Source organism: Rana temporaria, chromosome 2 (genome assembly GCF_905171775.1).
Source record: "Rana temporaria chromosome 2, aRanTem1.1, whole genome shotgun sequence".
NCBI lineage: Eukaryota > Metazoa > Chordata > Amphibia > Anura > Ranidae > Rana > Rana temporaria.
The window spans coordinates 388,736,008-389,024,365 of record NC_053490.1 but is presented as its reverse complement, the minus strand read 5'-3'; the positions used below and the strand labels follow the sequence as shown (position 1 = coordinate 389,024,365).

At 45.4% G+C, this 288,358-nt stretch overlaps 1 protein-coding gene across 3 annotated transcripts; it reads right to left on the bottom strand.

Annotated features, from left to right (window-relative positions):
• Nucleotides 1-58,503: 58,503 nt before the first annotated feature.
• On the bottom strand, nucleotides 58,504-264,429 carry FGR (FGR proto-oncogene, Src family tyrosine kinase). Of its 3 annotated transcripts, none has more exons than XM_040337980.1 (13): nucleotides 264,327-264,429; nucleotides 189,487-189,545; nucleotides 185,321-185,528; nucleotides 180,986-181,085; nucleotides 143,827-143,925; nucleotides 139,318-139,421; nucleotides 123,909-124,058; nucleotides 117,484-117,639; nucleotides 107,539-107,718; nucleotides 89,380-89,456; nucleotides 70,438-70,591; nucleotides 59,066-59,197; nucleotides 58,504-58,811 (listed from the first exon to the last, which is right to left on the bottom strand). In XM_040337980.1, exons 3-13 carry the CDS (start codon nucleotides 185,523-185,525, stop codon nucleotides 58,603-58,605), a joined length of 1,566 nt encoding a protein of 521 aa, XP_040193914.1. In that variant the 5' UTR covers nucleotides 185,526-185,528; nucleotides 189,487-189,545; nucleotides 264,327-264,429; the 3' UTR covers nucleotides 58,504-58,602. The 3 variants fall into 3 exon arrangements, with proteins under 3 accessions (XP_040193914.1, XP_040193916.1, XP_040193917.1); XM_040337982.1 differs by lacking the exon at nucleotides 264,327-264,429 and adding an exon at nucleotides 231,760-231,831; XM_040337983.1 differs by lacking the exon at nucleotides 117,484-117,639.
• Between the last annotated feature and the right edge of the window lie 23,929 nt (nucleotides 264,430-288,358).

Genomic DNA, 288,358 nt, shown 5'->3' with positions numbered 1-288,358 from the left:
ACATACTGGTGTTGAGGTGGTTAAAGTGGGACGTTACGTCAGTCAGAAAATTAAGTCCCACTAGATCACTTCAAGCTGGCCCGTTTTGCAGGTATAGCATTAAAACATTAAAATTAAATGCCTATACAGTTTAAAATACAGTAATACACTGTCTGACTCTGCTGTACACATGCTCAGTTGCTCTCTATTTTTCACCACTGCGAAAAAAAAGGTCGGCTACATACAAGCCGCTACTTCAGGCTCCATAACTATAAACACCAGGCTCCTCGTTCTATCTTTAGCTTGACAAAGCAGTGCACATGTTCATACACAGCATGGCGCATGCTCCAAAATGCGTCACACAGCATCCTGGGACCTGTGATGCCAGCCCCCCTCGTACCATCTGCACTACGCTGCGATCCATGCTGCGGTCCATTCTGTATCCCAGGACAGCTAGAGGGCTTCAGAGGATTTCCTCCATTCACAAGCTCCATTTCCCTGCAGCATGTGACATCCAGTCTACTCAGCACACAAGGAGCACACAGGTAGACCCCCCAGCCATTACCATAATGAAGAGCCTGTATTATACCTATCTCTTGTGAGTAAACCAATATGGGAGCTACAATAAAGAGTACAGAGTGGGCTGAGCTCTCGATCAGTAGCTGACACAAGTGTGAGACTTTCTCAAAAACATTTAAACAAAACCTTTCTTTGATCTATGTTTGTGTGTTTGCCGTTGCGCCTACTACCCAGTTTAATTGTTATTTGCTGAGTTACCTGTACAATGTTCTCATGAGAGAGCTAACAGCGCAGAACCTGGTCAACAATGTGGCTCTTACTTTGCAAACATTAGTGGAGTTTGGTTGGAGTCTCGATCTGCAGAAATGCTCCCTCGCCCTATAGTGTCACCTGGGGTATCTGTGTGTAGCACCCTGGTAGCAGGCAGGGTTGCTAACAATGTTAGCTTGCTAGGTGGTAACTAGCCTGGCTGATTGATAGGGGATTCAGTGGCTTTTCCCTAACTATGGATTTGATGCACATCTCTGCTCTGTCACTAGGTGGCATTGTTGCCTGTGGCATTAGAACAACTAGGGCACAGTGAATTCAGACTAGGAGTGAAGGGCATAGTGAATTCAGACTAGACTTTTTATTCGGGAGGAGTCAGGTGTTCGCTGTTCTGTGCCATCCGGATGCCTGTTTGGGTGGATGTGTGTCACAAAGCTGATAGGCCAGAAGCCTAAGGCCTATCCGCAAGCACCTGGCTGCTAGGCTGTCTGAGGCCTATCCAGGTTTAAGAGAAACAGTGTGGGGTTAGGGCTTTCGGCCGGAAGCCCAAACAAGTTGCAGAGGTTTCACCCCATAGGGAATCGCATTGTTGCCAGTGGTGAGGGAGAAGCAGTTGCCACATGGGATGACCACTCCTGTCGCTAGGGACAAGTGATGATCAAGGGCAGAGGTAAAGGGAGGAATAGTCGCCAGCAAGGGACAACCATTCCTGTTATCAGAGGCCAGTTTATGGAAGTCTGAAGAAGTACCAGAGCAGCCATATCACCACCTGGGGTGACGGTGAAGAAGTGGGAAAGCTTCAGCAGAGTGCCAAGCCAGAGACCCAATGGGTTAGCAGGAGTGACGCTTGAGGAGAATACAGCGTGTTATCTGTGGAAGAGCTCAGGGGATCCAGTGACGACTAGGATCTTGAAGTCTAGTAAGAGACCGGGAGCTCTGTGAGTGAAGATCTACAGTAAGATACTGTGAGAGTAAGAAAAGATCTATAATGGGTTACTGTGAGTTACATGTATGGATTGACTGTTCAAAGTTCAGTTGCCATAGGCGACAGCAGTTACAAATACAGTTGTTGCATCCAGCTTAAAGGACCTCTACCCGTATAGCTGTCTGCCTATTTTTGTTTCAGAGTCCAATTCCTATTGCATCTGCCTAAGGTTGTCCTGGCCCTAAACTCTCTCTCCCTCAGTTCTTGTTAAAAGGCAATAATTCTCTTTTGGTTGCATCTAAAAAGTGACCGGCGCCCATGTTTTTAACTTGCATTACACCCACCATGCCTAGTAACCCATAATGTGAAGAAGGATGTCAGCTCTCCCTGACTCTGGAGGTCACCATTAGGCCTTTGGAGGTTGGGGATGCCGCTACATGTGGTTCATTATAGATACCTTGCTTGAGTTTTTCTGCCTCGGAAGTTGCAGCAGGGCCGGATTAACATAGGGGCTATTGGAGCTGCAGCTCCAGGCCTCTTCCTCAAGATAGGCCCATTTGCCCCACAAAAAAAAAGATCGACTTTGAGGGTTGTAGGTCGGCGACCAGGGGTCACATAGACATATTTGGGGGATATGTAGCTGAAGACATTCCCCCACCACTGTGAAAATATGTGGCTTCTATCATTTATCGGTTCTGGAGATACGGGGCTGCTGTCAGAAGCTACATACGGGCAGTTTAAATACAAGCTGACACATTGACCCGGATTCACAAAGCACTTACGCCGACGTATCTCGAGATACGCCGCGTAACTGCAAATATGCTCTGTCGTATCTGTGCGCCGTGCCCACAAAACTAGATACGCCTGAAAATAGGCTTCATCCGACCGACGTAACTTGCCTACGCTGGCGTATCGTGGGCGCATATTTACGCTGGACGCATGTGGCGCTCCCATTGATTTTGTATTAAAATATGCAAATGAGGGAGATACGGCGATTCACAAACGTATGTGCGCCTGGCGCAGGCTACGCCAGGCATGCACAGGTCAACTGGACAGCAGCTGCAGCAGCACTGTTACGGACGAGCTGAGCAACCACACTTACAGGACAACACATCTGTATGCCAACATGCCAGGCACGGCCGCCATCAGGAATTATGGGGCCCCTTACACAGCTTCAGGCAGGGGCCTGGGGGGGGGTGGGTGCTGCCGCGAATTGAGAAGAATTGAGAAAGAAGAAATAAAGAAAAATATATATAAAAAAAGGAACTAAAAAGAATAAAAAAATAAATCAAAAAATATCAAAAACATTTAATTTTTTAATTAAATAGTTTAGCCCAAGTCCACCACACAGGGACTTGGGAGCAGCAACGCCACGCCAAGGCCCCAATGATTTTGCTGTCCATTCATACCACATTCACACTGTCGTGGGGATAACCTCTCCCTGACGATCCAAGGTGACACGCCTTGCTGGCAGGAATGTCACCCACACTCACACACCAATCACACTGTAGCCTGCACTCCTGACCGTGTGCAGTGACTACAAAAAAAATCATGCCATTGTCCGCCATGGCATACCCTTACTGGAGGACGGCATACATCTGTGCACGACACTCCAAAAAAAAATAACGCTCATACTCTGAGCTGCCAACGTCCAGAGAGTCATTTGCCCTCTCGTGGGCCAGGCCTCGTGCCTAGGGGGACGACTTCGGTGGGGGGGGTGGGGCATCCCGAGGAGGGTCATCCCCAGGCTTGTCGCTCCTGGCAGATGTTGCCTGTATGCCCTCCAATGCCAAGGCAATGCGTGCTAGCACGCTATTATTCTCCGCCTGCATACGCAGCTGCCTGACGCTGGTCTGGCTCTGTAGGCGCCTGTTCAGGCGACCCTCCATCTGTACGGCGGAAGTATTGGCCTGTACAATCTCCCGCAGGCTCTTCACCTCCGCAAGGATCCCTGTGGCTGTGACCTGCAGCTCCCCCATAGCCGCGGAGTGCCGGTCCAGGGTGGCCTGAACGTCCCCAGATCCCTGGTCCCCAGATGGAGAGGGACCCCCTGCTACCATCTGGTGATGCATAGCATTGAGGGACTGGGTTTGGTCGCACAAACATGTGACCATGGCTGCGCAGTTGGCATTTACCTCCTGCATGCATTTCGAAATAGCCACGGTATGGGCAGCCTCTTGGCTGAGGCACTGCCCATGCCCATTTTTTTGCATTTTTATTTATTATTTTAACCAGTTGGTAACCGCCCTATAGCCAAAATACGGCTACAGAGCGGTTCCTGTACTCTAGGAGGGCGTCAATGTACGTCCTCCCAGAGACTGCGTTGTGCGCGCCCGAGCGGGCGCGCACACGCGATCGCCGGTGCTCGCCGGGTCTACGGGACCCGCAGCAACAGCACTCGCGGTAAGGAGCCAATGGAAGCGGCTCCTTACCACGTGATCGCGCCGTCCAATGACGGCGCGATCACTTGTAAACAAACCGGCGTCATGTAATGACGCCGGTTCCTCCCTCTCCTCTCTGTACCGTTCGGTACAGTGTGAGAGGAGAGGGAGGGGGGGGGGATCGGGCGGCAGCAGCAGCCGCCGCACTGTGGGCTGGATCTGTGACAATTGCAGTCACAGATCCAGCCATCCCTGCGCAATACTCTGCAAAATAAAAATGATGATGAGTGCAATACTCTGCAATACCCCACCCCATACTCTGCAATACCCCACCCCATACTCTGCAATACCCACCCTGGGGGGGTGGGTATTGCAGAGTATGGGGTGGGGTATTGCAGAGTATGGGGTGGGGTATTGCAGAGTATGGGGTGGGGTATTGCAGAGTATTGCACTCATCATTTTTTTTATTTTACTCTGCAATACCCACCCCCCCATACTCTGCAATACCCACCCACCCATACTCTGCAATACCCACCCACCCATACTCTGCAATACCCACCCCCCCATACTCTGCAATACCCACCCATACTCTGCAATACCCCCCCCCATACTCTGCAATACCCCCCCCCATACTCTGCAATACCCCCCCCCATCCTCTGCAATCCCCCCCCCCATACTCTGCAATACCCCCCCCATACTCTGCAATACCCCCCCCCATACTCTGCAATACCCCCCCATACTCTGCAATACCCCCCCCCCATACTCTGCAATACCCCCCCATACTCTGCAATACCCCCCCAATACTCCGCAATACCCTCAATACTCCAATACCTTGCAATACGTCGCCTATGGGGATTTTTAAGTAGCAACGTTTGGCGCAATTTCACGAGCGTGTGCAATTTTGAAGGGTGACATGTTGGGTATCTATTTACTCGGCGTAACTTCATCTTTCATATTATGCAAAAACATTGGGCTAACTTTACTGTTTTTTTTTTTTTTTAAGCACAAAACTGTTTTTTTTTTAAAAACACGCGTTCAAAAAATTGCTGCGAAAATACCGTGCAAGATAAAAAGTTGCAACAACCGCCATTGTATTCTCTAGGGTCTTTGAAAAAAAAGCATATATAATGTTTTGGGTTTCTATGTAATTTTTTTAGCAAATAAATGATGATTTTTACATGTAGGAGAGAAATGTCAGAATTGGCCTGGGTGCTCCAGAACGCCTGAAGGTGCTCCCTGCATGTTGGGCCTCTCTATGTGGCCACGCTGTGTAAAAGTCGCACACATGTGGTATCGCTATACTCGGGAGGAATAGCAGAATGTGTTTTGGGGTGTAATTTGTAGTATGCATATGCTGTGTGTGAGAAATAACCTGCTAATATGACAGAAACTAGATTTTTTTTTTTTTTTTTACAGAATTTTCAGTCTTTTTTCTTTTATAGCGCAAAAAATAAAAACCGCAGAGGTGATCAAATACCACCAAAAGAAAGCTCTATTTGTGGGAAAAAAAGGACAAAAATTTCAGATGGGTACAATGTTGTATGACTGAGTAATTGTCATTCAAATTGTGAGAGCACCGAAAGCTGAAAATTGGTCTGGTGATTAAGGGGGTTTTCGTGCCCAGTGGTCAAGTGGTTAAAAACGATTAAAAATAGATAAAAATCAATCATATAATGTGCCTCTTAGATGCAAAAACGAAACTGAAAGTAGTTTAGTCGTTGCATGTTATTTTATGCCTCTGTGCTGGACAGTGCCATAGAGAGTCATGGCTAGGAAAACAAAACTAAACTCTCCCATGACTTTTTTCATAAGGAGCCAGACAACCAGGAAGTGTCCAGAACAGAGCAGTATTACAGCAACATCAGAGCAAAAACGAGCAATGAGGACATGAAACCAGGACTGCAGTAAGGTAAAGGAAGCTATTTAGCTAAAAAAAAAAAAAAAATCCTTTAGTGACCCTTTAAGTTCACAGAGGAAAGAACAGGAGTCCCAAATAATTATCTATACATAAAGTTGTGTGGTTCAGTCGAAGATAAGAAAATTTAAAAACAAGCTTACTGGAAGTCCATCTTCAAGATTTCTCTACGCTGTTATACAAGCCATGTTATCAGGCCTCGTACACACGACAGAGTTTCTCGGCAGAATTCACAGAGAAACTCGGTCAAAACCCGGATTCTGCCGAGAAACTCTGTCGTCTGTACACTTTTGGCTCGATGGAGCCGCCGAGGAGCTCGTCGAGAAAATAGAGAACATGTTCTCTATTTTCTCGTTGTTCTATGGGAGAAGGCGGCCCGCCGAGCTCCTCGGCGGCTTCATCCCAGAACTCGACGAGGTACTCGACGAATTTGGCACGTCGAGTTCCTCGGCCGTGTGTACGGGGCCTAAGAGCTATGCCGAAGGGTCAATTCATCACAGCTGAACAGAACTGCTCTACCATTGAAAGTTTTGTAAAGGAGGCTGCTGTTATGAAGAGGAGATTCCTGGAGTGTGGATATGACCCGGGTGTAGTTAAGAAAGCATATTTGAATGCCAGGGGAACTCTTCAGGAAACTATATTAAGAACAAGAGACAATGGCACTCCAGGAATAAGTCACAGTCTACAATTTATTCCACATATTATTGTTTGGAATTTAAAAAGATACAACATATTATTCAGAGATATTTACCTATTTTGTATGGAGATAGGCACCCAAAGGAGGTTCTATCTTCAGGTGTACAGTTTTTGGTTAGACAAACACCTACAGTACGACGGGTAGTGTCTGTTCACTTACAAGACAGACACTAATGCCGCGTACACACAATCATTTTTTGGCATTAAAAAAACGTTGTTTTTCAAAAACGTCATTTAAAATGATCGTGTGTGGGCTACACATAATTTTTCAGGTTCTGAAAAACGTCAAAAAAAATTCGAACATGCTGCATTTATTAACGTCGTTTTAAACTATGTCGTTTAAAATTGTAGACTGTGACTTATTCCTGGAGTGGTTGTAAAAAATGATCGTGTGGGGGCTAAAACGACGTAAAAAACCAACGCATGCTCTGAAGCAAGTTATGAGATGGGAGCGCTCGTTCTGGTAAAACTACCGTTCATAATGGAGTAAGCACATTCATCACGCTGTAACAGACAGAAAAGCACGAATTGTCTTTTACTAACACGGACTCAGCTAAAGCAGCCCAAAGGCGAATGGAACTTCCCCGTTATAGTGCCGTCGTACGCGTGTTGTACGTCACCGCGCTTTGCTAGATAATTTTTTTTAAACGATGGTGTGTAGGCAATGTCATTTTAATGATGAAGTTGGGAAAACATCGTTTTTTGGACATGCTCAAAAAACAAAGTTTTTTTTTTTTCATGCTGAAAATTGATTGTGTGTACGTGGCATAAGTCCTCATACTTTCTCCTTGCAGCGTTAAAAGCGCTCCTAATGCCTTGTTTGCAAATGTGTTTTGTTGCATCATGCGTTTGGGTGTTCATTTATTTAATTGGCCAGAATAATCATTTATTCTGGTCACTGAAATGAATTACTGCTTAAGCACTAAATGCCTCTAGTGCTTAGACACATTTAGGTGCGTTTGGCGGGTTTTTCTGCTTAAACTCCCCTCTCCTGAACACACAAGTGATTTTTAATTTCTGTCTCTAATGATCCTGCCTCTAAATGCCTATGTATGCAAGGACACACATAGGTTAACATGGAGGGATGTTTAGATGCAGAAAAAAGACTCGGATCAAGTCCACCTAAAAAACAGACAAGCGGACCTGATCGGAATGTTTGTGTGGAAGGAGCCTTAAAAGTGGTGTTTTTGGCACCCAATGTACATGAGGCCTAATACTTGGTTGAGCACTACGGAGATATACAAATGTGAGCACTCCTGATGTTCTAGATGTGCTTACCTTGGAGATTCTCTTATATTTAGATCATATACCAATGGATCTTCCTACACTGAGGGAAAAAAGTATTTGATCCCCTGCTGATTTTGTACATTTGCCCAGTGACAAAAAAATGATCAGTCTATAATTTTAATGTTAGGTTTATTTTAACAGTGAGAGACAGAATAACAATATCCAGAAAAAGGCATTTCAAAAAGTAATAAATTGATTTGCATTTTAATGAGTGAAAGTGTTTGACCCCTTCGCAAAACATGACTTAGTACTTGGTGGCAAAACCCTTGTTGGCAATCAGAGGTCAGACGTTTCTTGTAGCTGGCCACCAGGTCTGCACACATCTCAGGAGGGATTTTGTCCCACTCCTCTTTACAGATGCTCTCCAAGTCATTAAGGTTTTGAGGCTGACGTTTGGTAACTCAAACCTTCAGCTTCCTCCACATATTTTCTATGGGGTTAAGGTCTAGAGACTGGCTAGGGCACTCCAGGACCTTAATGTCCTTCTTGTTGTACCACTCCTTTGTTGTCTTGGCTGTGTGTTTTGGGTCATTGTCATGCTGGAATACCCATCCACGACCCTTTTTAATGCCCTGGCTGAGTGAAGGAGGCTCTCACCCAAGATTTGACGGCGCATGGCCCTCCCAATCCATCGTCCCTTTGATGCAGTGAAGTTGTAGTGTCCCCTTAGCAGAAAAACCCCCCCAAAGCATAATGTTTCCACCTCCATGTTTGACGGTGGGGATGGTATTCTTGGGGTCATAGGCAGGGGAGGGCTGGCAGCCTTAGGCCTGGGGGGCAAGTCCAGTCAAGTGGCCCATTGAACCATCGAATGAGCTCACCATCCGGTCCCAGGGAGTTGTAGTTTCCTCTGCGCTGCTGTTTTCTACCCACCGGGAGCTTGAGCGTGGACTACAACTCCCAGAATGCAACAACTAATGGCGAGCTGCTGTGGCTGTGCCCCCGGCCCGACTTCCTAGTGCAGAATAAAAGATGGTAAAGGGCAGAGGCTGCTGACCATTTTGAACATAAGTTAGAGCGGCCTGGGAGGCAATTGCCACCCTGCCCCCCGGCCCAGCCCTCCCCTGGTCATAGGCAGCATTCCTCCTCCTCCAAACATGGTGAGTTGAGTTGATGCCAAAGAGCTCGATCCTGGTTTCATCTGACCACAACCCTTTCATCCAGTTCTCTGAATCATTCAGATGTTCATTGGCAAACTTCAGTCTAACCTGTACCAGTGCTTTCTTGAGTAGGGGGACCTTGTGGGCACTGCAGGATTTCAGTCCTTTACAGTGTAGTGTGTTACCAATTGTTTTCTTGGTGACTTTGGTCCTAGCTGCCTTGATATCCATGACAAGATTCTCCCGTGTAGTTCTGGGCTGATTCCTCACTGTTCTCATGAACATTGAAACTCCACAAGGTGAGATCTTGCATGCAGCCCCAGACCGAGGGAGATTGACAGTTATTTTGTGTTTCTTCCATTTGCAAGTAATCACACCAACTGTTATCACAGTACTTAGAACTGTATCAGAACTAATAAAAATACAAATTTAATGAGGCACTTTGTAGTGATAGTAGATAACTCCATTTAAGGGGGTGATTGTTTTCCCCTTCTGAGTATAAGAGAGGTAGATATTCAAATGAATATTTAATATTCTTAAAATATATTTAATATTCAGTTTATTCAGTCTAATATATCGGATAATCAGTTCACACTAGGATTCCTAGTAATGAGATGTTAGACACTTTTTATAAGTAAATTGTACACCATGGTGTGATAGTTTTTTAATGTACTTGTAGACATATTCATATACTGTATATACAGTGGTACCACATTTCACAAACGTAATTAGTAAAACGACTCTGGTTGCGAACCGAGGCAAATTTTCCATAGGGTTTCATGTAAATCAGGTTAATCCATTCTGTATATATATATACAGTAAAACAATGAATTGTATGTACAAAAAAAAGATTTTAAACATATATTACATACGGTCTTTTACATTAAGCTGACCTCTTTCATGTGTACATCTAAGAATAAAAAAAACTATAGCTCCTCTTTAACCTCCCTAGCGGTATGCTTAATTCAGATTTTAGGTGCTGAAAGCGGTACCATTTTTTGCAAGGAAATTTGGCGTTTTATACTGTAGGCCTGTAATTCTTAGGAATAACTCACTTAAATCTGACCAAACAAGAGTCTAGTAGGCATCCCGGGTATGAATTTTTTTTTAAAACAAAATTATAAATGATAATATAATAAATAATTATAACAAATAATAATATAATTATAATAAAAATTATTCAATAATGTTATCAACTCAAAATCACTGAAATTTGCTCAGTTGCAGAATTGTTGCTGTCATTACTTTTATTTTTTTATGACGAATTTCACCACTAATCGCTATCGCACAATTCTGCAAGTGATTATAATTTATTATCGCTGTTTTCTAGCTGCTCTAAAACCATTTTTGACATAAAGGGACGCTTTTGGTTGCTATGGACAATCTACAGTTTGCAGGCAGAAAGAACAGTTTTTATTATATAAAAGTACATGTAGGGCACTGGGCAGACCACTAGGGACAAGGGGTGTGTGTATTTTTTACATACAGTACTGTAATCTATAAGATTACAGTATACTGTATGTAATGTGTTTGTTTACCTTTTTGAATTTGGCGTCGTTCTCCACCCCTGTGCGTCGTAACGTCGCAGGGAACGGAGATCGGCGGCACACAGAGGCACTGTGTGAATTAAGCGAGCACCCGCTCGCTCACACAGCGCGGTGGCATTGCTGGATCCAGGGACAAGGTAAGTTAGGCTGCTTTCACATTGAGGCGTGCAGCCGCGGTGACGGTATAGGCGCGCTATTTGTAGCGCGGCTATACCGTCGTATTTACCGTGATATTCGGGCGCTAGCGGTGAGGTTTTAACCCCGCTAGCTGCCGAAAAAGGGTTAATACCGCGGTATTACCGCGCTTTCCCATTGATTTCAATGGGAAGGCGCGGTATAGGAGCGGTGAACACACCGCTCCTATACCGCGGTAAAGATGCGGCTAGCAGGACTTTTGGTGCGCTCCTGCTAGCGCACCGCTTCAATGTGAAAGCCTTCGGGCTTTCACATTGAACACTACAGGGCATGATTTTTCATGCGGTATAGCAGCGATATTTTTAGCGCTGTACCGCATGAAAAACGCCCCAGTGTGCAAGGGGCCTAAACCAAGCCTGTGGATTCAGAGAGGCTAGCCTGAGTCAGGGTTACCGATCGCAGCACAGAAATTTAACCCTGAGTCAGACTCTGGAACACCGCCAGGGGGGTTAATACTTGTTTGAAACAATCCCAACCTCTAATTTAAATGACTAATCTAGGTGCCATATGCATCCAGGAAAAGATCATCTGAGGGCATGATAAAGTTGTAGAATTCATATGAACTGTTTTTTCCATGGTTCAAGTGAACCTACCCTCATGGTAGTCAGGGGGCAGAAACCCCTATTTGAGTGGACAGGTTCTCCTAATGCTGCGTACACACGATCAGTCAAACCGATGAGAACTGTCTGATGGACCGTTTTCATCGGTTTACCGATAAAGCTAACTGATGGTCAGTCGTGCCTACACACCATCGGTTAAAAAGCCGATCGTGTCAAAACGCGGTGACATAAAACACAACGACGTGCTGAAAAAAACAAAGTTCAATGCTTCCAAGCATGCGTCGACTTGATTCTGAGCATGCCTGGATTTTTAACCGATGGACGTGCCTACAAACGATCGTTTTTTTCCCATCAGTTAAATTTAAAACAAGATTGCTTTCTTTTAACCTATGGATAAATAAACGATGGGGCCCACACAAGATCGGTTGGGTCCGATGAAAACGGTCCATCAGACCGTTCTCATCGGTTTGACCGATCGTGTGTACGCGGAATAAGACTCATCTTGCAATGCTCTTCTCAATATGAACGTGTCAGAGCAGGGAAGATGGCCGCGGCCCGTGTTCGTGAACTAAAGTGGAGTTTGTGAACGAAAGCAAATTTTTGTGAACTCTTCTGTTCGCGAACTGAGTTGTTCGTGAACAGAAGCATTCCTGAACCAAGGTATCACTGTACCTCTTAGGCCGGGTACTAACGAGCAAACATGTACGATGAAACCGGTCCGTCGGACCGTTTTCACCGTACATGTCTGCCCTAGGGCTTCTGTACGATGGCTGTACTAACCATCGTACAGAAGTCCGCGCGTAAACAATACGCGGGGCGTGGCCGCGTCGTCGCCGCAACGATGACGCGGCGATGACACGGCGACGTGGGCGGGCCTGCCATTTAAATGCTTCCACGCATGCGTCAAACTCATTCGACGCATGCGAGGGACGGCGGGCGCTCGGACATGTACGGTAGGTCTGTACTGACGACCGTACATGTCCGAGCGGGCAGGATTCCAGCGGACGGTTTTAAAACACGTCCAGGAATATTTGTCTGCTGGGAAAAGGCCCGGCGGGCAAATGTTTGCTGGAAATCTGCCCGCTCGCGCCTACACACGACCAAACATGTATGCTGAAACTGGTCCGCGGACCAGTTTCAGCATACATGTTTGGTCGTGTGTACGGGGCCTTAGTATTAAATGCTATGGGAGCACTCGGAGAAGAGGAGAAACCGAGTGCGCTGGTGGGGGGGACCCCAAAATGTTCGGGCAACTCTGTGCATTGTTATTGCAGACAGCAGGTAAGTATAACATGTGTTTTTTTTTATTTTTTTATTATTATTAAAAAATACATTTAAATTACAATCACAGGCTGGCCACCGAAGGGAAACTGTCTTGCTGAGAGTGTTTGCCTAGCCTCAAATGCATCACCAGGCCGTCTTGTTTTTTTTTTCTCCCAACGTGACGAGTAAATGTGGTGCACATGGAATGAATTACTTGTTCTCTGTCAGCGCACACTTGTACAGAATTTTCCAAGAAGCAGGAAAATCTCTGTTTGAAAATGAGAGTTTAGCACTGTCTCAAGACTCGTTATTGCCCCCTAGGGATATCCTGCACGACCCAATCTTTACACATCACTATAAGTAATGTTCCGATTGGGCAAAGATTGGGACATATATGGTCACCACCCCCCTTCTTTTTACCTGCTTCCTAAATCCTATATTGGTCCTTTTTTTCCCCTCCCCCACCCTTTAATTCTATGTCCTGTGTTCTTGTTTATGCAGATGATGCCAGCTGCATCTTCACTACCTCTTCCACCCGCTCTTCTTAATGCTTTTACAGCTCCCAGAGGTGGAGAAGGCGGCATGGGGCTGGCACTGTGTTAAGGGAAAGGGCTGGTTTAATGCCAATCTGTCTCTGCACACACAGCAGAAAAATCCAGTCTGGGAGTTAAAGGGAGGGGGAGAGAGGACTTTACACAAGAAGGGAGGTGTGAAAACATCTGAATCAGCTGAGAGGTGTCTGTAATATAACCCCGAGAGAGGGAGAAGAGGACAGAAAGAGATACTAGGGAAAGATACGGAAGGAGAGGAAAAAACAAATCATTGGGAAAAAGGCAGACATAGGGAGGATACAAAAGAAACAAAAAAAAAACAGGAAAGGGACACAAGTACGAAGAAGGAGACGTGTCTGCCCGTGTCTTAGCTCCTTCGTGACGTGTACACAGCAATCATATTGATTTTGGGAGTGAGAGAATATGATTCTTCAACATTTAGTCCAAAAAAAAAGATTTGCACATCTAAAATCCTAAAGTATAACCCACGCTGCCCTATTAAAGAAAGCAAAAAGGCAAAGTGCAGTATCCAATAGCAACCAAATATCTTTCATGTGAAATCTGGTTAATTGCTATAGATTACAGCATTACTGTACTGCGCTGATATTTTCTTTCTTAGCAAACCTTTAGAGGCTTCTGTAAGCCTGAAAATGGAAAGCTGCAAGGCACGTGTGCTTCCCAAGTCACTCATTGTGAATTACCATTTTAAACAATAGCAAACCTTTCTTATAACTGTACCCCATATCATAAAAAAAAAAAAAAAAAAACACAAAGGCCGCGTACACACAATCGAAAATCACGACAAGAAAGCCATGGATTTTTTTCCGACGGAATGTTGGCTCAACCTTGTGTTGCATACACACGGTCATACAAAACTCCGACCGCCAAGAAATCGGTGACGTACAACACTATGACGAGCCGAGAAAAATGAAGTTCAATGATTCCGAGCATGCATTTTTTTTTTGCACGTCGGAAATGCATACAGACAATCAGAATTTCTGACAAGAACTCCTACACAAGGTCGGAATTTCCCACCAAAAGCTAACATCAAACTTTTCTTGTCGGAATTTCCGATCGTGTGTACGCGGCATAAGGGTCTGTTGTTCAGCTTCTGATAATTGGGTCTATTTCTCCCCACTCCCGGCATGCACAGCCAGGCACACAGCATTTTCTGCATTCGTCAACTGGCTCAAGAACCAGTTTAGGGGGTTTCTTTTTTTGGGGGTTTTTATTGAACAGAAACTTGGATAGGGATGGGAACCATGGGAAACTCTGAACTGTAGAACTCAAGGACTGTTAAGCTTCCTGCTGCTCTGTACAAAATGCTGGCTGTATTGCACAACCCAAGGCTGTACTGTACTGTCTTTTGGCTGAACTTGTATAGCTCCTGGCTGTATTGCAGAGCTGCTGGGTGCACTAGGCACTCCTGAAGGATATGTAAATGTTTGTTTAAAAAAAGAAAGAAAACATCTTATACTTACCACCTCTGTGCAGTTGCTTTTTCACAGAGTGGCCCATGATCAGGGCTCAAGTCCTGCGGGAACGTGTGGGAACTGAGTTCCTGCACTTTTTTCACAGCAGGAACGCAGTTCCCTTTGCAGGACTACAGCAGCTGAGAGCAGCCGAGCTGCCCGTGCCAATCCTTTACTAAGCGGCGATGCCCAGCTCGAGTCACTGTCAGAGGCAGGCGAACCTTAGTAATCCTTTATGTTACTGGCCGCTTCCTGTATATGGATTCATCGGGTAGTGTGCGGGTATTCCGTCACTTCCTCGATGCCGCAATGTCTCCTGGCAGCTTTTGTCATTGTTCCCAGGAGACATTGCGGAGGTTATCGCGGGATTTAGAAAGAATATGCGGTTTAGTAATTATGCATATGAGCTATCATTTTTTTTTTTTTTGGTGGGGGAGTGGATCTTGGGTGGGAGTTTGTGTGTATGAGGCCTAAGATGTTAACATTCCTGTGGATGTGGGAGATGTTCAACAAACACGACACCCGGGAGAGTGACTCCAACACCAGGGAGGGGGAGAAATGAATACTCTTACCCCATGTAATGGACACACACGCCAGCGGCGTTGGGTCAAAAAGGCAGTGACAAATCCTCTCAGGCACACGTAAAGTTTGGAACTCCTGTGAAGTAAAACTTCCTGTGTCCGCGCCAGATCAGATAGATGTTGAAGGCTATGGTGTCACCAATTCTAGTATACTGGAACTCCGGAAGTCCAGACACCGATACAGACCATGGAAGAAAACCAGAAAGGCCTTTTCCAAAATAAAGGAGATGTCTTATCCATTGTCCACTTCAAGAAGTCAATATTGAAACGTGGGCATGTCCGTTCAAACTACCTCAAAGGTAGATTTAGTCAATGTCATTTTCTCACCTTGTCTTTCAGGACAGCACCTGGAGATAGCGCAGCTCTACCCATTTTCCCAGGAAACACTGCAGTCAGTTTTCTTTATAGACCGGACACTTCCACCATGGCCTCAGTTGTAGTGTTTCCTCCGCCATGGTGGAAGCGCTGCACGGAACCTAGGGTGTGCTACGCTTTCTCCAGGTGGGGTTAGTAGAGGCATACCTGTTTTGGTTTTGGTCTTTTGTTCATGCAGGCCAGCCCAGGATCTCCCCTTACAGGAGGGAGATACTCCGGTGTCTTCTCCGCTTCATACATAGTTACATAGTTGCATAGTTAGTCAGGTTGAAAAAAGACACAAGTCCATCCAGTCCGACCACAAAAAATAAACAAACAAAATAAAAAACACAGTACAATCCTATACACCCAACTCCATACCCACAGTTGATCCAGAGGAAGGCAAAAAACCCCAGCAGAGCATGATCCAATTTGCTACAGCAGGGGAAAAAATTCCTTCCTGATCCCCAGCAAGGGTTCAGGCTGCGGGAGTTTCCGCTCTCATCAGACCAGCGGCTGTAGGTTGGAAGGAGGGATGGCATGCTTCACAGTGGTGAGGCTGCATCTACCCCAAATTTCAGCTTCCATGCTTTTCCGGGTCGCGAGCGCATCATTTCCTGCCAGGGGTGGGTCTTCCTGCGGTGCATCGCGGCTCCCGGTCCGGCCGCTGGAACGCAAGGGGAGGAGGCGGCCTCATGCGACGTGCCAGAACCGCAGGGGGAACACGTGAGGTGCACGGTGGGCCGATGAGAGACAGCAATAATACAGTTCATCCGTTTACTCACAGTTAGCAGAAAGCCTCCCTGGGCCGGTCGCACAGTGAAGAGGAAGACAGCACGAAATCCTCCGGGGCACGCTCTGTGATAGGGAAACGCCAGCCGAGATGGTGGTTGAGGTGCCCGTGATGACAGGGGTGTTTAGAGTGCTTGTGGCGGCTGGGTCCCTTGTTGGTATCTGTCGTGACGCCAGTACCGTTAATGGTGGTGCAACCAGTTGTAGTAGCAATGTTGAAGAAGGAGGTAGACAGTGGTAGGATACAACTCACAACTTTTACTGTGACTGGTTTTGGTTGCAGTACAAACATCCAGTTAGAATACAGTCTCCGGGTAAATAGAGGAATTCTGCTGATCCACTGTTAATAGGCTTTAGTAATCCTGGACTCAGGCTGTGGTTTAGTATAATGCTTACTTGTTTCTGGTCCCTTTTGAATCCAGTGACATTGGTGAGGTCGCCGGTGGCTAAGAAATCCTTCACCTTTATTCTCAAAGGTCTTTGCTGCCGGTTAGTGGCTTTTACCCTTTGATTTGAGCAGTTCCAATTTGTCCCTTCTCTGGACTGACCTTCTCTCTCACCTTGACATTCTGCTTTCTCTCTGCACACTGACCTCCTGAACTGAACAACTGACCACAGATAAACCTGAGTTTGGATAGATATCCCAGAGTGATGCTATCCCCATCTTGTGGTGGGAAGTAAGAAGCACACTTGACCAGCCTATGAACAGGGATACCACAGGTGTAGCAATGCAAAATGACATGCAATATAGCAATGACAAAGAAGTAATACTTTTGCAGTTCCCACATGTCCTGAGTGGGACGCTGCACTCACAGTTGGTGTAATTTCTGGTCCTCGCAGCGGTGAAAGGACCGGGAAAATTAAATAAAAGCACAGCCGGACGCTGCTAAAGTACTCAGCAGTATGGAAGAGGACCAAGCGGCAGTGGCAGGAGCAGGAGCCACTAACACCAGCCAGGCTCAGGTAATCTTATCCTAGGGTCTTGTATTTGTTGTCCCTCCCTTACTCCCCTGTCAGGAATGAAGGGAGCCTGCACCACTCTCCTTGTTAAACTGTACCAGGGAGTGTTTTGTATATAGTATAGTGACTCAGTGGGGAGAGTCGCTAGGAGAGCTGTGCAAGAGCTAAAAGGGTTTAGCACTTCTTTTTTTGTCAGCTGGTTAGATTCATGCTAATGATTAATCATGTATTTTAAAATGTATTTATTTTTTTTTTTCTAAAAAAGGGTATTGTGTTGGTGTATTTCAGGCTAAAGCCAAAGGAAAAGGCAAACATATCTCCCCCTCCTCGTAAGAGGAAATGTCCGTCTTGCAAAAACTTGCTTAGGGAATCATGGCCCAAAGCATTTTGCAAGACCTGTATAGCAGATCTGCTTAAAGAGGAAACTTCCTCAATAAGTAGAGCTATTAAGCTCTTTCCGAAAGGAACTAGCGGACACATTTCAGTCGTTCCGTTCCTTTCTGGATAGACGTCTGGCGGCTCAGCCAATCAGTAGAGACAATTCGCTATCCTGTTCTCGTCCAAGTACTTCTGCACCCAGAGAGGTCAGTGAGTCAGAGGACTAAGAGAAAACTGCTTCCCCAGGTTCTGAGGAAGAGGAGGATAAGCTTGTTATAGATTGTCTTTAGACAAAAGTGGATGATTTATTAAAAACTATACACACAACTTTAAACATCAGAGAGGACAAAGCTCAACTGTCCTTGCACGACAAAATGTTCCAGGGCATGGGGGAAGTGAAACATCGAGTATTCCCAGTGCATAAGTTTATATCTGAAACAGTGAAAAGAGAATAGAAGGATCCAGAGAGGGCCCCTTTCTTCTCTAAATCTCTTAAACGAAGATACCCTTTCGAAGACGATAGCGATCAGGTCTGGAATAAAAAGGCGAAGCTTGACGCAACGTTTTCTCAGGTATCAAGGAACACAGACTTGGCCTTCGAAGACATGGGCGTATTAAAAGACGCCATGGACAAAATGGCAGACTCCTTATTGAAAAAGCTTGAGATTCAACTCTTGTCAATTTAAAACCAGCCATGGCATCAACTGTGGTAGCCAAGAATCTGGAACATTGGCTCTGGCAATTAAAAACGCATATCGAAGCAGGAACCTCTCGCAAGGACCTGCTAGACACTCTGCCCTTACTACAGAAGGCTGTAGGGAACATGGCAGATGCCTCTGCTGAATCTATCAAAATGTCTGCAAGATCTGCAGCCCTGGTCAACTCAGCTTGGAGAGCTTTATGTGTTAAAACATGGTCAGGGGATACAGCCTCAAAGGAAAAATTATGTGGGTTGCCTTTTGAGGGGAACTTGGTATTTGGCCCTGATCTGGAAGCCGTATAAAAACGAAGGTGATTTCTCAGGGCAAGAAGAGTTTTCCTGCTTTTCGGCAAGCTGAGGATAAGAAGGAGACAGGGTATAAAAGACCCTGGAGGTCCCCAAGAGGGAGGGGAAAGTCAAGGGTACTATTCTGCCCTCCAGGGAGGCCCGGAGTGGAAACAACAAAGGCAGAATAATGGAGGGCCGGGCATGACTGGGTGGAGGTAGGGCAACTAGGAGTTAAAATCAGGAAGGAAACTGGTTGGTTGGAAGGAAAATGTGTGGAAAGCAAGGAGGGGAGTTTAAGGAGGGGGAGTGGTCAGTGAGGTAAAGTGCGGGAAGGAAACTTGCAAGGAGACAGTTTTTTCCCACCCACCCTCCCTATGTGTTGTGCGTTTGGTGTCGTTCGTTTGTTTTCTTTTATTTCAGGTCTATGGTAAAGGTCGTCATGACAGCCGTGGCGGAGTGGTTGGCGGTGTTCGGTGGTCTTTGATGGTAGCAGTTACAGATGTGATGGAAATGGTGGTGGGCTCATCGGTGGGATGGGACCCTTATGGGGGATTATTCCAGTGGAACGGTGTCTGCTGGAATACGGTTATGGTTGCACTGCGGGGGGAAAAAGGTTCGTCTCCGAGCTGGGTCGGCTGGGGGGCGGTTATGGTTAATGTTCCCGCAGTGTAGTGTTTTAAAAGGAAGGTGAAGCCGGGTTGCCGTCAAAGACCAAGAAGCTGGGTTATTAAAGTTGTTTATAAAACTGTTAAGGAATAAAGTTTGGTGTAATTTAATTATTTAATTTAAAAATTATTTATGTGGTTAAAAATAAAAATTGGCTGTCGTGGCCATTTTTTACTCCAACAATTTTGTGTCTCTTGTTAATCTTAATAAGGGGGTAAGGTAATGTAAATGAAGGGGGTTGTTGGTTTTGGGGGAAGTTGGGCTATCCGAATTACACTGGTCATGGTCAAACCACAAAAAAACTGTGACAGTCCTCCCTCCTGTGGGAGGAAGGTTGCAGGCCTTTTTTCCAGAGGAAGACAGCAACCTCCAGTCTATTCGTCCTCAAGATAATAGCAGAGGGCTACAGACTGGTGTTCTCTCAACCCCCTCCAAACCGCTTTTATGTAACCGAGACTCCATGGGACCTAGAAAAATCTCTCTACTAGAAGAACTCATCCAACAGAAGGTTATTATAACTGTTCCCCCCCAAGAGGAAGGGAAAGGGTGCTATTCGCACATATTTCTATTAAGGAGACCATATGGGAAATTCTGTTTAATCCTGAACTTGAAAATACTAAACAAGTCCATCCGATACAAAACGTTCAGGATGGACACAATCTTCTCAGTAAAACATCTTCTGACGCCAGGTTGTTTTTTGGCGTCCATAGATCGGAGGGATGCGTACCTGCATGTGCCTAGTATCGCAGAAATACTTACGGCTAGCAGTGAAGATGGTAGACTCAATCTTACATCTGCAGTTCAGAGCCCTCCCTTTCGGGCTGTCATCCTCACCAAGGGTATTTACAAAAATTATAGCAGAGGCACTAGTACCCCTCAGATTAAAGGGGATATAAATAATACCATACCTGGACGACCTCTTGCTATTTGCCAGAACAAGGGATCTATTGGAGAAAGATCTAAAAGAAACGAGAGGACATTTAGAGAGTCTCGGATGGATCATAAACAAAGAGAAATCAAATATGATACCGTCCCAGAAAATAACGTTTCTGGGATATACCATCTCCCAGAGGAAAAGATAGAGAAGGTCCAAAAGGCAGTAAAAAGGACTCAGACAAACCTGCCAAATACAATTAGGGCAGCCATGTCAGTTCTAGTCCTCCTCACGTCTTCAATACCAGCAGTACAATGGGCACATCTCCATGCAAGAGATCTTCAGCAGACAATTCTCAGTGGCGGGTGCCCCCTATACCCCTTAAAGTGGCCGCCATAAGACTACAGCGATTCGCGCATGGGAGCCATTCAAACGGCGGGTGGTCGACATGTGGTTAAACTCTGTGGAGGCCCCTAGGCATTCAAAACTTTTGGGCTCCCTCGCAGATTTCTGGGGGGTTCATGTGCAAGCATCCTCGTGGAACAATGTTGAACTAAGTAATGTGCATGTCGGCCTCTAGATGGAGATGACATCAGTACTGTACATTACACAAATATAAGTCATGACAACATTTTCTACAAATTGACAGCTGAAAGATTAAAGCGGAGCTCCACCCTCCACTCCCGCTCATCGGAACCCTCCCCCCTTCCGGTGTCACATTTGACACCTTTCAGGGGGAGGGGGATGCAGATACCTGTCTAAAGACAGGTATTTGCACCCACTTCCAGCCACACAGTCTGCGGATAGACTGCAGGCAGGACATCAGATCCCATCCCCCCCGTTGTGTTCTGGGAAACACACAGCTCCCAGAACACAGCGGGAACCAGTCAGCACGGTGCATACGCAAGTCGGAACCGGGCAGTGAAGCCGAATAAAAACCCAGTGGTGATCACTAAATATCACCAAAAGAAAGCTTTGTGTAAAAAAAAAAATTATAGAAATTTCATTTGTGTACATACAGTGTTTCATGACTGCGCATTTGCCAGTTAACCATTTGCTGACTGCCTGTATATGTACATATACACCGGCAGAATTGCACAGGCAGGCAAAGCAAAGTATCTGTACGTTGCTTTAACTCTGCTGCCTAGTGGGTGCGCACGCGCCCGTCGCGAGCTCCGTGACCGGGCACGCGGAAACCTGCGGACTCGATGTCCGCCGGTGTCCCGTGATTGTGTCACGGAGCGACAGAATGGGGAGATGCCTATGTAAACAAGGAATTTCCCCGTTCTGCTTAGACACGGGACAGTGATCTACTGCTCCCTGTCATCGGGAGCATTGATCACTGTCATGTCACTTGTAGCCCAGCCCCCTCACAGTTAGAATCACTCCCTAGGACACATTTAACCCCTTCCTCTCCCCCTAGTGGTTAACCTCTTCCCTGCCAGTGTCATTTACACAGTAATCAGTGCATTTGTATAGCACTGATCGCTGTATAAATGACAATGGTCCTAAAATAGTGTCAAAAGTGTCCGATGTGTCCGCCATTATGTCGCAGTCAAGATAAAAATCGCAGATCGCTGAAGGCTGAAGTGGTTAAAATAGCACAGTGTTGAATAGTAAAAAATGCTCTGGTCATGAAGGGGGTAAAACCTTATCGGAACTCAAGTGGTTACGTTTTGGTTTCTTTGAGTTGATTAACTTTTTTTCTATCTTTTGTAAACAATTTTAAAAAACTTCATTGTAATTTTCTTACAAAATCAATATTATTTTGGTCCATTGTTGCGTTGCCCTTAAACGGGGTGGGGCCCATAGGCTTGTGCCTACTCTGGCTATTTGGTAATCCGGCACTACCTGTGTTTAAAGAGAAGTATAGCCAAAACCTGTTTGTTTTTTTAAATCCCACACTTCTCCATTAAATTAATGGAGATGTTTGGAGCTAGAATGTTCCAAGATTAGGTGTATTGGCAATGTTGCTTAGGTTTTCTTATCTGTTTGTTATTGCCTGGTATGGTCAAGTGTTGATCAGTCATACATGCAGCCTGCATCTATCTTTGTAAAACTCGCTGCCAGTAATGAACACACTGGATACGTCAGAGCAGAAGCTCAAGAGCATATGGACACGCATCTATAGAGCATCAGGTTGCCTAGGGCCTTTTAGATGCATCTGTAAAGACTCAGCTATTCATCCATGTACATTTTCTAGCTATGTGTAACATTTTTAAAAACACAGATTTTTGGTCTTTCCCTTTGGAATGCCCAGTAGAAATTATCCGAAAGCAGTTTCTACAAATAGTAATTTACTATTCTTGGAATTATTTGTCATCAATTCAATTTTCTCCATTCAATCCAAAGATTGAAAATAATTATTTTTTTTATCTCTGTATGGCTAGCTTTGTTGTGTTTTACCAAAGCAGGTATATTTCTCCACTATTTGGGTTGTGGTCCCTTTAAGAAAGGTGGTTTGAAGACATAGGGCTCCATTCACAAGGTGGTATGTTTCCCCTTAAAAAAATTGGTAAAATACTGCTTAGCGTTTTTCAAAACGTTTTTGGGCATTCTCAAAAAAGCTACTAAAATACTGCATGAGTTATTTTATAGTAGTTAAAGCATGGTATTGGCTGGCATACTTTTTAACATTAGTAAATAGGCGTTGTTGAGGAGTGGGTGGGCGGCCGCCCCTGCCCTTAAAAAACAGTAAACAACATGGTTCTTAAGAAGCAGGCGGCTGTCGCGTCCTTAACAAAACGATGAATCATCAGCTGAATGTAAAAAAAACAATTGCCGGCAATACATTTTTATTTTTTTTGAAAAAAATGGTGTCGGATTCCCATCCAGTGGGGTATGGAATTTAAGGGGGAACCCCAAGCCAAAAAGTAAAAAAAAATGGCGTGGGGTCCCCCGAAAATCCATACCAGACCCTTGTCCTGGCGGATCCTGACTTTCATTGTCGCGATGATGCGGTGCCTGGACTGATTCCTGTGATGTCAGCAGAGAGCAGACTTCAGCCCGCTTTCTGCTGAAAACGGGTCACAGCAATGCAAAACAATTTGCACTCCTGTGACCCATAGGAGAAGCCTAGCCAAACAAGCTTAGGCTGGACTTCTCCTTTAACCCCCCTGGCGGTATTCCCGAGTCTGACTCGGGGTTAGATTTTTGTGCTAGGATCGGTAACCCCGAGTCAGACTCGGGCTCGCCTCGCTGGATCCACAGGCAGTGTTTACTTACCTTGTCCCTGGATCCAGCGATGCCACCGCGCTGTGTGAGCGAGCGGGACCTCACTCGATTCACACAGCGTCCTCCTGTGCCGCCGATCTCCGTTCCCTGCAACGTTACGACGCACGGGAGCGGAGAACGGCGCCAAATTCAAAAACGTAAACAAACACAATACACACAGTATACTGTAATCTTATAGATTACAGTACTGCAGGGCTCAAAATTTCAAGTCCTGAGCTACTAGCCAGGCCTCAAGAGTTACTCACCACCAGTTGCCCCACCTAATTCATACACTGCCCTGCGCCTAATTGCACCCGTAAACCCCTTGTAGATTATCTCATGGAATGACACTGTTAAATGTTTTATGCAGAATCAAGTTACAAAATTAAATATTACCAACAACAACTTTAACAAAATGGGACAGGGCACTGGGGTCAGACCAGAGGGACAGGGCACTGGGGGCAGACCAGAGGGACAGGGCACTAGAACTGGGTCTCTTCCCCATTCTCTTGCTGTCTCCTCTGCAACTCCCATCCATCCTCTCTCTCTCTCTCCCATTATTCTCATCATCAGGAGCCTGTGTGTGCGGCTCCACGCTTGCATGTCCCCACTTCCCCCTTTTATTCAGGCTGGCAGAGAGGAGAGGAGCTGCAGCACAGCGGGAGGGAGTACAATCCAGCGCTGAGATCCACACAACTGCACAGCCATTGACACCATAGCACAGCGCACATTGACACCGCACAGCACACATTGAGACCAGTCTGTTCACAGTGCTCAGGCTAAACTGTTGGACACTTACATAGAGCACAAGGAGAAGAAAACTGCACAAACTAGAAGGCTGCCGCTGTCATGTCAGGGCAACTTTCAGTGAGCGCTGCACCGGAGTGGTAATTTTTGCAATCCTCCACCTCACTCATTACTCTCTGCTCTCCAGTAACATTGGTCGGGGGAGGGGGGGCAGGCTCAGAGAGGTCATACTGTTAGGTCCCATGGCTTAATGAGAATTGTAAGGAGAGCACCTGTGTACTGCTCTGCCTGTGCGCGGCTCACCAGACTACTTTTCCCGAGAATGCACCTTTCCTCTTCGGCCGCCAATCTCATCGGGACTCTAAGTGTAGGCACAGATTGGAGGGAGATTGGTCATGTAGCCCTGTCATCACTCGCCCCCAGCTTAAATCCACTCGCCAAATGCTAGTAGGCGAGTGGAAATTTTGAGGGCTGCAGTACTGTATGTAAAAAATACACACCCCCCTTGTCCCTAGTGGTCTGCCCAGTGCCCTACATGTACTTTTATATAATAAAAACTGTTCTTTCTCCCTGCAAACTGTAGATTGTCCATAGCAACCAAAAGTGTCCCTTTATGTCAAAAATGTTTTTAGAGCAGCTAGAAAACAGCGATAAAAAATTTGAATCACTTGCAGAATTGTGCGATAGCGATTTGTGGGGAAATTCGTCATAAAAAAATAAAAGTAATGACAGCGACAATTCTGCAACTGAGCAAATTTAAGTGATTTTCAGTTGATTACATTATTTAATAATTTTTATTATAATTATATTATTATTTGTTATAATTATTTATAGTTATTTATTAGATTATAATTTATAATTTTGTTTTTAAAAAAAATGTCATACCCGGGATGCCTACAAGACTCTTGTTTGGTCAGATTTAAGTGAGTTATTCCTAAGAATTACAGGCCTACAGTATAAAACGCCAAATTTCCTTGCAAATAATGGTACTGCTTTCAGCACCTTTTTTCTGAAAGAATCATACCGCCAGGGAGGTTAAAACTCAATTACATCTTTTGACATACTTTCAGCCAGCTTGGCCCAAACTATGTCCCTCACTAACACGTGAAGCCCCTGGATGTGTGGTAAAAACTATGGGGCAGATCCACAAAAGTATTACGCCGGCGTATTTCTTGATATGCCGCGTAATTTAAAATTTTGCTCATCGTATCTTTGTTTTGTATCTTCAAAACAAGATACGACGGCATCTCGGCTAGATCCGACAGGCGTACGTCTTAGTACGCTGTCGGATCTAAGCTGCAATTTTTCGGCGGCTGCTAGGTGGCGTTTCCGTCGAATTCGGCATCGAGTATACAAATTACCTAGTTACGGCGATCCACGAACCGTCCGGCGCATTTTTTTAGGTCATTTGCGTTCGGCTTTTTCCGGCGTATAGTTAAAGCTACTGTTATGAGGCGTACTCAATGTTAAGTATGGCCGTCGTTCCCACGTAGAAATTTGAAATTTTTACGTCGTTTGCGTAAGTCGTTCGCGAATAGGGATTTGCGTAGAATAACGTCACCGTCGGAAGCATTGGCTTGTTCCGGGTTAATTTCGGGCATGCGCACTGGGATACCCCCACGGACAGCGCATGCGCAGTTAAAAAAAAACGTTGTTTACGTCGGGTCACAACGTATTTACATAAAACACGCCCCCATCACAGAGATTTGAATGGCGCGCCATTATGCCGCCAAAGATACACTACGCCGCCGTAACTTACGGCGCAAATTCTTTGAGGATTAAAAAAAAATTAATAAGTTACGGCGGCGTAGTGTATCTTAGATACGCTGCGCCCGTCGTATTATTGCACTCATGTATGTGGATCTGCCCCTATATGTAGCTGTGTTTCAGGTTCAAGCCGGGAATTCCTGTCTCATACCCAGAACACAGTAGTGTCTACCACTGTGTTCTATCAAGGAATACAAAGCTTACTCTGAGTGGCTGAGCCTGAGGCAGACTGATGATGTCACAACCGCTGACTGATTAAAAGAAGTGATGTGTGCCCTTTTTCATTATGCCTTTGTATTTTTTTTTTTAGTCTGATGCATGGAAATCAATGGAAATACATCCAAAAGCACATCAACACACATAGGTGTCCGTTTAATAAACTGTGAAGTTTTTTCTCTGTTCAGTTCACAGCAGTTCACGGCAGTTCTCATGAGGAGAATTATCTCCTCTGCAGCCGGTTTAATAAACTGAGAACTTCAGTTCTCAGATGGTGAACAGAGGTGAAGTTTTTTCTCTGAAAACAGCCGAGATCTGTGTAAAAGTGGGTGGACTGCCTGTAATCTTGTGAGATATTGTGAGATTATGGTGCAGCCGAATTCAAAAAGTGAAACTAACGTTTAAAAGAACATGTAATTAATGTTTTCAGACATGTGATAACATATTATATATATATATATATATATATATATATATATATAAAATTACATATATATATAAAAATATACACACATATATACACATACACATATATACATATATACCGTATTTATCAGCCTATTGTGCGCACCCGCGTATAGCGTGCACCCCTACTCTGGACGTGAAATTCCTGAATTTTATTTATTTTTTATTACTTACAGTTTTGGTGTCTTGCCTGTCGTCCATCGGCGGCCTTGTCCGGTCCGGCGTCCGTCTGCGGCCTTCGTGGTGTCCTCCCCGCTGCTCCTGCGCTGTCTCTGAGCCGATCCCTGCTTCCCGCGCTGTGTTTGAACGCCGCCGCCGCCGACATATACCGAGCGCAGTACACTCGAGCACGCTCGGCTCCTCTCGCATAGCCTAGAAGGGAGCCGAGCCTGGCCGACTGTACCCGAATGTACTGCGCTCGGTATATGTCCGCGGCGGCGTTCAAACACAGCGCGGGAAGCAGGGATCGGCGGCAAAGTTCAAACACAGCGCGGGAAGCAAGTATCGGCGTATATCGCGCACCCACAATTTTGCCCTGATTTTAAGGGCAAAAAAGTGCGCGGTAAACGCCGATAAATACGGTATATATATGTGTGTGTGTGGGTATATATGTATGTATATATATATATATATACATATATATATACACACACACGTGTTATATAGATACTGTATGTATGTATATATATATATATATATATATATATATACATATATATACATATACACACACACGTGTTATATAGATACTGTATGTGTGTATATATATATATATATATATATATATACACACATACACGTGTATATTGTTGTTAATATTCATTTTTAACCCACTGGTGTTGAAATTAGGAAGAAATAAGCCTTCTTCCTCTTATCACACCAGCTTCTCTCCCAGATTCTCCACCTCTGAGCTGGTGAATCTGGAAGGGAGATATTTCAGGTGAAGAGCTGTGAAATCTTCATATCACGGTTTATTAAACTGGCCGTTTGTGACAAAACATCCATGTGATGTGATGTGAAGTGGAGAATGTGTTCTCTGCTCCTTATCACAGTTTATTAAACCGGCAATGCTCTGTGATAAGCAGTGATCAGCCGTGATCATCATGATCTCGTCTTATCACGGTTTATTAAACGTACACCATAGGGGGAGATTTACTAAACACGGAGAGTTCAAAATCTGGTGCAGCTGTGCATGGTGGTAGCCAATCAACTATCAACTTCAGCTTGTTCAATTACGCTTTAAAAAAAGCTGATTAGTTTCTATGCAGAGCTGGGGTAGATTTCGTGTGCTGTCACGCAGCTTTTACTGTCTAGCAGTTATTATATGTTATGTTATTATGTTATTTGGTATGATCCTTACCCCCTGCTGTTCTGGCTAGTTTGGTTGCTCCCACCCACCATTTCCTGCTCTAAACCCCATCTTTGCTTAGTTGCTTGAAAAGTCTGCAGAGTGTGGGAGCTGTGTATCTTCATTGGAAATTTACCTATGGAAAAGCCTCTATGTTTATATCCTTGTTACCTTGAAGCATAAAGAAGCATTGGAAAACACCTCTGGAGTCTTTATTCATTGAGTAAGCTGTCTGTTAAAGTCATCATTCAACCTGCTGCATACATCCTTACAGACTGGGTCTACAAGAAGCTTGTCACAGGTACAACCGATGCTTGAAACAGAACAGTAAATTTCCAGAAGAATCCATCACACAGCTATCTCTGCAGCTTCAGAAACGTGAGTAACCACATGTGTGTGTGAAGAACAAACATCCTAACACAGGATACCATCTGCAGGCTGTGCACTGAGAGTTAGGCCTGTGTGTGACTCCTGCAGCCACCAGAAGCATTACTCTGTGTATGAAGCCAGCCTCCTACTGAATGCTCCATAACTGTTCACTGCCAGGGACTTTTTCCTTTATTGGAGAGCAATAAGTACCTTTTGAACTGCTCAAAGACTGTATCATAGCTTCATCAAGTCCCTAGGATTTATCATTGTCAAGCTGTTTTTGGTTGTGAATCCAATACCTGAATCTACTGAAATAACTGTGTATTCCTGCCTGTATAAAGTGATAGTGAGCTGAGCCATCCAGTCTGAAACAGTTGCAGCACTAGATGTCACAAATATCCAGCTCCTCAGTTCAATCTGCCTAATATCAGAAGTCACTACAGAGCTCAGCTCTGGCAGATTTGTAACAAGACACCAAAACTACAGCACTTGTCATTATGTCTGATAGAGATCCCACAGAGTCACCTGCATTTAATCAAGATAAAGCAGACTCCTTACTTCATTCTGCTCATCCCGCTAGAGGCCCTCATCCATCCTTGAAGGCAAGAGAGGTTTATGAAGAAAGTAAGAAAGAAACATCTAGTAACCTGACTGCATTATGGCATAAGACTTTAAGTTGTATAAAAAACGCTAATGAAACTAGCAACAATCCTGAGCAATTGAACACTGCTCTCTCAAGGGTTAAGAAGGCATTTGAGAATTATAAAAGACTTTCTGAGAAGTTCTATTCCCTATTGTCACATTCCAGCATGGAGGAAGCCGCAGTGGAATTAAAGGACTTTACTTCTACTGACCAGCAGAGGCATAGCACATATCTTGAAGCAAAGGCACAGATAGAAGGTAGATTAGCACAGCTACATGAAACTACTTCCTGTAAATCTGCTTCTTCCAGACACTCAGGAAAATCTTCTAGATCTGCCCGCTCCTATCATAAATCCTCTTCTAAGTCACTGCGGTCCTGCTCTGTAAGGTCAACACTGAGTGACCAAATAGTCAAAGCTCGCCAGAAGGTCGCAGCAGCCCAGGTTCAAGCCGCCTGCTCTGAAAGAGAAGCAGCCATCAAAGCAGAAGCTAAACGCATTCAAGCAGAAACAGAGGCTCAGCTAGAGGCTCAGCTAGAAATCCTTCAGAAGAGTAAAGAAAAGGAAGTAGCATTGGCGGAATTATCTGTCTTGGAACAAGCCCTATTGGAAGAAGAAGGAGCAGCTTGTCCCAGCTTGGCTGCTTGTCAAGACCCCATTGAAAGGACCCTACAGTTCGTCTTAAGCCAGAACCACGACATCACAGTCCCACCTACAGTTGGAGATTTTTCTCATAATCATCCAGCATGTGGACCAGAAGGCAACGTGTCACAAAATCAAGCTGGTCAACTAGACACACCTGCTAACAGAGACACTCCGCAACTACCGCATGTCACAAAATCAAGTGAGTCAACCTACGCGGCTCACGTGCCACCCTATGCGAATAGAGATTACAAGGGTACAGCAAAAGACTATAAGATGAACTCTATGACCCCTGTGATACAGTTCTCTTCAACTTCAAATGCTCAGAGACCTTCAGACATCAGACCCTTACCTAGATTGAACCTATCTGCAACACTTTTCGCTCCACCAACCAGCCAACTTCAGATACCAACCATGGCTCAAGTCGGCGCACCATCAGTATCCCCGGTGGCTATAAAAACTGAAGGCATCAACGCTACGGAGCTCAGCAAGAGTATGGCTTTACAAGAATTGATCACAACTGGACTGTATAAATTTGATGACCGCCCAGAGAACTACAGGAGTTGGAGATCTACATTTAAGGCGGTAATCAAGAGCTTGCCCGTTGAACCTCAAGCAGAACTCGATTTACTAATAAAGTATTCGGGGCGACAATCTTCAGAACAAGTAAAGAGACTTAAATCTGTTTACATCTATAACTTTAACGCAGGCCTTGATGCTGCCTGGGAACGTCTAGATCAAGACTATGGGAGTCCCGAAGTCATTGAATCTGCCTTATTCCAGAGACTAAACGACTTTCCTAAGATCTCTGTTAAGGACAATCATAAGCTTAGAGAGTTAGGCGACCTCCTTCATGAACTTGAAATTGCTAAGCTAGATCCTAGTTTACCAGGTCTTAGCTATTTAGACACTGCTCAGGGCGTGAATCCTATTGTAGCAAGGTTGCCTAGTTATCTTCAGGGAAAGTGGACTAGTGTAGGATCAAAATATAAGTATGAACATCATGTTTCCTTCCCTCCCTTTTCTTATTTTGCAGAGTTCGTGCGGAAGGTTGCAAAATCCAAGAATGACCCAAGCTTCTTCTATCCAGATACAACCACCACTCCTTTAACCACCTCAAGGGGTATTGCCACCAACAGTAAGTTCAAGGATTTAAAGTATCCTATTGCCGTGAGGAAGACAGAGGTAGCATCCAACGTCTTGGCTACAGGCATTAAGGCAAGCAATCTCAATCAACAGTGTCCTATCCATAATGCGCCACATTCTCTCTCCAAATGCCGTGCATTTAAGGACAAGCCTATTGAAGAACGCAAGTCATTTCTCAAAGAGCATAATATCTGTTTCAAGTGTTGTGCATCCTCCGATCATTTAGCAAGAGACTGTAAGATCACCATCAGATGTTCTCTGTGCAACAGTGCCAAACATGTGGACGCTCTTCATTCAGACCTGTTCAAAAGGAAACCTTCACCCGGCAGCAACCCCAAGCCTACATCAGATGATGGCGGGGAGAGAACTGAGCAACACGCCAACCCCGTAACCACAAGGTGTACAGAGGTATGTGGAGAAGGGCTTCATAGCAAGTCTTGTAGCAAGATATGTCTTGTAAGGGTTTTTCCTGAAGGATGCCCACAAAATTCCATAAAAATGTATGCCATACTCGATGATCAGAGCAATCGCTCATTGGCCAGTCCAGAATTCTTTGACCTATTCAACATTGATGGAGAGGCCTGGTCCTATACCTTGCAGACATGTGCAGGAAAGATCAATACTTCTGGAAGAAGAGCCCATGGCTTCATAGTGGCATCAGAATATGAGGACATAGAGTTTCCTCTTCCAACTCTAATCGAATGTGATCAGCTACCGAACAACAGAGAAGAAATCCCCACACCAGAGGCTGCACGTCATCACCCCCATTTAAGCCACATTGCTGACTACATTCCACCACTTAACAAGGATGTTAAGATCTTGATTCTCCTAGGGAGAGACGTTCCTAGAGTCCATAAAATAAGAGAGTTATGTAACGGTCCAGACGATGCTCCTCAGGCCCAGAAACTTGATCTTGGATGGGTGATAATAGGAGAAGTCTGTTTAGACCAATCTCACAAGCTCTTGGATGTAGCTTCCTACAAAACCAATGTTGCCTACCGGTCGATGAAATGTCCATTGCATTATTATGCGAAGGAAAGACTTGATTTTAAAAACGAAGTTCCGTATCAAGCACTCCAAGGTATAAACTGCAAGCTCACTTCTCAGAAGGACCTTGGTGATTGTCATGAATATGCATCATGTCTGTCTGCCTACCTGATCTCCATGTGTTCATTAGAGGCAGATCCTGTTCTGGTTTCCCTTCTTATCACTTCCTCTTCCTGTATGGCTCCACCCTAGTCCATCCCAGGAAGCCTATATTAACCTTTGCTCTACAGGTCTGCAGTGCTGTTCAACAGTGTTCCAATGCTCAGTTCCTGTCTGCAGTGTATTGCTAGTTCCTGGTTGCAGAGTGCTACGATCATCTTCCGTGTACCGTTTTGGCTTGTCCCCGACTTCCCTGTCTGCCTGTGCCCCTGACTATTTGCATGTTCCACGGTTATCCTTGTCTGCCTGTTGCCCTGACCTCGGCCTGTCCATCACCACTGTTTGTTCAAACTGTCAGGTCACCTGTGGCCAGGTGACAAGTGCACCCTGTAGGGGTCAGGGATGCACCGCAGGGAAGTGAACCCTATAGCCGACTACTGCTGGCAGGGAGGAAGCGTGACCCAAGATCACCCAGGGCGCGGAGTCTAAGACCCAGTTTTGTATTCACCAGAGCCCTTGGTGGTAGGGATGGTCTTGGCCGCAACTGGGTCCAGGTCGCGTTCCCGGGATTCCTCAGGTCACACTCCGCAGGGAGAAGGAGGAAGCAGCCAGCAGAACAAACAGTGGTGATGGACAGGCCGAGGTCAGGGCAACAGGCAGACAAGGATAACCGTGGAACATGCAAATAGTCAGGGGCACAGGCAGACAGGGAAGTCGGGGACAAGCCAAAACGGTACACGGAAGATGATCGTAGCACTCTGCAACCAGGAACTAGCAATACACTGCAGACAGGAACTGAGCATTGGAACACTGTTGAACAGCACTGCAGACCTGTAGAGCAAAGGTTAATATAGGCTTCCTGGGATGGACTAGGGTGGAGCCATACAGGAAGAGGAAGTGATAAGAAGGGAAACCAGAACAGGATCTGCCTCTAATGAACACATGGAGATCAGGTAGGCAGACAGACATGATGCATATTCATGACAGTACCCTCCCTCTTACGAGGCCTCCCCCTTCCCTGCCTGGGTCCGGGTTTAGAGGGAAACTTCAGATGAAAATTCTTCAATAGACGAGGTGCAAAGACCTCTGATGCAGGAACCCAAGACCTCTCCTCAGGACCAAAGCCTTTCCAATGAACAAGGTACTGAAGAGCGCCTCTACAGAGTCGGGAATCCAGTACTTGACTGACCTCATATTCCTGATTCTCCTCAGAGACTGGTGCCGTGGTGGGGAGAGGACGAGAGAACCTATTAAGGACCCAGTTGCGGCCAAGGGAGAGGGTTAATCAGGAGTTAGAGGTTTTTCTTCGTACCTTAGTCTCCGCTCATCATGACGATTGGTCCTCTCTACTTCCATGGGCGGAATTTTCCCATAACAATCATGTGAATACCAGTTCGCAGAGAACACCCTTTTTCTCAGTTTATGGAAGACATCCTCAACTTCCACTTCCCATGACCTGTTCTCTGGATATCCCAGCTTTGGCTTCAGCTCAAGAGTCATTCAATTCCATCTGGAGCGACGTCCATGATTCCCTCCGGGCAGCTGCCGACAAATTCAAAGGCTTTGCTGACCGCCGCAGGCGTAAACCGCCTTCTCTTCAACCAGGGGACAAAGTCTGGCTCTCCACCAGAAACATCAAGCTCCGAGTTCCTTCTCTGAAGTTTGCTCCAAGATTCATTGGTCCATACACCATAATGGCTAAGCTGAATCCAGTTTGTTTCAAGCTTCAGATTCCCAAAAACCTCAAAATCTCTAACTCCTTCCATGTTTCCCTTCTGAAGCCTTTAGTCCTTAATAGGTTCTCTCGTCCTCTCCCCACCACGGCACCAGTCTCTGAGGAGAATCAGGAATATGAGGTCAGTCAAGTACTGGATTCCCGACTCTGTAGAGGCGCTCTTCAGTACCTTGTTCATTGGAAAGGCTTTGGTCCTGAGGAGAGGTCTTGGGTTCCTGCATCAGAGGTCTTTGCACCTCGTCTATTGAAGAATTTTCATCTGAAGTTTCCCTCTAAACCCGGACCCAGGCAGGGAAGGGGGAGGCCTCGTAAGAGGGAGGGTACTGTCATGAATATGCATCATGTCTGTCTGCCTACCTGATCTCCATGTGTTCATTAGAGGCAGATCCTGTTCTGGTTTCCCTTCTTATCACTTCCTCTTCCTGTATGGCTCCACCCTAGTCCATCCCAGGAAGCCTATATTAACCTTTGCTCTACAGGTCTGCAGTGCTGTTCAACAGTGTTCCAATGCTCAGTTCCTGTCTGCAGTGTATTGCTAGTTCCTGGTTGCAGAGTGCTACGATCATCTTCCGTGTACCGTTTTGGCTTGTCCCCGACTTCCCTGTCTGCCTGTGCCCCTGACTATTTGCATGTTCCACGGTTATCCTTGTCTGCCTGTTGCCCTGACCTCGGCCTGTCCATCACCACTGTTTGTTCTGCTGGCTGCTTCCTCTTCTCCCTGCGGAGTGTGACCTGAGGAATCCCGGGAACGCGACCTGGACCCAGTTGCGGCCAAGACCATCCCTACCACCAAGGGCTCTGGTGAATACAAAACTGGGTCTTAGACTCCGCGCCCTGGGTGATCTTGGGTCACGCTTCCTCCCTGCCAGCAGTAGTCGGCTATAGGGTTCACTTCCCTGCGGTGCATCCCTGACCCCTACAGGGTGCACTTGTCACCTGGCCACAGGTGACCTGACAGTGATTCAGTGTACCAAACTACTTGCGATGACAACAAGATTGCCCCTTCAGTAGAAGATAAGGAGTTCATCAAGATTATGGATGAAGAGTTCTTCAAGGACAATTCCAACAGTTGGGTAGCTCCATTACCCTTCCGAGTACCAAGGCTTACCCTCCCTAACAATCGAGGACAAGCTTTAACCAGATTTGCTGCACTTAAGAAGACTCTCTGTAACAAACCTGAGATGCAAGAGCATTTTCTAGCATTTATGCAGAAGATTTTAGATAACCTTTACGCTGAACCAGCACCAGACCTGCTGCCTAAATGGGAGAAATGGAGAAACTCCATGAAAGTACTGAAAGAACTTAATATCCCACGCTGCTATTCACCCACTTCAACTTCAAGAAGTCTGAGGAAAGAGATTCACGTCTTTTGTGATGCATCTACCGAGGCTATAGCGGCTGTGGCTTATCTCAAGATCATAGATCCCTCCGGGAGATCCAATGTCGGTTTTCTACTAGGAAGAGCCAAGTTAGCTCCAAAACCTGCTCACACTATTCCAAGATTAGAATTGTGTGGCGCAACCCTAGCTGTCGAAGTCGCAGAATTCCTGCAAAATGAAATGGACTCTGAAATTGATCAGGTTAAGTACTACACCGACAGCAAGGTCGTACTTGGCTACATATGCAACAGCGTAAGGAGGTTCTATGTGTATGTGGCTAACAGGGTAGAACGAATAAGAAAAGTCAGTAGACCTGAACAATGGAACTATGTCCCGACTTGTTTGAATCCCGCAGACATTGCAACGAGGTCAGTGCCAGCAGGTGTCCTCACGCAAACCATTTGGTTTTCAGGACCCAAGTTTTTATCGGACCAGTCTTCTACAAACTCAAAGGAAGATATCGATTTCCACCTGGTGGATCCAGATACTGATCCAGAAATCCGCCCTGAAGTGATTACATTGAGTTCCAACATTTGCTCAAGAAGAAACTTGGAAGCAAGACGCTTTGAACGTTTCTCTTCTTGGAAAAGATTGGTGAAGACTATAGCAAGATTGAGTCATATTGCCCAGACTTTCCGCAAGCCAAATCAGACATCGTCTTGTCATGGATGGCACACTTGCAAGGAGTCACTCAATGCGTTAGAGTATGAGAACGCAGAATTATTCATCATACGTCTTGTGCAAGAAGAAGTCTTTGCAGAAGAGATTAAATGCTTGAGAGGCAATAAACCAGTCTCAAGGAGTAGCCCACTATTCAAACTGAATCCAATAATCGACAATAAAGGCATGCTTCGAGTCGGTGGACGACTAAATAAGTCAAGCTTGCTAAAAAGAGAACAAAACCCTTTGATAGTACCAAGAAGCCACCATTTGGCAACCTTGATTATTCGGGACTACCACGAGAGAGTCAGACATCAAGGAAGACACTACACAGAAGGTGCTATTAGAGTTGCAGGGTTCTGGATAGTTGGAGTGAAAAGACAAATAGCCACCATCATTCACAACTGTGTCAAATGTCAGTGGAGATACGCTCAATACCTTGCAGATTGTTTCTGGGACAGATGGAGGAAAGAATACCTCACACTTCTTCAAGGACGTAAAAAGTGGCAAACTCAGAAGCCTAACTTAAAGGAAGGAGACCTGGTGCTGCTAAAAGACCAGCAAGTTCACCGAATTCAGTGGCCAGTTGGACTTATTACAAAGGCCATCACCAGTGATGATGGAAGAGTCCGAAGTGTGGAAGTCAGGATCGTTAAGGATGGGGCTTCAAAAACCTTCCTGAGACCAGTCACAGAGACAGTCCTAATAATGCCTGCTTCCAAAAATTCTGATTCAGTGTTATGTGAAGGAGTCACTTAAGACCTTTAATAAAGCTAGCTTATAGACTTGAGAAGGCTAGATAGCACGTTACTGTATGCAATGTTAATAATATGTAAAAGAAAACAGAGTATAGTGGTATCTCACGATACCAGGCGGGGAGTGTGCTGTCACACAGCTTTTACTGTCTAGCAGTTATTATATGTTATGTTATTATGTTATTTGGTATGATCCTTACCCCCTGCTGTTCTGGCTAGTTTGGTTGCTCCCACCCACCATTTCCTGCTCTAAACCCCATCTTTGCTTAGTTGCTTGAAAAGTCTGCAGAGTGTGGGAGCTGTGTATCTTCATTGGAAATTTACCTATGGAAAAGCCTCTATGTTTATATCCTTGTTACCTTGAAGCATAAAGAAGCATTGGAAAACACCTCTGGAGTCTTTATTCATTGAGTAAGCTGTCTGTTAAAGTCATCATTCAACCTGCTGCATACATCCTTACAGACTGGGTCTACAAGAAGCTTGTCACAGGTACAACCGATGCTTGAAACAGAACATTTCGCACTCTCCTGTTTTAGTAAATCAACCCCAAAGTAATGTGTTAAAATGTGAGTTGAAGCACATCAGCATTCACAAGTTTTAGTAAACACACTAATATGCACTGTAAAGAGCATGGCAACACATATCAACATGTGTTGTCATGAAGTCTTTTCATTGATTAAAAAAAAAAAAAGCATCAGGCAGCAAAGTCAGTCTGATATATACTATTTTAAAAAAAAACACACACACACACACACACACATTATACATATATACTTTTTATGACAACATTTTATCAACTTTATAAAATATAATATATAGTACAATATACCTGTCATGTGTCATCCACTCCCATCCCCTAAGCCTAGGACACCTTACCTTTCATCAAATCAAGCTTACAAATTATGTCACAATTATTTATTGATTATTAAAGAAAACATTTAAATCAAAATGTTAAATTTTGATGTCATCAACTTTATTATATACAGTGCTACCCCTGGATCATACAGTTCACCAATCAAGAGTCTGCTTGAAATAGATGGTGGTGTGGCTCAAATGCTAGAGAGCCTCATGCCTCCTCTCAGGTGTTCCTTCGTTCTCCAGCTCTGTCCTAAGAACACCTAAGGCTGCTTTCACACTGAAAGCGCCCAGGCGTCAGCAGTAAAGCGCCGCTATTTTTAGCAGCGCTTTGCCGTTGTTTTTGCATCCCTTTTCGGCTGCTAGCGGGGTGCTTTTAACCCCCGCCAGCGGCCAAAAAAGGGTTAAAAGCGCCCAGAAAGCACCACTGCAGCTGCGCTTTGCCGGCCGTTCGGCGGCGCTGCCCATTGATTTCAATGGGCAGGGGCGCTTTAGAAGCGGTGAGTGAGGAGCTGCAAGCGCTGGCTTTTCTTGATGCCCTGCCAGCACAGCGCCCCAGTGTGAAAGCACTCTGGCTTTCACACTGGGATTGAAGCTGAGGCTTTTTTCAGGCTCTTTACAGGCGCTATTTTTAGCGCTAAAGCGCCTTAAAAATGCCTCAAGTGTGAAAAGGGGTCTTAATGATAATTCTCTTTTGTACAATCTTAAGCCCTAATATGCTGCTATAATTTTTGTAAAAACGAACACAAGAATATGCCACTGAAAGCTACTTTTTAAATAAATGTTCTAGTCACAATATACACTTTTATAATTACAAAATCAGCATAGTAACAGCAAAAAAAAAAAAAAAACAACATTGTTTTTTCACAATGCAATATAAACTTATTGAAAAATCCCCTTTCATGTTGTGAGCTTTGCCTATCTGCTGGCCATCACTTTCCACATCTTCCTGGATTACCTGCATGCTTTGTAGCTTCTCCTCTCCTGTTTTCCTATACATGTCTAAGGATTACATATCCCATGGTACCTTGCTGCCTGCAAGCTGCAATAGCTGTAATGACTCCACCTCCTGAAACTCCTCATCTCACTCTGTAGCTGCTGGGGATTTGCTCTTTTGATGCTACTAAGATTGCACCAGAGACACGGCTCACTACCCCTTTTCTAAATTGTTGGGCCCCTTTACACCGGCAGCTGAGGAATGGATTGATACCTTTCATTGTCTCTTCTTGGTTTATTGTTATTTTGTCTTTTAAGCCTCTTTGTACCGCATCAAATACTTATGAAACAATGTGGAAACGATTATATGATTTGAAATTTTGACCATTAGTTCACATTTCCTGGACAGATCAACAAACAATTGATACACGGTTTTGGCTTTCTTAAAAGCAGTGGTGCCTGGTAGTCATGTTTTTGGCGGAGGCGGCAAACAATCCACCCGCCGCCACCCCCGGTCGGTCGGTCTGCCGGGTCATTGGCACCCCCCCCCCCCCCCGGGTTGGTCAGTCAGAAGTCTGGGCCAAGCATTTACCCCATCTCACGGGCAGCGATCCAAGTGGCGGCAGCTTCCCTCCGGGTGGCTGCTTCCTCGCTTCCCCTGCATCCCATCCCTCTTCTTCCTGGTGGCCAATCTCATCTAATCTCCTTTCGTCCAATCGGATGACGGTTCTCAGAACCTGCTTCCTGATTGGCCGGGAGGAGAATCAGTGTTTCAATAGTGAATATTAATTTGTTATTGTCACACAACTGGGTGGGCTTTTGGCAAAGTGCTCTACACCCCGAGCCAACCCTTTTTTTAAGCCTATTAGAGCCTCTGGCTCTAATCACGTGCTTCAAAAAGAAAAAATCCCCCATTGGAATCCATGCATCCGACCCCGCATGTAGATCAGGGGGCCGGACGCATGGATAGAGGGGGGGCGACGCCCGTGTGCCCCTAATGAATGGGCCGCAAATGCTTAAAAGAGAAGTATGGGATTTCCAAAAAAAACTTATACTCACCTAGGTGGATGCAGCATCGATCCGATGCTGCATCCACTCCGTCAATTCTCCCCTCCCTTCAGCGTGCAGAGAGACGGTAATTGTCCATCAACAGCTCTCTGCTCTGCCTCTCCAGCACTCACTGGAATGCTGGGCTGGGCTGGGGAGGGGAGGGAGTTGCGGGCTCAGTCTCCCAGCGGCTCACAAAGAGGCTGAGACAGCTACTGGTCCTGGCATCTGGGTGAATCCCAACTGTAAAGTCAGGATCTTTCCGCAGCCTGTAATGGCTGGGTGACATCAGCCAACAGCGGGGTTTAGCTCACCGTCAGCTGAAAACGGGTCATACAAGTGTGCAATGAACTACACTCCTGTGATCCATAGGCAAAGCAGAGCCAAAAAAGCTTTGCCCATTCTTTTTCTAAACGTTATGCTTTTGGTCAGGCCTGATCGTGCGTACGCATTAAGGTTTGACCTCATATTATATGGTTTTGGTAAATCTTAAGACAAAAAATCTGCAGAAAATCGAAAAATGTGTATGGGGTCTGAGGCCTGGTTCACACGAATGCATTTTTTGTGCTTTTTGCATTTTGTAGTTTTTCACTACAGAATGTGTTCCATAGGAAACCATGGTAAATGGACTGTAGTGTAAGGTGACCAGATTTTTAGAATGAAATCCGGGGACATTTTTTTTTCACTAGTAATGGCGGCAATCAACGACTCTCTGCCCGTCGCCACCCGCCTCACAGCCTGTTAAGTCTAAAGCAGGCCATACACGGTTGAATTTCGAACAAATTTTCTTTTCGAAATCAGAAAGTTTTTTTTTTCGTGATCCGATGGCGCCACTATTGATTTTCGAAAATCGGCCGATCAAGCCTTCATGTTGCTACAGAAAAAAAAAATTGTGGCCGGGAATCTTCTTTCCTCTCTGTGGATTTTCTTTTTTTGTACATGCGCATTTTTTTTCTATTACATTTCTCACACGATTCTCCCATCACTGATTGGAAAATCGCTTGTTTTTCGAAAAATTTCCAACATGTCCGATTTCTCAAATTTGATTGCCGCACAAAAATCGGCTGTTGCTGCAGCCCACTAGCGGTGCGAAATTCGAACGAAAATTCTTAGATACGATTTTCGAAAGAAAATTCATTTGAAATTCGAACCGTGTATGGCCGGCATTACTCTCTGAGCCCCGGCTACTACTGGGTGGGGAGCGGAGGAAGCTCACTCCGCCAGGGAAGGCAAGGAGATAAGCAGGCGGCTGGCCGGGACTTGAGCCAAGGCAAAAGAACAGCGAGCGAAGCTGAATGGGCACTCGAAACTGAAGAAATATTCCCTCCGCTCCGACCAGCACATGATCATCAGAAAGGAACACAGATAATGGAAAAAATACACCCCCCAAAGCTAGTAGGAGCGGCGGAGCGTAATTCAGATTTTTGTTTTTAATTCTGCACTTACTGTCTTTGAAATTGCCCCAGCCCCTGTTCAAATCCAATCTGGGGACAAAACTGGGGACAGACTTGGTCTAGGGACACTGGGCCATATTCTGAGTATAGTTACGACGGAGTATCTCAGGATACTCCGTTGTATCTCTCTTTTTTGGCCCGCGTATCTATGCGAGTGATTCTTAGAATCATTTTCGCATAGATACGCTTAAGATCCGACATGTGTAAGTCACTTACACTGTCAGATCTTAAATGTAATTAACCAGCCGGCCGCTAGCTGGCGTTTACGTTCAGGTCTCATTTGTTTATGCAAATGAGCCTGATACGCCGATTCCCGAACGAATTCGCGTTGCGTAACCGTCGCTAACGTCGTTTGCGTAAGCGTAAGGTTACCCCTGCTATATGAGGGGTAACCTTACGCCAGTCCCACGTACGCCATGTTAAGTATGGCGTCGGGTCCGCGACGTCTTTTCCCGTCGGGTACGTCGTTTCCCTAAGTCGTTCTTGAATACGACTTTACGTCAATGACGCACATGTCGGCGTCATTGACGTTTTACGCCGAGAACTGGAGCATGCACATTGGGCTATTTTAAGCCCGGCGCATGCGCAGTTCGTTCAAATCGGGGGCGCGCTTAATTTAAATACAAGCCGCCCCCTTGGATTTACGCGGGGATACGCCGGGCCAATTACACTACGCCGCCCCAAACTACGGAGCAAGTGTTTGGGGAATACAGCACTTGCTCCTGTAGGTTGGGGCGGCGTAGTGTAAATGGCTTACGCGCCGCCCGCCGAAAATGTACAAGAATATGGCCCAGTGTCCTCAATCCGGGGACTATCCCCTGAAACCGAGGATGTCTGGTCTCCCTACTGTAGTGCAAATCGGCAAAATGCAAAAAAGCACTAAAAATGCATAGGTGTGAATCAGGCCTACGGTAAAATAAACAAGCAACAAGTAAAACAAATTCTAAGTTCTGTGCGTTAGGGTTGCCCTTGCTGTTTTAGGTATTGTCTATTACAGTAACCTAAGATAATTATGGTTCTTTCCATTATCCATAAATAAAACTAGGAATATAATTGTTTTATTCTTATCCTGTTATATCAGCTCTGGAAAATGTATCAATTTCTAAATCTTGCCTCTTGCTTGGCAACATTATAATAAATGCTATCCTTTTTGGGAAAGGACAAAAATAATAGATAAGTACCAGAACTGGACTTATTGTGACATACAGCTGAATGGTTCTTTTCCAGAGGGTTGCCAGCTATAAGGTCACCTCTTCTATAATATTCTGCTTAGAGCAACTCAACCAATCTATTTTACTCAAGCAGCCCTTTACCTAAAGTGTAAAATATAGCTGTCTAACAGGGATTCCTTAGCGCAGTTTAATGTGACAATGCAATCAGTAAAACATGTACCTTTTAGCATTTAATTTCTAACTAAAAGCCCTAAAAGTACAAACTGTATGACAGAGCCCAGACATCCTCCATTCTTCTAGACTCACAGGTGCCTTTCAGAAATGTGTCATCATCGGCTGTCAGATCTCCTACCCACTCCTGCTTCTGATTGCATTGAGGGTGTCATCAAGTGGCCCAATCTAGGGACAAGAAGAACGGCTCAGTTATAGATGACACCTTTACTAAAATGGCTGCTGCCTTAGCACTGTGGAATGGATGAAAAAGTGTGCCTGGGCAATACAGCAGCATTGCCCACTAAGTACTGTAATATTCAAATCACCAACATCCCACAGTACTTGATACATAAGGTTCCCTGAGTTTATATACATGTTAACCACTTGCTTACTGGGCATATAAACCCCCTTCGTGCCCAGGCGAAATTTCAGCTTCCAGGACTGCGTCGCTTTAACTGACATTTGCGCGGTCGTGCGACGTGGCTCCCAAACAAAATTGACGTCCTTTTTTCACCACAAATAGAGCTTTATTTTGGTGGTATTTGATCACCTCTGCGGTTTTTATTTTTTGCGCTATAAACAAAAAAAGAGCGACAATTTAAAAAAAATATATAACTATTTTTTTTCTCAGATAAAGCCAATACATATTTTTCGACGTATTTTTGTAAAAAAAAAAAAAAAACGCAATAAGCGACTGGTTTGCGCAAAAGTTATAGCGCCTACAAAATAGGGGACAGAATTATGATTTTTTTTATTTTTTTTTTTTTACTAGTAATGGCGGCGATCTGTGATTTTTATTGGGACTGCGATATTGCCTCGGACGTATTGGACACTTTTGACACAAATTTGGGACCATTCACATTTATACAGCGATCAGTGCTATAAAAATGCACTAATTACTGTATAAATGTGACTGGCAGTGAAGGGGTTAACACTAGGGGGTGAGGAAGGGGTTAAATGTGTATCCTGGGTGTGTTCTAACTGTGTGGGGGGGAGGGGGGTGACTGGGGGAGGTGACCGATGCTGTGTCCCTATGTACAAGGGACACAGATCGGTCTCCTCTCCTCTGACAGGATGTGGAGCTCTGTGTTTACACACAGAGCTCCACGTCCCTGCTGTGTTCCCGACGATCGCGTGTACCTGGCGGACATCGCGGCCGCCAGGTACACTCATCGGCTTCCCAGCGATGCGCCGGAACAGAGACGTCCAGTTGGCACCTGAGAGCCGCGCTGTTGACGTCTTTTGTCAATAGCGCGGGTCTCAAGTGGTTAAGCACAGCTCCAGGTAGGGTTGCCACCTTTTCTTCAAGTCAAACTCGAACACTTTAGCTGCACACAGCAATTTTTTTTTTTTTTAATAGTATGAACTATACATATATTTTGCTATTAAAGCGGAGTTCCACCCTCAAAACAACGTTTTTATTAACAGCTTGCATTTAACCACTTAAGGACCGCCTCCTGCACATATACGTCGGCAGAATGGCACGGCTGGGCACAGGCACGTACCTGTACGTTGCCTTTAAATAGGATGACCAGACATCCCCGGTTTCAGGGGACAGTCCCCGGATTGAAGACATTGTCCCCAGGCCAAGTCTGTCCCCGGTTTTGTCCCCGGATTGGATTTGAACAGGGGCTGGGGCAATTTCAAAGACAGTCAGTGCAGAAAAAAAAAAAATCTGAATTACAAACCCCCACTCCACTGCGCCTACTAGCTTAGGGGGGTGTATTGTTTTCCATTATCTGTGCCCCTTTCTGATGATCATGTGCTGGTCCGAGTGGAGGGAATATTTCTTCATGACCATTCGGCTCCGCTCACATGTTCTTCTGGCTTGGCCCGGCCAGCCGCTTTCCTGCCTGTCTCCTTGCCTTCCCCAGTGGAGTGATCTTCCTCCGCTCCCCACCCAGTAGTACCAAGGGCCCGGAGGGCTAGGCCTCGTACACACGACCAAGGAACTCGTCGGAAAAGACACATCGTTTTCCTCGACGAGTTCCTTGTTAGGCTTGTCGAGAAACTCGACAAGCTTGCTTTGCGTACACACTGTCAAGACCAAATCTCCTCGTTCTCAAACGCGGTGACGTACAACACATACGACGGCAGGGGAAGTTCGATTCCACTGGCACAACCCTTGGGGCTGCTTTTGCTGATCTCATGTTACTGCGTGTTAAGTAAAAGTTTGGTGAGAGACAATTTGCACTTTTCAGACTGTTACAGCGTGACAAATGTGCTATCTCCATTACAAACGCTACTTTTACCGAAGGTGCGCTCCCGTCTCATACTTTATTCTGAGCATGCGCGGGTTTCTTAGCATACACACAAACGTGTTTCTCGTCGAAAACCAACGCGACGAGGAACACGACGAGGAAATTGAGACTCCCGTCGAGGAAAAAGAGAACTTGTTCTCTTTTTTTCTCGTCGAGTTCCTCGACAGTTTCCTCGATGAAAAACATACACACGACCGTTTTCCTCGGCAAGAAAGCTCTCCCACCAAGTTTCTTGATGAATTCTGTCGAGGAAAACGGTCGTGTGTACGAGACTTGAGAGGCTGTGAGGTGGGCGGCGGCGGTGATGGGCAGAGTTGCTGATTGCCGCCATTACTAGTAAAAATAATATATGTCCCCGGATTTCATTAAAAAAATCTGGTCACCTTACTTTAAGAGCCCAGCCGTGGGTCACGCGTGACCTGGTCCGAAGCACCGTGACCGCGCCCGCGGGACCCGATCGCCACCAGTGTCCCACGATCGGTCACAGGAGCTGAAGAATGGGGAGAGGTGTGTGTAAACACACCTTCCTCGTTCTTCTCTGTGGCAGTGACACTGATCGTCTGTTACCTGATATAGGGAACGACGATCAGTGACTTCACGCCTACAGCCACACCCCCCTACAGTAAGAATCACTCCCTTAGAGCACACTTAACCCCTTAGCGCCACCTAGTGGTTAATCCCTTCACTGCCATTGTCATTTTCACAGTAACAGTGCATTTTTATAGCACTTTTTTCTGTGAAAATGACAATGGTCCCAAAAATGTGTCAAAAGTGTCCGATGCGTCCACCTTAATGTCGCAGTCACGAAAAAATAGCTGATCGTCGGCATTACTAGTAAAAAAAAAAATATTAATAAAAATGCCATAAAACTATCCCCTATTTTGTAAACGCTATAACTTTTGCGCAAACCAATCAATAAACGCTTATTGCGATTTTTTTTAATGAAAAATAAGTAGAAGAATACATATTGACCTAAACTAAGGAAAAAATATGTTTTTTTTTATATATTTTTTGGAGATATTTATTATAGCAAAAAGTAAAAAATATTGAATTTTTTTCAAAATTGTCGCTCTATTTTTGTTTGTAGCACAAAAAATAAAAACCGAAGAGGTGATCAAATACCACCAAAATAAAGTTCTATTTGTGGGGAAAAAAGGACGCCAATTTTGTTTGAGAGCCATGTCGCACGACCGCGCAATTGTTAGTTAACGTGACGCAGTGCAGAATCGCAAAAAAGGGCAAGGTCCTTAACCTGCATAATGGTCCGGGTCTTAAGTGGTTAATGTAAAAAAAAAATTTAAATTTTTTTTTTTACTCACTTGTATATGGCTCTTACTAGGCAGATTTCGTAATCTGCCTAGTTCGCGGTGGTTCAACTTCCTGTCCTAAGACCCCATTGCCTCCTGGGAAATTATGACACTCATTTCCCAGGAGTCTCTGGGCATTACTGTGCCTAAAAATCCCAGCATGCACCTCTCTAGGGAAATCCAGGTAGACACAGGAACTGGGCTTCTCACGCCCACAACTAACATGGAAATGGCCACAAGATCGCTGAGCAGATATCAGGTAAGTGTTTACACTGTTTTATGTACCGATCGTGTTTTTTTGATAATTGTAAAAGAATATTAACTGTAATGGATTGTGGATTGCAAAAATAAAAAATTAAAAAACTATGCCCGGAATCCCGCTTTAAATAACATTTATAATCATATGAAGTTAATAACAAGAGTCCCCTTTTACATCTGAATCCATAGAGTTCCCTCTTTTACATCTGAACTTGCAGAGTTTCCTTTCACTGTAAGGCAGGACTCTGCAGACTCTGATATAAGGGAGAACTCTTTGGACTCTAATATAAGGGATGCTTTGGGAACCCTGATTTAAGGGGGAACACTGAGTACTCTGATGCATGGAAGGGATTCTGATGTAAGGGGGAACAGTGTGGCCTCTGGTGTAAAGGGGAACTCTGATGTAAGGGGTGCTAAGAGAACCCTGATTTGCCTTAGAATACTCACTCTAATGCTGCGTATACACGACCGTGTTTCGGGTTCTAAAAAATGTGTTTTTTTTTATGTCATTAAAAACGATCGTGTGTGTGCTCCAGAGCATTTTTGACGATGTAAAAAATGGGCATTAAAAATTTCGAACATGCTCTAATTTTTCACGTCGTTTTTAACTATGTCGTTTTTTACGTCGTAAAAAATAGCCATGTGTGGGCTTTAACAACGTGAAAAAAAAACGCGCATGCTCAGAAGCAAGTTATGAGACGGGAGCGCTCGTTCTGGTAAAACTAGCGTTCGTAATGGAGTAAGCACATTCATCACGCTGTAACAGACTAAAAAGCGCAAATCGTCTTTTACTAACACGGAATCAGCTAAAGCAGCCCCAAGGGTGGCGTCATCCGAATGGAACTTCCCCTTTATAGTGCCGTAATACGTCACCACGCTTTGCTAGAGCATTTTTTTTTCACTATGTTTTTTCTAGACCCTTAAAAATGTCACTTTTTACAACCCGAAAAACGGTCGTGTGTATGCGGCATAAGAGAAAGAGGAGACTTCAGTCAGACAGGGATGAATGGTGAGCTCACTCACCCCATTGGCAGTCAGTAGCTCTCATGTAGATGTATCTGGGGTTGCTGGACTTCAAATTTCTGGCCCCCAACTTTCCATTTCTGAGGCAAAGCACTTGGGATTGGAGTGTGGGCAGACAAAGAGGGGTAGGGGTGGGTGAGGGGAAGAGGTGCAGATCGAGCCCTCTCTCCTCTTCTGTCTGTGTGTTTCCGGGGGGAGGGGGGTGTTAGTACTGGTTTTGGGCAGTGTGAAGGAGTGTAACAGACACTCTCAGCTTAGACAACTGCAGCCAGCAACCCTGCTGGGAAGCCATAGTCCATTCTAAATAATGTGTCCGGGTCTCAGACAGTCTGAAACCCGGACACATGATTCCAAACCTTAACTGTCCGGGTGAATCCTGGACAGGTGGCAACCCTAGCTCCAGGCAACCAACTCTCTTATCCACAGCATCAAATCACAAAAATGTTCTTTGTGACAGATGCCAATGTATGATTGGCTGTCCCAAGGTGTTACTCAGAAGCTCAATGTGGGGACATAAGGTGCAATACAGTTTCTGATTGATTATTTTAATGACTGCAGTATGGAAACATTTGCAATTTGGCGAAATGGCAGCTGTATGGCTGTCTGATCATACATGAGCGCTATAATATCTGCATCACTGCAGTTTGGTAATATGTATGGCATCAGTTTAATAACAAGTTATGACAAGTGGTTTTGTAGCTCTGCTGCTAAATCTAATAAGGGCCCATTTATAATGAAAAAAAACGCATGTGGTTGTAAAATGTACGTTTATACACAGGGGTTGGACAAAATGATGGAAACAAGTAAGGTAAAAGAACAAAATGGTTACGTAATATGGTGTTGGGCTGCCTTTGGCACTCTCCTGGGAATTGACAAATAGAAATAGTCTTGGATGGTGGATAATGGAATCCGATGCCACTCTTCATGCACAAACCTGGGTCACAATTCTGCACAATGTCCTTTTGCCTATTTTGGTTAATTGACCATGTCAACAGCGCTTATGCTTATCAGACGTCGTTTTCCCGGAAACTATATACGCCGTCATAATCTTTGATACTGTACGCCATGACAACGCAAATGGATTGCCAACTTCAGTCACAGAGGCACCAGCTAAGCGGGCACCAACAATTTGCCATCTTTGAAACTCTGTAAGCTCTGGCATGACTCCGTACTACTAGCAGCGCACGCAGTGAATGACGAAAGTGAGGCTTCCCACCTGTTAGGTGTCTCATCACACAACTGAAGCAAAAGAACGTTACATCACTTAGGCCCCTTTCACATTGAGGATTTTTTCAGGCGGCACAACGCGAAAAATAGTGCTGCTATCCCGCCTGAAAAACTCCTTCACTGCAGACTCAATGTGAAAGCCCGAGGGCTTTCACACTGAGGCGATGCGCTGGCGGGAGACAAAAAAATCTCCTGTCAGCAGCATCTTTGGAGCGGTGAGAGGAGCGGCATGTATACCGCTCCTTCACCGCTCCTTCCCATTGAAAACAATGAGAAACCGCGGCAATACCGCCCGCAATGCGCCTCTATAGAGGTGCATTGCGGGCGGTATTAACCCTTTATCGGCCGCTAGCGGGGGTTAATACCGCACCGCTAGCGGCTGATTCCCGCGGCAATCCCGGCGGTATAGCGCCGCTATTTTTAGCGGCATTATACCGCCACCGCGGCTCCCGCCCCAGTCTGAAAGGGGCCTTACGCTTTCATAGCAAAACACGTTGTCACTTTCAAACCTGCAACTCATGCAGTGTTTCCATATTTTTGTCCAAGCCCTGTACAGTTTATCAGCTGTCTTGTATGATGTATAAGAACATTTCTTTTAACCACTTCCCTACCTGCCCATAGTCGTATGACGTCCACAAATGGGATCTCCCATCCTAGGTGAACGTCGTATGACGTCCTGGGCTTCCTGGCCGTCTAGGGGGGACCTGGTGCGCGTGCCCGGTGGCCGCGATGTCCGCCGGGCACCCACGATTGCCCGCAATCACAGCAGGACCGTGGATCTGTATGTGTAAACACACAGATCCACGTCCTTTCAGAGGTGAGGAGACCAATGGTGTGTTCCCAGTACAGAGGAACACAGATCGGTCTCCTCCCCTTGTGAGTCGCCTCCCCCTACAGTTAGAATCACACACTAGGGAACATATTTAACCCCTTCAGCGCCCCTAGTGTTAACCCCTTCCCTGCCCGTCACATTTATACAGTAATCAGTGCAGTTTTATAGCACTAATCGCTCTTTGGCATGACTGCGTCTGAGGTCATTGGCAACTTCAGATTTAACCAGGAAGCCATCCTGGACTTAACCAGGATCCTGCAGGATGATCTGAACACCCCAACCCAACGATCCCATGCCCTTCCAGCCCACATTAAAGTTATGGCCACCCTGCATTTTCTGGCCACTGGGTCTTTTCAAAGAACATGTGGAGGTCTGGCTGGGATGGTACAGTCCTCGATGAGCAGGTGTGTGCACCAGGTTGTCCCTGCAATACTGAGACGCATGGGCAGTCAATTTGAAAAGCCCACCCAGGAGGACCAGCGAATGAAGAGCATGGCCGACTTCTATCAGATTGCCCGATTCCCACGGACCATCGGGGCCATTGACTGACCCCATTCAGGAACCTAGGATGACTTCTCCCTGGTCCTGGGGATCCCTTCTCCACCAAAACTGAGGGTGACACCCTTATTTTGTCAGGAATGCCACCCCCCCCACATTCACACATCATTCACACACATAAACCAAATCATAAGTACAGTATAATAAACAAAATTATAAAACCAAAAAAAATAAAAAAAAAAGTACCCCTGGTATTTAAGTCCGGCGGCGAGTGCTCCGTCTGGGCTGCCCACGGGCAGGGGCACGGGCACGGCCACGGGCACCTGGAGGATCTTCACGGGGGGGGGGGAGCAGGGGAGGGAGTATCTTCATTGGGGGGGGAGCAGGGGAGGGAGTATCTTCATGGGGGGGAGCAGGGGAGGGAGTATCTTCATGGGGGGGGGAGCAGGGGAGGGAGGAGCCTCCCCTGGTGTCTGACCTCCGGCTGGCCTGCCCTCCAAGGCCACTGCTATCCTGTTCAGGCAGTCAGTGATGGCAGCCGTATTGGCCTGGCCAGCCCGTGTGTTGTCCTGCACAGCCCGGGTGTTGTCCTGCACAGCCCGGGTGAGGGCAGTCACCTCCTGGCCCACGCCTGTTGTGGCGGTATGCAGGGACCACAAACAGGTGATGACACCCAATGAATTGGTGGCCACATCACTGAGTGACTCCCTCATTACATCCAGGCTGTGCTCCATCTTGGCCATAGTTTTTTTGATGTCACCCAGACTGCGGGTCTGCTGGGCATTGTCCCTCAGCAGACTGGCCGGCATATGCTCAGACCCCCCCCTGGTCTCCTGGGTCGCCATCCTGCCTGCCCCTGAGGCTTGTGGCCAGGTAGGAGGGGATAGAGTGACCCTTGTGGGTTGCGGCATGTTGTGGGAGGAGTGGGAGGGGCTACCCCTGATGGTGGCCTGACTGGTGCCAGCCTCTGGGGTAGCCTCTGGGGGAGCCTCTGGGGTAGCCTCAAGGGGAGCCTCTGGGGTAGCCTCAAGGGGAGCCTCAAGGCTAGCCTCAAGGGTATCGCCAAATGTCATGAGATCTGTGGCAATAATGATTTCCCGACCAATCTGGAGATCTTCTTCCTCCTCCCCCTCATCCTCCTCCCCCTCATCCTCCTCCCCCTCAGCCTCCTCATGAAGGGAGGTTTGGCCACTCCCCTCCCCTGGGGACTCCTCAGCAGCCTCCTGTCTTTGGGGTGGTGCAGCAGCCTGGCCTGATGGCCCAGCAATCTCCTGGTCATCTGTGGAAGACACCAAACAATCACAGGTTTGAGGATCCACACACTTGGCACATGTTCCCTTCCCCCACCCACACATGCTAATCACCAAATAGAAAAACAAAAAGCTTACCTGGCCTCACAGGAACATCAGACTGATAACCAGGCAGGCCCACCACCTGCTCTGGCTCGAAACACCGGGCCACTGCCCATTCCTCCTCAGTCAGCCGGATGGGGCATGGTCCCCCTCCTCCAGTGCCCCTCCTATGCGCAGTGAGCTTGGCCACCTTATTGCGGACCCTGCTCCTCAGATCATTGATCTTTTTCTTAATGCCAGCGGGGGTCCTCGTCTCCCCTCCCCCCGCCGCATTTATGTGATCTGTTATTTTTGCATATATCCTCTTCCTTTGGGCCGGGGAGGTGTTCCGGCTATCAGGCCCATGTAAATATCTTCCATATTGGATGATATACCTGGCAAGGATTTGCTTTTCAACATGGGAAAAATTCAGCTTCCTGCGTTTGGGAGCCATCACAAACACCACACAGCAACAAGAAAACTCACAGGACAAACACACAAAAATACACACCAAACAAATACACAAAAATACACACAGAAGCAGACAGCTACTACAAAGTCAAATACAAACACACAAAAATACACACACAAGCAGACAGCTACTACAAAGTCAAATACAAACACACAAAAACCAAACACAAAATCCAAGCAGAAAAAAAACAAACAAAAAAATTAGCAGAAACAATCAAACAAAAATTACACTTATCACAAACAAACAAACAACAACTACTATCTACTACTCCTCCAACACTTCTCTATCACACACAACTTACCAACAAACACTGACAAACTAAGAGCAGAAGCAAATTGCTCATGGAAGGGAACACAGGGAAATACTTTTGCAAATGAAGTGTGTTTGACTGGAGCTAGTTAAGCACAGGGCGATCCTCAAACTAAGTACACTTGGCCTTTTACCTATCTCACTGATTGCGCCAAGCAAAGTTCTGCACATGCGCAGTGAGCAGCAGATTCCTGCGCGCATGCGCAGTACGGCCGGACCTTCATTTGCATGGGGTCACGGCTCATTACAATGAAGCACGCCCACTTCCTTCCCACTTGCCATAACCCCGCCTTACGCCTCCGAATTTAGGTTACGGCAGGCGCAATTTTGTGCGCAAATGCGCTGTGGATACGGCAATTACGACACCAACTTAGGGCGCCGTAACTTAAATGACATAAGTTTTAAAAAACTTATTTTGCGCCGCTGGCTGTGGATTTGGCCCCATAACTTTTGTGCAAACCAATCAATATATGCTTATTGCAATTTTTTTTTACCGAAAATATGTAGAAGAATACATATCGGCCTAAACTGAGGAAAACATTTTTTGTTTATAGATTTTTGGGGGATATTTATTATAGCAAAAAGTAAAAAGTATTGCATTTTTTTTCCAAATTGTCGCTCTATTTTTGTTTATAGCGCAAAAAATAAAAACTACAGAGGTGATCAAATACCAGCAAAAGAAAGCTCTATTTGTGGGAAAAAAAGGACGTCAATGTTGTTTGGGAGCCACGTCGCACGACCGCGCAATTGTCAGTTAAAGCGACGTAGTGCTGAATCACAAAAAGTGCTATGGTAAGGAAGGGGGTATATTCTTCCGGGGCTGAAGTGGTTAATTCTTTCTTTTCATTTTAAGCCCTGGTTCATATTGCAGTGATTTGACATGTCAGATTGCATGCCAAATCGGCGGCTATTTCCGGCAATGGCACCGCGACACCGCACCGATTCCCAAAAGTCGTTTCCGTACTACTTTTGGCAACTTTGGGCTGCGATTTCAATAGACATCTGTATAGAAACCCGCACAGATGTCTCTGAAATTGCCCCACAAAGTCGGGACTGATATGCGGGAATGAAATGGTGCGAGTTGAGCTGATTCATTGCCACTGTCAGTGTGAACCTAGGCTAAAGGGTACAAATATCGCACACATGGAAGACCAGAAGTATATCAGGTGTATATGTATGATGTGACATACCAATAGGAAGTTGGTGCTCTATAGTCCTATAAGCAATTATCAGCCACTAGAAAGGGGACTACATTCTGAAAGTCTTTAGGTTTGTATCTCATGGTGAATACGATCGAGAATACTAGAGCTGAAGGAATTTCTCACAGACCACTGATGCATTTCACTGTGGTCTGCCTTAGCCCCAGTTCACACTGGTGCAATGCCAGACATTGCAAGTTATTCGCACCGCATTGCTGTGAAGATCACATGCGATGCGATTTCAGCCATACAAACTGTATGGCTGAAATCGCATCGCAATTTGCGCCAAAATGATGCAGGACCCTTTTTTTGGTCTGCACTGAAATCGTATCTCATGGGTGTTCACACCTATGCAATCCGATCCCTGCACCATTTCACAGTTCGCACTTAGGGTTGCCACCTCATCCCTTTAAACCCAAACACATATGAAATACACAGGTTCTTAAACTAATTTAATGCAGATAAGGCACCAAGTGAGTTAAATTACTGCCTTAATCAGCTTCAGAACCTGTATAATTATAATGTGTTGGGTTTTAAAGGGATGAGGTGGCAACCCTATTCGCACTGCGATCTGCGAACTGTAGTTGCATGTCGCCAGAGACACTATGGGGTTGATTTACTAAAACTGGAGTGAAAAATCTGGTGCAGCTGTGTATGGTAACCAATCAGCTTCTAACTTCATCTTGCTTAAAGAGAAAGTAAACCCACTTAAAAAAAAAAAAACACCACCTGCAAGACAAAGACATAATGAGCTAGTATGCATAGCATACTAGCTTATTATGTAATACTCACCTCAGATCGAAGCCCCCGCAGTCATCCTCTTGCACTGCTGGGTGGCCGACATCTCTCCCGGGGGTTACTTCCGGGTATTGCGGCTCTGGCGCTGTGATTGGCCGGAGCCGCAATGACGTCACTTTTTTTTTACGTTTACAACCACTTTAGTTAAGCATTGACAAACAAACCTGGAAGCTGATTTTGCACAATTTCCAGTTTAATAAATCTACCCCTATACCTGCAAACGCTAAATTTCACAGTATTCTGAATCGCAAGTCAACTCATTCCAATTGAACCAAGTTCTGTGACAGTGATCTTCCCTAGAAATGGCAGGTGATAAGAGGTATTTTTAGAGCTGCACGATTAATCGCTGAGAGAATCGCGATCTCGATTCTCCCCGCCCGCGATCTCCCCGCGGGATGACCCGCGATTCTTTTGTGTCACCGCCGGTTCCACGTAACCGTGGAATGCAAATGGCGCCGATATCGGAACCGACGTCAGCAGCCTGCCCCGCTGGATGGCTGCCTGGGCTTCTCTCACAGTTCTGTACAACTGTAGTGTGTATCCATGCGCCACCCAGTGGTTGCCGGCGGTACTGCTTCTGATGTATAAAAAAGTTTGATTCTGCTTTTTTCACAGGAGTTATATGGTCTTTAACATATTATATATTCATATTTTCAGATAAATCACAGGTTTATTTATTTGGGGGGGGGGGGGGGGGGGGTTCTGGCATTCCGTTTTTGAGAATCGTGAGAGAATCGTGCTCTTTAGTCTAAGCAAAAGAATCGTGATTCTCATTTTGACCAGAATCGTGCAGCTCTAGGTATTATGTATACATTTTTCAAGGTACTTATAGTTTATGTGCAATTCCGTGCATTAAAACACCTGTGAATGTGCTTTGCATGCAGTAGTACCTTTTATTGCAATTAATCGCAAATATCTGCAGCGGCAGCATTTAAAAAAATAGGCTAAACACAAAGGCACTGCCTTGTATCAATGGTTCAGGCTGGTGGTGGTGTAATGGTGTGGGGAATATTTTCTTGGCACACTTTGGGCCCCTTAGTACCAATTGAGCATCGTTTAGTAGCATATCCATCCCTTTATGACTACAATGTACCCATCTTCTCTTGCAGCAGAATAATGTACCATGTCACAAAGCTCAAATCATCTCACCACTGGTTTCTTGAACATGACAATGGGGGTTATTTACGAAAGGCAAATCCACTTTGCACTACAAGTGAAAAGTGTACTTGGCATTGCACTGAAAGTGCACTTGGAAATGCAGTCACTGTAAATCTGAGGGGTAGATCTTAAATGAGGGGAAGCTCTGCTGATTTTATTATTCAATCATGTGTAAGCTAAAATGCTGTTTTTAATTTTCCTTGCATGTCCCCCTCAGATCTACAGCGACTGCACTTCCAAGTGCACTTTCAGTGCAATTTCAAGTGCACTTTGCACTTATAGTTTGCACTTGTAGTGCAAAGTGGATTTTACTTTTCGTAAATAACCCCCAATGAGTTCACTTTACTCCACCTAGCCTCCACAGTTACCAAATCTCAATCCAGTAGAGCTGTGGTTCTCAACCTCAGTCCTCAAGTACCCCCAACAGGCCATGTTTTGGAAATTTCTCTTATGCCTTGACCAGTCGGGAAAACTGCCATGTTTTCCTTTGGCCGGGAAAACCAGCCGTGTGTATGCTCCTTAACAGTTTTCCCGACAGGAAAACTGTGGTTAAAAAAATGAGAACATGTTCTCTTTTTTCTCGCCTCGAATGGCAGCATTTTTTCCCCTGCAGTTCTTCTATGGGGAAACACTGCTGTGGAGCATACTCACGGCCGGTTTTCGCGACCAAAGCTCTGAGGCCTCGTACACACGACCGAGAATCTCATCGTAAAAAAAACGTTGTTTTCCTCGACAAGTTTCTTGACAGGCTTGTCGAGAATTTTGTCAAGCTTTCTTTGCATACACACTGTCAAGACAAAATCTCGTCGTTCTCAAACGCGATGATGTACAACACGTACGACGGCACTATAAAGAGGAAGTTCCATTCCACTGGCGCCACCCTTGGGGCTGCTTTTGCTAATCTCATGTTACTGCGTGTAAAAGTAAAAGTTTGGTGAGAGACGATTTGCGCTTTTCAGTCTGTTACAGCGTGACGAATGTGCTATCTCCATTACGAACGCTACTTTTACCGAAGGTGCGCTCCCGTCTCATACTTTATTCTGAGCATGCGCGGGTTTCTAAGCATACACACGAACGTGTTTCTCGTCGTAAACCAGCCTGACGAGAAACACGGTGAGGAACTTGTGACTCCTGACGAGAAAAAAGAGAACATGTTCTCGACGAAAAACATACACACGACCGTTTATATGCTCTGCCAGCATTTTTCTTAATGGATTTTGTTGAGGAGAACGGTCGTGTGTACAAGGCCTCAGACAGTTTTCCTGTCTGGAAAACCGGCCGTGTGTACATGGGGAAAAGTGACCGAGCTGGTTCTCCCCTCGGGTTTCCCGGGGGTCAAAAGACCGCTGAGAAACCCAATCGTGTGTACAAGGCATCAGATAAAATAGCTGTCCAAACTACTAAGCCATTGGCTCTGATTTAAAGCACCTGTGCAAGATAAAGGAAAACCTGCAAACATGACCTGCTGGACGTACTTGAGGACCGAGGTTGAGAACTACTTTGGGATGCGGTGTAACAGATTCACATCATAGATGTGCAGCTGACAAATCTGCAGCTACTGCATGATGCTATCCTGTCACTATGGACCAAAACCTCTGAGGAATGTTTCCAACACTTTATGTCACAAAGAGTGAAGGCAAAAGGGGGTCCAACCCGGTACTAGCAAGGTGTACCTAATAAAGTGGCCAGTGAGTGTATATGTTACATAGCGCATGCTTAGAATGTTCTATGTTTTTTTTTTTTTACAATGTATGAAGTACATGGACCCAGTGCCGGCCCAAGACATTGTGCTGCCTGGGACCAAGAATGAAATGCTGCCCCCCCCCCAAAAAAATCACGCCAACCAAAAGGCCCCCACATTCATTATTTTATATCATTATAACTAAAGGGGACCCGTCATGGCTCTATACATGTATAAAGAAGTATAAAGAGGACCTGTCATTACTCTTTACATGTAAAGGAATATCAAGAGGACCTGTCATGGCTTTATGTATATAGGAGTATAAAGAGTACTTGACATGGCTCTATACATGTATAAAGGAGTATAACGAGGGCCTGTCATGGCTCTATAGATGTATAAAGAGGACCTGTCATGGCTCTATACATGTATATAGAGGACCTGTCGAGACTCTTTACATGTAAAGGAATATAAAGAGGACCTGCCATGGCTCTATAAATGTATATAGGAGTATAAAGAGGACCTGTCATGGCTCTATACATGTATAAAGGAGTATAACGAGGGCCTGTCATGGCTCTATACATGTATAAAGAGGACCTGTCATGGCTCTATACATGCATATAGGCGTATAAAAGGACCTGCCATGTCTCTATACATGTATCCAGGAGTATAAAGGGACCTGTGAATTGCCGGCGGCCACAATGTCTTTTGCGCAAACTAATCAATGTACGCTAATTGTGTGGTTTTTTTTTTGGTAACAAAAATATGTAGAAGAATACATATTGGCCTAAACTGAAGAAAATAGTTTATTTTTCTAAATTTTGGGGATATTTATTATAGCAAAAAGTTAAAAAATATATATATTTATAGCACAAAAAATATGCTGCCCCCCTAAAAGTGCTGCTTGGTACCCATGGTACCACCCGGTCCCATCATAGGGCCGGCCCTGCATGGACCCAGGGCTGTCTTAATGAGAGGGCACTGCCCAGGGGCCCCAGCTGTATGGGGGGGGGGGGCCCTGTACTTTCCCCAAAGCAGATGGTCCTTGAGCCCACGCTGCACCGAAATTGGAGGCCCCTTGATGGCCCTGAGAGTGATAGATGCAAAGGGGAGGCAGTCTGCCTCCTACCTACTTAAAGCGGGGGTTCACCCTTAGAGGGCACTTTTCCCCCTTAGATTCCTGCTCGTTTTTACTAGGGGAATCGGCTATTTATTTTAAAATATGTGCAGTACTTACCCGTTTACGAGATGCATCCTCTCCGTCGCTTCCGGGTATGGGCTTCGGGAATGGGCGTTCCTTCTTGATTGACAGTCTTCCGAGAGGCTTCCGACGGTCGCATCCATCGCGTCACGATTTTCCGAAAGAAGCCGAACGTCGGTGCGCAGGCGCAGTATAGAGCCGCACCGACGTTCGGCTTCTTTCGGCTACAAGTGACGCGATGGATGCGACCGTCGGAAGCCTCTCGGAAGGCTGTCAATCAAGAAGGAACGCCCGCTCCCGAAGACCCATACCCGGAAGCGACGGAAGAAGATGCAGCTCGAAAACGGGTAAGTACTGCTCATATTTTAATACAAATAGCCGATTCCCCTAGACCGAACGAGCAGGAAGCTAAGGGGAGAAATTTTTTTTTTTTATAAATGGGTGAACTCCCGCTTTAATGTCTGTTTACCTGCACTGTCATCATTGTAGGGGCCCCAGAGTATTACTTTGCCCAGGGGCCCATGATGCTATTAAGATGGCCCTAGACTGGCATGTCCTGTCCTCAGCTATAATAAAACTAGATCCTTCAACATATTACATCTACCACCGGGGAATCACTAAAATCCTAACACATTTTTTTCTATATATGTTTGTTGAAAATAAAAGGGACATCATTTATAGTGAAGCGAAACAAAGGGGAAAGCTTAGGGAGTCAGAATTTCTTTGCCCACAGGCTCCTTAGGTATAAATCCAGCACTAGTAGTCACAATAACACAATAACAATTATCATCTCTCTCATGAGGAAAGTCCCTAGGGGTTTTATATTGCAAAGATCCAAAAGGTGATATATTTTTTTTTGAATTGATAATACAGTTCCCACAATCCTTCTCAGTCTCAGATGTTGTCCCCTGGCTGATACTGAGGCTCAGTGGCTGTAAAATAATCTTCCAGAAAGGACTGCAAGTACTCAAATGTTGGCCGTTCCTCCGGGTCACTCTTCCAGCACTGCAGCATAAGGTCATGAAGAGATGGGGGGCAGCTCGGAGGGCAGGGCATGCGGTACCCTCTTTCCACTTGATCAAGCACTTCTCTATTATTCATGCCTAGCGTAGAGATAAAAGAAGCGACAGTTATCTCGGAGGAAGAAATAGAAAGAAATACAAGCAGATCTAAGAGTGGGAGAATGTTTTTTTATAAACATCTAAATGTGTCCCTATTCATACTTAAAACTATATGCTATCTGTACTACACATATCTGCTACTTGTGTGTTTTTCCAAGTATAGCAGTGTATCCGTTACATTACACTAAGCTCCCCAGATCCTGTTGCCTAGCAGATTTTTTTTTTTTTTTTTGCACCTGGATACGGAATTCTTCCCTTCGTCACCAGCTCAGACACCAGGATTCCGAATGACCACACATCAGATTTTATAGTGAATCTGCCATACAAAGCTGCTTCTGGAGCTGTCCATTTGATGGGAAATTTGGCACCTGTTTGGATGCACAGCAATAAAAAAGAATAATACCGTTACATCAGCAATTAAAGAGCTTGCATTCGTTACATTAACAAAACAAAACAGGACATGGCGTTATCTTTGCTAACGTAACATATCAAGATAAGCTGATTTTTTACTGCATAAATGTAAAATGACAGAAGCTTATACTTAACGGGACAATGCAGTGTGTATAAACGTATCTGTGGCATTATCCTTAGAATTTAATAGGCGTACCTAAACATAAAATAGCTGAGTGTTTTGCATTTTGGATGCATTGTTAAACAAATTGCACAAAACCTATTTTTCAGTGCTGTCTTTGGGCCAGATTCTCTAAGAATCTGCGTTGGCGTAGTGTAAGCCATTTACACTACGCCACCGCAACTTACAGGAGCAAGTGCTGTATTCCCCAAACACTTGCTCCGTAATTTGCGGCGGCGTAGTGTAAATGGCCCAGCGTATGGCCGCGTAATTCGAAGGGGGCGGCTTGCATTCAAATTAAGCGCGCCCCCGCGCCGATTGAACTGCGCATGCGCCGGGCTGAAAAATAGCCCAGTGCGCATGCTCCAGCTCACGACGGAAAACGTCAATGACGCCGACGTGTGCGTCATTGACGTAAAGTCGTATTCAAGAACGACTTAGGAAAACGACGTAACCGACGGAAAAAGACGACGCGGACCCGACGCCATACTTAACATGGCATACGGCGGACTGGCGTAAGGTTACCCCTCATATAGCAGGGGTAACCTTACGCTTACGGAAATGACGTAAGCGACGAGTACGCGACGCAAATTAGTTCGGGAATCGGCGTATCAGGCTCATTTGCATAGTCAAATGAGACCTGAACGTAAACGCCACCTAGCGGCCAGGGTTGCATTACATCTAAGATCCGACGGTGTAAGTGACTTACACCTGTCGGATCTTGGCCGTATCTATGCGAAAATGATTCTAGGAATCACTCGCATAGATACCCGGGCTCAGAAACAGAGATACGACGGTGTTTCCTGAGATACACCGTCGTAACTCTTCTGAGAATCTGGCCCTTTGTATCTATATAAAATAGGCGATTCTGCCCAATTCAGTCTAGCTGATTTAAGCCCCAGTTCACACTGGTGCGTTTTGACATGCGTTTGGACATCAAACGCCCGTCAAATCGGCGGCATTTGACGGCAGTTGCGGGCAATAACACCGTCCTAATCGGTGCAACGCCACATCTGCGGCGGTGCACCGATTTGAAAAAGTAGTGTCTGTACTACAGCCGCAAACTTGATAGTTAAAAAATCACGATCTCGATTCAACCCCCCCTCACAATCTCTAGTGCAGGGTTTCCCGATTCTTTCATGTAACAAGTGTAGAGACTTCTCTGCTCACTCTGGCAGTCTGCCAAACCAGGCAGTCTGCCAAGTTTTTAACAACATTGTCTGTGCTAGTAGATAAGTAGAAACATTGGGGGTTATTTACTAAAGGAAAATCTACTTTGCACTACAAGTGCACTTGAAAGTGCACTGAAAGTGTACTTGGAAGTGCAGTCACTGTAAATCTGAGGGGTAGATCTGAAATGAGGGGAAGCTCTGCTGATTTTAGCATCCAATCATGTGCAAGGTAAAATGTTGTTTTTTATTTTCCTTGCAGGTGCCCCTCGGATCTACGGCAAATGCACTTGAAAGTGCACTTTCAGGCCTGAATCACACTAGTGCGTTGCGTTTTGGAGCTCCGTTGTCTTTGCGAATTTCTCTATAAGGTGTTCTGCAGATCAACTGCGTTTTAGCTGCAGATCAGGTGCGAATTTGGAGACCTGGGAGAGGGGAGGGGGAGGGGGGAAGTGTATTGAACTGAATGAGACAAATACTGAAGAGAAATTAACACATCTGCGAATTCAGCTGCGTACCCATAGAAGATAATGGGACTGAATTCGCACCTGAGCCACACCGCAAGACATAAAAACCGCACGCGGTGTGGAGGCAATGCGCAGTGCGGATGCATCGCACATATGTGAACCAGCCTCATTGAAAACAATGTATTTTGAAATGTCCTGCGAATTAGATGCGGTTTAAGCCGCACTCAATTCGCATAGGTGTGAACCTGGCCTCAGTGCATTTTCAAGTCCACTTGCAGTGCAAAATGGATTTGTCTTTCGTAAATAACCCCCATTGTATCTCTTCCTTCTTAGATCAAAGGGATAAAACTTCTGTGTGTAAATGCAGGAAGTTTAACCACTTAAAGTCTAAACCATTTTCTGACACTTGTTTCTTACAAAGTTAACAATCAGAATTTTTTTGCTAGAAAATCACTTGGAACCCCCAAACATTAAATATATATATATATTTTTAGCAGATACCCTAGGTATACCCTAGGTACATTGTTTAATGTAATAGATGATTTTACGCCGTGAGAATCGTGATCTATCTTTTAAGCAAAAAAAAAATTGCGATTCTCATTTTAGCCAGAATCGTGCAGCTCTAGTCTGTACTACTTTTTGCAATTTCGGGCCGCGATTTACATTGACATCTGTGCAGAAACCTCCAGATACGCCGTCGTATCTCTGAGTCCGGCCGGTCGTATCTATGCGCCTGATTCATAGAATCAGGTTACGCATAGATCTCCCTAAGATCTGCCAGGTGTAAGTGACTTACACCGTTGGATCTTAGGCTGCAATTCCAGGCCGGCCGCTAGGTGGCGCTTCCGTGTCTTTTACGCGACGAATATGCAAATGAGGAGTTACGCCGATTCAGAAACGAACGACCGCCTGGCGCTTTTTTTTACGTCGTTTGCGTTCGGCTTTTTCTGGTCTATAGTTACCCCTGCTATATGAGGCGTAGCTGGAAATGGTTGTCGTTCCCGCGCCGAGTTTTGCATTTTTTACGGCGTTTGCGTAAGTCGTTCGCGAATACGGATGGACGCAATTTACGTTCACGTCGAAAGCATGAAGATTTGCCCAAGTCATTTGGAGCATGCGCACTGGGATCAAGTCGCGGCCGGCGCATGCACAGTTCGTTCGGCGCGGGGACGCGCCTGATTTAAATGTTTCTGCGATTTTGTATTGGGAGTGTGACATTATGGCAGACACTTTTGACATATTTTTGGGACCGCTGGCATTTATATGGCAATCAGTGCTATAAAAATGCACTGATTACTGTGTAAATGTCATTGGCAGGGAAGGAGTTAACCCTAGGGGCGATCAAGGGGTTAATTGTGTTCCCTGACTGTGTGTTCTAACTGTAGGGGAGGGCACTGGCTATAGGAGATGAGAGATCATGGTTCCTAGCTATTGGGAACTCACAATCTCTCTCTCCTCACAGAACAGAACTGGGATTTGTGTGTTTACACACACACACACACACACGTCCTTGTTCTGCCTCTTGTGCCCGCGATCGCTCGTGGTCGGCAGTCATCGCGACCGCCGTTCACGAGCATCGGCACCCCCGCAGTGCAGCAGATGTGTGCGTTTCCGGTGGTGCGCACGCGTCCGCTATCTTGCTTTAAGGAACCGACGTACAGCTACGGTGGTTCGCAGGATCGTGCCTACCTGCCACAGTATAATGACAGCGGCAGATCGGCAAGTGGTTAAGCGGTTGTAAACCGCGGTTTATAACAGCTTAAAGTAAAAAACATTGAGAAATATGGGGGGCTACCATTTCCAGCATTACGTGGTTTAAGTTGGGGGGGGGGCATGTTTCACTCAAGAAGAGACCAGTGAAGAGAGGCCTGAGAGCTGATTGGAGAGAAGAGACACACCCCTTCCGCTCCACACAGCACAAAGGAACAGAGCTGAGTCCGTCAATCAGCTGGAGATTCCTCCCGTCGCCCTTTTTCTTTTGGTGTTAGGAAAACTTGTCAGAATTGACTAGTTTTCCGATTACAGAGGAACGAAGCAGCAGACAGAAATGACACTTAGTGCTCTTAATTGAGACAAGTACTATAGAGGAATATGCCTTGTTCATATGTCATATCTATGGTTTCCAACTAGGGATCGACCGATATCATTTTTTTGGTACTGATACGATACCAATATTTCGGCAACCTCTCAGGCCGATAGCTGATATTGTCTGTCGATATTCTGTACATTTCAAAAAAATATTTCTACACATTTTTTCACTGTTATTGCTGTCACAAGGATTGTAAACATCCCTTGTGAAAGTGATAGGCAGTGACAGGTACTCTTTATGGAGGGATCGGTGGTCTAAAAGACCCCAAACCCCTCCTCTGCACTTGAAAGTATTCCAAAACGTCAAGATCTGCGTTTTTTAATACTTTCTATTTTTTTAAACTGGTGCCTTTAAGATGCCAGTAATCTGGGAAGTCATGTCATGACATCGCTTCCGGGTTACTAGATCCGAGACCCGAATGAAGCATCGGCTTTGTTCAGGTCTTCGGCCAGCCGGTGGGACGGGAGAGCCCAGGTGAGCAGCGGAAGGTGGCGGGTGGGGGGAGGGGGATGCCCCCTCCTGCTGTTTGTAATAACAGCTGAGCGGCTGCTGAGCTGCATCGGTTGTTATTACAACAAAGCCAACCGTACGCTCTAAAGAACGATACCGTGGTGACGCTTGCTGCTGCAGAAAATCTCCCCGGTAAAACCCCTTGAAGCTATATCGGTAATATTGATCTAGTTTGCGACCGATACCGATTTTTCAGAAAATGCTGATATCGGCCTGCAATAATCGGCCTTACCGATAATGGGTCAATCCCTATTTCCAACCACTTTAACTACCGCTAGACTTCCATTAATTTATGGCCTGCCGCATCCTAGAGCTGGTATATGGTTCTGAATGGTAGTATAACAATTTAGGAAAGTATGGCAGCGAGGCTCAAAGAGGTTATAATATATATGGAAGAGCTGATGCACATAGGGACAAGGGGGGTGGGGGTGGGGCAACGGAATCCCAGTCCCACAAGCCAAGAGGACCCGCCAGTGCCAAAACCACAATATCTACTTCCACCTGGCCATTCCATCAGCTTTCTCTGTAAATAGGTAGCACTGGAATTGAAAAGTCAGGCCGGGTACACACGGACAAACATGTATGGTGAAAGCGGTCCGTCGGACCGTTTCCACCATACATGTCTGCCAGAGGGCTTCTGTACGATGGTTGTACACACCATCGTCCAGAAGTCCGCGCGTAAACAATACGCGGGGCGTGTCCGCGGTGTCGCCGCGTCGATGACGCGGTGTCGCCGCGACAATGACGCGGCGACGTGGGCGGCCCGCCTTTAAAATGCTTCCACGCATGCGTCGAAGTCATTCGACGCATGCGAGGGACGGCGGGCGCCTGGACATGTACGGTAGGTCTGTACTGACGACCGTACATGTCCGAGCGGGCTGAATTCCAGCGGACTGTTTTAAAACAAGTCCAGGAATATTTGTCTGCTGGGAAAAGGCCCGGCGGGCAAATGTTTGCTGGAATTCGGCCCGCTCGCGCCCACACACGACCAAACATGTCTGCTGAAACTGGCCTGCGGGCCAGTTTCAGCAGACATGTTTGCTCGTGAGTATGGGGCCTTAGAGTCAAATTTCTGAGACTTGTGTGGTGATGCCAAATATCCTCTGACTGTTTTACAGGCAATACAGGTGACTGCATGCCAAAGAGATGACCATGTGTGAGTCTCACAGCCAGAAAAGACTCCGTCTTATTTTCTGCCGGGACGTGTTGCACATACAGTAACTCCAAGCTATTTGATGCTGCAGGACCTTAGAGAAAGTAGCTGCTATGCGGTGCCTTATGTAATCCACACTGCTTCACTTTATACGTTGTGCTGTATGTTCTATATTCTACACTGCCTTGCTCTACTTTATATTTTAAACACTATTCTGTATGTTTCATTGTACATTCTATTTTTAACAGCATGCCAAAATACAGTGTATATGCTGTGCTGTGATGTTTATTCTATATGTCACACTGGTCCGTACACTTTGCATGCTGTGCTATATGTTATATACCAAGCCCTGCCCAACATTTAGTTTTATCTCCTATACTTTATATCGCCTACTCTGCTTGCTGTACTATGCATTCTATGCCCTACTCTGTACATTGTGCTATATATTTTGTATTTGATACCGTCTCTATCTGTATACTGTATGTTCTACTTTCCACATGCCCCACTATAAAAAAAATCCCTACCCTGCCCCACCCAACCATGCCTGCCCCCAATTCCACCCCTAAATACGCCCTCATAAATTATCTCATGAAATTACACTTAACCACTTGAGACCCGCGCTATTGACAAAAGACGTCAACAGCGCGGTTCTCAGGTGCCAACTGGACGTCTTTGGACGTCATTTGAAATGCATTACCCGCGCGCGCCACTGGGGGGCGCGCGGCGGGTAACCACTGTGCCACCGCATCGCTGGGGAGCCGATGCGTGTACCTGGTGGCTGTGATGTCCGCCGGGTACACGCGATCGTCGGGGACACAGCCAGTAACAGCAGGGACGTGGAGCTCTGTGTGTAAACACAGAGCTCCACGTGCTGTTTGAGGAGAGGAGACCGATCTGTGTCTCTTGTACATAGAGACACAGCATCGGTCACCTCCCCCAGTCACCCCCCACACAGTTAGAACACACCCAGGCTACACATTTAACACCTTCCTCACCCCCTAGTGTTAACCCCTTCCCTGCCAGTCACATTTATACAGTAATTAGTGCATTTTTATAGCACTGATCGCTGTATAAATGTGAATGGTCCCAAATTTGTGTTGAAAGTGTCCGATACGTCCGCCATAACGTCGCAGTCCCAATAAAAATCGCAGATCGCCGCCATTACTAGTAAAATAAAAAATAATGAAAAAAAATCATAATTCTGTTCCCCATTTTGTAGGCGCTATAACTTTTGCGCAAACCAGTCGCTTATTGCGATTTTTTTTATTTTTTTTTACAAAAATACGTCGAAAAATACGTATCGGCCTTAACTGAGAAAAAAAAATAGTTTTTTTTAAAAAAAAATTGGGATATTTATTATAGCAACAAGTAAAAAAAAAAATATATTTTTAAATTGTCGCTCTTTTTTTGTTATAGTGCAAAAAATAAACACCGCAGAGGTGATCAAATACCACCAAAATAAAGCTCTATTTGTGGGGAAAAAAGGACTTCAATTTTGTTTGGGAGCCACGTCGCACGACCCCGCAAATGTCAGTTAAAGCGACACAGTGGCGGAAGCTGAAATTTCGCCTGGGAATGAAGGGGGTTTATGTGCTCAGTAAGTAAGTGGTTTAATGTTTTATGCAAAATTAAGTTACAAAAATAAATATTAACAACAACTTTATCAGTGCATCCTCACCTCTGCCTCTCAATGCAGCCTCACCTGTGCCCATCAATGCAGCCTCACCTGTGCCCACCAATGCAGCCTCACCTGTGCCCACCAATGCAGCCTCACCTGGGCAGAGGAATGCATGACTGGAGCAAGAGGAGAGCTGTGGGATAGCACACTTTTACCACTTACATTATAACTGTCTCCGCTCTGCTCGACACAGCCCTGCCTCCTCCTGACCCCATGCCTGTGATAGATAGAATGCATCCCAGCATTGGACTGGCATTCTGTCTATCACAGGCACAGGTCAATTGGAGCCAGGGCTGCGTCAAGCAGAGCGGAGGCAATTATAATGTAAGCAATAACAGCGTGCTATCCCGCGGCTCTCCTCTTCCTCCATGCTCTCTGGGAGAACAGCTCCCGATCAACCCCACCGGCGGTGCTCTCCCCCCCCCCCCTCTCCCAGGCAGCCCAGCTCGCAAGCCCTCATTTTCCACTCGTAAAATGCGAGTAGGCGAGTGGAGAATTTAAGGGCTGTACACAGGGATGTATTTAGGTTTTGTGCTGCCCTAGGCCTGACTAAACTCGTGCACCCCCTAATTTAAATATGACCCACCCCTTCCTGTCAAGGCCACACCCCTTGCAGTTTAAGACCCACCCTGAAATTCTCAAGTGGGGACACTAGTTCTGATTGCCTGGGGGGGGGGGCAATGAATTCCCTTAATTTGCATAGATTTTCTCTCACTTCCTGTTTGGCTATGGGACAGGAAGTGAAGGAAAATCTCTGCAATGGAACAGGGATGGTAAAAAAATTTAAGCAACGCCCCCCCCCCCACAGTTGCAGAATGCCAACCGCCCACAAACTGGAAGCAGTGCGGGCGATTTATGGGGGCGCTAAACTAATTTGCCTAACAGTGTAGCGCAAGCCGGCGGGGACACTGTCCGTGCTGCCCCCCTGCAAAGTGCTGCCCTAGGCCTGGGCCTTGTTGGCCTAGGCCAGGATACAGCATTGGCTGTACATATAATAACTGGTGGACATATATGCTAGGAATGAGACACAATGATGGAAGTCCGTATTTTGTCACATTTCTTGACAGTTTCATGTCTATGAGCCTTGCACACTACAACCTATTCCAGAGAGAAAAGTTGTACATACACAATTCATTTCTATGTTGCTAGTACACATATGGGGATCCCCTGAGGAAGTCACGTGATTGTGACGTAACGCGTAGGGTGTGAGTGGAGGTGGATGCGGACCGGAAGTGACGCAATAGGATATCCAGTATTTGGTTTATGCTGGTTGCAAATGTGCTATACCATTGTCTTTAATGTGAGTATAATTCTGATTTAATAAATTGGTTGGTCTTATTATTACTACACAATGGTAGCTCTCTATCTATGCTTCTTTTACTGAAAGTTATGCAGAATGGCCACATGGATTTAAAGGAGCCGCACCCCTTTTATTCTGGGAGGTATTGTGGAGTACAACAAAAGAGACCCCTGTGGATAATCTGAGAAACCGCAGTGTTTGAGCTTTTTATAACATACTTCTCTATGTTGGAGGTGAGAGTTTTGGGAGCCTAAAGGGAGCACATGGTGATAATCATACAGGATATCATTGTTCACTCTACTGGTGAGGGGAATATCCTTTCACATGAATTTGGAACACTATATGAAGCATCTACAAGTTTAATATACACAATTCCTAAGGATGATGCACTGGACTTATAAACTCATTTTGAGATTGTAATATTATAGGAAATGATAATAGTGGCATTATTATATGTATTGTTTACATTTATCATATCCATTGTTTAGAAATACACTATGCATGCACTGATTTTGATTTTATTGAATAACCAATAGCAGCACGTTACTTTTATTAGTATTCACATATGGGAAGTGCAGCTTAGCGTTTAAAAAAAAAAAAAATGAAAATTTTGAATTTTTCATACACATTAAAGCAGAACTACACTGCATCTGAGCACCACATAACCAAAAATGCTATTTAGATAATATTTCATGTTCAAAGCAAAATACCCATCCATCAATGTCCCCATGATTTATTTAGCTGAGAATTACTTTGAGTAAGGGCAGAAGATTCATGTAGCATTTACTTCCTGGAATACATCTGCCCTTAGCTCAAGCATGGGTACAGGAGGGTGCGCTTAAAGGGGTTGTAAAGGTATTTTTATCCCCCTAAATAGCTTCCTTTACCTTAGTGCAGTCCTCTTTCACTTACCTCATCCTTTGATTCTTTTAAATGTCCTTATTTCTTCTGAGAAATCCTCACTTCCTGTTCTTCAGTCTGTAACTACACGCAGTAATGCAAGGCTTTCTCCCTGGTGTGGAGAAGGCCTCTTGAGGGGGGAGGGGGCGAGCAGGAGGGTCAGTACCAGGGGTCAAGTCCTGGGGAAAAAAGTGTGGGAACTCCCACCCAAGATCCACTCCCCCCACCAAAAAAAAAAATGATACGCTCATATGCATAATTACTAAACCGCAAGTTCTTTCTAAATCCCGTGATAACTCGTGGCAGACCTCTGTAATGTCCCCTGGGAACAATGACAAAAGCTCCCAGGAGACATTGCGGCATCGAGGAAGTGACGGAATACCCGCACACTACCTGATGAATCCATATACAGGAAGCAGCCAGTAACATAAAGGATTACTAAGGTTCACCTGCCCCTGACAGTGACTCGAGCTGGGCATCGCCGCTTAGTGAAGGATTGGCTCGGGTGGCTCGGCTGCTCTCGGCTGCTCTAGTCCTGCAAAGGGAACTGCGTTCCTGCTGTGAAAAAAGTCCAGGAACTCCGTTCCCACGCGTTCCCACAGGACTTGAGCCCTGGTCAGGACGCCATCTACTTTGCAGATAGAGAAAGGAGCTGTGTGTTAGTGGGCGTCCTGACACTCCTGCTCGCCCCCTCCCCCCTCAAGAGGCTTTCTCCACACCAGGGGAAATATACATTACAGGGTATGTACAGCCTAAATAAAAATAAAAAATTGCGGACTGTACATGTTACAAGTCTAAAGAAGTTGGTCTGATATAAATGTTTTTTGGTTGAACCTCCGCTTTAACACAAGTACATACTGATATACTTTTCTATTTACTAATGCTAGCAGCATAGGGATTACAAATAGGTAATGTTGATTGAGAGAGTGAAGTTCCGCTTTAAAGTGATTGTAAACCCATGATTTAACAAAAAGATGCTTTGTGTAATGGTTTTTCACCGAGCAGCCCCTATCTGCCTCTTCTCAAATCGCCTGCTGACGCTCCTGGCCCTTTCCCCTTGCTGAGTGCCCCCATGGTAAGCTGCTTGCTATGGGGGAACTTGTGCATGCTCAATCCCGAGCCAGCTCTGTGTGTCCATTGATACACTGACACACAGAGCACACATCGGCCCTGCCCCCTCCGCTCTCTCCTCACTGACTGTGATTGACAGCCAATGGCTCCTGCTGATGCCTCTCTCTCCAATGAGGAGAAAGAGAGAAGAGAGAGCTGCTGCTCTTGTGCACATCGCTGGACCAAATTCTTACACTTCAAAAGAATTTACAGCACCAGTTTGTTTTCTTTTGGAATAAAGATTTTACATAAAAAATTGAAACTGATCATTGTAAGCCCCCCTGCCAGCGCTGAATGGTTTGTCTTATCTCTGTAACTTATACATCTGCAAGACAGCTTGTTCTTTTGAAAAACAGCAGACTTACTGGCCAAATCATCAGATGAAAATAAAAGAAAGGAAGCCTAAAAAAGAAAACGAATGCAGCGATCACATCTAGAAATGGGTAGGCTACAATATACAGTAATAAAGGGTTGCTTTTGGGTTTAATACCGCTTTAACTTTTTTTTTTTTCCACCTGCCTACTGACATTTCCTCACCAGATCCAGTGCTGTTCATCTGCTGTCATCCTCCCTACAAACACTCTCAGTTTACCTAGAAGCCATCACTGTTATCAGCTTTAAATGGAAACCCAGAGGTGGAGAATAAATGAAATGTCATTACCCTGTCGAGCTGTGTATTCATTGTCTTCAATGAGACGAGCAAGGCCAAAGTCTGCAATTTTACAGATCAAGTTGTCCCCAACCAGAATATTGGCAGCTCTGAGGTCACGGTGAATATAATTCATTCGTTCAATATATGCCATGCCAGAAGATATCTAAAAAAAAAGCAGAAACAGTTTGATCAGACCGATGGGGATGAATTAGTGGGATTGAGAGTCCTTGGCAAGTGAGAATTAAGTGCCAGGAAGTTTTAAAAGTAAAAACTAATGAAGAGAGACCAAGTTAGGAAGGCAAGGACGACCAGCTTTTGGGAAAAGTTGATGTTACCCTAAATATATATATTTTTTTTATGTATGTGTGTTCACATGTATATTTTAATAAATCATAATCTCTATCACGTGTACTTTTTTCCATCTGAACTACCTAGTTGATCCAGGCAGTCACCTTTCTTCCTTATTCTAAACTGCCTAAGGCACAAAGCTAATCTGCTGGTAAGTTATCATTCTTTGGCTGGCTATTACAGGACACTGTGCAGACACACAGCATGCCTATATTGGGTAGTTTGTTCAGCCACCATGCCCCCCCTCCCAATCACATCCTGCCTCTGGCACACACCTCCTCCCAATCACAGACTGCCTCTGGCACACACCCCCTCTGAATCACAGACTGCCTCTGGCACACACCCCCTCCCAATAACATCCTGCCTCCTGGCACACACCCCCTCTCAATCACAGACTGCCTCTGGCACACACCCCCTCCCAATCACATCCTGCCTCCTGGCAAACACCCCCTCCCAGCACCTTGAACATGCCCCCTATTCTAACACAGCCTGCAACTTGCCTCAGGCTGAACAGACTATGGAATATAGGCACACTATGTGAGTGCACAGTGTCCTTTAACCCCACCCCCCCTACACTATCCAGAAGAAGAATTGCATGGTCACATGACAGAACCTTTTAACCTTGTTAACCACTTTGACCTCCAGATGATTTACGCCCCTTCCTTACCAGACCATTTTTTGCAAAACGGCACTGTGTTACTTTAACTGACAGTTGCGCGGTAGTGCGACACTGTACCCAAATAAAATGTATGTTATTTTTGCCCAACAAATAGAGCTTTTTTTTGGTGGTATTTGATCACCTTTGCGTTTATTTTTTGCGCTATAAACAAAGAAAGGCTGAAAATTTTGAAAAAAAAACAAACAATATTTTTTACTTTCTGCTATAAAACATATCCAATAAAAAAAAATTAAATTGTATTTCTTCATCAGTTTAGGCCAATATGTATTGTGCTACATGTTTATGGTAAGAAAAATCCCAATAAGCGTATATTGATTATAGCTCCTACAAACTAGGGGATATTTTTTATCAGCGACTTATAGCGGGACTGCGATATTGCAGTGTACAAAACGGACACCTAACTGACACCTTTTTGGGGACCAAGGACATTATTACAGTGATCAGTGTAAAAAATATGCACTGTCACTGTACTAACGACACTGGTAGGGAAGGGGGGTCAACTTCAGGGGCGATCAAAGGGTTAATTGTGTGCCTAGCTGGTGTTTCAGCGTGGTGGGGGAGGTGATTTTACTAATGGAAGGCATGGATCTGTGTTTCTGCTTTTACAGAAACACAGGATCCATGCCTTCTGTACTGACAGAACGGCAATCTGCTGTGTTTACACGGGCAGACTGCCAATCTGTCAGTGTACCGAATAATCAGCGGGTGCCGGTGGACATCGGGTCCACAGGAGCTGCTGATCAGCTTTGCTGTGTAAAATCACAGCGGGAGCGAGCCGCGGGCAGTGCGCACTCGCACGGTAGGGTGACCACGTGTCCCGGATTGCCCGGGACAATCCCGCATTTTGCAGGTCTGTCCCGGGCACATTCATTCCAGGACAATACAGTGTCCCGGAATGAAACTGACACAGCCACCCCCCGGGCCAATCTTATGCCCCCAAAAAAGGCTGCCACATCACCGCTTTACTCACTGACAGTACTTGTCCTGGCCGGGAATGCCTGGAGGAGCACAATCCCGCCCCCTGCTTGTGATTGGAGAAATTATAAATCCCGCCTCTTGTGTCCAATCACTGTGCTGTGATTCGTTACAGCACAAGCTGATTTTTGGGAAGGGAGGGTGTCCCTGAATGGTAGTTTGGAAATGTGGTCACCCTATCGCACGGGATACCCAGGAATGTGTATTCTGATGAGGGGGAGAGGGGGATTCCCCTCAGAATACAATAGCGTGGTGGGGGGGGGTAGATCTTTAGTTACGGGTACATTCTGTTCTCCTCCAGCAGGGCAGGTCTTACTCCTGGACATCCCAGTGCTCATGTAACGAGGATTCTAGGAGTACAGTAAGCCCAAACCAGTGTGTTGATGGCCTTACAGGAAGTTGGTTGAATGGATTTGGTTATCATTCAGCCCAGAAGAGCACTACTACTGGTTGATGAGGTGGCTCGGTACAGCGCCAGAAAGAAATGGTTCGGGAGAACTGGCCATCCAAAATTTGGTGTTTGGGACTTCTGCCTGAAATTGGTGTAAATTGGTTTTTGGGCTATAACTTTTGAACGGAAGGTGCTAGAGCCTTCAAACTTGGGGAGCATCTTCCTGAATAGAAACCGGAGCATATAATGTTTTTATGTTTTTGGACTTTTTACCAAGATTTTACCGATTTACCGGTCACACTAGGTACCCTCTGGCCTTTGGTGCTAGGACCTCCAAACTACCCACATTTGTAGAGGAGACTCTCGGCTACATGTCTACCAAAGGTGGGGTCACTGGCACCTAAGGCTGGCCGGTACCTTGCCTCCAAAGATGGACCGTTTAACATGGGAGTCTATGGGAAAACAGGGTTAGCTTGAGACGTGATATCTCCATGGCTATTGGACTCTTGGACCCCAAACTTGGCTTGGTCTGTTCAGGACATATGGGGCTACAATGTGGCGAAGAAAGTAAGTCGCTATCGGTTATGGTTCGGGAGAACTGGCCATCCAAAATGTGGTGTTTTGGGACTTCTGCCTAAAATTGGTGTAAATTGGTTTTTGGGCTATAACTTTTGAACGGAAGGTGCTAGAGCCTTCAAACTTGGGGAGCATCTTCCTGAATAGCAACCGGAGCATATCATTTTTTTATGTTTTTTGGACTTTTTACCAGGATTTTACCGATTTACCGGTCACACTAGGTACCCTCTGGCCTTTGGTGCTAGGACCTCCAAACTACCCACATTTGTAGAGGAGACTCTCGGCTATATGTCTACCAAAGGTGGGGTCACTGGCACCTAAGGCTGGCCAGTACCTTGCCTCCAAAGATGGACCGTTTAACATGGGAGTCTATGGGGAAACAGGGTTAGCTTGAGATGTGATATCTCCACGGCTATTGGACCCTTGGACCCCAAACTTGGCTTGGTCTGTTCAGGACATATGGGGCTACAATGTGGCAAAGAAAGTAAGTCGCTATCAGTTATGGTTCGGGAGAACTGGCCATCCAAAATTTGGTGTTTTGGGACTTCTGCCTGAAATTGGTGTAAATTGGTTTTTGGGCTATAACTTTTGAACGGAAGGTGCTAGAGCCTTCAAACTTGGGGAGCATCTTCCTGAATAGCAACCGGAGCATATAATTTTTTTATGTTTTTTGCACTTTTTACCAGGATTTTACCGATTTACCGGTCACACTAGATACCCTCTGGCCTTTGGTGCTAGGACCTCCAAACTACCCACATTTGTAGAGGAGACTCTCGGCTACATGTCTACCAAAGGTGGGGTCACTGGCACCTAAGGCTGGCTGGTACTTTGCCTCCAAAGATGGACCGTTTAACATTGGAGTCTATGGGGAAACAGGGTTAGCTTGAGACGTGATATCTCCACGGCTATTGGACCCTTGGACCCCAAAATTGGCTTGGTCTGTTCAGGACATATGGGGCTACAATGTGGCAAAGAAAGTAAGTCGCTATCAGTTATGGTTCGGGAGAACTGGCCATCCAAAATTTGGTGTTTTGGGACTTCTGCCTGAAATTGGTGTAAATTGGTTTTTGGGCTATAACTTTTGAACGGAAGGTGCCATTTCTTTTTTTTTTTACTCTGCTGGATTACCGATTTAAAAATAAATAAAAAAGAAGGTAGAAAAGGGCAGTTGCGCTTTAAGTAGACAAGGTTCAGTGAAAGAGTGGAGTCTGGGATTACTAAACACCAAAAGGACCTCTATTTTGTCTGCAAGCACTAACTCACGCACATTGACAAGCTTGCTGTTACACCACTATTATATTTGGCATAATTAGAACATTAAAGTTTACACATGGATTGCTTCAATCAGTTGTGAAAAAGTTTTGATAAATATATTAATTCATTTATTGTGCTAGTAGTTCATTGCACGGGCCTTTATGAAAGCTGCTTATGTCTGTAACTGGCTTTGTGAGACTGAATCTGACTGAATACTTTGGCGGAGACCCAGGGCTGGACTGAGGCTGATACAGGAGGAGAGGCACAAGAGACCTGTGGATTAACCAATGCATTGCAATAAGAACTCTACTGGGCTGATTTACTAAAGGCAAATAGACTGCACTTTACAAAGTGCAGTTTCTCCAGAGCTTAGTAAATGAACAGAAATTCTGCTGACTTCCATCGTCCAATAATGTGCAAGCAAGAATTCTGTTTTTTTTCCCCCTGTACGTGATTGGGTATTCTTTACAAAGTGAAGCTTTACCTCATTTACTAAGCTTTGGAGCAAAGTGCACAGTCTATTTTCATTTAGTAAATCAACCCCTATGTCTAAAGTATATCTAAAGCCAAAACTTTATTTTTTCATTTTGGATAGAATTGAAGATGTAGATAACCACTGACAGTTTCCTTTTTAGTGTCGTAAACAGGAAGTGAGAGAATATCTTTTCAATGCAAAGGAAATTATCCTCTTATGCCTTGTACACACGATCGGAAATTCCGCCTGGATAAATTCAGAGGCCTCGTACACACGACCGAGTTTCTCGGCAAAAACCAGCAAGAAACTTGCTGGGAGATATTTTTTTGCCGAGGAAACCGACCGTGTGTACATTTTCGTTGAGGAAACTGTCGAGAAACCCGACGAGCCAAAAATAGAGCATGTTCTCTATTTCATTGACGGGAATGGAGAAAATTGGCTTGTCGAGTTTCTCGACGGCTTCACAAGGAACTCGACGAGGAAAACAATGTGTTTCGCCCGTCGAGTTCCTCGGTCGTGTGTACGAGGCCAGACAGATTTTTCTGATGGAATTCTGTTCAAGTTGTCTTGCATACACACTGTCACACCAAATTCTGACCGTCCAAAACGCGGTGACGTACAACAATGCGACGAGCCAAGAAAAATGGAGTTCAATGCATCCGACCATGCGTGGCCTTGATTCTGAGCATGCGTGTTTTTTTCTCTGTCGGAGTTCCATACAGACGAACGGAATTTCCGATAGAAATTTTTTTCATCTAAAAAAAAATAGAACATGTTCTCTTTCTATGTACGTCGAAATTTCCGATGGAAAAACTCAGATGGGGCACACACACACTGTCGGAAAATATCCGCTGAAAAAATTCCGTCTGACTTTTTCCATGGGAAATTCTGATCGTGTGTACGAGGCATTAGTTGTCATAAGTGTTCCGATTTGAAGATTTCCACTCTATTCCAACTCAAATTTTTGGCTTTATCCTCACTTTCACTTCCTGTGACACTGGTAATAAGGACAATTACAGCAGCATTTCTCAAAATGTTTTGGGTTCCCCCCCCCAAGTGCCGCAAACACAGGATGCAGTTTGCCCTGCATCAGCATTATGTGTTGCCATGGTGCTTGCTGGCTGCTAGAACAATGAAGCTTTAGAGCGAGGACTCATGGCCTCCTGCCTGCACTGTAGCCACACATGAAGTTGATCCAGGGCAGACGACATTCTTTTTTTTTTTTGAAAGCCCATGGCGTGTAAAACACATTTAAAAACTTCACCCGTTGCAAAAAAAAATGTGCACACACATAAAGAGGTGACACAAAAAAGTACATACAGGTGTACACAAGCCCTCTAAAATTAGAGGGCCTTGCCCTAATCCCCCGGGGCGTTAGGCTCCAGACGGGGACTGGGGTACTTTACACTTGGTTCATCCGTCCGAAACCAGACGGACTACGTTCTCTGGAGGGTCTGCCAAAAAAGACCCACCCAAGTACTAGGTGGGGCTCCGCCAAAGGGAGACCCCATGAGAGAGGGCGAACTAAGCCAGAAGGCCATGTTCACCCCCTCCCAAGACTTTCAGGGCAAGCCCGAGGGCCTACACCCTACCAGTCACACGTGCAAATCATCCAGGGCAGACGACATGCAGGTGTACCTCCATGCTGCTGGAGCAAGGCAGGGCTTTAATGTTAAGAAGGGACTCTGATGTGATGGGGGCTTTCATATCTAGGGTGGCATTGATGTATAGGGGAACTCTGATGGGAAGGAGGGATTCACATATGGTAAGACAATTCTATGATTGGGGGACTATGTAATATAATGTTGGATTCTGATGTGATGGGGGGCTCAGTTGTGATGAGGGGACTTTGATGAGAAGAAGTTAAGGGAAGACTTTATGAAGGCGGGACCGTGATGAGAGGACTCTAATATGATTAGAGGACTTTGATTTGTTGGGGGACTCTGATGTGATGGAGGATCTCTGACAGGAAGGATAGCTTCTGATGTCCGATAGCTTCGGACAGTTCAAGGTGGTTGTGTGTATCATCCCAGGCTCAGGTTTCCCATTGAAGGTAAGTAACATTTAGGTTTTTTACATTTTTGACTGGGGTGCCAGCAGATTTTACATACTTAAAAGTACTGGCTATGCGACCACTATAACGACTACTATGCTACTTAAAAAGAGTGCTATGACTGAAAAATAAGTTCACAGTCAATTAAAGCGGAGTTCCACCCAAAAATTGAACTTTCGCTTTTCGGAACCCCCCCCCCTTTCGGTGGCACATTTGGCACCTTTCAGGGGGGATGGGGGTGCATATAACTGTCCAAGACCGTGTAAGATTAGGGGTTGTTAACTCTTGTGGTATGCGTTTTTTCAGTGATTCACACCAGTCAGGAACTATGTTTTAAGGGCATGGTAGCCCATTTTTATTAAAAAAGGCAAAAACAAAAAGTTAAATCAAAGGTTTCCCACGCAGGGGGTTCTTCTCCATCAAATGCAAACAGAAAATGCTAGGCCACCTGGCATTCTGTAGCAGTACTTCTGCACGTTATCCTGGTCACCCAGACCAGCGAACTCCTCAACATAGGCGGCTTCCCTTGAGCGTCTATAGCTCTGCCTCTTGTAGTTACCAACTTTCTGGCTGTCTCCTACAGCCTCTCTGATTTCTGGAGACCTCCTGTCTCTTACAGGAGCTGTCTCTTACAACTGGGAGCGATGAGGTCCTAGCACACTCTCATTATAAGGGCTGTGCTCAGCTGAGCACACACCCTGCTGGTAATCACAAAGTCTGGATACAGGGTTGGAGATTCCGTCCCACCCCAGACACTGTGGAATCTCCAAACTACAGAGCCCCATTTCAAAATACCAAAACCTGGAGAAAGCTGCACAAGCAGTCTTCTCCAGTCCACATCTACACTCTGTAGAGTTGCACCCAGCAAATGTGCATACCCTGTGTCCATTTTAACACTATTTCTACTGGGACAGAGCCTCGCTCTGCCACAACAGGTATTTGCACCCACTTCCAGGCATAGACTCCCGTGGGAGTCACACCATTCCCCCCTAGGGTTGCCAACTCATCCCTTTAAAACAGAACACATATTAATTACACAGGTTCTGTGGCTGATTAAGGAGGTAATTAAATTCACTTGGTGCCTTATTTGCATTAAATTAGCCTCAGAACCTGTGTAATTAATATGTGTTCTGTTTTAAAGGGATGAGTTGGCAACCCTATTCCCCCCCCCCCCCCCGCTGTCTTCTGGGAAACACATTGTTCCCAGGAGAGAGCGGGGACCAGTGAGGACGGACCGCTCGCGCATGCGCAGTAGGGAACTGGGCAGTGAAGCTGCAATGCTTCATTTCCGGATTCCCTCAAAGAGGATGGCGGCGGGGGCAGCCGAGAGACGAGCGATTGCTCAGCGTCGGCTGCCGACATCGCAGGCGCGCTGGACAGGTAAGTGTCCATTTATTAAAAGTCAGCAGCTGCAGTAAGCTTAGTGGACCTCCGCTTTAAGAGGGTGAATCTGCCTAACAGGGACAAAGACAGAAAAAAAGGGGGTTCTATCCCCTCAACACTCTATTCAAATCGAAACATTTTGCCTTAAGAAAATCTATACCAAAAATATGGGGATAGCCATTGTTCTCACCTCATTAAAAATGCAGTTGCCTGGCTGTCATGCCTATCTAATGGCTTCTGTTTTCTGTGTCATTTACCTTGTATTGGTATACAGACAAGAAATTCACACTGACCTCGGTTTTGGGGCTGTATCTAGAAGTTATTAAAAGCACAGACAGCATGGTAACTAGAGCTTTGTTATTTTTTGGGGGTTTGAGCAACTTTCTTCCATTTTGTTAATATTGATCATCGGACCTTTGTTGCTTGTTTTCCATTTACATGCATATTGGCCCAGATTCTCGTAGGGCGGCGTAAATCTAAGCGGGCGTAGCGTATCGTAGTTACGCTATGGCGCCGCAACTTAGAGAGGCAAGTGCTGTATTCAAAAAGCACTTGCGTCTTAAGTTACGGCGGCGTAGCGTAAATGTGCCGGCGTAAGCGCGCCTAAATCGAATGAGGAACAGGGGGGCGTGTTTTATGTAAACTAATCATGACCCCACGTAAATGATGCTTTTTTCGAATGGCGCATGCACGCGCATGCTCAGTATCACGTCGAATTTTCAAATTAAATTACGCCCGCTCAATGCCTAGTCGACGTGAACGTAACTTACAACCAGCCACATTCACGGACGACTTACGCAAACAACGTAAAACACGACGCTGTTCGTACGTTTCCGACGTCCATACCCAACATGACTTACCCCTGCTTTATGAGGGGTAACTTTACGCCGGCGTATGTCTTACGTAAATGACGTATCTTGCTACGCCGGTCCCCCCCTCTAGACCGGGGACTGCGAGGGGGGAGATTCGGCAAGGGAGGTACCGTTGGAGGTACTGGGTGTATGGGGGGACCGGGTGGTTGCGTTACAATGAACAGTTTCGCCAGCGCTGGGCTGTCCGCCCTTCCCTCCGCTGCGATCACAAGGACATTAGTCTTTGAATGCCGGCTGGAAAGAAATGGGGGGTGTGCTGGCAATTTAATGAGGGCTCCTGCAAGTTCAGGGGAGCCTGTTGTTTCAAGCACGAATGCTCCTGGTGCGTGGGCAATCATCCCTTGTCACAGTGCTTCAAAAAAGGGAAACGGGCAGGGGACGCTGCTAACAAGAGGGAGGATGCCAGTGAGGGGGGAAAGAATGCAGCCTTTCCTAAATAGGTATCCTGATAGGGCGGCGGCCAGGCTACTTGCCTCTGGGTTCTCGGAAGGTTTTGTCATTCCATGTTCTTTGTTGGAGGTGCCACCATTGGCAAGGAACTTACGGTCTGCTTTGGGGAACCCTGCGGTGGTTTTGGAGAAGTTGGCCAAGGAGGTAGAGTTGGGACGGATGGGTGGGCCATTTGCAGAGATGCCGTTGCCGAATCTAGTGGTCTCGCCCCTGGAAGTAGTGCCCAAAAAGAAACCGAATAAGTTTCGCCTCATTCATCACCTTTCGGTCGGTGAACGATGCCATTGATCCCGAGGCATGTACGCTGTCGTACACTTCGTTAGACGCGGCTGTGCGATGGGTCGGGCGTTATGGGCAGGGGGGCGCTCATGGCAAAATCTGATATTAAATCCATGCTTCGCTTGTTGCCGGTACACCCAGGCAGCTTTTGGCTGTTGGGGTGCCGGTGGCAGGAGGAGGATGTGGATTAGTGTCTGCCCATGGATTGCTCCATTTCCTGCGCCTTGTTTGAGACATTTAGTTCTTTTTTGGAGTGGGTGGTCAGGGACATGTGGGGCTCGGATTCTGTTATACATTATTTGGATGATTTTCTGCGTGTGGGTCCTCTGTCCTCCAATGTGTGTGCGATTTTGTTGGCAACGTTGCAGTACATTGCGGGCAGGTTTGGCGTGCCATTGGCAGCAGACATGATGTAGGGCCCTACCACGGAACTGAGTTTTTTGGGGATAGTGATCGATTCGGGGGCAATGGAATGTAGGCTGCCGGATGACAAGATGGAGAATCTTTGGCTGGAGATTAGAGATATGTTGGAGCGCAACAAGGTGCAGCGGCGGGCGTTACAATTCCTGTTAGGTAAGTTGAACTTTGCCTGCCGAATCATTCCCATGGGTAGGGTGTTTTGCCGACGGCTGACGGCGGCTAAGGCAGGAGTTAAGGCCCCGACGCATTTCATTCGGCTGTCAGGTGAGCTCAAGGTGTGGCACACATTTTTGAAGGAGTACACTGATGCGGCTGGGTTATGGGGCCTTCTTCAAGGTACAATAGAGCGCCGGGGGGTGGCCAGAGTCCTGGGTGGCGGCTGGGTTTGTGAAGATATATATATATATTCGCCAGCACACCAGGGATCATCTTAAAAAAACGTCCAAAGATTTAATGCATATCGATTGATCCAAAAGAGCAACGTTTCGAGGCCACGCAGGACCTCTTCGTCGTCTTTTGCCTGACGAAGAGGTCCTGCGTGGCCTCGAAACGTTGCTCTTTTGGATCAATCGATATGCATTAAATCTTTGGACGTTTTTTTAAGATGATCCCTGGTGTGCTGGCGAATATATATATATATGATTTACTTTCCGGTTCCCAGCCGGTGATCGTTTCAGCACCCTTTTACTACTTGGCCATTTTGCCGGAAGGTGTGCAATCGGAATATTTTTGAGATGGGTTTGTGAAGAATCTGGTATTGCTGGAAATTTTTGCCGTGGTGTTGCCGATCGAGTTGTGGGGGGAATCGTTTAAAAAAATTGAAGATCAGGTTGAACTGCGACAACATGGGGGTGGTTCAAGTCATCAACCGAATTTCCGCATACTCGTTGCCGGTTGTTCGGCTGCTGCGTCATCTTGTGTTGCGTTGTTTGCAATGGAACATTTTTATGTATGCTGTGAATATTCCTGGTGTGGATAACAGACTCGCTGATTCCTTGTCTCGGTTTCAGTGGGACAAATTCAGGGAGTCACCACGGGATGGATCAGGAGGTCGGTGAGTGGGCCGACATGGGCAGCGTACGCGAAGGTCTGGGATGAGTGGTCAGAATTCACACGGCTGGCAGATGCCGAACTGGGGGATGTAGAGATGGGGTGGTTGGTAGTGTACTTCGTTGCCAGGCATATGGAGGGTGGTGGGTTGGTTTCAGCCCTTGGTAAGAAGTTGGCAGCCTTGGCATTTTTATTCAAAGGAGGGTCGCACTGATTTCATGAAAGGTTTCTGGGTAAAACAAGGGGTATCGGAAGAGCCATTCGCGCAAGGACACCCGGAGACCGGTTTCTTTTTTGGTATTACAGGCGATTTGTGGGGTTCTGGAGGCTGTTTGCTCTTCGGGGTTCGAGGTAAGTTTGTTTAGGGCCGTCTTTACGGTTGCGTTTTTTGGGGAATTTCGTGTGGGGGAGTTGGTTAGCCCTTTTAAAAAAGGTAGCTAGGGGGCTGCAGGTTGGGGATGTACGTTCTGCGGGGGATAGGTTTCAATTTGTGGCGATGTTCAGGGAATGTTTAAGGGTGGCAGGGTTTGAGGACACGCAATTCGCCTCGCACTCCTTCCGTATCGGGGCGGCTACTGAGGCGGCCCGGTGCGGGTTGGATGAGGCGGCGGTTAATTTTTCTGGGGTGTGGGCCTATGCCTGATTGTCACTGTTGCTATTTGTCTTTTCATTAACGCCTCGTTTGGATTTTGGTAGGCAGCTGGGTATTTCCAGGCGGGAGGCGAGGATTAGGTGGTTGGGTGTACCGGGTATGGGGTGGGGCAGGGTGCTGCCGGAGGTGCAGCTCTACGCTCGACTCGACCGACCTCCAGACGCGTTGGTGCTGCACGTAGGGGGTAATGACTTGGAGGTGAGGCCTATTGGGGACCTGATTGCAGCTGTTAAGTCGGATGTCTTGAAGTTCCGCGCAGCTTTTCCGGGCATGTTGCTGGTCTGGTCGGACATATTTGCGCAGACCACCTGGCGCATGGTGAGGTCGTGGCTAGGCTCAATAAGGGGAGGATTAAGGTGAACAAATTGGTGGGGAGGTTTGTGGCTAGGCACGTGGGTCTGGTCATTCGGCACACAGAGTTGGAGGTTAAAGTGCGAGATGGTGTTCACCTATCCGATGTGGGTATGGATTTGTGGGCTTTGGGTTTGCAGGAGGGGATTCAGAGGGCCCTGCGGATGTGGAGGGGCCCTTAAGGGTAAGGGGTTACCCTTTCGGGCTGTGGCGGTGTCCTTTGGTCTTTGATGGTGGCAGTTAACAGATGTGATGGAAGTAGTGGGGGACTTATCTGTGGGATGGTCCCCTTCTGGAGTTATTCCAGTGGAACGGTGTCTGCTGGAATACGGTTATGGTTGCACTGCGGGGTAAAAGGGGTTGTCTCCGAGCTGGTATACGGCTGGAGGCCTGTTATGGTAATGGTACCGAAGTGTAGTGGTGAAAAATAAAGGTTAAGCCGGGTTGCCGTCAAAGACCAATAGGCTGGTGTTAATAAAGTTGTTTTTGGTTAAAAATGTTAATGAAGAAAGATTTGGAATTATTTCATTATTTAATTAATTATTTAAGTGTTTAAAATAAAGAGGCTGTTATGGCCATTTTACTCCAACATCTGTGTCTCTCGTTACTGGTAAAAGGGGGTAAGAAAATAATGGGGGGGGGGGATATGGTTTAAGGGAAACGTTGGGCTATCTGAACTACACTAGTCATGGACCTGCCCCATTCCACATCTTTTCAATGGTGAGTGGGGCAACCTGTCAAAGTTATTGACCAGTAACAAGCAGCGGCAACTGGCAGGCTTAAAACATGAAATGTATCTGAAAGCAGCCTGCTTTTTAGGAATACAGTTTCTTAAGTGGGTTTACAGTGAATGCAGGTTCACTTTAAGGACATTGATGGAAATATGAACAGCTTGCAAGATAAACATATGCAGGGAATACTCCAGTTGAGCCAGCACTCTGCTGTCACAGTTCATATACACCGACCTCCCTTTCCTCGCTGGAGGCTTTCAAATGTTGTTGCTGGCTGTAGCTCAGGAAATTTATACAGTATATATATATAGGCAAGTACTACATTGCATCAAAGAAAAATTGGAATAGGAAACTAGAATTAAAAACTGAAGGTAGGCAACGAGTAGTAACACTAAAGGTTAGGGTGTAAGTGAGAGCGAAATAAAAAAACATACACGGTACATCTCTTCAATACATGCACATTTCTTTAAAGCAGAGTTCCAGCCTGGGAAGAAAAAAATTTACATCAGAAGTTACAAATACTGCAGCTGCTGACTTTTAATATAAGGACACGGGTCCTTATATTAATATATTTGGGTGCCGCAAGGCACCGACATCCTTACTAAAGGAAACAGGAAGTGAAGTCCTGCGCCTTCACAGAAGTTTTGTAGATCTCCGCACAATGATGCAGCGATTTTAAACGAAAGTGGGAGCGGATGCCTGGTTTTGACAGCTATCCACTCAAACCCCCCCCAAAAAGTGCCAAATGTGTCCGCGCTTCAGGGGGGGGGGGGGGTTGGGGACTGGGCACAAGCAGAGCTTCCACCTTTGGGTGGAACTCTGCTTTAAAAACACTGCAAATACCAGTTGATCTGTCAAAAATCAAGCGTGCTGCTTTGGGGTGACAACACAGTTCCTTTCTGCACTGAAATTCCAAGCTATGTTGTCACCCTGCTGAATTGAGTTCCAAGAAGCTGACCACACACTGAGCTCCTAGCACCTGTCACTAAAGCTGGGTCTGACAAGACTGTTGTCGTCCTATTTTGCCCTGCGACATCGGTCCTACCTCGGTCCTACTTCCATCCGACTTGAAGCAACAGGATCAGGCTGGGTTCACACTGGTACGACAAACGATATGACATTGGGAGCTCATGTTGCAGTGACGTGTGAAAAATCAATGTTTCGCTATGAAAGCTGTCTTAACTGGTCTGACACAAGTCGGTCCGACTTCGAAAATGCTCCCTGCACTACTTTGGTCTGACTTTGGTCCTACTTCATCCCATTGAATATCATTGAAGTCGGATCAAAGTAGGATCCTTGTCCTAACCATCCGACTTGTGACATCCGACATGGTGATTACAGTAGCAGTAAAAAGAATTTATGTCACACTGGGATTGTTTTCATTGGTCAAAGGACAAGTCATACTATCTCAAAGTCGGAGCAAAATCTTATCTTGTTCATTCAAGTCGGATGGAAGTAGGACGTAGCAGGGCAAAATGGGACTATAGTTGTACAACAGTCGTGTCGTATCAGTGTGGGACTGCAAAGTAGCAAGACAAGTCGTTCCCCATGATTTCCAATGACAACCATTCATATTAGAAGGACTTCAAGTCATGTCTACTTCAAAGTAGTCCCTGCACTACTTTGGTCCAACTTTGATGCGAGTTACACAGGCATTCCCTGAAATCACTTCAAAATCACAGCCAGGAAATTGCGGTAAAATCGCACGACTTTGAAGCCGCGGTAGTGTGAAAGGGGCCTTAGAGTTTGCTCCGACTTTGAGATAGTCTGACTTGTCCTTTGACCAATCAAAACAATCCCAGTGTGACATAAATTCCATTTACTGCTGCTGTAATCACAATGACGGATGTCACAAGTCAGATAGTTACTTTGATCTGACTTCATTGATACTCTTAAATATTCTTTATTTATACTCAAAGGAGATACAAGTAGTATATTACATGTCTTCCATTACGTATATACATAGTTAATTTCTATTCATTTCTCCATTTTTAATCACGTATTCATATAGTTAATCTCTACTTGGATCTTTCAGTATTAGCTGATTAGGTCTATGGGTTCCTGTATGTCCACTCTCGGGTCCCCACTACCTATTATTATCTCTAAACTATGTCCGACACATCACTACTCACTTCTCCCCTCGTTTTATATTTCCCCAATCCTCCCTCCCCCTAACGAAAAAAAACATGAATATACCCATGTCAAACCTTACCCCCAGCTGGGGGAAAGGAGAGAAAAAAACCTGCAGTTCACCCCCCCGTCTCCTCGCTCTCCTCCCCCCATCTCTGACTCTCTCCCAGTGGGGGAGATGGACGCCACCTCCACATTTTAAAGACAGGGCGGACTCATTCCCCTCTTGTGCTTCCCAAACAATCTCATCCCTTCTTCCGAATAAGTAAATAGTTTCCATGTTGTCCAAATTTTAGTGTATTGCTCTTTCTTATTCTGGGCTGAGAGCATATATTAAGATATATTCTCTTCTTATATTGAGCTGTTGTATAGGTTCTATCAAAGCGGAGCTCCACCCTAAAGTGGAACTTCCGTTTATCGGAACCCTCCCCCCTCCGGTGTCACATTTGACACCTTACAGGGGGGAGGGGGTGCAGCAGGGCTGTATCCTGGCCTAGGCCAACAAGGCCTAGGCCTAGGGCAGCACGTTGCAGGGGGGCAGCACCGAAAGAGTCCCCGCCGGCTTGCGCTATTAGTGTAGCACTGTTAGTGTAGCACCAGTCTTATGGGGCGGACTGGGCAGAGAGGCAAGCATCCCGCAACTGTAGGGGGGCGGAGCTTCTAATTTTGACTGTCCTATCATCCTGAACCACAAACCTTCCTCACTGTGCTACATATTTTCTGTTGTACCATTGGCATGGTTATATCTTTTTAGTCCTCTCCATAAAATTATCAGAATTTTGTGCCTAAAGTAGAACTATAGGTACACTTTTTTTTTTCATTTTGGATAGAGTAAGGGTAAGGGAAGGGCAGGTCTTTAACAGCAAGGGGTGTGGCCTTGACAGGAAGGGGTGGGTCATATTTAAATTAGGGGTGCACGAGTTTAGTCAGACCTAGGGCAGCACAAAACCTAAATACATCACTGGGGTGCAGATACCTGTCTAAGACAGGTATTTGCACCCACTTCCGGCCACACAGTCTGCGGGTAGACTGCAGGCAGAACGTCAGATCCCGTTCCCCAGCATTGTGTTCTGGGAAACACTCGGCTCCCAGAACACAGCGGGGACCAGTTGGCGCGGCGCGGTGCAGCGCAACTCGCGCATGCACCATAAGGAGCCGGGCAGTGAAGCCGCAATACTTCACTTCCTGGTTCTCTCACAGAGGATGGTGGTGGGGGCCACAGAGTGACGAGCGATTGCTCGTCTTCTGCTGCCGACGCCGCTGGACTCCAGGACAGGTAAGTGTCCTAATATCAAAAATCAGAAGCTGCAGTATTTGTAGCTGCTGGCTTTTAATATTTTTTTTATAGAGGAGCTCCGCTTTAAGGTCCCTTGCCCATTTTCCAATTGCTGGCATCTCATAGTTATCTAGGGGTACGGTTAACAACGTATAGATCTTGGATATTGTTCGAGTGAGGGTTTCATTGATATTCAATTGGCTGATATAGTACCAAAGTCAGACCAAAGTAGTGCAGGAACCTTTTTCAAAGTCGGACCGACTTGTGTCGGACCAGTTAAGACGGCTCTCATAGGGAATCATTGATTTATACACGTCACGCGACATGTGCTTCCAAAGTCGGAGGGTAGTGTGAGGCTGGGTTCACACTGATATTACATCACTGTTGTACGACTTTAATCCTACTTTGCCCTGCTACATCTGTCCTACTTGGGTCCTACTTCCATCTGACTTGAATAAACAAGATAAGATTTTGCTCCAACTTTGATATAGTATGACTTGTTCTTTGACCAAACAAAACAATCCCAGTGACATAAATTCCTTTTACTGCAGCTGTAATCACCATGTCAAGTGTCACAAGTCAGATGGTTAGGACAAGGATCCTACTTTGATCCGACTTCAATGATATTCAATGGGCTGAAGCAGTGTTGCCAACCCCCCAAAGTGAAATTTACTGGCAGGACGCCAAAATTTACAAACAGCACATTTTTTTTACTGGCAAATAAAAACTGAAATTTACTGACAGAGCCACATTTTTTACTGACACTGTGAAAAAGTACCTAAAATGTCTGTTTTCAGTGCTAAACAGTGGAAATATAAATATTTAAATTATAAACATATAGCTAGTGCTATTAGCAATGGCCCGGATTCAAAGAGATTTGCGCATTATTTACGGAGGCGCAGGGCAACGATTGCCTGGCGCTAGAGCACGCAATTTAAATGATCCCGTAGGGGGCGGGAATCATTTAAATTAGGCGCGCTCCCGCGCCGAGCGTAGAGCGCATGCTCCTTTGGGAAACTTTCCCGACGTGCATTGCGGCAAATGACGTTGCAAGGACGTCATTTGCTTCCAAGTGAACGTGAATAACGTCCAGCGCCATTCACGAATCACTTACGCAAACGACGTGAAATTCAAATTCCGCGACGTGGAAACGACGGGTATACTTTAGCATTGGCTGCCCCTACTATTAGAAGGGGCAGCCTTACGCTAAACACGCCGTACGGAAACAACGCAACTTGCGTACGCAGGGCTCGCACAACATTGTGAATCGGTGTTAGTATGCAATTTGCATACTATACACTGAGCACAATTGGGAGCGCCCTCCTAGCGGTCATCGCAAGAATGCAGCCTAAAATATGCGTGGCATAAGAGCCTTATGCCACGCAGATTTTAGGCTGCAGTCGGCGTTACGATGTTCCTGAATCAGGAGCATTCGTAAACGCCGGAGCAAGTAAGCAATTGCGCTGTGTAACCTATGGTTACACAGGCGCAATTGCTTCTTGAATCTGGGCCAATGTGTTTAAGCTAAACAAAATCCAAAAAACATATTTCTCCATTTACATGAAGGTCAGGTTACTATAACCCAGCCAGCACAGAGTTCCCCCTTATATCAGAGTCTGCAGGATTCCCCCTTACAGTGAAAGGGAACTTTTATGTAAAGGGGGAATGCTGCAGATCATGATTTAAGGGGGGGAACTCTGATGTAAGGGGGGCTCTGTTGACCAGAGGCCACCTTATATCAGAGTCCACTGCTTTATGAGGCTGTAGAGCCTGACGAAGAGGCACGCATGCCTTGAACGCGCGCACCTCCCCGTGACCAAACACCCGGAAGTGACGTCATACAGCTGCGCTCCATCGAGCGCCTGTCCTCCTTGCTCCTCAGCATCGGAGGTTCACCATCCCGCTATAGCGGTGGATGGTGTTGTTAAACACCTAGACGCCCTTCTCCCTTGCCAGCATTAGACCCTCACTGTCCCGCTCCTGCTGGCAACAGTAGTGCTGTACTGATCAGGGCGTCCATCCCACCATTCCAGGACCAGCGGAGCAGCTTCACCCAGTATGTTCTAAACGGATGATTACTACTACAGATAAGCTTTTTGTTATTTAATACATTGTGTGTGACACCTTGATATGAATACCTGTTTTTAATATTAAAAACGTTAATACTATGCTTAGAGGGCGCTGCTTTTTGTCTCCTTTCACACTAATTCGACTTCAAAGTCGCAAGTGTGAAAGGGGCCTAAGACGGCTCTCACGGCTCTGATTTGCACACGTCATGCAACATGAGCTCCCAATGTCGGAGCGTTTGTCGTACCAGTGTGAACCCAGCCTGAACCTATCCTAAAATAATTTTACAAGCCTGTTAATGATGTCGCAGGGAGTAATAAAAGCAGTTTTTTTGCTGCAGGAACCATGTAAAAGAAAAAAATAATACTGGGGCATGCTTTGGAGATGGAGAAATAGGCTTGAGGTTACATTTGAGTAATGCCTGAACATACAGTAAGTACCCTTTAACATCATGTAACAGATGGAGAAGGAGAGTATTGACTACAGAAAAAGTAGTAGTGAGCAGAAAATACACTTAGATGGTACTAAATCCCACTAACCTGTGCTGACATGTCCACAAACTCTGGTAACTTCAAATATCGTCCATCCCCATCTTTGACAAATTCTAACAGGCTTCCTGTAGAACAGAAAAATAAAAAAGAGAAAGTACACAATTTATACCACTATTAAACTCTCCCGAAGCTGTTAATGTTTTATTTTATCTGGTCCTTTTCTACAACAGAGAGAAGGATTGAACCAATTTATAGGGAAAATTGCCAGCAAGCTGGAAAATCTCTCACAACAAGCTCTCCAATTAATAATAGCTCACTAAATATTTACAAGTAATGCCCAAGAATAAAAATGGTCACATAAGTTTGATAGTACAATATCTGTGCAGTCTGTACAGTCTACAGTCTTTAGATTTACAAACAACCATGTAGTATGAGGCCTACGTAAACAGGAATGAAGGTCTATCTGATGTGAATGTATACTATATGTAAAGTTCTGCGTAAATTGATGGTGCTATATAAGTACCTTAAACAGAGCTTTTTTTCTCAGAAAATAGGTGCAGGAACTCAACCACGACCCGTTCAGATTTCACAAACAGTAGGAGGGTCTTAAAGGGGCATTAAATACCAGAATTGCATTACATACAGAGTGCAAAGTTCAGGGGGTTACAAAGCTGTCACTTGTAAACACAGAAACCAGACCTCTGTGTTTTCAAGTGATTGTGGTGAGCAGGCACCAAAGGGTCTGAGCCAGAGGTGGTGGAACTGAGTTCTCCCAAGTTCCCCCTGAAAAAAAGCCCTGACCTTAAATAAATAAATAAATCTCCATCAGATAAGCTGTGCTAGGAAGTATTGCAGAGATCCTGTGATCACTGAATCACTTCCCTTTTTGTCTTTCAGTAGTAAACAAAGCAGTTGCATGACCTCTGCTTGCTACTGGCACTGGAGAGAGCCCAACATAGGACTAATGTATTCTCTGCCACAGGTTGCCTTTTTGGGAGAGCCTTTGTATACTTTTGACACAATCTCTTAAGATTTTGGTGGCCATTTTGGGACACAGATGTGCTATACGTAGGCCAATTTGCATGACAAAGGGACCCCTGAATGGGAAGCATAGATAGGGACAGGACCCAACTGGTAGGGATAGGCAAGCTCTATAGAACCTCTATTGTAATATCAGGCAAGCTCTGGAACGGATTCATCCTGACAGTTGGGTCTGGGTGGAAGTCCAAGAGATTCTGAGGCCTCGTACACACGGCCGAGGAACTCGACGGGCGAAACACATCGTTTTGCTCGTCGAGTTCCTTGTGAGGCTGTCGAGGAACTCGGCGAGCCAATTTTCTCCATTCCTGACGAGGAAAAAGAGAACATGCTCTCTTTTTGGCTCGACGAGTTCCTCGACAGTTTCCTCGTCGAAAAATGTACACACGACCGGTTTCCTCTGCAAAAAAAACAACCCAGCAAGTTTCTTGCTGGTTTTTGCAGAGAAACTCGGTCGTGTGTACGAGGCCTGAGAGGCCTAGGTGCTGGTTACCCCATGGAAAATGTTGTGAAAGGTAAAGGCCAGAAGAACTGTGCAGTGTATGTAGACATTCCTCTGGTAAGGAAAAAAATAAGCCTTCAGAGCTTAAAGTCACACTAAATTATATCTTTATTCTCCAAAAATCAATGCACATCCACTTAATGGTTGTGCAGGGCCATCTTTAACCACTTAAGGACCGCCGCATGTACATATACGTCAGCAGAATGGCACAGGCAGGCACATGCACGCATATATACGTGCTCTGCTTGACGTGGGTCGGGGGTCCGATTGGACCCCCCCCCGGTACATGCGGCGGTTCCGTCGGCTGCAGAAGCGATCCGGGATGAGGGGATGGCTGTCCGTTTTCAGCCATCCCCTTGCGATTGCTCTCAGCCAATGCCAGCGCTCCCCTGCACTCCCCCCTCCTCCTTCCTGTGTTTAGTGTAAACAACAGGAAGGAGGAAGTGTGTGATCTCTCCTCGTGGTGGTCATATCGACCACCGCTGAGGAGAGGAGACATCACACAAGTAAGTTGCACCCCAACACTACTCTAACACCAGCACACACAGGCACATTTAACCCCTTCAGTCACCGCCGATCGCCCCCCCCAGTCTCCTGTAACAGTGTCACTGAATGCAGTGTCATTTTTTTTTTGATTACTGCATTTAGTGTCAGTGTTACAGAAAAAGTGTTAGGGCAGTTAGTTTTAGCCCCCTTTAGGTCCAGGGTAGCCCCCTACCCCCCCTAATAAAGGTTTAACCCCTTGATCACCGCCCTAGTTAACCCTTTCACCCCCTATTGCCAGTGTCACTAAGCGATCGATTTTCTGATCGCTGTATTAGTGTCACTGTTGCCGCTAGGCAGTTAGTTTTTTTTTTGAGGTTCGCCGCCAGGTTCTATAGCGTTAGGAACCCCCATAAATAAAGTTTTTAACCCCTGATTGCCCCCTAGTTAACCTTTTCACCCCCTATTGCCAGTGTCACTAAGCGATCGACTTTCTGATCGCTGTATTAGTGTCACTGTTGCCGCTAGGCAGTTAGTTTTTTTTTGAGGTTCGCCGCCAGGTTCTATAGCGTTAGGAACCCCCATAAATAAAGTTTTTAACCCCTGATTGCCCCCTAGTTAACCCTTTCACCCCCTATTGCCAGTGTCACTAAGCGATCGATTTTCTGATCGCTGTATTAGTGTCACTGTTGCCGCTAGGCAGTTAGTTTTTTTTGAGGTTCGCCGCCAGGTTCTATAGCATTAGGTACCCCCATAAATAAAGTTTTTAACCCCTGATTGCCCCCTAGGTAACCCTTTCACCAGTGATCACCGTATAAGTGTTACGGTTGACGCTGGTTGGTTAGTTTGCTGTTTATAGCATCAGGGCACCCGCCGTATATAACCCAATAAAGGTTTAACCCCCTGATCGCCCGGCGGGTGATATAAATTAAATTTTAGCGTCAGTCAGGGTCTGCATCGCCCCAGGTAGCGTTAGGTTAGTGCCAGTACCGCTTACACCCACTCGCAAAGCATACACCCCCCTTAGTGGTATAGTATCTGAACGGATCGATACCTGATCTGATCAGATCTATACTAGCGTACCCAGCAGTTTAGGGTACCCAAAAACGCATTGTTAGCGGAATCAGCCCAGATACCCGCTAGCACCTGCGTTTTCCCCCTCTGCCCAGCCCAACCCACCCAAGTGCAGTATCGATCGATCACTGTCACTTCAAAAACACAACACACAACTGCAGCGTTCGTAGAGACAGGCCTGATCCCTGCGATCGCTAACAGTTTTTTTGGAAGCGTTTTCTACATTTTCCTTTCTATAGTCAGGTGCTTTTTTTACCTGTGAATCATCACCAGTGTACCACTAAATTTAAAACCCAAAATGGCAAAGCGAATGTACAGTGGTGAAGAGGCCGTCAGGATTCTGTGCATGTCAGATAGTGAAGAAGAGGAGGTCACGCATCTGACAGAATCTGGCTCAGAATACGATCCTGTTTACGACAGCGGCTCCATGTCAGATAGCTCGGACGACGGAGTAGTGGTCCCTGCTAAGGCCAGGCGTACCCGACCCCATTCTGATGTTGTTGAGCAGCAAGAACCGCAGGACCCTTGTATGGAGCAGAGAGCCAGTACTAGCGCCGCTATTCCTTCTGGTGGATTGGCAAGCACCAGCGGCCTAGTACACCCTGGTCGTTCATCCAGCACTGCAGTAAGACGTGGCGACGTGGCGAGTCCCATAAGTGCAGTTCAAGCTGGCGAGGTGGCAAGCACAAGTAGTGTCCCGCTGCCACCAAGAAGAAGACAAAGACAGGCCCGTCGTGCCCATAGTGCCCTTCCTGCAGAATTTGCCTATCCTGATTGGGTCCCCACCACTTCTGCAGAACCCGTACTTCCCCCATTCACTGGCCAACCCGGTATTCAGGTGGATACAGCGAACTTTACGTCACTTGATTTTTATTCGCTGTTTTTCACGGAAGATCTCTATAGATCTATTGTGGACCAGACTAATTTATATGCTGGTACCTACATCGCCGCTAACCCCCAGTCTCTCCTTGCCAAAGAATGGAAACCTCTTGAGGTTTCCGAATTTAAGACATTTCTGGGCCTTACCCTCAACATGGGCATACACCCATTTCCGTCATTGCGGATGTATTGGTCCACACATCCCATTGACCATATGCCCGTGTTCTCTGCTCACATGGCCAGGAAACGATACGAGGCGATCCTGCGGTTTATGCATTTCAGTGACAATGCACTTTGTCGTCCACGTGGAGACCCTGAATTTGACCGGCTCTACAAAATTCGGTCCCTCGTAAACCATTTCAACGAACTTTTTGCAGCCTTGTTTAATCCCCAGCAGGTTGTTTGCGTTGATGAGTCCCTCATTAAATTTGCTGGCCGCTTGTCTTTCAAACAGTACCTTCCCAGCAAGCGTGCCAGATACGGGGTCAAGCTCTATAAGCTCTGTGACAGGGCCACAGGCTACACATGGAGCTTTAGGGTTTACGAGGGCAAAGAGAGTGAGGTAGAGCCGGAAGGATGCCCAGATTACATGGGGAGCGCTGGCAAGATCGTTTGGGACTTGGTGTCACCCTTATTCGGAAAGGGGTACCACTTATACGTGGACAATTTTTACAGCAGCGTGCCACTTTTTAGCCACTTGTTTGATCATCAGATTGGAGCATGTGGCACCGTGCGACCTAATCGCCGGGGCTTCCCCCAGAGGCTTGTAGATGCCCGTCTTAGCCTGGGGGCGAGAGCCTGCTTCAGATGTAAAAATTTGCTCGCTGTGAAGTGGCGGGACAATAGGAATGTTTTCGTTCTTACCACCCTTCACGCAGACACGACAGTACAAATTCGTACGGCGACTGGTGTTGTGGAGAAACCCCTCTGTGTCCACGAATATAACCAAAACATGGGAGGGGTGGACCTCAACGACCAGTTGATGGCGCCGTATCATATTGCCCGCAAGACGAGACGCTGGTACAAAAAAGTGTCTCTACATTTATTCCAATTGGCTCTACTGAATGCTCATGTCGTATACAGAGCTTCAGGACGGAATGAATCCTTCCTTCAATTCCAGAAGGATATCATCACAGAACTCCTGTATCCAGGCGGTACTGTACCTCACCAGCCCCTACCAAATGCAGTAAGCCGACTGCATGAGAGGCATTTTTTGTATGCCATCGAGAGTACCCCTACCCAACGAACCCCCCAAAGAAGATGTCGTGTCTGTACCAAGCGCGGATTTAGGCGTGACACCCGTTATTTTTGTCCCAAATGTCCTGCCGATCCTGGTCTTTGTATTGGGGAATGTTTTGAACGCTTCCACACACTAGTGAAGTATTAGCGTAGGGCAAAACATTACACAGGCTAGGCTCACTTACAGAGGGTCTCCCAAGATGCCATCGCATTTTGAGAGACCCAAACCTGGAACCGAAAAGTTGAACAGTTACAAAAAAAAGTGTTAAAAAAAAAAAAAAAGGAAAAAAATAAAATAAAAAAATAGTTGTCGTTTTATTGTTCTCTCCCTCTCTATTCTCTCTCTATTGTTCTTCTCTTTTTTACTGTATTCTATTCTGCAAAGTTTTATTGTTGTTGTGTTTTTTCATGCTTGCTTTTCAGGTATGTAATTTACTTTACTGTTTTCAGGTATGCCATTCAGCTGTTGCGCGGACTTATTTATCTTGACAGCAACAGCGTTTGCTCCCACGATATATAAAGCCGCGACTCCAGTGCTGTAGGAGGTGATTTCACCACCACAGTTAAAAAAAAGAGCATATATGCCGAAGCATGGGGGCAGCAGGGGCGGAGGAGCGATTTTGCTCCTAATGCCGCGTACATACGGTTGACATTCCTACGGAGGCTTTCCCGTGGAAAAGTCTGACCATGTGTACACGGCATAGAAAAGTCCGACCGTGTGTACGCGGCATAGAAAAGTCCGACCGTACGCGGCATAACTTTTTTGCGGGAGGATGCCCCTATGCTTCGGCATATATATATTTTAGGCACAGGTTGCGTTAAAAAATGTTTTATTTTTTACTATGTTTTTTTTATAGGTATTTGCTTTGCAGGTATGGTATGATCTTACTGTTATACTGGAATGTTACTTTGTTTTAATGTTAACCATCATTTGCTTAGCAGGTACGCCATTCAGTTGCAGTGCGGATTTATTTAGCGTGACAGCAACAGTGTTTGCTCCCACGATATATAAAGCCGCGACTCCAATGCTGTAGGAGGTGATTTCACCACTACAGTTCAAAAAAGAGCATATATGCCGGAGCATGGGGGCATTAGGGGCGGAGGAGCGATTTTGCTCCTAATGCCGCGTACATACGGTTGACATTCCTACGGAGGCTTTCCTGTGGAAAAGTCTGACCATGTGTACACGGCATAGAAAAGTCCGACCGTGTGTACGCGGCATAGAAAAGTCCGACCGTACGCGGCATAACTTTTTTGCGGGAGGATGCCCCCATGCTTCGGCATATATAAATGGTGCATGTATGCCCATCATTAGAAGTGGGTGGATGAAGGGAGGTATTCTAATGGTGGGCATACCCACCGATCAATCTTTTTTTTGTTCAGCCAACAGGCTGCATGAAAAAAAAAAAAAGATTACAATACATGTCCAACAAGAACCATCAACGTACTGGTATGTTGCTGGACTTTGAATGGTTATACCAGAATGATGCCTGCGGGTTTAGGCATCATCTTGGTATCATTCTTTTCAGCCAGCGGTCGGCTTTCATGTAAAAGCAGTCCTAGCGGCTAATTAGCCTCTAGACTGCTTTTACATTCAGTGGGAGGGAATGTCCCCCCCCCCCAGATATAAACGGCGCCATTGAGAATATGGGAAAGCATTTTATCACACCGATCTTGGTGTGGTCAGATGCTTTGAGGGCAGAGGAAAGATCTAGGGTCTAATAGACCCCATTTAAAAAAAAAAAGAGTACCTGTCACTAACTATTGCTATCATAAGGGATATTTACATTCCCTGAGATAACAATAAAAATGGTAAAAAAATAAATAAATGGAAGGAACAGTTAACAAATAAAATAAAAAAAGCGAAATAAATATATAAAAAAATAAAAAAATAAAAAAAAGCATCCCTGTCCCCCCCTGCTCTTGCGCAAAGGCGAACGCAAGCGTCGGTCTGGAGTCATATGTAAACAGCAATTGCACCATGCATGTGAGGTATCACCGCGAAGGGCAGATCGAGGGCAGTCATTTTAGCAGTAGTAAATCTAATGTGGTAACCTGTAAAGGCTTTTAAAGGCTTTTAAAAATGTATGTAGTTTGTCGCCACTGCGCGTTTGTGCGCAATTTTAAAGTATGTCGTGTTTGGTATCCATGTACTCGGCCTAAGATCATAATTTTTATTTCATCAATAATTTGGGCAATATAGTGTGTTTTAGTGCTTTAAAATAAAAAAAAGTGTATTTTTTCCCCAAAAAATGCGTTTGAAAAAACGCTGCGCAAATACTGTGTGGAAAAAAAATTTGCAACACCCACCATTTTAATCTGTAGGGCCTTTGCTTTAAAAAAATATATAATGTTTGGGGGTTCAACTTAACTTTCTTGCAACAAAAATAATATGTTTTTATGTAAACAAACAGTGTCAGAAAGGGCTTTTTCTTCAAGTGGTTAGAAGAGTGGGTGATGTGTGACATAAGCTTCTAATTGTTGTGTATAAAATGCCAGGACAATTCAAAACCCCCCCAAATTACCCCATTTTGGAAAGTAGACACCCCAAGCTATTTGCTGAGAGGCATCTTAAGTCCATGGAATATTTTAGATTTTGACCCAAGTTGCGGGAAATATAAATATATATATATATATATATTTTTTTTTGCGCAAAGTTGTCACTAAATGATATATTGCTCAAACATGCCATGGGCATATGTGGAATTACACCCCAAAATGCATTCTGCTGCTTCTCCTGAGTACGGGGATACCACATGTGTGAGACTTTTTGGGAGCCTAGCCGCGTACGGGACCCCAAAAACCAATCACCGCCTTCAGGCTTTCTAAGGGTGTAAATTTTTGATTTCACTCCTCACTACCTATCACAGTTTCGAAGGCCATAAAATGCCAAAATAGCACAAAAAAACCCCAAATGACCCCATTTTGGAAAGAAGACACCCCAAGGAAACTGCTGAGAGGCATGTTGAGTCCATTGATTTTTTTTTTTTTGTCCAAAGTGATTGAATAATGAGAAAAAAAAAAAAAAATTTGTCACTAAATGATATATTGCTCACACATGCCATGGTTATATGTGGAGTTGCACCCTAAAATACATTCTGCAGCTTCTCCTGAGTACGGGGATACCACATGTTTGGGACTTTTTGGGAGCCTAGCCGCGTACGGGACCCCGAAAACCAAGCACCGCCTTTAGCATTTCTAAGGGCGCAAATTTTTGATTTCACTCCTCACTACCTATCACAGTTTCGAAGGCCATAAAATGCCAAAATAGCACAAAAACCCCCCAAATGACCCCATTTTGGAAAGTAGACACCCCAGAGTCCATGGAATATTTAATTTTTGTGCCCCAAGTGATTGAATCATGACCAAAAAAAATTAAAATAAAAAAATGTACAAAACATTGTCAGTAAATACATTCTGCTGCTTCTCCTGAGTACGGGGATACCACATGTGTGGGACTTTTTGGGAGCCTAGCCGCGTATGAGACCCCGAAAACCAAGCACCGCCTTCAAGATTTCTAAGGACATAAATTTTTGATTTCACTCACACAAATCTTGAAGGCAGTGCTTGGTTTTCGGGGGCCCGTACGCGGCTAGGCTCCCAAAAAGTCCCACACATGTGGTATCCCCGTACTCAGGAGAAGCAGCAGAATGTATTTTGGGGTGCAATTCCACATATAACCGTGGCATGTGTGAGAAATATATCATTTAGTGACAACGTTTTGTAATTTTTTTTTATGGTCATTATTCAGTGACTTGGGGCAAAAAAATTAAATATTCCATGGACTCAACATCCCTCTCAGCAAATAGCTTGGGGTGTCTACTTTCCAAAATGGGGTCATTTGGGGGGGTTTTGTGCTGTTTTGGCATTTTATTGCCTTCGAAACTGTGATAGGTAGTGAGGAGTGAAATCAAAAATTTATGCCCTTAGAAATCCTGAAGGCGGTGATTGGTTTTCGGGGTCCCGTACGCGGCTAGGCTCCCAAAAAGTCCCACACATGTGGTATCCCCGTACTCAGGAGAAGCAGCAGAATGTATTTTGGGGTGCAATTCCACATATGCCCATGGCATATGTGAGAAATATATCATTTAGTGACAACGTTTTGTAAAATTTTTTTTTTTTTTTTTTTTGGTCATTATTCAATCACTTGGGGCCATAAAATTAAATATTCCATGGACTCAACATGCCTCTCAGCAAATAGCTTGGGGTGTCTTCTTTCCAAAATGGGGTCATTTGGGGGGGTTGTGTGACATCTTGGCATTTTATGGCCTTCAAAACTGTGATAGGTAGTGATAGGTAGTGAGGAGTGAAATCAAAAATGTATGCCCTTAGAAATCTTGAAGGCGGTGCTTTGTTTTCGGGGCCCCGTATGCGGCTAGGCTCAAAAAAGTCCCACATATGTGGTATCCCCGTACTCGGGAGAAGCAGCAGAATGTATTTTGGGGTGCAATTCCACATATAACTATGGCATGTGTGAGCAATATATCATTTAGTGACAACTTTGTGCAAAAAAAAATCAGTTTGTCATATTCCCGCAACTTGTGTCAAAATATAAAATATTCCATGAACTCGACATGCCTCTCAGCAAATAGCTTAGGGTGTCTACTTTCCAAAATGGGGTCATTTGGTTTTTTTTTTTTGCTATTTTGGCATTTTATGGCCTTCGAAACCTTGATAGGTAGTGAGGAGTGAAATCAAAAATTTGTGCCCTTAGAAATGCTGAAGGCGGTGCTTGGGTTTTGGGGCCCCGTATGCGGCTAGGCTCCCAAAAAGTCCCACACATGTGGTATCCCCGTACTCAGGAGAAGCAGCAGAATGTATTTTGGGGTGCAATTCCACATATAACCATGGCATGTGTGAGAAATATATCATTTAGTGACAACTTTTTGTAAACATTTTTTTTTTTTTCGTCATTATTCAATCACTTGGGACAAAAAAATTAAATATTCAATGGACTCAACATGCCTCTCAGCAGTTTCCTTGGGGTGTCTACTTTCCAAAATGGGGTCATTTGGGGGGGTTTTGTACTGCCCTGCCATTTTAGCACCTCAAGAAATGAGATAGGCAGTCATAAAATAAAAGCTGTGTAAATTCCAGAAAATGTACCCTAGTTTGTAGACGCTATAACTTTTGCGAAAACCAATAAATATACGCTTATTGCGATTTTTTTTACTAAAGACATGTGGCTGAATACATTTTGGCCTAAATGTTTGACTAAAATTTAGTTTATTCGATATTTTTTACTTTTTGTTATAAGAAAAATCATTTTTTTTCAAAATTTACGGTCTTTTTGCGTTTATATCGCAAAAAATAAAAATCGCAGAGGCGATCAAATACCATCAAAATAAAGCTCTATTTGTGGGAAGAAAAGGACGCAAGTTTCGTTTCGGTACAACATTGCATGACCGTGCAATTACCAGTTAAAGCAGCGCATTGCCAAATTGTAAAAACACCTTGGGTCTTTAGACAGCGTATTGGTCCGGGGCTTAAGTGGTTAAGGCAGGGCAAAAGGGGAAGCTGCCCTGGGCCCTGTCATTGTTGTGGGGCCCAAAGCAGCTGCCTCATACTTGACTACTATCCCAGTTTAAATTCCATTGTCTCTTGAAGTTGTAGTCCTTTGCTGTGTCCTGATATCTCAGTGTGAAGTGCTGCTACTAATGCTGCCCAGCTCTGCCCTATTATTGTGTACAAATGACTCACCTGAGACCCTGTGTTTACATGTAAATAACCATCATTCATATTTAAATAACAGGAGCATTCATATGTAAATAGCGGCACCATTCATATGTAAATAGCTGAAGCTGACGGCATTCATATATAAATAAAGGTGGCATATGTATATCATGCCCCTCTGAAGTGAAGAGATGATGTGCTGTAACCTCCAGCAACCAACCAGTGAGCAGTATTACTGTACAGTAATCTCTAGCAACCAATCAACAAGAAGAAATCATGTGCTGTAACCTCTGGCAACTAATCAGTGAGCCCTAATGTGTGCTGTAACCTCTAGCAACCAGTCAGTAAGTGGTAATGATATGCTGTAACCTCTGGCAACCAATCGCAATCACTGCCTGATCTGATACAGTAAACTGATTTTAAGTCTAGCTGATATCTATTGTATGTTTCAGAGCAGGTGGAGAGCAAAATTGCATGGGGGGGCCCAATTTTTTTTTGCCCAGGGTCCAATCAACATCAAAGGCGGCCCTGTGGCTGTGCCATATTTTTCATGAAGTTCTATTTCAAATGCTCCTTTATGCATTGACATACCTCTTTAGACCCAGTCTGTCCAGACAGTATGGCCACCTGCTGACTCGCACCATTTATGGACAGCTTAATGCTTCAATAGGACACAGAAGTGTATTCCAATGTAATTTGACTTCAGCTTATTGCAGTACAGAGGATCCTTTTCTAGTCTTTTGAAGTGTAAGAAGACAATGGGATTGATTTACTAAGACCGGAGAGTGCAAAATCTGGTGTAGCTGTGCATGGGAGCCAGTCAGCTTTACCTTGTTCAGTTAAAGTGGATGTAAACCCCCAAAAACATTTTTTTGATGTCACAATGTATAGAATAATATTTCCTATCATCTGTGCCCAGTCTTGCCACACAGAGTTAATCCAGCGCTGAGCAATCCTCTTTTTATTGTTCAGGTTATTTACATATCTCGTGCCCTAGCTTGCAGACATGCACAGCTTCTGTAAAGTGCACAATTCACATCCCCCTCCCCTATCCTCCTCTCCTCTCCCGTCCAGCTCTCCCAGGATTGGCTGTCTTTCCTGTGTTTTGATTAAATGTTTTCAAAATATAGTGTGATCCACAATTCAATACAGCCATCAGAATATACATAGACAAGAAGCTGTGCATGTCTGCAAGCTAGTGCACGAGATATGTAAATAACCTGTCACTCAAGCAAGGACTTTGGTCTTTATCTGGAAGTCTGTTTTATTTCACTGAACAATAAAAAGAGGATTGCTCAGTGCTGGATTAACTCTGTGTGGCAATACTGGGCACAGATGATAGGAAATCGTATTCACTACATTTTGGGGTTTACATCCACTTTAAGCTTTGACAAAAAATCTGAAAGATGATTGGTTTCTATGCAGAGCTGCACCAGATTTTACACTCTCCCGTTTTAGTAAATCAGTGCCAATGACTTTCCTAAGCCCTGTTTCTGTGAATAACTAACACTGACTAACTAACTAGCACTAAACAGAAGTGAAGGACAAGAGAGGGAAGGTTGCAGCTGCTTTACTGTGAACAGCTCAGTGGTATCCACCGAAATAGATGGAGACTTGGAGTCGCTAGTTACACAGAACTAATGCATATCAGTATTGTTGTGCAGGATCTTGGCAATAGTAGATTCCTGGACACACACTGGATTCTTGTTGCCGTCAGTGAAAGTTTGAGATATTGTTTCACAGATACTGCTGTAAGATGGTCCTTTGATGTAGAATTCATCGCTCACAGGAAATCTTGGTTGAGTGGGTATCTTTTGATCTCTCGTAGTACAAGGTTTGAAAGAAGAAGGGAGTGTTTTGGATTCTCTCACCAATAGCTTTTCAGTTTGCACACTAAGTGAACTCTATTTCTTAAAGTGTTACTAAACCCAGGACCCTGCATTCACTATATCTGGTCTCCCACAGTTCACAGAACATGGAAATGCAATTATTTTAGTAAATATAAACTGCTAAATACCTTTTTCCAGCAGCAGTTAGAACAGTCTTGTGACTTCTATCAGTGTCCAGCCAAGCACTGGTTAAAGCTTGTAGGAGGAGTTTTCTGACTGACCTATGAGATTGCAAGACCCCTGAGTCTTGTATGGACAGTGCTAATTGGCCCTGTGCTGATCACATGCACTCTCCCAAAGAAAAAATAAAACCCTCTCTAGCGATACACACCAAACTGAGCATGTGCAGGCTGACTCCATAGACTCTGTGTTATCAGGAAATGATTAGGAGACAGTGGAAAGAGGGGAGGATCAGAGAAGACAGGATCAAACAGCCTTTTTATACAATGCAAAGGATTAACCCCTTAGGTTCCTCAGTGAGTATAACACGCATGCTTTATACAGACTGATTTTACTGTTGTGATTTTAGTAACACTTTAAGCCTGGTACACATGTATCCAAAATCGGCCACTTCAACAGGACGTATGTACCGTTGTCTGTTCTGAGTGAGTGAGTGATTTGTATAGCGCTACAAATGTGAACTAAATCGCCTCAAGGCGCTTTGCATCCAGTGTCGTCCTGATTCTGTTCTAACAATTGGCTTGTGTCAAATGGTAATGCCGGAAAACCAGCATGCAATCAGTGCTTGCAGCTGATGTCTGCAAGCGATGATCTGTGTATTCAGAATACATAAAAAAGAGGGGTTCTATCTGTTTTTTGTTTGTTCAAACTGCTGGTACTCAAGCTTTACTCAAGCAAGGAGTGCAAAAGAGTACACATGGCTCCAAGCTGATAAAAGGTCTCAAACACTGCTATAGAGAGTTGGGTGCCAGTCTGGGTCTGCGACCAAAGAATCCATGCAATAAAAAGAAGAATGGCGCACATACGAAGAATTGAAAGTTTTAGACATCCATGAATAAAAAACAACACACAACCGACAGGATACTCAGCAGACGTGTTTCACACTGTGAAACGCGTCTGCTGAGTATCCTGTCAGTTGTGTGTCATGCTTTTTTAGTCATGGATGTCTAAATATACTTCAAATTCTTCATTTCGGATGTGCCGCCATTCTTCTTTTTATTGCAAGGAGTGCCGAGGAGCTTGGTCTTTTGAGCATGTTTTGGAGCATATTCTGGTACGTTGTGGACTCTTGCCATATCTCCAGTAAAAGCATGATTTTGGTGTTATCTTCCCATGGTTGTATGTAGACTTGCCTTCAAACTTTAAATTCATACATGTAACATGCATCTTCCAGTGTAGGGATTTCCTCTCTGTCATTACGTATTTGTTTGCACTTAATTAACGTAGGAAGATGCATTCTTTCAGTCCATTTTCATGTCTGAAAGAATTGTAGCACTACCCCCGAAGGAGATGCTGGTTTGTTTTGAGTGGCATGTTACCTTGTGGCTCCTCCGCCATCTAGGGGTGTATGGTGAAAATAGTAGTAACAGAATGTCCACCTGTGCTCTTTATTACCCAGCCGAGTAGAGATTCAGGACGACAGGTGGCAGCAGTGGAGTCAAGGTTTGGGTGCTTTTCCCCAGCAGCCAATCAGGAGGAGTTTTCCTTGCTGTGATTGCTGGGGGAGGGTATTTATGAGACAGACGCCATTGGTCTGGATCTTCTTCCAGTGTGGTGCCCACCTTCAGGGTGACCATGTCATGGCGCCCCGGCAAAATGGCCCTCCAGGCCGGGGTGCGCGTGCCACGCGGTGTTCCTGGTTCCGGGACCACGTTGGTCCGGAACATTTGAGCTGTGGCAGGGAGCCCAGTAATCAACTGGGTCCCTATTCCTAAGAAGATCCCATTGTTTTTATTCTGTTTTTAATAAAATGTAAGTGGTAATGCACTAGGCCGGTGCACCCTCCCTTCTTTTTCTCTAGCTATATGAACACCCTTTGTTCTGAGGAGGGCTGCAAGATGCAAGATTCTAGACTTTACCGTGAGACTACACTACCACCCGGGTTAGGCGAAACACCAGAGCGCAGGAGAATTTAGTTTCATTTTTAAAGCTGATGTTTGCCTGTTGCTATTGCATTCTGAACAGGTAACTGTAGCCTTGCAGTCGCTGGTTAAGTTCTCTGTGGATGAGCAACATCTGAAGCAAATGTCATTGTTCTTTAGAAAGTCCTTGTGTCCTTCAAAGGGCCTTTCCTTGAATGCACGGCACGTTCTGAAAGGATGTGGTTTGTTGTAGATAAGACAGTAGGAGTTAGGGTTAGGAGCTTTTCGCCTTTGTTCACTCAGAGTGCTGGTAACAGGTGCAAAGCCTTGTACACGCAGCCCGGGTGTACAGCTGTCTGTTCTACAGAAGCCGGTCTCACAACTGGCTTTTGTTGAGCGGGCATGCTGGAAAACCAGTACCTGACCCACATCCAATCAGTGCGTGCAGCCAATGGCTAAGAGCGCTGATCAGTGAGTTCTGACAGATAGGCAGTCTCCCCTGTAAGAACACAAAGGCACAGTGGGGGAGATCGACACACTCACATGACTACTGTTAGTACGGAAATCTGTCATTTTTGTTGCCCTTTAGCTCACTGGGTTGAATGAAAAAAGGCTGAATGTGTATACCCAGCTTAAATTGTTACTAAACCCAGTAAAATCAGTCTGTATATGCAGTAAAGCAAGCTTGTTATACTCGCTGTGGAACCTAAGGGGTTAATCCGCTGCATTGTTTAAATAGGCTGTTTGATCATGTCTTCTCTGTTCCTCCCCTTCTTCCACTGTCCCCAAACCATCTCCTGATAGAACAGAGTCACTCTGCACATGCTCAGTTTGGTGTGTATTGCCAGAGAGTTTTTTTTTTTTCTTGGGAGAGTGCATGTGATCAGCATAGGGCCAATCAGTACTGTCCAGACAGAGGGTCAGGGGTCCTGCAGCATCATAGGACAATCAGGGGAGAATGAAAACTCCTCCTACAAGCTTTAACCAAACACTGATAGAAGTCACAATACTACTGATGAGAAAAGATATTTAGCAGTCTATATTTACTAAAATAATTGCGTTTCTATGTTCTTTGTACTGTGGGAGACCAGATATAGTGAATGCAGGGTCCTGGGTTTAGTAACACTTTAACTAATGTCTTTCTAACAGAGATAGTGTTTCTAAAGTCTCTGTATTTTGTGTTGATGTTTTCTCTTCTTGTAGTTAGAGGGACAGGAAGGCCTAAGGCAGTCACTAAGAAGCTTATCATTTTTAGCTCTGGCTAAGGCTTTAATGAACTTTGAAAAGAATGAAAAAGGTTGAAAGGAGATTCAAAACTGTCCCTAAATATCGTATGCTATTTCTGGTTAACACTGAATGCATCGTCTAGGTAGCTAAAATAGGGTGACCAGACATCCCCGGTTTCAGGGGACAGTCCCCGGATTGAGGACACTGTCCCCAGACCAAGTCTGTCCCTGGTTTTGTCCCCAGATTGGATTTGAACAGGGGCTGGGTGTATTTGTTTCCATTATCTGTGCCCCTTTCTGATGATCAGGTGCTGGTTGGAGCGGAGGGAATATTTCTTCAGTTTCGGGTGTATGCCCATTCAGCTTCGCTCGCATGTTCTTCTGCCTTGGCTCAAGTCCCGGCCAGCCGCCTGCCTGTTTATCTCCTTGCCTTCCCTGACAGAATGATCTTCCTTTGCACCCCACCCAGTAGTAGCCAGGGCCCGGAGAGTGAGACTTGACAGGCTGTGAGGCGGGCGGCGACGGGCAGAGAGTCGCTGATTGCCGCCATTACTAGTAAAAAAAATATGTCCCCAGATTTCATTTAAAAAATCTGGTCACCTTAAGCTAAGACCTAGTAGATGTGGGTCTTCTGTGGCAATCTCATGCTCAAAAAGAAAATCACTTAGTTCATAGAACTTCTTGCTTATCGTAGTTCAGCCTCCTGAACAAGGCAAGGTCGATAACTTCAGCGCTCCTACATGGTTGCTATAATCTCTCCCCTGTGAGATTATCCACTTCAATCAAGGAGTCCCAACTGACAGCAAGGATGAGTCATTGGTTGTTAAGACGCCGACAGGTGCCAGCTCCTTAACAACCAACATCCAGTCTCCTTAGCCTACTAATAGGTAGATTCACAAAGAGTTAGGCCGGCTTATCTACAGATAAGCCGACCTAACTCTGAATCTAAGCCGACCTATATTTAAGTGTATTCTCTAACAGAGATACACTTAAACATATCTAAGATTGCAATGTTTTGGCTTACCGCTAGGTGGCGCTTACATTGCGGCCGGCCTAGATTATGTAAATGAGAATTTACGACGATTCCCGAACGAACGCAAGCCCGACACAGTCGATTAACGTCGTTTCCGTACGCGATAGGCCGCCTAAAGTTATTCCACCTATGAGGTGGAATAACAATGTTAAGTATGGTCGCCGTTCCCGCCGCGAGGTTCGAATTTTTTACGTCGTTTGCGCAAGTCGTCCGCGAATCGGGATTTACGTAGTTTACGTACGCGTAGAAATCAATAGGCCCGTACGGCCTACTTAGCCACAATGCGCACTGGGAAATTTAGTCGCCCGGCGCATGCGCAGTGTAAAAAAACGTCAAAAACGTGAGGTCAAGCCTCATTTCCATACTACACGCCCCCCTCCCAGTCATTTGAATTAGGAGCCCTTATGCCCGCTCGTTTTAGGCTACCCCGCCGAAAATTTGAAGGTAAGTAGTTTGAGAATCACTAATAGCCTAAATAATTTACGGCGGTATAGCCTAAAAAGACTAGGCTAGGCCGTCCTAATTTTAGGCGCCCCTACGTGAATCTACCTATAAATATGCAGTAGTATAAAAAATGCATCAAACACATTGTGAACCTAGCCTAAAAGATATTGCTTCAAAATAAGCAGGGCTTTTTTTCCGGGGGAACTCAGTTTCACCACCTCTGGCTCAGACCCTTTGGTGCCTGCTCACCACAATCACTTGTAAACACATAAGTCTGGTTTCTGTGTTTACAAGTGACAGCTCTGCACTCTGTATGTAATGCAATCCTTGTATTTAATGCCCCTTTAAGACCCTCCTACTGTTCGTGAAATTTGACTGACCACACCCACTATTTGATGTGATTTGGAGGGTGTGTGTAGGGGAGGGGTTTTGTGGGGGTGGTGGTTAAGTTCCAGCACCTATTGTTTTAGAAAAAAAAAATGAAAATAAGTAACTGCTGAAATCACTTATTATAACCAGTCCAGATAAAACTACATTATTCCATTATTATTCAGAGCAGAACGGTGTGGCTACATGTAGGAACTAATAGCTTAATAATGCCTTATGTTCTTGACTAGGAGAGGAGTGGGTATAATAAACACAAAATGATTAACCAATTGAGGGCCACCAGTGGCACAAAACTTACCTTGTTCCATAAACTCGGTTACAATGTAGATGGGCTCTTCAGAAACCACTGCATATAGCTGAACTAGTTTATCATGGCGGAGCTTCTTCATGATCTGAGCCTCTTCTAAGAATGCTTCTGGGGACATTGTTCCTGGCTTGAGAGTCTTCACAGCTACCTTTGTCGCCCCATTCCATGTCCCTTATAATTGTAAAGATATATGAAAGATATAACAATGTTAATACAGTCAAGTTTATCAACTGCGGATTAACATACCACGATCACTATGTTAAAGGGGTTGTAAAGGTTCGTTTTTTATTTTCTAAATAGGTTCCTTTAAGCTAGTGCATTGTTGGTTCACTTACCTTTTCCTTCGATTTCCCTTCTAAATGTTTTTTTTTCTTTGTCTGAATTTCTCACTTCCTGTAAACTTGCCCCCATCATCCAAGCTGTTCTGGCTGGGGGTTAGTCAGCCAGAACAGCTTACTGAGGTGGAACAGGAAGTGAGAAATTCAGACAAAGAAAACAAAGAAAAATTTTTAGAAGGGAAATCGAAGGAAATGGTAAGTGAACCAACAATGCACTAGCTTAACCACTTCAATACAGGGCTTTTATACACACCTCATTACCGGGCCTATTCTGGCACTTCTCTCCTACATGTAAAAATCATTATTCTTTTGCTATAAAATTACGCAGAACCCCCAAATATTATATATGTTTTTTTAGCAGACACCCTAGGGAATAAAACGACGGTCATTGCAACGTTTTATCTTGCACGGTATTCGCGCAATAATTTTTCAAACGCCCTTTTTTTGGAAAAAAAAAATTCATGAATGAAAAAAATAACAAAATAGTAAAGTTAGCCCAATTTTTTTGTATAATGTGAAAGATGATGTTACACCGAGTAAATAGATACCTAACATGTCACGCTTTAAAATTGCGCATACTTATGGAATGGCGCCAAACTTCGGTACTTAAAAATCTCCATAGGCAACGCTTGAATTTTTTTTTACAGGTTACCAGTTTAGATTTACAGAGGAGATCTAGTTCTAGATTTGTTGCTGGCACTCTAACGCACGCGGCGATACCTCACATATGTGGTTTAAACGGCGTTCACATATGTCGGCGGGACTTACGTGTGCGTTCGCTACTGCGCGTGAGCTACCGGGGACAGGGGCGTTTTAATTTTTTTTTTTTTTATTCTTTTATTTATTTTTTTACTTATTTGTTTCTTTTTTTACACTTCTTTTCTAATTTTTTTTTTTTACTTTTATTCCTATTACAAGGAATGTAAACATCCCTTGTAATAGGGATGTGTGTGACAGGTCCTCTTTATGGAGAGATGCGGGGTCAATAAGACCCCACATCTCTCCTCCAGGCTGGAAACCATGAGATCGGTGAAAAAAAATTCACCGATTCTCATGAATACTGTTGCTTACTAGCCGCAATCGCGGCTTTGTTTACTTACGGGGACCCGGGCTTGACGTCATCACATCGCGCCCGGGTCCTCCGACGGTCATAGAGATGACTGGTGGCCATCTGGTCACCAGTCATCTCTATGCTTCCTGCGAGCGCCGGACGATTCTTTTTTTTCGGGCCCCCGATGGCACGGGAGAGCCCGGAGAAGCACCGAATGGCGGCGGGAGGGGGGGGGATGTCCCCTCCCGCCACCTGTAAGAATGATCAAGCGGCGGAACCGCCGCTATGATCGTTCTTATGCTGCGCAGAATCGCCGGCAGAACAAAAGGATATCTGGATGATGCCTCTAGCTGAAGGCATCATTCAGATATTCACCCGCAAAGCCCAGGACGTCATTTGACGTCCACCCAGGATGGGAGATCCCATCTGTGGACGTCAAATGACAATGGGCGGTATTTAAGTGGTTAAAGGAACCCATTTAGAAAATAAAAAACAAATTTTTACAACCCCTTTAAGAAGCCATGTTCAATCAGATGAGGAGACTGTTGTTGGTCTAGGCACTGCAATCTCTGCAAACAGCCCCTAGCTGACCAACCCTAAAGGGTTTTACTTTTTTAGCTAGCCACTATTATTCCACTGGTAGAAGGCCAGCACCGGGAATATACGTGCGGTGTATACAAATGTACAATTGGCTGATACAAGCACGCAAGTGTCTCAAAAAACAATTCAGCTGTTTATATTTCTTTCAGTGTTCCAGTCTGTTATACGGATGTGACCCAGCTGTCTAATTTCACTGGAAATTAATGGATTCATTCATTCTGACTTGATGTGACTCGAAGTTCTATGCGGACCTAATAACCATGATATTTTAAAAAGCCAATCAAGCATTTTATTATATATAATGCAGTCCAGAAAAACCTAATATGATTAGAGTAATTGTTCTCCAGGTGACTGTAAACTTATCCTGTAGCTCATGGGTGCCCTCCAGCTGTTGCAGAACTACAAGTTCCATGAGGCATTGCATGCCGCTGAGAGTTACAAGCCTGGCTCCCAAAGGCAGAGGCATGATAGGATTTGTAGTTCCGCAACAGCTGGGGGGACACAGGTTGAGCACCCATGCTGTAGCTCATCTGCAAAGTTTAGACCATATTAGAAACAAACTGTAATCTGTAAAAAAAAAAAAAAAGTAATTATTCCATTATACCTTTAAAAAGGTATAAATATACTAACAGAAATGATATAGGACTTCTACAGTATACCGTATTCAGTTGATCTTCTATAATGTATGGGTCAGTATTAAATTACTTTGTCAAGAGTCTGAAACATTTTCATTATAACTTTTATCAGTGAGGTCCCGTAATGCAGGGTCACCGGCCGCCTAATCCATGGATCCGGCCCCCTAATCTACATGCAGGGTGCCGGACTGATGGATGCTAATGGGGTTTGTATTTTATTTTTAGAAGCACATGATTAGAGCCAGAGGTTTTAATAGGCTTCCAAAAAGGATGGGCTGGGGGCGCATTGCTCTGCACAATACTACCACCTTTTTATTATTCACACTACTTAAAGTGTAAATAAACCCACCTATCATTTTCAGCCAATGAAGCTGCCATCATTTCCTCTGGTTAATCCACAACTGTGGTGTTATTTTTTCCTCCTCATATCCCGCTGAAACACCAAAAGGTACACTGCCAGCACCCAGAGCTTAATGGGCACAAATTGCACATGTGATCACTTAGGACACGAGCCATTGGATGGTTTGACAGTTTGGTTGAGATCACAACCAATGCGAGTGTTAGATTTCCGGCACGTGCTTTAACAGAAACAGTTTTAATGGATGGGTTTACTTCCACTTTAAAGGGGAAGTACTGCCGAAGCTCATTTGGCTGTACTTCTCCTGTGGATCACAGCAGTGCAGTTCGTTCTGCACTCCTTTGACCCATTTTCAGCCGTCAGTGGGCTAAAGCCCGCTGTCAGCTGACGTGGTAGAGTCGGTCCAGGCTAGGGAAAGATTACAACGATATGGAGGGGATCAGCCCAGAAGCCCGGACTGGCACCTAGCTCAGCCTCTCAGCTACGCCGCTGACCTCCCTAGCCTGGCGCTCCAGTGAGCGCTGGAGGGGCAGAGCAGACAGCGGTGACTGACAGTCACTGCTCTCTGCTCAGAGCGTCAAGGAGAACTGAGCAATCAGTGGTGTTTGAATGCTCAGTTCTTAGCCTTAGAGCTGGCGGGGGACAGGTGTAGCATCGAATCACTACTGCATCCACCTAGGTAAGTATAAAAATTCCAAACTTCTCTTTTAAGAGTTTCTATACAGTTAAGTATTCTGTGTGCAGATTGTGGTAAAGAATGGGTATTATTCACGGAAAATACTGTATGTGCAATTTACACAGTTCTATTTTTTTCAACAATTTTTTTTACGTAATTGACAAAAACACAATATACTAATTGTATGGATTCTTTGTATACATATGAAGCAATACATGTTAAGTGTATGTACAGAAATTTGGGAGATTTGTCTTTACTTCCTCTCTCTCCAAATTTAGGGATAGCGGTCACCTAAACAGGTGTCCCTATCTGGAAGATTTAACCTGTTCTGGCGATAGTTCTAACATTTTGGATTTGTTATCTCTAAGGCCCCTTTCAGACTGGGGCGGGAGCTGCGGTGGCGGTATAACGCCGCTAAAAATAGTGGCGCTATACCGCCGGAATTGCCGCGGGTATCAGCCGCTAGCGGTGCGGTATTAACCCCCGCTAGCGGCCGATAAAGAGTTAATATCGCCCGCAATGCGCCTCTATAGAGGCGCATTGCGGGCGGTATTGCCGCGGTTCCCATTGTTTTCAATGGGAAGGAGCGGTGAAGGAGCGGTATACATGCCGCTCCTCTCACCGCTCCAAAGATGCTGCTGACAGGAGATTTTTTTGTCTCCCGCCAGCGCATCGCCTCAGTGTGAAAGCCCTCGGGCTTTCACATTGAGTCTGCAGTGCAGGAGTTTTTCAGGCGGGATAGCAGCGCTATTTTTAGCGCTTTACCGCCTGAAAAACTCCTCAGTGTGAAAGGGGCCTTACTTTCCCAGTAACAATGACAAGCAGAACCAATTTAGAGCTGGTTCACCCAGGGGCGACTCGCCAGGCGACTCAGCCGCCTGACAAGTCCCGCTCCGCTCTGTTCAATGGAACCGTACTAATAGGAGCGACTCAAGTCGTTCCGACTTAGAAAAAGGTTCTTGTATGACTTTCGGGGCGACTTGCATTGACTTCAATACAGAATTTTTTTTTGCAAGTCACCTCTGAAGTCGTCTTGAGATCGCCTTGCCGAGTCGCCCCCAAAGTCGTGCCGCCCCTGTGTGAACCGGGTCTTAGAGGGTGATTCTTCCCAGCAGAGACAACGACAGCAATAAAAAATGTACATAGGGTTCTAATCCTTTCCTACACTGGTCCAAAACAAAGCAATCACCAATCAGCTTAATTCTATCTTCTTTAAAACATTACTGTTCAGCATGCTGGAAATACTCTAGGCACCTGCTGCTAGCCTGGGATGTACAATGTAAAGTTTGACAACTTCTAAACCAGGGATCTGCAATTAGCGGACCTCCAGCTGTTGCAAAACTACAAGTACCATCATGCCTCTGCCTCTGGGTGTCATGCTTGTGGCTGTCAGAGTCTTGCTATGCCTCATGGGATTTGTAGTTCTGCAACAGCTTGAGGTCCGCTAATTGCATATCCCTGTTCTAAACCATAAACTGTCTGATTGTTAAAAGTGCCATTAAATGTTATGTTGATTACAAATATTTTATTGAACAAAATCAGAATTATAATGTAGCAGGAATTTGGAAATCTTTTCCTCTGCAGAATAGCTGAAAAGTGAGGCCCGGAGTGAAAAAGAACAAAAAGGCAGAATAACGGAGGGCCGGGCATGACTGGGTGGAAGTATGGGCAACGGAGGGTTAACAGAGGCAGGAGGAGGAGGAGGGAGTGTTCTGAACACGGGCGAAGGGTAGGGGAAGGAGACATATATAAAGGGGGCGGGGACGCACGTGGAGCTGTGCGGGAACGGGATTACATAAGGAGGCAGTTTTTCCCACCCACCCTCCCCATTTGTTGTGTGTCTTTGGTGTTGTGCGTTTGTTTTCTTTTATTTCAGGTTCGATGGCAAGGGTCGTCATAACAGCGTTGGCGGTGTTCTTTGGTCTTTGATGGTGGCAGTTAACAGATGTGATGGAAGTGGTGGGGGGCTCATCTGTGGGATGGGCCCCTTCTGGGGGTTATTCCAGTGGAACGGTGTCCGCTGGAATACAGTTATGGTTGCGCTTCGGGGTAAAGGGGGTTGTCGCCAAGCTGGTATACGACTGGAGGCCTGTTATGGTAATGGTACCGCAGTGCAGTGGTGAACAATAGAGGTTAAGCCGGGTTGCCGTCAAAGACCAATAGACTGGTGTTAATAAAGATGTTTTTGGTTAAAAATGTTAATGAAGAAAGATTTGGAGTTATTTAATTATTTACTAATTTAATTAATTATTTAAGTGTTTAAAATAAATAGGCTGTTATGGCCATTTTACTCCAATATCTGTGTCTCTCGTCACTGGTAAAAAGGGGGGTAAGATAATAATGGGGGGATTATGGTTTAAGGGAAAAAGGTTGGGCTATCTGAACTACACTAGTCATGAGAACTAAAGAACATAGGGCCAGATTCAGATACATTTACGTTGCTCCACGGCAGCGTAACATATCCCATTTACGTTACACCGCCGCAGGTTTACAGCGTAAGTGCCTGATTCACAAAGCTCTTACCTGTAAACTTGCGGCGGTGTAACGTAAATCCGCTCGGCGCAAGCCCGCCTAATTCAAATGGGGCGGGCACCATTTAAATTAGGCGCGTTCCCGCGCCGAACGTACTGCGCATGCTCCGTCTGGAAAATTACCCGACGTGCATTGCGCTAAATGACATCGCACGGACGTCATTTGTTTAGACGTTAACGTAAATGGCGTCCAGCGCCATTCACGGAAGACTTACGCAAACGACGTGATGTTTTGAATTTCGACGCGGGAACGACGGCCATACTTAACATTGCTTAGAACACCTAGGAGGTAGCCCTAATTTTACGACGCGTATCTCGACGGAAACGACGTAAATTTATCGACGGGCATCGCGGACGTTCGTGGATCGCCGTAACTAGTCATTTGCATATTCTACACCGACCGCAATGGCCTCGCCACCTAGCGGCCGGCATAGAATTGCATCCTAAGATCCGACAGTGTAAGTCAATTACACCTGTCGGATCTTAGGGCTAGCTATGCATAACTGATTCTATGAATCAGCCGCATAGTTAGGACGGGCGGATCACAGAGATACGACGGCGTATCAGGAGATACGCCGTCGTATCTCTTTTGTGAATCTGGCCCATACACTCCTCACAGGTTTCTAGTAACAGTTCCTCCGTGCCTTTAATTTGACAAGCTTCACACATTTCTTCAGATATCAGGGAATAAGGTGCTTTCCAGCAGAACTACTGATTTAGCAGCTGCAAGCAAATAATCAGTTTCCACTGAAATTGAGCCTGGGGCATGATTAATAAGGGTGGAAGAGTCACTGGGTATTTCCAGATCTTCCATTTTGTTTATAATGGTAATGCATAATTGCCAACAGTCCCAAATTTCCCAGGACATTCCCAGTATTTAGACCCTTGTCCCAGTCTTACAGTGTCTCCAGAAATTTCATGGGAAATTGGCATTTTCCCGCTTCATCTCCAGAGCCGCTGCTAGAGATGCGGGGCTGGCACTGGTAACTTTGTCTCCGCTATCATTCTACAGAAGACCAGCTCTTGTGAGGAAGACAAACGAGGCAGACTTCTGTAAATGGTGCAGAGACCAAATCACCAATACAGAGCAGCATGGACTAGCTGCATCTGTGGTGACAAAGTGACAACCTACATCTGTGATGACAAGGTGACACGTTTCATCTGTAGTGACAAGAGGGCACGGCATCTGTAGTGACAAACTGTATCTATGGAGACAAGTGAGCGCTGTATCTGTGGTGACAAGAGAGCGCTGTATCTGTAGTGACAAGAGAGTGCTGCATCTGTGGTAAAAAGAGAGCGCTGTACCTGTGGTGACAAGTGAGCGCTGAATCAGTGGTGACAAGTGAGCGCTGTATCTGTGGTGACAAGTGAGCGCTGAATCAGTGGTGACAAGTGAGCGCTGTATCTGTGGTGACAAGCTGAATCTGTGGTGACATGTGACAAGCTGAATCTGTGGTGACAAGCTGCATCTGTGGTGACAAGCTGCATCTGTGGTGACAAGTGACAAGCTGTGACTGTGGTGACAAGTGAGCGCTGCATCTGTGGTGACAAGTGACACAAACTGCATCTGGTGACAAGTGACACAAACTGCATCTGGTAGCAGGCGACGTGGCAAGTGACATGCTGCATCTGGTGGCAGGCAAGTGACACGCTCAGGGCTCCCATTGATTCTGCATTATGGTGAGTTGAACTATTTCCTTTTATATTACAATGTAATATAAGAAAAAATGCACTTTAATCATCCTGACACCATAACAACCATGGTGCCGTGATGATTGAAGTGCTAACACCAGGTGTTTGGAGTATCTTTATTTGCCGATTTGTTAAACTTTCTGGAATACACATATTACTATTATGGTGTAGGATCTGGACCTACTGTCCCTCCATCCCTCTTTCTTTCATTCTTTCTTTCCTTTCTTCTCTTTCCTTCTTCCCTCCATTCCTCTTTCTTTCTTTCCTTTTTCTTTCTCTCTCCCTTTTTTTCCTCACTCCATCCACTCTCTTCCTTCTCCCCCATACCTCTTTCATCTCAGACTCTAACCACACCCCCTTAAAGCTACGCCAAATATTTTGTTTAGACCACGCCCCATTTTCTGCCAGGACACACTTAAAAGAGTGCAATGATAAGATGAACACTCTCCAAGTAGCATAAGAGTTCCAATGGGTACCTTTAATTGAACAGTAGCTGTACATTTAAAATGATGACCTCCCCCATCCCTGTTTTCCTTATTAAATGACTTAAAAACAGTACTGACTTCAGCAGACTTGCCTCTGTGACAATCCAGTCATAGAAAATTGCTTTGCATCTGAGGTCTGTACTGCTATTACACAATGTGATGAATAGGGTTGGGGTGTGTGTATTCTGTTTTACACTTGCTACTTGTAAGGTCAATCACAAGGCTCCAGCAATGTCACTGTCATGAATCTGCAGTAATACTTTCATGCCCTGCCTGTCTCTTACCTGGTCTGTGTATCAGCCTTAGGGCTTGCCCTCTTACACCTGCATGGTTAAGTAATCTTCCCTCAGCGTGGCTCCACCTAGCCTCAACAGGAAACATTATTTAACACTGTGTTCTCCAAGCCTGCCTTACCGAGCAATATTGTGTGTTTTGTTTCCTGTCTCCTGCTTGCCGTGTGCTCTAAATCTGTTTCTGTTACCGATCTTGGCATGTTCTTTGACTATTCCTGCCTGCTTGTGACCCTGATCTTTGGTTTGTTCTCTGTCTATCCTTGTCTGCTAGTTGCCCTGACCATTGGCTTATCTTTGGCTTGACTATCCCTTGTTGTCCTAGGCTGCTGCTTCCTCTCTATCCTCCTGTAGCCTACCGTGAGCGTGAGCTGGGAGATCCTGGGGGCCGCGACCTGGAGCCAGTTGCAGCGTAGTCCATCCTCACCACTAGAGACTCTGGTGAACACCTGCTGGCTGACTCCGTGCCCTGGGGAATCTTATGCTCTAGCTTCCAGTGGGATCCATGTTGGTGTTCCTGTGGACCTGCCTTCCTGAACCACCCAGAGTTCCATCCACAGCAGTCAGCTGTAGGATCCACTACCTTAGCGGTGCACTCCTGAGTTTAGGTGTGCATCTGTCACCTGGACTCAGGTGACCTGACAGTCACAAAGTAGAGAAGTGAGCCACAAGCTCACCCTTACCTTAAACCTCCAATGTATTTCTCTTTGCTTCTGTGGCTGAAAGAAGTGGCAGATGAGCATAAGAAAGCTAAGTACAGTGGAACCTTGGATTATGAGCATAATCCGTTCCAGGAGAATGCTCGTAATCCAAAGTACTCGCATATCAAAGCGAGTTTCCCCATTGAAGTCAATAAAAACGAATATAATTAGTTCCACATTTTTCGAGGTCAGCGAAACTGTCCTTGGGCCTTTCCGTGCATTTCCGAACGGCAAGTGCTCAGCTCCGGCGCCCCCCCTCACCTCAGACCAAACACGGTACTGCACACCGATTTGGCCTGAATTATGCTCGTGTTGCCAGACAAATATACAGTGCTCATATTGCGAAACGCGTGTTAACCGGGTTACTCGCACTCTGAGGTTCCATTGTATACCATATGCTCCTTGGAAATGGGAGAGTAAAGTAACCATTTTATGTTGCTCTGAAGGGGCCTGCACATAAAGATTTCCAAAAACCTTGATACCCAAGCTAAAGAAATCTGAAGTGACGGACATCAAATCTGAACATCGTTTTTTATAGTTGGCTTTGTAAACACATCAAAATATCTCAGAGGTTCTTACCCTTCCAGACGTCTCCAAAACAGCCCTGTCCCAATTTTTTGTCTAGGGTGATAGAGTCTCTTGATATTTCCCAAGCATCTTTTGCTAGCCCCAAAGTTTGGGGCTTTAGATTGACACAAGCCTTTTTTAATAATTGGCACAGACCATCATTGTATTCTAATGAAAAAAAGACACATTTCCATGTTATGACTAGGTCAATGAAATTATCTTTTTAGATCCATTTTGTTCTTTCTTCAGAACAAATGAGTAAACTTCAAATAAGAAAGATCATAGACTAGTAATACCAAATGTTACCACATGATGTCACCATAGCCATAGTTATGTGCAACACAGTGGAGCTAGTGTTAAAATCGAATTGATGATTTGGATATATTGTTAAATCTTTATACGTTCATGAGTAGAGATATAAAATACTTAAACCAATAGAATAATATCCCACGATCGTTTGCCAGAACTTGACCTAAATGTAGACTCAAAAATATGAATCTGGAAAGTGATTTTCCATGGAAAGTGACTTGGTTTGGTATGAGGATATCAATGGCTCTGGGAAACATGGAAAAACTGGGATTACACAGGTTATCACATGGTATACTTCTAGCTAGAAAGAATTCTGTACTGGCCTACAATTATATGCATATAGTCCTGGACCTGGTGAGCGTTTGCATTATATACAGCGACCATAGGGGTCCTTAATACTTAAAGCGGAGTTCCACCCTATTTTTCAACATCTTTGCATTCAAATTAACACTGCCCCCTTAAATTAAGGTGACCAGATTTTTAAAATGAAATCCGGGGACATATTTTTTTTCTTTTCTTTTCTTCTTTTCTTTACTAGTAATGGCAACAATCAGCAACTCTCTGCCCGTCGTCGCCTGCCTCACAGCCTCTCAAGTCTTAGGCCTCGTACAGACGAGCAAACATGTACGATGAAAACGGTCCGCCGGACCGTTTTCAGCGTACATGTCTGCCCGGAGATTTCTGTATGATGGCTGTACACACCATCATACAGAAATCCGCGTGTACACGATACGCGGCAACGAGGCCATGCCGTCGCCGCGCCGATGACGCGGGGACGTGCGCGGCCCTGGCAGTTCAATGCTTCCACGCATGCGTCAAAGTCATTCGACGCATGCGAGGGATGGCGGCCGCTCGGACATGTACGGTAGGTCTGTACAGACGACCGAACATGTCCGACGGACAGGATTCCAGCGGGCATGTTTCTAAACATGTTTAGAAATATTTGCCCGCTCGAAAAAGGCCCGTACGCTGGAATCCTGTCCGCTCGGCTGTACAGACGACCGAACATGTCTGCTGAAACTGGTCCGCAGGCCAGTTTCAGCAGACATGTTCGGTCGTCTGTACGGGGCCTTACTCTTCGGGCCCCGGCTACTACTGGATGGGAAACGGAGGAAGATCACTCCGCCAGGGAAGGCAAGGAAATAGGCAGGTGGCTGGTCAGGATTTGAGCCAAGGCAGAAGAACATGCGCCCGAAACTGAAGAAATATTCCCTCCGTTCCGACCAGCACATGATCATTCAAAAGGGGCACAGATAATGGGAAAAATACAACTCCCCTATGCTAGTAGGCACGGTGCAGGGGGCGGGGGTGATGTAATTCTAATTTTTTTATTTTAATTCTGCACTGACTGTCTTTGAAATTGCCCCCGCCCCCTATTAAATCCAATCTGGGGACAAAACCAGGGACAGACTTGGTCCGGGGACAGTGTCCTCAATCAGGGGACTGTCCCCTGAAACTGGGGATGTCTGGTCACCCTACCTTAAATAGAATTGGTATGTTTTGTTTTTTTGTTTGAAAAACTCACGGTTTTATTCCTGTGAGTTTGTTTCCCCCGCCGCGGCGGAATGGCCTCCCCGCCGCTTCTAGCGCTGCTATGCCTCCTGGGAGATGTGTCATCAATCCCAGGAGGCTGGGCTGAACGAGCGCCGCCGTAGTTGAATTTCGGGGGGGCAGGGGAGGGAGGGGGCAGTGCCGCCCATAGAGGCGGGGCTGTACTACGAGCGGGTGTTCTCACACACAGATCTATCAGAGATGCGCTCCTCTGTCATCCTGATGATCTGTATCTCCGCGAACCGGAGACAGTAGCGTGCGGGGGGGGGGGGGGGCGGTGCTAGCAGGGGGGAGTTGGAGAGGAGGAAGAGGACACAGATCTATCAGAGATGCGCTCCTCTGTCATCCTGATGATCTGTAACTCTCCCCACTCTGCACTGGTGTCACAGAGTTAGTGGGAGAGCGGAGCTTGCCATCCACTGTGCCCATAACTGTGCCCAACGCTGCCCTCACTGTGCCCAACGCTGCCCAACACTGTGCCCTCACTGTGCCCAACACTGTGCCCTCACTCTGCCCAACACTGTGCTGTAACTGTGCCCAACGCTGCCCTCACTGTGCCCAACACTGTGCCTGTAACTGTGCCTGTAACTGTGCCCTCACTGTGCCCAACACTGTGCCCTCACTGTGCCCAACACTGCCCTCACTGTGCCCAACGCTGCCCTCACTGTGCCCGTAACTGTGCCCAACACTGTGCCCAACGCTGCCTCACTGTGCCCGTAACTGTGCCCTCACTTTGCCCGTAACTGTGCCTGTAACTGTGCCCTCACTGTGCCCGACGCTGCCCTCACTGTGCCCGTAACTGTGCCCTCACTGTGCCCAACACTGCCTCACTATGCCCGTAACTGTGCCCTCACTGTGCCGATGCGGGGTACATGGGCCGATGCAGGGTGCTGGGCCGGGGCCGATGCGGGGTGCCGAGGCCGATGCGGGGTCCCGGGGCCAATGCGGGGTGCCGGGGCCGATGCGGGGTGCCGAGGCTGATGCGGGGTGCCGAGGCCGATGCGGGGGGCCGATGCGGGGTCCCGGGGTGCCGGGGCCGATGCGGGGTGCCGGGGTCGATGCGGGAGGCCGATGCGGGGTCCCGGGGCCGATGCGGGAGGCTGATGCGGGGGGCCGATGCAGGGTCCCTGGGCCGATGCGGGGTGCCGAGGCCGATGCGGGGTCCCTGGGCCAATGCGGGGTGTCGGGGCCGATGCGGGAGGCCGATACGGGGTGCCGGGGCCGATGCGGGGTCCTGGGGCCGATGCGGGAGGCTGATGCGGGGTGCTGGGGCCAATGCGGGGTCCCTGGGCCGATGCGGGGTGCCAAGGCCGATGCGGGGTCCCTGGGCCGATGCGGGGTGTCGGGGCCGATGCGGGAGGCCGATGCGGGGTGCCGGGGCCGATGCGGGGTGTCGGGGCCGATGCGGGAGGCCGATGCGGGGTGTCGGGGCCGATGCGGGGTGCCGGGGCCGATGCGGGGTGCCGGGGCCGATGCGGGGTCCCAGGGCCGATTTGGGGTGCCGGGGCCAATGCGGGAGGCCGATGCGGGGTCCCTAGGCTGATGCGGGGTCCCTGGGCCCATGCGGGGTGTTGCGGCCGATGCGGGAGGCCGATGCGGGGTGCCGGGGCCGATGCGGGGTGCCGAGGCCGATGCGGGGGCCGATGCGGGGTCCCGGGGCCGATGCAGGAGGCCAATGTGGGGTGCCGAGGCCGATGCGGGGTCCCTGGGCCGATGCGGGGTGCCGGGGCCAATGCGGGGTGCCGGGGCCAATGCGGGAGGCCGATGCGGGGTGCCGGGGCCGATGCGGGGTGCCGATGCGGGGTGCCGGGGCCGATGCGGGGTGCCGGGGCCGATGCGGGGTGCCAGGGCCGATGCGGGGTGCCGAGGCCGATGCGGGGTGTCGGGGCCGATGCGGGGTGCTGTGCCGAGGCCGATGCGGGGTGCTGTGCCGGGGCCGATGCGGGGTGCTGTGCCGGGGCCGATGCGGGGTGCTGTGCCGGGGCCGATGCGGGGTGCCGGGGGCCAATGCGTGGTGCTGGGGCCGATGCGGGGCGCCGGGGACGATGCAGCACAGTACAGGGATGGTGGGAACCCCTCCTCATGGGCACAGCAGGAGTACAGCCACAGGAACTCAGCACAGGGATGGTGGGAACCCCTCATGAAGGGTTCCCACCATCCCTGTTGTGTGCTGACTTCCTGTGGCTGTACTCCTGCTGTGCTCATTATGAGCGTACGAGTCCGAATTGAGTTTCGGGCACAAAATACGAAATAACGGCTAATGCGAAACGGAACTAAACAAAATGAATTTATTGACAGTGCACATGTCTGGTATATGTATACACACCACATATATAACAAGAGATATATATCATCTTGTTATGTAGATATATCTGCACAGGAACAAATTATTTAGTATATTTACTGGTTCCTGGAAGGAGGAGGGGAGGAGAGGTTTGCATAGATAAGGGGCGGCAACTTCCTCTGACACTCCCGTTGCTATTGAAACCTGATCTGAAACCATTACACTGCTTGTACAGCACTGAGCATGTGCGAGGCTGAAATCCAGGAAGTCATACAGTCTGGATTCATGATGCCCACACTTAAGATGGCCCCAGTCAATTTCTGTTTTATAAAGTGTCTAAATGCTGTAACAACCTAACAAAACGGACCTTAGTTTACAGACTAACTGTAGTAGAATACATTCAGCTTGTGTATTACAGGGGTATTTATATTTAAAAAGTTTTTATATTTAAAATTGTGTCCGGAACTCCGCTTTAATTTGCATGCCATCCTGTGGCATGCACACACATATAGATCCTATAGGGTTTATACATATGCGTGCAGCCCTGGACCTCATGTGTGTATAATATATTTTATATATATATAAATATATATAATATATATATATATATATATATATATATATATATATATATATATATATATATATATATATATATATATATATATATATATATATATATATATATATATATATATATATATATATATATATATATATATATACTGGGTGAGGGGTGTTTTTTTATTCTAATTGTTTTGTATTTCTTTTTTAAGAGACGTATGATTCAGTAGGGATGCGTGTATTTTTTTTTTCTAAGGGGGTCCCCAAGGGGATTTTTAAAAGGAGGGTTAGGGAGGGGACATGACATTGATACAAGGTGCTGTATACTGTATATCTAATGTTTTTATATTTTTTGATTTGTTAGGAAATGTATGATTCAGTAGGGGTGGGTGTTTTGTTTTTCTTCAAAGGGGGTTTCCAAGGGGATTGTTAGAGGGAGTGTTAGGGAGGGGGACATAAAATGGATACAGGGTGCTGTATACTGTATATATAATGTTTTTATATTTTTGAATTTTTCAAGAAACGTGTGATTTAGTAGCCCTCCCTCTAACATGTTGGGGTCACAATCTATCTATCTATCTATCTATCTATCTATCTATCTATCTATCTATCTATCTATCTATCTATCTATCTATCTATCTATCTATCTATCTATCTATCTATCTATCTATCTATCTATCTATCTATCTATCTATCTATCTATCTATCTATCTATCTATCTATCTAGTATTTCTTTACATGTGAGGTTTTTGTTCTCTATTCCAGTCTCCTGTGGCAATGCCTACACACCTTATAGTCTTTTGTCATTTTCCATCCTCCCATCCAATTCTCCCAAGTGTCACATTTCAGGGTTGCAGCAGCTTCTTTTATGCTGCTTTTCCCCAGTGTGCATGAAGCCTTATGGTGAAAAAATATTACAGAAGCAGCACTTCCAGGCACAAGAAGTGTGCGTATGTATTGTTTATGCGCATCTGACTGTTATTGAGCATAATACAAAGGCTGTCATTGCTGTTAAAAAAAAAAAAAATGTAGACTTGCAAAGCTGAAAATAGCTTACTATAAAGGGTACATAACTTTTTTAGCATCCCAATGGTTCCTTCTGGAATTTGGATCTCCAGCCAGCTGCCCATTCTGCCCTTCTCTGCCTTTGGTTGTGTTCCCCTTTCTGGTGCATCTTTACTATCTCTCTGTTAGCCCAGCCCTGCTTGTACCGTATTTATCGGCGTATACCGCGCACTTTTTTGCCCTGAAAATCAGGGCAAAATCGTGGGTGCGCGGTATACGCCGATACCCGCTTTCCCGCGCCGAGTTTGAATACTGCGCCGACATATACCGAGCGCAGTACACTCGGGTATAGCCGGGCAGGCTCGGCTCCTTCCGCGCTCACGTCCTGGACGTACAGGACGTCAGCGCGAGAGTTGCCGAGCCTGCCCGACAATACACGAGTGTACTGCGCTCGGTATATGTCGGCGCAGTATTCAAACTCGGCGCGGGAAACGAGCAGGGAGGACGCGAGGACGCCGCAGAAGGACGCCGGACCCGACGAAGAGGACACCCGAAGCCGCAGGTGGACGCCGGACCCGACGAGGCCGCCGATGGACGCCGCACAAGACACCAAAACTGTAAGTACAAAAAAACTTTTTTCCACAGGAATCCGCTGCAACTTTAGGGGTGCGCGCTATACGCGGGAGCGCGCTATACCCCAATAAATACGGGTAATTCAACATACCTTTATAATATTGCACAAGTTCCTGCACAGTATCAAACTGGACCCGTGTTGTAATGTAATACCCTCCATTATCAATTTTGCGGATCTTGTAATGCTTAACATGATCTTCTTTCACGTTATCCCAATCACGGATAGAGAGAGAGAATGCTCCTAGAGCGGAAATACAAAAATGACAAGTAATGAGTGAAAAAGCAAAGTAGTAGAAAATATATAGAAAAGAGTATATTGTGCAAGTATGCAGAACACATCTTTAACATGTAATTTTTACAAATCTCAGGAGACAAACAGGTTCTTTTTAGGGTGGGATTAAACCCAAAAGCAAACATTTATTATATTGCAGCTTAGCAATTTTTAGATGTGATGGCTTTTTTTTTTTTTTTTCTTTTCCTTTTTTTTTCACCTGGTGATCCAGCCAGTAAGGCCTCATACACACCACCGAACATGTCTGCTGAAACTGGTCCGCTGACCAGTTTCAGCAGACATGTTCGGTCGAGTGTACGGCCGACCGGACAAATGTCCGGCGGATCAGACAGGTTTGCAGCGGACAAATGTTTCTTAGCATGCTAAGAAACATGTCCGCTGGAAGCCTGTCCGTCGGACATGTTCGGTCGTCTGTACGACTTACCGGACATGTCCGCTGTGCCGCCATCCCTCGCATGCGTCGAAGCATTGACCTTCCAGGGTCGCGCGCATCATCGTCGCGGCCACGTCACCGCGCTGTCGTCCGCGCGGATTTCGGTTTGATGGTGTGTACAACCATCAGACCGAAATCTCCGAGCGGACATGTCCGATGAAAACGGTCCGGCGGACCGTTTTTATCGGACTGTCCGCTCGTCTGTATGGGGCCTAAGGCCGCGTACACACGGTCGGTCCAAACCGATGAAAACGGACTGAAGGACCTCTTCATCGGTCCAAACCGATCGTGTGTGGACCCCATCGGTCAGTTAACCTTCGGTCAAAAAAATTAGAACTTGCTTTAAAATTGAACCGATGGACGCCTAACCGATAGGTCAAAACCGATGGTTAGTATGCAAAAACTTCGTTTTTTTCAGCACGTCGTTGTGTTTTACGTCACCGCGTTCTGACACGATCGTTTTTTTAACCTATAGTGTGTAGGCACATCAGACCATCAGTCAGCTTCATCGGTTAACCGATGACAATGGTCCTTTAGTCCGTTCTCATCCGATGGACCGACCGTGTGTACGCGGCCTAAGCTGCTGTTTTTCAAAAGTACAAGCTCTCTTACAGATGTAGAAGTTAGAGGGATGAAACGCACCATTTACTACTGACAGGGGTGCTTAGAATGATCAACTTTTTTTTATGTAAAACCTTTATCCGAAAAGGAAAAAAACAACGTTTTTTGTAACTGCGTATAACGTGTGAGCTGGAGTTTGGCTTCAATTTCTTAGTGTATCTAAATCTGCTAATATATTTAACACTATCCTCTCCCAAGATTACCAGTGCTACTGTCCAAAGGTGCCCCCTGTGCTCCTTCATATAGAGTGGGGGCACTCTTATGGCCCGTACACACGATCCGAATATCGGACGAAAACGATCGTCCGTGGAAGAATCGTACGATTTTCGGATCGTGTGTACACTACTTTCGAGAGCTGATCACGACAGTTCATCCGATATTATTATCTGATGCTGTTTGTTGTTCAGGAGAGGCTTGACAAGAGGAATACAACATTGGAAGCCCATGTCCAGGCCCCGTCTGTGTGTGGTGGCCCTTGATGCACTGACTTCAGCCTCAGTCCACTCCTTGTGAAAGTCCTCAACACTTTTGAATGGCCTTTTCCTGAGAACCTTTTTCTTCCACACTTTTCCCTTCCAGATAACTTTCCATTAATGTGCTTTGACACAGCACTTTGGGAACAGCCAACTTCTTTTGAAATTACCTTTTGATGCTTCCCCGCCTTATGTAGGGTGTCAATTATGTTTTTTTTTTGCACAACTGTCAGGTCAGCAGTCTTTCCCATGATTGTGATTCCTACTGAACCAGACTGAGAGACCATTTAAAGGCTCAGGAACCCTTTGCGGGTGTTATGGCTTAATTAGTTGATTAGAGTGGGACACTTTGAGCCTAGAATATTGCACCTTTTCAAATTTTCTGACATTGTGGATTTGGGGTTTTCATGAGCTGTAAGCCATAATCATCACAATTATGACAAATCATGGCTTGAATTATCTTGCTTTGCATGTAATGAGTCTATCTCATCAGGGCAGGACTTAGGGTGGTGGGGGCCCCTGGGCTTGAGTGTTGAAGGGGCCCCCTGGAGCCGAGAATTGGGGGGGGATCGAAATTGTTGAGCGGGGGGGGGGGGGGCGAATTGAAGTTGTTGAGCGGGGGGGGAGCGCATTAAAGTTGTTGAGCGGGGGGGATTTTGCAGTTGTTGAGGGGGGGAGTGCCTCTCACCTGTGCCAACAGCCGGGGCCACAGACTGTCATTAGCCCGGCTGTCGGCTTTCTTCCCTTCAGCAGCCACAGTCCTCCACACACCACTCCGGTTCCTCCTGCTTCCGTGCTGCCTCCTCTTGCAGTGCGGGAAAATTAACCCTTTTGCGGGACTGCGGGAAGAAGCTGTCTGTGCGGGAAAGTCCCACAGAATCTGTGCGTGTTGGGAGGTATGCGCAGGGCCGCCATCAGGAATTTTGGGGCCCCTTGCACAGCTTAAGGCATGGGCCCCCTGAAGCAGAGAACCTAGGGGGGGTGGGGGTGCTGCCGCCTGAAATTGAGAAGCGTGGGGGCTGCCGCAAATTGAGAAGCGGGGGGGCCTTTACAAAAAAAAGAAATAAAGAAGAAAACAAATATATATAAATATATGTAGCCATCCGGGGCCCTGGGGACCTCTGGGCCTTTTAATAAAAAGAAAAAATAAACCTCTGGGCCCTTTAATAATAAAAAAAAAACATTTATAAAAAATACATATAAAAAGGGAGGTTGCCAAACCCGGGGGCCCTGGGGACCTCTGGGCCCCTGGGAACCTCTGGGCCTTTTAATAAAAAAGTAAACAAAAATAAAAAAATAAACATTTATAAAAAAAATAAAAAAGGGGGGGGTTGCCACATGGGGCCCTGGGGACCTCTGAGCCCTTTAATAAAAAAAATATATATATATATATATATATATATATATATATATATATATATATATATATATATATATATATATATATATATATATATATATAAAAAATGTAATTTTTTTTATAAAAAAATAAAAAAGGTGGGTTGCCATCCGGGGGCCCTGGAGACCCCTGGGCCCTTTAATAATAATAATAATAATAATAATAATAATAATAATAATAATAATAATAATAATAATAATATATATATATATATATATATATATATATATAGATATATATATATATATATATAGATATATATATATAAAAAAACATTTTTTTACAAAAAAATAAATAAAAAAAAAGGGGGGGTTGCCGTCCGGGGCCCTGGGGACCTCCGGACCCCTAAAAAAAAAAAAAAAAAAAAATAAAAAAAAAAAAAAAAAAAAAAATAAAAAAAAAAAAAAAAAAAAAAATTTTTTTTTTTTAAGGGGGCCCCCTATTGGGTGGGGCCCCTGGGCTTGAGCCCAGTCAAGGCCAATGGTAAGTCCGGCCCTGTATCTCATATATTAGTGTAGCGGCTTGCTCCTGTTGGGCGGATGCTGCTTTAAATTTAGAGGGGGTCTGAATTGTTAATTAACTTAGACAGATGTGTTTATGGGCAATTTAGCCTCTGCTCCAGCCATTGTTTCGCCTGGGGGTGTTATTACCATCCCAGGCCAAGGGTGGCAGCAGCATATTGGGTGTCCCCCTCGGCAGCCAAACAGTGGGGGTGATCATACCCGCTGTGCATGCTGGGGATAGGTATTTAAGGGACAGACGCCACTGGACCGAGGTCGTTGGGCGGTCGTCCCACCACCTTGTGGCCGCGCCTGCCCGGGGGTGCGTGCTCTTGAATCCTGGCTCTGGGACCACGTTGGTCCAGGGTTGTGGTATATCTAAGTGGGCCCAGTAGTCAGACTGGGACCTGAACTTTTAAGGTGATCCTGTGATGTCTGTCCTGGAGGGAAGAAGCCACTTGATGAAGGAAGCCAGGGGAGAACCTATCCTGGAGAGGACCATGTAAGAGGCTGGTATCTTGCGAGAAGGCCTGGAAACTATATCGAAAGATGCACCATATACTGAGAGGCTTGATGGTGATCACCTGTCTTACAGAAGCTAGTTTGGAGAGTCCCAGGTGCTGAATCCTGTGTTAAGGGATTCTGGACCGAAAGTGTCTCCTCAAAAGGGAATGTCTGTGGCAGAGACTGTACTTTATTCCGTGTGCCATTCCGGCTGCTAGGCCAGTGAGAGGGACCTATCCGGGTGAGCAATACACACTCTGGATAGAGTGGCAACGAGAACTGTTTGCTGGAAGCAGGAGTGTTTCCTAATGAAGATTATGCACCTGAACCTTTTTACCCTTCCACCCCTTCAACCACTTCTTTTCTTTTCCACCAAGTTCTACAAATAAATCTTAGAAAAAGAAGTGTAAAATGTGGACATTTAACTTTTTCAACTCTCTTCTACTACCCTGGACGGCGAGAAAATAGAGGTAACATGCTGCCCGAAAATACTCAGCAGCTCCTTCAGGGGGTAGTGCTACATTAGTTTCACGTTTTAAGTTGCATTAGTGAAATAAATGAACTTTTGCACAATATTCAAATTTTTGGAGTATTACCTGTATGCTTATTTTACCTTTTTTTCTTAATTGGGGATTTTTATTATAGCAAAAAGTACAAAATATTGTATTTTTTTTTCCCCAAATTTATGCTCTTTTTTTTGTTTATAGCGCAAAAAATAAAAGCTGCAGAGATAATCTAATACTACCAAAAGAAAGCTCTATTTGTGGGGGGAAAAAAAGGACATCAATTTTGTTTGGGGACAGCGTCGCACAAAAGTGCAATTATCAGTTAAAACGATGCAATGCTGTATCGCAAAAAATGGCCTTGTCATTGTCCAGACAGATATAAAATACATAAATGAATGCAGCTTTGTACTCATTAATACATCATTGAATGCATTTTTTTATAAGCAAGAAGTGTAAGTACCTGAATTTAACTTGTTTAGCTGGATTCAGGTAGGGCGGCGTAATTTTGACCCGGCGTAGCGTATCGTATTTACGCTACGCCGCTGTAAGTCAGAGAGGCAAGTGCTGTATTCACAAAGCACTTGCCTCCTAAGTTACGGAGGCGTAGCGTAAATGGGCTGGCGTAAACGCGCCTAATTCAAATGAGGAACAGGGGGGCGTGTTTTATGTAAATGATTAGTGACCTGACGTGATTGACGTTTTTAAGGAACGGCGCATGCGCCTTCCGTGGACATATCCCAGTGTGCATTGCTCCAAAGTACGCCGCAAGGACGTATTGGTTTGACTTGAACGTAAATTACGTCCAACCCCATTCACGGACGACTTTCGCAAACGACGTAAAAATTTCAAAATTCGACGCGGGAACGACGTCCATACTTAACATTGGTTAGGCCAGCTATTTGTTCGACTATCTTTACCCTGAAAACGCCTTACGTAAACGGCGTATCTTTATTGCGACGGGCAAGCGTACGTTCGTGAATCGGCGTATCTCGCTGATTTACGCATTCTAGGCATAAATCAGCGTTCACGCCCCTAGCGGCCGGCAGAACTAGACAGCTAAGATACGACGGCGCAGGCAGTCGTATCTTAGCTACATTTAAGTGTAACTCAATTTGAGAATACACTTAAATGTACGACGGCTTAGATTCCGAGTTACGCCGGCGTATCTACTGATACGTCGGCGTAACTCTTTGTGAATCTAGCTAGTTATTAGCTTTTTGCAGCCCCCTGTATAGCAGAGCTTAGACTAGGAAAGGAAGAAGCAGTACCAGGAGACAGGGCCGGCCCTACCATGGGACCCGATGGTACCATTGTACCAGGCAGGACTTTAAGGGGGGCAGCAAATTGCCGCCCGCCCGCCATCCCATTCCACCAGCTCCGCTCTCCACTCCACTGTGGGGCTAATTGCCACCCGGCCGCTCCTCCCGTTCTGCTCTCCGCTCCACTGTGGAGCTAATTGCACGAATAGAGCCATAACAGGTCCTTTTTATACTCCTATACATGTAAACAACCATAACAGGTCCTCTTTATACTCCTATATACATGTATAGAGCCATGATAGGTCCACTTTAGTTATCATGATATAAAATAATGGATGTGGGGGCATTTTGGTGGGTGTAATATTTTTTTTTGGGGGGGGCAGCATTTCATTCTTGGTACCAGGCAGCACAATGTCTTGGGCCGGCACTGCCAGGAGACAATCAGTTATGCTGCAGTGTTCATGTCATAACAGGAAACATGCTGATAAGAGGAAGGTGAATAATAAGAGAGATGAGCTCAGCAGAGCGCTGCTTCTCCTTTTACTGTCTAGTCATTATAGGGACAAGCCCTGTAAATGTACCCAAACTGTAGCAGAGAAAAATCTGGTTTCCTGCCCTGTCATACAGGGCTGTGCTATGTGGTCGAGCTTCTGAGGTGGGTAGCTGCATGCATTTCATATCTGCTTGTATTCCTAAACATCACCGTTCTGCAGAGAAGACACATCGCTGCAGACCATTAAAGGGGAGTTCCAGCCATTTGTATGTTTATTAAAAGTCAGCAGCAACAAAAAGTGTAGCTGCTGGCTTTTAATAAACAGGCACTTACCTGCTCCAGCGACGCGCCGGCCGGGGCTCCGCTCCTCTCCCCCCCTCCCCGGCCGGCGTCTTCATTTTCAGTGTGGGCACCCGGCCGTGACAGCTTTCGGCTTCACGGCCGGGCACCCACTGCGCATGCGCGAGCGGCACTGCGCATGCGCGAGCGGCGCCGCGCCGTGTAATTGGCCAGGAGATCGCCTAGGACCTGTGACGTGTCCTAGGCGATCGCCTACAGCAGCCACTTCCTGAAGGCGATTAAGCTTAGTCGCCTACAGGAAGGAGGAAGTGGGACAGGAAGTCCCACTCGTGCTGAAGCCCCCACTCCCCCCCCCAAAAAAAATTACATGCCAAATGTGGCATGTAAGGGGGAGAGGAGTGGGTTAAGAGGAAGTTCCAAATTTGGGTGGAACTCCTCTTTAAGCCTTTACAAAAATCTGTTCCTGCAATCAATTTACAGTCTACAAAATAAGCTAATTAAGTTTAAAACATAACACACACCAAATAGAAAGCTAGAGCCATAGGCAGCAATGCATACTGAATCACAGCACTTTAAATAATGATATTATTGTTTGTTTAGAGAAAAGTAGGTTTCGCCAAGTTTTAATAGTACCATTCCCCTAAAGCTCTTTGAATCTCACTATATCGCCAACCAGGGATGTTATATACCTGTGGAAGTCCCTTTTCTTTGAATGCCACAGTATGCTCACTTTAGTTAGGGTCAAAAGCTTTTCATGCCTAGGATTTCATTCCTGCGATCCTGTCAGATAAGAAGATCTTCTCCCAAAAAAAAAAAAACACTGCATGCCTGACAGGATCAGAGCATTTCTCAATGACTTCCAAGGCTGCAAAACTCAGATCACAGAGGAATTTCAATACTGTGATTTTTCATTTAAAAATAATTGGCATGGGGGGCGTATGTGTGGTGTCCCTTCTGCACATCAAAGCTTCGGATTCTTAGAAGCTATCTCTACAATCCTTTCCCGAAGGCAATTTGGAAGACCATGACCCATCCAAAAAGAAGAAAGCTGAAAAGTCTGCTGCACGTCTGCCCGGCCAAATACTTCCTGAGCTCTTTGCTGTATAACGAGCTGAAACATAGTATATTCAGCAAAAGCCCCTCCTGAAAAAAAATCCTTACATTGTTTATGGATCCGTGCGACCACAGTGGTATCCTGCAGGAAAGCAATACTAGCAACACATGTAAACTATTGTTTTAAAGGAACCTGTGGGCTCACCTTGCCTTCTAAAGTGGCTCCAGGCCCATGGAGCTAACACCTGTTCACATGCTTGGAATGTCTTTAAAGTAGGGCTGTGGAAATTAACGATGAATTCCTTGATTAATCGTTAATTTTTTTGTTTGATCAAAATTCTTTTGATCGGTACTCACCTCTCTGCCGGCTTCCGGGTCTTCAGGGAGTTCCGTCAGAGATCCGGTGACGTCACGGACACCAGCGGGGCTTGCTGTTTCCATCTGAAGGGCTCCTTTGCTGTGCTAGTTCCCTTCACAGGACATCTACATGCCGACGGACTGATATTAACCTCTCCTCATCTGGATTCAGCAGTGGTATCGTTGTACACATGCAAGGCTGCAGATGGATGCTGGACAAGGCTGCTGATGGATGCTGTGCAAGACAGCAGATGGACACTGATAAGGCTGCATTGATGGGCATTTAAAATGTAAGTTTTTTTTCCTTAAACTTCCCTCCTAAACATTTTTTTCCTTAAACTTCCCTTCTAAGCTTGGGGTGCGTGTTATACGCCGGTGTGTGTTATACGCCGATAAATACGGTACCTACGTTCAGGAGACTATACTGCCAAGGTGCATTACTGGTGACTATGATAGGCCTAGGCTCAAAGCGAGGAGATACCCACTAAATTAATAATAGACAAGGGCTAGTAGGATGGCCTGGTGGTGGTGGTGGGGGAGTGCTTTATGATGTTCTGCTGCCAGCTATAGTTGGGGCTCTTAAAGAAGCAATGGTGCACTTAACAACAGTCTTGGTAAACCAGCATGCAGTATAGATACTGTATGGCCTCGTACACACGACCGTTTTCCTCGACAAAATCCATCAAGGAACTTGGTGGCAGAGCTTTTTTTGCCAAGAAAAACGGTCGTGTGTATGTTTTTTGTCGAGAAAACTATCGTGGTTCTCGACGAGAAAAAAAGAGAATAAGTCTCACTTTCATCGTCGTGTTTCTCGTCGGGCTGGTTTACAACGAGAAACACGTTCGTGTGTATGCTTAGAAACCCGCGCATGCTCAGAATAAAGTATGAGACGGGAGCGCACCTTCGGTAAAAGTAGCGTTCGGAATGGAGATAGCACATTCGTCACGCTGTAACAGACTGAAAATCGCGAATCGTCTCTTACCAAACTTTTACTTAACACGCAGTAAGCAGCCCCAAGGGTTGTGCCAGTGGAATCGAACTTCTCCTTTATAGTGCCGTCATACGTGTTGTACGTCACCCCGTTTGAGAACGATGAGATTTTGTCTTGACAGTGTGTACGCAAAGAAAGCTTGACAAGATTCTCGACAAGCCTGACAAGGAACTCGTCGAGGAAAACGATGTTTCTTTTACAACAAGATTCTCGGTCGAGTGTACGAGGCCTATCAGTATAGGCTGCCTCTAGTGGCTTAGTCCCTGCAAGAAGTGTGAACAATGGGCACCGAAGCCTCTCAACAGTCCCTGAAGTACGGTTATGAATTTTCGCTGTAGAAGTGGGCCTCCTATGACTCTCCACAGAATGCCTCTGGTGAGGAAAGAAGAGGGTGAGAGGGCACTGATGGCAATGGTGCAGATGCGATGCTGTGGTCTTTGCGGCTCTGCACAACTTCCAATACTGTAAAGAGGATAATATCTCCTTATCCATGTTTCTGTAGTCCAGCACCAGGCTACACATATTTTTTTTCAAATAACAGTTTTTATTTTCATAAAATTTCAATACAGAATATAGCAGCAGTTCAAGTGCAAAAGATGAGAGGAGGTACAAAATTCCAGCTAGGTGAGCTTACACAGTGGCTCCATAGCTATTTCTGCTATCAGTGACATGTAACACAATTGGAGATCTAAAAGAAAGAGTAAAGAAAAGAAGAAAAAGGGAAAGAGGGGGGGTGGATGTAAGGAGGGAATGGGGTGAGGAGGGGGGGACAGGGCGGGGAGGGAAGTGAGAAGGAAAAAGGTAAAGAGGGGAAGGGGCAGAGGCTACACATATTTGAGGCACCGAGAGCCGAAAAGAACATATCGAAGTAGATTACAAATATGCAAGAGCACAAAAATGACCTTAGTAAGGCGATTATGTACTTTCACGCTCTAATGATCAAGCAGGCAGCACAGAAATCTACAAAGTGAGTTACGGCGTTACACTCCTAACTCAGGTGAGTTAGAAGTTTCTGTGTTCCAGAGTTCCTGTGACAGGAACATTTGCACTACATAAGTGACCGACAAGAATTATAAATATTTCTGCAGCTAACACAGTCCATATAAATGTTTTTACACAGCTTTCTGACATGTTGTAAAATCTGGATTTTTAATATGCCGTAGGAACCAGATGTTATTTTTCTAACCCTTGTAGGAAAATCAAAGGCAAGATCTGAATAAAGGCTTTAGGCAAAGTCACTTTTGTATTCCTTTAGATACTGCACAGAAGGTGCAGGGAAAATGGAACCAAATTAAACTTTAAAGAGGAACTGAACTTTTAAAGCTGTGGTGAAAAAGGCAAACACAAAGCAATGGAAGTCACCAGTATTGCATGAGGTGTCACTGTAGCTGACATTTCCCCATTGCTGATTTACAATGCCTTGTTCACTGTGACTCTTTGTTGAGGTGACCATCTTAGTAGAGGTAGGACTTTACTTCCCCATGTCAGAGCCTTTAGCAACAACAATAAGCAGCACAGTACTAACATCACCAAATCTCACTTCAAATCTCTTAAAACTAGCAGTCAGAGGCAGCAGTTTAATGGTTGTGTGTACTGGGCACACAAATAGAGTGTGTAGCAGCCATTTTGTTAATGTCTCAGCTCATCTCAGCCATGTTGTCATGTGAAACGCATCAGCACAGTGACTATTTCCTCTCTCCCTATCCTTTCAGTTCATACAATCCACAACCCTGACCGGCATGGCAGGCATCTCTTATCAATCTCTCAATACACATCTCAGGGGCCATAAAATTGTCAAGCTTGCATACTTTAGGGACAAGGGAGTTAAAGGAGAAGTATGGGCTTGGGTTTTCTTCCCCCATTACTTACCTAGGTGGTCCTCTGCACTGAGAACTGCCAATGGCTCGGTTCTCTCAGATCTCCGAGCAGAGAAATGCCGACTGTCAATCAGCAGCTCTCCTGCTCTGCTCCTCCACGCTCACTGAAATGCTGAGCTGTGGAGGGGCGGGGAGTGGCTGTCTCAGCATCTCAGTAGCTTGCTGTGAGGCTGAGACAGCCATCAGTCCAGGCACCTGGCGGATCCAGACTTCCACAGTTAGGATGACATGGTGTCTGGACTGACTTGTGTGACGTCTCCTGTGAACTCCTGTGACCCGTTTTCAGAAGAGAGCGGTTTGAAGTCCGCATTCTGCTGAAAACGGTCACAGGAGTGCAAAATGGATTGCACTACTGTGCCCCATAGGAGAAGCACAGCCGAATGAGCTCAGGTTGGACTTCTCCTTTAACAGACGTTGGGTCATAAATACCTCAGTTGGAATCTGTACAATACACATATCTATCTCTCAGTAGAATATAACATCCCAGTATATTCCATAACTTCTAAAATAACAATGAATAATATATAAATGGATACTGGCACCAGTAGTGAAACTAAAAAGAGAAGGGTTGCTGCACCTGAAATTAGTGAAAAACGAATGAGGAATGATGATGTGATAAAGGGCGCCCCTTTATCACATCATCATTCCTCTAAAATAACAATAGCACAGCCATTAATATAGACATACAGGGCCAGATTCAGAAAGGAGCTACGGCGGTGTATCCAGAGTGTGAGGAGTCGCATCTCTGCGCCTGATTCATAGAATCAGATACGCCTCACTGTTACCTAGAAACGAGCGGCGTAAGTCTCCTACGCGTCCTATCTTGGTGTGCATATTTACGCTGGCCGCTAGGGGCGCTTCCGTAGATTTACGCATAGAATATGCAAATGAGCTAGATACGCCGATTCAGAAACGTATGTGAGCCCGGTGCATTGATTTACGTTGTTTACGTAAGGCTTTTTTCGGCGTAAAGTTACCCCTGCTATATTAGGCGTAGCCAATGTTAAGTATGGACGTCGGGACAGCGTCGAATTTTGCGTTGTTTACGTCGTTTGCGTAAGTCGTACACGAATAGGGCTGTGCGTAAGTTACGTTCACGTCTAAAGCATTGACTATTTGCGGCTTAATTTAGAGCATGCGAACTGGGATACTTTCACGGACGGCGAATGCGCCGTTCGTTAGGAGCGTCAATTACGTGGGGTCACGGGTCATTTACATACAACACGCCCACTACCAGCCTACTTTGTATTAGGCGGGCTTACGCCGGCCTATTTACACTATAGTTGGTGTGGGTAGGTTGTACAGGGAGTCATAGTATGATCTAAATTCCTGTGTGATTTGGTGAGGTAGGGAAACCTTCAGCCCGGCCAGGGAGACCACATGCGGAATGTAGGACGCCTGACGCTGCGTCTGCAGGGTCTGGGCTAAGAGTCTGCCACACTTGTTGCCCGACTCATAAACCTTCCTCCGACACACCTGCTGTTTTGGCCTTATATTGTAGGACGTCGGTAATCCACATCCAGCTCAGCCCCAAGACCGGCTGACGGAGTCGACCTATGCGCAGCTTCCAGAGTCTGCAATTTGGTGAGGAGTGCATTCAGTTGTGCCGTCCGAGCCCTTTTTATTCTCGCACCATGTTTTATGAGGACCCCTCTAATCACAGCCTCATGGGCCTCCCAGACCACCCCGGCATCGCTGTCCGCTGTGGTGTTAGAGTCAAAATAGCGATCTACCTCCGCTATCACGTCCGCCAGAACCTCAGGGTCCTGCAGGAGGCTTTCATTCAATCTCCAGGTTGGATTTTGTCCCGCGCGAGTGTCAGATAGTACGTATTTTAGCCCTACCGGGGCGTGGTCTGACCATGTAATCGAGCTGATCGAGGTGTCCTTAATCGCGTGCAGCTGGCTGTGAGGGACAAGGAAATAATCGATGCGCGAGTAAAGCCGATGTGGTTTGGAGTAAAAGGAGTAGTCTCTTTCCCCGGGATGGAAACAAACATTTTATTAACAAGTTCCTTTAGAGGGACAGAGGGTTAGGGAAGATCCAGGTACCTTGCTTTGCGGATCTTGGATCCAGAGGGCAACTGTCCTACACTGGATTCAGCGACCACCGGATAGGCCTCTCTCACTGGCCTAGCAGCCGGTGCGAAGATCACTCAACAGTCTCTGCCACAGACTTGATGAATACTGTCAAGTCGTTAAACGGTCCTCTGCCACAGGATAATCTAACCACACAAACAATTTGCAAAGTTCCAAAAAAGATTACACAGCTCACGGTGCTAGGATCTTTCAGCCGGGCCGGCCGCACTGTGAGGTACATTGGTCAGGACGCGTCCTCTAATTGAATCCCAAATTATTCGGCTTCTTCCTGCAGAGAAGACAGCACAGGACCATTCCTGGACCAGTAGGCCCCCAGAAACTTCTGGGCCTACTTTTAGTAGCGATGCCTCGGGCCAGCAGGCCCCGAGACCAAAAGGTTGTTAATACATCCCTGAGGCCAGGAGGGCCACCAGGTCAGGATCGGAAGACCCTGCCAGAACGGCGTCTGCCCCTTAAGTACCCCTCCCCAGAATGCACAGCGGCGGGGACCACGCCACTGAGCTGTTTCTGGGCAAGAGGCACGCAATACACTCAGCCCATTGCAATTCCAACCTTGACCCCTGGTGAGAGTGACACCCACAGTCAGGTGGAAGATGCACAAAACAGCCAAGCTGGAACAGAGACCCATATATTGGCATAAAAAAACTGAGCTAAACTACAGCTCAAATAACTAAATATACAAAATAGCGCCTACTCAACAGGAGCAGGGCGCTACACATAGTTACATTGGTCCAAGCTGGACCAATATACCTATGTATAAGATACAGTACCAATACCTAGAATTCCTCTTTAAAGCGGTGGTTCACCCTAATAAAACATTTTTTTTTATAGCATTAAATTACGCATAGTAGCGCGAGCTACAATATGCCTGTATTGATTTTTTTAGCCCCGTACTCACTGTGCAATCCTATATAGAAGATTCCGACTCCCCGCGGGGAATGGGCGTTCCTATCAAGAGGGAGGATGATTGACGGCCGGCTATGGCATGTCACGCTCCCCCTGGAAATAGCCGAAATAGGACTTGGCGCTTCACGGCGCCTGCGCATAGTCTGTGCGCAGGCGCCGTATAGCGCCGTGAAGAGCCGCGACCTGTTCCGGCTATCTTCGGGGAGCCGGCCGTCAATCATCCTCCCTCTTGATAGGAACGCCCATTCCCCGCGGGGAGTCGGAATCTTCTATATAGGATTGCACAGTGAGTACCGGGCTAAAAAAATCAATACAGGCATACTGTAGCTCGCGCTACTATGCCTAATTTAATGCTAAAATGTTGTTAGTGTGGGTGAACCACCGCTTTAATGCTTTAGGGAGGCCCGGAGCAAAAGCCAGCAAGACTAGCAGAGGGCCGGGCATGACAGAGTGTCTAGTGACACAGGAGGGGTTAAGCTAGAGGGGGTAGGAGGTAGGAAGAGCAGGATTGGTGTAGAGAGGGGCGGGGGAGTTAGAAAGTATCAGCTTCAAGAGGAGGAGCAGGATTGGCTGCTGGTGTCAGGGGAGTTACCCTATAAAAGGGTGGGGCGGGGCCAGGCGGGCACTTGCAGTTAGGAGAGCAACGAGGAAGCAGCTTTTCCCACCCTCCCTCCCTTATTGCATTACCTGTGTTGCCGGTGTTTTTTCTTTTGCAGGTACGGTGTTGGACGGTCGTCACGACAGCTGGGTTGGCGGTTAGTTCTGTTGGTCCTTTATGGTGGCAGTAGAAAACGTGTGAAAACGGGGGTGGGGGGCTCATTAATTTTATGGCCCCCTTTAAGTGTATTCCAGCGAAAGGTTAGTTGGTATACTGTAACGTTTGCACTGCGGGCGGGGGTTGTCTCCGAGCGTACTACACGGACTGGAGGCCTAAGGTTATTGTTTGCTCGCAGTGCATTGTTCATACTGGTATATGGTAAAATGGTGGAGAATGGGTGTGCTGCCAGAAAGGACCAACAGAGTGGGGGTTTTGTGGTATGTCATTGATGTTGGATATTTACTGTTTTCATTTAAGTTGGAGTTTTTATTGCGATTATGTTTTAATAAAATAGGCTGTTGTGGCCAGTTTACTCCAAAGCAAAGGTGTGGTCTCTTTACTATAGATTAAGTGGGGGACAATTAAGGGGTGGAGTATATGGGGTCGCAACGGTAAAAGGTTATTGGGTCACATCTGGACTACACTAGTCAAGCTTACATGATGAAACCCCCCACACTAAGTACTGTATTGCGAAGCCCTGGAAACACTGTTTATTTCTTAAAATACAAGACATTCTTCTAATACCCATGCTATTTAAATGGGATGTAGACATACTAGGATTTTTCCGCTCATAACCAACCTACAGAATTTCTCTACCTACCGCCATAACTGGAACTCACCTTTTGTAGTTTCACTTTCTCTGATCAAGTAGCTACCTTGGGTGTTTCCTTCACCCAGAAGTTGTCTTTCTGCATCTTTCCTGCCAAGTTTACCAAAATACCACCTGCAAAGAAGAATTATCACAACAGAATGTTATAACCCCCAGTAAAGAGTGCCATCATGCATTGTGCATGAGAAAGCAGAGCTGTGGGCATAGCTTCCAGTATCAGAAGTTGAGAAAGTGGGACAGTCTAAAAAGGTGACAACATGTGGCAAGAAGTGGGGGTTGTTAAATCGTGCTGGATATTGGGCAGAAACGAAGGAAGCAGTGTGGGTGGAATACATTTACATGACATTGGTGGTGGAGTCGGACATCACCTGGAACTCTGAGAGGGAAGGGGTGAACAGGGGCACTGGTATGCTGTAAGGGGGGGGGGGGGCACTGATGATCTGTGGAGGGAGAGGAGGGGCACTGATGCTCTGTGGGGGGAGAGGGGGGGAACTGATGCTCTGCGGAGGGATGGGGCACACAAGTGCTCTGTGGAGGGAGAGGATGGGCACTGATGCCTTTAAGAAAAACATTTTTTTTTAGATGCCTTCAAAGTGTTGTTGCTAGGCAGAATAGTTAATCTTCCCTCTTCCTGCACCTAGGTGCTTAAGCTTCCTAACCTACACCGCACAGACTCCTGGGAATGTAGTGGGTGTAACTTTCCAGGAGTCTGTGCACTCCCCAGTCTCGAAGAATCATGTGACTTGGACAGTACAGGTGCTGAAACCTGATCTGAAACCTATTACACTGCTTGTGCAGCACTGAGCATGTGCGAGATCTGCAAGGCTGAAATCCAGGAAGTCATACAGTCTGGTTTCATGATGCCCACACTTAAGATGGCCCCAATCAATTTCTATTTTATAAAGTGTCTAAATGCTGTAACAACCTAACAAAACGGACCTTAGTTTACAGACTAACTTTACTAGAATACATTAAGCTTGTGTATTACAGGGGTATTTATATTTAAAAAGTGAAATTGTGGCCGGAACTCCGCTTTAATTGAACAAGCTGACGTTGGCTACTATGCACAACTGCACCAGGTTTTGCAATCTCCAGTTTTAGTAAATCAACCCCATAGTGTTCATAGCAGGCAGGAGATTACATCGCCCAACAGAGCTGCAATGGAGCCAAAGTTGGGTGCAGGAATAAGGGTTTAAGCACCCATCCGTTTAACCACCATGGAAGCAGGAGAACTTCAAACTCACATAGATACAGTAAAGTGAGTGAGCATTGTCACTACAAGCAGGATCCAAGGTATAAATAAAGGAAAAAATGTCTATTGTGGTCAAACAATGGGTGCATGCTTCAACCTCTATGGAAGCAGGAAATAGATACAGAGCATTGCCACCCAACAACAGGATGTGGACTACTGGCAGGATCACCAGGTATAAATGAAGGTGGGAAAAGGCAGAAAAGAAAAAACTCATTCAACCTCATCCAAGGACAGCTAAGTTACACTCTAATGAATTTTTGTTCATGAGTTTAAATAGATTCACATGCACTATGGTGTTAGAAAAATGGGGAGAAGTTATGTTGACTCTTTGCAGAAAGAGGCGAGCGATTTTCCCTTGGTGCCAACAGACACTTGAACCCACTAGAATCTAGATTGAGCTGAGGTTGATTCCACTTACATCTCTTGAACTGATTACAGTGCTAAACAGATGGTTTACAGTAAGACCAGGTGATCAATAAATGTAATTGTGGTCATGCAAGGATTGAGACTAAGAGCCCATTCACACCTAGGCGTATATACGCCTGAAGCGGGACGCTCGTGCCGCTGGAGGGGCGAATTTACATTGATGTCTATGAGATGGTTCACATCTCACGCCGAACGCCGAAACGCCGTACGCCTGCCGCCTGAAAACAAGTCCCGGACCCTTTTTTCAGGCGGCTTTCGGCGTTCGGCATAGACATTAATGTAAAATGTTTTGTGAAAAAAACGTTTACAAATCGCGGCAAAATACGCCGCGTACGCCGCGTTATAGTGTGAATGCAGCCTAAAGCCCTGTACACACGATCGGATATCTGATGGAATCTAATCCGATGGATTTTTTCATCAGTCTTGCCTACACACCATCAGGGCCGTTTGAAGGAATTAGGGGGCCCCAAGCAAAATGGACATGAGGGCCCTCCCCCGCACGCACAGCGCAGAACCACAGCAAGCAGAAAACCAACAGCCGGGTGGATGGAAGGGGTGATGGTGGGGCAAGATGAATAACTAGTACACCAGCATAGCATGAAATATAAAAGAGGGCTCCATATAGTGTAGATCAACCAATTAATTTTATTTATAAAAATATCTTACAAATCAGTGTAAATATAGCCAATAGAAGTGATCACAAAATGGTAAAATATGAATAAAAGCAATGTGGGAAGCATAAAGATGCCAGCATCTTTATGCTTCCCACATTGCTTTTATTCATATTTTACCATTTTGTGATCACTTTCCATCCACCCTGACCATTACACTGCCCACTACACTAACCTACCTGATTCCTATACTTGACCATTACACTGACCTGCCTGATCCCTACACTGACCATTACAGTGACCTACCTGATCCCTACACTGACCTACCTGATCCCTACACTAACCTACCTGATCCCCACACTGACCATTACACTGGCCTACATGATCCCTACACTGACCCACCTGATCCCTACACTGACCATTACACTGACCTACCTGATCCCTACACTGGCCACTACACTAACCTACCTGATCCCTACACTGACCTGCCTGATCCCTACACTGACCATTACACTGACCTACCTGATCCCTACACTGACCACTACACTAACCTACCAGATCCCTACACTGACCTACCTGATCCCTACACTGACCACTACACTAACCTACCTGATACCTACACTGACCTACCTGATCCCTACACTGACCACTATACTAACCTACCTGATCCCTACACTGACCATTACACTGACCTACCTGATCCCTACACTGACCACTACACTAACCTACCTGATCCCTTCCCTTATTGGTCAAAGCTGTGAAAGCAGATAGTAAGGGAGAGGAGGATTGGTGCTACAGGGCTGCCACTGATTTCATTGGGTCTCGGGCAAATTCCAAACCCTAAGCACTAGCGCAGAGGAGGAGGAAGTGAAATCCTCCTCCACTTTCAAGCTGGGCAGTGACGTCACTGGTTGCCAGACGCTAGGCGGCTATAGCAACCAGTTATTTGGTGTATAGTCAGGTGGAGGCGGAGCCAGAGCCCAGAGCCAAAGCTTTGGTGGCTCAGTCCGCCTCTGCCCCATGATTTCCTGAATGTTCCCAGTGTTCTTTTCATTCCGGGACAATGTATGTGGGCACCCTAGTTGGGGGCCACAGGCCAGCTAGGGGCCCCAAGCAATTGTTTGCTTTGCCTGTCCTGTAGCGACGGGCCTGCACACCATTGGTCAAAAATCCGACCGTGCCAAAACGCGGTGACGTAAAACACTACGACGTGCTGAAAAAAATGAAGTTCAATGCTTCCGAGCATGCGATGACTTGATTCTGAACATGCGTGGATTTTTGACCGTGGCCGTTTTAAAACATTTTCAATTTTTTTTCACAGATGGAAAACAAACCGATTGCCCACACACGATCGGTTTGTCCGATGAAAACGGTCCATCGGTCCGTTTTCATCAGACAAACCAATCGTGTGTACAGGGCTTTACACAATAGCAACAATTTCTGTATAAGTAGCATAAATATTTTTTATTGGCAGACCTTAGAAAGTATCATGCATATGACTATGCATCCAGCAGGTTAAAAAGTGTCATTTGCTGTTCTTGGGAGTAATACAGAGTTGAATAGAAAGTACTCAGCAATCTCCCTTACCATTTCGGAGATACTGGTGTTGAGATTGCTCACAACATACTGAATGACTATTTTGCATGCTGGATGAGCAACACATTTTCTGAAACTCTAAAAGCCTTCTAATGCATCAAATTTCTCCCTGTAGCTTTACTGACTAATGCTTGGTCTGTGCAGTCATAAAAAGGCTACAGTATACAGGTACCAAACCAGTGTTAGGTACCTATAACCAGGGCTTTTTTTCAAGGGGATCTTGGCAGAACTCAGTTCCACCACCTCTGGCTCAGACCTTTGGGGGGGCCTGCTCACCATAATCACTTGTAAACACAGAAGTCTGGTTTCTGTGTTTACAAGTGATAGCTCTGCACTCTGTGCGTAACGCTGCACTCTGTATGTAATGCAATCCTGGTATTTAATGCCCCTTTAAGACCCTCCTACTGTTCGTGAAATTTGACTGACCAATCCCACTATTTAATGTGATTTGGAGGGTGTGTGTGGGTGGAGGGGTTTTGGGGGGGTTGTGGTTGAGTTCCAGCACCTATTGTTTGAGAAAAAAAGCCCTGCCTTCAGCAAAGTAAAAAGATCTATTTTTCCATACAAAAAGTTCAAAAATGAAAACATAAAAACTAAAATAATGTACATTTGACATATACAACATTGCACTTACTCTTCAGCTTGTATTGAATTCAGTGGTGCGACATAGTTACTGGGAATATATCCCGTCTTTCCAGTGCGCAGAGATCGAGCCTCCCACCAATCACCTTCACTGTACAGAAAGAGGGTAACATTTTATAGCAACAATAACATGTCATATTTGTGTATAGTTCACCAAAAATTAATGCATTTTTGTTGAATTTTGATACTTAAGCCTCGTACACACAACCGGTTTTCCCGGCAGGAAAACTACCAGGAGAACTTTTGGCCGGGAAAACCGTACGTGTGTATGCTTCCTCACAGTTTTCCCATAAGGAAAACAGCTGGGAATCCCGACGGGAAAGTAGAGAACCTGCTCTCTATTTTCCCATCGGTATTTCCAGCAGTTTTCCTGCCAGGTTCTCGGCTTTCCCCTCGGTTTTCTTGGCAGACTTTTTACTGCAGAGAAAACCGAGCCTGTGTACAGGGCTTTAGGTTTGAAAAACAAGGAATCTTTCTAAACATATCTAAACAATCTTCTGTTTGTAATTTATATAATTCCTCAGACTACCTCCCACCCTTCTTATTCAGTAGTACTTTGTATAATTAGTGTAGATAACAATGGGCCAGATTCAGGTACAAATGCGGCGGCGTAACGTATCGTCTTTACGTTACACCGCCGCAAGTTTTCCTCGTAAGTGCTTGATTCACAAAGCACTTGAGTATAAACTTGCGGCGGAGTAACATAAAGACGTCCGGCGCAAGCCCGCCTAATTCAAATGGGGCGTGTACCATTTAAATTAGGCGCGCTCCCCCGCCGAACGTTCTGCAAATGCTCCGTTAGGAAATTTCTCGACGTGCTTTGCGCGAAATTACGGTGCCCCGACGTGTTTGTGAATGGGGACGTGCGTAACGTACTTACGCCAAAAAAAAAAAAATTTAATTCGACGCGGGAACGACGGCCATACTTTAACATGGCTGGTGTAAAGTTAAGCCATGAAAAAGCTGGCTTAACTTTGTGACGGGAAAAAACTACGTAACGCACGCGAGTAGCTTCGTGGATCGCCGTAAAAGCTAATTTGCATACCCGACGCTGGAAAACGACGCGAACTCCACCCAGGGGTGGCCGAAGTATTGCAGCCTAAGATCCGAAGGCGTACGAAGCCATAAGCCTGTCGGATCTTAGCCAAAAGCCGTCGTATCTTGTTTGTAAATCACAAATTAAGATACGACGAGGCAAATTTGAAAATACGCCGGAGTATTAGTAGATACTCCGGCGTATCTCTTCTGTGAATCTGGCCCAATGCTTATTATTAACATGCAAGATTAAATTACAGCTTTTTTTTTTTTTCTTCTTCTTTTTTTAAGTAGAAATTTGTATCCCAAGCATTTGCTTTTCCATCCAAATGTTTTTTTTTTTTTTTTTTTACAAAAAAAATAAACTTTAGTGGTTAAAAGAGTTTACAACATATTTTAATTACACAGGTGGAAACAAAATAACCTATAGAGCACATGAGAAGAGATATGCGATTTTCATTCTGCATGGAATGGCACAGAGTTTTGTTGAAAAGTGGTTGAAAAACGTTGTACTGCATAACGTTTTATAAGCTCAAAAAATGCTAGTAAAAAACACTGAATGAAAAAAGCTAAGTTTCTGTGCCGGCTTGTAATATCATTTTGGTAGCTTTTAGAAGCGTTGGCGGTTTTTTAAGCATTTTTACAGTACATACAATTTTACTGCTTGACGATCAGCTGCCGTCGTTATACGGCATGTCAGCTCTCCTGCGTTAATCGGTGTAGCTGTACGGCGGCTCACACAGGCACGGTAGTGATTGTGCCCGCGGGTTAGGCAGACTCGATGTCCGCCAGCCAGGGCCGTCTTTAAGGCAGGGCAAAAGGGGCAGCTGCCCTGGGCCCTGTCATTGTTTTGGAGCCCAAAGCAGCTGCCTCATACTTGCCAACTATTCAATTCCCTTGTCCCTTGAAGTTTTAGTCCTTTGCTGTGTCCTGATATCTCAGTGTGAAGTGCTGCTACTAATGCTGCCCAGCTCTGCCCTATTGTTGTGTACAGGTGACTCACCTGCAGGCTGTGTGTTTACATGTAAATAACCGTCATTCATATGTATATTACAGGAGCATTCATATGTAAATAGCGGTGGCATTCGTATGTAAATAGATGAAGCTGGCAGCATTCATATGTAAATAAAGGTGGCATTCATATGTATATCATGCCCCTCTGCAGTGAAGAGATGATGTGCTGTAACCTCTAGCAACCAATCAGTGAGCAGTATTACTGTACAGTAATCTCTAGCAACCAATCAACAAGAAGAAATCATGAATGAAGCTATGAATAAGCACTAAGTTATAGTGCGAAACATCAGCTTTTTTCTGTTCTTTGGCCGTGGCATGCTGTTTTGTGATTAATTTTTAATAAACCAAGACTTTTTTGGAGTGCGGCTGTCCTAGCCTTCTTTTCCTCAAGCCTGCAAGAAATCATTTGCTGTAACCTCTGGCAACTAATCAGTGAGCCTTAATGTGTGATGTAACCTCTAGCAACCAGTCAGTAAGTGGTAATGATATGCTGTAACCTCTGGCAACCAATCGCAATCACCGCCTGATCTTATACAGTAAACTGATTTCTAGCTGATATTTATTGTATGTTTCAGAGCAGGTGGAGAGCAAAATTGCATGGGGGGACCCCAAATGTATTTTGCCCAGGGTCCAATCAACATTAAAGACGGCCCTGCCGTCGGCCACCCGCGATCACCTATTACAGAGGCAGAACAGGAAACTGCCATTGTAAACAAGGCGATTCCCCGTTCTGACAGGTGACATGACAGGGATCTACTGTTCCCAGTGATCGGGAACAGTGATCTCTGTCATTTTTCAGTAAGCCCATTCTTCCTACAGTTAGAACACACTTTGGGAACACATTTAACCCCTTCCCTACCAGTGACATTTACACAGTAATCAGTGGCTATTTTTAGCTCGCTGTATAAATGTCAATGGTCCCAAAAAATAGTTAAAAGTGTCAGATCTGTCCGCCGCAATGCTGCAGTCCTGTTAAAAATTACAGATTGCCGCCATTACTGGTAAAAATAATAAAAATGCCATAAATCTATCCCCTATTTTGTAGACACTATAATTTTTTTTTCAATATATATCAATATACACTTATTGCAATTTTTTAACCAAAAATACATAGAAGAATATATATCAGCCTAAACTGATGAATAAATTGGTTTTTTAATATATTTTTTGGTATATGTATTATAGCAAAAAGTAAAAAAAAAGTTTTTATTTTCGAAACTGTCGCGCTTTGTTTGTTTATAGCGCAAAAAAAAAAACTGCAGAGGTGATCAAATACCACCAAAAGTGTTTTTATACAGGCGTGGGAAAGGGAGCTGGGAATTAAGTTCTCAGAGACACAGAAAGATAAGATCTTCTCATTCACTCACAAAGCCTCAATCGCATCCAGGTATCAGGAGGGGGGATACAAAGTACTGACAAGATGGTATAGGACACCAACAATACTGAACCGGTTTTTCCCTAATACGTCTAAAGTTTGCTGGAGATGTCAGAAAGAAGAGGGCACCATGTTACATATTTTGTGGGAATGTCAGGTGATAAGAGAATTTTGGAAGATGGTCTCGGAGACAACCCTGGAAATTACCGTGGTGAATCTTGGTGACAGACCAGCGGCTTTCTTATTATTTGACATTCCCATATCACTGGAAAACTATAAGCAATCCCTACTACGTCATTTAATAACAGCTGCAAAGGCATGCATTCCAATTCTATGGAAAAATACTGCCCCCCCAACAAAATTACAATGGCTTAGCAGAATAAACGAGATACAGATGATGGAAAACCTTACAATGGGAATGCAGGAACGAGAGGAGACTTATTGGAGGACCTGGACTCCATACATAGAATATAGGGAACGTAACCCTTAGGGGGGTGAGGGGGAGAGACTGGGGTTGACGTGGTGCGGGATTTATTTTTTATTTTATTTTTTCCCCTGGGGGGTGGGGAAGGGGGACGCAGGGTGAGTGACCAACACTCCCTCGAGACCAAGGTGCTGCTCCGAAGGTGGTAGATGAAGGCCTCGGGGCCATGAAGGAGATAGCACCCTGGCCAGTATATGGGAGATCAGAAATGGAACAGGAGGTAGTAACACAGAGATTGTGAGATGTTTAGGTGGTGATATAAATGAAGGCTACAATACTGAAGATATTGAAAGAATTGTACATGTTATCTTTCTTGTATGTGAAAAGAGAAAAGACACAAAAATAAAGAATTATAAATACCACCAAAAGAAAGCTTGATTTGTGGGAAAAAAAGGACGTCAATTTTGTTTGTGTACAGCGTCTCACGACTGCGCAATTGTCAGTTAAAGCGATTGTGCTGCCCCAATAGGGGCATAGAATATGAGATGCATAGCCTCAGTTAATATTAGCATTGTTATATAGATTAGAGTTTATATAGTGTGGTTTGCCTACTATTTTCTCATAGCTAAATCTATGTGTTATCCTATGCTGCCATCTAGTGGCCTTTGTTGCAATGCACATGTTTATGTGATTCTTTGAGTTACCACATATTTTCACTGTATGAATGCCCCTCCCTGCTTCCTGTGTGGAGTACTTCCTGTGTCATCTCTTCAGCCAGCAAGCCACATGTGGGAAGGACACTCGTACTCTGCTCAGTAGGTAGGAAAGGCATCATCTTTTGACCGCACAATACTATCACCATTCATCTGTTGTTCCTGTTATCTGCTGTAACCCCTGAAGTTAAGGAATAAACACCTCTTTTGAATGAATCGGTATTGACGAGTTCAGCTGTCTGACAAGGATTGTCCGCAGTGAGTATATCTGCTTATACAGGCCAAGCATAGAGGTCTCAGCAAGGGATATATTGCTATCACAACAATCGGAGTCAGAACAGTCAAAAGATGCATAGAATTCTTACAGCATGCTGGGTATATGTGTGTGCCTAATCTGCAATCAAGCTCAGTGCCAGCCGCCATCTTGTGAAAGCACATGGTCGCACAAGCTTAATGCGCTTCATGTGAATGTTGAAAGCGGTTTCTCTAATTGAACTGTGTTACCCCACCTGTCTAAGCTGCTGTTCGTCTTCTTAAAGAGACAGTACCATTTTTTACAAAACCGTGAGAAATGTCTAGACAAGGCTCTGAACACTCTTTTACGGCTGAACCAACGCAGATTCATCATGCCTCTGAACCCGCAGACGTACAGGGAGCAGACTCTGCAGATATTGCTGAACAGAGTGTAAGACCCAAGCGTACAATAAAACCAATACAGAAACTCAGAGAAAACTATGAATACACTAGAGATAAGTTCTCCAGCAAGCTATCGGACTTCTGGGACAGAACTTCACACTGCATGTCAGTTTTGCCACACTTTAATGATCAACCGGCTGAACTAGGAGATTCTATAGTTCGCCTATCTGCTGCGTATGAACACTACCAACGGCTGTCTGCAAAATACACTGCTTTCTTGCAAGACTGTAATATAGAGGACTCTTCAGCAGAACTGACCAAGACTGATGCACTGAACCAACAAAGGGATCTCTTAGTGCAAAATGCTCAGTGTAAGGCAGAACTCCGCATTGCTCAACTGCAAGAGACCAGATCTCACAGATCAACATCAACCAAGCACACTGCACATTCTTCTAGATCCTCTCGCTCCAGAAGTTCAACATTAAGCGACAAGCTAATAGAGGCCCGCGCTGAGGCTGAATCCAAAAAAGCGCAAAGCTCCCTTGCTAAGAAAGAAGCAGAGATGAAGGCCCAAAGCAAAGCTCTTGAAGCAGAGATGGAGGCCCAAAGCAAAGCTCTTGAAGCAGAGATGGAAGCCCAAAGCAAAACTCGCCAAGCAGAGATGGAAGCCCAAAGCAAAGCTCTTGAAGCCCAGAGCAAAACTCGCCAAGCAGAGATGGAAGCCCAGAGCAAAACTCGCCAAGCAGAGATGGAAGCCCAAATAAAGATTCTGCAAATAGAGAAAGAGGAAGCAGGTGCGCTAGCAAGGCTGAAAGTCCTTGAACAAGCAATGGGTCGAAGTACTAATTCAGACTGTCTTATCCCAGCAGAACTGGAAGATCCAATTGATCGCACCAGTGATTATGTGCTAAAGCATAATGTTTACAAAGATTCAGAGTCATCTCCTGTACCTCCTACTAACAACACTGTTCTGACTCTCAACTCAGGGACCTCCCAGCTCCAAATGTCTGAGTCTCCTCAAGTCCACAACGCAAGAGCATCTACGCAGCAAACCACATCAACTCCTGCCATCAACAAGGTGACTTCCAGCGACAAGCCGCAGCTCCAGCCACAGCCAGCAGAAGCCTTAAAGACTACACCAAAGTTAAGCGCTCATGCAACATCATTTCATCCTGGTAAACCTCACCCTTCTTCACCAGACAACTTTCACACCCAAGGGGTTCCACAGATTACTTTGGCACCAAAGAGTGAGAGATCAGACTTGAATGACTTAGCCAGCTATATGGCGCGCCGTGAGCTCATTATCACCAGCCTCTCAAGGTTTGATGACTGTCCAGAGAGCTACAGGGCCTGGAGATCAACCTTCAAGGCTGCTATTGCTAATTTCAACCTTACTAGCAAGGACGAACTTGATTTGCTCATAAGGTGGCTGGGGCCAGAATCTGCAAATCGTGTTAAAAGACTGAGGACAGTACATGTTGACCACCCAGATGCAGGTCTTGTTGCCACATGGGCAAGACTTGAGCAAGCCTATGGTAGCTCAGAAGCCATAGAAAGCGCTCTATTCAAGAGACTGCAAAACTTCCCAAAAATAGGGAACAAAGACTATCGCAAGCTCCAAGATCTAAGTGACCTCCTCATGGAGTTAGAGTTGGCAAAGACAGACCCACGTCTACCTGGTCTAAGCTTCCTGGACACTGCTCATGGTGTCAATCCAGTGGTGTCTAAACTGCCATACGGCCTGCAGGAGAGATGGGCGCAGCAGGGCTCAAGGTACAAAAGAGACTATAACGTATCCTTTCCTCCATTCTCATATTTTTGCAGGTTCATCAGTGAACAAGCCTGGATGAGAAATGATCCCAGCTTCAGCTTCAGTGAACCCAACTTGCCTGCTTCATCACCATCTCCAAGGTATGACAACACAGCAGCTAAACACAAAGACTTTCATAGAGCAATATCTGTTAAAAGGACAGACATCTCACCACCCGTATCCTCTCATGCATACCAGAGTGATTCGGGTGATAAAGGTAAAGATCCTAATCGTCAGTGCCCTATTCACAAGAAGCCTCACCCTCTTAAGAAATGCCGAGAGCTGAGAGCAAAGACTTTACAAGAGCGCAGGGAGATTCTCCAGAAACTTGGAGTATGCTATAGGTGCTGTGCTTCTTATAGTCATTTTGCCAAGGACTGTAAAGTTGTCATCAAGTGCACAGAATGCAGCAGCGAAAGACACGTGACAGCTATGCATCCTACTCCACTTACAGACAGCCCACAGCAGCTACCTACCTCCACCCCTCTCTCAAATCATGGCGGGGAGCAACGAAGCCACGCTCTAGCCCAGGAGAATGTTTCTTCTTCATGCACAGAAGTCTGTGGAGAAGGTTTAGATCACAAGTGCTGTGCCAAGATATGCCTTGTTAAGGTATACCCAGAGGGTCAACCTGAAAAAGCTGCCAGGATGTATGCCATAATAGATGAACAGAGCAACAGATCCCTGGTTAAGCCTAAATTCTTTGAGATCTTTGGCATTGAGGGTCATGCCACACCGTATACTCTCAGAACCTGTAATGGTCGCGTAGAGACTTTCGGCAGAAGGGTCGATGGGTTCATGGTGTCTCATATCGAAGGGAAAGAGGGCATACTCCTACCAACATTAGTCGAGTGTGACCAGATACCAGATGAAAGAGAAGAGATTCCTACTCCAGAGGTTGCATATCACCATCCTCACTTAAGGCACCTTGCTGATGAGATTCCCGCAATGGACATGAATGCTGAAATCTTGGTCTTGCTAGGAAGAGACATTCTTAGAGTACATAGGGTACGTGAGCAGTGTGATGGACCTGAGGATGCCCCTTATGCACAAAGACTTGATCTAGGCTGGGTAATAGTGGGCGATGTATGCTTGGATAGAATGTGTACATCATCTGAGATCCACTCCTTCAAAACTTACATGTTAGGAAATGGACGTGCATCCCACTTCAAAGAGTGCCCTCACCATTATGAAATAAAGGAGAAGCCTCTTGACATCATCCAAGTACCTGATGTCACTCCTATCCTTTGTGATGACAACCTAGGTACCACAGTGTTTTGTACCACAAGTGACGACAACAAAATAGCCTTGTCAGTTGAAGACAGAGAGTTCATCAAAATAATGGACAAAGAATTCTTCAAGGATGAGTCTAACAGCTGGGTTGCACCATTGCCTCTTCGTGCTGCAAAGGTCAAACTGCCAAACAATCGTGAACAGGCTTTATCCAGATTCAACTCACTTCAACGAACACTAAAGAACAGGCCTGAAATGAAGGACCATTTCATTACCTTTATGAAGAGGATCTTTGACAATGAGCACGCTGAGCCAGCTCCACCTCTTCAAATACACGATGAGTGCTGGTACCTACCCTTCTTCGGAGTGTACCATCCACGTAAGCCAAAACAAATTAGGGTAGTGTTCGACTCCAGTGCCAAGCATCAGGGCGTATCCCTGAATGATATTCTTCTCACTGGTCCTAACCTTACCAACAACCTTGTAGGTGTACTCATGAGGTTCAGAAGAGAGCCAGTTGCCATAACTGCGGACATTGAACAAATGTTTCATTGCTTTATTGTACGAGAAGACCATAGGAACTTCCTAAGGTTTCTGTGGCACCGTGACAACAACATGAACAATGAGATGATTGAATACCGCATGAAGGTTCATGTTTTCGGAAATAGCCCGTCACCTGCCGTCGCAACATACGGTTTACGAAGGACTGCTCTTGACGGAGAACAGGAGTATGGTGCAGATGCTCGACATTTCGTCGAGAGAGATTTCTATGTGGACGATGGACTTAAATCTTTACCTACAGCGGAAGAAGCCATAGACCTGCTCCAAAGGACACAAGTTATGCTTTCTGAGGCTAACCTCAGACTACACAAGATTGCCTCAAACAGTGTTGCTGTTATGAAAGCCTTTCAACCTGGCGATCATGCTACAGGGTTTAAAGACTTAAATCTGGGGATGGACATGCCACCTGTGCAGAGAAGTCTGGGCCTACGATGGGACTTATTAAAAGACAGCTTCGGCTTTCAAGTCAGCTCTGCAGACAAGCCATTTACCAGGCGTGGAGTTCTGTCAGTGGTGAACAGCCTATACGATCCAGTGGGATTTGTGGCTCCCATCACCATACAAGGTAAATCCATACTTAGACAGCTCTCAGAGACTATCAAAGATTGGGATGCCCCACTACCAATAGACAAACTTTCAAGGTGGGAGTCCTGGAAACAGTCGTTACATGCCTTAGATGGAATCCGTATACCACGCTGCTACACTCCGACTTCCCTTGCTACCAGTCGGAGGAAAGAGCTGCACATCTTCTCAGATGCATCTACTGAGGCCATAGCGGCTGTTGCCTACCTCAAGGTAAGGGATTTGGCTAATCTAACCCATGTAGGGTTTCTGTTTGGGAAAGCTAAGTTAGCACCCAATCCTGAACACACAATTCCTAGGCTTGAACTTTGTGGGACTGTGCTAGCTGTAGAGATTGCAGATTTCATACTGCGTGAGCTAGACATTCAGATAGATGACATCAAATTCTACACAGACAGCAAGGTTGTTCTGGGCTACATATACAACCAGACTAAACGTTTCTATGTCTATGTCAGCAACCGTGTAGAAAGAATAAGAAAATCATCTAAACCTGAACAATGGCATTATGTTCCATCTGAAATGAATCCTGCAGATCATGGCACCAGGCCAGTGTCTGCGAGTGCCTTCGTAAATTCTTCTTGGTTAACAGGTCCTGAATTCTTGTTGGCTGATCCAGAAGAAACCACGACTGACGTCTTCAGTCTTCTAGAACCCGACAAAGATCCAGAGGTTCGTCCTGAAGTTAAAACCCTTGTCACCAGAACTGAACAAAGACGTGCCTTGGGCTGTCAACGCTTTGAACGTTTCTCCAAGTGGACAAGGCTGGTACGCACCACCGCAAGGTTAGTTCATATTGCACACTGCTTTCACACGAAGCTCACAGATGCTCACTGTCAAGGTTGGCACATGTGCCAAAAGCTTCTTTCTGCAAAAGACATTGCTGAAGCTGAACTGATCGTAATACGCAGTGTACAACAGGATGTCTTTGGCTCAGAAATCAGACGTATCCGTGACAAGGGGGACATTCCAAAAAACAGTCCAATCGCTAACCTGAACCCATTCATTGACAATGATGGCACGTTAAGGGTTGGTGGACGCCTAAACAAGGCTAAGTTCAGTGAGCAAGAACAGAATCCTCTCATTATACCTGCTCGCCATCACATCACCACTTTGCTCATACGGCACTACCATGAAAGGGTGAAACACCAAGGTAGACACTTCACAGAGGGAGCCATAAGAGTTGCAGGCCTTTGGATTATAGGAGCAAAAAGACAGATTACAGCTACACTGCACAGCTGCGTTCAGTGCCGCAAACTAAGAGGGAAACATCAGCAACAGCAAATGTCAGATTTACCAGCTGACAGGTTAAGTACTGACCCACCCTTTACTCACGTTGGTCTGGATGTCTTCGGACCATGGATGGTAACAGCCCGCAGAACACGAGGTGGCCAAGCCAATAGTAAGCAATGGGCAGTGCTGTTCACCTGCATGAGTGTACGTGCAGTACACATTGAAGTAATAGAATCTATGGATGCCTCAAGTTTCATCAATGCTCTAAGACGGTTCCTTTCCATCAGAGGACCAGTCAAGACACTAAGATCCGACTGTGGAACTAATTTTGTTGGAGCTTGTCGAGAGTTACAGCTCAACTCTAGGCCAATACAAGACCTTTTAGCTGAAAGAGGCTGCACATGGATTTTCAATCCTCCCCATTCTTCCCACATGGGTGGTTCATGGGAGAGAATGATAGGAATCACGCGAAAAATACTGGACTCTATGCTCATGGACTTGAATTCCACAAGACTTACCCACGAGATTCTAACCACCTTCCTGGCAGAAGCATCTGCCATAATCAATTCAAGACCACTTGTTCCAGTGTCTACAGATCCAGAGACCCCAACTATCCTTACTCCAGCCACTCTTCTTACCCAGAAGCTTGGGACTGTTCCCGTGCCACCTGGAGACTTTAAATCAGGAAATCTGTGCTACGATCAGTGGAAGCGAGTACAACACCTTGCCAACTGCTTCTGGAATCGTTGGAAGATGGAGTATCTTTCTACTCTGCAAGGACGCAGGAAATGGCAGCGCCCGAACCTTAACATCCAAGTTGGAGATCTCGTTCTGCTTAAGGATCAGCAAGCTGAAAGAGTCGAGTGGCCTATGGGTCTTATTGTAAAGAGCGTTCCTAGTGATGACGGTAAGGTACGTAAGGTGGAGGTGAAAGTTTCAAGACAAGGGACTGTAAAGACTTTCATCAGACCTATCACGGAACTCATTTTGCTCTTGCCGTTTGGAGACTGAACTTACTTGGGTATGCTGTTGGATCCTACCTGCGACTTCGAGAAGGAAGTATCTGGAACTTTAGTTGTCACAACTTGAAGCCTTATATTATAGATGTTGTTGCATTATATGCATGTTCTCCATTATGTCTTTCAGGTTTTCAAGTGATTGTTAACTTGTGGTTTGCCTGAGATTTTCTGCTCACCAGCTTTCCTTATTATTAGTGTATTTAATGCGTGTCCCAAGACAGTTCCTTTTCTTCCAATATGGCAAGGGAGTTACATTGATCCACCAACTATTCTTCGATGAGGAATAAAGCACTTTTCCTAGTGTAGCACCCTCTAGTGTGCTAGGAAATTAGTGCAGGTTTTTCCCCTAGAGTAGGTGTGTTTGATCTGGGCTGGGAGTGGCTCACGGTTGTGCTGGGTGACTCACAGGTGGCTTCACTAGGACCTCCTACTTCTTTCTAGAATATTCTAGTATTTTCTAGAAAGAGAGGCTGGAGGGGAGGTGGAGCCACCTGGGGTGTTCTGAGGAGATCTAACCAATCCCCAACTTTGATTGTCAGGGGGCAGGCCTCCCTAAATACCCAGAGTCAGCCCAGCTGGAGAGGAGTTGATCTGTGGAAAAATGGAGATGGAGTGTTAGGCTGTCGGGGCCTTTGATGAAGCTCCCCAGTCTGGGGGGGGGGGTGACCTTGGGCCTGGGCTCAGGTGCGGACAGTGCTCTCCAAGAAAATGTGGAGGTTTCCTGGACAGGAGGCACTGGATGAAGGAAAAGAGGACAGTGGGAGAACGCTGTCAAGCAAGTTTCCATGACTACTTGAACATTTGTGTGTCACCAAGCCCCACACTCCTGTCAGTTCCCTGTTACGCTTTCTGGTCCCAACTTAAACCAAGTCCAATGACTTTACAGTCCAAATTGCATTCAGGGTCACTGCCTTCTTCTCCAACAGCTTGATTGTCATCTTCTGCAATCCCACCCACATGCTCCTCTTTGAAACAGCAGTGGTGGGTATGTAGAGAATGTCTCGCATTAGCTGTGTGCTGTTTACTTATAATGGTTGACTGAAGTAGCTCTTTAAAGGTACAGTCAAGCCAGGAAACACAGCTTACTTGCCAAGGGCTTTATCTTGAAAGCCAGACATTCCTGTTTTGCAGAAAACAAGTTGCCTTTGCTACCTGATGTCCTGGGAACACTGTTCTGTCAAAAGCAACAAGACGCACCGCGTAAAGCACTGTCTGTTTTTAGAAAAACAACATAAAATGCATTCATCGTGTCATTAAAGCAGGAAGGCTTCACACAGCCAGGATTTAGCTCTGAGGTGACCCTATTCATGGCCAGAGGCAAGATCCTAATAGATTAATCAAGGATTATATATCAGACAGGAGGCTCATATCTTATGCATTATCTTTCCTTTAATAATGCTCACAGCAGAAAGTGTATCTAAAACATTCAGTGTAAAAAACTTAAAACAACCACCACCCCCAGCAGTCCATATAGTCACTAACCACGCCCCAACGGGGGACTCCATAAAAGGGGGCTGCTTGTGGTGGATCCTCCTCTTTCTTTCTGCTCACAGGATCAGATAAGTACTCCATTAGATTTTATCATCAGACAAATATATATATATTTATATATTGATGTTGGCTAGGGATATACAGAGTTCTCTACCACTCCTGTTTCTTCCCCTGGCCTATCCTCATTATTGTTCCCTTAGTTATATATTTATATAATTTTATATAATTTTATTCATGTATTAACTTAATAGCATATTGTGGATTACCATTCCTTGTTCCACATTTTCCGGTCTCTGACAAGATTTTCCTTGTCTACCCGTGCCTATCGCGCAGTTTCTCTGGCGCTCGAGACCCTCTCCCCCTTGTCACATCACCTCAGCCCCTCTGCGGTCTTCCCAGCGCGCACCGCGGCTTGTCACCACCATTCTGAGGGAAAGCTCGTCTCCCTCACTCACTGCCGCACAGAGCGCGCGTTCGGAGGGGGCGGAGCTTCTTCGCCATTCGATCGTCCAATCAGCGCCCAGCGGCCGTAGTCTCGCGAGACTTCGTTCCCGGGCCGCTGGGGGAGTCCAGGTTCCCTTCCCCTCTGTCGCCATTCGGCGCCGACGGAGGGGAAGATAGTGGGAACCTGGTACTGCTAAGTTTTATTCACTTAACGATTTATATAACAAACGATTATATAGATATATAGGAACCATTAATACCTCAGCTAGCTGGCACTTCTTATAATTATCCGGTCTGTGACATACACCACAGGTCCAGATATTAGATACAACTTACAGCTACTTTGCTTTAGTGCCTGCCTGTACTATTTTAGATCTGCCTGAGGATTAATATACCTGCAGTAGAGATCATATTGGACATGTCTGAGACAAATCCCCTCAATGGAGATTCCTCTCCCGCTGCTGCCTCACACACGTTGAGTGCCACACAGTTACAGGACATTATACAAATGTCCATTCAAGCAGCCCTGGCCTCTACGGCCTCACCCGCTTGGGCGTTACAACCCAATGTGGTACATCCACCACCGCCGCAGAGCGGCGAACCACCTTTAAAGAAGGGTAAAGTGCTGCATAAAAGAAAACACACCCTGGTGGTAATTGACTCCCCGGCAGGGGAAGAAAATAACGTGCAACAGGCAGCCCCTAACACGGGCTACCATCCCCAGCAATTACCTGAATCTGCTCGACCCCTGGACCCCAGGGAGACACACCAAAAGGGGTATAGAATTCCTAGAAGAGCCAAGCCAGATTCGTACGAAGATTCCTCTGCTGAGGAATCGGCTGACTTTTCTGAGGGCTCAGAAGTATCAGATGCTGAATCTGTCAATCAGGATGCTGGGGCCATGACGACCGACACAGTCGCCAATCCTGCCACGCAGGACGATGTCCTATTGGACGCTCTAGGGGAACCATTTTTCCACCCGGACGCGATTACTCACCCGCGTTCCGGAGACTGGACACCCCTGCCACATGTGGCACAATACGTAGAGCTTTGGGTCAGGAAGTCCCTGGACAGAACGGCCCGCAACAAGCTGAGAGCCGAATGCCCTAGACCCTCATTGCCCAAGAAAGTGGTGGCTACCCCGGAGGTAGACCCGGTCCTCACTAAGTACCTAATTAAAACAGGTAAATTTCAGAAAAAGGGCATTGAGAGGTCCTTCCGGTCAATACAAGACCGAGTTTTGGATCTTATCGGTCCACTGACCAAAATCCTAAATTTGTCCGAACAAGCAGCAACTTCGGGACAAGCAGTTGATTTACCACAACTGAGAGGTTGGGCACAAAGAGCCCTATGCCTAGCGGGCACTGCCAACACGGCATGTTCCGTAGAACGGCGCAGATCCATTCTCATGCGCCTGGATCCCCAACTCTCACACCTGGCTGAGACTGAACCCGGCCCATCGGCCGAGGGCATGCTATTTGGGGATTCAGTCATTAAAGACATAAACAAATTCGTTGGTCTGTTTTCCAGCCTTGACAAAGCTCAGAATTCTCTGAGACGTACCGGAACCAATAAGGTTTTCAACAGGGCTGGCAGAAGTAGAGGCCGTTCTGCCGGCCGCGCAAATTTTTACAGGCCACAGGGTAGGAACTCTACCCAATATCAGTACCAGGCTCCAAACTACTCCGCCCCGGTGGCTCAACCAGCACCGTTCTTTCCCCCCAGAGGCAGACCCTGGCGCGGATGCGGGGGACGCGGCTACCCTCGATCCAGATCCTATACCGGTGAGTATGCTTTACACCACACCCGATCTCATCCCAGTGGGGGGTCGTCTGAGACATTTTACCCACGCCTGGTCTGCGATTACGGCAGACGCGTGGATCTTAAATTCCGTAGAGGGGTTCGCGATAGACATACTTTTTCCTCCTCTACTCAATATAATTCCTCCTCCCAATCCGCTTTGCAAAACGAAGCTGCCTTCTCATAGACAGGGAGGTGAGAGATCTGTTTACCAAACAGGCCATAGTGGAAGTAGACCCTTCTTCCCCAGGTTTCATAAGCAACCTTTTTCTGGTTCGCAAAAAAGGGGGGGGCTACCGCCCGGTTATCAACCTCAGGGGCCTGAACCAACACGTCCAGTATCGCCACTTCAAAATGGAAGGAATTCATTTCCTACGAGACCTTCTCCAACCCAGAGACTGGCTCGTGAAGGTAGATCTCAAGGACGCTTACCTGACGGTACCCATACACCCGGACTCTCAGCATCTGCTGCGTTTCCCGTGGAAAGGAAAGAGGTGGCAATTTACTTGCCTCCCCTTCGGCCTATCATCCGCCCCATGGTGTTTCACCAAGATCATGAAACCCGTAGTGGCAGCTCTAAGGAGCAGAGGGGTGCGTCTGATTATTTATCTGGACGACATTCTCATTATGGCATACTCAAAGTCCCAAGCCCTGTTACACATGTCATGGGCCATGTCCCTTATACAGAATCTGGGATTCATAATCAACCGCGAAAAATCGGTCTTAACCCCATCCCATCAGATGGAATTCTTAGGTTTCACAGTGGACACCGTCCAATCTACCCTCAGCCTCCCCAAACCCAAACTTACACTTATTCGCAAAGAGATTCGCTCTGCACTTCGCAAGAGATATCTCTCACTACGTACTCTGGCCCGACTGGTAGGCTTACTGGCTGCCTCTATCCAAGCCATATTCCCGGCCCCTCTGCATTACAGGGCCCTTCAGAGGCTCAAGATTATGCATCTGAGGCAAGGCCTCGGATATTCAGACGAGATTCCCCTATGTCAGGAGACCACAGAGGAACTGAAATGGTGGCTACACCATGCCGTCGAGTGGAACGGCAGGACTATATTCAATCCCAGCCCAGACGTGGTTATAGAGTCAGACGCCAGTCGACTGGGCTGGGGCGCACGGTGCGGCGCAGCCTCTACAGGGGGGACTTGGTCCCAAACAGAATCCTCCCTGCACATCAATGCACTGGAACTATTGGCAGCCCTGTTCGCTGTCAAGAGCTTCATGCCTCATTCTCCAGCATGCTGTATTCTCTTTCGCATGGACAATGTGGCGGCGGTGCAGTATGTCAACCGACTGGGGGGCACCAGATCCAAAACTTTGGCTTATATCGCCAGGGACTTCTGGCACTTTTGTCTGTCCCACAACATCACGCCTATAGCGGAGTACATCCCGGGAGTCCTCAACTCCGTGGCCGACTGGAACTCTCGATATCTTCGAGATTCCAGCGATTGGAGACTAGATCGACCAATCTTTCTCCTTTTGCAGAAGCTTTGGGGTCCGCTATCTTTCGATCTATTTGCCTCTCGGCTCAATCGCCAGTTACCCCGCTTCTTCAGCTGGAGGCCAGATCCAGAGGCTTATGCAGTAGACGCTCTTCGCCAACCTTGGCCGAAGGGGACGCACTACGCTTTTCCCCCCTTCCAGATACTATCCAGACTCCTCCTTCGGATAACCAATCTGGGAGCAACGGTGGTACTGATCACACCATGGTGGCCGACCCAACCTTGGTTCCCTCTGTTATTGGCAATGTCGGTGGACTCTCCCAGACACCTCCCACAATACTCTCACCTCCTCACCAACCCGAACAGGGAACCCCATCCCCTAGTTCTGGAGGGCAATCTCACACTTCTCGCGTGGTTAGTATCGGGATCCCTACCCCTGATAGAATCCTTTCAGAGTCAGCTCGAAACCTCCTCGCCCTGGCCTGGGCCCTCGGGACTAGATCGGCATATCGATCAGCCTGGGGGCGTTGGGTTCGTTGGTGTGATCAACGGCAAGTTGATCCCGTGCAAGCCCCTGTACCCCTAGTGGTCAATTATTTAGCCGATTCCTTTGATTCCGGTAGCTCGTATAGCTCCATTAATATCTACCGTTCAGCCATTTCAGCATATCACCAACCTGTTGATTCTCTACCCATTGGCAGACACCCTTTAGTATGCCGTCTTTTGAGAGGTGCAAAATTCCAACGTCCCCCCAGGCCTAGATACCAAGCGACCTGGGATGTTTCCAAGGTGCTGGATATGTTCGCCAGTTGGGGGGACAACACTAACCTTTCACTTAAACTGTTATCCATAAAACTGACGGTCCTTCTCTGTCTCCTCTCTGTCAAGAGAGTGTCTGATGTCAGAGCCCTGGACATTTCCAGACGTCAGTTTTCCCCACAGGGAGTTGAATTCTCCATTGTACGCAGGACAAAGACCGGCATCTCCTCGGTCTTTTACCCTTCTTTTCCTGATCATCCGTTCCTTTGTGTCGTCCGCTGTCTTCAGACGTACGAATCTCAGACTTCTGCTCTGCGCCCCGCGGGCTCTTCCCAGCTTCTTCTGTCTCATGTAAAACCCCATTTTCCAGTCTCCCCCGCCTCTCTGGCGCGTTGGGTAAGGACCGCCATGGACATGGCGGGGATAGACGTCACACTTTTCGGGGCCCACTCCACCAGGGGTGCCATGGCCACGAAGGTGCTCGTCACAGGAGGCTCTCTCTACGATTTATTGAGAGCAGCGGACTGGTCCTCGGAGACCACGTTCCGCCAGTTTTACTTCAGACCTACAGATCACATATCCAGATCAGTTCTCCCTTAATGAATATCTTATGTTTTCTATGTGTTAAAATTGTGATTGCTACATTAGCTTTGAACTTGCATAAGATATGAGCCTCCTGTCTGATATATAATTTGAGATTTTCCTAGCTTGTGACGGAAAATATTGATTATATGAAGACAGGAGGCGAGTATCTTCCCTCCCTACCCTCCCTATTACGGTTGTTTTTTTTTTTTTTTTTTTTTTTCTCTCCTTCACAGGCTACTGACCGACAATCTGCGTTCGGCAGACAGATTATCCAGTTTGAAGGAGGACGGAATCCCGTCCGTTGGATGAAACACATCCAGGTTTAGTTTCCCCGTTGGGATCGTTCGTTCCCGGACCTCTGTTGGGTCATGGTGAAAAGCCGTCTCTTCCCCACAGAAGATGTCCGTCGTCGACCGGCCTGTCTAGACCTCAAGGTTACATTGTTTCGTTCTCCTCCGATGCCGTTCTATCCTGTAAGCGTCGCATCAAGAAAGAGGAGGATCCACCACAAGCAGCCCCCTTTTATGGAGTCCCCCGTTGGGGCGTGGTTAGTGACTATATGGACTGCTGGGGGTGGTGGTTGTTTTAAGTTTTTTACACTGAATGTTTTAGATACACTTTCTGCTGTGAGCATTATTAAAGGAAAGATAATGCATAAGATACTCGCCTCCTGTCTTCATATAATCAATATTTTCCGTCACAAGCTAGGAAAATCTCAAACTATAGTGGTGCTTTCCCATGTGTGTAATGTATCCTAAAATGTTACAATTTGGTTCTTCTACTTCTCCACTTCCTGCTCAAAATCTTTCTCTAGAGATGCTTTTCGGGAACCTTCCCATTTCTCAGTCTTTAGGGCTGTACACACAGGCCAATTGTCAGGCGGCAATGGCCAGTTCAATAGAACCTGGCTGACATTCATCTTGCGTGTACTGCAGGGGCATGACCGAAAAAAGTCTGCCAATTGGCATCGACAACGACCAGTGTGCTCTGGCGGGGGGGGCCATCCCTTCTGTCAGAACACAATAGCTCAGTGCGGTATAACTATGCAATGTTAGTACAGCGCTCCAACTGAGCTGCCAGTTTTTATTCGTTTAGCCTGCTGGGTTGAACGTAAAAAAAACAAATAGGGGCAGATCCACAAAGATCTGCCCCGGCGCAGCGTATCTAAGATACGCTACGCCGCCGTAATTTACTTTTTTTGGTTTGAATCCTGAAAGAATTTGCCCCCTACTCGCCGATTTGAATTAGGCGCCGTTACGCCACAAGAGATACACTACGCCGCCGTAACTTACGGCGCCTAATTCAAATCGGCGAGTAGGGGGCGTGTTTCATTTAAATGAAGCGCGTCCCCGCGCCGAACAAACTGTGCATGCGCCGTCCCTAAATTTCCCACCATGCATTGCGCTAAATGACGTCGCAAGGACGTCATTGTTTTGACGTGGACGTAAATTACGTCCATCCCGATTCACGGACGACTTACGCAAACAAATTTTTTTTTTTTAATTATACGCGGGAACGACGGCCATACTTATCATTGCGTACGCCACCAAATAGCAGGTTTAACTAAACGCCGGAAAAAGCCGTCTAGAGACGACGTAAAAGAATGCGACGGCCGCTCGTACGTTCGTGGATCGTCGGAAATAGCTAATTTGCATACTCGACGCGGATTACGACGGGAATGCCACCCAGCGGACGCCGAAGAATTGCATCTTAGGCCGAGTACTCACGAGCAGACTTGTCCGTTGAAACCGGTCCGCGGACCGTTTTCATCGGACATGTCTGCCCGGGGACTTCTGTTCGATGGCTGTACACACCATCGAACAGAACTCCGCGCGTAAACAATACGCGGGGCATGTCCGTGGTGTCGCCGCGACAATGACGCGGCGACGTGGGTGGGCCTGCCTTTTAAATGCTTCCACGCATGCGTCGAAGTCATGTACAGAAGTCTGTACAGACGACCGTACATGTCGGGGGGACAGGTTTCCAGCGGACTGTTTTAAAGTCCAGGAAACAGTTGTCCGCTGGAAACCTGTCCGATCCGCCCGAAAATAGTCCGCTCGGGCCTACACACGGCCAAACATGTCTGCTGAAACTGGTCCTCGGACCAGTTTCAGCAGACATGTTTGGTCGTGAGTACGGGGCCTTAGACCCGAAGGCATATGAAGACGTACGCCTGTCGGATCTAACTCAGATGCCGTCGTATCTTGTTTTGAGGATTCAAAACAAAGATACGACGCGGGAAATTTGAAAGTACGCCGGCGTATCAGTAGATACGCCGGCGTACTCTCTTTGTGGATCTGCCCCATAGTGTGTACTAAGCTTAACAGACTGGTTTCTTTTGCAGGTATATTTACACACTCACTAATCTTATTCACAAAGTTTCCACTGCTGAGGGCACTGTAAGGCCTCGTTCACATCATGGTGCAGAGACGTCAGTTTTTTTGCACGCGTTTTGCAAGGGTTAGAAGAAAACAATAATTCTCTATTTGCACTGTTTAATCCACAACTTGCAAAAAAAATTATACGCAGGAATCTGAAATGTGTATGCAGTTTTCTGCCCAGAAAAAAAACTGACATTAAATCAACATTGGTTTGAACAGGGCACATAACTGACGCACATGAAATCTGATGTCAACGTGGATAAAAACTGTGTTGAAACTGATGCATGGTGTGTCTCTGCAAGTGAAATCTACGCGGTTTGCCCATAATTTTTCATGCACGTATGGTGTGAACGACCCCTAAAACTGCTCACATTTAAAGCCGAACTTCAGAAAAAAATAGCTATCCAGTGCCTTGAAAACGTATTCATACCCCTTGAAATTTTCCACCTTTTGTCATGTTACAACCAAAAAACGTAAATGTATTTTATTGGGATTTTATGTGATAGACCAACACAAAGGGGCACATAATTGTGAAGTGAATGGAAAATGATAAATTGTTTTCATTTTTTTTCCAAATAAATATGTGTAAAGTATGGCGTGCATTTGTATTCAGCCCCCCTGAGCCAATACTTTTAAGAACCACCTTTCACTGCAATTACAGCTGCAAGTCTTTTTGGGGATGTCTCTACCAGCTTTGCACATCGATTTTCCCATTTTTCTTTGCAAAATAGCTCAAGCTGTCAGATTGGATGGAGAGCATCTTTGTACAGCAATTTTCAAGTCTTGCTACGGATTCTCAATTGGATTTAGATCTGGACTTTGACTGGGCCATTCTAAGGCCCCGTACACACGAGAGGATCCATCCGCTGGAATTGATCCGCGGAGCGGCTCCAGCGGATAGATCCCCTGGTGTGTACAATCTAGCGGATCTGTTTCCGTGGATTTTTATCCCCTGGGATGGATTTCAAGCGGATAAAAATTTGAAGACATGCTTTAAAATCTATCCGCTTGAATCCATCCCAACGGATTGATCCGCTGGTCTGTACAGACTCACCGGATCAATCCGTCCGAATGGATCCCCCGCATGCGTCGTAATGATTCGACGGATGCGTGGAATTCATTATATGACAGCGTCGCGCACGTTGCCGCGTCATCATCGCGGCGACGGTGCGACACGTCATCGCGATGGGATTTCGGCGCAGATTTCGATCCGATGGTGAGTACACTCCATCGGATCCAAATCCACGGAAATCCTCGAGAGGATTTATCCGCGGAAACGGTCCGTTGGACCGTATCCGCGGATAAATCCTCTCGTGTGTACTAGGCCTAACACATGAATATGCTTTGATCTAAACCATTCCATTGTAGCATTGGCTGTATGTTTAGGGTCGTTGTCCTGCTGGAAGGTGAACCTCCCCCCAGTCTTTTGCAGACTCTAACGGGTTTTCTTCTCAAATTGCCCTGTATTTGGCTCCATCCCTCTTCCCATCAACTCTGACCAGCTTCCCTGCTGAAAAAAAGCATCCCCACAACATAATGCTGCCACCACCATGTTTCACGGTGGGGATGGTGTGTTCGGGGTGATGTTCAGTGTTCCTTTTTCCACAACACGTGGTTGCTTTTAGGCAAAAAAATAAAATTTTGGTCTCATCTGACCAGAGCACCTTCTTCCACATTTTTGCTGTGTCCCCCATATGGCTTCTCGCAAACTGCACTTCTTATAGCTTTCTTTCAACAATGGCTTTCTTCTTGACACTAATCTATAAAGGCCAGATTTGTGGCGTGCACAACTAATAGTATATTACTTTTTCCATTTTCAGATGGTGGATTGAACAGTGCTCCATGAGATGTTCAAAGCTTGTGATTTTTTTTTTATAACATAACCCTGCTTTAAATGTCTCTATACAACTTTTTCCCTGACCTGTCTGGTGTGTTCCTTGGCCTTCATTATGCTGTTTGTTCACTAAGGTTCTCTAACAAACCTCTAAGGGGTTCACAGAACAGCTGTATTTACACTGAGATTAAATTACACACAGGTTGACTCTATTTACTAATCAGGTGACTTCTGAAGGCTAATGGTTACACTGGATTTTAGTTAGGGGTATCAGAGTAAAGGAGACTGGATACAAATGCATGTTACACTTTTCAGATATTTATTTGTAAATAAAAAAGTAAAGTAAAAAAAAAATTGAAAACCATTTATCATTTTCCTTCTATTTCACAATTGTGTGCCACTTTGTGTTGGTCTATCACATAAAATCCCAATAAAATACATTTACGTTTTTGGTTGTAACATGACTTTTTCAAGGCACTGTATAAAGAACAAGCACAGCCCTTTCGAAAAGCACTCACAAAAGCACCAATCACAGCATATTGTTTTTTTGTTTTTTTTTAAGCACCAGCAAATTTTTTGGACTTTGGGAGGACATTTATTTATGGTAAAAAAATTGTTTACACTGTGGATTGTTTACAGCAGGGGTTTCCAAACTTTTTTCAAGGAGGGACAGATTTGATGAAGTGAACAAGCGTGAGGGCCGACCATTTTGCATGACATTCTTCGAACCATTAAAATTAAATGAAATTAACTAATACACTGCCCAACAAGAATTCTCTTGCCTTTGTGGCTGTGTGTGGTGAAGAGTCTAAGGATGAGCTCAGGCGTGTTATTTGGATATACCATATTTATTTATGTATAACACGCACATGCATATAACACGCACCTTCACTTTAAGAGGGAAGTTTCAGGAAAAACGTAAATTTTAAATCAAGAAATGTGAAGCAAAATAGTCAGGTCAGTGCCCATCAATGCAGCCTAATGAGTGCCCATCTGCGACATTGCCATTGCCATGAATGCAGACTCACTATTGACATGAATGCAGCCTCGCCATTGACATGAATGCAGCCTCACCATTGACATGAATGCAGCCTTACAAGTGCCATGAATGCAGCCTCTGAATGCAGCCTCACTATTGTAATGAATGCAGCCTCACCATTGTCATGAATGCAGCCTCACAAGTACCATGAATGCAGCCTCTGAATGCGTGATGCTCAGGGATTCGTTGGGGGCTACAAAAGAGATATATGTCCAAAGTACCAGTGGGGCGGCATTAAACCATAAAGCGTGCCGCAATTGGCCCCCGGGCCGGACTTTGGACATGCCTGGTTTACAGCACTATTTACTGATACATTGGATATAGCACTAGCACTTTAAGCAGTGGATTTAAAGGGATATAAGGAGGATTTATAAATAATCGTACTTTTCTTTTGTTGTGGTTTAGCGCTGTACCTAGTTTTATTTACTTTCATTTGCCTTGGGGAGGATAGGATGTGCACTGTACTGCATTCACTAAGCTTGTAATTGTGGTGTGTTGTGGTCTAGCGCTGCACCTAGTTTTATTTTCTTTAGTATTTTTTGCTTGCACGCGATTGAGTGATGAAGGCCAGCACAGTTTGCTAAGCTAAGAGAAAATGTGCTTGCAAAGTATAAATTCCCATTAAATCTGACTATATAGGCTTATTAAAGGTATAAACTTATACTATGATACATCAAATTAAATAATTTACATATCTGACATCTAATGAATACATTTTATAGTTTCACGGGTAACTAAACTACAAATCTACCCCAGATGAAACATGGTATAAATTATAAAGGCTAATAGAACTGTGTTTTGGCAAATTGTAATAATGGGAATATTTCACTAGATGGCAGCAAAGATACATGAATATTTAATTACATGGCGCTTTTCTTTGAAAGAGAAGTGCAGGTTTTCAAATAAACGATCATACTCATCTAGGTGGATGCAGGTCAAAGACCACTGATCGCTTGGTTCTCGGTCTTCTGGAGTTCCTCACCCGTACTCCAAGAGAAAGCAGTTCACTACAGGACATCACTCTAAAGGCAGTGTTCTTAGTGGCAATAACTTCAGGAGGCAGAGTATCGATGGTCACTTCGAGCTACAGGGCCCTACATCTTGTTCTGTCCAGAAAGAGTGGTACTTAGGTCCCTCGAGTTGGATATTCCAAGGGTCTTAAACGCTTATCATCAGGCAACAACCTTGTTTCGATTTTCAGAGACCGTTCGGGTCAGGCAGATTTAAATGGAAGGGGGCTACAGCAAGGAACTTGCCTAAATGCATCTAAGCACTTATATAGATGCAAAAAGTAAATTTTGGGGTTGAAAACAAAGCAGGAGGTATCGAACTAGAATTTTATGCATTTAAAGTGGAGCTCCACCCTAAAGTGGAACTCCCGCTGATCGGAACCCTCCCCCCTCCGGTTTCACATTTGACACCTTTCAGGGGGAGGGGGGTGCATGTACCTATCTAAAGACAGGTATTTGCACCCACTTCCGGCCACACAGTCTCTGGCAGGCTGCAGGCATGACGTCACCTCCCGTACCCCCCCGCCCCCCGTTGTGTTCTGGGAACATTCGGCTCCCAGTACACAGCGGGAGCCAATCGCAGGTGTAGCGCGACTTGCGCATGCAAGAACCGGGCAGTGAAGCCAGAGCGCTTCACTTCCTGGTTCTCTCACCGAGGATGGCCGGGGGGCAGCAGAGTAACGAGCGATAGCTCGTCCTCTGCTGCGGACGGCGCTGGACTCCAGCAAAGGTAAGTGTCCTAATATTAAAAGTCAGCAGCTGCAGTATTTGTAGCTGCTGGCTTTTAATATTTTTTTTCAGAGGACATCCGCTTTAACCACTTAAGGACCGCCTCATGTACATATACGTCAGCAGAATGGCACGGACAGGCACATGTACGTACCTGTACGTGCTCTGCTTGACATGGGTCGGAGGTCCGATCGGGCCCCCCCCCCCCCGGTACATGCGGCGGTCGGTAAGCCTCAGGGAGCGATCCGGGACGACGGCGCGGCTATTCGTTTATAGCCGCCCATCGCGATCGCTCCCCGGAGCTGAAGAACGGGGAGAGCCGTATGTAAACACGGCTTCCCCGTGCTTCACTGTGGCGGCGCATCGATCGAGTGATCCCTTTTATTAGGGAGACTCGATCGATGATGTCAGTCCTACAGCCACCCCCCCCCTACAGTTGTAAACACACACTAGATGTACCCTAAATGTTACAGCGCCCCCTGTGTTTAACTCCCAAACTGCAACTGTCATTTTCAAACTAAACAATGCAATTTAAATGCATTTTTTGCTGTGAAAATGACAATGGTCCCAAAAATGTGTCAAAATTGTCCGAAGTGTCCGCCATAATGTCGCAGTCACGGAAAAAATCGCTGATCGCCGCCATTAGCAGTAAAAAAAAAAAGAAAAAAAAAAATGCAATAAAACTATCCCCTATTTTGTAAACGCTATAAATTTTGCGCAAACCAACCGATAAACGATTATTGCGATTTTTTTTACCAAAAATAGGTAGAAGAATACGTATCGGCCTAAACTGAGTAAAAAAAAAATTATATATGTTTTTGGGGGATATTTATTATAGCAAAAAGTAAAAAAGATTGCATTTTTTTCAAAATTGTCGCTCTATTTTTGTTTATAGCGCAAAAACTAAAAACCGCAGATGTGATCAAATACCACCAAAAGAAAGCTCTATTTGTGGGGAAAAAAGGACGCCAATTTTGTTTGGGAGCCATGTCGCATGACCGAGCAATTGTCTGTTAAAGCGACGCAGTCCCGAACTGTAAAAACACCTTGGGCCAGATTCACGTAGCGCAGCGGATCTATAGATCCGCTCGATCTACGTGAATTAAGAGGCAAGTTTAGGAGGCAAGTGGCTAATTCACAAACAACTTACCTCCAAACTTGCGACGGCGGATCCTAAATCCCCCGGCGGAATTCAAATTCCACGGCTAGGGGAGTGTACTATTTAAATCAGGCGCGTTCCCGCGCCGATTTAAATGCGCAGGCGCCGTCCGCGAAATTTCCCGGCGTGCATTGCTCCCACTGACGTTGCTAGGACGTCAGTGGTTGCGACACTTACGTAAACGACGTCCGTCCGTATTCGAGAACGACTTACGCAAACAACGTTAAAAAATTTAAATTTGACGCGGGAACGTCGGCTATACTTAACATTGGCTGCGCCTGATAAAAGAAGGGGTAAGTATACGACGGAAAACCGCTACGGAAACGGCGTAAGAACACTGCGACGGGTCCGCGTACGTTCGTGAATTTGCGTATCTCGCTGATTTACATATTATTTATCGTAAATCAGCGGGAACGCCCCCGGCGCCATTTTTAAATTGAAGAAAAGATCCGACAGTGTAACACATTGTAACACTGTCGGATCTAGCTACGCATAGATAGGACCAGTTTACGTCAGAGATACGATGGTGTATCTGTAGATACACCGTCGTATCTCTTTGTGAATCTGGCCCCTTGGGTCTTTAGGCAGCATATTGGTCCGGGGCTTAAGTGGTTAAACACGTACACATCTTTACATGTTTAAAGCATCAAAATGCAAGAACTGTAAAATTTCTGAAGATCCTACGACCCTCTTTATGCCCAACCTTCTACATTTCTGTCAGTACTGACACAATGACAAGGGAACAGAAATTTCTACACACGCTATGTTTCCTGTATAACAATATGAAACAATAAGGGAAAATTTATTATCAATACTTACCGTAATTTTCCTTTCCTGATGGACTCCATGGCAGCCTACGTGTGGGTTAATCCCGCCTCCTCTCCAATGCTATAGGACCCCATACCCATAAAAGTCAGCTCACCTATCAGTACTGTGTTCCGTAACTAGCCGACTCTTGGACCCCTTATTAACCTTTAGGGTGGGAACTCCGTCTGCCATGGAGTCCATCAGGAAAGGAAAATTACGGTAAGTATTGATAATAAATTTTCCCTTTTCCTGACTGACTCCATGGCAGCCTACGTGTGGGAAATAACTAGCCAAACCACACGGGTGGGTATGATGAACAGAAAAAAATTCAATTTGACCCGTCAACCAACAGGATTTACAAATACAAAATCACAGAAGATAGCGAAGCAGGCTCACTACAAAAGTGACATAAGGTCTTAATGGAGGCCATAGGGCCGTTTCACAGATAACATCTGGAGCAATGTGCTGGACTGCTGTCCATTAAACCACCATACTCCTGGTGGAAAGTGCCTTCACTGGCTCCAGAGGAGCCAAGCCCTCGACTCTACAAGCTTGTTGGATGGACTGAACGATTCAGGCCGCAATCATTCTTGACAGAGGCTCAGCCTCCCTAAATACCTAATTCATGCCCGTTTCCTTAGAGCTTATGAGAATGAAAAAACAGACTTAAAGCGCACCCAAACCGGACAGGGGTGCAGAACTGACCCTCGAGGAAAAAAGAATCCAGCCTGAGAGGATGAGGCACCTGATCCCAAAAGCTGAGCTAGCTCAGGGAGGGAAAATAAAATCAAAGCTTGTGCGGCCAATAAGGAGCTACTACCATCACTTAGATCGCTTCCGCATGAGGTCTTTTTAGGAACGTGAGGATGAATGCGAGTGGTCAGAAGGCGTATGCCCTCTTGGAACCCAATCGATTTGTCAGGACATCCATACCGGAGGCCTTAACTGTACGGCCCTGAGTGAAATCCCTCTTAAGCTTGAAGTTGCCAGTGAAGAGAATAGATCCACTTCGGAATTGACTTCCCAGGAACAGGATCCACTTGAATGTCTGCACATGAATAGACCACTTGTTGGTGTTTAACCGAATACGCGTCAGGAAGTCCGCTTGGACAATCTGGGCTCCGGGGATGCAAGCCGCTGAAATGCTGGACAGGTTCTTCTGGTCCCAAGACAGAATGGGCTTGACCTCCCCCCGAGTGCTCCCTCAAACTCTTCATATAGGAGATCGCCGTGGTGTCGACCATTCTTAATGAAACTGACTCCCCCTTATGGAGACGGGAGAAGGACTGAAGGGCACCCTAAGCTGCCTGAGGCTCCAGAACGATCTAGCCCGGGATGAGAAGAAGCATAGCCAATTTGTCTTGGAGCAGGATCCATTCTGCAGAGGGCTCTCAAACCGGAACTGCTGGCATCAGTCGTGACCATGACCCATGAGATGGGGCAATTACGCCGGTTTAGAACTGAAGCCACCAGAAGAGGTTGCCCCTCATCCTCGATACGTGAAATAGGTTGACTGTTGCCCCTTGGTTTCCGTTGCTGTCGACAACCTAGCTGGAAAGAAGGGCGTACGTCTGCAGGGACCACTTGACCATAGGGATCGTGGAGCCCATTGGGCCAATAATCTTTGATACCATGAGGTCTTCAGCCATGAAGAGAAATTTAATTCTCCTCTGGAAAAAACGAGATCTTCCCCACTGGGAGTGGGATGGTGCCTTCCACTATAGAAAAAACAAAGCTGGGCTCCAAAGTACAGCGGGCGCTGGACTAGTTCTAGGTGGCTCTTTCACTGATCTAGGAGCCATCCACAGCTGGCCAAGGTGGAGACTACCTTCTCCCTGTGAACCAGCAGCTACCCTTTGTCTTGGGACAGCAACAGGAGGTTGAAGTAGTGAAAGGACGTACGTTCTGATGAGAGCCACTATGGCCAGATGAATTCTAGAGAAGACTTGGGTGGGGTTGACAGCCCAAAAGGAAGGAAGATGAAATGTAGATGTTATCGTCCAACTTGCAACCGGAGGTATTTGAGAAACTCCTTCGCCACCAGAACATGGAGGTAAGTATTTTAAGTCGATTAAGAATAGCCAGACGGAGTCTACATTTGACCCTTCATACTACATATACTTGTTTAGGTAAGCTAAGACTGTCACTGGTCGCCATAAACCTTTTCTCTTGTGCTACGAGAGAGGGGGGGGGTATACCCCCTGGGAATTTCCGTCCCTTGGGACATGTACCGCTGCTCCCTGCGACTTCAACAATTTAAGTCCACACAGATGTGCCAGAAGTTCCAGCCAGGCCTTTAAGGGTGAGCTTCTCCCGAGCGTTCAGAACCTTCCATACTAGAAACTCTTCCGATCAAACAGACGCCTAACCTTGGGGAAGACGTAAGTATAAGGCCCACTAGCCGTGACCGAGGCTTGAGTATGGAGACATATGTTCTCTGTCCAGGTTTCCAAAGCCTTAGCCATAGCTGTTAGCGCCAGGTCAGGTCAACAGCCATCCCATAGATTTTCTTGGGTCTTGGCTTATTCTTCTCTCCAGCCCGTCCTGAAGGACGCAGGATCTTCTAAAAGAATGGTAACCCATTTAGCCAACCGTATTAATGCTGCAACTATGGGGGGAGTGTTCCCAGAGACTTCACTTCTTCTGTCATGAAGGGGTATACTCTGGAAATGTTTTTTTTTTTTTTTTGATGAAGCAGTTTTCATGTCCACCATAGTCCACTCCGATGATATCCTTTAACTCCGTAAGAATCTTAAAGAACCTCTTCGCTTAGCTGGGGGTGGAAGGGTCCACCCACCTAAGGGTCTCCTTAACCATCCTGACTAGTGGGGGAGCCAAAGAGCCATCAAGGCCGCTGACACTTTACATCACCTTCCAGCTCGCTGACCGAAGAATCCGGAGAAGCAGCGTAGGGCTGTAAGGATCCAAATCCTTTGGGCCGCATCAGCCAAGGAGCCATGTAGAATGGTGGACTGGCTCCGTGTGTGGGATGTATCCCATTTCTTTAGGGATTGATCTACCACATATTTCACCAGAGACTTTTCATACTTCATAGTTTCCAGTCTCTATTTCCCTCAACCGCCTGGGCATCACATTGGTCACATAAGGACTTGCCCTCCGGGACTCGTGTCCCATATCCCCAGCAGGCTCTGCGTTCAGAGCGGCTGTCACGGCAGTGGGTAAGGTGAATGGAGGAGGAATGCAGCGTCTCCTCTAGTTGGAGGAGGAATGCAACGTCTCCTCTAGTTGGAGGAGGAATGCAACGTCTCCTCTAGTTGGAGGAGGAATGCAACGTCTCCTCTAGTTGGAGGAGGAATGCAACGTCTCCTCTAGTTGGAGGAGGAATGCAACGTCTCCTCTAGTTGGAGGAGGAATGCAACGTCTCCTCTAGTTGGAGGAGGAATGCAACGTCTCCTCTAGTTGGAGGAGGAATGCAACGTCTCCTTCCAGTCGCAGGAGGAATGCTACGTCTCCTTCCAGTCGCAGGAGGAATGCCACGTCTCCTTCCAGTCGCAGGAGGAATGCTGCGTCTCCTTCCAGTTGCAGGAGGAATGCTGCGTCTCCTAGATGTAGGAGGAATGCTACCTCTCCTAGTTGCAGGAGGAATGCGACTTCTCCTCTCGTCGGAGGAGGAATGCGACTTCTCCTCTCGTCGGAGGAGGAATGCGACTTCTCCTCTCGTCGGAGGAGGAATGCGACTTCTCCAGTTGCAGGAGGAATGCGACTTCTCCAGTTGCAGGAGGAATGCGACTTCTCCAGTTGCAGGAGGAATGCGACTTCTCCAGTTGCAGGAGGAATGCGACTTCTCCAGTTGCAGGAGGAATGCGACTTCTCCAGTTGCAGGAGGAATGCGACTTCTCCAGTTGCAGGAGGAATGCGACTTCTCCAGCCGCAGGAGGAATGCGACTTCTCCAGCTTCAGGAGGAATGCGACTTCTCCAGCCGCAGGAGGAATGCGACTTCTCCAGCCGCAGGAGGAATGCGACTTCTCCAGCCGCAGGAGGAATGCGACTTCTCCAGCCGCAGGAGGAATGCGACTTCTCCAGCCGCAGGAGGAATGCGACTTCTCCAGCCGCAGGAGGAATGCGACTTCTCCAGCCGCAGGAGGAATGCGGCTTCACCTCCAGTTGCAGGAGGAATGTGACTTCTCCTCTTCTGTCTAGACGGCGAATCTCGTCTAGATCTAGACAATAAATGGAGAAAGTTGTGGTCTGGCAAGGTCTCGGACATCCTGGACCACAAATTGCTGGTCCGATCTTTTGAAAGAGCTGCAAAAGAAAGATTGGGGGGTGGGGACACCAAACGCAATCTCAAACCCTTGAGAATGCAACCTCAGCCCCCTCCCCTTGCCTGCACCTACCCAGTGCGCAAGGGCTGGCTGCAAAAAGGCAGTGACCTGTCCATAACCTCTGGACAGGACGTCAGCAAAAAATACATACAGTCTGCGGATGACCCATAAATGCTACCCAGGCCAGGGAAGCCAACCAGAAGAAAAAAAAAAAAACATCTATTTATTATTATTTTTTTTTTTTTTTTTTTTATTATAAAAAATATCCATATAATTTTTTTTTTTTTTTTTTTTTATTACATATAGTGCATCCTGGTGCAGACTCAGCATGGGGGAAGCCACCGCTCACTGTCTGAGGAAAATTCCCGCACTGACAGGAGGCAGACATTTGAATCCCCAGCCTGGTGACGTCACCGCCCCCTCCACCTCGCGCCTGCGCCGTGAAGACAGCCTAACGGCACCTGCGCGGTCGCCGGACCACCTGCCACTGCGTGAACACGAGAGCCAGGCCTCACTATCACAGAGGCCCCGCACATGCGCAGAGCGGTGGCAGCGTCCGTGACCCGGAAGTACCGTGGCACCCTGGAACGCAAATGCATTCCATGCGCCGTGAGGGGACACAGAGGTACCGGAGAGTACCAGAAAATAAAGGGAAACAAACAAACAAATAGACACAGAGGCGACTGCCATGGAGGAAGTGAAAAAGGTTCAGACCTTGCCAGCCGTTGATGCGTCCACCTTCAGGCATACCGTGGCAACCTCCATTCCATCACTGGGGTATATATTTTTGGAAGTGCAGTTGTTCACCTTTTTCCTTTCAAGCTTTGTTTCCATGCAGTGCCTGCACCCAGGCTTCTGAGAGGACACTGATTGCTTAGTGCACTCAGCTGGAGCGGCAGATCCCTTCTTCTCTATGGAGTGTATACTGCCAAAGAATTGCACAGGCCAACTCGTAGCTCAGCCCTGAGCTGTACCGCATGGATGATATGCCAAAAATTCAGGAAATATTCCAAACGGACGCCAGCAGGAACAAATGTGATGTAGGTCCATGAGGAGGACAAAAAAGGAACACAGTACTGATAGGTGAGCTGACTTTTATGGGTATGGGGTCCTATAGCATTGGAGAGGAGGCGGGATTAACCCACACGTAGGCTGCCATGGAGTCAGTCAGGAAAGTGTAATTTTCTTCATCGCCAAGACTTATGTTTTAAACTGCATGTAAGCCCTAAAAATGTACTTATTTTCTTTCTTTTTTTTTTGGCCTTCGATCATTGTGTTTTGCTATAGCTGTTCGATACATGAAAAAAAATTGGATCCTGACCAAAATTGCAGGCATGGCAAAAATGAAGCTACATGTTGCATTCAAGTATCGAGTGGCACCACTGATGCTGGGATTTTTTTTTTCCATTTTAAGTTTTTTTTTTTTTTTTTTTTATCAAACAGAGATATACAAACAAAAGTAAGAGCAAGGTACAAAGGACATAGTTGCCATTCATACAACATAACATTGTAATACAGAAAACTGTCAAGGCCTAGTGTATAGATTTCGTTCGGGCTTGATGACCCAGACAAAAAAATTCACGGTTTTGTTGTCGGAAATTCTGATCGTGTGTACGCAGCATAAGGCTACGGACCAGCACATACTGTATCCTTGTCTACATCTCCCTTCTATATTCTGGAGAAAATGGGAAAGTATTCTGTAGCTTTGCCCTAGGGTGGCAATGCTGCTTCTTCTTAGCTACAGAATGTTACGATACGAGAGAGCGTTGTCACCCTAGGACAGGAAGTGTGGGCCAGATCCACGTAGACCGGGCGCAACTTAACTTTCCCGATTTAAGTTACACCGCCGCAATTTTTCCAAGTTAGTGCCCGACAGGGTTGGACTGGCCATCGGGACTACCGGGACTTTCCCGGTGGGCCGATGGCTCAGTGGGCCAGTTGTCACTCAGGGGCGTCGCACTGATGTCGGGGAGAGGCGGCTCTCTAATTAGGCAAATAAGGCGATCGCCTAATTGAAGAGCCGCCTCTGCTGACAACAATGTCGCCGCGGCGTTAAGCTCCGGTGTTGTGCGGGTTAGCATGCCTGTAAACTCCACGGCCAGGCAGTGGAGAGAGGGGTCGGAGCGTGGCTGAGAGTTAAGGAGGAGGCGGGGCCAGCGCTGTGTAGTCCGGGGGAGAAGAAGGGGAGGAGATTCCAGCAGCCAAAGCACAATTCCCGCTGCTCCGAAGATCGCGACCCCCCCCCCCAGCCTTCGCCCCCACCGCTGGAGTGCTCAGCGAATCGGTCCCCACACACCAGGAGGAGGAATCTGGCATGCCGTGGAGGGGTAGAGGAAGGTACCGCGGAGGAGGCCCCACGAACGCTGTATGGAGCCGATGGCAGGAGAGAAGAAGTGTCCGAGCGGCAGGCCGGGAGGCGAGATGAAAGAGCAGAGGTGAGTGCTGCTGCAAAAGACCTGCAAGCCCGAGGAGCCAGTGAAGCCTCATGCAAAACCGCAAGTACGTTTTTAGAGGCTACAGACCTTTCACTGTTGTCACAGTGACTTTGATTAACTGTTTGTGGGGGGGGGGGGGTTAATTTACAATGGTAATTTTAATATGCAGCATGGAGGGGGTTAATGTACTGCCACTGGTCACTGATGCATTGGTGACCAGTGGCAGTTAATTAACCCCTTTGTGCTGCATTATTGACACCAGTGTCAGTGTTAATTAACCCCTATATGGTGCAGCATGAAACGGTTGATGAACACTGACACTGGTGTCACTAATGCAGGAAAAAGGGGTTAATTGACTGCCACTGGTCACCAATGCATCAGTGACCAGTGGTGTATTTGATACTGCCCACCCCATACACTCCGCACCCCTCTCCTGTACATACCACCCACCCCATTTACTCCGCACCCCTCTCCTGTACATACCACCCACCCCATTCACTCCGCACCCCTCTCCTGTACATACCACCCACCCCATTCACTCCGCACCCCTCTCCTGTACATACCACCCACCCCATTCACTCCGCACCCCTCTCCTGTACATACCACCCACCCCATTCACTCCGCACCCCTCTCCTGTACATACCACCCACCCCATACACTCCGCACTCCTCTCCTGTACATACCACCCACTGCCATACACTCCGCACCCCTCTCCTGTACATACCACCCACTGCCATACACTCCGCACCCCTCTCCTGTACATACCACCCACCGCCATACACTCCGCACCCCTCTCCTGTACATACCACCCACCGCCATACACCCCGCACCCCTCTCCTGTACATACCGGTACCACCCACCCCATGCACTCCACACCCCTCTCCTGTACATGCCACCTACCCCATACACTCCGCACCCCCTCTCATGTACATACCACCCACCCCATACACTCCGCACCCCCTCTCATGTACATACCACCCACTTCATACACTCCGCACCCCCTCTCGTGTACATACCACCCACTTTATACACTCCGCACCCCTCTCATGTACATACCTCCCACCTCCATACACTCCGTCCCCCTTTTGGTTTCTTTAGTGAGATATCAGGGGTCTAAACGGACCCCTGAAGTCTCACTATTGAGACTGCTCCAGAGATCGCGCCCTAGCCTCGGCGGTAAAACGCCGCTATTTTTACCGCCGACAATTGTGTATAGTTTACTGTGTTTGTGTGTGTGTTTTCAAAAATTAAGTGGGCCGGTCTGGATGAAGTCCAGGGCCAAATTTTTGTCCCAGTCCACCCCTGGTGCCCGATCCACAAAGCACTTACATGGAAATTTGCAGCGGTGTAACTTAAATCCGTCCGGCGCAAGGCGGGCCCAATCGAATGGGGCGAGTCCCATTTAAATTATGCGCGCTCACGCGCCGGACGTACTGCGCATGCTCCGTCGGGTAAATTACATAGTTACATAGTTACATAGTTACATAGTTAGTCAGGTTTGAAAAAGACACAAGTCCATCCAGTTCAACCACAAAAAACAAAAAAACTAAATAAAAAACACAGTAAAATCCTATACACCCAACTCCATACCCACAGTTGATCCAGAGGAAGGCAAAAAACCCCAGCAGAGCATGATCCAATTTGCTACAGCAGGGGAAAAAATTCCTTCCTGATCCCCCGAGAGGCAATCGGATTTACCCTGGATCAACTATACCTACAAATCTTAGTACTCAGTTATATTCTGTACATTTAGGAAAGAATCCAGCCCTTTCTTAAAGCAATCTACTGAACTGGCCAGAACCACCTCTGGAGGGAGTCTGTTCCACATTTTCACAGCTCTTACTGTGAAAAAACCTTTCCGTATTTGGAGGTGAAATCTCTTTTCCTCTAGACGTAAAGAGTGCCCCCTTGTCCTCAGTGTTGACCGTAAAGTGAATAACTCAACACCAAGTTCACTGTATGGACCTCTTATATATTTGTACATGTTGATCATATCCCCCCTAATTCTCCTCTTCTCAAGAGTGAATAAATTCAGTTCCTCTAATCTTTCCTCATAGCTGAGCTCCTCCATGCCTCTTATCAGTTTGGTTGCCCTTCTCTGCACTTTCTCCAGTTCCCCGATGTCCTTTTTGAGAACTGGGGCCCAAAACTGAACTGCATATTCCAGATGAGGTCTTACTAATGATTTGTACAGGGGCAAAATTATATCTCTGTCTCTGGAGTCCATACCTCTCTTAATACAAGAAAGGACTTTGCTCGCTTTGGAAACCGCAGCTTGGCATTGCATGCCATTATTGAGCTTATGATCAACTAAAACCCCCAGATCCTTCTCCACTACAGATCCCCCCAGTTGTACTCCCCCTAGTATGTATGATGCATGCATATTCTTAGCCCCCAAGTGCATAACTTTACATTTATCTACATTAAACCTCATCTGCCACTTAGTCGCCCAATTAGACAGAGCATTGAGGTGGGCTTGTAAATTGGAGACATCCTGCAAGGACGTTATTCCACTGCATAGCTTGGTGTCATCTGCAAAGACAGAAATGTTACTTTTGATCTCAGACCCAATATCATTTATAAATATATAAACCCGACGTGCATTGCGCTAACTGACGTCGCACCGACGTCATTTGCTTAGACGTTAACGTAAATGGCGTCCAGCGCCATTCACGGACGTCTTACACAAATGACGTTGATGTTTAAACTTCGACGCGGGAATGAGGGCCATACTTAACATGGCTTAAGAGAACTAGGGCTCAGCCCTAGTTTTACGCGGCGTAACCCGACGGAAACTACGTAGATTTAGATCGACGGGACGTTCGGGGATCGCCGTAAGTCTTCATTTGCATATTCTACGCCGGCCGCAATGGCCTCGCCACCTAGCGGCCGGCCTAGAATTGCATCCTTAAGATCCGACAGTGTAATTCAATTACACCTGTCGGATCTTAGGGCTAGCTATGCGTAACTGATTCTATGAATCAGTCGCATAGTTAGAAACAGAGATACGACGGCGTATCAGTAGATACGCCGTCGTATCTCGTTTGTGGATCTGGCCCTGTTTACTAGCAGATTCACCAGGTGAAAATAAAAGAAAAAAGCTTTAAAAAAAAGAAAACTATTGCAACTAATGACTGGTAAGCTGCAATATATACAAAAAATCTTGGGATTTGAAATGCTTTGAGTTCTTCCACATCTGATAAATAGTCACCATGGTCATACATGAAAAAAAAAAACATTCAGCTTAAGCATATAATACAACAACATTGTATGCAAATATGAGTATTTAATGGGTTACATACGAATTGCTTATGATGTGAAATTTCTCTCCCTTTACAAATGTTAAATCGTCCTCAGTCCGTGCATCATAATCGTACAAAGAAATAAAAGTGGTTGCTCCTCCTGAATTAGTAAAAAAAAAATAACAACTTAGAATACAGTTGAAAAAAGCTTGTACTTCCTAGAGTTGAAAGAAGACATATAATAGGACTTATTTATTCATCTATAAGGCACTAATATACTACTCGGCAGGGCTTTTTTTCAACAGGAACACAGGCCACCTCCAGCACTGAATGTATGCAATGGCAAGGGGTGGTGGGGTGAGCTAGAGGGTTTATTGTTGCTGGCAACTGGAGAATCTATTGTCACTGGGGGAGTGGATCTATTGGTGGGGGGGGTCTATTGTTGCTGGAGAGGTCTACTGTTGCTGGGGAGAGCTATTGCTGCTGGGGGGGGGGTCAAGTGTTGCTGTAAGGGATTTACTGTTGGGGGGGGGGGGTCTTTTTGCTGCTAGCCGATGGAAGGTCTATTGATGTGGTTGCTGGGAGATCTTTTGTTTTGGGGGATTTATTGTTACGGGGGGGGGGTCTGTTGTTGTTGGCTGGGATCTTTTTTACTGCTTTTTTTGTTATCATTAACAACATAGTTGCTTTGGCCAATTGATAGGAGGTCAATTGATTTTGCCCTAATTCTGGAATTGCTGCACTTCTCTCTTCATTTACTAGATGTCCAGGTATCTGGTGGCATTAGATAAGACAAGGGCATTGCAAGGACAGATTAGGAATGAATGTGGTGTCTCAGCCAATGGGCAGGGATTTTCTTAGGTCATTTGGCCTGCTGGGAGAGCCTATTTATTTGTGGTGTGGTCAGGTGATCGGGGTTCTGTGCCACCGGGACGGCTATCTGGTTGGACAAGTGTTGTGCTGCCCCGGGCTGCAAGTCCAGAGCCTGATGCCGCGTACACATGACCGTTTTTCAGACTGTAAAAAATTCCTTTTTTTATGTCATTAAAAACGACCGTGTGTGGGCTCCAGAACATTTTTTACGATGTAAAAAATGGCCATTAAAACTTAGAACATGCTCTAATTTTCGTGAAAAAATATGCATGCTCAGAAGCAAGTTATGAGACGGGAGCGCTCGTTCTGGTAAAACTAGCGTTCGTAATGGAGTAAGCACATTCATCACGCTGTAACAGACTGAAAAGTGCGAATCGTCTTTTACTAACACAAAATCAGCAAAAGCAGCCCAAAGGGTGGCGCCATCCGAATGGAACTTCCCCTTTATAGTGCCATCGTACGTGTTGTACGTCACCGTGCTTTGCTAGAGCATTTTTTTTTTCACGATCGTGTGTAGGCAAGGTCGTTTTAACGATCGGGTTGAAAAAAAAAAAGTTTTTTTCTAGACCATTAAAAATTTCATTTTTTACCACCCCGAAAAATGGTTGTGTGTACGCGGCATGAGGCCTATCCCGGGGACATTTGGCTGCTATGCTGTCTGAGGGCCTATCCAGAAGCAATAAAACAGCATTGGGTTGAGTTTTGCGGCTTGCAGTCCAACCAGAAGTGACAGTTCTGCCGGCCGGAGAACCTGTCGTGGTCAGAGGTAAAGGGGAAGCTGTCGCCACTAAGGGACTATACAACCTACTACCAGGGATCACTGTGAGTTGCTGAAGCAAGTACCAGAGCAGTATTCTCACCAACTGGGGATGGTGAAGAATTGGGAAACTTCAGGAGATGTCAAGCTAGGGACCCAGTCAGTGGAGGTGATGCTTGCAGAGAAATATTGTGTGCCAAGCCAGGGCCCAAGCAGGCTAGTGGGGTAATGCTTGAGGAGTATTGATGAGTGCAAAGCTAGGGACCCAGCAGGGAGGTGGGGGTGACGTTTGAGGAAGATACTGAATGAATAGATTGAAAGAGCTTAGAGAATCCAGTGGCAGTGGATCAGCAAGTATAGTGAAAGACTGGGAGCTCAGTTGAGTGAAGATCTACAATAGGAGATTGTGGAATAAGTGAATAAGTTCATTACAATCTTTGTTAGAAACTGTTTCAAGATGGTTGCCATAGGAAACAGCGGTCCTACTCATGCAGATGTGGTGTCTTGCTGGATGCTTTTCCCTGCATGGCTGTCTGCCTATAAAAGTCTTGAAGTCTGCTAAATTAACATTGCAACTACTAAAGGGTTTCCTGGCCCTAAACCTCTCTCCCACAGTTCTGTTTAAGAGACAATAAATCTCTTTGCATTCAAGAAGTGTCTGGCGCCCATTAATCTTGCATTGCACCCACCATGCCTCGTAACCCACTCTATACAGAAGGATGTCAGCTGTCCCTAGGAAGTCACCATTAGGCCTGGAGAGGCCCTGGACTTGGCTACACATACAAATTACTTAGCAACACAAAATGATACCTGGGGTTGGTTGGGGGTGGAACCAAGGGACATAGCTCGGAGATGGGTAGGGAGCGGAGACAATGGGTGACTTAGAAAAGGGAGTACCTGCACCTATTCTCTGAGAAAAAAGCCCTGCTACTCAATGTTTACATAGTTGGCTGGAATGTCACTTTAAAGTGTAGGTTCACCCAAAAAGTTAATTTTTAACATTTGATTGAGGCTCGTTTTGTCAAGGGGAATCGGGTGTTTTTTTTTAAAATCGAAGCAGTACTTACCGTTTTAGAGAGAGATCTTCTCCGCCGCTTCCGGGTATGGGCTGCGGGACTGGGTGTTCCTATTTGATTGACAGGCTTCCGACAGGCTTCCGACGGTTGCATACATCACGTCACGATTTTCCGAAAGTAGACGAACGTCGGTGCGCAGGCGCCGTATAGAGCCGCACCGACGTTCAGCTTCTTTCGGCTACTCGTGACGCGATGTATGTGACCGTTGGAAGCCTGTCAATCAAATAGGAACGCCCAGTCCCGAAGACCATACCCGGAAGCGGCGGAGAAGATCTATCTCTAAAACGGTAAGTACTTCTTCGATTAAAAAAAAACACCTGATTCCCCTTCACAAAATGAGCATCAATCTAATGTTAAAAAAAAAATTCGGGTGAACTCCCACTTTAAGTGTTAAGTTGGACTTACACTTACAATGTTGTTCGGTTCTTGATGACATTTCTGAAATTCACTAAGTGGGTGGCCCTGCAAGCCGCTTCCTCTGGACATCCTTTGATTGAAAAAAATTGCCAGCTGCCCGAATACAGTAGCTGCAACAGGAGATTTGCCTATCTGTGCTCTATTGGATGAATAGAGGAATGTATTGAATTGTTTTCATTCAACTCAAACATAATAGTGTTTGGCCAGCCTAAAGCCTCGTACACACGATACGATTGTTGGCAGGGGATTGTCTATTGACAGACTGTTGTCCTAAAATCTTACCGTTTGTACGCTCCTTTTGACAATTGTCCAATTTTCCGCCAACAAATGTTGGATGATAGGCTAATAAATTTTCATCAGGCAACGGTTTGACATCAGATTTTTGTATGGTCAGTACACAAATCCGTTACAAGTAGTCACAAGTCAAAAGTACAAACACGCATGCTCAGAATGAATGCTCACTAAACACAAAATTAGCAGAAGGGGCCCAAAGGGTGACGCTCAAGAGCTGAAATTGCTCATAGTACGTCACTACGTTTGTGTCTGTGGCACAACAATTGTGTGCCGTTAGTATGGAAGACAAGATCCTGAAGGGGTCCCTTGACTGGTGGGGGCATGGTCAGGTACAGGACAAGGTGGTGGTCTACAAGGATTGGTTGTTAGGGGGAATGGGATGGGCCTGAGCTTGGGTTAAAGTATTGCCCCAGGGAATTCTGGGTCTTTCAGGAAACGTGTTTGAAAGAGCTGCCCACCCTACCGCCCCCTTTTTTCTATGGTATGTCACAGCTTGCTGCGGTTTCTTGACCCTGCCAGCATAAAATGGCTGTAATGGGCCATGCCCTTGATGGAAATCGGAAGAGGGCGGCCTGTCCAGCACTTATGGTAAGGACAGCCCCCCCCCCCCTTTGGAATTGTGCGCTCACAGTACAACTGTGACTGGCACTGGTTGAAAAGTGTTCACATGTTATGTTTGGATTTAATAAAGCTGTGGCCTTGTCCTTTCCAACCTAATGGGTGTAAGTGTGTTAATTTAATAGGGTGAAGGGGCAAGGGGCAAGGTTTTTCTATACATCTATGTTACAGTTAATTGTACCTGGGCTTATTGTGCATCAGCAGTCATGGCATGCGCCCTTTTGACAAAAATCAAACGCTGGATTGGCCAACAATCGTATCGTGTGTATGAGGCTTAACAGGAGTATGTCCACTGCCAAACCATCCTGGTCTTTGTGTAGTAATCTCATGGTACAAGTATAAATAATTGAGCCTCATTACCTGAAGATGCGGGGTATCCCAAACCAGATGGTACTCCCAGAAAATGTCCATCCAAGATGGATATTGATTTAGTGGCTGTAAAGTTGAAATCATAGCTTGGGTGTGCTGTAGTGGGGTCTGGGTAATAGCGTTGATTGGTGTTCGTCTGCACAACGGTTTCCTCTGTTTTTCCTTCGTTTGTTTTTTTGCACTGTGCACAGCCCATCACCTGCACAGTAAGCATGTTATAGTAAATAATCATTAAATGCGCTATCTCTATAAGCAGGTGTAGCATGAACAAGCAGCATCTAGCTGAGCGAAATCTGTTGCAGTGATTGCATACACAGAGGGAGGTTTACTTTTTAGTAAGGCTGTGGAAATGAACTATTAATTCCTCGATTAATCTTTAATTTTTTTGATCGATCAAAATGTTTTTGATCGATCAAAATTCTTTTGATTGGTACTCACCTCTCCGCCGGCTTCCGGGTCTTCAGGGAGTTCCATCGGAGATCCGGTGACGTCATGGACACTGGCGGGGCTTGCCGTGTCCATCTGAAGGGCTCCTTTGCTGTGCCTTCATATCTGCATGTCATTGGGACCTCACTATCTGCCACACGCAAGGGCTGTTACACTTCCCTCAATCACTTCCCTCTATCAACCTGGGATTCTACAGCCATCCACTGGGAGATGTGATAGTTCCCTTCACGGGGCATCTACATGCCGACGGACTGATGTTAACCTCTCCTCATCTGGATTCAGCAGTGGTATCGTTGTACACATTTTTATACCAGTATCATACTTAGCTATATGTTTTTATGACTGCTTTTGCTACCGTTTTGTATTACTCGCACCATTTTTACAGTTTATGTAGCTACATCGATTTTATCTCCAGTGCAATATTTATTTTGTAACCTACTTGAAGACTATAAAAGTTTTAATGCTATTCCCATCGAGCGCTGCCTTTGTGTGTTTTTTGTATCCTGCTTTCCATTTTTCCAGTGGTTGGTAGCTGCACTGGGAATCAGCCTGCAAGGAGGAGATCAGCTAAAACTAGCTGGATCTGTATGTGCGTTATAATTAATCAAAATTAGTCGATTAATCGATTAAAAAAAAATCGATTAATCAAGCACAACAATTTTAATCAGTAACAGCCCTACTTTTTAGGGTTCTGGAACCTGTTAGAGATCAAACCCTGCCTAAAGCTTGCCATACAATTTCCATGTACGATTTTCCTTTAAATTTACTAAAACCATATAATATGAGGTCAACCCTAAACACTTCCAATTTGTATGCAATCGGGCAGGCCCTTGCACTACATAGTTAAAGGTAACTCTAAAGGAAATTGAATTAAAACAATTGTATAATGTAGGGCCAGCTTTAGTCTGCCAAAAATGAAGAAAAAGTTATTTTGGGTTGACTTGTTAGTAAACCTAGGACCCATTCACAATATCTGGTCTCCCAGAGTACATAAAACACGGAGATGCAATTATTTTAGTAAATTGAAACAGCTAAATACCTTTTCTCATCAGTGTTATAGCAGTCTTGTGACTTCTATCAGTGCCCAGCCAAGCACTGATTAAAGCTAGTAGGAGGATTTTCTGACTGAGGTATGAGACTGCAAGACCCCTGACCCTCTGACTGGACAGTGCTGATTGGCCCTGTGCTGATCACATGCATCCTCCCAAGAAAAAAAAAACTGTCTAGCAATACACACCAAACCCAGCATGTGTAGCCTGACCTTGTAGTCTCTGTGTTATCAGGTAATTATTAGGAGTCAGTGGAAGGAAGGGAGGATCAGAGAAGACAGAATCAAACAGCCTGTTTTGTTCAATGCAGAGGAAATAACTCCTTATGCTCCATAGTGAGTATACAGTGGGGATTGAAAGTTTGGGCACCACAGGTAAAAATTCGTATTAATGTGCATAACGAAGCCAAGGAAAGATGGAAAAATCTCCAAAAGGCATCAAATTACAGATTAGACATTCTTATAATATGTCAAAAAAAGTTAAATTTTATTTCCATCATTTACACTTTCAAAATTACAGAAAACAAAAAAATGGTGTCTGCAAAAGTTTGGGCACCCTGCAGAGTTAATATCTTGTACTGCCCTCTTTGGCAAGTATCACAGCTTGTAAACGCTTTTTGTAGCCAGCCAAGAGTCTTTCAATTCTTGTTTGAGGTATTTTTTCCCATTCTTCCTTACAAAAGTCTTCCAGTTCTTTGAGATTTCTGGGCTGTCTGTCACGCACTGCTCTTTCAAGGTCTATCCATAGATTTTCAATTATGTTGAGGTCAGGAGATTGTGAAGGCCATGGCAAAACCTTCAGTTTACGCTTCTTGATGTAATCCCCACTGGCTGCAATACAACCCCAAAGCATGATTGATCCACCCCCATGCTTAACAGTTGGACAGAGGTTATTTTCATTAAATTCTGTGCCCTCTCTTCTCCAAACGTACCTTTGCTCATTCCGGACAAAAAGTTATATTTTAACCTCATCGGTCCACAGAACTTGTTTCCAAAATGCATCAGGCTTGTCTGTGTGTTCATTTGCAAAGTTCAAACACTGATTTTTGTGGTGAGGAAGTAGAAGAGGTTTTCTTCTGATGACTCTTCCATGAAGACCATATTTGTACAAGTATCCCTTTATAGTGGAATAGTGTACCACAACTCCAGTGTCTGACAGATCTTTCTGGAGGGATCGTGCAGTCAAACGTGGGTTATGAATTGCTTTTCTCACAATCCTGCGAGCTGTTCTGTCTGATATTTTTCTTGGTCTTCCAGATCTTGCTTTAACTTCCACTGTTCCTGATGACTGCCATTTCTTAATTACATTCCGAGCAGAGGATATTGACATCTGAAAAAATTGTTTTCTGTAATTTTGAAAGTGTAAATGACGGAAATAAAATCTAACTTTTTTTGACATATTATAAGAATGTCTAATCTGTAATTTGATGCCTTTTGGAGATTTTTCCATCTTTCCTTGGCTCCGTTATGCACATTAATACAAATTTGTACCTGGGGTGCCCAAACTTCCGATCCCCACTGTAACAAGCATGCTTTACTGCATATACAGGCTGAAGTTACTGTTAACTGGGTTTGGTAACACTTTAAGGCCTGATCCATTGGAAACCATGTTAAATGGACTGTAGTGCAAATCTGCAAAATGCAAAAATCACTAAAAATGCATAGGTGTGAATCAGGCCTACAGCTGAACTCAAGTCAAATGCCCCGTACACACGTACAGAGGTTTCCCAGCTGACTTTTTACCGCTAGGAAACCCGAGAAAAAAGCCGAGAACCGGATCGGCAGCTTTTTCCCCCTACACACAGACGGTTTTCCTGGCAGGAAAACTGTCATGAGAGCTTTGGCCGGGAAACCCGGCCGCGTGTACGCTCCACCGCAGTGTTTCCCATAATGAAAACATAGCTGCAGGAAGGTGTCTGTTATTTCTGGAGTTAAAGGGGTTGTAAATGCTAGTGCATTGTTGGTTCACGTACCTTTTCCTTCAATTTCCCTTCTAAATGTTTTTTTCTTTGTTTTCTTTGTCTGAAGTTCTCACTTCCTGTTCCTCCTCAGTGAGCTGTTCTGGCTGACTAACCCCCAGCCAGAATGGCTCGGATGATGGGGACAAGCTTACTGAGGAGAAACAGGAAGTGAGAAGTTCAGACAAAGAAAAAAAAAACATTTAGAAGGGAAATCGAAGGAAAAGGTAAGTGAACTAGCTTAAAGGAACATATTTTGAAAAAAAAAACGAACCTTTACAACCCCTTTAACTTCAAAGTATAGCTAATGGCAAAACACCTGTTGGGTTTTTAATGCTGTCTGTGTCTCCGATAGGGTGATTCACCCTTTTTATTAGCATTGTTTGCTATTATTACCAAGAGTAAAAGTGAAAAATTTAAATCCCACATTTTAAGTTGTGCCCAGAACAGGTATAGGTAGAGTAGAAATCTTCTAATGGTGACACTAGTTCAGGAGATCCTTTGAATGGGATGAAAATAATCTGACACCCGCTGCAGATTGCAAATGCAGTGCGGAAAACATATACGGAACACTGGTTTCCTACACAGCATTCTGGTGTGAACTGGTCCTTAACCATTAATACATTTTAGTAAAAAAGCACTGCAATGCACTTACAACAAAATATAATGCTGAAGACACCAGAAAATTTTAAGGTTTTACTTACGGGTAAGGACAAGGTCAGAAGTCATATGAAGCACATCACCAATGTACTGCAGGTAAAGCCTACAAAACAGAATTTAAAATGGTTTAAATATTGTGCAGAGTATTGAATTAATGCGCTGGAAGCTTCTTGTATACAGCAATATGCTTTACTTTCATGGAGGATTGGCAATGCATGTCTTTACAGGATGAGAAACATGAAACAGGAACTAAATAAAAACAAGTACACTGAACTTAGATAGACGATACATCCTGTCATATTATAGAATACACATTATATCACTATAATACTACAGTGCCACCTGCAGGAAGCAGCTATATATCCATCTGTCTTCTTGATTCCTGGAGTAGAGACAGGGGTCTGCTTCTCTTCTTAAGAATCCCTCTTTAGTAAGTGCTTTGTTCACTTTCTCATTCCACATCCTTGCAGATTGCTTAAGACCGTATACGCTCTTCTGAAGTTTACACACAAGGGGCCAGATTCACACAAGAGATACGACGGCGTATCTCCTGATACGCCGTCGTATCTCTAAGATCCGTCCGTCGTAACTATGCTAATAAAGAAAAATTATTCAGCGCTGGAATGTAAATATAAACTAAAAAATGCAAGCCAGCACTAAGGTAAATTCAAATAAAACACCTCACATTGACATCTAATAATAATAGTGCAGCGCAAAACAAACAATTTTAAACTATACATACAGAAAGTTAAAACATATGATATATGATATATAATTAAAAATTATATAATAAAGTCCATATAAAGTGCTCAAGTGCAAAAAGATGATCCAAATCGGAATATAATAGTGCAAAAATCCAAAGGGTGATATCCAGAAGGAACCTCCACCAAATAGCAGGAATGGCCTCTCACCTTACAACTTCGACCTGCAATAGGTCACAAAGCATAATCAGAGAACCACCTGTTCTCAGAGGACAGCAAGCAATGCAGCAGTAGAACCACGATATCAGTCAGACTCAGGATCAGGACATGGCAATCAGGGCATAAAAAACAAAGGAGAGGAAATCTAGTGCTCTCTGAAGCCAAAATACATTTATTTAAGAATAAAAAACGAATACACTCACTGTATAAGCACTCTCAAACGAGTGCAGCGAAACAGCATAAAACATCCATAAAAGCATGGGTTTCAGTCTAGGTCGGCGATCGCGGTTGACGTCTCATGTGGCCCCTTCCCCTCGTACGACGTTACGTCCCTATGAGCGGGACTTCATCAGCGTGGGGTGAAAAAAGGCAGCATCAAATGCTGCCTTTTTTCACCCCACGCTGATGAAGTCCCGCTCATAGGGACGTAACGTCGTACGAGGGGAAGGGGCCACATGAGACGTCAACCGCGATCGCCGACCTAGACTGAAACCCATGCTTTTATGGATGTTTTACGCTGTTTCGCTGCACTCGTTTGAGAGTGCTTATACAGTGAGTGTATTCGTTTTTTATTCTTAAATAAATGTATTTTGGCTTCAGAGAGCACTAGATTTCCTCTCCTTTGTTTTTTATGCCCTGATTGCCATGTCCTGATCCTGAGTCTGACTGATATCGTGGTTCTACTGCTGCATTGCTTGCTGTCCTCTGAGAACAGGTGGTTCTCTGATTATGCTTTGTGACCTATTGCAGGTCGAAGTTGTAAGGTGAGAGGCCATTCCTGCTATTTGGTGGAGGTTCCTTCTGGATATCACCCTTTGGATTTTTGCACTATTATATTCCGATTTGGATCATCTTTTTGCACTTGAGCACTTTATATGGACTTTATTATATAATTTTTAATTATATATCATATATCATATGTTTTAACTTTCTGTATGTATAGTTTAAAATTGTTTGTTTTGCGCTGCACTATTATTATTAGACGTCGTAACTATGCGCCTGATTCATAGAATCAGGTTACGCATAGTTCTCACTAAGATCCGACAGGTGTAATTGACTTACACCGTCGGATCTTAGGCTGCAATTCTAGGCCAGCCGCTAGGTGGCGATTCCATTGCGGTCGGCGTAGAATATGCAAATGACTAGTTACGCCGATTCACGAACGCACACTTTGCCCGTTGCTGTAAATTTACGTTGTTTCCGTAGAGATACGCGGCGTAAAACTAAAGCTGCCCTCTAGGTGGTCTAGCCAATGTTAAGTATGGCCGTCGTTCCCGCGTCGAAATTTTAAATTTCACGTCGTTTGCGTAAGTCGTCCGTGAATGGCGCTGGACGCCATTTACCTTAACGTTGAAACCAATGACGTCCTTGCAACGTGATTTAGCGCAATGCACGTCGGGTAATTTTAGGGACGGAGCATGCGCAGTACGTTCGGTGCGGGAACGCGCCTAATTTAAATGGTCCCCACCCCATTTGAATTAGGCGGGCTTGCGCCGGGCGGATTTACGATACGCCGCTGCAAGTTTACAGGCAAGTGCTTTGTGAATCAAGCACTTACGCTGTAAACTTGCGGCGGTGTAACGTAAATGGGATACGTTACACTGCCGCAGCGTAGCCCGATTCTATGTGAATCTGGCCCAAGGTTGTCTCCTTGTTTAAACCCTGGTGGTTGCTCCATATAGAGGTCTTCCTTAAAGTGGAGGTTCACCGGTAAATTGCTATTTTTACCCTTAGATGGATGCTCATTTAGTCTAGGGGAATCGGCTAGTTGTTTTAAAATCCGAGCAGTACTTACCGTTGTAGAGGGCGATCTTCTCCGCCACTTCCGGGTATGGGTCTTCGGGACTGGGTGTTCCTTCTTGATTGACAGTCTTCCGACAGGCTTCCGAAAGGCTTCCGACGGTCGCATCCATCGCGTCACGATTTTCCGAAAGTAGCCGATTGTCGGTGCGCAGGCGCAGTATAGAGCCGCACCGACGTTCGGCTTCTTTCGGCTACTCGTGACGCGATGGATGCGACCTTCGGAAGCCTTTTGGAAGCCTGTCAATCAAGAAGGAACGCCCAGTCCCGAAGACCCATACCCGGAAGTGGCGGAGAAGATCGCCCTCTACAACGGTAAGTACTGCTCGGATTTTAAAACAACTAGCCAATTCCCCTAGACTAAATGAGCATCCATCTAAGGTTAAAAAAACATTTATGGGTGAACTCCCGCTTTAATGTCTCCATATATAGGAAAGCATTTTTTTTTTAACAGAAACATTTATATTAAACACATCAGCATAACAAAATGCATTCCAACAGGCATAGATCAATTGCATGACAAAATTATCATCAGTAAAATTGACTTTGGCTTTTCTCCAACCCGCTGTTACCATACCAGTCAGTAGACAGTAAAAATTAGGAACAATGGTCTGGCAATTACTTGACTGAGTTCCCTAAGTACCCTTGGGTGCAAGGCACCCGGTCCCGGTGATTTATTAATGTTACATTTCCCAAGTCTAATTCTAATTCTGTCCTCTGTTAGCCATGAGGGTGCTACTTGTGATGTGTCATGAGGATAAACACTGCAGTTTTGGTTACTGAACCCCCCCCCCCCCCCCCCCCCCCGCCCGATTCCCTCATGAAGACTGAGGAGAAGAATAAATTCAATACTTTTACCATCTCCCCATCCATTGTAACCAGATTTCCTCCCTCATTCTTTATGGGGCCAATATGGCCTTTTTTACTGTTTACATACTTAAAGAATTTCTTGCTCTCCTCTGCTATGTGTCTTTCATGTTCTATCTCTATATAATAATAATTATAATTTTATACATTGGAGTTAAGCCATCCAGGACTTTTGTTCGCTCTTTTAAATGTATTACCCAATGGGATGCACTGGCTAATGCCCTTATTTAATATGCTCTTAAAGCGAACCCATCCCTCCTCCGTGTTCCTTGCTCCTAAAATTGTATCCCAAATTATGCCTTCTAGCAAGGTTCGTAGTTTAGGGAAGTTGGCTCTTTTGAAATTCAGTGTCTTTGTATTTCCCTTAAGTTTTCTATTTGTGTGATTTATACTGAAGCCAATTGACCTGTGATCGCTGTTTCCTAAACTTTCTCCCTCCCCCTCCCTCCCTTCCAAACCCTTCCCCCTCTTTCCCTTCCCCAATTTCTCCTCCCCCTTCCTCCCCTCTTCTCCTTTCCCCCCTCTCTTGTCCCACTCCCATTTCCCACCCCACCCTTTCCTTTCCTTCCCTCCCTTCCCCTTGCTTCCCTCCCCCCTTCCCCCTTCTCCTTCCCCGCTCCACTTCCCCCCTCCCCCCTTTATTCTTTCCCTTTTCCGCCCTCCACCCCTTTTTCCCCCCTCCCCCCTTTCCCCCTCACCTGTCCCCCCTTTCTTCCTCTTCCTAATCCATTCCATACCTTCACGTGGTGGCCCTTAAAAACTGTATCCATGTTTTTTAGCCTAACCAAATTCTTTTATGTTATCAGAAAGTATCACAAAATTCCCCCTTGTTCGCCGCGGGGGGTATTTATCTGAGCCTTCGCTCGGTCCATGAGCCTTACTTGGTGAGCAGATAGACAATTGATTGCATTCATGATGTTAAAATGTTGTATTGCTATATTTATTATGTTTACATTCTTGCTAGTTTATGTACATTGTATTGTATATCATACAGACACCCTCCCCCCCCCTATCCCCCTCACCTGTCCCCCCTCCCTTTCTCTTCCTAATCCATTCCATACCTTCACGTGGTGGCCCTTAATAACTTTATCCATATTTTTTAGCCTAACCAAATTTATTTATTTTATCAGAGAGTATCACAAAATTCCCCCTCGTTCGCCGTGGGGGGTATTTATTTGATACATGAGCCTTACTTGGTGAGCAGATAGACATGTATTTTTGTCAATTGATTGCATTCATGATGTTAAAATGTTGTATTTCTATATTTATTATGTTTACATTCTTGCTAGTTTATGTACATTGTATTGTATATCATACAGTCCCTCCTGAAGAAACGGTACTAACCGCGAAACCGGTTGAGGTTTTGACCTTCTCCACTGCAACAGACACGTGATGGTCCTCCTTTATCAACAATGCTGTTTTTTATTGTGGGGTATGGCTCAAATGTTTTTAACATTGTATAGTTTTTATGTTTAATAAATATTTTCTATTTTATTTTTCTTGTTGTGTTATCCGTGCCTAGTTAAAGTCCAAACCAACATTCCTATGCTTGGTGACCATTTATGGGTTAGACAGCACTAGCAGCCCTCACCCTTTGTTCATCCGGTTCAACTCTTTTAGGTAGATTCAGTAAGAGTTATGCCGTATACACACCATCACTTTATGTGATGAAAAAAAACGACATTTTCTGTGAAGTAAAAAAACGACGTTTTTGAAACTTCAATTTTCAAAGACGAAGTTGCCTACACACCATCGTTTTTTCACAATGCTCTAGCAAAGCGAGGTTACGTTTACCACTTTTTTCCATTGAAGCTCGCTTCATAACTAGCTTCTGGGCATGCGCGGGTGTAAAAACGTTGTTTCAGCCTAGGTTCACACTGCTGCGAATTCAAAATCGCGGTAAAATGCCGCGATTTTGCTGCGATTTCGGCCGCAATTTAATGTAAATCGCGGCCCGAAATCGCAAAAAGTAGTACAGGAACTACTTTTTGAAATCGCAGATGCGGCGTCGCACTGATTAGGACAGTGCCATTGCCGACAATTGCCGCCGATTTGAGATGCGATTTGACATGTCAAATCGCATCTCAAATCGTTCCAAATCGTACCCAGTGTGAACCAGGGCTCAAAACGTAGTTTTTTGCTACACACGGTCAATTTCTGTGAAGTAAAAAACGACGTTTTGAAAAACGACACATAAAATTGAAGCATGCTTCAATTTTTTTTGTCGTTTTTCATAAGACATAAAACAACGTTTTCCCCCACACACGGTCATTTAAAGTGACGTTTTTAAAAACGTAGTTTTTTTTCATCACATAAAGTGATGGTGTGTACGCGGCATTAGGCCGACTTATCAGTAGATAAGCCGACCTAACTCAGAATCTACGCCGACTTATGTTTCAAGCGTATGCTCAAACAGAGATACGCTTAAACATATCTAATATAAGACGGCTTGCGCCGCCCTATCTTAGGTTGCAATTTTTCGGATGGCCGCTAGGTGGCGCTTCCATTGCGGTCGGCGTAGAATATGTAAATGAGTTGATACGCCGATTCACGAACGTACGCCTGGCCGCCGCAGTAGTTTTACGCCGTTTCCGTAAGGCATTAGCAGGCCTAAAGTTATTCCATCTATTAGGTGGAATAACAATGTTAAAGTATGGCCGCCGTTCCCGAATTTGGCGCCCTTACGCCCGCCCGCTTTAGGCTACGCCGCCGTATATTAGCAGGCAAGTACATTGAGAATTATGTACTTGCCTAGCTAACTTACGGCGGCATAGCCTAAACAGGCTAAGTTTAAGCCTTTCTCTGTGAATCTACCTATTTATCATTTATCATGGATGATGGCACTTGTTTACTTTAAGTTTAATCAGTTTTAACTGAGGCTATACTCAAAAATGTTGTTATTAGGCCCAATAGACCAAATATTTTTCCCCAATCTTCAGTAATTACAAACTCCTCTCTTACAAATTCTATTTACACCTTGTCACAACATTCTAAGCTGGGTTAGGATCAAACAAAAATGTATGTGTAAATCTTTGTAAAAAATAAGGTGACCCTAGCAGAGGGGGGGGGGGGGGGGGGCGGGTTTCCTTGGGCATAAAAATTTGCATGCCTACAGGCTCTAGTGATGGAAATCCAGCCCGAGGCTTTATTATTCATTATTTTCACATGGCCCATCTTGTGTTTTTATCGACTTCCTTCAGTTTTTTTAGTGTTACCCTTTTTATTCTGGTCAGTGTTTGCCATCATTATGACTTTTTCAGTCTGCGTATAGAAAAGACCCTATATGTATATTAGTCAATAAACTAAATACTGCCCAGACACGCTCTAGCTAATATGTCAGCTTTTTACATTGGTTTGTAAGTCCTGCTCATAAAGCTTAGTAATTACTGTTATTCTGAGTAAATGGTGACCTCTTCCTTCCTGCTCAGACTGAAATGGTCATTTACTTCCTCAATGGTTTTGGGCTGACAAACTGTCTGTAAAAGGGAATGTATAGGACTGTATATTTGGACCAAACATATTTTTCATGTATTACTTTATCTTAAAATATTTTTATGTGACGTTTACACTTTGAAATATTTGCTCTTTCCTAGTTTTGTTTTTGTATTCATACAGTATCTCACAAAAGTGAGTATAACCCTCAAATTTTTGTAAATATTTTATTCTATCTTTTCATGTGACAACACTGAAGAAATTACACTTTGCTACAATGTAAAGTAGTGAGTGTACATCTTGTATAACAGTGTATATTTGCTGTCCCCTCAAAATAACTCAACACACAGCCATTAATGTCTAAACCACTGGCAACAAAGGTGAGTACACCCCTAAGTGAAAATGTCCAAATTGGCCCCAATTTTTCCTCACCGGTTTCATGTGACTTGTTAATGTCACAAGGTCTCAGGTGTGAAAGGGGAGCAGGTGTGTTAAATTTGGTGTTATCACTCTCACACTCTCATACTGGTCACCGGAAGTTCAACATGGCACTTCATGGCAAAAAACTCTGAGGATCTGAAAAAAATCATTGTTGCTCTACATAAAGATGGCCTAGGCTATAAGAAGATTGACAAGACCGTGAAACTGAGCTGCAGCACAGTGGCCAAGACCATACAGCGGTTTAACAGGACAGGTTCCACTCAAAACAGGCCTCACCATTGTCGACCAAAGAAGTTGAGTGCACATGCTCAGCTTCATATCCAGAGGTTGTCTTTGGGAAATAGACGTATGAGTGCTGCCAGCATTGCTGCAGAGGTTGAATGGGTGGGGGGGACAGCCTGTCAGTGCTCAGACCATAAGCCGCACACTGCATCAAATTGGTCTGCATGGTTGCCTCTTCCAAAGATGATGCACAAGAAAGCTCACAAACAGTTTGCTGAAGACAAGCAGATTACTAGAACCATGTCCTGTTGTCTGATGAGACCAAAATAAACTTATTTGGTTCAGATGGTGTCAAGCGTGTGTGGTGGCAACCAGGTAAGGAGTACAAAGATAAGTGTGTCTTGCCTACAGTCAAGGATGGTGGTGGGAGTGTCATGGTCTGAGGCTGCATGAGTGCTGCCAGCACTGTGGAGCTACATGAATGCCAACATGTACTGTGACATACTGAAGCAGTGTATGATCCCATAATTTCGGAGACTGGTCTGCAGGGCTGTATTCCAACATGATAACAACCCAAAACACACCTCCAAAATTACCACTACCTTGCTAAAGGAGCTAAGGGGAAAGGTGAGGGACTGGCCAAGCATGTCTCCAGACCTAAACCCTGTTGAGCATTGGTGGGGCATCCTCAAATAGAAGGTGGAGGAGTGCAAGGTCTCGAACATCCACCAGCTCTGTGATGTCATCATGGAGGAGTGGAAGAGGGTTAAGGCAGTGATGGAAAATAATGGTAGCCACACAAAATATTGACACTTTAGGCCTATTTGGACATTTTTACTTAGGGATGTACTTACTTTTGTTGCCAGCGGTTTCGACATTAATGGCTGTGTGTTGAGTTATTTTGAGGGGACAGCTAATATACACTGTTATACAAGCTGTACACTCACTACTTTACATTGTAGCAAAGTGTAACTTCTTACTTTTGTGAGCTACTGTATATAAGTTTGAAGACTTACCTACAGAAGGAGCTCTATGTATAATTCCGTGTGTATTTAGCCTCCCTGCCTAACAGCTGTTGTGGTAAGGTGTCAACCACACATCAAGTGCAGCGTGAGAAAAAACAGCAAAGTACAAAATTCGGGTAGCATTGCAAAGTCAGAAACGGAACCTGATTATTTATTAACCAAATATAGCTGCCTCCATATGCATATACTGTATGATTACAAAGTATATTTTAAAAGCTTTTTTTTTTTTAGCATTAAAAAGACAGTGCTAACCAGGTCCTTTTTTTATTATTTTATACTTGGAGAATGACAAGAAGTTAGAACTTCCATTGTTTTTGTATAGTTTTGTTTGTATTCCTGGGTCCCTTTGCTTCCTGAGAGAAAATCTCTCCAAATGAAAAACGCACACATTTTTTTTATTGCAGAATTTACTTAAAAGTAGTAATAAACCCTCATCTTAAATATGTTGTAAAGGTACATGTTTTTTCACCTTAATGCATGATTAACCACTTCAATGTTGCACTATAGTCGAAAGACAGCTACAGCGGGGCTCTCTTGTTGTGGGAGGGAATCCATGGCCTCATCAGTGCAGCCTCACCAGTGCCCATCAGTTCAGCCTCACCAGTGCCTATAAGTACAACCCAGGCATGTACTGGCCATCGGGACTACTGGGAGTTTTCCGGTGGGCCGATGGCTCAGTGGGTCGGTTTCAGTGACAGCGGAGGTAGAACGGGAGGGGGCTTCCAAACCAGCTGTTTAGAAAAAAAACTTCTCCAGGCCCCCTGTGTTCAGTGGAGGCCAGGGGACAGAAAGTGGACTATTTCATCACGTTCGGCTTTGGTCAGATTAATGCGCCAGCCTGTGCTTTATCAGTACACTGGAGCTGGCCGGGAGCTCTGAAAGCTCAGAAAGTAATGAAATCGTCTGCTTTCTGTCCTCCAGCCCCAACTGAGTTTTTTTTCTAAACAGCTACACAGCGGGAGTCGAGAGATTAGCTGATTGGTAGACAGGATTTGGGAGTACCTGTAGGTACAATAAATATATCCTAAATTTTCATGGCTTACGCGTTTACATTTACGCATACGCGCTGAAGGTCCGTCGGCCCATGCCGAAACTTGTCGGAATAGAGGACTCCTGCACGCATTTGCTGGAGTGACGTCATCGCGGCTCTGTCCACTTATAGCACCGGAGCCTGCGAACCCAGAAGAAATGCAGAGGGAACATGTCAGTCCCTTCGGTGGTGACCGGGCGAGCAGTGGGAGCTTTGTTCTAAGGTAAGTATGCATCGCTCACTTTTGTTGCCAGCTGTTTAGACATTAATGGCTGTGTGTTGAGGTATTTTGAGGGGACAGCAAATTTACACTGTTATACAAGCTGTACACTCACTACTTTACTTTGTAGCAAAGTGTCATTTCTTCAGTGTTGTCACATGAAAAGATATAATAAAAGATTTACAAAAATGTGAGGGGTGTACTCACTTTTGTGAGATACTGTATATATTTTTTTCAGACACCCTAGCCTAGAGAATAAAATGGCGGTCATTGCAATACTTTATATCACGCTATATTTGTACAGGGGTCTTAAAATCATAATTTTTTGGGGAAAAAATACACTTTTTACCTTCCTGAACCTGGTCTTTCCAGCGATGGGAACGAGCACACCAGCTCCAGCCGGTGCCTCAGATCCTGATTGGTTAGATTGATAGCAGCGCAGCCATTAACTCTTACTGCTGTAAATCAAATTCAATGACACGGGAGCCGGGGGTGGGGCCAAGTCCTACTGTCTGTGTCAATAGACGCAGCAGCAGGACACAGGAGCGCACCCGCACAAGTGCCCCAAAGGAGAGCGACTCTCCAATGAGGCACTCAAGAAGAGGAGGAGTGTCGCTGAGGGACCCCAGAAGAGGAGGGTCGGGGCAAAACCAACTGCATAGAGGAGGTAAGTATGACATGTTTGTTTAAAAAAAAAAAAAAAAAGAAAAGAACAAACATTTAGTTATCCTTTAATTATCCTTTAAAAGCAAAATAAAAAAAATATATAATTTTTTTTAAAAAAATTTTTAATTGTCCCGTTTGACGTCGCTCCTGTCCTCCAAGGGCATAGAGTCAAGAGTCAAGTGGGGGCTATTCTTCCCTTACTCGACTTCCTGCCCATAAGGGTAAAGCATCGGATCGTCCCCACTACCGACGGATCCGATAAGCAGAGGAGATGACCGGGGACGTGGTGGGCACCTCTACCGCCACCAATAAAAGTGATCTTGCGGCGAATCCACCGCAGAGACCTCCTTTAACTTAAAGCGGACTGCCCGCTGTTGAAAATACTGGAGTTATGGTAGCGATCTTCTGCCATAACAACAGTATTTACCATCAAAGTAGCAACGTATATCCACTGTAAGTGGTTAAAGGAGCAGGATCCTTTTTTTTTTAGCTAACAAATGCTTTAAATGTTGCAATCACTGACATGCTTTAAAAGACTACCAAGTAAACAGCAAATCCCTTCTCAAGTCCTTGTGCCACCACCAAAACAAACACATCTGGAGTTTTGGAGTGGGCATATTTATGGTGGGTGATCATCTAAAAGCCTTTTGCAGGAAATAGCATTGGCCCAGATTCAAGTAGAATTGCGCGATATTTGCGGGGGAGCAGGGCAACGATTTTGCCCTGCGCCCCCGCAAATATTTTGCGCTGCCCTCGATTCACGGAGCAGTAGCTCCGTGAATTGCGAGGGCGCGCCGGCAAATTTGCCCGGCGTAAGCACGCGCAAGTTAAATGATCCTGCCGGGGGCGGGAATCATTTAAATTAGGCGCGCTCCCGCGCCGAGCGTACAGCGCGTGCTCCGTCGGGAAACTTTCCCGACGTGCATTGCGGCAAATGACGTCGCAAGGACGTCATCTGCTTCTAAGTGAACGTGAATGGCGTCCAGCGCCATTCACGTTTCACTTACGCAAACGCTGTGAAATTCAAATTTCACGGCGCGGGAAGGCCGGCTATACTTTAGCATTGGCTGCCCCTACTATTAGAAGGGGCAGCCTTGCGCTAAAAGTAGCCGTACGGAAACTCCGTACCTGGCTTGCGCGGGGCCCGCGCAAGCTTGTGAATCAGTGGTAGTATGCAATTTGCATACTACACGCTGATACACAATGGGAGCGCCCCCTAGCGGCCCCCGCAAGAATGCAGCCTAAAATCTGCGAGGCATAAGAGCCTTATGCCGCGCAGATTTTAGCCTGCAGTCGGTGTAACGAGGGTCCTGAATCAGGAGCACTCGTTACACCGGAGCAAGTAAGCACTTGCGCTGCGTAACCTATGGTTGCGCGCAGTGGCGGCTGGTGCTCAAATTGTTTGGGGGGGCGCAAACGAAAAAAATAAAACAATTGCAGCCTCACTGGGCCCATCAATTATCACCACTGTGCCATGCCATCAAAACGCAACCACTGTGCCATGCCATCAAACACAGCCACTATGCCATCAATTGTCACCACTTTGCCATGCCATCAATTGTCACCACTTTGCCATGCCATCAATTGTCACCACTTTGCCATGCCATCAATTGTCACCACTGTGCCATCAATTGTCACCACTGTGCCATGCCATCAATTGTCACCACTTTGCCATGCCATCAATTGTCACCACTTTGCCATGCCATCAATTGTCACCACTGTGCCATCAATTGTCACCACTGTGCCATGCCATCAATTGTCACCACTGTGCCATGCCATCAATTGTTACCACTGCGCCATCAATTGTCACCACTGTGCCATGCCATCAATTGTTACCACTGTGCCATGCCATCAATTGTCACCACTGTGCCACCAATTGTCACCACTGTGCCCATCAATTGTCACCACTGTGCCATGCCATCAATTGTTACCACTGTGCCATGCCATCAATTGTTACCACTGTGCCATCAATTGTCACCACTGTGCCATGCCATCAATTGTTACCACTGTGCCATGCCATCAATTCTTACCACTGTGCCATGCCATCAATTGTTACCACTGTGCCATCAATTGTCACCACTGTGCCATGCCATCAATTGTTACCACTGTGCCATCAATTGTCACCACTGTGCCACCAATTGTCACCACTGTGCCACCAATTGTCACCACTGTGCCCATCAATTGTCACCACTGTGCCCATCAATTGTCACCACTGTGCCATGCCATCAATTGTTACCACTGTGCCATCAATTGTCACCACTGTGCCATGCCATCAATTGTTACCACTGTGCCATGCCATCAATTGTCACCACTGTGCCATGCCATCAATTGTTACCACTGTGCCATCAATTGTCACCACTGTGCCATGCCATCAATTGTTACCACTGTGCCATGCCATCAATTGTTACCACTGTGCCATGCCATCAATTGTTACCACTGTTCCATGCCATCAATTGTTACCACTGTGCCATCAATTGTCACCACTGTGCCATGCCATCAATTGTTACCACTGTGCCATCAATTGTCACCACTGTGCCACCAATTGTCACCACTGTGCCCATCAATTGTCACCACTGTGCCATGCCATCAATTGTTACCACTGTGCCATGCCATCAATTGTTACCACTGTGCCATCAATTGTCACCACTGTGCCATGCCATCAATTGTTACCACTGTGCCATGCCATCAATTGTTACCACTGTGCCATGCCATCAATTGTTACCACTGTGCCATCAATTGTCACCACTGTGCCATGCCATCAATTGTTACCACTGTGCCATCAATTGTCACCACTGTGCCACCAATTGTCACCACTGTGCCACCAATTGTCACCACTGTGCCCATCAATTGTCACCACTGTGCCATGCCATCAATTGTTACCACTGTGCCATCAATTGTCACCACTGTGCCATGCCATCAATTGTTACCACTGTGCCATCAATTGTCACCACTGTGCCATGCCATCAATTGTTACCACTGTGCCATCAATTGTCACCACTGTGCCATGCCATCAATTGTTACCACTGTGCCATCAATTGTCACCACTGTGCCATGCCATCAATTGTTACCACTGTGCCATGCCATCAATTGTTACCACGGTGCCATGCCATCAATTGTTACCACTGTGCCATCAATTGTCACCACTGTGCTATGCCATCAATTGTTACCACTGTGCCATGCCATCAATTGTTACCACTGTGCCATGCCATCAATTGTTACCACTGTGCCATCAATTGTCACCACTGTGCCATGCCATCAATTGTTACCACTGTGCCACCAATTGTCACCACTGTGCCACCAATTGTCACCACTGTGCCCATCAATTGTCACCACTGTGCCATGCCATCAATTGTTACCACTGTGCCATCAATTGTCACCACTGTGCCATGCCATCAATTGTTACCACTGTGCCATCAATTGTTACCACTGTGCCATGCCACCAATTGTCACCACTGTGCCCATCAATTGTCACCACTGTGCCCATCAATTGTCACCACTGTGCCCATCAATTGTCACCACTGTGCCCATCAATTGTCACTGTCCAGACATCCATCCACCTCGGAGCTTTATATTATAACCTGCTGGGACTTGTAGTTCTCCATCATCTCCTGGGGCTCAGGTGCATGCAATCCACCATATTTGTTCAGTTTTTCTCACTGCTGGGACTTGTAGTCCCATAGATGGTGGATTGCATGCACCTGAGCCCCAGGAGATGATGGAGAACTACAAGTCCCAGCAGTCTAAATACAATAACAGGCTCCAAGGTGGATGGGTGGGGATCAGGCAGTGCACCGCTGTCCGCTGATGACCTAATGGGGCGATCAATCAAATCCATCTTGAACTGAATTCTGTGGCTTGGCTGGCTTACCTTAGCAGCGCCAGCTCCGCTCGGGCAGTGTGAACTTCAGAGAAAGTGGGGGGGAGGAGAGGAGACTTACACAATGACAGGACTCGGAGTGAACTAGGGGGGGAAGGGGGGAGGGGGCCCCTCCCCTCCCCCCCTAGTTCACTCCGAGTCCTGTCAGTGTAGTTCAGTGACAAGCAGAAACAGAAGCAGTAGCCCCCCCCCCCCCCAGTTCACTCCGAGCTCTGTCATCTAAGTTCAGTGACAACTGACAAGCAGCAGCAGCAGCCCCCCTCCCCTCCCCCCCCCCAGTTCACTCCGAGTCCTGCCACCCAGACCCACTCCGCTCCGGATCAGCAGTGTGCACTCGCAACAGCTCCAGGTCGTCCCCCCCCCACCTCAATGTGCCGATCAGACGCCTGATCGGTACATTGAGGTGGGGGGGGGGGGGGGGGCCCGAAGCTGTTGCGAGTGCACACTGCTGATCTGGAGCGGAGTGTGGCGGCGGGACTGAACTCCGGGTGGGGGGGGGGAGAGGGGGGGCCGCCGCTGCAGCTTGTCACTGGCAGTACTAGCGCCGACTCCGCAGAGAGAAGTATTCAGCTCTCTCGGGGGCTCGGTGGTGGTGGCGGGGCTGGCAGGCAATGGATGCGGGGGTGCTGCTGGTGCTGGCGTGGGGGAAGGAGCCTGTCTGTTCCTTACCTTCAATGGTTGGCGCCGCTCCTCTATGATGCCCCCACACGCGCTCCAGATATCACCAGAATATATTAATGGCACTGCCCACTGACCTCTCCTCCGGTCCCCGCCGAGCCAATCCCATGACAAACCCATGCATTCTAGCAAATCAAATGACAGTGGGAGTGTGTGCGGGCGCACAGCTTGCGCCCTGCACACGCCCTAAACACGGGCAAATCAGCTTCCAAGCCTGCGATCAGCTGATTGCAGGCTGGGAAGCTTCCTATAGACCGCCGCATGTCCGGCGCCTGGTCACTCTTAAAGTGACATATTTAAAAAAAAAAAAAAAAAATGTTTTCATTTTTTTTTTTTACAGCTTGGGGGGGCGGCGCCCGAGCGCCCCCTATGGACGGGCCGCCACTGGTTGCACGGGCGCAAGTGCTTCTTGAATCTGGGCCATTGTTAGTACTTTACGTCTTGCTTTTTTTCCTCCATTAAACAAGTGTAATTTCCTAAAACATTGTAAATGAGAGTTTAGAGCTGTCTGCTGAGTGTCATTTTAATGCAGCACATAAAAACACATTTAGCGTGAGATGATAATTCCCCACTCCTGCCAAATCTAAACAACAAGCTAAGAACCCAATATAGGACAGTAACATGAAGGTTGGTGGGACATTTGTGGGCGCTAGGGCTGGAGACTTTTTTAGGAGCGTACTGATGATAATAAGTGCAATGGGATGCTCCTGGGTGTTACAGACTAGAGCTGCAGATGCAGTACAGACTTCATACCTCCCAACTTTTAGAGATGGGAATGAGGGACACCTATCAGCAAAAGTATGCAGGAATAGGACACACCCATTGCCACGCCCCCTTAAAGGAGAAGTGTACAAAAAAACAAGATTGGTTAAACCCACAAGTGCTTTTTTTTTATCACTACTATTCCTTTATTTTAAATTTACATACAGTGGTTGGAGGGAAGCTTCAGAATGGCAAAGATGTTTTTATTACAAATTAAGTAAGTAGATTGCAGTTCCTCTTTAACTGTAGGCAGCTGAAGCTGCTGCCTGTTCACTTCCTGGATTTACACAGAGGCACACCCCCATCCCTGCAGCTCTCATTGGCCCTCTTATGACTCGTTCCCGCCTCCGTTCCTGGCAAACTCTCACGAGAGCTGGTGGTGTAATGGTGTGGGGGATATTTTCTCGGGACACTTTGGACCCCTTAGTACCGATTGAGCATCATTTAAATGACACAGTCTACCTGAGTATTGTTGCTGACCATGTCCATCCCTTTATCCCATGTTGAGGGCATGTGGCCTGGTACGGTTCAGGAGAGGGGGGGCCGCACTCTGTCCCCCTCTCTTTTCTGCGGCTGGCCAGGATAACGTGCTCGGATAAGGGGTCTGGTGTGAATTTTTGGGGGAACTCAACGCCATTTTTTTTTTAAATTTGGGGTGGAGTTCCCCTTAAAATCCACACCAGACCTGAAGGGTCTGGAATGGATATTTGGAGGGAACCCCACGTCATTTTTTTTTTAAATTGACGGCGGGGTTCCCCTTAATATCAATTCCAGACCTGAAGGGCCTGGTAATGGAATTTGGGGGGACCCCAACGCAATTTTTTTTTTTTTATGAATGAATTCTCTCTGAATTGCCAGAGCCGACAATTCATTATAGCCGCAAGTCCGGTTTTAAAAGACTTTTTTTCCTTTCAGAAATGACACTTTGTGGAGGGACAGTTCTATGTACGGGAAACTTGCGATATTTCACATGCTAACTTTACACCCCCCCCCCTAGGTACGAAATTTAAAGTAATATTTCACTTTTATTGTTTCACTTTTAGCATTATTAAATTCACTGCTCCTGAAAAAATAGACATTTTTAAAACTTTTTTTTGCATTGATACATTTCCCCTGGGACAGGACCCAGGTCCCCAAACACTTTTTAGGACAATAACTTGCATATTAGCCTTTAAAATTAGCACTTTAGATTTCAAATGTTCGAGTCCCATAGACTTTAACAGGGTTCTAAAGTTCACACGAACATTTGGTGTGTTCGCAAGTTCTGGTGCGAACCGAACAGGGGGGTGTTCGGCTCATCCCTAGCTGCAATATACACTGCTCAAAAAAAATTCAAGGCACACTTTGAAAACATATCAGATCTCAACATACAAAAATCTCATGCTGGATATCTATACTGATATGGACTGGGTAATGTGTTAGGACTGAAAGGATGGCACATCATTTGACGTAAATGAAAATTATCCACCTACAGAGGGCTGAATTCAAAGACACCCCAAAAATCTAAGTAAAAAAAATATGCAGCAAGCTAGTCCATTTTGCTGAAATTTCATTGCAACAACTCAAAATGGTCCTCAGTAGTTTGTATGGCCCCCAGGTGCTTGTATGCATGCCTGACAACATCAGGGCATGCTCATAATGAGACGACGGATGGTGTCCTGGGGTATTTCCTCCCAGATCTGGACCAGAGCATCACTGAGCTCCTGAACAGACTGAGGTGCAACCTGGCGGCACCAGATGGACCAAAACATAATGTCCCAGAGGTGTTCTTTTGGATTTAGGTCAGGTGAGCGTGGGGGCCATTCAGTGGTATCAATTTCTTCATCCTTCATAATCTGGCTGCATGCTCTCTCCACATGAGGCCGGGCATTGTCGTGCACCAGGAGGAACCCACTGCACCAGCGTAGGGTCTGACAATGGGTCCAAGGAATTCATCCCGATACCTAATGGCAGTCAGGGTGCCATTGTGTAGCCTGTACAGGTCTGTGCGTCCCTCCATTGGTATGCCTCCCCAGACCATCACTGACCCACCACCAAACCGGTCATGCTGAATGATGTTATGGGCAGCATAAAGTTCTCTGTGGCTTCTCCAGACCCTTTCATGTCTGTCACATATGCTCAGGGTGAACCTGCTCTCATCTGTGAAAAGCATGGGGCACCAGTGGCGGACCTGCCAATTCTGGTGTTCAATGGAAAATGCCAATCGAGCTCCACAGTGTCCGGCAGTGAGCAGAGAGCACACTAGAGGACGTCGGGCCCTCAGGCCACCCCCATGAAGTCTGTTTCTGATTGTTTGGTCAGAGACATTCACACCAGTGGCTTGCTGGAGGTCATTTTGTAGGGCTCTGGCAGTTTTTGATCCTGTTCATCCTTGCACAAAGGAGCAGATACCGATCTTGCTGATGGGTTAAGGACCTTCTACTGCTCTGTCCAGCTCTCCTAGAGTAACTGCCTGTCTCCTGGAATCTCCTCCATGCTCTTGAGACTGCTGGGAGACACGACAAACCTTCTGGGAGTGACACGTATTGATGTGCCATCCTGGAGGAGTTGGACTGCTTGTTCAACCTTTATAGGGTCCAAGTATCGCCTCGTGCTACCAGTAGTGACACTGACCCTAGCCAAATGCAAAAATAGTGAAAAACAGTCAGAGAAGATGAGTAGGGAAAAAAAATGTCAGACACCTCTCCCTGAAAAAACATTCCTGTTCTGGAGTTCGTCTCATTGTTGCCCATCTAGTGCACCTGTTATTAATTTTAATTAACAGCAAAGCAGCTGAAACTGATTAACAACCCCCTCTGTATACACCCCTCCCCCTCTGTATACACCCCTCCCCCTCTGCTACTTAACTGACCAGATCAATATCCCAGAAGTTCTGATTCAAAAGTGTTCCAATTTTTTGGAGCAGTGTAATAAAGCTTGTTTGTTTTTGTGTTTAATACTGCTTTATTTCCCTATAATTAAGATCAGCACATTTTTTCAAAAGGTACTCAACATAATGCCCCATTGATGTTTACTATACTTACTGTATAGCATGCTTGTTATGCTCAATTTAGAACCTAATCCTCTGCATTGTGTAAAAAGGCTGCTTGTACCTATGTTCTCCTAACCTCCCCTTCTTTCATAATTCCCAATCATTCTTCTAATAAAACAGAGCCTTGGGGGCAAGCTGCACATGCTCAGTTTGGTATGTATTGCTAGAGAGGGTTCTTTGGAGGGTGCATGTGATCAGCACAGGGCCAATTAGCACTATCCATATAGAGGACCAGGGATCCTGCGGGCTCAAAGGCCAATCAGGGGAGAATGAAAACTCCTCCTACAAGCTTTAACCAGACACTGATAGAAGACACAAGACTGCTCTAACTGCTGGTGAGAAAATGTATTTAGCAGTTTATATTTACTAAAATAATAGCATTTTCATGTTCTGTGTACTGTGGGAGACCAGATATAGTGAATACAGGGTTTAGTAACACTTTAATGCCGCGTACAGACGGTCGTTTTTTTGTGATGAAAAAAAACAACATTTTAAATCATGAAATAAAACAACGTTTTTGAAACTTCATTTTCAAAAACGACATTGCCTACACACCATCGTTTTTTCAAAATGCTCTAGCAAAGCGCGGTTACATTCAGCACTCTTTTCCATTGAAGCTAGCTTCATAACTTGCTTCTGAGCATGCACGGGTTTAAAAACGTCGTTTTAAACGTCGTTTTGCCCACACACTATCATTTTAATTGACACAAAAAACAACGTTTTGAAAAACGACACAAAAAATTCAAGCATGTTCGAATTTTTTTTTTGTCGTTTTTCAGAAGACAAAAACAAAGTTTTCCCCACACACGGTCATTTTAAATGACGTTTTCAAAAACAAAGTTTTTTTTCATCACAAAAAACGACCGTCTGTACGCGGCATAAGGATCCTCAACAAACAAGGTGTTTATTACTTCATGAAAACAAGTCAACAATTTGGTAAGTGCTTTTAGGTCTTCAATGTCTGTTGTTTTATTTAACTTGCAATAGGTTGTATTATTATAAGGAACTTTCCCCGTCTGGGTAGGCAGGTACCTATATCTGTCCCCCGTCTGGAACATAGTGGGAATCTAATGTTTTTAGTTTTTTTTAAATAAGGATCTTGTACTTCCAGTTTCTGAGCAAAAAAGGAAGGGATTATTTAAGTCATTCAGAGCTGAAACTGAGACCGCAAGTGTTCTGTTTTCATTTTCTGCACTTAACCATTGCTAATCTAGCAAGACAAATTTAAAGAGCTCTTCCACTTTAATTGAAAAGCAAAACCCTGCTTTACTAAATTTTAAGTATTAATGAGGAAGTATTCTGCCCACATACTCTAACCTCACAAAAAACAGTCAGAGCTTCATTATGCTGTTGTATGCATTGGCTTGGTAGCCATGGTGGCCGTTTTTGACCATCTCATAGTCTATAAGGGCACCTGTTGCACACTTGCAGACCTCCGGAGATGTGAATGATCAACTGAATATGTTTAAAATCTATGGCCAAGATTCACAGAGAGCAGGCGCACATTACGCCGCCGTAGAGTAACCAATGTACGCTCCGCCAACGCAGCACAGAGAGGCAAGCAATGCATTCAGCAAGCTATTGCTCCCAACGCTGCGTCAGCGTGGCGTAGGTTTCGAGGGCGCAGTCCGGCATAGGTGGAAGCGGGCGTGACCCATGCAAATGATGGGCCGAGCACCAGACAGATACATATCACGAACTGCGCATGCGCCGTGACGTTGACGCATCCCCCTGCGCCTGCTCACAACCACGTCGGAACAACTGCCTAAACTACGCCGGAACGTACCCTTCACCCAGCCAGGCACACGTCCAACGTAAAATACGCCGGCTTGTGTTCCCTGGTGCAGACATTTGCATGTCTGCTGCTGGGTTGCACCTCCTTTAGGGGGAATAACTTTACGCCGGACGTACAACTTACGCGCACCTCGCGTAGCCTGCGTCGGGCGCACGCAGGTTCGTGAATCGCCGTATTTCCCTCATTTGCATGTTTGAATGGCTAATTAATGGGAGCGGCACCATGCACCCAGCCTAAATGTACGCCCACCCTACGCCGGCGTAAGCAAGATACGTCGGCGGGGTGTAGCTTGGTTTTAGGCGCATATCTGTTTGTGGGACTGGCGTACAGATACGACGGCGCACATTTGCACTTACGTCGGCGTAACTTGTTATATGTCGGCGTAAGTGCTTTGTGAATCTGGGCCTATGTGATCACTGTCATTAATCCTGTGATAAATCTGTACATCTGATCACCCTCTAAACAGGGCCAAATTAATGCATGGGCACCCCCAAGCATATGGGGGCCCCACGATAATTGTATTACACCAGATTTGCCAACTGTCCCGGATTTGCCGGGACAGTCACGTTTTTTTACTAAGTTGTCCCAGAATGACCATGTCCCAGGCAGCATCCCAGAACCTGTACTGAGCTGTCCTGATCCTAGTATTGTGCTCTCATCCCCCCCCCTTTTATTGAAAGTACTACTAATAATATATTTTTAATTCAATCAGCTATTTACACTTTAACTTTGCCCAGGGGCCCATGATGATATTAAGATGGCCCTGCCTCTAAAATCTATCTCTAAGTCAGTTGATGTTTTTTTTAGCTGTTGTGGTGATAAGGGTGCCCATGGTGTAGTTCCTATAAGAACATGAAGGTGTATCAATTTCTCTCATTCTAGCACCTTCGTAGAACACACAAGCAACAAGCATAATAGGTACATTCATGAGTAGGGGATCTGGGAGAGTCAGTCAGCTAACTGACTGCTGGTGAGAAACACGGTTATAAGTCACAGATCAGTAAGTGGGCTACTTTTTCCAGACATTGGTATATTAAATGAATATACAGATTTTAATGGGGTACAGGGTCTGATAATAGTTTCCTATAGAGCCATAGGTGTGCGCAGCCCATTGCATTAGGGTGTGCCCCCCAAAGCTCAAACACACACTACCGATCACTCACCATGTTCATTCAGAAAGGGAAGAGGCTGATAAATACATATTTATCAGCTCCTTCCTTCACTCATCCTCAAACATCCCTGCAGCAACATCCGGCAGGAGAGGAGAGGAGGGAAGCCGGTAGTGATGTAAAGGGAAGGAGGAGGGAGCCAGGGCAGTAGGGGTAATCTGTGCTGCACAGGGTGATTAGGGTGTGCCTGGGCACAGCCTACACACCCTGTGCGCACGCCTATGTACAGAGCATGAACCCTATAGCTGCCCCGTAAGCTGCCTATTTTAGTAGAACCCTCATTTAACCACTTTACTACCGGCCGCCATCAATTGACGGCGGCACAATAGTGCTGTTGTTCTGAGAGGACGTCATATGACGTCCTTGCCTTGCCGAGCCACCAGGGGGCGTGCGCGCTCCCGCCGCGTTACTGGGAACCGATGCCCAGCGGTCCTATGGCCTCCGGGCATCCGCGATTGCCCAGTAACTGAGCAGGACCGTGGATCTCTGTGTGTAAACACAGAGATCCACGTCCTGTCAGGGAGAGGAGAACGACGCTGTGTCCCTTGTACATAGGGACACAGATCGGTCACCTCCCCCAGTCAGTCCCCTCCCCCTACAGTTAGAATTACTCACTAGGGCACACATTTAACCCCTTGATCGCCCCCTAGTGTTATCCCCTTCCCTGCCAGTCACATTTACACAGTAATCAGTGCATATTTATAGCACTGTTCGCTGTATGAATGTGAATGGTCCCAAAATAGTGTCAAAAGTGTCCCGTGTGTCCGCTGCAATATCACAGTCACGATAAAAATCACTGATCGCCGCCATTACTAGTAAAAAAAAAAAAAAAAAAAAAAAATGCTATAAATCTATCCCCTATTTTGTAGCCACTATAACTTTTGCGCAAACCAATCAATATACGCTTATTGCAATTTTTTTACCAAAAATATGTAGAAGAATACATATCGTTTTTTTAAAAATATATTTTTGGGGATTATAGCAAAAAGTAAAAAATATTGCATTTTTTTAAAATTGTCGCTATTCTTTTGTTTATAGCGGGGGAAAAAAAACCGCAGAGGTGATCAAATACCACCAAAAGAAAGCTCTATTTCTGGGGAAAAAATTATTAAAATTTCATTTGGGTAAAGTGTAGCATGACCGCGCAATTGTCATTCAAATTGTGACAGTGCTGATAGCTGGAAAATGGCTTGGGCAGGAAGGGGTGAAAGTGCCCAGTATTGAGGTGGTTAAACGGATAATTTCGTAGCTAAAGAGTTATGCCTCGTACACACAATCAGTTTTTCCGACAGGAAAACCAAGTTTTTTTTTCAGCAGGAAAACAACTGAAATTTGTCTTGCATACACACAGTCACACTAATTTTGTCTGAAATTCCAAACGTCAAGAGCGTGGTGACGTACAACACGTATGACAAGCCGAGATCAATGAAGTTCAATAGGCAGTTCGGCTCTTCTGCTTGATTCTGAGCATGCACTTTTTTTGCATTGTAATTGCATACAGACAATCATGATTCGCGATAGGAATTTTTCCTGTCATGAAAATTGAGACCCTGCTCTCAATCTTTTCTTGGCAGGAAAACTGACAGAAAAAGTGTGATGGAGCATACACACGGTCGGAATTCTTGACAAAAACCTCATATCGCTCTTTTCTTGTCAGGAAAACTGACCGTGTCTACGAGGCATTCTATGCTGAACTTAACCACTTGCTTACTGGGCACATAAACCTCCTTCGTTCCCAGGCGAAATTTCAGCTTCCGGCACTGCGTCGCTTTAACTGACAATTGCGCGGTCGTGCGACGTGGCTCCCAAACAAAATTGGCATCCTTTTTTCCCCACAAATAGAGCTTTCTTTTGGTGGTATTTGATCACCTCTGCGGTTTTTATTTTTTGCGCTATAAACAAAAAAAGAGCGACAATTTAAAAAAATATATATTTTTTTTTACTTGTTGCTATAATAAATATCCCAATTTTTTTTTAAAAAAACTATTTTTTTTCTCAGTTAAGGCCGATACGTATTTTTCGACGTATTTTTGTAAAAAAAAAAAAAAATTGCAATAAGCGACTGGTTTGCGCAAAAGTTATAGTGCCTACGATAGATTTATGTTTTTATTTATTTTTTTTTATTTTTTTACTAGTAATGGCGGCGATTTGCGATTTTTTTGTCAGGGCTGCGATATTGCGACGGATGTATCGGACACTTTTGACACAATTTTGTGACCATTCACATTTATACAGCGATCAGTGCTATAAAAATGCACTAATTACTGTATAAATGTGACTGGCAGTGAAGGGGTTAACACTAGGGGGTGAGGAAGGGGTTAAATGTATTCCCTACATAGTGTTCTTACTGTGTGGGGGGAGGGGGGTGACTGGGGGAGGTGACCGATGCTGTGTCCCTATGTAAAGGGACACAGATCGGTCTCCTCTCTCCCTGACAGCACGTGGAGCTCTGCCAATGCCTGCCAATCAGTGATGCCCATTGTGGGCACTGATTGGCATCCATTGTGGGCACTGATTGGCATCCCTGGTGGTCTAGGGTGGCATACCTGGTGGTGGGCATTCCTGGTGGTCTGGTGGCATCCCTGGTGGTCTAGTGTGGGGATCCTCGGGGGGCTGTGCTGATCATCGATCAGCACAAACCCCCCTTGTCAGAGGAGCAGCCGATCGGCTCTCCTCTACTCGCGTCTGACAGACGCGAGTGAGGAAAAGCCGATAACCGGCTCTTCTTGTTTACATCGTGATCAGCCGTGATTGGACACAGCTGATCATGTGGTAAAGAGTCTCCGTCAGAGACTCTTTACCTAGATCAGTGTTGCGGGGTGTCAGACTGACACCCTGCAACAACGATCGCCGCAATGCGCGCTCAATATACTGAGGACGTCATATGACATCCAGTCAGGATATTGAAACCACTTTGCCACCGTCATTTTGTAGTAGGGCGGGCGGCAAGTGGATATATATATATATATATATATATATATATATATATATATATATATATATATATATATATACATATACACAGTATCTCACAAAAGTAAGTAAACCCTTCACATTTTTGTAAGTATTTTATTATATCTTTTCATGCGACAACATAATGAAATTACACTTTGCTACAATGTAAAGTAGTGAGTGTACAGCTTGTATAACAGTGTCAATTTGTTCTCCCCTCAAAATAACTTAAAGGGTCACTAAAGGAAAAAAAAAATTTTGCTGAAATGACTGTTTACAGGGTATAGAGACATAAAAGTTAACTGATTCCTTTTAAAAATTATTAAAAATAGATTAAATTCAATCATATAATGTGCCTACAGTTTCACTTTCGTTTTTAAACTGGTTTCATGTTTATGTGAAGTAAAGAGACCCACAGAACAAAAACAAACAAATCCAGGGCAGTGTTTTGTTTTTAAAATGAATCTGATTGGTTATGTTAAGTTTTAGACACACAGCAATGACAGCTTAGACCATCGTGAAAAGCTCCCAGTATGATGGTTATAAGGAAACAGACAACCAGGAAGTGTGGAGATCAGAGCAGTTTTACAGCAACATCAAAGCAAAAACGAGCAATAAGGACATGAAACCAGTACTGCAGTAAGGTAAAGGAAGCTATTTAGCTAAAAAAAAAAATTCCTTTAGTGATCCTTTAACACGCAGCCATTAATGTCTAAACCGCTGGCAACATAAGTTAGTACACCCCTAAGTGAAAATTTCCAAATTGGGCCCAATTAGCCATTTTTCCCTCCTCGTGTCATGTGACTCGTTAGTGTTACAAGGTCTCAGGTGTGAATGGGGAGCAGGTGTGTTAAATTTGGTGTTATCGTTCTCACTCTCTCATACTGGTCACTGGAAGTTCAACATGGCACCTCATGGCAAAGAACTCTCTCAGGATCTGAAAAAAAAGAATTGCTGCTCTACATAAAGATGGCCTAGGCTATAAGAAGATTGGTGTGGAGAAATCCTCTTGAGGGGGGAGGGGGCGAGCAGTTCCTTTCTCTATCTGCAAAGTAGAGAGTGTCCTGACCCTCCTGCTCACCCCCTCCCCCTCAAAAGGCTTTCTCCACACCAGGGAGAAAGCCTTGCATTACTGTGTGTAGTTACAGACAGAAGAACAGGAAGTGAGGATTTCTCAGAAGAAATAAAGACATTTAAACAAGAGGACTGCACTAAGGTAAAGGAAGCTATTTAGGGACTTTTTTTTCCTTTACAACCCCTTTAATCATTTGGTGATGATTAAAGCGGGGGTTCACCCTAAAAAATAAATTCTAACATTACATCCAGCATACGAACGACATTTACAGTATGCAGGTCTTTTTTTATATATATATATATATATAGTGTGATTTTCTCCCCGGCTTCCGGGTTCTGATTCCCGCGGGACTGGGCGTTCCTATCCCTGGGTTAGATGATTTGACGTGTTGTGAAAAAGTTCCCATGTCGCACAAGGCGCGTTACCAGTTTTCCGTAAATAGCCGAGCTGCAAGTCGGCGATATACGGCGCCTGCGCCCGCCGTGTAGAGCTGACTGCGCAGGCGTCGTATAGCGCCGACTCGCAGCTCGGGAATCAGAACCCGGAAGCCGGGGAGAAAATCACAATATAACGGTATGTACGGCGAAAAAAAAAAAAGACCTGCATACTGTAAATGTCGTTAGTATGCTGGATGTAATGTTAGAATTTTTTTTAGGGTGAACCCTAAAAGCACATTTCTGTTGCATGAAATGCGTCTACCTTGACCACTACTGGTGTTCTCAGGTGTCATTCTGGATATTTTGATATTCCAATAAACTTTACTTGGAGCCGACGTAAGGTGCAGCCGTTTCTTATTTTGATGATTTACCACGGAGGCAAGCTGGGGCTAGCACTTTTTGTGTTTGTGTTCCAGTGGATGTATCAGTTACACTTAGAGCGGTGAGTTCCTTTCACTTGGACTTTTTAAAAACACTGCCAGCACAAAAAAATAGCTGCTGAACTTGCCAAAGACCTCATGATCTTCCTGTGCACCGTTAGGCCCCGTACACACGGCCGAGGAACTCGACGTGCCAAACACATCGAGTTCCTCGGCCAGTTCAGCCCTGAAGAACATGTTCTCTATTTCCTCGCCGAGGTCCTCGTCGGCTTCCTCGGCCGAAAGTGTACACACGGCCGGGTTTCTCGGCAGAATTCAGCCAGAAACTCGGTCGGAAGCTGAATTCTGCCGAGGAAACTGGTCGTGTGTACGGGGCCTTACACTGAAATCTCTAGCAGTTTTACCAACCATGCCCATTTCTACTCTGTGAACTATAGAACACATAGTTAAACAAGCGCCCAGAGGCGATTCGGTTCGCATGTGCAGCGCTATATAAGTTTTTCATTCATTCATAATGTCAGGTCCAGACAAATTATACCAAAATAAGCAATAGGGAAATACAACTTTAATAAGTAATCCTACATGAATTATAATATTTAAAGACACTATTCAGATTACTACTTTAGCCCAGTATTGTGTACTTTTAGTTATCTTTCAAAACTTTCACTGCCTGCATGCTTTTTTCATGTCTTGGAACTTTACCTTTGAGAAAACAAGTCTACAATTGCTGCTGCGCCGTTTTTGTTTTCATGGGTTTTATTTTTACAACTTCTCTTCTGCATTACTGTATTTATCAGAGCAGAACTTCCTGTCTGTATATACATCTGATGATTACCCCTGACCATTGACCGTTTTCGTCAGAATTATGCATACTGTATAGGGACGTGCAGTGAGGTCAGTGTCTGGTGATGCACTGGCTAGTATCAGAGCCAGATACACACAGGTTACATAAGCCACGATCGTTAGAGCGAGAGCAATAATTCTAGCACTAGACCTCCTCTGTAATGTTGCGTACACACGACCGTTTTTCGTGACGAGAAAAATCAAATTTTTTAAATTGGTCATTAAAAACGATCGTGTGTAGGCTCCAGAGCATTTTTCTCGACGTGAAAAATGGTCATTAAAAATTTAGAACATGCTCTATTTTTTCTCGTCGTTTTTCACGTTGTTACGGAACCATGAACCAGACGTACAACAAGAGATAAGTGAAAATAAGAAGGCTTTATTGAAAATCAAGCTGTAAAGCAAAAGTCCAACGGATGGTGAAACCAGAGGTCAGGAACCAGAAGAGTAGTCAGACGAAGCCAGGATCAGGAACCAGCAGGGAAGTCAGACGAAGCCAGGATCAGGAACCAGCAGAGAAGTCAGACGAAGCCAGGATCGGAACCAGAAGCAGCAGCAGTCTTAGAAGCATGTGCACACAGGAGGACCAAGCAAGGAACTGAAGTCACAGACCTCCTATATATGTGAGCCAGGTATCCAGCTCCTCCCAGTGGGAAGGAGGAGCCGCAGGGTGGGAGGCTACAAGAGACCTAGAAACCAAGATGGCCGCCAGCACATGTCAAACGAAGGAGACAGGAGAGAGGTAAGACCATGACACACGTCTACGTTTTTCTCGTCGTGAAAAACGGTCGTGTGTAGGCTTTAACAACAAGGGAAAAAAAATGTGCATGCTCAGAAGCAAGTTATGAGAAGGGAAATTTGCATAATAAGCAAACCACCAAAGGGTGGCGCCATTCGAATGGAACTTCTCCTTTATAGTGCCGTCGTACGTGTTGTACGTCACCACGCTTTGCTCGAGCATTTTTTTTTCACGATCGTGTGTATGCAAGGCAGCCTTGACAAGAATCACGTCGAGAAAAACGTTGTTTTTTTCCATGACATTAAAAACAGGCGTGTGTACGTGGCATAACTCTAAACATGTAACCTGTAAAAAAATGTAAAGCATCTCCTATGGAGATTTATAAGTACTGAAGTTTGGCTCCATTCCACAAGTGTGCGCAATTTTACCCACTTAAGGACCGGGTCTTTTTTTTCAAACTTTTTGCTAAGTTAAAGCAGGGGTTCACCCTAAAAACTAATTTCTAACATTAGAGCCAGCATACTAAGGACATTTACTTTCGGCAGGTCATTTTTTTTTCTCCGTACATACCTTTATATTCTGATTTTGTCCAGGGCTTCCGCGTTCCGATGACTGCGGGACTGGGCGTTCCTATCCCTGCCTCAGGGTTCCGATGACTGCGGGACTGGACGTTCCTATCCTTCGGTTAGATGATTGATGGCTTGTGAAACAGGTCCCCTGTCGCACATCGCGCATCACCAGATTTCCGGAAATAGCCGAGCTGCGAGTCGGCACTATACGACGCCTGTGCCCGCCGTGTAGAGCTGACTGCGCAGGTGCCGTATAGTGCCGACTCGCAGCTCGGCTATTTCCGGAAATCTGGTGACGCGCGATGTGCGACAGGGGAACTGTTTCACAAGCCGTCAATCATCTAACCGAAGGATAGGAACGCCCAGTCCCGCAGTCTTTAGAATCCGGAAGCCCTGGACAAAATCAGAATATAAAGGTATGTACGGAGAAAAAAAAATTACCTGCCGAAAGTAAATGTCCTTAGTATGCTTAGTATGCTAGATGTAGTGGTGGTGAACCCCCACTTTAAAATCACTTTGTTTTTGCTATAAAATTACTTCGAACCCCCAAACATTATATATATATATTTTTTCTAACACCCTCGAGAATAAACTGGTGGTCCTTGCAAAACTTTCTGTCACACCGTATTTTTTAAATGAAAAAATAGGACAACAGTAAAGTAGCCCAATTTTTTTTATATTGTGAAATATAATGTTACGCTGAGTAAATTGATACCTAACATGTCACTCTTCAAAATTACGCCCGCTTTGTAGAATGTTGACAAACTTTTACTCATAGGCGGCATTTAAAAAATTTTAAAAGTTGCATGTTTTGAGTTACAGAGGTGGTCTAGAATTATTGCTCCTGCACTAACGATCGCGGTGATGCCTTAGGTGTGTGGTTTGGTTTTCATATGCGGGCGTTACTCACGTATGTGTTCGCTTCTGCACGCAAGCTCGTCTGGACGGGGCGCGTAAAAAATATTTTTCTTATTTATACATTTTTTTTTTTTACACTGTTCTTTTTCAAAAAAATTGCAATCTCAGACATTAAAAAAAAAAACACTTCTCTGTGCTACTACAAGAGATTATTGGGCAATTGTTAGGAGATTCGTATCATGAGATTAATTTGAAGGGGTATATTGGAATGGGAAAAATCCCAAACCTAGCACCGACCCAGTGTCCTAAATTAGCAACTGTACAGTAATTACTCTCCTACTCCTATTCAAGTCTATGGAGGAGAAGAAACAAGTTTGTTTGCTAATAGCCTCTACTAAACAATTAAAAACTGAACTCCAGAGCCAATAAAAAGGAGATCTTTCCAATCTCCCCACCAGTATACATAGTGATAATGCTAATGCGTACGAGGCGACCCTGTGCGCACGACTATGCCTCAAATATCAATGTTTCAAGTTCACTGCAGTGCTAAATGCACCTTTATTATCCCCATTATCCTGCCACTGTTGGCCTCACTACCCTGCAATTGCAGGCTCCTAGCGATCGAAAAGTTCCCTGATACCTTGTCCAACTGTATTATACACTACAGGTTGTGTGATGCTGTCCAATTCATATAGCTTCTGATCTGAGATATATTTACAGTGAGGGAAAAAAGTATTTGATCCCCTGCTGATTTTGTACGTTTGCCCATTGACAAAGAAATTATCAGTCTATAATTTTAATGGTAGGTTTATTTTAACAGTGAGAGGCAGAATAACAACAAAACAATCCAGAAAAACGCATTTCAAAAAAGTTATAAATTGATTTGCATTTTAATGAGTGAAATAAGTGTAGCGCCCCCTTACTTTCAGTATGGGCACTACGCTAAAGTTAGTGGGGAATGGGAGAGTTATTTTGCTCCAATTCCCAATTTGCTAAATTGGGACTTCTGTCGTTCCAGAAATGTCCACTGGGTCAATCTGTTTTTCAGGGATGGGGTGCCATCCCTGGCCGGCAGTTGGCACCAGAGGGGTTCTGGCAGAGCAAGTTTTCCCCAGCAGCCAATCAGAGGAGTTTTCCCTCGCGGGGCATGCTGGGGGAGAGTATATCTGTGACAGATGTCATGTGCTCAAAAATCTTTGCGGGGTCCCGGTTCCAGGTGCGGCATCCACCTTTAGGGTGCGCGCATCCATGGACCCCGCCAGCGCGGCCAACCTGGCCAAATTTGCAGGCTACACAGAACCTCATCCAGAGGTGAAAAGAGACTCCAGTGACTTACTGGGTCCCCAGTTCTATTGAGAGGATCCCAGGCTGGGTGCCGTTCGATTGGGGGGTCGGCTTGAGAAGAACCCGGAGGCAGGTTGTCCAACAGGGCTTGAACGAACCAATCGGGGATCTGGTGACTGCAATGCTGACAGGTATGCTTTGCTGTCTTCCGGTGACCTATGCTAAAACTTACTGGGAGGATTCGCTCCAATCATCCATCTAGCTTGCTTAAAGTAATAGGCCTGTGGCAGAGGCCCTAGAGCCAGGCCTGTGAGAGAGACCTGTTCCTCCCAGCAAATCTAAAGTGACACCTCGGCTGCGAGGCTTATGATAGGGGTCTGTCTGGGGGCACTTCACCCACTCTGGCTAGAGTGGCGACGAATCACAATCTGATACTACTGAGAGAAGGACTGCTCGGTTCATATCCAGGCCTGACACTGCAAGGTTTCTCTCTTTTCCTTCATCAGCCTTTTCTTTCCCATTTGATGTTGATGTTGGCCGTGTTGGCCTGGAAATAAAGCATTGGAAAACCTTTATTCACTGTCTGGACCTTTGCTCACTGCTCTGTTTCTCCAACTGCATCCCTAGACTGCATCACGGTAACTTAAAACGCCGATCCCAACAACAAATCAGCGGCTCCTCCAGGCGTAGTGCTACACGTGGGGGCTCGTCCGGGATTCGGCTGTTACCGTTGGCAACAAGAAAAGTGAGTTACAATTTATTGGAGGGCGAAAAGTGTTCGGCGCTGTGTTTTAGAACTTGTCCGGCAACGAGGGAGTTAACCTCGCATCGCTAAGCTTGGGCGTACGTGCAGCACGGCACGCGCCTACAACGTGTCCGGACAAATTCTTTTAGGTGGGAGGAGCCACCCTCCCCTGCGTGAGACGTACAGTGGGATCTCGCGCCAAGTTAGTAGAGTACCGCCCATCGGTAAGGGAGAAGGAGAACCGTGTGGTAATGTCTGCCTTCCTACAATCGGGCGTTGCTGCCCAGAGACTGAGGCCTCCAACCACTCCACCGGGGGTCTTAAGCGCATTTGTACCGTCTGGGGTGCCTGTGACCGATACAGGTGTCCGCCTGTCTACCCAAGGACAGTTCGTCCTTCTGTCGAGTGGAGGGACAGAGATGCTGGGTCTAGCCTGTCCCCGCTGCAGGGATTTGTCAGTGAAGTTCCAACCCTTTGCCCGATGCCAGAGATGCCGGGCCTACTTGTTTGTGGCCGCTTCACCCACACAGACTCCGAAGGAGTATCGGGTGAACTTTATCTCCGCCACCCTTACCGCGGAGGAGGAAACAGTATGGCCGGAACCCTCCCCGTCGGTGGTGATCGTGGAACCAGAAGTAAGGGACCCTGAAGTGATCTCAGTATCGTCCACCTTGACCCTACCTTCGGCTACCTCGTCACCTTCTTCATTGGAGGTAAGCCCTGGGGACAACCCGGACCTAAGAAGTGTTCTATCCAGTGTGACCAGCTCATCGGACGTGAAAAGCACTCAGGACGAGACCATTTCGGAGACGACTGCAACTTCCACAGCGGTCTCCGTGTGGCATGCTCCTAACGGGGAAGGATCCACTCCAGCCTCCCGCAGCCGCGGTCGAGGTCTACTGGCTCAGTGTCTCTCAGTGACTCCGCAACTGCCAAACCCTTCGGTCCCCTGCCAGCAGAGGAGTGGCGTCTAACGGACTTTGCTCTATTGCCGGATTCGGCTGATGACCATCTTCTGAAGCCCCATCTCCCAGAGTCGCAAGGTTTCAATGAATCCAGCACCTCCGATGGTACTCAGGGGAGGAAGAAACGCTCCGGCCGGAGCGCACCAAGTGGGTCTTAACAGCCGTCCGCGAACGTCCCGTGTCTGACCTGGGGAGTTGGTGAGTCAAGTTCTGTGTCTGTCACTACACTCACTATACCCATGCCCCTCGTTGCTCCTGTTTTGAAAAAGGCACCGGACGCTTTGGTGTTGCCGGGACGCGGAGACCTGCGGATCTTGCCTAATTTGGCTCGCTTACAGCGTGTGGTGATCCAGAAGGTTGCCACTGAATACGGGTACGAATACCCATATGTACCACCCCCTCTCCTTTACCAGATTGATCAGGAGAGAGTGAAATGGTGTCGGGATGCTGTGTGGGGTCGTTTGAATGTTCTGCCAGAGGAACGTGAGACCCCTTACGCCTTTATTTGTGTAGGGAAACGTTTTGAGGACTGTTTCCGAGATTGGAGCTGGGGCCGACACATCTACCGGGATCGGATTGTGTTGAAGTGTCCAGGGAAAGAAGACCATACCTTTACAGTGCAATCCACTACTTCAAGGGGAGACACCGTTTGGTTACCCGACCCTCGTTTTTACAAGTGAAAAAAAAATAAGAAAACATGCAGACTTTGCATGGTTTGCTAACTTTACAGAGGTTTTGGGCAAGGACTTCGCCCCCCACTCAATTTTGAACTTTTCTCCCGGTATCCCTTTTCCCCCCTGCTCCTCCAGATCCACATAGACATTTGTGTGAAGAACTCTTGGGAGGGGTTTGGGTTCAGTCAGTTAGAGTGGGACTTTTTAAATGCCTTTATCGCAGCTTTGGAAAAAAAAAATTCAGCAAGGAAAATAACTATTTTCCTTTTTTTTCCTCACTTCCCTTTGCTGCTATTTCTTCACCTGGAAATGTTGGGACTGCCGCAGTACCAGCGCACTGACCGCTAGGGGCAGTGTTCTGCACCGTTACTTTGCAAAGGAAAAAAAATGTGTAAAGTTTTATGCTTTGAATTTTTTGCACAGCAAAGAGTATTTCTTCCACAGCACTTATACTAAAACTCCTCGGGAGGGAAGGAAATTCTTCGCTCGGGTTCGAGTGCACAGCTTCAATCCTGACCCTGGAGGTTGTAAATAATAACAGATTATTTTGATATCTGGGTATTATATATTTGTATGCCTTTTATATTTCCTATACAGGTTTTTTTTGGACCCGCCTACTATCAACACTGCGGAGAATGGTCAGCTAGATAGATAGGGTTGTGTATGTTGTATGTCTTTTTTGGGTAGGATGCTGCCAGGAGACAATAAAGTCTCCCCAACTACACTACATTCTTGATTACTATGTTTTAGTGGTGTTTATTATGTTGAGAACGCTGATCTTATCGTTTGCTGCATCCTGGTTGTAACTAATACATGACAATTATTTGAACGTGAACCTTTGTATGTTGACTTAAACTTGTAATAAAAAAACATTGAAATAAAGAAAAATTATTTGGCCTTGATGGGTTTGAATAGGCCCCTCTTTCTAGTACTGCACTGGTTACCGCCACCAAAAGGGTGGTGTTCAATATCACACCTTTTTTTAGTTCCTGTTTAGATTGTGAATTGGATTTAACAGATTACTGTATGATTTTTTGCGATACTTAACGCCATTTTTTTTCCACGTTGTTTACCTCAAAATTGGTATTTTCTTTTTAATTAATTGGACTTTATTCACCACATGCAATAATTTATGCAAATTAGTAACTTGATACCCTTACCGCATGCAGTAAAGCTTAGTGAATTTAGATACAAAATTTACATGTGCCCAATATCCTAAACATCTTCTGAGGAACATACAGTATGGGGGCTGCCACAGTTGACCTCCTTGTAAAAATTCTAGTTGCCCAAGCCTCTGACATTTGTACTTTCTGAGTCAATGACCTGGAAGAAGTATTTACATAAAAAAAAACACAGAATGTAATTTTCTACATGCTTTTTATGAGCTGGCAAGATGGTCAGCATGAGAATTAGGCTCCATGCACACTAGCGTTTTTTATTAGCTAAAAAAATCCTAGAAAAAAAAAGCTGGATGAAAATGCTGATAATAGCGTTTTTGTGCCAGCTTCTAGTAGTGTTTAAGTAGCTTTTAGAAGGATTAGTTAGGAACATTAGCATTTTATTTGCGTTTCTACAGTACATGAAGGGAAAAAAAATCAATAAAAGCTGTTAGGAGCTTTTTAGCAGTGTTTAGAAACATTAAGGAATGTTTAGTGTTTTTTCTGGTGGAAAAACACTCCAAAAAACTCTACAAAACATTTTTTTTTCTGCTCCTAGCCGCTGAAGTTCAAAAAATTTGAATAGCCTTATGTAGTGTGCTTGGACACATAGGCCCGGATTCACAAAGACTTGCGCCAACGTATCTAATGATGCGCCGTCGTATCTATGCGCCAAATTCACAGTACAAGATACGCCATCATTTTGGCTTCCTACGACCGACGTAAGTCTCCTACGCCGTCGTATCTTGGGTGCATATTTACGCTGGCCGCTAGGGGTGCTTCCATTGATTTACGCGTCGAATATGTAAATGACATAGATACGCCGATTCTCGAACGTACTTGCGCCCGTCGTAGTAAGCTACGCCGTTTACGCAAGGCGTATGTCCGGCGTAAAGATAAACCACCAAATAGCTGGTCTAAGTCATGTTAGGGTATGGACGTCGGAACTGCCGCCGGATTTTACGTTGTTTACGTAAGTCGTAGGTGAATGGGGCTGGGCGTAGGTTACGTTCACGTCATATGAATTGAGCCGTCGTATCTTAGGGAGTAAATTCAACGTGATTCTGAGCATGCATGCGCCGTTCGTTCCGCGCTTCATTTACATGGGGTCAAGATTCATTTTAATACAACACGCCCACTACCTGCCTACTTTGAATTAGGCGGGCTTACGCTGGCCCATTTACGCTACGCTGCCGTAACTTAGGAAGCAAGTGCTTTGTGAATCTTGCCTCTCTATGTTACGTCAGCGTAGCGCATATGAGCTGCGCTACGCCCGCTCACACATACGCCACTCTACCCGAATCTGGCTAATAGGATTTCCAATGCAATACTTCAAATGCACACGTTCCTGCACAGACGGCTGTATTTTAAATTGGGTGCTGAAATGACCAACGGCTGGAACCGACTGCAATCATGAGAAGGAAGTGTCACCAGCACACCAGGATCTCCAAAACTGGGTCCAAAACTTTAATCACATAGTATCAAAAATTTAAAAAGCGACTTTTGGAGCCACGCAGGACCCCTTCATCAGGCATGTGACCACATGAAGGGGTTTTGCGTGGTTCCGAAACGTCGCTTTTAATTTTTGATACTATGTGATTAAAGTTTTTTGGACCCAGTTTTGGAGATCCTGGTGTGCTGGTGACACTTCCTTCTCATGGACACATAGGATAACACTATTTAGCTTCTAGAAGAAGAAAAATGGTAAGGCTAGGTTCACACTGCTGCAAATTCAAAATCGTGCGATTTTATAGCGATTTCGCGGCCGCAAATTTGCCGCGATTCGCGCACACGATTTCAGGGTATGTCAGTCTATAGAGCTAAATGTGCAAACTTGCATAGGACCCTTTTTTCCCGCAGCTTAGATTCGCACCTCACTGATGTGAACTGCGCTAATGGAAAACAATGTTATTTTAATGACTTGCGAATTTGAGAAATTGCAACGGCTCAAATTCGCAATAGAATTCGCAGCAGTGTGAACCTAGCCTGATACTGTAATAGCTTCTAAGCTTCTAGCCTTTGCAGAATGAATAATCAGCAGTGTTTGCTTCAGGAAAGCTTTCCTTTAGGCTAGGTTCACACTGCTGCGAATTCTTTTGCGAATTTGAGCTGTTGCGATTTCTCAAATTCGCAAGTCATTAAAATAACATTATTTTCCATTAGTGCAGTTCACATCAGTGCGGTGCGAATCTAAGCTGTGGGAAAAAAGGGTCCTGTGCGAGTTTGATCCCTGTGCGATGCAAATTCAGCTCTAAAGACTGGCATTCCCTGAAATCGCAGCCGCGAATCGCGGCAAATTCACTGCACAATCGCACGATTTTGAATTCGCAGCAGTGTGAACCTAGCCATAATCAGTATATCGCATGGGCTTTAGAAAATGTTTGAGAAGAGAATGAGGAAGACAATTATCTAGTTTCAGAATTAGCATTAGCTAGACCAGTACAATTTTTTTTAATTTCCCTGAGTGCTAGTTCACACCAGACACAGTTCCGTTCAGTTCTGTGCTCTTTTTTTCTGCACAAAATGCATGCAGTGTTTTCCATGTATTCCAATGGCTCCAGTTCACACCATGCAGTCAGTTTCCGGTCAGTTTCTGCACTTTTTTCCTGGTTCTTGGTTCTATAAACTTTAAGGCTAGGTTCACACCTATGCGAATTGAGTGCGGTTTAAACCGCATCTAATTCGCAGGACATTTCAAAATACATTGTTTTCAATGAGGCTGGTTCACATATGTGCGATGCATTCGCACTGCGTATTGCCTCCAAACCGCATGCGGTTTTTATGTCTTGCGGTGCGGCTCAGGTGCGAATTCAGTCCCATTATCTTCTATGGGTACGCATCTAATTCGCACATGTGTTCAGTTCTCTGCAGGAGTTTCTCTCATTCAGCTCAATACAATTCTCCCCCACTCTCCTCTCACCCGGAAGTTCTCCCAGGTCTCCAAATTCGCACCTGATCTGCAGCTAAACCGCAGTTGATCTGCAGAACACCCTCTAGAGAAATCTGCAACGACAACGCAGCTCAAAAAAGCAACGCACTAGTGTGATTCCGGCCTTATGGATCAAAAACGTGAATTGAGAAACGCAAAATGCACCTGAAATATGCAAACTGCAACCAGCATAGCTGTGAACCAGGCCTAAATGTTGCATGCATTTATTGATCAGTTGCAGGCAACCAGCAGCAGCCGCTGATCAGTGTATTCTGAAAGCGGCCAGCAATGCTGTCAGAAGACAATAACCAGGTACAACTTATAAAGGACAAGTTGTTTCATTTCTGTTTAGCACCTGAGGGTAGTCACTTCACTAGGTAGATGTAAGGGTTTACACAGTGATGTATTATGGCCTAGGCCGACAAGGCCCAGGCCTAGGGCGGCACTTTGCGGGGGGCGGTAAAAATTCAAATCACTCCCCAGCACATATCCCCATACCACCCTCTCCCCCCAAATTAAAAGATGCTCTGTCCCTCTGTCCTCATCCCACCCTGTTCCCCTGTGCTCATCCCACCCTGTCCTCATCCCATCCTGTCCCTCTGTCCTCCTCCCATGAAAATGATAGGGCGGGTCTTAAAAAGGAAGGGGTGCGTCATATATAAGTAGGGGGTGCGCGAGTTTCACCAGGCCTAGGGCGGCACAAAACCTAAATACACCCCTGGGTTTACAACCAAGACAAAAACTGCTGCCAAAGGCAGTGAGCCACTTACATGAGCAGGCCCCCCTTGGGGAAATGTATACAGGTCTATGCTCAGGTATAAACATCACATATGCAAAATACAGTAAAACCTTGGTTTGAGAGTAACTTGGTTTGAGAGCGTTTTGCAAAACAAGCAAAATGTTTTCATAAATGTTGCCTTGATATACAAGCAATGTCTTGATATAAGAGTAGCGTCATGTCACAACTGAGTATAAAAGAGAAGAGAGGAGCCTCTAAGTGTAGCAATATGGTTACATTTAACTACTTGCCAACCAGACGCCACAGTTATACGGCGGCAGGTCGGCTGCGCGAGATCACGTAGCTATACGTCATCTCGCGTTTCAGCCAATAGGGGCGCTCGCCCCTGGTGCCGACGCGCGTGCCCGGCGGTCACGATCACCGCCGGGCACACGCGATCGCTCGTTACAGAGCGAGAACCGGGAGCTGAAGTTTAATGAATTTTTCCCACTGCAGCCACACAGTCCCATGCTTTTACACAGCAGATAACACGTGCTGCAACTGCTTCCAGCTGCAGCTGCGAGTGAACAGGGATGCCTTGCCGAAAGAGAGCAAACTGAAAGTACTGCACCTGCAGGTACAGGAGGATGGGACCCCAGGGGACAAGGGCAGCGATTGGCTGCAGACTAAGCCTCACACCAGGGGTGCCCAACCTTTGGAGGAGCAAGGGCCACCTAAGCGACTTGGTAAAGGGTCGCGTGCCACGATGAGCGTAGCAGGTGGATGGCAGCCCACTCTACTCTATAGAGCCCACTCTACTTTTTTTTTGTGTGAATCGGATTAAAGGTATGCATTTGTAAACGTACACAAGTCCCTTTACATCTGCTACTCCTTAGAGGTGAATGGAGGGTCCAATTGGGTCCGACTGACCGTGTGAAAGGGGCCTATGGCTCAGTGCAGGTAACCCACAAGAGCACTGTTTTGCACCTGTGGATCAGTTTGAAAGCAGCCCAGTAACCACTGCAGAAAAGATATACCCATATATACTCTGTGATTTTAGTAATAAACTTACCTTTTAATAACAGTATTCTATTCCATCCCAGAGCAGGAGGTCGCGGGCCACATCAGAGGGCTCCGCGGGCCACATGTGGCCCCCCAGGCCACTGGTTGGGCACCCCTGCCTTACACTGTCTGTACACTGATCACATTTTAGTTGATTCTTGATGAACCAGAAACAATTCTCTTCATGGGTGGTCCTCATAGCACCACTCCAATGGTATTCTAGACTGTTGGCTGCATCCGATCAAACAGTTTATGTGACTATAACCAGCCTAATGCGCCGTACGGTTCATGCGGCACAGCAGCCCATTAAAATTAATGGGCTGCTGTGCCCGAGAAAACGGGGGACGCACGGCCGCATTGGTGTAAACCTACACTTAGAAAGGATCTCACTAAAAATTAAGGGCCAGATCCTCAAAAGGGATACGCCGGCGTATCTACTGATACGCCGCTGTATCCCTGTTTCTATCTTTGGAACTGATCCACAGAATCAGTTTCCAAGAGATAGACAAAAGATCCGGCATGTGTAAGAGACTTACACTGCCGGATCTTAGGATGCAGTACCGCATCCGCCGCTGGGGGCATTTTGCGTCGAAATGCCGCTTCGGGTATGCAAATTAGCACTTACGGAGATCCACGAAGCTTTTCCGCTTCGTTTTTTCTCCGTAAGTATTAAGTTGCATGTGTAAAATTAGGGCTGCTTTTACAAAGTGTAAACTGTTTACACCTTGTAAAAGTAGACCCTTCTGTCCAGCGACGCGTTTTTTTTTTTGTTTTACATTTTTTTTTTTTTTGCCATATCTTTTTTTTTTTTCGACGCAACTTTATTGACCCGACGCGATCCACAAAGCTAGGCGTAACGTAATTTCGCGCTATGCACGTCGGGAAAATGACGTCGCGAGCATGCACAGTACGGCCGGCGCAGGAGCGCGCCTAATTTAAATGGGAATCGCCCCCATTTGAAGAGGAACGCCTTGCGCCGGCGGAAATTTAAGTTACACAGCCGAAAATTTCTAGGTAAGTGCTTTGTGGATCGGGCACTTAGGTAGAAATTTTAAGGCAGTGTAACTTAAATGGGGAATTTTACGTTACGCCGGCTCTTTGTGGATCTGGTCCTAAACTCCTGTTGTAGAAAAATACTAAAAATGTGACTTGTAACTCAGTGTAAGCTTTTGAAAAAAAGCAATGAACCAATCAGACAAGCAAGGAATGACATTTTCTTGGGACATTCTGTACACAATATATTGCAAGGAAGCAACAATTGATTTTGTTTTTACATCTTATGCCGCATACACACGGTCGTTTTTAGGCATGAAAAAAAATGTTGTTTTTCAGCATGTCCAAAAAACGAAGTTTTTCCAACTTCATCATTAAAAATGGTGTGTTGCCCACACACCATCGTTTATGAAAAATGATGAACAAAGCGCGGTGACATACAACACGTACGACGGCACTCTGAAGGGGAAGTTTTATTCGCCTTTGGGCTGCTTTTAGCTGATTCCTTGTTAGGAAAAGACGATTTGCGCTTTTTTGTCTGTTACAGTGTGATGAATGTGCTTACTCCATTATGAATGGTAGTTTTACCAGAACGAGCGCTCCCGTCTCATAACTCGCTTCTGGGCATGCGCGGGTTTAAAACGTCGTTTTAGCCCACACACGATCATTTTTTACAACACGAAAAACGATGTGAAGCCCACACACAATGATTTTAAATGACGTTTTTAAAAACGGATTTTTTTTAATGCCGAAAAACGATCGTGTGTACGCGGCATTAGAATTGTATAGTTTGTGATGTAAAGATGATTAATACTTCTTAATAACTTTTTAATAATTTTCTAACCCAACAACACCAAAATGTATAAAGATTTTGATATGTCAGTTCTTGTTGTGGTCCATGTCTCCGTTTTGGGAGACTTCCTCATCCTGTGTCACAAGAGAATTCCCCTCAACAGGGGCACAAGCAGCAATACATAAAAAAATCACAGTACAGTGAAGAAAGTTTAGAACCTCTGTCAGGTTTTTATTTTCGTCTTAGTTCCCAGAGGGGGGATATATACTCTTGCCTCCTCTGCAGGAGTGTGTAAAAAAAAAAAGGATGAGAAGTAGGTAGCTTCTAAAGCCTTACAAACAATCTCTAATGAGAGTTTTTAAAACCTGACAAAAGTTCTAACCCTTCCACATATGGACCAAAACAAAACGTAGCTATAGTCATTTTGTTTTTATTTAGCAAAATTGGGATTTACTTTAAAGTGATTCCTATAGGTTCACATAAAAAAAAAATAACAAACATGTCATACTTACTTCAACTGTACAGTTCGTTTTGCACAGAGTGGCCCCGATCCTCCTGTTCTGGGGTCCCACGGCGGCTCTCGCGGCTCCTCCCCGCAATAGCTAACCCCCTCTGGGAAGCTCTCACCCGAGGGGGTTACCTTGCGGGCGCGCTCCCGTGTGGTACACTCGGCGTCCATAGCCGCCGAGTGTATGACTCAGCCCCGGCGGCCACGTCATGGGCTTTGTTTGACAGCAGCGGGAGCCAATGACTGCATTGCTATCAATCTATCCAATGAAAAGCAGAGAAGCCGTCGGGAGAACGACGTGGGATCGCGTCCACGTAAGTTCGGGGCTCAGGTTAGTAAAGCAGAGGCTCAGGAGGGCCGGACAGTGCAAGGTGTTTTTTCACCTTAATGCATAGGATGCATTAAGGTGAAAAAACACAAGGCTTTACAACCCCTTTAAGTATGACTTCCCCTACAGACCCCATCATGGCTTTTTTGCAGCACAAATAGCGTCCCTTGCTGACTGAATGATTTTATTCTGCAACTTCTAGTTTACATCCTTTTCTATCGTCTCTACTTCATTATTTCGCAAAAGTAACAGAGAAGGCCAGTGACAGAACACAATTTCAATTATAAATTCTCACATGGACTTCCCAAGGATCGCCCTTGATCTGACAGACATATTAACTACCAATTGCATTTTATTGTTTAAAGGTACTTACTACATCCAGTAAGAAAGTGGCTGCAGGTTTTTCTGATATTGTTGGAGTGAGGCTAGAATTAAATCATTTTCTGGTTGCTGCAGGTTTTTGGTGTGTGGAGGAAGGAAGAGCGGGGGAGTGTGAGGGGTGGAGATATAAGTGTAATATTTAGCAATACAGAAAAGTCAATGATCGTGTGACAAACTTCCCATATTGTACAACATTTGAAATGCATTTTTTCGAGTTTACCTTCTAATATGGAAGTCAGTTCGCTGTTAGTCGGGGAGCACGGTGATCGAATAATCTTGATTGATCATAGATGAAATTTAGTTCATTGGTTTACAGTTACAGAAATTTGGCATTAAAGGTGTAGAGATGGGGGTGCAGAGGTGAGCTGTGGATAGGAGAGTAAGGGTAAGTTGAAGTGGGGGAGAGAAGTGATGAATGATGAACGAAAAGGGCACAGTTGAACTGTGGGCGAAGGGGTGCAGAGGTAAGCAGTAAACAGGGTGGAGTCAGAAGTGAGCTGTGCACAGAGGGGGTGCAGATGTGATCTGTGGATGGGTGTGCAGAGGCGAATTGTGGATGGGGTGCAAAGGTGAGCAGTGGATATTGGTGTAGAGGTGAGCTGGAGTGGGAGGAGAAGTGGTGAGCTGACAGGGTGTGTAGAGGTTAGCTGTGGATGGGGGTGCACAGGTGAGCTTCAGATAGGTGTAACGAGATGGACTGGAGTGGGGGGGGTGATGAGCTCTGGATTCAGGGTGCAGAGTTGAGCTATGGAAAGGGGGTGCAGAGAGGAACTGTGGGTGAGGGGGTGCAAGGGTGTGCTGTGGATGAGGGGGTGCAGAGGTGAGCTGTGGGAGTGTGAGAAGATGAGCTGTGAATGGGGGAGTATACATATGAACTGTAGAATGAGGTTTGGAGGTGACTTGGAAGGATTGAAGAGGTGAGCTGTGGAAAGAGTTAAGTTGTGAACAAGGGGGGTAAGCTTTGGATGGAGGAAGTGCAGAGGTGAGCTAAGAATGGGGGGTGCGGTGATGAGCTGTGGAGAGTTGTGGATGGCGGGTAGGTACAGAAGTAAATTGTGGATTGGGGAGTGAATAGGTGAGCTGTGGTTCGGGTGCAGAGGCAAGCTGTGGATGTGGGTGCAGCGTGGAGCTGGAGTGGAGGGGAGAAAAAGTAAGCTGTGGATAGGGGGTGCAGAGGTGAACTGTGGACAGGGTTTGCAGAGGTGAGCAAGGGGTGTTGGGAGATGGGGAGGGGATAAACACAAAAGTGGCCCAAGGGAGGGTGGTTGGATTTCTGCACATAATTTTGTCAAAAGCCCTGGGAGTAATGCTGACTTTTCCTTAGCTGTGACAACACTTTGGCTGCTGGAGGAACTGCACACCTGAAATCCAATGGTTTTGGTAAAAAGGGGCTGTGGACAGTGGGTTCAGAGGGCAGCACTGATGATGAGGTACTGATGAGGTTTTTGACAGGTGTCAATGTAGGGCACGGATTGGCAATGTGATGGGCACTGACTGGTACTGTGGTGGGCACTAATTGGCACTGCAATGTGCTGATTATCAGCACAGACCTCCCCTCTGACAGGGAGAGCCGCCGATCGGCTCTCCCTGTCAGCACGAACCGAGGAATGGCGTTTATCGGCACTTCCTGGTTCACGCAATGATCAGATGTGATTGGTCACAGCTGATCATGTGGTAAGAAGCGTCTGACAGAGGCTTCTTATCACGATCGGAGTACACCCCCACATTTGTGTAAATATTTTACTATACCTTTACATGTGACAACTCTGAAGAAATTACAATGTAAAGTAGTGATTCTACAGCTTGTACAACAGTGTAAATGTACTGCCCCTTCAAAATAACTCAACACACAGCCATTAATGTCTAAACTGCTGGAAACAAAAGTGTAAACACCTCTAAGTGAAAATGTCCAAATTGGGCCCAAAGTGTCAATATTTTGTGTGGCCACCGTAATTTTCCAGCACTGCCTTAACCGTCTTGGGCATGAAGTTCGCCAGAGCGTCACAGGTTACCACTGCAGTCCTCTTCTACTCCTCCATGATGACATCACAGGGCTGTTGGATGTTAGCGACCTTGCACTCTTCCACCTTCCATTTGAGGATGCCCCACAAATGCTCAATAAGGTTTAGGTCTGGAGACATACTTGGCCAGTCCATCACCTTTACCCTCAGCTTCTTTAGCAAGGCAGTGGTTGTCTTGGAGGTGTGTTTGGGGTCGTTATCATGTTGGAATACTGCTCTGCGGCCCAGTCTCCGAAGGGAGGGGATCATGCTCTGCTTCAGTACATCACAGTACATGTTGGTATTCATGGTTCCCTCAATATATTGTAGCTCCCCAGTGCCAGCAACACTCATGCAGCCCCAGACCATGACACTCCCACCACCATGCTTGACTGTAGGCAAGACACACTTGTCATTGTACTCTTTGCCTGGTTGCCGCCACACACACTTGACACCATCTGAACCAAATAAGTTTATCTTGGTCTCATCAGACCACAGGATATGGTTCCAGAATCCATGTCCTTAATCTGCTTGTCTTCAGCAAACTGTTTGTGGGCTTTCTTGTGCATCATCTTTAGAAGAGGCTTCCTTCTGGGACAACAGCCATGCAGACCAATTTAATACAGATTCCAATAAGCTCCCCGCCCGCAGACCCCCACAACCACCGGGCAAGGGTTGTGGGGATGAGGCCCTTGTCCCCATCGACATGGGTACATGGTGCTTTGAGAGGTCACAGACCCCCAAAGCATCCTCCCAATGTTGAGGGCATGTGGCCTGCTACGGCCAGGTTGCGTGCTCGGATAAGGGGTCTGGTGTCTATTTTTGGGGGAACTCCACGCCATTTTTTTTTTCATTTGGGGTAGAGTTCCCCTTAAAATCCACACCAGACCTGAAGGGTCTGGAATGGATATTTGGGGGGAACCCCACGTCATTTTTTTAAAAAAAATTGATGGCGGGGTTCCCCTTAATATCCATAAAAGACCTGAAGGGCCTGGTAATTGAATTTGGGGGGACCCCACGCTTTTTTTTTTTCTTTTTTTATGAATGACTTTTCTCTGAATTGCCGGGAGCCGACAATTCATTATAGACGCAAGTGATTTTAAATGACTTTTTTTCCTTCGGAAATTACACTTTGTGCAGAGACAGTTCTAAGCACGGGAAACATGTGCTGCTTCACAGGCATATTATACACCCCCCCCCCAATGGTACAAATTTAAAGGAATATTTCACTTTTATAATTTCACTTTAAGCATTATTAAAATCACTGCTCCCGAAAAACGGCCGTTTTTAAAACTTTTTTTTGCATTGATACATGTCCCCTGATGCAGGACTCAGGTCCCCAAACACTTTTTAGGACAATACCTTGCATATTAGCCTTTAAAATGATCATTTTAGATTTCAGATGTCCGTGTCCCATAGATTTCAATGGGGTTCTAAGGTTCACACAAACTTTTGGTCTGTTCGCAGGTTCTGGTGCGAACTGAACGGGGGAGTGTTCGGCTCATCCCTAGTGTTGAGTTATTTTGAGGGGAAAACAAATTTACACTGTTATACAAGCTGTACACTCGCTACTTTACATTGTAGCAAAGTGTATTTTCTTCAGTGTTGTCACATTAAAAGATATAATAAAATATTTACAAAAATGTGAGGGGTGTACTCACTTTTGTGAGATACTGTAAGTGAGTATAATAAAGGCGTAACGTGTACGGAAGGGAATTACGTGACGTCATCCGTGGCCATCGCTGATTCATGTGGAATTGTTTGCACACGTTTGCATACCAGGCACTGGTAGTGCCGTGTTCGTAAGTTTTATTCTTATATTATAATAAACATCAGTCCTTGCAGAGAGCACTATACAGTAAAACCTTGGTTTAAGAGTAACTTGGTTTGAGAGCGTTTTGCAAGGCAAGGAGCAACATTTTTTAATACATTTTGACTTGCTATACAAGGGATGTCTTGATATACAAGTAGTGTCATGTCACAACTGAGTATAAAAGAGAAGAGAGGCGCCTCTAAGTGTAGCAATATGGTTACATTTAATGAAGGTACAACAATTAGCAAGTCACATGGTTGATGATTAAACAATGCACATCTAAGTATGCAGGCATCTGTGGTCAAGCTGGCCACAGAAATCATCCTCCGCACCACCATCGACGTCATCCCTTCCACTCAAGCCTCACTTTCAGATTGCTCTACTGCAGAGTAGTCTTCCCAGTCAGGATTGCAGACCGACAGTGGTGAGAGCAGGCGGTGCGAAGGATGGTTTATGTTGAAAGCTTTACCCTGGATGCCTGCATACTTAGATGTGCCTCTTTTAATCATCAACCATGTGAGTTGCTAAATGTTTTACCTTCATTAAATGTAACCATATTGCTACACTTAGAGGCACCTCTCCTCTATTTTATACTTGTGAATGGACATTTTATGGTTCCACAACCTATCACATTGTTATAATCTTTTCATATGGACTATAAACTGAAAGACTTATGAATAAATGGTTGTGGGATGAATCATTTGAGTTTCCGTTATTTCGTATGGGGAAATTTGCTTTGATATACAAGTGCTTTGGATTACAAGCATGTTTCTGGAACAAATTATGCTAGCAATCCAAGGTTTTACAGTATATTTTCTTTATTACATGCAATTTGTGGGACGGGAGATCTTGTCCAACACACTAAAGCCCTGTACACATGATCGGTTTGTCTGATGAAAACAAACCGATGAACCGTTTTCAACGGACAAACCGATCGTGTGTGGGCCCCATCGGTTTGTTTTCTATTGGTGAAAAAAATAGAACATGTTTTAAAATGTTCCTATGGATAAAAAAAACAATAGAAAATAACGATCGTTTGTGTGGAACTCCATCGGAGAAAAATCCACGCATGTTTAGAATCAAGTCGACGCTCGGAAGCATTGAACTTTATTTTTCTCAGCACGTCGTAGTGTTTTACGTCACCGCGTTGGACACGGTCGGATTTTTGACTGAAGGTAGTAGGGTTGTCCCGATACCACTTTTTTAAGACCGAGTACAAGTACCGATACTTTTTTTCAAGTACTCGCCGATACCGATTACCGATACTTTTTTTTTATGTCATGTGACAGGGGCACATGTGTCAGTATTTTTTTTTTTTTTAACAATTTGTTTTTCATTTTTTACAAATTTTTTTTTTTTTTTTTTTTTTTTTTTATAATGCTGTCAGTTTGTTTTTTATTTTTGTATTATTTTCTACAATCATTTTTTATATTCTTTTTTTTTTTGCCCTGTTGGGGGGCTTTGGTGAGATATCAGGGGTCTTAACAGACCTCTGACATCTCCCCTTTGAGACAGAGAAAGGCACTAGGGACACATGTTCCCAAGTCCCTTTCTCAGCAGCCTCAGCTGCGCTGAAAATGAATAGAGAGAAGACAGCGTCTTCTCTTCATTCATAAACTGAAACATTGTAATCACAGTTCACGATGTTTCAGTTATGTGAATGGACAGAGTCAGTAATCACTGACTCTGTCCATTCGGAGCAGTAAGGAGCCGGATTTACCGGCTCCTACCGCCGCTCTCCATCCTGACAGTTCCAGGGGGTGGAGGAGGAGCACGGAAGGAGAGAGAAACACGGAGGGGGACACGGAGGGAGAGAGAAACACATCGGGGGACGCGGAGGGAGAGAGAAACACGGCGGGGGACACAGAGGAAGAGAGAAACACGGCGGGGGACACGGAGGGAGAGAGAAAGACGGAGGGAGACAGGGAGGGAGATAGAAACATGGAGGGAGAGAGAAACATGGCGGGGGACACGGAGGGAGAGAGAAACACGGCGGGGGACACGAAGGGAGAGAGAAACGCGGCGGGGGACACGGAGGGAGAGAGAAACGCGGCGGGGGACACGGAGGGAGAGAGAAACACGGTGGGGGACACGGAGGGAGAGTGATACGCGGCGGGGGACACGGAGGGAGAAAGAAACACGGCGGGGGACACGGAGGGAGAGAGAAAGACGGAGGGGGCAGGGAGGGAGAGAGAAACACAGAGGGGGACACGGAGGGAGAGAGAAACATGGCGGGGGACACGGAGGGAAAGAGAAACACGGCAGGGGACACGGAGGAAGAGAGAAACACGGCGGGGGACACTGAGGGAGAGAGCAGCACGACGGGGGACATGGAGGGAAGGAGACTGCATAAAAATGGAGGGGGGCTGGAGGAGGACACGGGACATTCAGCGGTGATCGTGTGTGGGAGAGTTACAAGCACCGATCACCGCTGATTTTAAAGCAGCTGAAAGCCGCGCGCGGGGAGAGAGAGAGAGAAGCAGAGAAATTACTTTTAAATCTATACAGCAGTGATTGGTGCTTGTAACTTCCTCACGCACTGATCACCGCTGACAGTACAAGTATCGGGTGAAGCATCGGGAGCATTTGCCCGAGTACAAGTACGCGGGCAAATGCTTGGTATCGGTACCGATACTAGTATCGGTATCGGGACAACCCTAGTGTGTAGGCAAGACTGATGAAAGTCAGCTTCATCAGCTATCTGACGAAAAAATCCATTGGATTAGATTCCATCAGATATCCGATCGTATGTACAGGGCATTAGAAGAATCTGGAGCACAGAGAGAGGGATCCTTCCTGTCAGCTCAGCTCTGTAAATACATCTAAGCTTTGACTCCTTTATAGCCGGCTTCCCACTGTGCATGCACAAGACCTGCTGCATTTTGTAAATGGTCCCGCAGCCTTCTGGGATCTGTGACATGTCTTAGAATGCTACGGGTAAAGAGAGGGGGTGAACTTTCACTCTGAGAGAAAGACGGAGGGAGACAGGGAGGGAGATAGAAACATGGAGGGAGAGAGAAACATGGCGGGGGACACGGAGGGAGAGAGAAACACGGCGGGGGACACGAAGGGAGAGAGAAACGCGGCGGGGGACACGGAGGGAGAGAGAAACGCGGCGGGGGACACGGAGGGAGAGAGAAACACGGTGGGGGACACGGAGGGAGAGTGATACGCGGCGGGGGACACGGAGGGAGAAAGAAACACGGCGGGGGACACGGAGGGAGAGAGAAAGACGGAGGGGGACAGGGAGGGAGAGAGAAACACAGAGGGGGACACGGAGGGAGAGAGAAACATGGCGGGGGACACGGAGGGAAAGAGAAACACGGCAGGGGACACGGAGGAAGAGAGAAACATGGAGGGGGACACGAAGGGAGAGAGAAACACGGAGGGAGAGAGAAACACGGCGGGGGCACGGAGGGAAAGAGAAACACGGCAGGGGACATGGAGGGAGAGAGAAACAAGGCGGGGGACACTGAGGGAGAGAGAAACACGGCGGGGAACACTGAGGGAGAGAGCAGCACGACGGGGGACATGGAGGGAAGGAGACTGCATAAAAATGGAGGGGGGCTGGAGGAGGACACGGGACATTCAGCGGTGATCGTGTGTGGGAGAGTTACAAGCACCGATCACCGCTGATTTTAAAGCAGCTGAAAGCCGCGCGCGGGGAGAGAGAGAGAGAAGCGGAGAAATTACTTTTAAATCTATACAGCAGTGATTGGTGCTTGTAACTTCCTCACGCACTGATCCCCGCTGACAGTACAAGTATCGGGTGAAGCATCGGGAGCATTTGCCCGAGTACAAGTACGCGGGCAAATGCTTGGTATCGGTACCGATACTAGTATCGGTATCGGGACAACCCTAGTGTGTAGGCAAGACTGATGAAAGTCAGCTTCATCGGCTATCTGACGAAAAAATCCATTGAATTAGATTCCATCAGATATCCGATCGTATGTACAGGGCATTAGAAGAATCTGGAGCACAGAGAGAGGGATCCTTCCTGTCAGCTCAGCTCTGTGATTACATCTAAGCTTTGACTCCTTTATAGCCGGCTTCCCACTGTGCATGCACAAGACCTGCTGCATTTTGTAAATGGTCCCGCAGCCTTCTGGGATCTGTGACATGTCTTAGAATGCTACGGGTAAAGAGAGGGGGTGAACTTTCACTCTGAGTGGAAGTGGGAGCAGGTACCTGTCAAAACTAGGTACCTACTCCCTAAAAATAAATATACTGTGCCAAATGTGGCAGAGGAACTTCCACTTTAGTGTGAAGTTCCGCTTTAAGTAAGGAGCTTAGGTTTAGGCCCCTTTCACACTGGGGCGGTTTGCAGGCGCTATTGCGCTAAAAATAGTGCCTGCAAACCGACCCTAAACAGTGGCTGCTGTTTCTCCAGTGTGAAACCGCTCCAAAAGTCCTGCTATCAGCATCTTTGGAACGGTGAGAGGAGCGGTGTGTTTACTGCTCCTCTACCACTTCTTCCCATTGAAAGCAATGGGAAACTGCGGCTATACCGCCGGCAGAGGCCCATTGCCGGCGGTATTAACCCTTTTTCGGCTGATAGTGGGGGGTTAAAACCGCACCACTAGCAGGCAAATACCGATGCAATTCCGACAGTATAGCTATGCCGCCACCGCACCTCCCGCCCCAGTGTGAAAGGGGCCTTACTGATAGTTTTATATTTCAGCTTAGGTTAAGGTTGTTTTAAAGTGAATTTAATCCCAAGAACAAAAAAGGGTCCCCATTCAGGCTGTCAAGGTCCGATGAGTTGGATGCCGCTGGCTAGTGAGGGTGCAGGCGGAGGAAAGGTCTGTCCAGACCCAAAGCATACTGCAAAAATGGGAAGAGATAGCCCAGCCGCTGCACACCTCACCTGGCCCGAGTGGTTAGCAGATGAATGCAGGTAAAAGCAGCCTCAGCACGATCCGCCAGACCACAACTTCAACATGTTTTGCCCCGCCCTCAGAGCTTGATCATGGCGGACCATGGATCTCCCTGATTAAGCCCCAAGGGCAGGGTGAAACATGTTGGAGTTGTGGCTTGATGACTTGAGCTGTGGCTGCTTTTACCTGCTTTCATCTGCTAACCACTTGGGCCGGCTGTGGTGTGCAGCGGCCAGGCTATCTCCTCACATTTTTGCAGTATACTTTTTGGTATGTTTAACCACCCAAAAGGGAGCACCTGAAACAAACTCATTGTTAGAGTTTACATACACTTAAAGGCATCAGTTCAATTGTTAGGTTAAGTTTTCAATTGGTTGGGGGTTAAGTGCCAGGATCAGGTTTTTATTATAGGTGTGTATGCTTGTACATACTTTTTTCTAACTTGGCTTTGGCCCCAAAAGTCCTTTTCCCAAACCTGCCAGCTGAATTCTACGGGATAAACAAGTATACTGGATTTTGTAAGAATGTTCATAACTTTTCGGTGAATGATCATTTGCATTAAACTCTATTTATATTACCTCTTTTAAAGGGGAAAGTACTACCTTTTTTAATAAGCATATCAATGTATTGTTGTCGTTTTTATGTAAAAGTAATTTTTATGTGAATGTTTACAAGCTGTTGAGAAAATAAATCAACCACACAGGAAGTGTATTGTTTTCATTGAGCCGACTGACTTATAAAACAGCTTTGTAAGAAGAAACTTTAAAGAAGCCGTAAAGCACAAGCATTGTGTAGCACTGCAACGCAGGAATCAGAGCCTATATATTTTTGTGATTAAATGTGTCTGCCCTCAAATACAGATGCAAATGATACCTATATAGAAATATTGCTTTTAAAACAATAAAGTGGTATTGAACCTATATTTCAGCTTACCAATAATTAGATGTGGTGGCTGCATTTGTTTTTTTTATGTTTTTTTGCACTTTTTTCCTTCTGTTTTCACCTGGTGACATACCTCCTCTATTCAAGTGCCTCCACTCTGGATGAATAAGCACAGAGGGCACTTTTGGGCAGCAGCATTGTCTGTCTGGGGGGAAGGGAGTGTTAGATGTACAACCAGATTTAGATACACTAACAAATTGAAGTCAACCTTCAGCTAATTCTTTATAAACAGGTACAGAGAACAGTTTTTTTTCCTTTTGGAATAAAGGTTTATATATAAATGAATAAAAGCTGATTATTGTAAGCATCCCTGCTAGTGTTTAATTGTTTGTTCCATCTCTGTAACTGATACATCTTCAGAAGAGCTTGTTCTTTTTGAAAAAATAACAAACATGCTGGTCAGGTTACTAGATGAAACTAGAAGAAAGAAAGCCTAAACAAGAAAATGAAGGCAGCCATCACATCTAGGAAATGGTAAGCTGCAATATAATAAATATTTGCTTTTGGGTTTAATATCATTTCAGATACAGTGCTATTTTTTAAGTCAGGAAATGTGCCACGTAAAACCGGGCAGATACAGCTCGATGTAGCATACTTCATATATAGTACCATGTTACATGTGCCACCTACAGTAGGGCGACCAGACATCCCTGGTTTCAGGGGACAGTGCCCGGATTGAGGACACTGTCCTTGGACCAAGTCTGTCCCCGGGTTTTGTCCCTGGATTGGATTTGAACAGGGAATGGGGCAATTTCAAAGACAGTCAGTGCAGAATTAACAAAAAAAAATCTGAATTACACACCCCCGCTTCGCCGCGCCTACTAGCTTAGGAGCAGGGGAGGGCTGGGCCAGGGGGCAGGGTGGCAATTGCCTCCTAGGCCGCCCTAACTTATGTTCAAAAACCCCGCTACCATTTTATTTTTTATTCTGGTCTTGGAAATCAGGCCGACCACTAGCTGTTGCATTCCAGGAGTTGTAGTACACGCTCAAGCTCTGGGTGGGTGGAAAACAGAGCAGCGCAGAGGAAACTACAACTCCCTGGGACTGGATTATTGGAAGCAGGCAGAGGCAGGGCATGCCAGGGAGTCGGGACACAGGGCTGCAGGGGCAGGGCTGGGCGCTGGCTGCAACTTGACCCCAGGACCAGAAGCATTACCCCCCCCCCCCAGGAGGCCATGGCGTGCAAGGACCTGCTGAGCTAAGATCACTGAGATGAGAGATCCTGACACCCCTAGCTAACCCCCATCTCCCCCCATACACCCCATGTAACCTGTCCCAGTGATCAGTCTGCATTGATGGGCACTGGAGATGGCTGCACTGATGGGCACTGGTGAGGCTGCATTGAAAAACCAGATGGGCCATGGATGGTGAGCTGATTCGGCGGTTCAATGGGCCACTTGACTCGACTTGTCTCCCAGGCCTAAGGCTGCCTGCCCTCCCCTGCTTAGGAGGGTGTATTTTTTTTCCATTATCTGTGCCCCTTTCTGATGATCATGTGCTAGTCGGAGCGGAGGGAATATTTCTTCAGTTTTGGGTGCATGACCATTAAGCGCCGCTCACATGTTCTTCTGCCTTGACTCAAGTCCCGGCCAGCCTGCTTATCTTATTGCCTTCCCTGGTGGAGTGATCTTCCTCCACACCCAACCCAGTAGTAGCCGGGGGCCCGGAAAGTAAGACTTGACAGGTTGTGAGGCCGGCGGCAACGGGCAGAGAGTCGCTGATTGCCGCCATTACTAGTAAAAAAAAATGGCCCAGATTCACATACATCGGCGCATATTTATGCCGGCGTAGCGTATCGAATATACGCTACGCTGACGCAGCGCAGAGAGGCAAGCACAGTATTCACAATGTACTTGCTCCCACTCGCTCTCAAATCTACGCTGGGTTTCCTCGGCGTAAGCCAGCGTAGGTGGAAGTGGGCGTGAGCCATGCTAATGAGGCGTGACCCCATGCAAATGATGGGCCAAGCGCCATAAAAGTACTTAAAACGAACTGCGCATTCGCCGTCCCCTGGCCGCATCCCAGTGCGCATGCTCAGAATCACGTCGAAACATCAGCCGAAGATACGTCGAATCATTGCCTACGACGTGAACGTAACCTACGCCTAGCCATATTCATGTACTATGTAAATGACGTAAAATACGACGGCTTGGTTCCATGGTCCATACCTTTGCATGAGTTGCGCCTCCTATATGGGGAATAACTTTACGCCGGAGGTACAACTTACGCAAACTGCGTATATTATGCGCCGGGAGCAACTACGTTCGGGAATCGGCGTATCTCCCTCATTTGCATATGTGCATCGAAAATTAATGGGAGCGGAAAATGCGCCAAGCGTAAATATGCGCCCACGATACAACGGCGTAGGCAAGTTACGTCGGTCGTAGGAAGCCTATTTTTAGTGAGCACGGCGCACAGATACGACGGCGCATAGTTACACTTACGTGGCAACCACATGCCGCCCTACCTGAGTTAACTTTTTCAGATCCATATAGTTAAATGTACTGCTTGCCTACCAATGTGGTTTCATTACCCTTTAATAATGTCCCTTTTGTATGTAGCGCCCTGCTCCCATTGAGTGGGCGCTATGTGTTAAATTATAGTTGTCCGAGCAGTAGTTTGGCTTGGAAGGATTATGCTAAATTTTTTGGTTCTGTTTCAGTTCGGCTGGGTTGCACAAGTTTCCCCTTGACGGTGGGTGTCGCTGTTACCACAGGTCAAGGTTGGAAAGGCAGCAGGCTGAATGCATTGGGTATCTCTTTCCCAGAAGTAGAGCATGGGGCGTGGTCAACCCACTGTGCATTCTGGGGAGGGGTACCTAAGGGACAGACGCCGTTTGGCGGGGTTCGTCTCCCGATCCTGACCTGAGGGCCCTCCTGGCCTCAGGGATGTGTGAGCTGTTTCATAGCCTTGGGGCCGGCTGGCCAAAAGCCTCCCAACTGATCGTAGGCCCAGGAGTTTCTGGGGCCTGCTGATCCAGGGATGGTCCTTCGCTACCTTATCTATGAAAGGAAACTGAACCAGAGGGATTCAATCGATGGATGTACCCTGGTGGATTTGCCTCACTGTGTTGCCGGTCCGGCTGAAAGATTCTTGGCACTGTGAGTTGTGTGAAAAAAATATAAATCACGCTACCTCTAAACCATGTGAAACAAATGTTTGAATCACAAAACACACAAAACAATGTGATATATATTGATATAAATCATAAATCATAAACTATGTGGTATATGATGGTATATATAGATCACTAATGTACCAAAAAAACAAGAGAGGTTGATAGCCACTAGAGGGCACTATATAGCACTCTCAAGTCCCTCAATAACAGTGAAACAGTGATAAATGAACATAAAAAGATCATATCATTAGATCAATAAATATTAACCAAAAATAAAAATATATATAGACATATAAATAAAACAAATATTGTAGCAATAAAGTCCATAAATGTTTAACATATGAAATGCCGAACGCCCGTGCTCTGTGCCAAATTCCAAAATCAGTTGAAAACGTGTCCAAAGAAAAGTGATGTATCCTCCACCAAAATATAGATTGTCTCCTTACCAAATCGCCATGATCCCTTATGTTGTGTAACTTTTGTTGGAATTATACCAAGTGTGCAGTTGGTTACTCGATCTTGTGGCAGAAGATCGTGGGACAGCCTGACAACACTTATCAAGTCTGTGGCAGAGACATTGACGAGTTTCGCACCAGCTGCTAGGCCAGTGAGAGTAGGCTTATCTGGTGGTTGCTGAAATCCAGTGTGAAGCTGAGTTAATCCTCTGGATCTAAGTTGTACCGCAAAGCAAAAGTACCTGAGTCTTTCCCTATCCCTCTACCCCTCTGTTGGAGAACTTTGTTCAAATAAAACCCTTGAAAGAGACTTTGTGTTTGGTGCAGACATTCTTATGGACAACTCTTCAAGGACAACCCCTGAAGCGAGCATACAGAACAGTAAGGTAACAGCAGGCCCAATTCTAAACCAGCAGCTCCTTCGGGGGTAGTGCTACATGTATATCATCATCTTGCTTATTTTCAATCATTAGTATAAAGGCAATAATACAGTTATCCATAGCAAACATTTTAGTTGTTATGGGCTCCCATTCAAAAAAGATATTTATATTATGTTACATTTGTCAGATACAGTTGCATTATATTTCACAGTACCTGTCAGTTATTGTGATATGTTATGCACGTAATTTACAGGGCCATTTTGCACTACTACCCTGCATGTATAAGCCAAACCTCCCAACTTTTTGAGATGGGAACGAGGAACACCTACTAGAAAAAGTTTGTAGGCATTGGACACAACCCACTATGCCCCCTTAAAGGAAAATTAAACAAACAAAAAAAAAGATTCGTTGAACCCACAAGTTTAACCACTACTATTTCTATACTAGCTTTTGAAATTTACAAATGCAGCAATTTAGAATTTGGATGAAAGGCAAACACTTTTTGAAAAGTTTAAATAGTGCATTTTATATACATTTATATAGGAAGAGAACTGGAGTCACATTATGTTTTCGCACTTGCTGCAGTCGGAAGTGTCACAACTAGAGGACTTTTTATCAATTGCTATATCAAGTTTACATTCTAGACATGTGCATGACAAAAAATGTGTTTTGTTTAGATTTGTTAATCTAGTTAGTTTAGTTAACCACTTAAGGACCGCCTCCTGCACATATACGTTGGCAGAATGGCACGGCTGGGCACAAGCACGTACCTGTACGTCCTCTTTAAGTGTCCAGCCATGGGTCGCGGGTGTGCGCCCGCGGCGTGCGCCCGTGACCCGGTCCGAAGCTCCGTGACCATGGCCGCGGGACCCGCAGACCCGATCGCCGCCGGAGTCCCGCGATCGGTCCCTGGAGCTGAAGAACGGGGAGAGCTGTGTGTAAACACAGCTTCCCCGTTCTTCACTGTGGTGCTGTCATTGATCGTCTGTTCCCTGATATAGGGAAAGGCAATCAATGACGTCACACGTCCAGCCCCGCCCCCCCTACAGTTAGAAACACATATGTCATAGGTCACACTTAACCCCTTCCACGCCCCCTAGTGGTTAACTCCCAAACTGCAATTGTCATTTTCACAGTAAACAATGCATTTTTATAGCATTTTTTGCTGTGAAAATGACAATGGTCCCAAAAATTTTTCAAAATTGTCCGATGTGTCCGCCATAATGTCGCAGTCACGAAAAAAATCGCTGATCGTCGGCATTAGTAGTAAATTATTTTTTTTATAAAAATGCAATAAAACTACCGTATTTTCCGGCGTATAAGACGACCCGGCGTATAAGACGACCCCCTAATTTTCCAGGAAAAATTTTGATTTTGGGATATACTCACTGTATAAGACTACCCCCTTCTTACTGTCTTTCTGGAAGCTGAGGGGTAGCCAGAACCGCTGACAGAAACAGGCTTTTTCAAATCTCACTGTGCCATTACATTACATTCCTCACTGTGCCATTACATTACATGCCCAGACTGTGCCATTACATTACTCACTGTGCCATTACATTACATGCCCAGACTGTGCCATTACATTACTCACTGTGCCATTACATTACATGCCCAGACTGTGCCATTACATTACTCACTGTGCCATTACATTACATGCCCAGACTGTGCCATTACATTACTCACTGTGCCATTACATTACATGCCCAGACTGTGCCATTACATTACATGCCCAGACTGTGCCACTGTGCAATTACATGCCCCCACATTGCCATTGTGCCATTACATGCCCCCACATTGCCATCACTTGCCCCCACTGTGCCTGAACTTGTTGCCCCCCCCCCCCAGTGCATTAACACTCACTTTTTTCCCCAGCGCTGACAGTCCCCCATGCTGCGATCGCGATCGTGAATGATTTCAAAGCCGCGCCTTCACTGCAGAGTGTTCTGTGATAGGATGAACAAAAATCTTCCCAGCAGCGCCTCTGTTATGTTTCCCGCCTATCACGGACATCTTCTCATCTCGTCCGAGGATGAGAAGGCATCTGTGATAGGAGGAACAAAGAACAGAGGCGTTGCTGGGAAGATTTTTGTTCATCCTATCACAGAACACTCTGCAGTGAAGGCGCGGCTTTGAAATCATTCTCGATCGCGATCGCAGCATGGGGGACTGTCAGCGCTGGGGAAAAAAGTGAGTACTTAGACTGTACCCGGCGTATAAGACGACCCCCGACTTTGGATGCATTTTTTTGCATCCAGAAAGTCGTCTTATACGCCGGAAAATACGGTATCCCCTATTTTGTAAACGCTATAAATTGTGCGCAAACCAATCGATAAACGCTTATTGTGATTTTTTTTACCAAAAATAGGTAGAAGAATACGTATCGGCCTAAACTGAGGGAAAAATATATATTTGTGTGGGATATTTATTATAGCAAAAAGTAAAAAATATTGCATTTTTTTCAAAATTGACGCTCTATTCTTGTTTATAGCGCAAGAAATAAAAACCGCAGAGGTGATGAAATACCACCAAAAGAAAGCTCTATTTGTGGGAAAAAAGGGACGCCAATTTTGTTTGGGAGCCACGTAGCAAAGTAATCAAACAAAAGAAAGATCTTCATCAAATGATTACAATGACTCTTTTTAAATCACCTTTGGCTTAACAAAAACAGCATTATTTCAAAAAGGTACTCTAATAACACAGTCTTTGATTTTAGAAATATGTTTAGAGTTTGAAATCAAATGGAAAATTTGGATCAAATGGATATATCTGAATCTTCGAATAATGAAAAATTTCCCTGAATATTAATTAGGAATGAAGTGACCGACGCATGTTTATAAAAATTCTGAGGACTTTCTGATTTATATAGGAGTTTTCCTATGAACACTTTATGATCACGTTTATAGTGTTTATTAATTTATATCAACATATGCTTTTCCAAGTTTATTTAAGATTGTTAATGTTTTTTAGCTCTGCACTTGTTTGATTTTTAGTATTATTTATCAGCTTGGTCACCTTTTATGCTAGCAACTCCACCTCCTAAGCGCTCGCTGATCTTTTACCATTTTGTTTGTTAAATTACATTTTACATTTTATTAGGTTTCCCAAATTTCATATTTTCTTGACTTTATTTAAAGTGTTACTAAACCCAGGACGCTGCATTCACTATATCTGGTCTCCCACAGTACACAGAACATGGAAATGCAATTCTTTTAGTAAATATAAACTGCTAAATACCATTTCTCATCAGCAGTATATAGCAGTCTTGTGACTTCTATCAGTGTCCAGCACTGGTTAAAGCCTGTAGAAGGAGTTTTCTGACTGTCCTATTAGACTGCAGTACCCATTACCCTCTGTCTTGACAGTGCTGATTTGCATTGTGCTGATCACATGCACTCTTCCAAGAGAAAAAAAAACTCTCTAGCAATACACACCAAACTGAGCATGTGCAGTCCATAGACTCTGTGTTATCAGGAAAATATTAGAGGGCAGTGGAAAGAGGAGAGCATCAACAGAAGACAGGCTCAAACTGCCTTTTTACACAATGGGGAGGAATAACCCCTTAGGTTTCACAGTGAGTGCTTTAAAGCATGCTTTACTGCATATATAGGCTGATTTTACTGTTGTGGGTTTAGTAACACTTTAACATACAGACTTGTAGATACATAATAGTCTATATGGTAATTTATTTGTATGCTTGGAACTGTATTGTTAGATAGTGTATTTATGTGCTGCGTCGCAGTACAGAGTGGAATGTACCCTGTTAAAATATTAGGGCCAGATTCAAAGAAAAAGTACGCCGGAGTATCTGCTGAAACTCCAGCATACTTTCAAATTTGCCGCGTCGTATCTTTATTTTGAATTCACAAACAAAGATACAATGGCATTTGGCTAAAATCCGACAGGTGTACGGCTTTGTACGCCTTCGGATCTTAGGATGCAATACTTTGGCGCCCGCTGGGTGGAGTTTGAGTCGTTTTCCGCGTCCGGTATGCAAATGAGCTGTTTACGGCGATCCACGAAGGTACGCGCGTTCGTCGCATTCTCTTACGTCGTCGCTAGTCGGCTTTTCCCGTCGTAAAGTTACGGCTGCTATTTAGGTGGTGTAAAAATAGACAGCCCATGTTAAAGTATGGACGTCGTTCCCGCGTCGAATTTCAATTTTTTTTTGCGTAAGTCGTCCCGGAATACGAAAGTACGTAACGCACGTCGCCGTTCAAAACATTACGTCGGGGCGACGTCGAATCTGGGCCCTAGTTTTTTTGTATATTTTCTTTGAAAAATAAAGTATACATTTTCAATCAAAAATAGTCTATATGGTAATAACTCAAAATGCATAATGCTATGATTAGATAAAATCAGAAGAACCAGAACTTAAGTGACCACTCTACATCTGCTTGACTGCTGACATCTAAAATGGCAGTGCCCAGTCTTAAGCCGGCCATATACGGATTGAAATGTAGCATGGTTCAGCAGGGCCCGGCTGAATTTTGATGCATGTATGGGCACCAAGGTTGTACAGAAGTTGATCTATAGATCAACTTCTGTACAACCCTCCTACCGGATGTTCTCTGCTGGATCAGTACTGCTGGCTAAAGCCTATAACACTTGTAGCACCCTTGTCCTAAACAGGGCTGCTAGTAAATTTAGCTGTGCTAGGTGATAGCTAGCCTGACTAATTTCTAGTCTATTGATCAAATGGGTTTCTCCTTTTTGTCAATAGGTGGCACTGTTACCTTTGGCATCAGTGTGATGACTTATAGTGGACTCATAGTGGAGGTTATAAGTGTATATACTTATCTCAAATAAGCAGGAGTTTTTTTGTCTGCCAAGAATGCTGGGAGAAGGTATTTATTCGGAGAAGGTCAGGTGATCTGGGTTCTTTTCCACCCGGGCTGCGGCCTGGGTGAGCATGTGTGGAGCAGCAGCAGAGGTGTAGGCCTGACGCCTGGGACCTTGCCATGTGTGTCAGGGGCTCTGTTGGAGAGAGCCTGATCGTTGCCGGGAGGCATGGGAGAGGAAGAAGAGGGTCAACCACTTTTGTTGCCGGAGGCATGTGTAGAGGGTGGAGTTGTAAAGAAGTACCAGAGGAGACCCTTCACCAGACGGGGACTGTGAAGTGGCTGGGAAAGCTTCAGGAGAGAACTCATCCAAGGAATCCAGTGGGTAGCTGTGAGTTAAGCTTGAGGAATCCAGCAGGTAGCTGTGAGGGGTTTGCCTTACCCCTCTTCTCCCACTGTTTCTGTTAGGAGAAATACAATCTAATTTTTAAAAGTGACTGACGCCAATCTTTTCACCTTGCACAACACCCACATGCCTACGAACCTGCACCCTGAGGAGGAATGTCAGCCCTTCCGGCCTCTGGGGGTCACCACTGGGCCCTTGGAGGTTGGGGAGGTTGCTACATTTTCGCACCCAACGTGGGGCTTAACGTTATTTTTGCTGTGGTCGTCCCAACTTCAGAGAACTTTTGTTTGGCTCTGTGGTAAAGTGGCAAGTAATAACTTTATGCCTCAGAGACTGTGCTATTGTCCTTTTGAACCATGTTGGGAAGAACCAAATTGTCTCTTTGCTCTTGGAAGAGTGTCAGCCTGGTCTTTTGTCACTTTGCGCCAGTGCTGAAGGGGTTAAGGCAGACTCCAGAAAAGTTCCTGAAGAGCAGCTAGACCAATCTCTTGACAGGGGGAGGAGTCACCACTCTGCAGAGGAGGAGACAGAAACGCAGTTGTGCAAGCCACCATCACGGGTCCACATGCTGCAATACTGCTACAGAGGGAGAAGCATGGCGCATCTCGGAGTCTCCATGTCTGATTGGAAAGTCCTTGTACCTGCATCGGTCTGGGCCATCTAAAAGAGGTCCTTACCAACACCGGAGTGCGGTATATACCAAAAAGTAGCCTGTCGCTCTATACGGCAGGATGCTATGAAGCAATTGGGCTTCTGTGTTTAAAGTGCTCAGGACTGGCTACTAACATTCGGCCCTGGATCACCTGCGGTCAAACCCAATACTAGAGGTAGTCTCACCAGCCTTATAACAACGGGTGCTACAAGTGGATTGGGTCAAGTGTGTCACCACCCCTGCTCCAGAACCAGTTCCTGTGGTCATTGTCACTGTCACCCTGTCTGCTGAAGTGGCTGCTCCTCCAGCTAAGGTGACCTATGTTCCTTGATGGTGGAACCTCCCAGGGAGAAGATTACTAAGCCTGGTAAGACTGATGTGAGTAAGGGCAGTGTGCCTGCTGGGACTGTAAAACCTGTAGCCAGTAAGGGAGCAGAGCCAGGAAAGTCTGCTGCTGCACGTTCAAAGTTTGATCTGCTCCTGGCTGAAATGTTCTCTATAGAGTCAGATTCCGATATCCTGTCTGATCGGATCTCCGAATGGTTCTCTGACACTGTGTCTTGGGGTGAGAGATGGTCTGATAGTGATGCTGAGTAGGGATGAGCCGAACATACCCGCGTTCTGTTCGCACCAGAACGTTCGAACAGACCGACCGTTCGCGCGAATATTTAGAACCCCATTGAAGTCTATGGGACTCGAACGTTCGAATTCAAAAGTGCCCATTTTAAAGCTCAATATTCAAGTTATTGTTGGAAAACGTCTTTGAGAACCTGGGTCTTGCCCCAGGGAACATGTATCAATGGAAAAAAAAGTTTTAAAAACTGTAGTTTTTTCTGGAGCAGCGATTTTAATGATGCTTAAAGTGAAAAAAAAATCAAAAATTCCTTTAACCACTTGCTTACTGGGCACATAAACCCCCTTCGTGCCCAGGCGAAATTTCAGCTTCCGGCACTGCGTCACTTTAACTGACATTTGCACGGTCGTGCGACGTGGCTCCCAAACAAAATTGACGTCCTTTTTTCCCTACAAATAGAGCTTTATTTTGGTGGTATTTGATCACCTCTGCGGTTTTTATTTTTTGCGCTATAAACAAAAAAAGAGCGACAATTTAAAAAATATATATATTTTTTTTAATTGTTGCTATAATAAATATCCCAATTTAAAAAAAAAAAAAAAAAAATTCTCAGTTAAGGCTGATACGTATTTTTCGACGTATTTTTGTAAAAAAAAAAAAATCGCAATAAGCGACTGGTTTGCGCAAAAGTTATAGCGCCTACAAAATAGGGGACAGAATTATGATTTTTTTTTTTATTTATTTTTTTACTAGTAATGGCGGCGATCTGCGATTTTTATTGGGACTGCGATATTGCGACGGACGTATCGGACACTTTTGACACAAATTTGGGACCATTCACATTTATACAGCGATCAGTGCTATAAAAATGCACTAATCACTGTATAAATGTGACTGGCAGTGAAGGGGTTAACACTAGGGGGTGAGGAAGGGGTTAAATGTGTATCCTAGGTGTGTTCTAACTGTGTGGGGGGAGGGGGGTGACTGGGGGAGGTGACCCTATGTACAAGGGACACAGATCGGTCTCCTCTCCTCTGACAGCACGTGGAGCTCTGTGTTTACACACAGAGCTCCACTTCCCTGCTGTGTTACCGACGATCGCGTGTACCCGGCGGACATCGCGGCCGCCAGGTACACGCATCGGCTTCCCAGCGATGCGCCGGGACAGTGTTTACCCGCTGCGCGCCCCCCAGAGGTGCGCGTGGGTAATGCACTTTAAATGACGTCCAAAGACGTCCAGTTGGCACCTGAGAGCCGCGCTGTTGACGTCTTTTGTCAATAGCGCGGGTCTCAAGTGGTTAAATATCGTACCTGCTGGGTGTCTATAGTAGTGACTCGATCGTTTTCCCGACGTTTTCTATCGACTGCGAACAACGTTCTCACTCACGCAATATCCCTTATACACTACGCATGCAAGAAGCTCCGCACGTCTCCCCGCCCACAACGATCATGCTAGTAATTGCTACGCCCCTTTTCGGTCGGTCAATGCACTTCACTGAAGACATGATGAAGGACACTCAGGAGAGACAGAAAGCTGCAACCACAAGTAAGGAGAGAGGCCAGGCACACACCAGGAGCAAGAGGAGGTACAAAGCCACCAACATGGCTTTCCTTGAAATGGTGGAGATGGTTGCTATCCTTAAAAAGGAGGACTATGACTGTCAAAAAGGGCCTTACAAGAACCCCAAGAAGGTCAAGGCCAAGATAATAGAGAATGTTCAGAGGACTCTCCATCAGAAATTTAAGGTGCAGAGGTCAAGGGAGCAGTTGAGGAAGAGGTGGCCAGACCTCAAAAGAAGAGAACCGGAGCAGCTCGAGAGAATTCAAAGAGTCCTCAGAAGACGTAAGTTATTTAAAAGTGTACTCTGATTATTTGTTTTTATTATTTTGCGGCATGTGCTTTTTCTTTCAGGTTGTGTATATATACAGTTCAAGAATAGATGTCTCAAGGTTCACAGCAAACGTGCACTAACAGCGACTGTGTTTATGGGCAAAAACACAGCAAACGTGCACTAACAGCAACTGCGTTTATGGGCAAAAACACAGCAAACGTGCAGTAAGAGGGACTGCGTTTATGGCCAAAAACACAGCAAACGTGCACTAACAGCAACTGCGTTTATGGGCAAAAACACAGCAAACGTGCAGTAAGAGCGACTGCGTTTATGGGCAAAAACATAGCAAACGTGCAGTAAGAGCGACTGCGTTTATGGCCAAAAACACAGCAAACGTGCACTAACAGCAACTGCGTTTATGGGCAAAAACACAGCAAACGTGCAGTAAGAGCGACTGCGTTTATGGCCAAAAACACAGCAAACGTGCACTAACAGCAACTGCGTTTATGGGCAAAAACACAGCAAACGTGCAGTAAGAGCGACTGCGTTTATGGGCAAAAACATAGCAAACGTGCAGTAAGAGCGACTGCGTTTATGGCCAAAAACACAGCAAACGTGCACTAACAGAAACTGCGTTTATGGGCAAAAACACAGCAAACGTGCAGTAAGAGCGACTGCGTTTATGGCCAAAAACACAGCAAACGTGCACTAACTTCGACTGCGTTTATGGGCAAAAACACAGCAAATGTGCAGTAAGAGCGACTGCGTTTATGGGCTAAAAAACAGCACACATGCAGTAAGAGCAACTGCGTTTATGTGCAATTAAATAGCACACGTGCAGTAACAGCTAATGCGTTTATGTGCAATTATATAGCACACGTGCAGTAACAGCAACTGCGTGTATGTGCAATTAAATAGCACACGTCCACTAACACTGAGTACTATGTTTAGGTGTAAACTAAACACTATGGGGCAGATCCACAGAGATACGCTACGCCGCCATAACTTACTTGTCCTTGGTTCGAATCCATAAAGATTTTGCGCCGTAAGTTACGGCAGCGTAGTCTATCTCTTATCGGCGATTAGGGGGCGTGTTTCATTTAAATGAAGCGTGTCCCTGCGCCGAATGAACTGCGCATGCGCCGTCCCTAAATTTCCCGCCGTGCATTGCGCTAAATGACGTCGCAAGGACGTCATTTTTTTTTAACATAGACATGAATTACGTCCATCCCGATTCACGGACGACTTACGCAAACAAAAAAAATAATTCAAAATAAACGCGGGAACGATGGCCATACTTAACATGGCGGGTCTAACTATACGCCACGAAACAGCAGCTTTACCTATATGCCGGAAAAAGCCATCTAGAGACGACGTAAAAGAATGCGACGGCCGCTCGTACGTTCGTGGATCGTCGGAAAGAGCTAATTTGCATACTCGACTCGGAAAACGACGTGAACGCCACCCAGCGGACACCGAAAAATTGCATCTTAGATCCGAAGGCGTACGAAGCTGTAGCCTGTCGGATCTAACCCAGATGCCGTTGTATCTTGTTTTGAGGAATCAAAACAAAGATACGACGCGGGATATTTGAAAGTACGCCGCCGTATCAGTAGATACACTGGCGTACTCTCTCTGTGGATCTGCCCCTATGCAGGCAATACAACATGTTAGAGCACTGCATCTAGCACAATCTACTGCCTAACAATAGGAATAGCTGATCTAGCTAAGCTAAAAAATGTAAAACTCGGCGCGGGAACGACGGCCATACTTAACATTAGCTATGCCTCATATAGCAGGGGTAACTATACGCCGAAAAAAGCCTAACGTAAACGACGTAAAAAAATGCGCTGGCGGGGCGTATGTTTCTGAATCAGCGTAAATTACCTCATTAGCATATTCCTCTTGTAACTATACGGAAACGCCACCTAGCGGCCAGCGTAAATATGCAGCCTAAGATACGACGGTGTAAGACACTTACGCCAGTTGGATCTTAGGGAAATGTATGCGTAACTGATTCTCTGATTTAGGCGCATAGATACGACGGCCCGCACTCAGAGATACGACGGCGTATCAGGAGATACGCCGTCGTATCTCGTATCTGAATCCGGGCCTGTGTCTCTATCTATCTCTCTCTCTCTCTCTAACTGTCTGACTGACTTCTCTTTAACAAAGCCGGAACACACTACACGTGGCCGCCTTACAGGTGGCCTTATATAGTGTGGGGCGTGTACTAAACCCCCTGAGCCATAATTGGCCAAAGCCACACTGGCTTTGGCCAATTTTGGTTCTTTGTTTTTTTGCTCACTGTGATTGGCCAAGCATGCAGGGTCATGGTGCATGCTTGACCAATCATCAGCGTGCAGTGAATTATGGGCCGACGCGCGTCACTCGAATTTGGTGCGAACGACCCATTTTGTTTGAAATTCGTCGAATGTACGAACAGACGATGTTCGAGTCGAACATACGTTCGAGTCGAACGACAAGCTCATCCCTAATGCTGAGCAACAGTGTGAGCCTGCAGAGGAGGAAGTTCTTTCAACTACCCATACCTCCAGTATCAGGCCTGAGTTGTTTGCATCTACATCTCCTGTTCCCTGTCGTGTAAGTTCTTTAGAAAAAGAGCGATGGGAGCACTGTGTTAAAACTGCAAATGCTGCTGTATGAAAGCCAGACAGAATTGCAGGTTATCCTGTTAAGTGTGCTCCAGATACCCCAGTGCTACCGGGATGTGGGGATCCCAAGATTATGACAATATTTGGCTACTTGTACTCGTATGTGCCAGAGAGTTTGGAGGCTGAACTTCAATGCAAACGGGCACAGTGGGTTGATACTGCTTTTAGTAATTACCTGAAAATTCCTGCTCACTGTGATGTAAAGAAGTTGGCTTATATGCAAGTAATTGGGCATACAATAGTTTTAGGAGTCCGGGTACTGCCCTGGGGTATTAATGAAAAAACGTCTGTAAATGTAGCAAGGAGCTGGCTATTATGCCTGAAATCCAGAGACATTTTTCTGTGTTATTATTGTGGGGTTGGCTTCCTTCTAGTGTTTGCTGTGTCATTTCCCTTTCTTGTGATAAGATTCAGAACAAAGCATCATGGGATGTGTAGTTCAGAATGCTGAAGTTTCAATGCCAGCAGGACTGATCTGAACTACAATTAAGATAATGCTGAGTGGACAGAACAGACTGCTGTAAAAGGATATAATAAGGACTGACGCAGTCTAGATCAGTCTCTTGGGATGCTGTTTGACTCTGCCAACAGGAGGTCTGTGTGACAGTGAGCTGCTGTTGATTTGCAGTCTACACAGCGGGGAGCTGGTCAGCTATACCCAGAGGGACCTCTCTGGAGAGCATTGCTTCTTTCCTGCAGCAGACTGGTGGGTGTTCCGGGTCATCCAGAGACGCCTGCACTTCAGATTCCAGTGGGCTGCAGCGTGATTTTAAAAATCCCATGGGTTGAAGAGGCAGAAGGGAGAAGCCTAACACAGAAGATATAGTGCCAGCTCTCTACCCTTCTGTTAACCTGTTCATATAGGTTTCTGTGATTGAGTTATTATCTGTGTTCATTTACAGTTAAAGGAACTTCGTATCATTATATTGTCTTTTTGATAAGTATATGTAAAATTCTTGTTTGTAAGGGTGTTTTCTCATTATCTGACAGTGTTGAGATATACTTATTCTTTGTGTTCTCACTAATACAGTAAACATACTTGAACTATTTGTTTAATACTGTGTGAGTCTATTTATTAATACAGTTGGTAATATGACTGAACCCAAGGTGTCAGAGGTAATCAGTAGGGTACAGAGTTTATTAGCAGTACCCACGGGGGTACCGCTACATAAAAAAAATGTGCAGTGATTTATTGATGCTTAACGTAAAAGCATAAATATGAAAAATTCCCTTCAATATGGTATCTGGGGGTCCCCTTAGTCTACCTGTAAAATGGCACATCTGTACTGTGTATAGAAGCTGCTGAAGAAGTAATTGCATTTTTAAAGCCAAAAAAAAAGAAATTTTTCATGCAAGCTTTTTTTATTGTGTAAGCAACGGCTTGGGGTAAGTTACGGCAGCGTAGTCTATCTCTTATCGGCGATTAGGGGGCGTGTTTCATTTAAATGAAGCGTGTCCCTGCGCCGAATGAACTGCGCATGCGCCGTCCCTAAATTTCCCGCCGTGCATTGCGCTAAATGACGTCGCAAGGACGTCATTTTTTTTTAACATAGACATGAATTACGTCCATCCCGATTCACGGACGACTTACGCAAACAAAAAAAATAATTCAAAATAAACGCGGGAACGATGGCCATACTTAACATGGCGGGTCTAACTATACGCCACGAAACAGCAGCTTTACCTATATGCCGGAAAAAGCCATCTAGAGACGACGTAAAAGAATGCGACGGCCGCTCGTACGTTCGTGGATCGTCGGAAAGAGCTAATTTGCATACTCGACTCGGAAAACGACGTGAACGCCACCCAGCGGACACCGAAAAATTGCATCTTAGATCCGAAGGCGTACGAAGCCGTAGCCTGTCGGATCTAACCCAGATGCCGTTGTATCTTGTTTTGAGGAATCAAAACAAAGATACGACGCGGGATATTTGAAAGTACGCCGCCGTATCAGTAGATACACTGGCGTACTCTCTCTGTGGATCTGCCCCTATGCAGGCAATACAACACGTTAGAGCACTGCATCTAGCACAATCTACTGCCTAACAATAGGAATAGCTGATCTAGCTAAGCTAAAAAATTTAAAACTCGGCGCGGGAACGACGGCCATACTTAACATTAGCTATGCCTCATATAGCAGGGGTAACTATACGCCGAAAAAAGCCTAACGTAAACGACGTAAAAAATGCGCCGGCGGGGCGTACGTTTCTGAATCAGCGTAAATTACCTCATTAGCATATTCCTCTTGTAACTATACGGAAACGCCACCTAGCGGCCAGCGTAAATATGCAGCCTAAGATACGACGGTGTAAGACACTTACGCCAGTTGGATTTTTGATAAGTATATGTAAAATTCTTGTTTGTAAGGGTGTTTTCTCATTATCTGACAGTGTTGAGATATACTTATTTTTTGTTTTCTCACTAATACAGTAAACATACTTGAACTATTTGTTTAATACTGTGTGTGTCTCTATTTATTAACCACTTACCCCCCGGACCATATTGCTGCCCAAAGACCAGAGTACTTTTTGCGATTCGGGACTGCGTCGCTTTAACAGACAATTGCGCGGTCGTGCGACGTGGCTCCCAAACAAAATTGGCGTCCTTTTTTTCCCACAAATAGAGCTTTCTTTTGGTGGTATTTGATCACCTCTGCGTTTTTTATTTTTTGCGCTATAAACAAAAATAGAGCGACAATTTTGAAAAAAATGAATATTTTTTACTTTTTGCTGTAATAAATATCCCCCAAAAATATATAAAAAAACATTTTTTTTCCTCAGTTTAGGCCGATACGTATTCTTCTACATATTTTTCGTAAAAAAAATCGCAATAAGCGTTTATTGATTGGTTTGCGCAAAAGTTATAGCGTTTACAAAATAGGGGGTATTTTTATGGCATTTTTATTAATATTTTTTTTACTAGTAATGGCGGCGATCAGCGATTTTTTTTTCGGTATTGCGACATTATGGCGGACACTTCGGACATTTTTGACACATTTTTGGGACCATTGGCATTTTTATAGCGATCAGTGCTATAAAAATGCATTAGATTACTATAAAAATGCCACTGGCAGTGAAGGGGTTAACACTAGGGGGCGGGGAAGGGGTTAAGTATGCCTGGGTGTGTTCTTACTGTGGGGGGGGGGGGGTGGCCTCTTTAGGGGAAACACTGATTTTCTGTTCATACATTGTATGAACAGAAAATCAGCATTTCCCCTGCTGACAGGAACTAGAGCTGTGTGTTTACACACACAGCTCCCGTTCCCCGCTCTGTACCGAGCGATCGCGTGTGCCCGGCGGCGATCGCGCCCGCCGGGCACACGCACGGGAGTCGGGGGCGAGCGGGGAGCGCGCGCGCGCGCCTCCGGCGGCGCGCACGCGCCCCCTAGTGGCGGCTATACGATAGGACGTATAGCTACGGGCTCTCGCCCAGGAGAGCCGACCTGCCGCCGTATAATGACGGTGCGCGGTCGGCTAGTGGTTAATACAGTTGGTTATATGACCAAACCCAAGGTGTCAGAGGTAATCAGTAGGGTACAGAGTTTATTAGCAGTACCCACGGGGGTACCACTACATAAAAAAAATGTGCAGTGATTTATTGATGCTTAACGTAAAAGCATAAATATGAAAAATTCCCTTCAATATGGTAGCTGGGGGTCCCCTTAGTCTACCTGTAAAATGGCACATCTGTACTGTGTATAGAAGCTGCTGCAGAAATTATTGCATTTTTAAAGCCAAAAAAAAAAAAATTTTCCATGCAAGCTTTTTTTTATTGTGTAAGCAACGGCTTGGGGTGCCAGTCTATTTGATGAGGCCACAATGTACTGCACTGGGTACAAGATTACATTTTTTGGATAAATTCTGGTGTCTTTTCCACAGACTTTAAATAGAAGTAGCGGGTGCGGAAAAATTGGTCTTTGGGTGTTAGTGGCACCTTCACACCATAAACCTACACAGGTAAGGCCAATTCTTGATGAAAGCAAGAATTGGCCTTTCTGTCCAAAATTGCAATAATATGCACCTGTCAAAACAGGTGCGGAAAAATTGGTCTTAGGGTGTCAGCGGCGCTTTCACACCGTAACCCTATAAGAGGTACTCTTGATGAAAGCAAGAATTGGCTTTGCTGTCCAAAATGGCAATGATATGCACCTGTCAAAAAAAGGCGCGGAAAAATTGGTCTAAGAGGGTTAGAGCCCGTCAATTTTTTTTTTGTCATCTGTGTCCCATTGGGGAGAGTTACCTTACCTTCCTGTCCTATAGCCAAAACAGGAAATTAATAGCCAGATTCACAAATAGTTACGCCGGCGTATCAGTAGAATCTGCGCCGTCGTAAGTTTAAGTGTATTCTCAAACTGAGATACACTTAAACCTAGCTAAGATACGACAGCCTGCGCCGGTGTATCATAGGGTTCAATATTTAGGCTGGTCGCTAGGTGGCGCTTCCGTTGAGTTCGGCGTAGAATATGTAAATGCCTAGATACGCCGATTCACGAACGTACGTGCGCCCGTCGCAGTAAAGATACGCCGTTTACGTAAGGCGTTTTCCGGCGTAAAGTTATTCCATCAAATAGCTGGCCTAGTCAATGTTAAGTATGGCCGTTGTTCCCGCGTCGAAATTTGAAAATGTTTACGTCATTTGCGCAAGTCGTCCGTGAATAGGGCTGGACGTAATTTATGTTCACGTCGAAACCAATACGTCCTTGCGGCGTACTTTGGAGCAATGCACACTGAGATATGTACACGGATGGCGCATGCGCCGTTCCTAAAAAACGTCAATCACGTCGGATCATTAACATAAAACACGCCCCCTCGTCCTCATTTGAATTAGGCACGCTTACGCCGGCCCCATTTACGCTACGCCGCCGTAAGTTAGGAGGCAAGTACTTTGTGAATACAGTACTTGCCTCTCTGACTTAAGGTGGCGTAGCGTAAATACGGTACGCTACACCGCCTTAAAGATGCGCGCCCCTACCTGAATCTGGCTATAGGAGAATACCTTAGGGACCTCCAGGTCACCAGAAATAGTGTCCCTTTGGAAAATTTTGCCTCTATTACTTTGATGGGGACAACTCAAAATTTGCGGCTTTCTTTTAATTCCACTTTCAATGAAAATGGTAAATGGGACAAATATAGAGGGTGAATATCCCTAACGGGAGCACAGACAACGATAAAAACCTAATAGGTGTTTTAATCCATCTCCATTCTCCACTCTGTCCAAAACGTAATTTTTTTTTTTACCTTTAGCTATACTTTAATTCATCCGCATTTTCTATGTATTTTTAGGTACTCTTTCAGTGTTATTTTTGACATAACATTTAGATTTAATTTTGGCCATAGTCTTTTGACTAAAATGTTTTAGTCATGTTTTAGTCATCTGAATTGTTTTAGTTTTAGTTGTATTTTAGTCGACTAAAATCTCCAGTACATTTTAATAGACTAAAATCTAATGGGTTTAGGTAAATTGTAATGACTTATTTAGGCATTTCTCTTGAATTTCCAAACTCATAAATATACTTCTGGAGTAAAAATGTTATAACATGTTATTATTTATGGTATTAAGATTTGAACACTCCAGACACAGATTTAGCTGTTAATTTCTTCGTCAAATTTCAATTTAGTTTTAGTCATAGTCTTTTGACTAAAATGCCATTTTAGTTTTAGTTGTATTTTAGTCATCTGAATTGTTTTAGCCATATTTTAGTAGACTAAAATAGTGTTCATTTTGTAGCTGAAATTAACACTGGTCTCTTCTTCCCCAGTGCTTTGGGGTTTTTAGCATTTGGCTTGGAAGGAGCAAGGGGTTTATGAACTTATTTCATAGGCATGTAATTGCCATTTCATTAACTGGTTCATGCATTGTAAGAAATATCTTAGTTCTAGAAAGATATCTGCTTATCTGCACAAAGCTGCAAGATGATTAAAAAAAATTGAAAGCATGTATTAGCTAAATTAGGAGAGTGATTTTTTTTTCTGTGACAGTGTGCTTACTAATGCTTTCAGGAAGTAGTCACATCCTGTCTACACATGGGATCTTTTCTTAAATTTTCCCACAAAATGATTGTCATTTAAAAAAAATTATATTTATTTTTTTGAATGTGTATTTTTTTCTGTATTTCTATTTGTCCGATATCCATAAGCTGTCCACAAATTCATATCTCTACATATATTTAGGAGTTGCACTGGATGTTGAAAATAGTGGGCCAGATCCACAGCCCCGCAGCGCAACGTAATTTAACAGTTTTAAGTTACACTGCCGCAAATTTCTTAAGTTAGGTATCGATCCACAACACACTTACCTGGAAATTTGCGGCCGTGTAACTCAAATCCGTCCGGCGCAAGGCGTTCCTAATCTAATGGGGCGAGTCCCATTTAAATTAGGCGCGCTCCCGCGCCGGACGTACTGCGCATGCTTGTGACGCAAATTTCCCGACGTGCTTTGCGCGACGTGACGTCATTTTTTGATCGGCGCGTAGCGTATTTCCGTATTCCCGTACGGCTTACGCAATCGACGTAAAATTTAAAAATTAGACGCGGGAAAGACGGCCATACTTTACACAGCAGTACGCCTGCTGTGTAAAAGTAGGGCTGGTTTACAAAAGTGTAACTAAGCGACGGGAAACTAACGTAGCGGCGACGTAGCGAACGCGAAAAAACTTTGAGGATCGACGTAACTCCTCATTAGCATACCCAACGCGTAATTTCGACGATGAATGCCCCCAGCGGCGGTCGCGGTACTGCATCTTAAGATCCGGCAGTGTAAAACTATTACACCTGACGGATCTTCTGTCTATCTCTTGGAAACTGATTCTGTGGATCAGTTCCAAAGATAGAAACAGGGATACGACGGCGTATCAGTAGATACGCCGGCGTATCCCTTTTGAGGATCTGGCCCAGTATGTTAGCAATAATACCCTGGACATGTATCTTGCTCCACATTATCATACACAAACATATTTACTGTACATGCCATTAACATTCATTAATGTGTTAGGCATACATCCATTGTGCCCATTCTCTCTCTTCTGTATGACAGGAAAATAAAAAGACTTTTAAATAACAAGAGACTAAAAAAGTTCAACCAATCACGTTTTACTAGTGATCCAAGAATGTCTACTGATGTGTTTTCTTTACTGTCTAGGTCACCTGAGCATGCTAAAGCTGCATTTATTACATATACAGTATTTATATACAGTAGCAGCAACAATATATGCCATACTTTTTACATTCACTGCAGTCTGTGCCCTCAAGAAGCTTACAATCCAAGGGGCTAGATTCAGATAGGTTAGCGGAAAAAGCCAAACGCAAACGACGTAAAACGGTCATTCGTTTCTGAATCGGCGTAAATGCTAATTTTCATATTCGACGCGTAAAAGATATGGAAGCGCCACCTAGCGGCTGGCCTGGAATTGCAGCCTAAGATCCGACGGTGTAAGTCACTTACATCTGTCGGATCTTAGGCATATCTATACCTAACCTGATTCTATGAATCAGGCGCATAGATACGACGGCCGGACTCAGAGATACGATGGCGTATCAGGAGATACGCCGTCGTATCTTCTTTCTGAATCCGGCCCAAGGTCTCTATCTCACATGCATGCAAACACACATACTAGGGTAAATTTGGATATGTCCTAATTAACAGAACAGCATGTCATCGGAGTGTGGGGGGCAACCTACACAAGCACAGGGAGATCATGCAAACTCCATGCACTCCACTCTGGCTGGGATAGTGTTACAAGACAAAGTGCTAACCTCAAAGCTACTGTGCTGCTCAGTTATTGGATGGTTAAAATGCAGTATACAGTCTAAAAAATGATTTAGTGTTATGTGCGCACAGCAACTGACTGACAGAAACGTATTAAAATTTCCCCATTTTTGCAAGCATTTAAAAATCAGTAGAAGATGCAAATAAAATGTATTCACCTCTATGCAGCATATATTGTAAATATAAAAACACATAGGACTATTCTTTCACTCGTAGATGCCAGCTTTTGTAGTTAAATCTAGTTCAAATAAAAATCAATTATTTATATAAAATAAATTGATGTGTCCTACCTTGAAGTGCGTGATTGTTGCTGCACAACACGTGTCCTCCACCCTATGCCTAGCGATTTCTTTGGTCGTTTGTCTTGTAAGTGCTCTGCCTTTCACTATGTGTCAGTAGATTCTCAATCTCTACACAAATCTCCCTCAAACTTCCCCCTTTCAATGGTTCCTCTTTACCGTTCTCTGAGTTTGCAGTATACTTACTGAAAATTGGAAATTCAGTCATTAACACATCATTTTCCTCCAGAATTTAAAGAAGGAAGTAAAATGCTTAAAGGAGACTGCATATATTAATATTGATATATTTGTCATTTTATAATGGAACTAACTGCATAAAATAATGATACAGACATTGGCCCGGATTCACAGTCAGCTTACGCCAACGTATCTATTGATACGCCGCGTAAGCTCTAGTGTGCGCCGTCGTATCTATGCACCGTATTCAGGAAACAAGATACTCCTGAATTTTGGCTTAATACGACCGACGTAAGTCTCCTACGCCGTCGTATCTTGGGTGCATATTTACGCTGGCCGCTAGGGGTGTTTCCGTTGATTTACGCGTCGAATATGTAAATGACTCAGATACGCCGATTCACCAACGTACTCCCCCCCTTCACAGTAAGCTACGCCGTTTACGTAAGGCGTACGTCCGGCGTAAAGTTATCCCACCTAAAGCAGGGGTAAAGTCATGTTAAGGTATGGGCGCGGGAACAGCGTCGTATTTTACGTTGTTTACGTAAGTCGTATGTGAATGGTGCTGGGCGTAGGTTACGTTCACGTCATACGCATTGAGCCGTCGTATCTTAGGGAGGATATGCAACGTGATTCTGAGCATGCGCACGCATGCGACGTTCGTTCGGCCATGCATTTACATGGGGTCACGGTTAATTTTAATACAACACGCCCACTGCCTTGCTACTTTGAATTAGGCGGGCTTACGCCGGCCATTTTACGTTACGCCGGTGCAAGAAAGGGAGCAAGTGCTTTGTGAATACAGTACGAGCCTCGCTATGTTACGTCGGCGTAGCGCATATCAGATGCGCTACGCCGCACTAAAGATACGCCAATCTCTCTAAATCTGGCCCATTGTTTATAGCAACTAGCTAGATATAGTTTATAGTGAATTTTAGGGGTCCTTAAACCTGTTTACAAGTGCAAACTTACAATCCCCCTCTTATAAGTCTCTGCCTTCGCAGGTATCACCTATCTCTAACATTTATTGTCACCTAACCCCCCCCCATCTTATCACTATATGCCTAAAACTCTAATGATGCGTACACACGCTCGGAATTTCCAACAACAAATGTTCGATGGGAGCTTGTTGTCAGAAATTCTGACCGTGTATAGGCTCCATAGGACATTTGAGAAAATTTGAGAGCTGGTTCTTAAATTTTTCGACAACAAAATTAGTTCTCGTAAATTCAGATCGTGTGTAGACAATTCCGATGCACAAAATTCCACACATGCTCTGAATCAAGTACGAGACGGAAGCGCTCGGTCTGGTAAAAATAGCATTCATAATGGAGATAGCAAGACAAGTTTGAGTCAACATCCGTCTGAAAAAAATCCACAGTTTTGTTGTCGGAATGTACGATCGTCTGTACGCGGCATATTAACATTAATTCTATTCTACCCTTTAAGGCTGAAATATAAGCCTAAACCCTACTTTCCCTTAACACCTAACCTATGGTTGAGCTTAAGGCTCCTTTCACACATACAGACCGTTTGTCCATTTTTCATCCATCCGTTGACGGATGAAAGACGTACATCAATGCATCTCTATGCAAAAGCAGGTGTAAACGGATAAGCAACTATTTACTAGGGATGAGTTTCGAGTTCGAGTCGAACTCATGTTCGACTCGAACATTGCCTGTTCGGCGAACAACGAACAATTTGGGGTGTTCACGGCAAATTCGAAAAGCCGCGGAACACCCTGTTAAAGTCTATGGGAGAAATCTAAAGTGCTAAATTTAAAGGCTAATGCTGTGTACACACCATCACTTTTTGTGATGAAAAAAACAACATTTTTAAAAACGTCATTTAAAATGACCGTGTGTGGGGAAAACGTCGTTTTATGTCTTCTGAAAAACGACCAAAAAAAATTCGAACATGCTTCAATTTTTTGTGTCGTTTTTCAAAACGTTGTTTTTTTGTGTCATTTAAAATGATAGTGTGTGTGGGAAAAACGATGTTTAAAACGTTCAGCCGTCGTATGTGCTGAACGTAACCGCGCTTTGCTAGAGCATTTTGAAAAAACGATGGTGTGTATGCTACGTCGTTTTTTAAAATGAAGTTTCAAAAACGTCGTTTTTTTTCATCACATAAAACGTCGTTTTTTTCTATCACAAAAAACGACCGTCTGTACGCGGCATAATATGCAAGTTATTGTCCTAAAAAGTATTTGGGGACCTGGGTCCTGCCCCAGGGGACATGTATCAATGCAAAAAAAAGGTTTAAAACTGCCGTTTTTTCGGGAGCAGTGAATTTAATAATGCTAAAAGTGAAACAATAAAAGTGAAATTTCCTTAAAATGTTGTACCTAGGGGGGGTGTAAAGTAAGCATGTGAAATAGCGCATGTTTCCCGTACTTAGAACTGTCACTGCACAAAGTGTCATTTCTGAAAGAAAAAAAATAATTTAAAACCGGACTCGCGGCTATAATGAATTGTCGGCTCCCGGCAATTCAGAGAGAATTCATTCATAAAAAAAAAAGCGTGGGGGCCCCCCAAATTTAATTACCAGGCCCTTCAGGTCTGGTATGGATAATAAGGGGAACCCTGCCGTCAATTTAAATTAAAAAATGACGTGGGGTTCCTCCCAAATATCCATTCCAGACCCTTCAGGTCTGGTGTGGATTTTAAGGGGAACTCCACCCCAATTTTTTTTTAAAAATGGCGTACAATTCCCCCAAAAATTCACACCAGACCCCTTATCCGAGCATGTTAACCTGGCCGGCCACAGAAAAGAGGGGGGGACAGAGTGCGGCCCCCCCTCTCCTGAACCGTACCAGGCCACATGCCCTCAACATGGGGAGGATGTCCGCATGTTGATGGGGACAAGGGCCTCATCCCCACAACCCTTGCCTGGTGGTTGTGGGGGTCTGCGGGTGGGGGGCTTATCAGAATCTGGAAGACCCCTTTAACAAAGGTGACCCCCAGATCCTGCCCCCCCCCCCCTATGTGAATTGGTAATGGGGTACATTGTACCCCTATCATTTCACGAAGGAAGTGTAAATAGTTGTAAAAAACACACACATCGTAGAAAAAAGTCCTTTATTAATAAAAAAAAATCCAGCGGTGGTAATCCACTCGGTCCCGGCTCCCCGCTCCAATGTTGTCTGTATGCAGCGACAGGTGATCTCCTCTCCAGTCCAGCAATGAGAAGATCGTCCGGGATCCAGAGCGCAGTTTTATGCTGTGTGTTAGAAATATCTTATTAATTGACAACTTTATTTTCATTCCACATTTTCCAAAAACTTTAGTCAAAAAATAAATTCTTCAAAATACTCATTGTAACTCTTGGAAAATACCTTGGGGTTTTTTCTTTCCAAAATGTTGTCATTTTGTGGGTTTCCAATGACCTGGTGCTCCTGGGGCTCCATAAATATGATAGGCAGTCAGGAATTTAGATGTTTAATTTATGCCCCTGGAATGTCTAAAGGTGCTTGTAGGCAGGTGCAGTCTACTTTCTCCAGTGCAGGTGGTGCTTTTCTGCAGTTGGAGTGGAAGTCAGGAAGAACATAGTAATATCTTGGGTCATGCAGAGCCCTTTTAAAGCCCTGGCTCACAGAATTGGAGTGCATTTTGCAAGTTGGCAGAGTAGAAGCAGGTAGCCCATTTGGTAGGGACAGAACTAGCTGCAGGAAAAGGTTCCTGATGAGGAGGGAAAGCATAGGGCTGGCAACTTCCCTGGACAACTTCCTGCTTTTACACAAGACATCCAGGTCGCATTCTACCCCTCAACAGGCGCTGTCAGTTTGGCTAAATCCTGCTCTCTACAGGCTGTTGGATCTGTGAGTGTTCCCGGCTGGGCTGTCTACTCACTGGGTTATTTGGGCCTATCTATGTAGCTAGGCTGTACAAAGGTCTCACAGATGTGGTATTCCCATACTCAGGAGGAGTAGCAGAACGTGCTTGGGGTGTATTTCTAAGTATGCCTATGATGTGTGTTAGAAATATCTTACTTATTGACAACTTTGTATGAAAAAATCCATTTAAAACTTTTTAAACTTTTAGAGGACATGAACTTGTCGTGGATGGAGAGAATCGCTTCGGTAAATATGACAGTCCTACCCAGGGTGTTATTTTAGAACCTTGCATTTCCAGTTCCCCGTTATTTCTTTTTTTCAATTTTTTTTATTTATAAACAAACAGAGGAGCCGGTCCGCTACGGACCACAACATATACATACGGTCCAGCAGTGTCCACAAAATCAATATACAAACAAGGGGAAGGCCGCACAAGATATAACATCACAGGTGTAGCATTTGGCTGGCCTCACTTGCGGGTCTCTGTAGGATCCCCGCCTTCCAAAGATGGCAGCGAGGTTCCTAGACTGAGAGCCTCTTCAACTCCCCTGCGTACCACTCGGGGCAGTTTTGACATGCTAATTCTGGCTCTCTGAGGTAGCGGGCGTAGCCGCCCATAAATGTATGTGGAACCAAAAAAACGGGGTTCGGGGGGTCCAGCTCCCTCTTCCATTTTCTGTATTTTCCAGCATGCAAAGCGAGGACAAACCCCCGTGATTGGCTGCTGGGAAAGAGCACCCAAACCTTGACTCGACTGCTGCAACCTGCAGTACCGGGGCTGGAAGAACACCCGATACAGCAGAATGGGCTCACAGCACAGCCAAGCTGAGACAGAGACCGCATAATTGCTCTAACAATCAGGATCAGAGTTTAACTACACTCTGATCTACACATAAATTTAGATAGAACCAGTACTATATAGTGCATAGGCGCTACATGTGGGAAAACAAGGACGTCGATTTTGTTTGGGAGCCCTGTCGCACGACCACGCAATTGTCAGTTAAAGCGACGCAGTGACGAATCTCAAAAAGTGGTCTGGTCTTTGGCCAGCGAAATGGTCCGGGGCTGAAGCGGTTAATTTCGATCTTGGAGTCAGGAGAGCACTTAGTGGGCATGTATGATGTTACATTTTACTTTATGTTATGTTTTCTACATTCTGCTTGTGTCTGCTTTTTACAGAGTTTTTGCAAACCAATCAATATACCCTTTTTGCGATTTCTTTTTTTACCAAAAATATGTTGAAGAATACATATCGGCCTAAATTGAGGAAAAAATAATTGGGATATTTATTATAGCAAAAAGTTAAAAATATTGTGTTTTTTTCAAACTTGTCACTCTTCTTTTGTTTATAGCGTGTGAGGAGGTTAGCTCGGCAGCGGGTGTGTGTGACCCCCTGGATGGTTTCACCACACAAAATCAGGCACAGCAGACAGAGTTGTAGGTGAAAAAGAAACAAAAGGCGCGGTTTATTTAAACTATATACAGTGAAAAATATAACAGCAAAACAAAAAGAAATATGAAAAGAAATCCTGGTCAGCTTGACTGCTTACTACACACGTAGTTTCCCTGTCTAACAACTAGGTGCAAAGAAACTAAATACAGAGCGGCCACTTTAAAGCGGAGGTTCACCCAAATAACATTTTTCTCAGAACAACTTCTTTTGATCAGTAGAGGGAGACAATTGTTTGTGTTATGTCTAATACAAGGACAACGGCGAAAAGTCAGGCTAAGCCTTGTACACACAGTACGATTGTTGGCCAACCGAGCATCTGATTTTTGTCAAAAGGGTGTGTGCCAGGATCTTGTCTTGCATACTAACGGTACACAATTGTCATGCCACAAACATGAACGTAGTGAGGTGCTATGAGGATTTTCAGCTCTTGACCGCCACCCTTTGGGCCAATTCTGCTAATTTTGTGTATGGTGAGCATTGATTCCGAGCATGCGTGTTTGTACTTTCGACTTTTTAGTGACGGCTTTATGTACTGACCATACGAAAATCAGATGTCAAACCGTTGTACGCTGAAAATTTACAGATAATCCCCTGCCAACAAACGAACCGTGTGTACGAGGCTTAAAAATACTCATCGTTCCCCCAGTATTTAAGAAACAATCATGCCCCGTACACACGATCGGAAATTCCGACAGCACAAGTCTGATGTGAGCTTTTGGACGGAACTTCCGACCGTGTGTATGCTCCATTGGACTTTTGCTGTCGGAATTTCCGACAGCAAAAGATTGAGAGCTGGTTCTCAAATTTTTCGACGGAAAAAATTCCTATTGGAAAATCCAATCGTCTGTAGCAATTCCGACGCGCAAAATTCCGGCGCATGCTCGGAAACAATTTGACGCATGCTCGGAAGCATTGAACTTAATTTTCTCAGCTCGCCGGTGTTGTTATACGTCACCGCATTCTTGACAGTCAAAAGTTCAGAGAACTTTTGTGTGACTGTATGTATGCAAGCCAAGCTTGAGCGGAATTCAGTTGGAAAAAACATCCAAGATTTTTCTGACGGAAAATCCGGTCGTGTGTACAGGGCATAAGTGTTTTTCAGTGAAAATCTTTAGCATTTTCTGCAGTTCTCTTTCTGGGTCAAATCCCTTTTTCTAGACATAAACAGTAACAGCATGTGGCCATTTTTACACTGTAACAGAACACTAGCAATTTAAAGCGGTGGTTCACCCTCCTTCACATCATTAGACCATTACATTCGGCATCGTAGCGCGAGCTACGGTATGCCGGTCTTAAATTTTTAATCCCCGTACTCACTGTGCTATCGATGATTGAAGAATCCGACTCCCGCGGGGAATGGGCGTGCCTATGGAGAGGGAGGATGATTGACGGCCGGCTCTGGCACGTCACGCTCCCCGAAGACAGCCGGAGTAGGTCTCGGCTATTCACGGCGCCTGCGCACAGGCTATGCGCAGGCGCCGTGAATAGCCAAGCCTATTTCGGCTATTTCCGGAGAAGCGTGACGTGCCAGGGCCGGCCGTCAATCACCTTCTCTCACCATAGGAACGCCCATTCCCCGGATTCTTCAATCATCGATAGCACAGTGAGTACGGGGATAAAAAATGTAAGACCGGCATACCGTAGCTCGCGCTACGATGCCGAATGTAATGGTCTAATAAAAAAAAAACATTTTTTTTTTTTTTAACAGGGTGAACCCCCGCTTTAAACAAATACCTAAAATAAAACTGTAAAAACAAAATGCCAAGTTCCAATATCATATTAAATACGAATAATCATATTTCCTACTCAAACCATGCAGAAAAGTGTATAAAGGTAATCCTGTCACTATAGTAAAAAAAAAAAAAAATCACAATCACCTTGTATAACAAAAAGTTTAACTCTTAATCTTTCTGGCAGTGAATTAAATCTTCACACTCTTTAAAGTTCAATGCCAGGAAAAGTAGAAATCCTTCTTTGCAGTAGGGCTGTGCCTGCACTAGAAGGGTTAAATACTCCCAGGGCTGATCCTGGGCTGGTGCGTGGAGTGCAGCGCACCCAGGTGCCATAGAGGTGGGGGCGCCAATACTCCAGAGTGCTGCCCTCCCTCCCTCTCCTTGTCTGTGTCCAGAGGCAGGTGCTGGAGATCCCCATCCCGCTTGCTCTCTCCAGCCGCAACTGACAGGAGCATATCAGAGGAGGAGAGACTGTGCCGCCGCTGCTGTTATCAACGGCAAGACGGCGCTATGTATTTCCTGCCCATCCCCACTCTCTCCTCCTGTCAGAGGAGTATAGCGAAGCAGCCGGAGATCAGAGCATTCAAGTTTCTGAGTGGAGAAAGCAGTGGCAGGCTTTTCTTTCCCCCTCCCTCTCCTCCTCACGCTGCTGTACTAGTGAGCGGCGCTTGTCAGCACAGCCACCCACTATGTTTCTTCTCCCTCCTTCATAGAAGAGGATTGTGGGACATATAGTCCCGAGGACTGCCGGCCCTATTGTGACCTGGAAACTGCAGCCCACACAGCATGCCCAGCTGAATGGGAGAGGGAGAGAGAGAGCCAGGAGCCCGGGAAATCTTTCAGGGAAGTGCAGCCAGGACTCCAGGGAGAGGACAGTGCTGAGGGGACGCCATCAGAGAGAGAGAACCCCGCTGCCCTGTGCCACCAGAGGGAAAGCCATAAAGCCTAGCACCATCCCTGATGAAGAAAGGAACCGAGTCATTGCCAGACTCTAGATCTGAGCGTTACCCAGCAAAGTCGCCACGGGCAACCCAGAGTGAGCCGACTCCTAATCAGAGGAACTGTTTTTGCTGTATCGCTGGGTCAGGAGAGAGGGCCAGTCAGCCGTTATCTACTTGCATAGGAACTGCAGTCTCTGACCATCGCCTGTAGTATGTCCGCAGTCTCTGACCATCTCCTGTAGCATACCCGAAGTCTATAATCGTCTCCTGTACTATGCCTGCTGTCTCTGACCAGCTCCTGTAGTATGCCCGCAGTCTAACCATCTCCTGTAGTATGCCCGAAGTCTCTGACCCTCTCCTGTAGTATGTCTGCAGGCTCTGACCATCTCCTGTAGTATTCCCGCAGTCTCTGACCAGCTCCTGTAGTATGCCCACAGTCTCTGGCGGTCTCCTTTACTATGGCTGCAGTCTCTGACCAGCTCATGTAGTATGCCCGCAGTCTCTGACGGTCTCCTGTACTATGACTGCAGTCTATGACCAGCTTTTGTAGTATGCCCGCAGTCTCTGACCAGCTCTTGTAGTATGCCTGCAGCCTCTGACGGTCTCCTGTACTATGTCAGCAGTCTCTGACCAGGTCCAGTAGCATGCCTGCAGTCTCTGACCAGCTCCTGTAGTATGCCCACAGTCTCTGACCAGCTCCTGTACTATGACTTCAGTCTCTGACCGTCTCCTGTACTATGCCTGCAGTCTCTGACCATCTCCTGTAATATGTATGCAGTCTCTGACCATCTCCTGTAGTATGTCTGCAGTCTCTGACCATCTCCTGTACTATGTCTACAGTCTTTGACCATCTCCTGTAGTATGTCTGCAATCTCTGACCATCTCCTGTATCATGTCTGTAGTCTCTGACCATCTCTTGTATCATGTCCACAGTCTCTGACCATCTCCTGTACCATGTCTGCAGTCTCTGACCATCTCCCTGTACTTTGTCTGCAGTCTCTGACCGTCTCCTGTACTATGTTTGCAGTACGTCTTGGGGCTCTTTCAAAACAGAAGCCCTCTCTGTGTGCATCAGAGAGACCCCCCTCCAGGTCCCATTAGTGTATTCTCTTCCTGTATTTTCTTCATTGTTAAAAGTTAATGGGAGGATCCCAGGGTAACGAAGACTTCTTAGGGGAGTATCTCTGCGTTTGAGTCGTTGCCATATAAACATTTGTAAAGGGGAGGAGTTAGTTAGATGACCAAGTCCATGTGGGGGAGCCAGAAATATTTCTGCACCCAGGCATCTGTGACCCCAGGATCGGCCCTGAAAATTCCTTTATGTCTAAAAGACTTAGAAAAGCAGTTTTACTTACCTTATCCTCCTGCAGGCTCCTATGCACTGCTAGACATCATTAAAACCAATGTGGCCCATAGCCCTGCAATGAACATGAGATTGCTGAGGAACAGTCTACCGCTACAGCATTAGAGCAGCTTGTTCCAGTGGAACAGAGGATCAGATTTGTACTAGACATAACAGAGCATTTAAATCTTGCAGTTGGGACACAGCCCTACTGCAAAGGAAGATTTATACTTTTTCTGAAGTTGGGAATTGTCGACTGCCTAACTGAAAATGTATGTCATGTTTTTGACGTTAAATACCGAGGATATGGCTGCAGCTATATGTCATAAATCCCTGGTATAATTTTTACCCTTAGCCGGCCGGCTTTATGATAAAAGTGGTCCCGGATTCGCCGCAAGATCACTTTTAGAAGCAGTGGTGGTTCCCGGGCTAACGTTACCGATCGCTGAGCCCGTGAGCCATCCGGGGTTGGCATGGCTTTTGCATAGAGATGAGTGATGGCAAGATGGCCACCGCTCATCTCTATGCCCTTGGAGGACCGGAATGACGTCAACATCACTTCCAGTTTTTCGAGCCATGTAAACATGTTTTTTTCTCTTTAAAAGGGTTGTAAATGTTTGTTTTTTATTTTGTAAATTGGTTCCTTTAAACTAGTGCATTGTTGGTTCACTAACCTTTTCCTCCGATTTCCCTTCTAAATGTTTTTTTTTCTTTGCTTTCTTTGTCTGAATTTCTCACTTCCTGTTCCTCCTCAATAAGCTCTTCTGGCTGACTAACCCCCAGCCAGAACGGCTCGGGTGATGGAGGCAAGCTTACTGAGGAGAAACAGGAAGTGAGAAATTCAGACAAAGAAAAAAAACATTAAGAAGGGAAATCGAAGGAAAGGGTAAGTGAACCAACAATGCACTAGCTTAAAGGAACCTATTTAGAAAATAAAAAACAAACCTTTACAACCCCTTTAAGCAAAACATACATTTTTTTTATCTTTCACTTTTAAGGCAGGTAGCACACAGCTGACAACTTCCCCTTCTTTTCACATGTGCAGGAAATGCCTTGCGCATGTGAAGATGAACTGAAGAATTTTGAAAGGGCTGAAGTTCCTCTTTAAAGTGGACCTTTACATGAAAAAAAATTGTGAACAGGCAGGATTTTAAATACAGAAGGTACATGCCATGTCTCCCTTTCACTGCCAGGTTCGTACATCAGGGATTGCACACACAATCTGATGGCTAATCCAAGTGTGTGTAAAACTGACAAGCCTGTCAGATGAACGCATTCTGTGTTACCACCTGATTGCTTCCACATACCCCCCGGTAACAGCTAGCCCCCCCCCCCACCGTGTATTCCAAGCTCCGTTTGCCGGTGTGAGGGCTCGGGACCAACTCCACAGGTGCAGGGAGGAGCCAATACATCTTGTAACAAGGGTCAAGGGGCGTGCTCTCCGGGTGATGTCATCAGATGGCAACGCTCCATTTATATATAGGAGTCGGCAGAGAGCAGGCGACAACAAAACAGATGAAGACATCAACAGAATCGGGTCACCAGCAGCGAGGAAGGCCCCGTACACACGACCAAACATGTATGCTGAAACTGGTCCGCGGGCCAGTTTCAGCATACATGTTCGGTCGTGTGTAGGCGCGAGCGGGCCGAATTCCAGCAAACATTTGCCCGCCGGGCCTTTTCCCAGCAGACAAATATTCCTGGACGTGTTTTAAAACCGTCCGCTGGAATCCTGCCCGCTCGGACATGTACGGTCGTCAGTACAGACCTACCGTACATGTCCGAGCGCCCGCCGTCCCTCGCATGCGTCTAATGACTTTGACGCATGCGTGGAAGCCTTTAAATGGCAGGCCCGCCCACGTCGCCGCGTCATCGCCGCGTCATCATCGCGGCGACGACGCGGACATGCCCCGCGTAATGTTTACGCGCGGACTTCTGTACGATGGTTAGTACAACCATCGTACAGAAGCCCTCTGGCAGGCATGTACGGTGAAAACGGTCCGACGGACCGGTTTCACCGTACATGTTTGCTCGTTAGTACCCGGCCGAAGAAGACAGCAGCGGGAAGAGACCGCGACAATGGGAAGAGACAGCTGAAGTAGAAGACGGCGGGAAGGAGAGGACAGTGGGAAGAGACATTTTGAGGAGGAGCTGGCTGGAAGGAGAAGACTGCGGGAAGGAGGAGACAGCTTGAGGAGAAGACGGCGGGAAGAGGCGGCTAGAGAAGACAGAGCTTTTAATAAAGGAATTGTCAAAAACTGGCTCTTGTGTTTTTATTACATTTCACTGCTTTTTTGGCGATGTAACTGATACCCATTCACATGGAGGGGCTGGATCCGGGGGCCCCCTTCTTAAAGGGGGGCTTCCAGATTTTGATTGCAACCAACGGCTAGGGTTATCAGGAAGAGGCCCTTGTCCTCATCATGGTGGCAAGGTGCTTTGCTCCATGTTGAGGGCATGCAGCCTGGTATGGTTCAGGAGGGGTGGGGGGCGCTTGCTCATCCCCCTCCTTTTCCTGACCTGCCGGGTGGCATGCTCGGATAAGGGTCTGGTATGGATTTTGAGGGGTACCCCAAACCATTTTTTTTATTTTGGCATGGAGGGGGGTGGGGGTCCCCTCTGAATCCATACTAGACCTGAAGGGCCTGGTATGGACCTGGGGGGAACCCCAAGACGTTTTTTTCGCAATTTTTTTACTTTACTGCCAAATATATGTATATTTTTTTACATTCAGCTTTCAGCTGACAGCTGATGACTCATTGGTTGCTAAGGACGTGGTGCCCTCCCTAGCAACCAGCTATATACAGTGCGTTTAACCACTTAAGGACCGCCTAACGCCGATATACGTCAGCAGAATGGCACGGCTGGGCACAATCACGTACCTGAACATTATTGTTAAATGCCCAGCCGTGTCCCGTGATCGGTCCCTGGAGCTAAAGAACGGGGAGAGGTGTGTGTAAACACACCTTCCCCGTTCTTCACAGTGGCACTGTCATTGATCGTCTGTTCCCTGATATAGGGAAAGGCGATCAATGACGTCACACGTCCAGCCCCGCCCCCTACAGTTAGAAACACATATGAGGTCACACTTAACCCCTTCAGCGCCCCCCTAGTGGTTAAGTCCCAAACTGCTATTGTCATTTTCACAGTAAACGATGTGTCCGCCATAATATCGCAGTCACGAAAAAAATCGCTGATCGCCGCCATTAGTAGTAAAAAAAAAATTATTAATAAAAATGCAATAAAACTATCCCCTATTTTGTAAACGCTATAAATTTTGCGCAAACCAATCAAACGCTTATTGCAATTTTTTTTTACCAAAAATAGGTAGAAAAATACGTATCGGCGTAAACTGAGGAAAAAATAAAGTTTTTTTATATATTTTTGGGGGATATTTATTATAGCAAAAAGTAAAAAATAATGCATTTTTTTCAAAATTGTCGCTCTATTTTTGTTTATAGCGCAAAAAATAAAAACTGCAGAGGTGATCAAATACCACCAAAAGAAAGCTCTATTTGTGTAAAAAAAGAACACCAATTTTGTTTGGGAGCCTCATTGCACGACCGCGCAATTGTCAGTTAAAGTGACGCAGTACCAAATCGCAAAAAGGGGCCTGGTCCTTTACCTGCATATTGGTCCGGGTCTTAAGTGCTTAAAGAGAATAAAAACAAACAAACCACAACATGCATTAAACCGCATGCAAAAACACATAAAAGACTGTGGGTTTCAAAACGAAAAATGCACTGAAAAACGCATCAAGCGCAGCCGCATAGATGTAAACCTAGACTGAAGTAAACAACCAGCCAGGGTGATATTAAGCAGGGCTCGACAAATCCCGGTCGCCATGGCGACTAGAAATAGGGTCCTGACGACTTGGCTTGGAAGGGGGGCAAAAAAAAAAAAGAGCTGGTGCCATCTGGTGGTGAGCCGTTGGTATTACAAGTTATTACCACCAGATGTGTAAGCTGGCGCCGTCTGGTGGTGGCCGTTGGTATTACAAGTTAAGCATTACAAGTTAAACAGCAATTCTAATGTCATTTTTCACTGCCATCTTCTTTCCTCTAATTAGAACCCCCAAACATTATATATATATATTTTTATCCTAGCACCCTAGAGAATAAAATGGCGATTGTTGCAATACTTTCTGTTACGCCGTATTTGCGCAGCGGTCTTACAAACGCACTTTTTGGGGAAAAAATTACACTTTTTTTAATTAAAAAATAAGACAACAGTAAAGTTATCCCCATTTTTTTTTAATATTATGAAAGATAATGTTACGCCGAGTAAATTCATACCCAACATGTCACGCTTCCAAATTGCGTCCGCTCATGGACTTTTACCCTTTAAAATCTTCATAGGCGACGTTTAAAAAAATCTACAGGTTGCATGTTTTGAGTTACAGAGGAGGTCTAGGGCTAGAATTATTGCTCTCGCTCTACCAATCGCGGCGATACCTCACATGTGTGGTTTGAACACCGTTTACATATGCGAGCGCTGCTCACGTATGTGTTCGCTTCTGCGCGCAAGCTCGTCGGGACGGGGTGCGTTTTCTGGCTCCTAACTTTTTTAGCTGGCTCCTAGATTCCAAGCAAATTTGTCAAACCCTGATATAAAGCATGCATTTTTGGTGAGCGTAGATCGTATTTTCTAAATTTCTGTAACCGGGAGTCTCGTGTAGCGGGGTCAGGGTTATTGGCATATGCAGACTCTGCCACCACCATGGCACCCTCCAATTCTTCAGTAAGATGTTGGGTAAAAGTGCCCTGCAGCGTAGTCTTAAAGGCCTCCCATTCTGTAGAGGGGTCAGTAATACACAAATACGTATTCCAGTAGTTCACAATACCCTTCTTGCACTCTCTCTGCACCACCTCATCCTCCAGCGACGAGAGTTTAAACGCCAGATAACAGGATTTGAACTCAGGATATGCCCCTAGGTAGATAGAACACTTGAAACAATGGGAAGTGTAACATCAGAGGCAAACGCCATATCTATTCGAGACATGGTATGGAAGGAGTCAGAGTGTCAGGAATACTGCCATACTGACGTCCGGATGCTTCCACCACCATAACTCAGTGAGACCATATCCCCCCCTTCTTGTTGGTATCTCAGAAAGTGACGTGTATGACGTCACTTCCGGGTCACCCTGTCACTGTGCTGTGTGAATTGTAATACATCCAGTGAAGCACAGAGGAGACATGCAAGTTTTTTTTAGAGAACCTGTCACCAAAAAATCATCACATAGGGGAGTCTTTGTCCCCTATGTGATAAAAAAATTAACAAAAAGGTAAACAAGCAACAAAAAAAAAAAAAACATTTTGTTTAATTGCAAAAAAAAATGTTACACCCAAACACATAACTCCCTCCGCCCCCACATATAGGCCTGTATAAACGAGCATGAAAACATTGATTGCAATACACGTTACATATCGCCACGCATGCCAGAGAGAAAGCAATAGTTCTAACACAAGACCTCCTCTGTAACACTAAACTGATCATCTATAGTGGGCCTTTGAAGCATCGCCTATAGAAAATGTAGGGTACTGAAGTTTGTTGCCATTTTACAGTCCCACACATATTTAAGGTTTGGCATGTTGGGTATCTATTTGCTCGTTGTAACCTCATGTTTTATATATTACCAAAGATTGGGTAGTTTATTGCATTTGTTTGCCTAAAATTCACTTTAGTTTGTTTTTTGCGGTAATATTGTGTTACATAAAAAATTGGAACTACCACCATTGTATTCTCTAGGGTTTATGCTTTCAGAAAATATATAAAGTTTGGGGGTTTTGTGTATTCTTCAGGCCTACTTAGGTTTCTTTGAAATGTGCGCAAAAAATGCAAAAAAAAACGGTTAGTTACCTATCTGCCTGTTGCCACTGTTCACCGAGCTGCACATGCACAGCTCCATTTAAGAATTTTGGAAATGCTGATATGACTGCCCCTGATGAAGTCACGTGACAGTGACACCACGCGTAGGGACGGACAGGCACCAGAGGTGAAGCCAGCAGACAAGCTCACTGCTCGTGGATATCTGTTTTTACCTATTGTTATTATGTGAGTACCTCTCTTAATTTTAAGCAATAAAATTGTACAAAAATACTACACTATCTGGAACCCCCCCCCCCCCCCTTCTTTGTCTCTCCATCCTATATATGAGATCTTATAATAGCTGGAGAGCAAGGATATACAGTTATGCTCGAAATTGTTGGCACCCCATAAATTTTTCCAGAAAATCAAGTATTTCTCTCAGAAAAGTATTGCAGTAACACATGTTTTGCTATACACATGTGTATTCCCTTTGTGTGTATTGGAACAAAACAAAAAAAGGGAGGACAAAAGGTTAATTGGACATAATGTCACACAAAACTCCAAAAATGGGCTAGTCAAAATTCTTGGCACCCTTAACCTAATAATTGGTTGCACACCCTTTGGAAAAAATAACTGAAATCAGTCGCTTCCTATAACCATCAATAAGCTTCTTACACCTCTCACCCTGAATTTTGGACCACTCTTCCTTTGCAAACTGCTCCAGGTCTTATTGGAAGGGCGCCTTTTCCCAACAGTAATTTTAAGATCTCTCCACAGGTGTTCATGGGATTTAGATCTGGACTCATTGCTGGCCACTTTAGAACTCTCTAGTTGCCATCCATTTCTGGGTGCTTTTTGACCTATGTTTGGGGTCATTGTCCTGCTGGAAGACCCAAGATTAAGCACACTATTTAAGCAGCCTGATCCCTCACCAACTTGCTGTCCAGTCTACAGCGTGTTCCTGGAGTATCCTGCATTTGTATACCTGTTTGTATCCTGATTACCAGACCCTGCTTCCTCTGACCACTCCTGCCTGCCACCTATCCCTAATCCCGGCTACGTTTGACCACCGCACCTGCTCAGTCCCTTGCTCTGTTCTCTGCCTGCCTGTTATACTGACCCGGCCTGGACTTTGACTACCCCTTTGGATTTTGTTCTGGCTCCTGATCTGCTCGTCTGTGTTTGACCCGGTCTGCTTCACCTGCTTCGTTCCTGTCCCACGAGTGCCACGCTTCTGCTCTAGTTTGCCGTTGGTATCCTGCCAGGACTTCGGTGCACTTTTCTACTACCGCATCCAGCCCGCTACTCAGCTTACTAACTAGGCACTTGTGTCCCTCTGAACTCCTGACCCTTGTCTACTCTACCAGGGGCTCCTGAGTCAGAGGCTTACGAGAGGCCGCTCCCTGCACGTTGGGCTCCACTACCAGGTACGTGACAATTAAATGTTGACGGATAGTTGACGCTGACACTGATGCTCCCTGAGCCTGCAGGACAGCTTGAATTTCTTTGGCACTTGTTTGGGGTGGCTTATCCACCATCCGGACTATCGTGCGTTGCAATCTTTCATCAATTTTTCTCTTCCGTCTACGCCCAGAGAGATTAGCTACAGTGCCATGGGTTGCGAACTTCTTGATAATGTTGCGCACTGTGGACAAAGGCAAATCTAGATCTCTGGAGATGGACTTTTAACCTTGAGATTGTTGATATTTTTCCACAATTTTGGTTCTCTAGTCCTCAGACAGTTCTCTTATCCTCTTTCTGTTGTCCATGCTTAGTGTGGCACACACAGACACTCAATGCAAAGACTAAGTGAACTTCTCTGACGTGCGCGACCCTGGAAGGTCAATGCTTCCACGCATGCGTCGAATCACTTTGACGCATGCGAGGGCTTTCGGCCCAGCAGACATGTCCGGTAAATCATACTGACGACCGAACATGTCCGACGGACAGGCTTCCAGCGGACATGTTTCTTAGCATGCTAAGAAACATTTGTCCGCTGGAAACCTGTCCGATCCGCCGGACATTTGTCCGGTTGGCCGTACACACGACCGAACATGTCTGCTGAAACTGGTCCAGTGGACCAGTTTTAGCAGACTTGTTCGGTCGTGTGTACGAGGCCTTACTGCAATACTTTTCTGTGAGAAATACTTGATTTTCTGGAAAAATGTCTGGGGTGCCAACAATTTCGAGCATGACTGTATAGATATACAGCGTATGGACACCTTCACCTGGGAAACACTGCAGTAACAAGGCAAGAGGAACACAGAGCGTTTGTTGCTATATACGCTGTTGCCTCTTAACCTTCAGGTAAGAGGCCATCTGCACCAGAGTGTATCCCTCACTGAAGTGTGTCATCTGCACAGGAAGTGGAGCAGATAACTTCATAACCCTAGGAGCTGATACCTCCATCACCCACTCCCTCCCACTTTGCATCTTTGCACATTGGCGTTTCTTTGCACCTTATGAAGATTGATATAAAGACTACTGTGACTAGGGTGACCACATTTCCAAACTACCATTCAGGGACACCCTCCCTTCCCAAAAATCAACTTGTGCTGTAACGAATCACAGCACAGTGATTGGACACAAGAGGCAGGATTTATGATTTCTCCAATCACAAGCAGGGGGCGGGATTGTGCTCCTCCAGGCATTCCCGGCCAGGACAAGTACTGTCAGTGAGTAAAGCGGTTATGTGGTGGCCCGATTGGCCCGGGGGTGGCTGTGTTAGTTTCATTCCGGGACACTGTATTGTCCTGGAATGAAGGTGCCCGGGATAGACCTGCAAAATGCGGGACTGTCCCGGGCAATCCGGGACATGTGGTCACCCTAACTGTGACGGTATGCGAGGTGCGATACATGATCATAGGTACATTTCACCTCGCATACGTTTTATTATGAGAGACTGAATCGGAATCCGGCCCGGGTTTTACAGCCTCTGGGCCTGGCTAGGGTTCCGGTCCGGATGTTTGGGTCCACTGGAGTCCACAATCAGCTGGACTTTAAAAGACCAGGAAGAGAGCACAACAGGGCTCTGGCTTTGAGACTCAGGAAGGGACCTGAGTGAGGGGAGCGCTGAATGTTGGACTAAAGAAAGGTTTGCTTTACTGCATGTTTTGTGGGTGACGGGGACCAGCCCTGTACTCTATAGAGAGGAGACTATTTGTTTAGTTAGCGCCGGACGGCAAGGATTTAATTTATTGTTTTCTTTGTTTTTTAACCTGCAAACCTTTTAAATAAAACCTGGCATCCGCCAGACTTAAAAAGAAAGTGCCTGCTTGCGGACTATCATTCAGAAAAGGTGATCCCCACAAGCTAATCTCCCACACTACTCATTCAGACTATATTTATTTTGCACTTTGCACTCTGATTCTAGTGCAATATATATCTGATTTGCATTCTTGCACTGACTGCACAAACATATACTTTTATTAATTTTGCATGTTGCACTGGCTGCATGAATTGTTTGCGATTTTTGTATTTCTACACAGGCATTTTTGCACAGGCTGCATGAGATGTTTGCATGTTGTATATTCAAAGGCACAGTTATCTGTTTGATTTACTTTATATTTTATCATTTGCAATTTTTTTGTATACTTTGGAACATATTAGATAAGTTTATCAGGACATTTGAAGATTTATTCTCAGTTTTTTTCATTAGATTTATTATACTATCCCAGTATTTATTTTAAACAGCGCAGCATCACGCTCTAATGCCGCATACACACCATCACTTTATGTGATGAAAAAAAACGTAATTTTCTGTGAAGTAAAAAACGACGTTTTTGAAACTTCAATTTTCAAAGACGAAGTTGTCTACACACCATCGTTTTTCTCACAATGTTCTAGCAAAGCGAGGTTACGTTCACCACGTTTTTCCATTGAAGTTTGCTTCATAACTAGCTTCTGGCCATGCGCGGGTGTAAAAACGTCGTTTTAAACTACGTTTTTTGCTACACACGGTCAATTTCTGTGAAGTAAAAAACTACGTTTTGAAAAACGACACATAAAATTGAAGCATGCTTCAATTTTTTTTTGTCGTTTTTCAGAAGACATAAAACGACGTTTTCCCCCACACACGGTCATTTAAAGTGACGTTTTTAAAAACGTTGGTTTTTTTTCATCACATAAAGTGATGGTGTGTACGCGGCATTACAGTGTCTAGGAGTGATGTCATCTCGGCCTGGTCAATGGAAATGGCCAGGGATCAATATCCAGAAGCCGTCGGGCTGAAGCAACAGGTGGGGGATCTCTTAGATATCGCACCTCTGGAGAACAGGTGAGTATAGTTCCACAGTGAGCACCTGGCAGCACACAGGGACCCAGTACTAGAAAAAAGAAAAGTCCAATTAATGTGCTTTGGTACCCAGCACATGTGTATAGCCTTTGTACATGAAGCCACTGCAAATGGACACTGCAGCAAACCTTTAGGCCGGGATTCACGTAGAATGGCGTATCTTTGTGCTGGCATAACGTATCCTATTTACGTTACGCCTCCGCAACTTTTACAGGCAAGTGCCGTATTCAGGGCAGGACTTAGGGTGGTGGGGGCCCCTGGGCTTGAGTGTTGAAGGGGCCCCTGGAGCCGAGAATTGAGGGGGATCGAAGGTGTTGAGCGAGGGGGGATCATAGTTGTTGAGCGGGGGGGATGCGCATTAAAGTTGTTGAGCAGGGGGGGGGGGCGAATTGAAGTTGTTGAGCGGGGGGGGCGCATTAAAGTTGTTGAGCAGGGGGGTGCCTCTCACCTGTGCCAACAGCCGGGGCCACAGACTGTCATTAGCCCGGCTGTCGGCTTTCTTCCCTTCAGCAGCCACAGTCCTCCCCACACCGCTCCGGTTCCTCCTGCTTGACCCTTTCACGGGACTGCGGGAAGAAGCTGTCTGTGCGGGAAAGTCCAGCAGAATGCGGTCGTGTTGGGAGGTATACGCAGGGCCGCCATCAGGAATTTTGGGGCCTCTTACACAGCTTAAGGTATGGCAGAGAACCGGGGGGGGGTGCTGCCACCTGAAATTGAGCGTGGGGGGGGGGGGGGCATTTACAAAAAATAAAAAATAAAGAAAAAAAAATATATATATACAGTACAGACCAAAAGTTTGGACACACCTTCTCAATCAAAGAGTTTATTTTTATTTTTATTTTCATGACCATGAAAATTGTAGATTCACAATGAAGGCATCAAAACTATGAATGAACACATGTGGAATTATACATAACAAAAAAGTGTGAAAGAACTGAAAATATATTTCATATTCTAGGTTCTTCAAAGTAGCCACCTTTTGCAGCAGACACTACTCTAGAACTGGTAAGAGGAGACTGTGTGAATCAGGCCTTCATGGTAGAATATCTGCTAGGAAACCACTACTAAAGAAAGGCAACAAGCAGAAGAGACTTGTTTTGGACTAAAGAACACAAGGAATGGACATTAGACCAGTGGAAATCTGTGCTTTGGTCTGATGAGTCCAAACTTGAGATCTTTGGTTCCAACCCCCGTGTCTTTGTGCGACGCAGAAAAGGTGAACGGATGGACTCTACATGCCTGGTTCCCACCGTGAAGCATGGAGGAGGAGGTGTGATGGTGTGGGGGTGCTTTGCTGGTGACACTGTTGGGGATTTATTCAAAATTGAAGGCATACAACCAGCATGGCTACCACAGCATCTTGCAGCGGCATGCTATTCCATCCGGTTTGCGTTTAGTTGGACCATCATTTATTTTTCAACAGGACAATGACCCCAAACACACCTCCAGGCTGTGTAAGGGCTATTTGACCAAGAAGGAGAGTGATGGGGTGCTGCGCCAGGTGACTACCTCTTGAAGCTCATCAAGAGAATGCCAAGAGTGTGCCAAGCAGTAATCAAAGCAAAAGGTGGCTACTTTGAAGAACCTAGAATATGAAATATATTTTCAGTTGTTTCACACTTTTTTGTTATGTATAATTCCACATGTGTTAATTCATAGTTTTGATGCCTTCAGTGTGAATCTAAAATTTTCATAGTCATGAAAATAAAGAAAATTCTTTGAATGAGAAGGTGTGTCCAAACTTTTGGTCTGTACTGTATATATAAAAAAAGGGGGGTAGCCATCTGGGGCCCTGGGGACCTCTGGGCCCTTTAATAAAAATAAAAAATAAACCTCTGGGCCCTTTAATAAAAAAAAACATTTATAAAAAATGCATTAAAAAGGGGAGGTTGCCACATGGGGCCCTGGGGACCTCTGAGCCCTTTAATAAAAAAAAATATATAAAAAAAAAATTATTTTCTTTTATAAAAAAAAAGGAGGGTTGCCATCCGGGGGCCCTGGAGATCTCTGGGCCCTTTATTATTAATAATAATAATAATAATAATAATAATAATAAAAATAAAAATAAAAAATAAAAATAATAATAATTAAATATATATATATATATATATATAAATATATAAAAAAAAATATAAAAAAAGGGGGGGTTGCCGTCCGGGGGCCCTGGAAACCTCTGGGCCCTTTAATAATAATAATAATAATAATAATAAAAAAAATATATATATATATATATATATATATATATATATATATATATATATATATATATATATATATATATAAAAAAAACATTTTTTATATAAAAAATAAATACAAAAAGGGGGGGTTGCCGTCCGGGGCCCTGGGGACCTCCGGGCCCCTTGGGACCTCCGGAACCCTAAAAAAAAAAAAAAAAATTTTTTTTTTTTTTTTTTTTTTAAAGGGGGCCCCCTATTGGGTGGGGCCCATGGGCTTGAGCCCAGTCAAGCCCAATGGTAAGTCCGGCCCTGGCCGTATTCTCAAACGAAAGTTGCGGCGGCGTAGCGTAAATAGGCCGGCGTAAACCCGCCTAATTCAAAGGTGGTAGATGTGGGCGTGTGTTATGTTAATTTTATGTGACCCCACGTTCCATTGCACAGGTCTACAATTTTGTTCCTGGTGTCCTTCGACAGCTCTTTGGTCTTCACCATAGTGGAGTTTGGAGTGTGACTGTTTGAGGTTGTGGACAGGTGTCTTTTATACTGATAACAAGTTCAAAAAGGTGCCAATAATACAGGTAATGAGTGGAAGACAGAGGAGCCTCTAAAAGAAGAAGATACAGGTCTGTGAGAGACAGAAATCTTGCTTGTTTTTAGGTGACCAAATACTTATTTTCCACCATAATTTGCAAATAAATTCTTTCCAAATCAGACAATGTGATTGTCCGGATTTGTTTCCACATTTGTCTCTCATAGTTGAGGTACACCTATGATGACAATTACAGGCCTCTCTCATCTTTTTAAGTGGGAGAACTTCCACAATTGGTGGCTGACTAAATACTTTTTTGCCCCACTGTATATGGGTAAGGAGTGAGATGCCAATTTGGCTAAACGCCCTCAATTGGCTGAAGCTGAATACTGTTTAACTAACCTTTTAACGTTAATATGAAAAAAATTGGATATAAACTCTTTGAGGGCAGAGAATTACATACACAGTTTATTTTCATTTATTTTTATTCCTCTTGTGTTCAATACCTTTTACTGTATTGCCTAATATTCTAAATTTCACTACACCCTCCCAACTTGGCATTCACCTGCTCACTGTCACTTTGTCCATCCATACACAACATTTGCACATTGTCACACATTTGTTACACATTCTACACTCTCTTTTTCATATTCACCCTTGTTTTTGGGCTATTCCTAGACCATTTTCTCTAATCACATACGCATAAATATATACAGTATATGTATACATTCATCTTTCTTATTATCCATATATTTTTTACAGGACCTTTGGCTTTTCCATTTGGTGATATACCCTTTTCCCTGACCGTTCCTCTGTCCCTCTCTGCCTCGCCTGCCCTTGGCTGACTTCCCCCCCGCTCACCCTTTCCGGCTCCGCTGGTGCGGGGTCGCATTTTGCGGCCTCTCGTAGGCCTGGGGGTGACTTTCTCTTCCCCACAATCTGGTCCACTTCTCCATCTGACCAACCTCTTTCCCGTCTGGACTTCTTTGTGGGTTGCTCTTTGGCGACTGGGTCACTGGATGACTGTTGATCATGGTTTCCAACATTCACCTTGGTATGTATTTCTTAATTGTTAGCAACGATGCTTGAACATGTTATGTGAAGGCTATACATAGCTGTTTGAAAATGTGTATATAATGTCTGACATGCATACATTTTATTATAGAATCCATGTTCGCAAATGTTTTTTCCCCCCTAAAGAAGACCGCAATCACTACAAAGGTCGAAACGCATTGGGCTTTTGCGTCCATAGTAATTACTTACAATGTTATATTCACTTTTATCAGTAATTTTATATGTATATTAGCCTTTGTTCATGTTCCTTGGAGCTCATGTCCTGATTCCCATTAGACAGTTCTTTCTACCTTATATGATTCTAATTTCAAAAAACGTTATACTTTTTTACAAATTTTCATTATTATTATTATTATCATCTTTATTTACCGCTGCAATTCAAAGCCCTTAGGGGTACTTTTTCTTTTTCCAAGTTTAATCAGGGGTGTGCAACACCTTCATCCACAGCCGGTATCACTCTTCCTTTTCAAACAAGATGAATACATAAGCCAAAGTTTAGATATTTCCTTCCAATTGGATGGATCTGAGTATACAAATTTGACAGGTGTTAACTGAAGAAGTAGTTACACCATTTTTTATTCTTAAGGCCTCTTTCAGTGATGATCCGCCCCGTGAAACTCCGCTTGTTCAGCGGGGATCGCTCCGCTAATCACTGTGCAGGG

Excerpts from the sequence above, each read along its gene's own strand:
- FGR (XM_040337980.1), bottom strand. The coding sequence starts at position 185,525 with ATGGGCTGTGCACAGTGCAAAAAAACAAACGAAGGAAAAACAGAGGAA. Across the intron at positions 181,086-185,320 it reads GGGATACCCCGCATCTTCAG|GAGGAGCAACCACTTTTATT; the intron begins GTAATGAGGCTC and ends TTACTAATTCAG. Across the intron at positions 143,926-180,985 it reads TTTCACATCATAAGCAATTC|TGAAGGTGATTGGTGGGAGG; the intron begins GTATGTAACCCA and ends CTTTCTGTACAG.